This window comes from Chamaea fasciata, unplaced genomic scaffold (assembly GCF_029207755.1).
Source record: "Chamaea fasciata isolate MVZ Bird 193981 ecotype frontalis unplaced genomic scaffold, bChaFas1.0.hap1 SCAF_28, whole genome shotgun sequence".
NCBI lineage: Eukaryota > Metazoa > Chordata > Aves > Passeriformes > Sylviidae > Chamaea > Chamaea fasciata.
The window spans coordinates 673,589-945,072 of record NW_027094113.1 but is presented as its reverse complement, the minus strand read 5'-3'; the positions used below and the strand labels follow the sequence as shown (position 1 = coordinate 945,072).

At 52.9% G+C, this 271,484-nt stretch overlaps 18 protein-coding genes across 37 annotated transcripts; 7 read left to right on the top strand and 11 right to left on the bottom strand.

Moving 5' to 3' along the window:
- Window positions 1–918: 918 nt before the first annotated feature.
- DOHH (deoxyhypusine hydroxylase) lies at window positions 919–3,690 on the bottom strand. Its single transcript, XM_066205653.1, has 5 exons — window positions 3,658–3,690; window positions 3,022–3,353; window positions 2,556–2,632; window positions 2,140–2,377; window positions 919–1,346 (listed from the first exon to the last, which is right to left on the bottom strand). Exons 2-5 carry the CDS (start codon window positions 3,293–3,295, stop codon window positions 1,030–1,032), a joined length of 906 nt encoding a protein of 301 aa, XP_066061750.1. The 5' UTR covers window positions 3,296–3,353; window positions 3,658–3,690; the 3' UTR covers window positions 919–1,029.
- Window positions 3,691–4,598: 908 nt separating this feature from the next.
- On the bottom strand, window positions 4,599–7,317 carry LOC136302173 (uncharacterized). The gene is made up of 2 exons (XM_066205534.1): window positions 7,132–7,317; window positions 4,599–5,911 (listed from the first exon to the last, which is right to left on the bottom strand). Exons 1-2 carry the CDS (start codon window positions 7,312–7,314, stop codon window positions 4,793–4,795), a joined length of 1,302 nt encoding a protein of 433 aa, XP_066061631.1. The 5' UTR covers window positions 7,315–7,317; the 3' UTR covers window positions 4,599–4,792.
- Window positions 7,318–9,838: 2,521 nt separating this feature from the next.
- FZR1 (fizzy and cell division cycle 20 related 1) lies at window positions 9,839–34,178 on the top strand. Of its 2 annotated transcripts, none has more exons than XM_066205551.1 (14): window positions 9,839–9,932; window positions 21,509–21,642; window positions 22,009–22,134; window positions 22,359–22,422; window positions 23,186–23,313; window positions 23,723–23,805; window positions 24,240–24,423; window positions 24,622–24,687; window positions 25,114–25,216; window positions 26,466–26,650; window positions 28,027–28,260; window positions 28,881–28,985; window positions 30,120–30,212; window positions 31,263–34,178. In XM_066205551.1, the coding sequence occupies exons 2-14, from the start codon at window positions 21,574–21,576 to the stop codon at window positions 31,302–31,304; spliced, it is 1,482 nt and encodes a 493-aa protein (XP_066061648.1). In that variant the 5' UTR covers window positions 9,839–9,932; window positions 21,509–21,573; the 3' UTR covers window positions 31,305–34,178. The 2 variants fall into 2 exon arrangements, with proteins under 2 accessions (XP_066061648.1, XP_066061647.1); XM_066205550.1 differs by having other exon boundaries at window positions 21,501–21,642.
- Window positions 34,179–35,493: 1,315 nt separating this feature from the next.
- On the bottom strand, window positions 35,494–39,563 carry LOC136302091 (GRAM domain-containing protein 2A-like). Its single transcript, XM_066205405.1, has 13 exons — window positions 39,540–39,563; window positions 38,744–38,956; window positions 38,224–38,348; window positions 38,055–38,130; window positions 37,677–37,850; window positions 37,486–37,584; window positions 37,286–37,357; window positions 37,157–37,216; window positions 36,814–36,877; window positions 36,444–36,554; window positions 36,239–36,341; window positions 35,931–36,050; window positions 35,494–35,861 (listed from the first exon to the last, which is right to left on the bottom strand). Exons 1-13 carry the CDS (start codon window positions 39,561–39,563, stop codon window positions 35,846–35,848), a joined length of 1,257 nt encoding a protein of 418 aa, XP_066061502.1. The 3' UTR covers window positions 35,494–35,845.
- An 866-nt stretch (window positions 39,564–40,429) lies between these two features.
- Window positions 40,430–50,824, bottom strand: MFSD12 (major facilitator superfamily domain containing 12). Its single transcript, XM_066205498.1, has 10 exons — window positions 50,525–50,824; window positions 45,773–45,983; window positions 44,809–44,932; window positions 44,391–44,588; window positions 44,057–44,149; window positions 43,877–43,969; window positions 43,007–43,177; window positions 42,652–42,746; window positions 41,841–41,971; window positions 40,430–41,240 (listed from the first exon to the last, which is right to left on the bottom strand). Exons 1-10 carry the CDS (start codon window positions 50,802–50,804, stop codon window positions 41,146–41,148), a joined length of 1,491 nt encoding a protein of 496 aa, XP_066061595.1. The 5' UTR covers window positions 50,805–50,824; the 3' UTR covers window positions 40,430–41,145.
- HMG20B (high mobility group 20B) lies at window positions 50,588–59,849 on the top strand. The gene is made up of 11 exons (XM_066205500.1): window positions 50,588–50,693; window positions 52,526–52,760; window positions 53,375–53,435; window positions 55,715–55,814; window positions 56,018–56,221; window positions 56,408–56,528; window positions 56,631–56,683; window positions 56,938–57,013; window positions 57,185–57,400; window positions 57,814–57,946; window positions 58,626–59,849. The coding sequence occupies exons 3-11, from the start codon at window positions 53,398–53,400 to the stop codon at window positions 58,636–58,638; spliced, it is 954 nt and encodes a 317-aa protein (XP_066061597.1). The 5' UTR covers window positions 50,588–50,693; window positions 52,526–52,760; window positions 53,375–53,397; the 3' UTR covers window positions 58,639–59,849.
- A 222-nt stretch (window positions 59,850–60,071) lies between these two features.
- Window positions 60,072–62,742, top strand: GIPC3 (GIPC PDZ domain containing family member 3). Its single transcript, XM_066205499.1, has 6 exons — window positions 60,072–60,320; window positions 60,763–60,948; window positions 61,262–61,442; window positions 61,884–61,996; window positions 62,115–62,196; window positions 62,408–62,742. The coding sequence occupies exons 1-6, from the start codon at window positions 60,072–60,074 to the stop codon at window positions 62,557–62,559; spliced, it is 963 nt and encodes a 320-aa protein (XP_066061596.1). The 3' UTR covers window positions 62,560–62,742.
- Window positions 62,743–62,919: 177 nt separating this feature from the next.
- TBXA2R (thromboxane A2 receptor) lies at window positions 62,920–69,354 on the bottom strand. The gene is given in 4 exon segments (XM_066205554.1): window positions 62,920–63,340; window positions 63,768–64,582; window positions 64,585–64,677; window positions 69,037–69,354. Coding segments are annotated over 4 exon segments (1,350 nt in total). The 5' UTR covers window positions 69,227–69,354; the 3' UTR covers window positions 62,920–63,088.
- A 2,627-nt stretch (window positions 69,355–71,981) lies between these two features.
- Window positions 71,982–77,414, bottom strand: CACTIN (cactin, spliceosome C complex subunit). Of its 2 annotated transcripts, none has more exons than XM_066205552.1 (10): window positions 77,168–77,414; window positions 76,307–76,796; window positions 75,351–75,446; window positions 74,750–74,895; window positions 74,486–74,648; window positions 74,264–74,381; window positions 73,837–74,029; window positions 73,502–73,624; window positions 73,100–73,392; window positions 71,982–72,637 (listed from the first exon to the last, which is right to left on the bottom strand). In XM_066205552.1, exons 1-10 carry the CDS (start codon window positions 77,374–77,376, stop codon window positions 72,147–72,149), a joined length of 2,322 nt encoding a protein of 773 aa, XP_066061649.1. In that variant the 5' UTR covers window positions 77,377–77,414; the 3' UTR covers window positions 71,982–72,146. The 2 variants fall into 2 exon arrangements, with proteins under 2 accessions (XP_066061649.1, XP_066061650.1); XM_066205553.1 differs by having other exon boundaries at window positions 73,100–73,368.
- A 159-nt stretch (window positions 77,415–77,573) lies between these two features.
- Window positions 77,574–130,137, bottom strand: PIP5K1C (phosphatidylinositol-4-phosphate 5-kinase type 1 gamma). 6 transcript variants are annotated; one of them, XM_066205918.1, is made up of 18 exons: window positions 129,829–130,016; window positions 103,597–103,628; window positions 101,317–101,403; window positions 100,879–101,009; window positions 100,173–100,290; window positions 97,959–98,111; window positions 95,114–95,413; window positions 94,398–94,603; window positions 93,190–93,273; window positions 92,690–92,738; window positions 91,656–91,740; window positions 90,811–90,990; window positions 90,640–90,669; window positions 89,721–89,862; window positions 89,403–89,435; window positions 86,960–87,067; window positions 86,587–86,719; window positions 77,574–81,527 (listed from the first exon to the last, which is right to left on the bottom strand). In XM_066205918.1, the coding sequence occupies exons 1-18, from the start codon at window positions 129,926–129,928 to the stop codon at window positions 81,525–81,527; spliced, it is 1,974 nt and encodes a 657-aa protein (XP_066062015.1). In that variant the 5' UTR covers window positions 129,929–130,016; the 3' UTR covers window positions 77,574–81,524. The 6 variants fall into 6 exon arrangements, with proteins under 6 accessions (XP_066062015.1, XP_066062018.1, XP_066062012.1 ...); XM_066205921.1 differs by lacking the exon at window positions 77,574–81,527 and adding an exon at window positions 85,077–86,127 and having other exon boundaries at window positions 129,829–130,137; XM_066205915.1 differs by lacking the exon at window positions 77,574–81,527 and adding an exon at window positions 85,077–86,127 and having other exon boundaries at window positions 89,721–89,859.
- A 937-nt stretch (window positions 130,138–131,074) lies between these two features.
- On the top strand, window positions 131,075–141,866 carry TJP3 (tight junction protein 3). Of its 2 annotated transcripts, XM_066205472.1 has the most exons (21): window positions 131,075–131,272; window positions 131,651–131,750; window positions 134,698–134,865; window positions 134,957–135,081; window positions 135,290–135,392; window positions 135,570–135,993; window positions 136,291–136,394; window positions 137,277–137,436; window positions 137,526–137,613; window positions 137,804–137,868; window positions 137,990–138,065; window positions 138,204–138,360; window positions 138,575–138,683; window positions 139,117–139,336; window positions 139,645–139,841; window positions 140,037–140,132; window positions 140,354–140,424; window positions 140,526–140,837; window positions 140,962–141,180; window positions 141,411–141,454; window positions 141,563–141,866. In XM_066205472.1, the coding sequence occupies exons 1-21, from the start codon at window positions 131,079–131,081 to the stop codon at window positions 141,660–141,662; spliced, it is 3,132 nt and encodes a 1,043-aa protein (XP_066061569.1). In that variant the 5' UTR covers window positions 131,075–131,078; the 3' UTR covers window positions 141,663–141,866. The 2 variants fall into 2 exon arrangements, with proteins under 2 accessions (XP_066061569.1, XP_066061570.1); XM_066205473.1 differs by lacking the exon at window positions 131,651–131,750 and having other exon boundaries at window positions 131,261–131,272.
- Window positions 141,867–142,080: 214 nt separating this feature from the next.
- Window positions 142,081–148,743, bottom strand: APBA3 (amyloid beta precursor protein binding family A member 3). Of its 2 annotated transcripts, none has more exons than XM_066205474.1 (10): window positions 147,425–148,743; window positions 147,026–147,065; window positions 146,483–146,628; window positions 146,258–146,344; window positions 145,548–145,706; window positions 145,029–145,208; window positions 144,607–144,819; window positions 143,954–144,073; window positions 143,077–143,217; window positions 142,081–142,981 (listed from the first exon to the last, which is right to left on the bottom strand). In XM_066205474.1, exons 1-10 carry the CDS (start codon window positions 148,598–148,600, stop codon window positions 142,910–142,912), a joined length of 2,334 nt encoding a protein of 777 aa, XP_066061571.1. In that variant the 5' UTR covers window positions 148,601–148,743; the 3' UTR covers window positions 142,081–142,909. The 2 variants fall into 2 exon arrangements, with proteins under 2 accessions (XP_066061571.1, XP_066061572.1); XM_066205475.1 differs by having other exon boundaries at window positions 147,545–148,741.
- MRPL54 (mitochondrial ribosomal protein L54) lies at window positions 148,714–149,875 on the top strand. Its single transcript, XM_066205476.1, has 3 exons — window positions 148,714–148,825; window positions 149,172–149,328; window positions 149,600–149,875. The coding sequence occupies exons 1-3, from the start codon at window positions 148,750–148,752 to the stop codon at window positions 149,730–149,732; spliced, it is 366 nt and encodes a 121-aa protein (XP_066061573.1). The 5' UTR covers window positions 148,714–148,749; the 3' UTR covers window positions 149,733–149,875.
- Window positions 149,876–150,772: 897 nt separating this feature from the next.
- On the top strand, window positions 150,773–158,028 carry LOC136302260 (mucosa-associated lymphoid tissue lymphoma translocation protein 1-like). 3 transcript variants are annotated; one of them, XM_066205655.1, is made up of 17 exons: window positions 150,773–150,981; window positions 151,691–151,829; window positions 152,029–152,195; window positions 152,709–152,839; window positions 152,952–153,105; window positions 153,418–153,596; window positions 153,707–153,803; window positions 153,951–153,998; window positions 154,093–154,128; window positions 154,502–154,705; window positions 154,854–155,031; window positions 155,313–155,387; window positions 155,826–155,953; window positions 156,022–156,168; window positions 156,445–156,602; window positions 156,693–156,827; window positions 156,920–158,028. In XM_066205655.1, exons 2-17 carry the CDS (start codon window positions 151,693–151,695, stop codon window positions 157,166–157,168), a joined length of 2,223 nt encoding a protein of 740 aa, XP_066061752.1. In that variant the 5' UTR covers window positions 150,773–150,981; window positions 151,691–151,692; the 3' UTR covers window positions 157,169–158,028. The 3 variants fall into 3 exon arrangements, with proteins under 3 accessions (XP_066061752.1, XP_066061753.1, XP_066061751.1); XM_066205656.1 differs by having other exon boundaries at window positions 154,851–155,031; window positions 156,950–158,028; XM_066205654.1 differs by having other exon boundaries at window positions 154,851–155,031.
- A 1,188-nt stretch (window positions 158,029–159,216) lies between these two features.
- On the bottom strand, window positions 159,217–167,380 carry RAX2 (retina and anterior neural fold homeobox 2). Of its 2 annotated transcripts, none has more exons than XM_066205660.1 (4): window positions 164,751–167,380; window positions 164,303–164,329; window positions 162,068–162,318; window positions 159,217–160,534 (listed from the first exon to the last, which is right to left on the bottom strand). In XM_066205660.1, exons 3-4 carry the CDS (start codon window positions 162,308–162,310, stop codon window positions 160,091–160,093), a joined length of 687 nt encoding a protein of 228 aa, XP_066061757.1. In that variant the 5' UTR covers window positions 162,311–162,318; window positions 164,303–164,329; window positions 164,751–167,380; the 3' UTR covers window positions 159,217–160,090. The 2 variants fall into 2 exon arrangements, with proteins under 2 accessions (XP_066061757.1, XP_066061758.1); XM_066205661.1 differs by having other exon boundaries at window positions 164,717–164,770.
- A 2,093-nt stretch (window positions 167,381–169,473) lies between these two features.
- On the bottom strand, window positions 169,474–172,024 carry LOC136302240 (complexin-3-like). Its single transcript, XM_066205626.1, has 3 exons — window positions 171,159–172,024; window positions 170,465–170,552; window positions 169,474–170,145 (listed from the first exon to the last, which is right to left on the bottom strand). The coding sequence occupies exons 1-3, from the start codon at window positions 171,311–171,313 to the stop codon at window positions 169,930–169,932; spliced, it is 459 nt and encodes a 152-aa protein (XP_066061723.1). The 5' UTR covers window positions 171,314–172,024; the 3' UTR covers window positions 169,474–169,929.
- An 85-nt stretch (window positions 172,025–172,109) lies between these two features.
- MATK (megakaryocyte-associated tyrosine kinase) lies at window positions 172,110–192,479 on the bottom strand. Of its 7 annotated transcripts, none has more exons than XM_066205621.1 (13): window positions 192,458–192,479; window positions 186,178–186,210; window positions 176,280–176,393; window positions 176,011–176,126; window positions 175,438–175,657; window positions 174,460–174,553; window positions 174,302–174,367; window positions 174,045–174,144; window positions 173,873–173,957; window positions 173,625–173,698; window positions 173,323–173,518; window positions 172,898–172,984; window positions 172,110–172,773 (listed from the first exon to the last, which is right to left on the bottom strand). In XM_066205621.1, exons 2-13 carry the CDS (start codon window positions 186,208–186,210, stop codon window positions 172,591–172,593), a joined length of 1,368 nt encoding a protein of 455 aa, XP_066061718.1. In that variant the 5' UTR covers window positions 192,458–192,479; the 3' UTR covers window positions 172,110–172,590. The 7 variants fall into 7 exon arrangements, with proteins under 7 accessions (XP_066061718.1, XP_066061717.1, XP_066061716.1 ...); XM_066205620.1 differs by lacking the exon at window positions 192,458–192,479 and adding an exon at window positions 187,097–187,208; XM_066205619.1 differs by lacking the exon at window positions 192,458–192,479 and adding an exon at window positions 186,352–186,413.
- Window positions 192,480–213,101: 20,622 nt separating this feature from the next.
- Window positions 213,102–253,677, top strand: ELAVL1 (ELAV like RNA binding protein 1). Of its 2 annotated transcripts, XM_066205667.1 has the most exons (7): window positions 213,102–213,195; window positions 224,340–224,523; window positions 240,439–240,542; window positions 241,319–241,472; window positions 244,556–244,781; window positions 250,928–251,041; window positions 252,102–253,677. In XM_066205667.1, the coding sequence occupies exons 2-7, from the start codon at window positions 224,352–224,354 to the stop codon at window positions 252,424–252,426; spliced, it is 1,095 nt and encodes a 364-aa protein (XP_066061764.1). In that variant the 5' UTR covers window positions 213,102–213,195; window positions 224,340–224,351; the 3' UTR covers window positions 252,427–253,677. The 2 variants fall into 2 exon arrangements, with proteins under 2 accessions (XP_066061764.1, XP_066061766.1); XM_066205669.1 differs by lacking the exon at window positions 250,928–251,041.
- Window positions 253,678–271,484: the final 17,807 nt, after the last annotated feature.

The following is a 271,484-nucleotide window of genomic DNA, read 5'->3' as shown; positions in this document are numbered from 1 at the left end:
TATGCCCAGCAGGATGCCAGGCCCTTCAAGGCAGTGGGACCCACCAGGGCACCTCAGACAGCTCATCCTCCTCCCCAGGGCTGGGGGGTTTCACCTTGTGACATCAGGGACTCCACTCCCTCCTCCCAGTGTGGCTGGACTCAATTTTAAAGGTCCTTTTTAACATCGATGGTTACACAATTTCATTTTGGCAGCCCCCAGGCTCCCGCCCAGGGCTTGACCCCGTGGCGCTGGGTTCATTCCACACCTGGGCACAAGTAAATCACAGCTCGACTCACTCCAGCTTCCTGTGCAGTGCTTTATTCACTGCCAAACCCCAGTGTCCAGGCTGGGCTAGCTGAGGGATTTGGGTGTCAGCAGCAGCCTCAAGCCCTCCTGGGCCTGGTTAAACATGGGGAAAAGCCCACACAGGCTCTACCTCACCCTGCCCGCCCTAATGGCAGCAGAAAAAACCCTTTTTTTCTTCCCTGCAGAAAAAACCCCAGCCATATCTTCCCAAGTTTGCCATGAAACAACCCTGTCCTGGGGCAGAGGCTGCCACAGGCTCAGCTCCAGCCTGTCCCAACAGGAAAAGCCAAACCCACTGCGGGGGCGAGGAGGGCCCCGGCTCAGCACCAGCACTGACAGCAATTTTGAAGCATCCTAACACCATAACCCACAAGTGCATGTGCCCAAAGCCCATCCTAGCCCCCAGCAAAGCTCAGCTGGGGAGAATGGAGCTGCCGACATAGCAGCACCAACCCAGCCCAAGCCCTGCAGAGCTGCAGCAGGCTCTGACGTGCCAAGCAGAGCCCACCTGGTCCAAGCCCCAAGCCACACTGTGGGCAGGCAGTGCTGATCCTGGCAGGGAAAGGGGCAGATCCAGGAAACAGTAGCTGGCAAGGAACGATGAGGAGGCAAGTAGAAGCTCAGCCTGGATTTGGAGGGAAAAGGTGGTTGTAATTGTGCCAGAGAGCAAACCCAGTCCCTCCTCCAGCTCTGCGTGGCAAGACATAGATCCACGCCAACAGAGGTGCTTCCAGTCCAAGCTTAGGAGGAGGCCTGCAGCTTGCAGAGCCCATCGGCGTACTGGAACTGGGCACCGTTCTCATACTCATACATGTCCAGGGCCACCTGGCAGCTCTCGCGCACCACACGCTCCTCGTCGCTGGCGAAGGCCCGCAGGGCCCGCAGGCAGGAGGGCCGGGCGATGGAGCCCAGCGCCTCAGCGCACTCGTGCCGCACCATGGGGCTCTCGGCGCGGCTGCGCAGCGCGGCCGTCAGCTGGGGGACACACGCCTCGTCCTGCAGCTGCCCCAGCACGTAGCCGATCTCGTGGCGGAACAGCGCGCTGCCGCAGCGCAGCCCTGTGGGAGGGGGCACAGTGAGCTGCGACACCCCCAAAGGTACCAGGATGCCCCAAAACACGCCAGGACGGAGGCCCCATCTGAAAGGTGGGGATGCCAAGGGTCACCGCCCCAGCCCCATGTACAGGAAGGGGCGTCCCACCCTGCTCCCTGATCCCACTCTGACCCCAGCCCTGTCCCAGTGCCTCCTCTGAGGGCAGCACCTGCCCCCCAGCATAGCTGCTGCCCCGCACCTGCCCAGGTTCTGCCCCACCACACGATGATCCAGGGGATGGCAGCATGGCCAGGGACTCCAGCCCTCCAGGACCAAGGAGCTAGAGCAGGAGCTGACAGATCCCATCTTACGGAGCTCAACAGTCCCAGAAAGCTGGAGAGGCTGATCCACTTCCCTCGGGCTGGGGCTGGGTCCACACAGCTCCTGTGGCCTCCCCCTTCCCCACACATGCAACATTCCCTTCTCCAGAACTATTCCCAAACACCAGCAGCCCCTGACTTTCCAGGCCAGGAGAGCAGGACCCCAGAAACCGTGGGCCAGGTCTGACAATGGGTCAGACCAGACCAGCTGGTCCCAGATCACCATCACAGCCAGGGCCCTCCCTCCCTGAGGGAAGAGGGTCTGGAGGGTGGCAAGGGAGCCCTGGAACACCAGAGGCCACCCAGCACTCCGTAATGCGGCAGGGACCAGCAGCCACATTAGACACAAACACATGAGAGCAGCTCTGGCAGTCCTGGATTTGGGAAGGGCTTATCCCAGATTAGCCCAGACAGACCCACAGCAAGGTCAGGTCCTCACCTTCTGCCAGTGCCAGCACAGCAGCCTGACTCCCCACGTTCCTCAGGGCAAACATGGCCCGGTAGCGGTCAAACAGTTCCTGGGATTCATCCAGGAGGATCTCCCGGAGCTTGGCAACATCTGTCTCCTCAGAAGGGGGAGCAGGATCTACAGAGAGGTACGGGCTGGTGCCTGAATTCTCCTTGTTGTTCTGCAGCCACTCCAGCCTCCTCAAGGCCAGTTGACATGTCTCTGCCACCTGTGGGTACAGGGACACGGCCCGGGCTGCAGAACAGCACTGGACAGCGCCAGGAGAAGCCCAACATGCAGCAGATGTCACTGTGATGTCCCCACCCACCTGCCCAGGTGGGACCTGCCTCACTCTCCGAGACCAGCAGTGCCGCATCCCAGAGGAAATAACTCCTCAGGAATCTCACCTCGACCACAGGATCCTGGGAATAGCGTTTCAGGACATCCAGCACGTCAGGGTTCCCAATAGCACCCAGGGCTTCACCTGAAGGATGTATCACGATGTTATCAGGGTGTATGAGAAGAACCCTGCTGTGTTCTCTGGCAACGCCTTGCCTTACTCTAAAGCACAGACACAGGCCTAACTGGTCGATCCCAAATAGTGCAAACATGGACACAGACTGGATTGACCAATTCCAAAGAGGACAAACACAGCAAGAGAAGCCTGGACAGCAGGAAGAGCAGGGCCTGGCCAACCCGTCCTGTCAGGTCTGGCCAAGGGAGGTGGTGAGATGTTATGTGACTCAGGGTTTGACACCCAAGCCGGATCAGGCCCCCATGAGCTGCTCTCTACAGTGGGGGAAGCTCCCCCAAGCCCCACTTCCCAGCCAGCCCCTTGCCCTGCCCCCAGAGTCGCGGGAGCTGCCGCCGTACCTGCCTCGTGCCTGACCATGGGCTCCTGAGCCGTGTCCTCCAGCACGCGGATGAGCACCGGAATGGCCGCCTCGTCCTGCATCTGGCCCAGGCAAAAGGCCAGCTCGTGCTTCAGCAGCGCCGAGCCGTCCCCAAAGGCGCGGCTGATCCACTCCACCGCCGCGCGGCCGCCCAAGTTCCGCAGGGTGAAGAGGGCTCGGAAGCGGGCGGGCAGGGGCTGCGCCGCGTCCACCAGCGTGCGGCCGATGGCCTCCACCTCCTGCTCCGTCACCATGGCGCGGGCGGGTCCGGGCACACCGGGGACTCCGGGGGGGGGCTCCTCGGTCACACTCCTGCGGCCGGGGAAGGGAGTCAAGGTGCGCCCTCAGCGGCCAGTGGGTCCCGTGGCCGGGGGCAGGGCGGGCGGGAAGGGCCGCGGCCCAGCCTGTGCCGGAGAGCCGGGCCCCGGGGCCGACCCCACACCGCGTGTCCGTACTCGGTTTCACCGGATACCCGGGACGGACATAGACCCCCTGCCGCGACCGCGCCAGACGGAGCCGCCAGGCCAGCGGAACCGGGGCCCGAGAGGAGCTGCCCGGGCCGGGGGACACCAGGGGGGGTTCGGGGAGGACCCGGCGGTGCCGGCGCCGCACTCACCGCGCGCCGCCATCTTGTCGCTTCACCACGTGACCGTCCGGCGGCGGCGCCTGCGCAGTGCGTACGGACGGGGCCGCCCACGAGGGGGCGCTGCCTCCCCTCCGCCTGAGGGCGCTGCTGCTCCCGTCCGCCAGGGGGCGCTGCGGGGGCCGCTGCCCACCATGGCCGGGGCAGGGTCGGCTCCACCCGGGCCCGGTCAGCGATCCAAGCGCCGGGCGGGGCACAGGGACCCGCGAACTGAGCCGCAGACCCCTCCGGAGAGGGGCCAGGGGTACCAGGCTGGGCAAACCCCTCCAGACAGGGGCTAGGGTGTTGCAAGAAGGGCAAAATTCCTCTGGAGAGGTGCAGGGGGTGCCAGGCATAGCAAACCCCACCCCGGAAGGGCCAGACAGTGCCAGGCTGGGCAAGGCCCACCCTGAGAGGGGCCTCAGGGTGTTCCAGACTCGGCGAAATCCCACCGGAGAGGGTTTGGGCAGTGCCAGGCTAGGAAACCCCCTCCCCGAGAGGGACCTGAGGTGCAAGACTGGACAAAATCCCTCAGGAGAGGAGGCAAGGGTGCCAGGCTGGGCAAACCTCTCTGGAGAGAGCTCAGGGTGTTCTAAACTGGGCAAACCTCTCTGGAGAGGGGCTGGGGATTGCCAGGCTGGGCAAACCCTCAGGGCAGCACATCCCTGAGTTTGTGGATGCGGTTTAATTCCAGGCTGGTGTCAGCCTTTGCAAGTCACTGCTCCGCCTCTTCCTCCCCCCTCCTTCCCATGTATGTTTACATGGCAAGTTTCAAACCTTCAAAGGAGTTTTGCCTTATTTCAAGGCTCTTGCTAATTTTGGCCTGATGAAGAGGCCTTGAGACAGAGGAAAGGCAGATCCCAGCAGCCTCCCCCTCCCAGCCCTAATCCCCACTGTACTCCCGCAGCACACAACACACCACCAAACAGTTTGGATCCTGGGAGAGAGAATGGGCACAAAATACATTCCGCTGCCTGAAACCTCCACAGCAAACCCAGCATGAGTGTGACACAGCCACCCCTCCCTGCCCTGGGTCTGCCTGGTACAGTTGGTAGCATCGGGCCAGTTTGCCGGGGTCTATGATAAGTCTGCAAGCAGGGATGTGCAAGGCAGCTGTGCTCCGGGCCCATCAGCCCTCCCCACAGCTCTCAAAGTACTGGCACATCAGCTCGCGCACTTGCTCAGCCCGGTTGTCTTCCATGGCGGCCGGCGCGGGCTGGGAGGGCTTGGGCAGCTCGGTGGGCTCAGTGCCCTCCAGCCACTCCTCGTTGAAGGGGTTGTCATGCGCCTCGCAGACGTTGTGCAGGATGCAGCAGGCAAGGACGAGGGTGGGCAGCAGCTCCAGGCTGCAGTCGTCACACTTGAGGAGGATCTGCCAGCGCGCCTTGAGGCGCAGGAAGGCATTCTCGATCACACTGTGGGCCCGCTTCAGGCGATAGTTGAACTGCAGCTGGCGCTGGGTGAGGTTCTCGTCCTCCTGGTAGGGCTTGAGGATCCAGTCTTGCAGGGGGTATGTGGCATCGCCCAGCAGCACGTACTTCTGTGCCTTCCCCATGAAATGTTTGGGAGGGTTGGGGCACAGCCGGCCCTCCTTGGCTAGCACCCACAGGCTGGAGCTCTCCAGGACTGCGCTGTTCTCCATGCTGCCTGGAAAGGCGGTGGAGACATCCCAGAACTGCCCCAGCCCATCCACAGTGGCCTGCGTGAGGATGGAGTGCCAGCCCTGGCCGTTGCAGTAGTCGGCAGTGAGGCGCAGGGGTGGGTGGATGGGGATGTGCAGGCTGTCCAGTGCCCCGATGCAGTGTGGGAAGCCCCAGCGTGTGCAGAAGATGCGCACCATGTTCTCCAGCTCCTTCTCATCGGGCAGCCGAAGGTAAAGCGGCTTCAGCAGCAAGACGACAGCGTAGCTCACCTCCCGGACACAGCTCTGCACGGTGGAGGGCCCCACACCAAAGAGCGGGCTCAGAGTCTGGTACTCCACGTTGGTGGCCAAGTGCCACAGGGCCACAGCCACCCTCTTCTCCAGGGGCAGGGTGGGGTGGAAGTGGGCACTGTGCGGAGCCAGCCCAGGCCGCAGCTGGTTGCAGATGTAGAAGAAAGTCTCCTTGGACATCCGAAACTTCTCCAACCAGTCCTGAGGCCCAAACTCCTTCAGGACCACCCGCTCCCACCAGTCCGTGCTCCTGAGGCTGGACCAGGCGCGGGGGTAGAAGCAGCAGCTGGTTCTCCTCCGGTGAGCGATGAGGAGCTGCCGTGCAGGGGGAGAGAGCAGCAGTGTGAGACAGTGCTTCCCTGCACTTCACAGGGACCCTCTTCTGAAGACCACCCAGCTCGAGAGACGTGCTCAAGGCAGGAGGATGGCCAGTGCCAGGTGGCCAGTGGTTCCAACTGGTCTAACACTGGTCAAATCTTCCTGTTGCTGGGAAAGCTCACTGCAAACCCACCAGGCAGCAGGTGTGACTTCAGACAAGATGCCCAGGGGTTGCAGACAGAGTTTTCTGGAAAAGCCCCTTTTTGGGGTGGCCACTCGCTCTGGGGGGGTTGTATTTTAATGAGCATTACTGGATTTCCAGCTGCCAAGGGAACTGTGGGCTAAGCCCTGATTTGGAAGGAGGAAAGAGCACCCCTCAAAGGTCGGAATCATGATTTGGAAGGGGAAGCTCCTGGCCTCTCCACAGGAATTGTTTTTCTGTTACTGAAGTCTAGAATGCAACTTTAAACTAAAAAGAAGCTTTAGTCATCTTCTTTAGCCACTGCCCAGGCCAGCAGGTTCCTCACGTTCCCCCCCAGCTTGTCCTCGCTGCCAGGCATCCGTTGTATCTCCCATTGCACCCCCCACCTTTGATGTCACCCTGTCCTTCACATCCCCGTGTCCTCTGCATCCACCATCCTTTGTGTCCAGGATCACATCCCGTGTCCTTCAAGTCCCATCCTTTGTGTCCCTGTCTTTGTGTCCCACAGAATCCCCACGTTCCCCATCCTTTGTGATCTCTGTGTCCATGTGTCCTTCCAGTCTCACATCCCGTGCTTTGGGTCTCACATGTCCCCCTTTATGTCCCCCGTGTGACTTCCCCGCGCTCCCCACCCTTCCCAACACTGTCCTTTGCATCCTACACACCCCACTGTCCATTTTTTGTCTAGCTGTGACCCATGTACCCCGTGCCCCAAATCCTCCACGTCCATGTGTTCCGTGTCTCACGTCCCACATCCTTTGTCCCCGTGATCTGTCCCGCATCCCTCCATCCTCCACGTCGCCGTGAGCTCCGCGCGTCTCCCGTATCCCCCACCCTCCGTGTCCCCGTGACTTCAGTGCATCCCCCGTGACCCCCTCCCCCCATCCTTTGTGTCCCCGCGATCTCCACGCGTCCCGCGCATCCCCGCACCCTCCGTCCCCCGCCACCCCGTCCCCCACGCCGTTGTCCCCACGTCCCGTCCAGTCCCCTCCCATGGCGGCCCCGCCCCGGTCACCGTCATGAGCCGCTTCTGCCGCTGGCTGTAGTAGTGGCGGAGCCAGGCGCGCCGCTGCGGCCCGTCCCAGCCCCCGGCGCCGCTCCCGCTGCCGGCGCCGCTCCCGTTCCCGCCCATGGCCCCGGCGCGCCGCCGCCGCCGCCGCGCCAGCGCGCACAGGAGCACCAGCAGCCGCTCCCGCATTTTCAAATCGGGAGCCGGGGCCGCCCTGGAAGTGATCAGCGGCGGGGTCACGGTGGCACCGGGGGGCGGGACGGGGCGGCGCCGCTCCGCGCGGCGCCTTACAGGTATCCCCATCCCTGCCTGCAGCTTACCGCACAGACATCCCCGTCCACACCGCACCGCACCGTCCTCCCCATCCCCGTCCCCATCCCCACAGCACCCGCATGTCTGCACCGTCCTGCACAGCTCTGCCATCTCCATCCCCACCATCATCACCTGCTCTCACCAAACCACACCGTCCCATCATCCCCATCCTCACCACCATAGCTCCAGCCACCATCCCAACCCACTCCTTTCCTGCCTCCAGGCTGGGCTGGAAAAGGGTCACTGGGCTCGGCTGCTGCAAGGAGTGGCACTACAGAAACAAGGAAAACCGCAACAGCAAAATCCCAAATCTGCCTTGGATTTGCAGGAAGGCTTGAAAAGGCTGGAAAAGGCTGGGAAAGGCTGGACAAAGCTCACTGGGTTCAGCTTGGGCAAGGACTGGCACCAGAGTGACAAAAGGCCCAACCACAGACAAGCAGTGCCAGTGCTGTGATGGTGCCCAGTGAAAGGAATAAGAGGAATGTGTCTTTACAAACAGACTCTGTGAATCTGCTTGTAGATAGGGCCAGGGACTTGTAGATAAGGAAGTAACAGGAGAAACCATCAGTTTCACAAAATGTTATTAATTCACATGGACTGCTGCTCAGCCAAGGTCCTGCTAAATTCCTGAACTTGGAGAAGAAGAACAGAAACAATAGAACTATGAATATAATATATTAAACAAAAGGGGGGGGGGGACGCATATTAGAGGGGGACATACAGTAGGCAGTTCAGGAAGTTTGTACCTTCCAAATACCTCAGCCAGTGGAGAAAGGGAGAGGATGATGTGGCCATGAAAATTAGGATAAAAAGGAGGCAAATTGTTTCCCCCAACAATTTGAGAGATCCCGTGGGAAATGCCCCATGACCTCTCCCTTTGTTCATGAATAAAGTTACAGGATTCCTTTGTCTCTTTTTTGGACATAAACCTCTAGTATCGTGAATTTTTCTGCACACTTGGGTGTTGCTAGACGGACACAGAGGAACCACACTCACAGGGTCAGGTTGCGAGAGCAAAAAAGAAGGAAGTTTATTTGAGATTTTGACTTATATAGTTTTTGGAGTTTGGTCAGGGATTGGGCAATGAGATTCACACCTCTTTGACCCAACTGATCAAACTAGATGTCCATCAATTTGTCCTTCCTCCAAGAAAGAATGCAGAGTTTTCAAAACATCACTTTATGTTACAATGCTTGAAAACTCCAGCACAAAAATGTAAACATCAGAAGGCTGAAAAAATCAGGGTGACACTTGGGAGTTATGCCAGGCCCTGGATGGTACCCCAAAAGTTGTGTCCACTCTCCCAAAGCCTGTTGGGTTTCTGGACGTGCCGTGGCGGGGCAGATCCCATAGCTCTTCTGAGACAATGGAGAATGTGAGGATGTCTGCAGGGAAGTTGTTAGGTTCCTCATGGCCTGAGCCCAGGATCTGTTGGAGAGAATCATCTTGAGTTCTGGAGGCAGTTTGGGGAACCACAAGACCAGAAGGATCCAAAGCTGTTGGATACTGTCCAAAGGAGGGACACGGAGCTGGGGGAGGGTCTGAGGAGAGCCTGAGGGCACTTGGCTGGTTCAGCTGGAGCAGAGGAGACTGAGGGGAGGCTCCTCGGGGGCTGCAGCTCCTCCCGAGGGGAGGCAGAGGGGCAGGGGCTGAGCTCTGCTCTGGGACAGGGACAGGAGCCCAGGAAGGGCTGGAGCTGTGTCAGGCCTTGGGATGGAGCTCAGGGAAAGGTTCTTCCCCCCGAGGCTGCTGGGGCACTGCCCAGGCTCCCCAGGGAATGGTCCCAGCCCCGAGGCTGCCAGAGCTCCAGGAGCGTTTGGACAACGCTCTCAGGGATGCTCAGGGTGGGATTGTTGGGGGATCTGTGCAGGGACAGGCTGGACTGGATGGTCCCTGTGGGTCCCTTCCAGCTCAGGATATTCCAGGAGCCTATGAATGATTCTGTTCCTATTCAGGACTGCAGTTATCAGCTGTTTCTTGTTGAAATTAACATACAAAGGAGCCTTAAAGAGGGACTTGATTATTATGTGAGGCTGAGCTGCATGATTGATAAGCAAGGAGTCCAGGATTAATATCAGGGAATTGCATGCAGCTGTCTGCATTGCTGCACTAAGACCAGAATGGGTGGTTGTGCCAGGCAGGGCACCGGTGAGATGGCTGTCTGGGGTCACCAGAGCATTGCAGATGGACAGTCTGCGGACAGGCACCCCTGTGCCCCGCGATGAGCACCCCAGGCCCCCGGCACCAGCCCCTCTGTGGGCATGGGCAGGAACCGACACTGTCCCGACAGTGACGTCACCGGGGCCGTTGCCATGGCGCCGCGCGCCGCCGCTTCCTGTGTGTGTTCGAAGCGGCGGGCGGGGCGCGCTCCCGTCGTGCCCCGCGCGGGGGCGGGGGCGGCCGCCATGTTGTGGAGCGGCGGGGCCGGCGGGTGCTGACGGAGGAGGCGGAGCTGGGCCGGGCTGGGCCGGCTGGTGGCACCGGCACCGGAGCAGGTACGGCCGGGGCAGAGCCTGGGGCACGGTGCGGAGCACGGCATGGCGCGACACGGCGTGACACGGCGTGGCGAGGCGGGGGGCCTGCGGCAGGCTTGGGCCCCGCACTGTCCCTCGGGGAAACGGGCCTGTGGGCTGGGCCGGGCTGTTGCGGAGGGGCTGGGCCGGGCCGGGCCGGGCGGGGCTGGGGGTGCCTTGCCTCCTTTAGTCCCTTTTTCCCTCCCTCTCTCCCTCGGCAGCCGGTTTCCGAGCAGCCCCGCCTCTCCCTCCCCGCCCGTTGCGGTGCCTTGTCAGGCCCGGCAGGATGGGCCCGGTCTGCGCCGGTTCCTGTGGGCCCAGGTGGGCTGTGCTCCGTCACGGCCGGTGAGCCCCAACGCTCCGGTGTGTTTGGTAACGGGCATCCCGCACCTGCACCGGGGCCGGAGCTGTGCAAAGCAGCTGCAAGCTCGCGGTGTAACCCCTCCACTCGGTCCGTGTGCCCTGGCCCGCTGGGGAAAGACACAAAGAGCGGAGCCTGGATCAGCTCTTGGTTCGTGATCAAGTTGATAATACAAACAGTAGCAAAGATTTTAGTGGTGTGGATCTTATTCCTAAAGGGATCTGCCAAGCAGCAGCAGAAACTTTGGCCAGCAGTCTGTTGTTTACGTGCAGCACCGGTGGATGTGCCCCTGTCCAGTCGATGGGTCTGAGGGAGCTCGTTATCGCCGTGTGGTTTATCACGGTGTTTTTAACCTGTTGATGACATTTTGCACATGGGATTTGTACGCAGGATCAGCCTGGGCTGAAGGTCTTCCAGGTGTTGAGAAGGTTCTGCTGGGGCAGGGAGGTTTCTCAGGTCGCACTGGAGTCACCTCGGGAAGGTGTTGTTGGATTCGTGGCATAGAGGATTGTTTTCTCTTGATTTGGAGCTCTCGAAGGTTTTGTGCCCCTTTTCTTGTGAGATGCTGATTCTTCCTGCATGTATTTAATGATAACTCCCGAGTATTTTGTGCTGAAGGTTCTTCAAAGAGCAGTTCTGCTGTGAGCAACAAAACCTCGTTGCAGCCTTCTAGAACTTGAAGGAGCCAACAAAAAAGATGGAGAGACTATGTACAAGAGCCTGGAGGGACAGGAGAAGAGGGAATGGCTTCCCACTTACAGAAGGCAGGGTTAAATGGGATACTGGGGAGCAGTTGTTTCTTGTGAGGATGGTGAGGCCCCATTAGCGGGTGCCCAGAGCAGCTGTGGCTGCCCCTGGATCCCTGGCAGTGTCCAAGGCCAGGCTGGATGTGGCTTGGAGCAGCCTGGGACAGTGGGAGGTGTCCCTGCCCATGGCAGGGGGTGGAATGAGATGAACTTTATAGTGCCTTCAAGCCCAAACCGTTGTGGGATTCTATGATCTTGTATTAGTCTGATTTTGGTTTTTTGATTATTATAATCAAAGAGAAGCAGAGTTTTCTGGGGCAGTTGACTGAGGCTGTCATATTTCATAAATTCTATGGTTTACTTTTGTAGCTGGTCCAGGGGCACCGTTGCATCTTCAGTACCTGAAGTGTTATGATGAAGCAGAGCTTTGGACACCTGACCTTTCAGTAAAGATCTGAGGACAGGGCTGCTGGTGAATTTCTAATCTTTGCTTATAGTGCACTGACTTCTCCTTTACTGTAAGCCTTACCAGAGCACGTATCTATAAAGCTGGTGCTTTTAGCTGTCTTTACACACTTGGAAGTATAAGATAATTGGACAACCGTGTTCTGTGGATTTTTTTGAAGGGAAACTGAATATTATTAAAGTCAGTAGCCATATGAAAAATGTGCTCAGAGAGTAGAAACTGGTAAACAGAAACAAACAAAAAGCCCTGAAGATTCTGTAATTTGTTATAAAATGCAGACTGTAGCCTTTACTTGTCCTTTTTTCTGCTCCTGAGTCAGTCCTCTTTGAGTCTAGACATGTGACCAACATGTTAAAAATACAAAAAAACTTCTAAGGACCCTGTGTCCCTAAGATCCGAGTACTTCACTTTGTCCATCCCTGCTTCCTTTTTATTAGCCCCCCCGGTTCATTCCTGTGCCCAGTGTTGTTTAACTCATCCATCAGTGGTTGGATGAAGGGGTTGGTGCCTCCTCAGCTGCTGACACAGAGCAGGAGCTGAGCCTGAGCCCCCCCAGGGCTGTGCAGCCCTGCAGAAGGGCCTCAACAGACTGGAGAGGTGGGCAGGAAAGAACTGTCAGAACTTCAACAAGGGCAGGTGTTATCCCACCTGGGGAGGGATAACCCCAGTCCAGGCTGGGGGTTGACCTGCTGGAGAGCAGCTGCAGAGGCCCCTGGGTGTCCTGGTGAACAACAGACTGTTCCTGAGCAGCCGAGTGTCCCGGTGGCCAAGGGGCCTCTGAGATCCTGGTGTGTATTAGGAAAAGCATTGCCAGCAGGGTGAGGGAGGTGATCCTGCTTCTCTTCTTGGCCCTGGTGAGTCAAATCTGGAGTGCTGTGTCCAGTTCTGGACAGGAGGGACATGGAGCTCTTGGAGTGGTGCCAGTGGATGCTGTGGAGATGCTGAAGGGACTAGAACTTCTCTGGAAAGGCTCAGCGAGCTGTGTCTGTTCAGCTGTGAGAGGGGACCTCAGCCCTCATCCTCTGTGTGTCTGTAGGAAGGGCTCAGACCAGAGACCAGGCTCTACTCCATGGGACCCAGCAATGGAACAAGAGGAAGGGGCAGGAACTGATGCCCAGGAAGTTCCACCTGAACATGAGGAAGAATTTCCCTGTGCAGTGACTGAGCATTGGAGCAGGCTGCCCAGGGAAGCTGTGCAGTCTCCCTCACTGGAGATATTCCAGAAGTGTCTGGACACGATCCTGTGCCGTGTGTTCTGGGATGACCCTGCTTAAGCAGGAAGGTGGGACCAGATGACCACTGTGGTCCTTCCAGCCTGGCCCACCCTGTGACTCCGTGTAACATTGGGATGCAGGGCAGTGGTGGAGTCCCCATCCCTGCAGGGATTTAACAGGCATGTGGATGTGGCACCTGGGGCATGGTTAGTGGTTGCCTTGATAGTGCTGGGGGAACAGTTGGACTCTGATCTTAGAGGGCTTTTCCAACCTAAATGATTCTTTGATTCTACACAGAATAATTAAACAAGTAAATATCTTTCAGGTGATTACCAACCATATGCTGGTTGAAAGCAGAACCTTTGTTTCTCCTGTTTGTCCAGTGACTTGTACAAAACGTGTTTGTGTAGGGAAAACTGCCACCAGGTGACGGTGGAAACAGAGGTGCTGTGGCTGTAACTGGCCGTCCGTGGAGGCCAGTGACTACCCAGAGCTCAGCTCCTGTATCCAAGGGGAGTTCCAGGGCCCAGGCAATGTGGAGAGAACTGTGGGGTTTGATTGGGCCCTGCCTCGTGAGAGCCACGTGTGTGGCACTGATTATGTCCTGGACTGAGATGAAATCTCAAAGTAGAACATTGTAAGGTTAGTGCATGTCCCCTCCTTCCCAAGAAGTACCTTGGAGAAATCATACCCAGCCCCTTCCCCAGTGCAGGAATTAGCCTCCACCACCTGCAGAAGGGTTGGGGTTCTGTGCTGTTCTGCCTGAGCACAAGGGACCAGTGGGTACCTCTTCCATTGGCAAATGGAAGCAGCAGAACTTGCTCAGCACTTGGTGTTTCTCTGGCAAAACCTGCTGGAGCTGAACCTGCTCTTCACCCCGACCTTCCCTGAGCCAGGTGACAGCCAGCACAGCCCAGGAGTGCAGGTGCTGCTTCACCAGGTGTGTTGGCCAACTACTGCATCTCTGAAACTGGAGTGTTCCTGCTGCTGCCTCTTGTTGGTTTTGCTTTTGTAACAGATGAACCTCTTTAGGGAGACTTCCTCCTGTTAATTAGGGACCTTTTGGCCCATGGGCAGGAGGTACCATCAAAGTGACCCCATGTGTTGTGCTTTGGTTCCCAGTGCAAGGCTTCCTGTGCTGCTGAGGACTTCAATGCTGTATTTTGTATTCCCTGAGAGCAAGTGTGTCCCTCTCATTTATGGAGCATCATGGTGGAATAATCAGTACCTGCAAGCAATAAAAAAGGGGTTTAATAGTGGTGATTTTCTAAGAAATCGCCTGCTGAGTGCATGGTTGTCATGTCTGCTTGGATAAGCTCTGCAGTGCCAAGAGACAATGGTGTGCTGCAGTGGGATGTGTATTGAATGAAAACGTCATCTGTGAAGGTAAAATAACAATCCTACAATTCTCTTGACTTACTAAAAACTGGCTGAGGCAGATTTGGTGCCCCTCAGCAAGGGGCCTGGCTGCCGTGTGGCAGCATGGGTGGGGTGGGTGCTGGTTCTGATCTCTGTAGTTGCCCAGCACTTGTATTTGAGTTCCAGTTGAACGGTTGAAAATAGCCTGGTCTTTGGAGTACAGGCTTGACTGTCATCTTCCCTTTTTTCCCTTTAGTTGTGAATAAAAAAGGCATTTAGGAAAAACACCTATGCCGAAGGCAATGATGGTACCTGAGCATCATCTCTGTGAGAGGCAGGAAGAGTGATGTTGGCTTTCTGGAGTGTCTTCTTTGAGGAGCACTTGCATTTAAGAGCAGCTGTTGTGTATATAAAAATCCTGGTGAAAACCTTTTGAGCTTGTAATGGTGTACTGAGAAGATTTATTGGACGTTAGGAAGCAATTCTTCCCTCTGAGGGCAGGGGGGCCCTGGCACAGGGTGCCCAGAGCAGCTGTGTCTGCCCCTGGATTCCTGGAAGTATCCAACGTCAGGTTGGCCAGGGCTTGGAGCAACCTGGTGTAGTGGAAGGTGTCCCTGCTCATGGGAGGGGGTGAAACAAAATGAGCTTTAAGGTGCCTTCAAGCCCAAACCATTCTGGGATTCTGTGATTAGTGGTGGCAGTGTTTATCTTTGGTAAAAGCCCTTCCAAAGACAGAGATTTTGCTGTTTCCTGAAGGTCTTACTACCCTGAGTTTCTGCTGGCTCAAGATAGTCCAGGCTACAGAGCTCTGTGTCATGAGTATTATGTCCTTGGCTCCTGCAGGCTTCCTGCAGCCTTGGTCATCAGAGTGCTCTAAATTTTTGTGGTTTGGTGGTCAGAGTTTCTTTGTCATCGTGGTAGGATTGTGCATCACTTTGGGATGGTGGATGTGAAGCTTTACCTGAACTCCTGGAGCTGTCACGGAGGGCTGTGAAGCTTGTCTGTGAGTGCAGGTGGGGGTACAGAAGGTCAAATGTTTGTCACCTCTAATCTGGGTTGCAGGTTAGGCCTGTGCCTGTGAAGAAAGGGGGATATTTTCTGCCTGTGAGGAAGGAGAGATGTTTTCTGCCATGGGTAGTGAGGCGAGGCACAGATCACTGTGCATTTCCCTTATATCTCCAGCTTCTGTACTCCTGTTCCAAACTGGGCGGCTGAGTGCAGGCAGGAGATGCAATTGGTGTTTTGGCTCTGCCCTTGAACCACTCTGCCTTCAAACGAAACTGGAGTTCAATTTGTGTGTATTGCTGGCCACTAAAAGTTGGCACTTTTGGAACGGGGCATTGTAAGGCTGAGGGCAGCGAGTGCGTAAAAGTGTTTCTGAGTGCCCAAGGCCGGAGGTGCTTGGCAAGATGTTTTGGAAAGGCAGAAAAACATGGAATTTTGTAGGACTTTCAGTGAAGAGCAGTCACTTACATCTTATGCTCGGAAGTACACTGATGTGGTGTGATGGCTTTTGCCATGGTCCAGCATCTTGGATATTGGTGCAGTAATCTTCAGGAGTGTGAGTACTAGTGGTGAAGATCCCATCTGACTCCATAACACTGGAGTAATTTTTTTTTATTGTCATTAGTGTGATCTCAGTCATACAAAGCTGTGAACATACTTCTCTGATGAGGGCAAGGCAGCAAAGGTTGTAGTTTGTTTTGAAATAAAGCTTTAACTGCTCCCATTGCATAGGGGTAAATGGCTGATTTTATAAATGCTTCTCACACTATACCCTAGTAAATTGTTGGGTAGCAAATTATATCCTTGTAGCTTTAAAAAGGTAAACATTGGTAAAACACACAGCTCTAACTTTTTGCGCTGTTCCTGGTTTGAAAGGAGGCCAGTTCCTGAAAAGATTTGCTTGGTTGGTGTAATGTTCCTTGGTTGGTTAAATGTGGACAAGTTCTGCTTGAGCTTGGCCAAGCACAGAGTACCTTGCTCGTTCCTAGTGGCTGCCCTGTGAAGTCTTGGCATTCTGAATGCATTCCTAATAGTCTTGGCTATGACACAGCTAAAAGCTATGGCTTAGCTTTTTTTTGTTGGTGTTTTCTTTTTTCCTTCTTTCCCTTACAGCTTGTTCAAGAGCCTGTAAAAGAATCTGTAAGTAGTAATACTCCTGCAGTACTCCAGGTTGAGGAGGTGGTGATGCTTACTAAACCAGCCGAAAACATCAGCCCTTTGGGGCCGAGTTAGGTTTTCATGTGGCATGGTCAGTACCTGGAGCTGCATGAGGAGGGGCAGGACACTGCAGCACTGTGGCATAGAGGAGCTGCCACTTCTTCTGCCTGCTGAGGGCTTTGCCTTACTGATTTGCAAGTGTTGTGGTTTGGTTTAGTCAAATCAAAAGTAGATGAAAACTTTGAATTTGGGGAAGCAGGACATCTAGGTTTGATTTCAAACCCTGCTGGTCATGACTTGGAGGACTAAGTACTTTTGTACTTTTCCCCTTAGCAAATGATGGGGCTATTCCAAAGAGCTGGAAAATATTCAACACCTGTGACATATTTTTACCTGAAAGTCTGTGCCATTTAATACAGGTCCAAAGAGCACTCAGCATCTTTGAGTGTGGGTAGGTTCTTTTGCTGGCTATAAATTTGGAGGACTTACTAGTAAGAAAAGCTCCAGGCAACCTTTTTCAGACTTGAGATGCTTCAAAACAAAGCATCAACATAACATTAATGGTATTTAAGTTACCAAGGCATTCTTTACTCCCCTTTAGTCCTGTGTAAATTAGGAAATATATTCAGCTTTACATTTACATTGTGTCTTTGGTATTCCTAGTCTCTCACTTTTGTCAACACCTCTTGTGTTAAACGCTTACCCACCCAAGTACCTTCCAGAAGAGAAGGTACATGAACAATTTCTGGAATAAAAAAGGGTCAGGAATCATCCAGCTCTTGAACTGCTTGAGCAGAGCATGTCTGAATTGACAGAGCCAACCTGCATCTCTTAACTCTTATCTCTCCTTCAGTGTGTGCTAGGGAATCCAAACAGGTATAGCTTGCCTCAAACCACAGAAATCATTTTGCAAAGTTACTGCCCTTGTTTCCTTGCCAGGCCTGGCATTCTGCATGCTGGCTTATTAAAACGTGTCCATACCAAGAAAGAGCACTTTTATGTTTGAATACATGAAGGTTGGGTCAATAAAAGGAACAAAAGGCACTTGTTCAGCACCATAACTCTGCCTGTAAGTATTGTTCTGAAGGTAATGAGCTGTGAGAGAATGCATTCAATTCAGAGACAGGACAGAAGGTGCATGAAGAACATAAAGTCAGAATACAAATTCTTCTCAAGGAATTCAAACCTTTCCCCCAAATCCCACTTTTCTTCCTCAAGCATAAACTGCATAATTAGTGGCAAAATAGTGTCTGAAGAATATGTAACACATGTAGCTCCTCAAGATCTTTTATTTCTTCAACTTAAGGGGAACTTGAAGCCTACATATCATAGAATCACAGAATCATTCAGTCTGGAAAAGCCCTCTAACATCAGGTCAAACCATTCCCCCAGCACTTCTCAAGGCCACTACTAAGCTGTGTCCCCAAGTGCCACATCCACACGGCTCTTAAATCCCTGCAGGGATGGGGATTCCATCACTGCCCTGGGCAGCCTGTGCCAGTGTTGGATCATGCTTTGCATAAAGAAATTCCTCCTGATGTTTCACCTAAACCTCTCCTAGCACAGATTGAGGCTGTTTCCTCTTGTCCTGTCCCTTGTTCCCTGGGAGCAGAGCCCAACCCTCACTCAGCTGCACTCTCCCGTCAGGGAGTCATGGAGAGTGAGAATGTCTCCCATGAAGCTCTTTTTTCTCCAGGCTGAGCTTCCCTTCAGCTGTTCCTGGTGCTCCAGCCCCTTCCCCACCTCCATTCTCTTCTCCAGATATGCTCCGGCCCTCTTGTGAGGGGCTCAGAACTGGGCACACACCAGTTCATGTTCAGCTGCTATCACTAGCATCCCCAAGTTGTTCTGGCAAAGCCTTTTTTACTTGCTTTGGGGGAAATGGACTCACTTCCCACGGACAAATTTAGACAGCAAGAGCATACCACAAACCAGAGTTACTGCCTGCTCCCTGGGCCTGTGTTAGTGGCATCGGTTTTAGGGTGAAAACATGTCACTATTCAGGTGCTGAACGTTCACTGCTGTGTTCTGCCTCTGCGGTCTCTCTGTTGAACAATCTGTGCTGTGTTTCTGAGTGAAAGTTGTTGATGAAATTTGGGCAGATGGGAGCTGAAAAGCTCGACAGTCAAATGTATTTCAGATGCAGAATTTAAAATGTCTCTTTGCTGTGTAACTGGATCTGGATCTCTCACGAATATTGTACTGAGCCATTTTGGGAGGACACTTCAAATGTGTGGTGTTCCCTGGCTGATCATGCTCCTCGTGTGGGTTCTGCAGGCTGAGCTCTCTTACTCATGGTGTTAAAACAACAACAACCCAAAAAAAGAAAAATGGGGGGGGGACACATTTTGTTGAACTGTTTCGTTTGAGACACACATTTGGTAGCTTGTGGGTTGGTAAGGACATGGTAAGCAAACTTCAAAACGAGGGAGCTTGTTTGATATGGCATGCACTAATTTTTTTTTAAATCTCCTTTATTAATAGTATCACAGACTTTTCTAACTTTTCACTGTAATTATGTAGTCTCTGACTCTGCTTCATTTGGTGGAAGCTGATCTCTGTTAAATTTGGGAGCTTTCTCCAGTTTTGCTGCTGAAAGAACATATGGGAGTAATGTGTTAAATTAAAAAAGAGAAAAGCTTGGGGGAGGAGGTGGTAGAGGTAAGCAGGTGTGATCAGAACCAGCTTGGCACTGTCTATTTCAGGGATTCTGCTGTAAAAGTGCTGGCATGCTTAATGTTAAGGTAGAAGAGCATTTCAGTATTTGTAAGTAGTCCAAGTTTTTGTACTAAAAAATGGCATAGCTCAAAGAACCAGAGGATCTCCCCTGTGGGAGGGGACCCAGTGCAGCCTGTCCCTGCACAGACACCCCAACAATCCCACCCTGAGCATCCCTGAGAGCGTTGTCCAAATGCTCCTGGAGCTCTGGCAGCCTCGGGGCTGGGACCATTCCCTGGGGAGCCTGGGCAGTGCCCCAGCAGCCTCGGGGGGAAGAACCTTTCCCTGAGCTCCATCCCAAGGCCTGACACAGCTCCAGCCCTTCCTGGGCTCTTGTCCCTGTCCCAGAGCAGAGCTCAGCCCCTGCCCCTCTGCCTCCCCTCGGGAGGAGCTGCAGCCCCCGAGGAGCCTCCCCTCAGTCTCCTCTGCTCCAGCTGAACCAGCCAAGTGCCCTCAGGTTCTCCTCAGACCCTTCCCCAGCTCCGTGTCCCTCCTTTGGACAGTATCCAACAGCTTTGGATCCTTCTGATCTTGTGGTGCCCAAAGTGCCCCCAGCACTGGAGGTGAGGCTGCCCCAGTGCAGAGCAGAGCAGGACAATCCCTCCCTGGGCCTGGTGCCCCCCAGGACACGGTGCCCCTTTGGGCTGCCAGGACTCAGCTGCCCTCAGTTCCAACTTGCCATCGACCAGGACCCCCGGGTCCCTTCCCACGGCGCTGCTCTCCAGCCTCTCATTCCCAGTCTGTCCCTGCATCCAGGGCTGCCCCACCCAGGGCAGGATCTGACACCTGCCCTTGTCACTTGTCACATGGTTGGGGATTTCCCAATCCTCACATTTGTCAGGGTCTCTCTGTGGGGCCTCTCTGTCCTTGAGAATGTCAGCAGTTCCTCCCAAGTGAGAGGCCTCAGCAAACCCACTCAGGACCTTCCTGTCCTGCCCCCAAATCACTTACAAAGGCTTTTGAGAGAACTGGCCCTAAGATGGAGCCCTGTGGAGCCCCAGTGGTCACCACCTTGATGACTTTCTGAGGTGCAAGGCCATCGGCTCTGCAGTGTGGAGTCTGTGTGCTTTGCCTTGTTTTCAAGCTTATTTCACAGAACATTGTGAAACTTCATCACAGCTTACTGAATTGCAGCATGTAGTGCTGTACCCCTTGTAGCTTGGTAACTTGGCCCAAGTTTTTGACTGTAAAAGCCTGGGCAGGTCTGTGGTTCCTGGAGGCAGCCTTTTCTCAGGAAGTGGGAGGCAGTGCAGGGCTGTCCCTGAGTGTGGCACTGTGCAGCTGCTCCCTGGGCAGCCTCCTTCCAGCACAGCCTTCGTGTGCTGTTGCCTCTTGGATTTTACAACAGGTTTGTATCTCGAGGCAACTCCATTTGTGCATCTGGGACTCTGGCCAGGTGCCATAAATGTTTAAGCAATAACGGGAATGAAGATCCCTTTCTGTTCTGCACGGCCTCCAGATGCCTGTGTGTTGTGGGGATTTGCTTATGTGTTAATTGTGCCTTTGCCTTTGGACATGTTTATCTTGGGTTGAAAGACCAACTCGATGTCTCCTTTGGCACTGGTGTTTTTGTGCCCATGTCAGCTGTGGACAAGGTGCACGAGGTGTGTGATGGGGAAGGTTGGACCCTGGAGTGATGCTCTCTGCCCTTGGGACCTGGCAGGGGCTGTGACTGTGTATTCTTACACAAGTGTCAGATCATTTATTTTTTATTGATGCACATATTAATTTACCAGGCAAATCTCAGCTATGAAGCAGCCCTGTCCTAAAATATATGCTTAAAATATGTGCTTAAATGATGTTAACATTGCTTATAGACTGTATAGCCGTATGAGTGAGCAAGCTTTGTGCCAGCCAGGAGGAGTATTTGGGATAGTGCAGGCATCAGACGTGGAATATTCACTGGGACTACTAGATCCCTAGTGTGTTTCTCCAGTGGGTAGTGTTAAAAGTCTGCAGTACTTCTGACATGGCTATAAGCATCCCACCTTCAGCACTGCTCCTGTGCCCCTTACCTGAGCAGTGGGACAGGCTGTAGTGGGATCGCAGAATCCCACAATGGTTTGGGTTGGAAATGACTTTAAAGCCCATCTCGTTCCACCCCCTGCCATGGGCAAGGACACCTTCAGTACACCAGATTGTTCCAAGCCTGGACCAACCTGGCTTTGAACACTTTCATGAATGGGACAGCCACACCTCTCCGTGCAACTGGTGCCAGTGCCTGGACAGGACAGGCTGCAGGTGCCTGGATTTTTTGTGCCCGTGTCCTGAAGGATTGCTAAACTCTGCTGCTGCAGGGCTGGGGGGCAGTCCCTGCTCCAGGTGTGGTGGGGACCAGCTGAGGTACTGTCAGACACAAAGTACCGGCTGCCTGCATTCTTCAGTGTCACACAAGTTTGGTACCAATGCTCTGGATAGGAAAAGTGGTCTCAAGTTCAAAGAACAGGCTTAGGAGGCTTGGAAGAGGCTGTTTCAGCATGGAGGAGAAACATTTTCTTGTTCTTTTCCTCCTGTCTGTTGCAGCACACTAGTTACTGCTTGGACTTCACAAACGTAAATTCCTGAGCCTGCTGATCTCTCCAGCCAGCTTCCCACCATGGATCAGGACTACGAGAGACGTCTCCTACGGCAAATCAACATACAGAATGAGAACACAATGCCTTGTGTGAGTACAGATGGGCTCACGCTCACTGTTATGTTGTTGTCTGTCTCACTTGTGACTATTTTCCTTGAGCTTTTGAAAGACCTGGGACCTCCTCAAAGCAAACCATAGTCTCTTGTTCCATTGTGAGCAGGTGTGAGCTCCTCAGCTGTTCTATGAATACCCAAATAGCTTGACTTTAAGAGAGCTTTTGAATATATAACCTCAGTTCAGGTTGCAAAAAGGGGAGTGGAGTGGAGTGGAGTAATTGTGGAGTTCAGTAATACCTTTTTAATACACAATCTCAGCAACTACACTTTAACATAAAAAATTGAGGGCTAACAAACCAACCAAAAGAGTAAGTTCAGTGTCTTTTGTTCTTAAATTCAGGTAGCAGAGATGAGAAGAACCTTGACACCTTCCAATTCTCCAATGTCTTCTCCTAGTAAGCATGGTGACAGATTCATTCCCTCAAGAGCTGGGGCCAACTGGAGCATCAACTTCCACAGAATAAATGTAAGTTTTGCTCCCTTCTCCTACAGCTCAGCCTTGGAACTGAGGAAGTGGTACCTTTTGTTTTGGCTGGCATGGTTGTCTGCTTATCTTCTGCACCATGCACTTCTACTGCCCCAGAAGAGTTCTGTTGAGTGTGCATCCTCAAACCCTATGCTCCCTGCTTTTGCTATTTCACCATATACCCTGAGGTTTCTGTATGGTGATGGCATGTTTCTCCATTTCAGGAAAATGAAAAATCTCCAAGCCAAAACAGAAAAGCAAAGGATGCTACATCAGACACTGGCAAAGGTGTGACCACCCTTCTACTGCTTGGCAATGTCCAAAGCTCTTCCTGGGAATTGCTGGGGAAGTTAAGGCCATGCAGGCACTTGCATGCTTATGACAAAACTCATGTTGGTGTTTTGGGAAATGCACACATCACGAGTGACTACCAGGTCACTTCTTTGATGAGTGTCTGGACTCAAGAGGCTGTCTCTATCCCTTGATTTATTGTGTCATGGAAGCACTTTCCTGATGGAGTGGAAGGAGGGGAAACTTGCTACTAATCATTATTCTAAATGGAGGCCTTAGGCTTATTAAGAGACTCTGTGAGAGTACAAATTACGGAATCCCAGAATGGTTTGGTTTGGAAGGCACCTTAAAACCCGTCTCCTTTCACCCCCTGCCATGGGCAGGGACACCTTCCACTATCCCAGGCTGCTTCAAGCCCTGTCCAACCTGGCCTTGGACACTTCCAGGGATCCAGGGGCAGCCACAGCTGCTCTGGGCACCCTGTGCCAGGGCCTCCCCAGCCTCACACCCTCCAACAATTCCACCTCATTATTCCATCTAACCCTTTCCTGTGGCAGTGGGAAACCATTCCCCCTTGTCCTGTCCCTCCAGGCCCTTGAACAAAGTCCCTCTACAGCTCTCCTGGAGCACCTTTAAGCCCTGGGAGGGGCTCTGAGGTATCCCTGGAGCCTTCCCTTCTCCAGGTCAGGCACACATGATCCTGACGCTCCTTGCTGTTGCTGCCCTGAGCTGTCTGCTCAGTGCCTGTTTGGGTTTACAGATGGCCTTGCCTACTCTGCCTTGCTGAAGAATGAACTCTTGGGAGCAGGGATCGAGAAGGTGCAGGACCCCCAGACAGAGGACAGGAGGCTGCAACCATCCACCCCAGAGAAGAAATCTCTCTTCACTGTAAATTGGTTACTTGCATTAACACCAGTGGACGTTGTGTTTGTGTCACAGGAACAGAGAACAGGGCTCTGCCATTGTGCAGTGACTTGGTGTTGGGGCTTGACTGAGATAAGCTGTTGATTAGAAATGTGGTGGCCTGTAAAGGGAACCTGAGTGTGCAGCAAGCAATGTGCTTCCTGTGTTTGTACTGGCAGGAAAGCTGGGTGGAGCCAGGCTTTTTGGACAGTGTGGTGAGTGGCTAAATCAGGCTTTTGGACTTGAGTGTTGCTGAGGGGTTTTGTATGGTCTTGGAGCACCTGGGATAGGAAAAGCTGGGTGTTGGAATTAGCTTGGCATCAGTGCACGTTGGGAGTGATGCCCCAGGCCTTGGGCATGCCAGGGTCCTCATGAGGTGTGTTTCTTTATGCAGTACTCGCTCAGCACAAAACGCTCCAGCCCAGATGATGGCAATGAGGTCTCACCCTATTCCCTGTCTCCTGTCAGCAACAAAAGGTAACACTGATCCTCAGCAAACTAAAAGAAGGGAAGGGCTGGGACAGAGGGTTCAGTGAGGTTCTGTAGGACTTCTGTCTAAAATCTAGAATTGCAATTTGAATTGGATTTGGAAATCTGGAGAGATAATAAATAGAACAGTCAAGTTCTAAGAATTGCTTCAGGCTCAACCTGCCTATGTGCTTGTAATGTCTTGGTCAGCTCTCAGAAATAATCACTTTACCTTTCTGCTTCATAACTCCTTTGTAGAAGCAGAAGCTAATTCCTTCCACTCTTGCTGCTGAAAAAGGGTTGTGCAGCCTTTTTGTTTCTGCATTTCTATAGAAACTTCAGAGTGCTCTGGAAAGAGACTGTAAAGAGTGGCTACACCTGTGCCTCCCATCTGCTGTGATGTGTAGATTCCTGTAGTTGTTTTTTTATCTTACTGTAAACAGTCAGAAGCTGCTAAGATCACCTCGAAAACCAACTCGGAAAATCTCTAAGATTCCTTTCAAAGTGCTGGATGCTCCAGAGCTGCAGGATGATTTCTACCTGAACCTGGTGGACTGGTCCTCTCTTAACGTCCTCAGCGTTGGCCTTGGGACTTGTGTTTACCTGTGGAGTGCTTGTACAAGTCAGGTAAATGGTCATGAGTGTCTGAAAATTGACTTGCCCATTGATGTAGGGTTTTTCCAGCCTTCCAGCGATATGGAATGTGCTGTGTGAGGGCTTCAGCACTTGTCAGTGCACTATCCCAAACACGGCACTAGTTTGTAAGACAGCCAGTAGTGTTGTGTGACAAAAACATATTTTCTTACCCCATTCTTCTCTCTGAAGGTAACCCGGCTGTGTGACCTCTCTGTGGAAGGCGATTCCGTGACATCCGTGGGCTGGTCAGAGCGGGTCAGTATGACACTGTCAGCAAGGACAGCTGAGACATGGGTCACTTAGTCACTGTCATCATAGCTGTAGTTAACTCCCTGAGCTGGTTTTTCTTTGCTAAAAGAGAAGGGAAAGAGAGCAGCCTCTCGTATCTTCGGATTCTCGAGGCACTGCTAAGAGGAGTGGGAGGGAGAAGGATCCAGTTTGCTTCTTCAGCTCTTGACAATAAAATGTTACAATAAATACATTCCAGACAGGCTGCTTGGGCCTCTCAGTAGGGAAAAACATGTAAGATGGAAGAACTCTGGATGCTTTCCATCTCGTGGGATTTATGTCAAGTCTTTTCCTCAACTTTCAGTTTTCTGGCTGTAAAAAAGTTTTCAGTTTTCTGCTCTGTCTTCTGGCTTTCTTCCTTGCTGCACTGATCCTGGCTTTCTGTTTGTCCAGGGAAACTTGGTGGCCGTTGGTACTCACAAAGGCTTTGTACAGATCTGGGATGCAGCTGCCGGAAAGAAGCTCTCCATGCTGGAGGGACACACAGCCAGAGTTGGTAAGGAGTGGGGAAGCAGAGGGTTCTCAGTGGTCTCTCCTTCCTAATTGAACTTTGTTAGCCAGGGATCTGCTGGAAATAGAGAACTCAGAGTACTAGGGTTGATATTTATCCCCTGCTGTGTCTTGAGCAGGTTCAAAATATCAATCATAACTCTGGTTTTCTGATCTGGGTGTGATGGTGGTTGGGTGTCACAGCAGGTGTTTCCTCCTTGCTTGAGGCTTTTTGGGTTTGGTTACAACATTTCTTCAACTGCTTCTGGCTTCCGATTTCAGCCCTGCTGGCAGCTTCACACTGAGATTTCCAGTTCCCTTTTTTGGGGCACTATTTTTTTTCTCAGAGATATTGTGAATCTAAACTCTGGGGTGAGATTTGGGAAATCCATGCACCTTCCAATATCCATTCCTGTGCTTTACTGCACTGTGAAGTGGGGTTGGGAATACGTGCAGTCAGTCTGTTCAGGGAAACCTGTATTTGTGCCCCGATCCTAGGACTCCAGAAAGTGGATGTAAGTGAGGCCTGTACGGAGTGGTTTGAGGTTTGTTAGGGTTTGGGGTTTTTTTTCAAACCCTGGCAGCTGTGATGGCTGCATTTTGCTTACCAACTGCCGCAGGACTGAAAGGGCTGGGCTTGACAATGTGGCCAGCAGGACCAGGGCAGTGACCATCCCTCTGTGCTGAGCACTGCTGAGGTCCCATCTCAAATCCTGGAGTCAGTTTTAGATCCCTCACAACAAGAAAGACATTGAGGGGCTGGAGTGTGTCCAGAGAAGGGAACAGAGCTGGGGAAGGGGCTGAAGCACCAGAAGCAACTGAGGGAGCTGGGGGTGGCTCAGGCTGGAGAAAAGGAGGCTCAGGGAGACCTTCTGGCTCTCTGCAGCTTTCTGACAGGAAGATGCAGCCAGGTGGGAGTTGGCCTCTTCTCCCAGGGAGCAAGGGACAGGATGAGAGGGCATGCCCTCAAGCTGTGCTAGAGGAGGTTTAGATTGGATATTGGGAAAATGTCTTCACATGAAGGGTTATAAATCATTGGAACAGATTGCCTAGGGTAGTGGTGGAGTCACCATGCCTGAAAAGTGTTTAAAAGACGTGTGGATGTGGCACTTGAGGACATGGTTTGGTGGTGAATGTGGTGGTGTGATGCTGAGTTGACGGTTGGACTTGGTGACCTTAGGGGTCTTTTGCAGCCTCAGTGATTCTGTGATTGCATGACTCCTACAGCACCCTCTGAAGCTCTGCCCCTGTTGCAGGTGCCTTGGCATGGAATGCAGACCAGCTCTCATCCGGGAGCCGGGACAGGATGATCCTGCAGCGGGACATCCGCACTCCACCCCTGCAGTCTGAGCGGCGGCTCCAGGGACACAGGCAGGAGGTCTGTGGGCTCAAATGGTCCACGGACCATCAACTCCTGGCCTCTGGAGGGAACGATAATAAGGTATGTTCCTTCCAAGGGGTCACAGGAAATGTCAGACCCCCTTTCTTTTTAGGGCAAGGGGAAATGTTGTCAAGTTGCACCAGTGGCGGTTCAGGTTGGATGTTATATCGCTGGAGGTGTTCAAGGCCAGGCGGGACAGGATTTGCAGCAACATGGTCTAGTGGAAAGTGTCCCTGCCCATTGCAGGGGATGAAACTAGATGGGCTTTGAGGTGCCCTCCAACCCAAACCATTGTATGATTCTATGATTAGGGAAAAATTTCTTCGCTGAAAGAGTGGTTAAGCATTGGAACAGGCTGTCCAGGGCTGTGCAGGAGTTGCCATTCCTGGAAGTGTTCAAAAAACAAGTGGATAGGGCACGTTGCAATATGGTTCACTGGGCACAGTGGGATTAGGTCAAAGGTTGGACTTGATTTTAAAGGTCTTCTACAGCCTTAATGATTCAGTGATTCTTTAAGGATGTTTGGCCTCTCTGAAAAGGACCTTTGTTTTAGTTGTTGGACTAGGACCAAATATAAATCATGCTAAGCCTCTACTCAGTCTTCCTAATAAAATGAAAAAGGCAAATTTAACTTTGCTTCTGTATTTAGCTAATTAAATCTCTGGCTTGGCTCAGGGGGTTGAGTTCAACAAAGCCACTGCTAAGCTGCCCTTCCTGGCTTTGTTTGGGTAGTGTATGGTCAGGTTTGTTGCAGAAATGTTTGTGTGCAGCAGGAGCCTGAGGTAGAGCTCTGTGAGTTCTCATACCTGTAATGCAGGCTTGCAGCTCACTGAGCACCATATGGGAGAAGCATCTGTCACAAAAAGGCAGTGTTCCAAGCCCTTTGGAGTGGGTTGCTAGGTAGGGAATGTGCCCAGTGCCTGTGTGACAGCATGGTTGGACTGAGTTCCTCCTGCTGAGAAAAACTCCTAATGAACTGAGCAGATTTCTAGATGTCTTCTGGAATGATACAGCCAGAAAGGCAACAGAAGAGTCTGAGGCCCCTTTCAGTGATGCTGTTTCTTTAGATTTATTCCATTACCTTAGGGCCTTTTTCTGCCGTGTGGTCTGGGGGTAGGACAGCTCCTCAGCTGAGTGTAGTGCCAGGGTGGTTGTGACTGCCCCATCCCTGGAAGTGTTCAAGGCCTGGTCAGACTGGGCTAAGAGCACCCTGGTTTAGTAAAATGTGTCCCTGCCCGTGGCAGGGATTTGAACCGAATGAGCTTTAACCAACCCAAACCATTCCATGATTCTGTGAAGTGCAGAGTGGAGCTGTGTATGTCTGGGCAGAGCTGTGGGAAATCAGCTTGTTGCCCAACAGCCCTCATCGGTCCCGTTGTGGCTTGTGGGTGTAGTGACTGAGGCACAATTTTGATCACGTCCCTTCTCTCTGCCAGCTCCTTGTGTGGAATCACTCCAGCCTGAGTCCTGTCCAACAATACACAGAGCACCTGGCAGCAGTCAAAGCCATCGCCTGGTCCCCGCACCAGCACGGGCTCCTGGCCTCAGGCGGCGGCACAGCTGACCGCTGCATCCGCTTCTGGAACACCCTCACAGGGCAGCCCCTACAGTGCATCGACACTGGGTCCCAGGTGTGCAACCTGGCCTGGTCCAAACACGCCAACGAGCTGGTGAGTCCTTCCCTGTGCAGCTGCTGCCAAGCTGCCCTGTGCTGGGAAGCGTGGCTGAGCATGAACCAGGTGTGTCCAGGTGGGCAAGGAGACCAAGGGCATCCTGGCTTGTACCAGCAAGGGTGTTGCCAGCAGGACCAGAGCAGAGACCACCCGCCTGTTCTGGGCACTGCTGAGGCACCTCCGGTGCTGGGGGTCAGTGTTAGGCCTGTCACAACAAGAAAGACAGTGAGGGGCTGGTGCGTGTCTGGAGAGGGGAACAGAGCTGGGGAAGGGACTGGAGCACAAGTCTGTTCAGGAGCAGCTGAGGGTCTCCCGCTTGGAAAGAAGGAGGCTCAGGGAGGACCTACTCTCCCTCTGACAGGAGGGTGGAGCCAGGTGAAATTCAGGCTCTTCTTCCAGGTAACAAGCAACGGCACTAGAAGAAAAGGCCTCAAGTTGCACCAAGGGAGGTTTAGATTGGATATTGGGAAAATTTCTTCATGGAGGTCAGGCACTGGAATGGGCTGCCCAGGGCAGTGGTATAGTCTGTGGAGTGTTAGACTTGATGATCTTGGACGTCTTTTCCAGACTTAAGAATTCCATGATTCTGTGATGCATGTTCCCCTCTCTCCTCTCAGGTGAGCACCCACGGATACTCCCAGAACCAGATCCTCGTCTGGAAATACCCCTCATTAACTCAAGTAGCAAAGCTGACAGGACACTCTTACCGAGTCCTGTATCTGGTGAGTGATGGCCATGGCTCTGTAGCTGCTCACCTGGCTATAGGTGTGCTCAGATGGGACACAAAGCAGCAGTGCCAGTGGCGCCGTAAGCTGCCTGGATGGGAATGCGAACACTCCCCATGAGCAGTGGAAAACTCTGTCATGTTTCTGTGCCTGCAAGATTTACTGCTATGGAAATGTGAGGCTTTGTTAATGATAGCAAAGCCTGCCAAACTCTCCTGAGGAAACATCTGAGTTTTCTTCTAAGAAAACTTTTCTAAGCCTGGAGAAGAAAAGGCTCCAGGGAGACCTTCTGGTGCCTAAAGAGGCTCCAGGAGAGCTGTAGAGGAACTTTGAAAAGGATTGGGAATAGCAGGACAAGAGGGAATGGCTTCGCACTCCCACAGGGTGGGGTTAGATGGGAAATTGGGAAGAAATTCTTCCTGTGAGGGTGAGGAGGCCCTGGCACCAGTTGCCCACGGCAGCTGTGGCTGCCCCTGCATCCTTGGAAGTGTCCAAGGCCAAGTTGGCCGGGCCTTGGAGCAGCCTAGGATGGTGGAAGGGAGTGGAATGAGATGAGCTTTTAGGTCCCTTCCAACCCGAAATATTCTGGAATTCTGTAATTTAGCGAAACACAAGCTTCTCTCCTTGCTCCCAGAAGACTCTCACACCACTGATGACTGTTGCCCAGGGAAATAAATATTTGTTGCAGGTAATCCCGATCCATCTCATATCTGCTGTTACTGTTACATGGGGGTATCAGCAGTTCACAACAGAGCTAACAAATGCTGATAATGTTTTGGGAGGCAGATCCCAATGTAAGCAACCAATACAGCCAGAAAATCCAGTCATCATCTTCCTGCCTTCAGGCATGTTGATAATCCCGGGAGGAACAGCCTCAGTTACACATGGCTTGGATTTCTTAACCCAAGTATTCTTTCCATAACACTCCCTCCATGTGTTCCATAGCTGCACCATAAGGTGCAAGTGCCCAAAGTGCACCTGAGGCTTCATGAGGCACTTGGAAGCAGAGATAGCTGGCTTCTCACCGCTGAGTAGGAAGAAGGAAAGTTAAATCTCTCCTGCATTCCAACAGAGACTTGTTTTCAGCCTCAAAAATGTGACAGGTGCTAAAGGTTGTTGTCTTGCCTTTAGGCAATGTCCCCTGATGGGGAGGCCATTGTCACAGGAGCTGGAGACGAAACCTTGCGCTTCTGGAACGTCTTCAGTAAAACTCGCTCAACAAAGGTAATGCCAGGCATAGGGACAGCTGCCTGGGGGGAACTCTGGCCACATTGGCTGTGCTCTGCTGCCTCTTCTCTGATCCTTTCCTGCAGATCAAAGGCTGGGGCAGTGAAGGATTCAGCTTTGCTGAGATTTAAGTAAAAGGTCGTCCCGTGTGCCCGAGGCAGGTGTGACACAGCATTCCTCTCCAGGCTGGTCCCGGGCTGCTGAGCAGAGCAGAGCAGCATTTCAGGGGCCTCACCAAGCTGAGCCCGTGGGTAGCAGCAGGCTGGGAGAGCTGGGGATGTCCAGCTGCAGATGAGAAAGCTCCAGGGAGACCTTACAAACCCTTCTAGTGCCTGAAGGGGCTCCAAGAGAACTGGAGAGGGCCTTTGGATCAGGGCCTGGAGGGACGGGACACAGGGAATGGCTTCCCACTGCCAGAGGGCAGGATTAGATGGGATATTGGGATGGGATTCTTCCCTGTGAGGGTGAGGAGGCCCTGTTACAGGGTGCCAAGAACAGCAGCTGTGGCTGCCTCTGGATCCCTGGAAGTGTCCAAGGCCGGGTTGGACAGGGCTTGGAGCAACCTATGGGGGGGGGGTGGAAGGAGATTAACTTTTTAAGGTCCCTTGAAGCCCAAACCATTTTGTCATATCCCCTGCCTCTTTACAAAACTGCTTAAAATGGGAATTTGGATGAAAGTGGTATCATGGATTCTGCCAGTGACAACATCACCAAAAACAGATTGTGCCTGATGTTCTGAGAGCTTTTTTGGGTGCCTGGCAGTGGGATTTGGAGGAGGGGACTGAGGCAAGCTGGCATTGCTGTGGGGGTCCCCCAGTTCTTTCTGTCTCTAAGGTACAGCTGCCTGCAGAGCTCTGGGAATGGGACTCTGGGCAGCTTCACGCTTGTTACCGTCTGGAAGAAACTCATGGGTGTATTTATGGTGTTGGACTTTGATTTGTGAGCTGGGATCATGCCCTGAGCTAGGGATACCAGATTAAAAACAAACCAACCCAGAAGCACATGGAGTAACAGCTGTTTACCCCCTGCTTTGTCTTCTCTTGTCAGGAGTCTGTATCTGTGCTCAACCTCTTCACCAGGATACGATAAACCCCCTCCCTGTGCCCCGGGAACCCTGACATTCCAGGATCAGACCACTCCCTTGGCGTGCATGGACCCCCCGGAGCCCAGCCAAGGGGAGGGAGAGCTGTGGGACTGGAGAAGGACCCAGCTCATTAAATATGTGCTTGTGACCCACAGGGCTGGGCAGTATTTGGGGTGGGGTGGGGAGGGGAGGGAACTGCCAAAGGTTATTGGATTCATCCTTCATAAAGGGAAATGGGTACAAGAGAAATGTTAACCCAGCATCCTCCAGCCGTCAGGATGGTACTGGGGAGGACTCATGTGACATGGACCATTGAGACTGGACAGAGGCCATCCCCACTGCCATGGTGTGCCTCCTGCAAGAGAGGAGCATATCCTTGCTGCTGTGGGAAGGGGTTTGACCTGCTGCTCTGTGTCTTAGAGTGACATTTCTGGAGTCAGGAACCAGCCAGACTGGTCCGGTACAGCTGGTGCAAGGGGCACAGCTCCAGGCTGGGCATCTAAGGGCTTTGTTTATAGCCTGGCATCCCCATTCCAGGAAGAAACTGGAGAACTGCCTACTATTTTCCATTTTTTTCTTTATTTTTCCCCCCAGGCAGGTACTGTAGTACTTGACATGATCATTCCATAAGACAGCTTGATTTTTTTGGTATGCTTGACAGCTGCCTCTGAACAAATACACTGTGGGGCTCTAAACTTTGGAGGAGACTTGAAAAAACTTCACATGTAAGAGAGCAGGTTCGGGAAGTTCTGCATTTGCTGTTTCATATTCTGGGCTGATCCTGGGAGTTAATGGAGAGGAGAAGCAAGGACTTTTATGAAAAAGAACCCACCCAACCACTTGTGCATGTGGAGCTTCCTTCGGTGCCACTAGGTGGGTGCCTTGCTCTGGAGTCTCCCTGAGGCCAAAAGCAGTTGGGATGTCTTTGAGAACAAAACCAAATCCTGAAGATCTGATTTTTGGGCCGAGCAGGGCCTCTTCTGGCTGAAAGGGGTTCTCCTGAAGCAGGGCTGCAGTGTTGCTTTTTTGTTATCTCCAAGTCCCAGACAGGGCCCTGCTGTTGAGTTTTGCTGTGTGGTTTAGGGTTTTTAGGTTGTGTGGGATGAGAGTTCTGGCTGGTGTTGGAGCCTATGGGGTGTAACACAAATGATCTCTGTGTGCGTGTGGTGCTTTTAAGAGAAGCTGTGAGGCTGCACAGCCTATTCCATCTGACCTGTGCCTGTGCCTGCTCTGCCCAGGCCCTGCCTGCCACCTGCCCTTTCCCAGCGCTGCGTCCTGTTCCCATGTGGAATTCCCTGGCTGTGTATATAGATGTGTCCTCTCTGTAGATTGCATAGGTAATGCTTTCTCTTTTTTTTCTTTGTTGCTTTGTCTTCTCTCCCTTCTTTCCCTAAAACCAGACAGTGAGAATTTGATTGTCCCCAGTACCACCAGTATCCTTAGGGTGAGCCAAGGTGTGAGAAGGCCAATACAGCCTTGACCACATGTGCCGTCACACCAGTGCCTGCATCAGGCTGGTGGTGCTGTGCCTGTGTCGCACATCCTGGGAGTCACTGGTGAGGAGCTGGTGTGCTGGGAGCCCCCTGGCAGCTCCAGGTCTTCCCAGGCCCACAGGCCACTTTGTCGTCTCACTTGCCACCAAAATGGAATTTCCATGGAGTTTCTGAAACACTGTTTGAGTTCAGCTGCTTGAGTGTAGCTCTGGCTGTGGGACACGAGGCATGGTTTGAAGTCACCCCCAGGCCCGTCTTGTGGTGTTTGTTCCACTTGTGAGCTCTGTTCCACATCACCACTGGTTGGGTGCACCCCAAAGCACTCAGGAGGTGTTAAATTTAGTTGGGTCCTTAAGCTGGGGAATGGGTTTGAAGCAAAAGGTCACCTGAAGCAGGAGGTGGTCTGTTGTGGGTGTCATCACCTGGGGAAAGGGCCGTTCAGGGGGGCTGGGGAGGCTGGTGCCTGTGCTATGGATTTTCCTGTTGTGGATTGCCACCTGCTAAATAGTAGGACACACTGCTTTCCCCTCTGGGAAAGGTGGAGGTGCTTGGGTTGGGGGCATACAGAACATCTCTGCCCATTCTGGAGCAGGAGGGAGCCAGGCATCCAGCTGGGGTGCAGGGTGAGTGTGGTGATGATTGGGCTCCCCAGTGCGCTGGGGCTCTGCACAGGAGTGGATTCGCCTCTCTGTGATGGGGGAACTTCCTCAAGGAGTCCCAGAAGCTGCTGGGGGGAGTGGCAGTGCTGTGGGGTGGGCAGTGCCAGGTGGGCACTGCAGCCACTGCCCAGTAGTCCCAGCTGCAGAGCAGGGATAGCTCCTCATTGCTCTGTCCCCCATCATTGTACCCTCTTGCCAAGGACTTCCCCAAACTACATCTTGTGTCTACATCTCACTTTTCTGTCTGCCTTGGGAGCAGGTTAGCTTGTGGTGGCTTCTCTTATTGCACTTGGCAGGGAGGCTGGTGATTCCCAGGCCAGGACTGTTCTGTGGCCCACACGCGTTGGTGACAGCATAGCAAGAACAGGCTGCTCACCCTGACCTGGCTGTCAGAGTCCAGTACAGCCACCTTCTCTGCCCTGCTCCCAGCTGCCAGGCAGGAGCTCCCAGTTGTATCCATGTGGAGGTGGGTGTGTGCAAGCGTCTCAGGGTGATACTGTCACTGTCACCTGCTGCTCAAGAGGGAAAAGGGCAGAGCTGAGGTAATGTGTCAGTGTGTGACCTGTTGGCACTGGCTCGGGCACAGGGTCCTCCTGCAGCTGGGTGACAGTCTGTGGCATCATTGTATCCCAGGTGTCTTGTGATGGAAGACAAACATTGAGCACGCTGTAAGTTTTTCATGTAAAGCAATTGAACTGGCATTAAACAGGTTGTGAGTTTATTTGGATTGGTCTCCATGGTTCCGCTTTACTTCTCCACAGCAAAAGGGTGCAGCAAGTCCCCAGGGTCCCCACCCCACCTCTGCAAGTACCAACTTTATTGGCACAGCTCTCACCTGAGGTTTATTGCTCCCACCTTCCTGCTTCTGTTTGCTTTCCTGCTGCTGGGAAAGGGCACAGTTCCCCTCCCTGCCCTTCTCTGCATCCCTCGGCATGGCAGGAAGGAGGTAAAGGGGGCCCTGGCCTGGCACAGCCCCTTGGTGTGGGGCACTTGCCAGGAGATGGCTGCAGCAAGGCTGGGGGTGCAGAGGCCCTCAGTCCTACAGGCCCTCCAGTCAGGAGTCTTGCTATCCCCCATGCAGGTGGGGCCCTCACATGGGGGGCCACCCGCTCCCTGGGCTGGAGTCCTGTGGACAGGGACACCTTTCCAGAGGGGTACAGCCCTGTGCCTCCATACCTGTGCCTTGTTCCAGCCCTCGGGAGGGACATGGAACCCTGGCAGCTCCCTCCCACCAGTGACTAATGTTCTATGCTGTGGGGACCAGGCCTGCTGCTGGAAGACCCCCCTGGGCTGGATGGTGTGGGGCAGAACTGGTCTATGGGGCTGAGCAGCAGGATGAGGAGGAGGGAGGATCCCTGACCTTGGCTTCACCCACTGCTGCTGCCCCAGCCACGGAGCTGAGCTGTGGGTCTGGGGAAGGGAATGCCCCAGGAAATGGCACAGAGAAAGGAGCTGTCAGTGCCTCAGTTTCCCCACCTTGGTGCTTGGGGGAAGCCCCAGGGCCCCTTAACTGGCCCAGAATGGGATTAAGCTCCAGGGCTTTGGGCTGGGTAGATCGTTTGTGGGGTGCAGGTTCTGCTGTGCCCCCAGCTCTGCTCCCACCCCCAGCTTATGCTCAGAACCTGTGGGAACCCATTGTCCCCACCATGTACCTGTGACTCTGCGTCTGCTGGAACCCCTTCCTCTGGCAGGTGAGCCCCATCCTAGGGAAGGAGCAGGGTAAGAGCCAGGCCCTGGCCAGCTGCAGGGCCCTGGGGCTCCCTGGCTGGATCCCCACTGACCCCTTCCCCTCTGTCTCCCATTGTCAGCAGCAGTCAGCTCCCTGGGGGACTGCTCAGGGTCTTCTGCTGTTCCCTGGACCCCCGGGACATCAGCACTTGGAGCTGCCTCCCCACACCAGTCAGAGTCAAAGCCCCTGGTCCTGCTGTATCCTGGTCTGTTCTGGGGAGCAGGGGGTTCGTGATGGAGGACTGGTTCATGCTCATCCTGTGGCATCTGGCCCAGCAAATAATAAGTATTAATATAGTACAGATTTTGTGGTTTTTTATTAATAGAATATTCTGATCTCTGTGCCCCTGCCTTGCCTGGGGCTTGGCCCCCTCTGCCTGCCCCCCCTTGGCAGGGAGGGCTGGGTGGGTCTTGGTGCTGACTCCAGCCTGCCTTCCATGCTCTGTGCCCCACCAAGAGCTCCCTGGGTCTCTTCTGCTGCTGCTCAGGGTGGGCAGACAGGAGGGGTGAGATGGAGCCTCACAGCCCATGTGGGTTTCCCAGGCCTCGTGGGGGGCTGGAAGGCACTTGGTGACAGAGTCCCCCCTGAGAGGCCAAGGAAGGGCTCAGAGCAACCCCTGAACCCCCTGATCTGCCAGCTGGAGCTCTTGATGGTCCTCAGTGGCCTCACGTTGTCTTGTACCTGGGGGGGAGGCAGGGTGAGGGGGAGTCTCTGCTGGGGACAGAGGCCCCCCCACAGCCCACCACTCACTGCTGTGACAGGTTGAGGTCTGGCCAAGCCCCCATGAACGTCAGCTGCTGCTCCAGCTGCTGCTCCAGCTCCGCGATGCGCAGACCGATGTACCCCGAGGACAGCAGCAAGACCACCATGCTGAGGACAGGCCAGCATCAGCCAGGGGGCACAGGGTGGTGAGCAGTGCCATCCCCTGTGCTCACCCTGGGGATGGGTGTCTGAGGGGAAATGCAGGAACCCCTGCCTGCCAGTGCCACCCTGGAGAGGCTGTGTTGGGGTTCAGTAGGGATGGGGACTGGGGGTGTCAGCAGGTCCTGGGGACTCACAGGAGCAGGTAGATGATGATGATAGTGTTGAGAGGGCTCAGCTGGGGGCTTATCCAGGAGCAAAGTGCAGTCGCCCAGGCCCAGAGCACGGTGTGGTGTCCCCCTGCCAGGACAAGGCAGTGTTAGTGGCACTGAGAGTCTGCTCAGCTCTGCCAGGGTGTAAAACCTCCAGGCTCATCGCCCCATCCCGAGCCCCCTGACCCACCCCAGAGGCCACGTGTCTCTGCTGAGGGTACCCATCCACTGCTGCTGGGAACTAGGAGGGCCACCCCGTCATCCTCGTCCTCCGCTTGCCTTGATCTCGGGTTTGGCTTATCTGCAGGGGACCAGGAGACACTCGATGAATGCCCCAGGGAAGGGTCTAGATGTCCTGGGGCACAGAAAGCCGATCCTGCACTCCCTAGAGCTGTGGGAGATGCTAGTCGGGGGTGGGGGCGAGGGCTCCGTGGTCCCTCCCAAACCATGCATGTCTGGGGGGAGGAGCAGAGCCCAGAGCTGCCAGTGGGACACGAATGCAGGCGGGGACGCGAGCAGGGCTGTGAGCATGCGAGGGGTGCACCAGGGTGGCCGCTCACCCAGGGATTTGTGGAGGCTGTTGGGCTCTGGAGTGCTCTGCTCCAGGTCTGACTGGCTCGAGGTCTGGAAGAGGACAAGCCCTGGTCATGATGTGTGTCCCCAAGGTACCTGCCCCACTGCCATGGGGACATGGGCAGGACCGGATAGGACCTGTGTCACCGACATGAAGGAAGGGTCCTGGGGTCTGCACTGCCCCGGGCAGGGGCTTTTCATGTTCCCCCCCCCCCCCCCCCCCCCCCCCGTCTTCCCAGGGGTCTGGGACCACCCCAGACCACCTATCCAGGGGTCTGGTATCAACCCTCCTCCTGCTGCGCCCTCCTGCCCTCCATTCCCTAGCCTTACCTGAGACTTCCTAACCGTTTCCTCATTGCTCACGGAGTCTCGAGGGCTCTGGCTGCTGTCCTGAGCAAAGAGAGATGAAGGGAGGTGCCCTGCAATGGATACCCCCCTCCCCATCCAGTCCCTACGTACCTGCAGGTGTTTGCAGACTGACCTCAGGAGCTGGTACGTGGCCTCTCGCTGGCGCAGGGACAAAAAGAGGAACTGCCAGGGAGCAGGAAGGGGATTTGTGCCAAAGCTGTCCCCTTGGCCACAGCCCAGAGCCCACGGGGACCAGGACACTCCAAATAGCCCTGGGTGAGGCTGTCCCCCAGCACTGTCCCCGGTCTCACCTTCTCCCCCTTGGCCGTGCGGATGCTGATTGCATTGGGCACCAGCAGCGCCGTGTTGGTCTTTTTGAGGGCTGAGATGGAGGCAACAGGGACCACGGCCTGTGCCGGGGGACACAGGCACTGTCACCGTGTTCTCGGCTGCTACCTGTGCCCCTGCCTGTGCCGGCGGCCCCACACCCACGCCAGCCCACCTTGATGTCCTTGAGCAGGAGGTTGGAGTGGAAGCAGATATGGCGGGAGGACACGTAGAGGCGGCCGTGGTAGGGCACCTCTCTCTGCCACGCGCATGAGAAGCAGCCCAGCAGCACGTCCTGCTCGGCGAGCTCCCCGAAGGCCCGGCGGTAGCTGCTGTCCTGCTTGCTCAGCTGCGGGAGGTCATGGGGAGTGGTACACGGGGCCAGCCCTAGCACCGCGGGCATCCTGCAGCCCCTTGCTCCATCACCACGGCTGCCACGGAACCGGGACAAGCCCTCCCCCGGCCCGCACTCCAAGAGAGTGTCCAGCCGAGACGATGGGGCTGGGGCTGGCACTGGGGTCCTGCTCCTCAGCTCCGGTACCCCAAGACTCACCAAGGGAGATGGGGGTCCCTGCCTGCCTGTGGCCGCCTGCTCTGTCTCCTTGCAGGAGGGCTCATAGGTCCTGGATCTGGAAGGAGGCATCGGAGGGGGTGACTCGAGGGGCACAGGTGGGATGTGGGGCTGGGATGTGGGATGCATCCCCGTGAGGTGCAGCACCCACCTGGTGAGCTTGGGCTGCCTCAGATGGGCACTTCCCCTCTCCTCCAGACTCTGCCACTGCTTCTCCCCCAGCACCTCCCGCCTGCTACGCCTCAGCCTCCCCGACATGAGGGATGAGTCCGACAGCTGGGGGAGAAGAGGGCAGGTTGTGGGGACAGTCTATTCCTGCAGCACAGCAGATCCCAGTGTCACCAACCTGTCTCTCCAGCAGAGAGGACATGGGGACGGGGCTCAGGCCACGCCGGGACCGGGACAGCAGAGCTCACCCGGTCGCATGACCCCTTTGCCTTGTCCCATGGTATCATGTGCTGGCTGCGACTCCCGTGGGCAGCGGGGGCTGGGGTGACGGGGTGACCTCTGTACCGGTGGGTGACAGGGAAAGTGATCCCTGGACCGGGGGGTGCCGGCCCGGGTGACGGCCGGTGCTGGGGGCGGGAGTGCGTGGCCGGTCTGACTCCAGAGAGGAGCCCCAGAACCCCAGAACCCCGTCCCGGGCAGGCCCCGCGCTCCCCGCGAGGTACCTGCTGGGGGGCACAGCCGGGGCCCCCCGTCCCGTCGGAGCTGTCCCGCTCCCACTCCTTCCAGCGCCGTTCCTGCTCCGCTGTTACCTCCTCCTCCTCTTCCTCCTCCTCCTCCTCCTCCTCCTCCCGAGGAGGGGCAGCGGGCGGGGCCGGGCGGCGGCGGCAGGTTCGCAGGGAGCGGCCGGGGTAGCCCCAGCCCAGGACGCACCGGGGCTGCAGGGGGTGAGCCCCAGCCCGGCCCCCGGGGGAATGCGGGACCTGCCAACTGCCCCCCAAAACAGCTGCAAATGCACCCCAGCCCCAGCAGCGCTGAGAACCAGAGCGGCGCAGCCACAGCCCCGCGGCACTGTGCAAGCCTGTGGCATTTCGCAGTTCTACGGGAACTCTGCAACCCATGGGCATTCCGCAAACCCGGGACATCCCGCAATGCCGGGACACCGCACAGCATTGCCCGCCTGGTGCCCGCTCCCCCCCTTCCTGCCCTGGCCCCCAACGCCTGGCAGTGCCGGGCGCAGGTCCGCCCCTCGCCCCGGGGGTTTCTGCTGTGGGACAGGGACCCCCAGAGGGAAGTGGGGAGGGGGCGCGGCCGGGCTGGGGGCGCTGGGCAGAGCCGAGACCGTGCCCCCCCCGCGGGCCCTGCGGCAGGTGCGAAGGCCACGGACCCGGCGCGGCTCAGCCCCTGCTCTCTGGACTGCGGCTGACAACGCCCTTCCCGCGGCGAGGAGCGGCCATAAACCCGGGCCGGCCCGGGGTGGGACACGGCCCGGCCCGAGGGGGCTGCGCTCCGCACGCCCACCGCACTCTCAGGCTCCCGCTCCATCTGCCTGGATCCCGTTCCATTCCCCGACAGCGGGCAGACTCGGGGTGTCACTCCCTGCCCTTGGCCACACTCTGTCACACTCCCCGGCCCCCTGCACCCCCCCTCACTCGTGTCCTGCTGTGCACACATGACACCACAGCCCTCATGGCAGGGGCTCCGTGACAGCCCAGCCAGGGTGCACACACGGACCTGTGTGTGCAGGCACAGGGCATGGACAGGGGGGCCATGGAGCCCCTCTGCTCTGGAGCCAGGCTGGGAGAGCTGGGGCTGTTCACCTGGAGAGGAGAAGGCTCCAGGGAGAGCTCAGAGCCCCTGGCAGGGCCTGAAGGGGCTCCAGGAGAGCTGGAGAGGGACTGGGGACAAGGGATGGAAGGTCAGGACAAAGGAGAATGGCTTCCAGTGCCGGAGGGCAGGGCTAGATGGGATTTTGGGATGGAATTACTCCCTGTGAAGGTGGGAAAGCCCTAGCACAGGGTGCCCAGAGCAGCTGTGGCTGCCCCTGAATCCCTGGAAGTGTCCCAGGCCAGGCTGGACAGGGCTTGGAGCAGCCTGGGACAGTGGAAGGTGTCCCTGGCCGTGATGCACTTTGAGGTCCCTCCCAACCCAAACCATTCCGTGGGTTATGTACACAGCCCCCGGCACCTGCGCGCGTGCACCTTGTGTGCACACAGCACATCCCTGCACGCACGTGTGGGCACACACAGGTACACCTGGACACATACATGTTAACACATACATGTTAACACACATACGGACACACACACACACACACACACACACACACACACACACACACATAGAGGGTGTCACACACCCACACCCACCTCTCTCTGCGTCCCCACCCCCCGCCGCGCAAGGGCCGCTCCCATTGGCTGTCCTGTCTCGGGGGCGGGGCCCAGCGCACGGACCAATCACGTGTCTGCAGCGCCGTTCCGCGGCCCGTCCCGTGTGCGGGCGCCGCCATGGCTGCCGCGGCCGCCGTCCCTGCCCCCCGGCCCTCAGGACGCCGCTCTCCGAGGGGCCGGGCGGGAGCAGCGCTGGGCACTCCGGACCCCCTGCGCGCCCCAAACCTGCTCCAGCCTCAGCTGCGGCGTTCCGCACCCCAGAGCGGAACCCACCCCCATAGCAGGGCCATCAGCGCTGCGGTTGGTTTTTTTCTCTCCTTTTTCTCCTCCTTTATAAAGTGCCGTTTGTATGTATTGACCTTACAAAAGCAGGTTAAAACCTCGGGCCGGGCGCCCCCTTCTTCTGGGGCTGCTCCGGCCTGGCCTAAGCCCTTCTAGTGTTCATTGTGCGGGTGAGAGGTGACAGGTGACCCTGCACCGGTCGCACCACACCGTGGACAGCCTTCATTGGCCCGGTGGGGCCTGGGACACGAGAGTCCGGGACGGGGACATGAGTCCAGGGTGGGAATACGAGTCCAGTGCAAGGAGACAGGGTGGGGGTCAGCCCCCTCCCCAGAGCCCAGCGGCCCCCAGTGCAGGGGACCTTCCAGACTCAAGAGTGTGGCACCGTGGTGGCCAAGGACATGGTGGCTTAGGACACAGCCCTGAGGACACAGTGGCCAAGGACACAACCCCGCTCAGTTGACGGTGCTGCTCTGGCTCTCCCCCTCGGCGCTCCCAGTGCCACTTTCGGGGGTGGTAGCACTGCTCAGCCCCTGAAGGACGACAGCACCTGGAGGAAGATGAGGAAGGGACAGATCAGGATAGATGGCAACATGGGGTGACCCACACGTGCTGGTCTGGTCCTCCTGGACTCTTCTGCTAGCACCAGGAGCCTGACCCAGCGGGGCCCCAAGGAGCATGAGGGGTCTGTCCTGTTCCCCCACCCCACAGCAAGGCACTGGCACCCAGAGAGGCAGAACAGGCACTGAGCAGAGGTGTTGGCTCCCCAGCCTGGCAAAGGTCACCCCACTGTCCCCCAGTGTTTGCTGCCAGCACATGGAGCTGCCCCTGACACCCCTTGGAGCCCCAGGGCCAGCATGGCCATGACCTGGCCAGGGGGGTGTTGCCCCTCAGAAGGGCACAGCAAGCCGACACAGCCGTCTCTGGGGGCCGCAGTGGAAGGACAGTGGCCCTACCCTGGGTCCTACCATGAGGGTTCCCCTGCAAGCGAGGCCACAGCCAGCCCAGTGATGACAGGGCTCCCACTGCTGCCCCACTGGGGCCATTTGCAAAGACACTGCAGCTTTAGCTGAGGCTGGCACAGACCACGGGGCTCCCAGTGCCCCCAGCCCCACACTGGGCTGCCCCCCAAGCCCTCAGCCCCACTCACGGTAGCGGATCCGGATGGGCCACACCATGATGCAGCACAGCGTGGTGACAGCAGCAATGGCAATGCCACCAGTGACCAGCACCATCACCCAGCGGTAGAAGTCGACACAGGCAGGGCAGCACAATTCACTCCTGTGAGGACAAACAGGGATGTGCTTGGAGGCTGGGATTGGACTACTGACCTGTAGGCAGTGGTCCCATGTCCTTGCATCAGAGTCAGGACTGGTTCCCACTGGGGTGTGAGAGAAAGGCCCAGGGCAAGGATATACCCAGGGAATGGCTTGGGCCACCCTTGTCCAAGGCCAGGAGAGAAGGTGAAGAAGGGTTTAAGACAAATCAAAGCCAGACAAGAGAAGACTCCAGGGAGACCTTACAGCCCCTTCCAGTGCCTAAAGAGGCTCCAGGAGAGCTGTAGAGGGACTTTGTTCAAAGGCCTGGAGGGACAGGACAAGGGGGAATGGGTTCCAACTACCAGAGGGCAGGGTTAGATGGGATATTAGGAAGGAATTCCTCCCTGTGAGGGTGGTGAGGCCCTGGCACATGTTGCCCAGAGCAGCTGTGGCTGCCCCTGGATCCCTGGGAAGTCTTCCAGTCCAGGTTGGACAGGGCTCGGAGCAACCTAGTGTAGTGGAAGGTGTCCCTGCCCATGGCAGGGAATGAAAGGAGATGATCTTTAAGGTCCCTTCCAACCCAAACCATTCTGTGATTCTATAAATCCGAGCTGGTTCCCTCCCGTGTGTCTTGCTCCAACCCTGGAACATTTCCTCGTGGCCCCCAAGAAAGAGGGGTCCCAGCTCTGTAGAGATGCTTACGGGCAGGGATGCAGGTTCTGGATCACCATCACAGCCAGGCCATTGGCCATCTTGTCCGTGAAGCTCATGGCACCATAGACAAATGCACTGCTGTGCTGTGGGAGGAGAGGGAACCACGTTGCTGTGCCATGCTGGGCAACCCAGCCCTGTGTGCCCTCTCATGGGCAGAGCCCTCACTGCAGTAGAGCAGCAGAGCACAGGGCACAGCACTCACAGGGCACAGCACATGGGGGCTGCCCAGCAGAGCCCCCTCTCAGCGTCTCCATCCCCTAACCCTAACCAGTGCCCACCCCAGACTGTGGGTTCTGTGCCCACCTGACACCCCACTCCATCCCACCAGGAACAGGGGCCGTACCGTGTTGGTGCCAATGAGATCTGCAGTCATAGACAGGGAGGTGACCAGGATGGTGGCTGAGCCAGCCCCGAGCAGCACTGCCAGCCCGTAGATCTCATCTCCTATCGACCTGGCCACGGCCACCCAGGAGGCGAAGGCCAAGACCACCAGGATGCCCACAAAGTAAGTCAGCTGTGATGGGGATAGGCAGAGGGAGGAGGGGGAGTTCAGACATCAGCTGGCACTCGATGAGGGAGGAGCAAGCAGGGAGGGCACAGGGCCAGCATTGCCCAGGACCCATGAGGGACAGCCCTGGCTCTATCCCAGCTGTATGTAAATAAGGAGACCCCAAAAGCAGGTCCTTGCTGTGCTCCATCCAGGCTGTTCTGCAGCCCAAGGAGCCCGGGCAGAGTTGTAGAAATGTTTGTGAGGACAGGGGACATTCCACTGGCACCCAACAGCACAGATGGGACACGCTGAGGGGCAGGTCCCTGCTGCTGGCATTGCAGACCATGTGCCCACCCAGGCCAGTGTAACCAGACCCCCCCTCTGCCCCTGATGGGCACCACAGGGCTCTGCAGCCCAGTCAGGCCTGCATGGGACACGGTAATTCTGGGCCAGCATTGCCTTCCCCAGCCCCAGAGATGAACAAGACCCTGGCCCCATCCTTGCCCACAATCCCCAGACCCAGGAGGACCCACATCCCTATCCCTGCCCACCACCCCCAGTCCCAGCAGGACCCATGCTGCAGTGGTTGGTTGCTGACTGAGGGTCCATGAGGGGTCCCAGCTCTCCAGCTCAGGTGTGTCAGGAGCTTTGCTTACAGCCAGGATTTGGCCCCTGGGCCTCTCCTGGGGTGAAACTCCAACCTTTCCAGCACCCTGGACTCACATTCCGACCAATCCATTTGTTCACAGGTTTCATGAGGAATGAGGAGAGGAAGCCACTGATGTACATCACTAGGGGAATGGTGGCAATGTACTTCTGCAAGGGACAAGGACAGGGAGGAGATGAGCCCCAGGCCACATCAGGACACCTTCCCACGTGCCCCGGGACCTGCCCTGCACCCACCTTGGAGAGCAGCAGCGAGTTGGTCAGGTACATGGCGATGTAGGTCTGGGACAGGTTGACAATGAGGCGAGTGGCCATGTAGAGCACTGCGACCTGGGAAGGGACAGGGCCAGGGCATCAGCGCTCAGCCAGTGGGAAGGACCTTCCCTGTCCAGCTGTCATGGGACAGGTGCCCAGCAGGAAGGGGACGGCCCTTCTGAGGCGGTGGATGGATGCCCAGAACACCCCCTCTCTCCATCCCCACCTGCACCTGGGCAAGTCCTGTGGCTGCAGGACACCCAGGGCTCCCAGGCAGGGCAGCAGCCCAGGCCAGGGGAGTCCTGCCCAGCCGTACCTGGTAGAAGGAGGGCTCCAGCAGCCAGTCCTTCCAGAGCAGCAGCGGGCGCGGGGGGCCTGGGGGCTCCTTGTGCAGCAGCGGGGTGCTCTCCTCTGGCTCAGGCAGCACCCCTGGTGGGTATGGCTTCTCCTTGGTGCCCAGGTGGAAGATGAGGGAGAACACGGCCCCCAGCCCCACCACGATGAGGGCCAAGTTCTGGTGAGGCAGTGGGGGTGAGAACAGAAGTGGGGGCAGCCCACCATCAGCCCCCCAGCAGTCTGGAGGGTAAGGAGGGGTGCCCAAATCCCAGGGACGGCTCAGTGTGGCTCTTGCCCAGTTGGTGAGGTTTTAGGGCACTGCCCCCTGACTCCCTCCAGTACCTCCCCAGCTGAGCCATGGGAAGAGGGAACCCCAGAGACTGTGCCTTGCCACTCACCCGAAACACAGGAATGTCCTGGGGGCCCAGGTGCTCCATGTGGTCGGGCTGGTCCGTCTGGAAGTTCAGCAGGAGCCAGGTCAGGCCATACACAGTGATGTTGGCCATGACAGTGAAGGCATACCTGAGCGGAAGGAAACCTTGCAGCGATGCAGAAGGACAAGCATGGGGACAGCACAGCAGGACACCTCTGCCCACAGCTGCCCTCCAAACCAGATGTGCTACAGCCTCTGCACCCCAGTGTCACGGCTGAGGCGACACCTCTGAGGGCACAAGGCACCTGGCCAAGCATCAGCCTTACTGCTGCAACTCCCATTGTGTCCAGTCCAAGCCTTGGGGCATGACTGGGAGGAAACCAAGATCCCCACAGGTCAGTCTGTTCCCCCTCCAGGCACAGCTCACCTGTGCTTCAAGGATGCCATGAGCTGCCTGCCCTGGTACCCCCAGAGTTGGGACCACTTGGATCCATGGTTACCCCACATCCTCCCTGCTCACCCTGCTCCATGGGATAAGCATCCCATCCCACATCCTGATCCTGACAGAGATGAGCCAAGTGCACTGCCCACCTGGCCCTGGAGACATCTCATCTCCAGAACAGTCCCCAGAGCCATGTCCAGTCTCCTTCAGGGCGTCTAGGAGGGACAGGCCCTCCCCTAAATGCTGCTATCCATTCCCAAAGGAGAGGTGTCCCAAGCTCAGGGAAGTGTCCCACAGGCTGTGCCACTGACATCCCTGGCATCAAGACATTCCCTCCTGGCAGCAAAGGCTTTGGGCCACCAACGCAGGACCAGTGTCCTTTGGGACATCCCACAGGACACCCACATGGCCCAGTCCTCGTCCTGCTATGCAGAGGTCTCTGGTGTGCCACAACACCCAGGGACCCCCTGTCACACAGTGATGGGACCCAGCACGGGCAGGGCAGCTCGCCCAGGTCCAGGGAACCCCCACGTGTGCCTGTGCTCACCTGAAAGCTGTGAGCTCCACCTTCCCATGATCACTTCTCACCAGCTCAGGGATGAGGGCCAGATGGGACACCTGCGTGGCTGCCCAGCCAAACTGGAAGATGATGATGAAGGGGAGGTAGTAGATGAAGGCTGCCCACTGTGGAGTGCTCTCCCTGCAGGCCAGGCAGGGGCTGAAGACAAAGGGAAAGGACACAAGGACACAGGTGGTGCCTGGGGAGAGAGTGGAGCAGTGAGAGGCTGCACACCTGGCAGGACTCCAATGTGACACAGACAATCCTCTCCAGGACAGGTTCTACACCAGAGCTGGGGAGGGAGGTGGGCCCCTTCCCCAGCCAGATGAGACACATGGAGCTCCAGACACCCCCTCAGCCCGTCCTGCACAGGGAATAATCTTCTCTCTGGCACCCAGCACAGACACCCCCCAGTCAAGGTCCTTCCCCAGCACAGCGCTGGCACTGCTCTGTCCCCTCAAGACATCATGACAGACTCTCAGTGTCACACCCACAGACACCAAGAGGCTCTCGTTTTCCCCAGGTGTAGATAACCCCTCCCTGCTGTCTGCCCGTGGTGACGTGGCACCCCTAGGCTGGGGGGGCTCTGGCTGTCCCATGAGCATTGGCACCCTGTCTGTTTCCACATCCCCTCTCCCGTGGGGCTGGCAGAGAGAGCTGAGCTTCCGCCACGCTCACAGACATCACCCACAGCATGACAGGGTGACACAGAGCCATGGGGGCTCCGGGAAGGCCCTGCTGAGTCAGGGACACCTGAGCCAGGCTTCTCCCTCTGCTGTGGCGGGACAGCACAGGGACGCAGCCTGGGGACGCTCTGCGTAGGGACCCTGTGTGGGGCAGACAGGCCAGCCTGGCTTCTCCCTTCCCTTTCTCAAAGTTACAGAGTCTATTTGCCAAGTGGCTCCACAGACTCCCAGGCCCCGACACAGAGCCTGGTGCCCTGCCCCACATGTTCCCCTGTACTGTCCTACATGTCCCCAGCTTCACTGCGTGCTGATGGACAGCTGTTCCTACAGCTGAGGGCAATGTGCTTTGCCAGGTCCCCAAGGTACCCTCTCCACTTTACAAGAACCTCTCTTCCTCATGACTGACTCCTCTTCCTCCCACCCATGAAGGGGAATTCCTCCTCCTCCTTGCTCCCACACAGCACAGCCATGCAGGCCAGGGCAAAGCCAAGAGCAGCAGTGACAACCCCAGCCCAGCCCTATCCATCCCACCAAGGGGTGCTGGGTCCCCACACTGGCTCACAGTCGGCTTTGGTGCTCCAGGAGCTCTGAAGGACAGAGGACTCCGGCACATGTGGTACCTGTGCCCCAGACAAACCACAGGCATGGGAAGGTCCATGAATGCTCAAACCAGCCCAGATCCTCTCTATTCCGTGCGTTTTAACTGGGCCCAGATGAGGGGTGAGGGTCCCAGGGCCCCACAGGGTCAAGTTCTGCAACCCTGTGAGGGCTGTCAGGGCTCCCAGGGGAGCACTGGGGCAGGAGCTGTGGGGACCCGGCTGCTGCAGCCTCCAGGGCTGCTCCTGTGCCCACGCATGAGCCATTGCCACCAGCACAACCACAGGAGTGTCACCTCCTCTTCGTGGCCCCCGGGAAAGGCAGTGTCCACCACCAGAGTGACCCCACTGTCCACCCCATGGAGCTGTGCCCATCTGGCGCAGGGCTGCACCCCAATACCCATGTACCCCAAGTGCCCAGGAGTGGCTGCACTGAGTCAGAGGGGTCCTGGGGACCCCCTGCTCTCCCAAGTGGGGCCATGGGAGCCCCCCCAAGACCATTCTGCCCACCCCTGCAGCACCCCTGGGCAGGCAGAGGCTCAGTTTCTTATCTCTGGCCCTGCAGGGGCAGGATCATGAGAATGACAGGCTGCTGCACGGGCCCCTGGGGCAGGGATTTTGGGACAGCACTGCCAGACAGGCTGAGTCAGGCATCAAAGAAACGCTTACCCTTCCTCCCCACTGTGTCAGGAAGCTGGACCCCATAAAAGAGCTGGCAAGCAGGCAGGGGACACCCGGGACCGCCTGTGGGAACACTGGGAACCGCGGCCGCGGTGGGAAGATGCCACTGATAGCAACTCGTGGTGTCTCCCCCACCCCGAGGCTGTGGTTTCACAACATTTCCTCTGATCTCAGCACGGGTTTGCCACCGGACGAGACACCCCGCTCGCACACAACACTCCTCGCTGCAGCCTGATGAAGGGAGCCGAGTGGCCCCGGCACAGCCAGCTCGGGTGGGTTTGCCACCACCACTGGTCACTCTGTAGTCAGCCTAGAGAAGCATTGGGAATAACCCACACTCCAGCCTGGAAAACAGCCTGCATTCCTGCTCCAGCCTGCCCTGGGCTGTGCTCTGCTCCCTGCAGCCCCCATACAAGGCCTGAGTTAGGACTTCCCCTCTATGCTCGCAGGGCAGACCCGGCTGGAGCAGGGGGAGAAAACAGCTCTGGCCACTTCCCTAAATCTGGGGCGCCAATGCAGCTGACAGTGGGGCAGGAATGAAGCTGCCCCTTCAACACTCTCCCTGACTCACCAAGCCAAGCTCTGGCGAGGTCAGACAGTTTATCAGGCTGCCGTTGGGTTGCATGAAGCAGTTGGTCGAGATAAATTTGACATCAAGATAAGAGGACCCACACTGCAACCGTCCTCCCTCCACACGGGTCTGCTCCGCGTGAGGCAGTACCCGCTTGTTACCGAGGGTTGTTATCAATGGTGGCATTTCTTCCACCAACTGCCCCGTCCCCTGCTTAGTGCCAGCTAAGCAGGATGTGCAGGTTCCTCCACCAGTCACAGCACCGAGGACCCCTCTCTACGCCATGCTGTCCCCTCAGAGAGGGACCTCGATAGATGGGTCCCCACCAGCTCCTGCACTCCGTTCCATTTTTTGACTCGGGGCACAATGCAAGACAAATCTGTCAATAATTCCTGTGAGCCAGAGCCTTCTGTGCATCCCATGGCTGAACCCCACTGCTGGCCCCTGGGGTGCACATCCCCAGTATAGTCAAGGGCCCCACACCATAGGGTCCCCCCCTGGGGACACTGAGAGCTGCTGAGGAAGCAGCTGGGCTTTTGGGAAAACCCAGATTTCACTGCTGGTCTTGTTTTTGCTACAGCTGCAAGGTCTAAACATGTAGGTCTCACCCCCAGCTCACTGCCACCCACACACACAAAGCCCAGGGGACAGCAGGGAGCCCCCTGGGGTGGGGTGGTGCCCAGGCAGGACAGGGACACCATGGTGCCCCTTCTCCATCCAGGCACAGCATCCCACTGTTCCCTACACATGGAGCAGCTCTGTCCCCAACTCATTGCTGCAGGGGATTGCAGAAAGGCATCTCCCAGGCTATCCTCACAAGGCACCCCAGACCCATCTCCTGTCACCCCAGCGCACTGCCTACACACCAGAGCCCCTTCACCCTCCACAGAGCACCCCAAAAGCCCCCAGGGCAGCCCCCCCTTCCATGGAGGAACTGCTCCCTTCCACCCCAGAACACCCCTGGGGCTGCCCCTCTCCAGCTGGGGGGGTCCTGTCCCCACCTCACTGCCACATGATGGTCCCCCTCCCCAGAAAGGCTCCCACACCTTCCAGGAGACCTTCATGGCACAAGGTACCCTGGTTCCTCCCCGCTCCAGGGAACCCCCCAGGCTGATCCCCCAGCCCAGAAAGGTACCCTTGGTCTTGTTACCCCTCTTCCAGGGCACCTCAGAAAGATACCCTGGGGCTGATCCTGTACGCTGGAGGAGCCTCACCCATGTCCCCCAGCAGAGTGTCCCCCTACCCATGCTCCTCCAGCAGAGCTGCTTGGGGCCAACTCCCTCCACCCAGCATCCCCCACTGTCCCCCACCCTGGGCATCCTAGAAAGGTACACCCAGGGTCACCCCTTTCTTCTTATGGCATCCCAGAAAGGTTCCCCTGGGTAGCCCCTCACTCAGGGCACCTCAGAAAGGCTCCTTGGAGCTACCCGTCTCTCTTCTGAGCACCCCAGCAGGGTGTCTCCCACCCCTGGCATCCCAGAAGAGCTCTCCCAGGGTCACCCATTTTTACACATCACCTTGGATAGCCACCCTTGGTCCTCTCCCTCAGGGCACTCCAGAAAGGCCCCCCTAGAGCCATCCTCTCCACTTAGAGCACCCCTGAAAGGCTCCCCCAGGTGACCCCCAGCCCAGAGCACCCCAGAAACTCTCCTTCACAGCCATACTCCTCCCCTCTCCTAACCAAAGCCCCTTGGGGTTATCCATCTTATCTCTGGCACCCCAGCAGTGTGTCCCACCCATGGCACCCCAGAAAGGCTCCCCATGGCCATTCATCTCCATCCGGGCCACGGCAGAAAGCTACCCTGGGGCCTTGGATAGGCACCCTTGGGCCACCCCCTTCCAGGCACCCCAGAAAGGTTCCCCTGCGTGTCCTTCAACATAGAACAACACATTAGGGCCCCCTGGGGCCACCCCTCTCCACTCAGAGCATCCTAGAAGGACTCTGGATGTCCCCCAACACAGACACACGGAAAAGCTCCCCCGGGGTCATCCCTCTTCATTTGGAGCATCTCAGAAGGGCTCGCCCGGGTGTCCCCCACCCAAAACAACCCAGCAAGGCCTCTCAGGCTCACCGCCCTCCACCCCGGGCACCCCAGAAAGGCTCTCCCGGTGTCAGCCCTCTCCACCCAGCTTCCCCCATCAGAGCTCCCGGTCCCCCGCACCCCCTGGCCGGGTGTCCCCGGTCCCTCCGGTGCCCCGCACCCACCGGCCAGGTGCCAGCCCTTCCTGCGTCCGCAGCGGCCGCAGCCGTGGGCCCGGTCGGCCTCGAAGCCGAGCAGGGGCGTGCAGAGCCCGTCGGCCGCCTGCCCTGCGAGGAGCAGCCCGCCGGCCGCGCCGTGCCCGTAGCCCAGCACGGCGTGCAGGAAGGGCAGCAGGTAAGTGAACCACAGCGCCGAGCACGCGTCGTTCAGGAAGTGCCCGCAGGCGAAGCTGAGCCGCGCCCGCAGCGGCAGCGCCGGGCCCGGGGACTGCGGGAGCTCCGCCATGGCCCGGCCAGAGCCCGCGGGGACAGCGCCGGGACGGGCCCGGCGGCAGCGAGCGGCAGGGAATAGGGGGGAGGGAATGGGAGGGGACAGGCAGGGAGGAGGGAGGAGAGGGCAGGGACAGGGAGGGACCGGCCGGGACCGGCGATCTCCCGCATCCCCTGGGGCCGACGCGTCCTGGGCGGGGAGAGCGGGGGGTGACCCGGGTTGGGGGGAGGTGGGAGCGTATGAGCGGCCAGTTGCACCAGTGCTGTCCCCACACCGATCCCAGGGGCTCCACTGCTGTCCCCGCACTGCTCCCGGACACACCACAGCTGCCCCCACGCCGTTCCCAGTCACACCAGCTGTGGCCCCGTACTGTTCCCGGTCACACCAGTACCACGACGCTGCTCCCAGTCACACCAGTGCTGGCCCCATACTGCTCCCAGTCACACCAGTGCTGGCCCCGCACTACTCCCAGTTGCACCAGTATTACCCCCACACTGCTCCCAGTCACACCAGTAGTGTCCCCATTGTGCTCCCAGTCACAACCAGTACAGGCTCTGTACTGCTCGCAGTCTCACACCAGTGCTCCCAGCGATCCCAGTATTATTCCAACACTTCCAGGCACTCCTGCCCTGCCCATGAGTCCCACAGACCCCAGTACCCTCACACTGCTCCACCAGTGCCGCCTATAACAGTCCCATTACCCACACAAGGGAAAGTCCCAGTCAGTCCAGTACCCCCACACTGCTCCCAGTGACCTCAGTACCCACCCCAGCAAGGGAACGGTCCCCATGCTGCCAGTAGGCACCTCAGAATTCCAGTGACACTAGTACACCCTCACTGCTCCCAGGAGCCCCGATATTCAAGTGAGGGTCCCCAGGATACCCGCAGTTGCCCGAGCTCCAATGGTCTCGGTACACCATCCCACTGCTCCCACTCACCCCGATATCCCAGTATGCACCAAGTGGGGAGTGTCAGACTACGGGAGTGACGGTACAGGGATTGTGGGCATTGGAAGCAGTCAGATGGGAGTCACTGGGACGCTGGGATCACTGCAGATGTCACGGGGACCCTCTGCTTGGATGGGCACTGGCGTTAGTAGGAATCGTGTGGAGGGAGTACTGGGCTCCCTGGGACTCCTGGAGTCTTGGGACAACCCCTCTTGGGTGAATACTGGTGTCACTGGGAGAAGCGTGGGCTTACTTGGGCAACTGGGACTTCCTCTTGAGTCGGTACTGGTGTGACTGGGACCAGTATGAGCAGTACTGGGGGCACTGAGACCCTCTAGAGAGGAGTATTAGGGTCACTGGGACTCTGTGTGACTACAGGCATCATGGGGATCTGCGAATGTGTGAATACTGGAGACACTGGGAGCAGACTGGAGGTCGTGGGGACCTCCCCTTGCGCATTTAATGGAGTCATTGGGACCAGTACTGGGGTGACAGGAAGCAGTGTTGGGGGAGTACTGGGGTCACTGGTACTCTGGGATAAGTACTGGTGTCATGGGTATCCCCTGCTGGGTAGGTACTGGGGCTGCTGGGAGCGGTGGGGGAGGGTAGCTGAATCAGTGGATCAGTCCTGAGGTGGGCACTGAGGTTACTGGGAGAGACGGGAAGATACTGGGGTCACTGGAATGGGGCGGCGGTGGTGGGACGCCGCCATGACGTTGCCCCTTTAAGGCGCTGCTCACACAGGGCCACAGACGTGCGTCCCCACGGCTTTGTCGTTTCCCCTTTAAGGCGCTGCCCTCTCCCCAACACTTCCTCGTCCGCACGCTGGCTGCTGATTGGCCGGATCCCAGCCGCGCGCGCGCGCGGCTCCCGCCAGCCCCGCCCCCCTGCCGCCGCTTCCATCTAACGTCATCACATCCAGCCAATCCGCGTGGGGCTGCGCTCAACGAGTCGGAGCCGAGCGGCCAATCGGGGGCGGTGCGGCGGGAGCCTCGTTTGCATAATAATAGAGGGGCGTGGTCAGGTGAGCGGCGGCGGCGGTGGGTCCGGACGGGGGATTCCATGGGGATCCTATGGGGGGATCCGGGAAGGGGGGAGGGGGGGTTTCTGTCGGGGTCCGGGGGGGCCCCGGGAATCGTGAGTAGAGGGCGGGTTATGAGCGCGAGCCCATCGGGGCGCTGCGGTGGGACCTCAAGAGGGAGGGCGCGACGGGGAGGGCCGGTGAGGGGGTGCCCGGGGGGCGCTGGGGATGCGAGGGGGCGCGGAGCGTTGTGGGGATGAACCTCTTGGGGCTGCGGTGGGGCTCGGGGGAGGGAGGCTTCTGCAGGGGAGGGCTCAGGAGACACTGGGGATGGCGGGTTGGAGGGGGGCCGGGGGGATGAGCCCGTGGGGGCTAAGATGGCACTCCCAGGGAGGGGGTGGGTCAGTGGGAGCGGGCTGGAGCTTGTGCCGGGATCCTGGGGGCTGGGGGGGGAGGGGTGGAGAGGCCAGTAAGGGGCTGGCTGGGGAGCAGATGCCATTCGGGGAGGCATCCTGTGATTTCCCCACGACGGAGACATTTCCGAGGGGGGTTTCAGCAGGGGGACCCCGGTGGGCACCACCAGCCTGATGGCAATGCCAGCTGTGCTCTGTCCACAGGGCGCTCACGAAGACGCCTGCCCATGGCCCACAGCACCAAGCAGCCGCCCGCTGCCCTGCTGTAAGTGTCACCACCTGCCACAAGCTTCTCCAGCCACCCTGTTCTGTGTCAGTGCCCCCGGTCAAAGAGCGGCAGAAACTCACCCCCTTCCAAGCCTTTTGGGTGGTCTGTGTGTGCTGGGGAGGGATTGTCCTGCTCTACTCTGCACTGGGGCAGCCTCACCTCCAGTGCCGGGGGCACTTTGGGCACCACAAGATCAAAAGGATCCAAAGCTGTTGGAGAGTGTCCAGAGGAGGGACACGGAGCTGGGGAAGGGTCTGAGGAGAGCCTGAGGGCACTTGGCTGGTTCAGCTGGAGCAGAGGAGACTGAGGGGAGGCTCCTCGGGGGCTGCAGCTCCTCCCGAGGGGAGGCAGAGGGGCAGGGGCTGAGCTCTGCTCTGGGACAGGGACAGGAGCCCAGGAAGGGCTGGAGCTGTGTCAGGCCTTGGGATGGAGCTCAGGGAAAGGTTCTTCCCCCCGAGGCTGCTGGGGCACTGCCCAGGCTCCCCAGGGAATGGTCCCAGCCCCGAGGCTGCCAGAGCTCCAGGAGCGTTTGGACAACACTCTCAGGGATGCCCAGGGTGGGATTGTTGGGGTGTCTGTGCAGGGCCAGGGTGTTGGACTCAGTAATCCTTGTGGGTCCCTTCCAGCTCTGGATATTTCAGGATTCTGTGATTCTAAGCATCTTGGGAGATCAGAACCAGCAAGGGCTGAATTCCCATGAGATCTGTGCTGTTCTGTGTTGGCCTTGTCCCTCCTGGCACAGTGGCTGGCAGATGGAGAAGTACCTCAGAGGTGGAGGGAGGTGGATGCCAGAGTGAACTGGCTGAGGAGAAATCTTGCCTGAGATAACTTTACTTTTTAAAGCATCCTTAGGCATTCAAGGAATCCAGATCACAAGGAGGGAGGGTGACAAGGTGCTGGAGGGTGTTGGTGTTCCTGGCGAACATGATGACACTGTGGACATCACTGGGAACATTGCTTTTTGGAGCTGATAAAGCCAAAGGCTGGCTGTGACCCTGCACAACCTCGGAGGGTTCTTTTACCCCAGGAGCTGGAAGAAGAGGTGGTCTCACATCTTCCTGTAGGGTTTTTTCTGAGTGTGGGGCTGTGGGGGCCACTGATTATCCTCTGATCCTGGTGGAGGGACTTGTCCTGTTTTGTCTTCAAGGGCTGGTGCAGTGGCAGGCTCTGTGCTGGTGACTCACGGAAGGGGCACACTAAATTAACTGCAAGGATGGCTTGTCTGGGTGATAAATGGATAGCAATAGCTTGGGGTCTTCTGCAGGGATTGGGGTTTGATCCAGGTACATGATGTGGCAAACACAAGGGAAATTCTGAGGTACATCCTGAGTGGGATGGGGTTGCTGTGGCTTTTGGTACGTCTCTGCCAGGGCTTGTGTTTGGCCCTGGGCTGGTTCCCAGGTCTGGGAACCTGGTTGGAACCCAAGTGAGCAACATTTGGTGATACTCAGGAGTCCTTTGTGGCTCCCCTGATGTGATGAGGACATTTCCAGCAGAGCAGAAGCTGCCTTGAGGATTCAGGCGTGTGAATGGGGTAGGGCTGGGGGATGGAGCCAACTGGAGGAGGTGCCAGGGGGGCTTGGGGAGCCCCACGGTGATGCTGTGGTGGGACATGGAGGCTCTACCCACCCAGTGTGGGACCTGTGTGTGCTCAGTGGGACGGGGAGGCTCTGCCCGAAGCAGCTGCTGATCCATAAAGCTGTGGCAGTGACCTGGGGAGTGGGGCTGGGCCCCGCAGTGCAGCTGCTCAGGGTGTTGGGGAGGTGTCACAGCACAAACCTGCTGGGGTGGTTGTGGCTGGAGCAGGTCAGGCTGGCACCCTGCCCTCACCCTCTGCCTCCAGGGTTCCTTGGGTGTTGGTGATGCCTCCAGGTGGTGCCTCTGGTGCCTGGATACAAGCCCCTGTGGCTCCTCCTCCCTTGCAGAGTCCCTTGGCACTCCCCACCAAGGTGTGTCCCAAGCCCAGGTGACAGGCAGGGATGTGACTGTCAATATTGCCTGACTGCAAGAGCCAACCCCCATCCAAATGTCCCTGACGAGTCTCAGAGCAGCTTTAGTGTGCAGCACCTGCTCACCCGGTGCTGGGCTCTGCTTCAGTGCCATTACTCTGCTGTAGCCTCCCCTTTTGGGAACCAGGGCTGCAGCATGGCCAGTGCCAGGCTGTTTGAGTCAGGGGATTTGGGCGATCGGGTGAGTGCAAGGTCATCCTGCTGGGGGATGTGTCACTATTGGTCACCATGATGTCCCAGCTCTCTGATGGTGCTCTCTGGCTGCAGACATGCCACAGGCAAGGCTCAGCATGGGAACTTCCTGGTTGCCATCAAACAGGAGAAGGGAGAGTCGGCGCGGGTGGGTGGCGAGAAGCCGGAGGAGGAGGTGAGTCCCCAGAACCTGTGTCCCTTCTCACATGATACCTGAGAGTGGGGCCCAAGGTGCCTGGGCTGGGGCTGTCCCTGCCCCTCTGTTTGCCCTGCACCAGCCCACATGAGGCTGTGGCTGTGGCCATGGGCCGCTCCCGTGTCCCACTGATGGCAATGGCTCTGATCCCTGATGGGCTGTCCCTTCCCCATGGGTGCCAGCCAGTGAAGAAGAGGGGCTGGCCCAAGGGCAAGAAGAGGAAGAAGATCCTTCCCAATGGCCCCAAAGCCCCTGTGACGGGCTACGTGCGCTTCCTGAATGAGCGGCGCGAGCAGATCCGCACGCAGCATCCCGACCTGCCCTTCCCGGAGATCACAAAGATGTTGGGAGCAGAGTGGAGCAAACTGCAGCTCTCGGAGAAGCAGGTACTGGGCCCCAGGGGAGACCCCACCTGGCTGGGCAGCTCCAGAGCCTGCTCCCCAAATCCCTGAGCTTGCTCCAGGGAAGGTGCGGGACCTGGTGCTAGGGAGTGGGAGCTGGGCAGGGAAGGGTCAGCGGCTCCCAGGAGCCTGGGTTGGGTCAGGCTGAAGCCCCTCTGTGACCCCCCACAGCGGTACCTGGATGAGGCGGAGCGGGAGAAGCAGCAGTACATGAAGGAGTTGCGGGAATACCAGCAGTCAGAGGCCTACAAAATGTGCACAGAGAAGATCCAGGAGAAAAAGATCAAGAAAGGTGGGTTGTGGAAGCAGTGGCTGCCAGGATCCAGCCAGGTGCTGCCAGAACCTTTTGGGGATATGAGGCTGGTCCCTGGGGTGACCTTCTTCCTCCCCACAGAGGACGCAGGTGCGGTGGCCATGAACACCCTACTCAATGGACACCCACACAAGGTAAGGCCCTGTCAGGTCTGCCTGTGTGGCACGTCGCACTGCTGGGCAGGTGCGGGTGGGCAGTGGGAGTTCTGGGGCTGTGAGTCCCAGGTTCCTGGAGAGGTGGTAGGCAGAGCACAGCTGTCCTCCCTCCCCACTTGCCAGGCAGGTCCAGCCCTCACCCTGTCCTGGTGCCCTCATCAGCCTGGCCCCAAGGTGTTGGGGTCCCCTCTGGTGGGCTCAGCCCTGCCCAACGCCTACCTCTTGTCCCTCAGGCTGGCGAGTGCAGCGACACCTTCTCCACCTTTGATGTGCCCATCTTCACCGAGGAGTTCTTGGACCAAAACAAGGGTAGGGGCTGTGAAGGGTCCTTGGGAAGCCTATATGGAGGGGCCAGGTCCTGGCTGGCACCTGTGTATTGGTGACACAGAGCTGCTTGGAAGAGCTGTGTGTGGGATAGGGGTTGGGCTTGGATTGAGGGGGCCGGCGTCTGTCCCCATGGACACGGTGCTGTCCCGGCAGCCCGGGAGGCCGAGCTGCGGCGCCTGCGCAAGATGAACACAGAGTTCGAGGAGCAGAATGCCATCCTGCAGAAGCACACGGAGAGCATGAACTGCGCCAAGGAGAAGCTGGAGCAGGAGCTGGCGCAGGAGGAGCGGCAGACCCTGGCCCTGCAGCAGCAGCTCCAGTCCGTGCGGCAGGCCCTCACTGCCAGCTTCGCCTCCCTCCCCATCCCCGGTGAGTTGGGGGCAGCCGTGGGGCCCCCTGGCTGCTGGGACCCCTGCCTGGGCAGAGAGGCACTGAGGGGTCGCCCCATCCCATGCAGGGGAGCACGGTGGGGTAGTGGGGTGGTGGTAAGTGCCCATCTGCTGCTGGGGTGGGATCCTGCAGCACTTGGGGAGCTTTCCAGGAAGCCCAGAGATGTGACAGCCAGCTGGCTTCCCTGTCCTGGGGTAGGGCAGACTGGGATCCTTCCTTCTCTGGAGCCACACTCACAGCTGCACCCCAGATTGGCTCCAATTCGTGTGTTCCTGGGCTTGTGCCACTGCAGGAGGTGGCATCTGGTGCTGGGGGCCCTTCTGCAGTCCCGAGCACCTAGGCAGGGTTGGGTGGGGACCTACTGGCCCTGCTCACTGGGCTGTCATTCACAGGCACGGGGGAGACCCCCACGCTGAGCACCCTGGACTTCTACATGGCCAAACTGCACAGTGCCATCGAGAGCAACCCCCTGCAGCACGAGCCACTGGTGCTGCGTGTCAAGGAGATCCTGTCCCGGATTGCCAGGTGAGTGCAGGGCTGGGACCATGGCCCAGGTGTCCCCATGGGGCTGCAGGGTTGAGCTTGAGCTGGTGGTGATGGGAGCTGAGCAGGGAAGATGTGGACAGAGATGGGTGTGCAGCTGCTCCAGGGAGCTGTGGGAGAGGGATGCCCAGTCCCTGAATTCAGGATGTGTCCCCATGTCCAAAGGTGCTGATCTGTTGGAGCAAGTCCAGGGAAGGCCATGAAGTTGCTCTGAGAGCTGGAGCCCCTCTGCTCTGGAGCCAGGCTGGGAGAAGCTGAGGGTGTTCACCTGGAGAATAGAAGGCTCCAGGGAGAGCTCAGAGCCCCTGGCAGGGCCTAAAGGGGCTCCAGGAGAGCTGGAGAGGGACTGGGGACAAAAAATGGAGGGACAGGACACAGGGAATGGTTTCCCACTGCCGGAGGGCAGGGCTGGATGGGATATTGGGAAGGGATTGCTGGCTGTGAGGTTGGGGAGGCCCTGGCACAGGGTGCCCAGAGCAGCTGTGGCTGCCCCTGGATCCCTGGAAGTGTCTAAGGCCAGGTTGGACAGGGCTTGGAGCAACCTTGGGTTAGTGGAAGGTGTCCCTGCCATGGCAGGAGGAGCTGGATGAACTTTAGGGGCCCTTCCAATCCAAACCATTGTGGGATTCTGTGATTCAACCATGCTTTTCTCCCTCCTCAGTGAACACTTGTGAGAGGACCAGTCCCTCCAGACCCCGGGCCTGGCTGGACCCTGGGCCTGTCCCTTGGAGCTCACTCAAGGGACAGTCTCTGCAGGGGGTCTGGCTGCTCCCCTTGCACCTTCCTGCAGCTGGGACCCCCCAGCCTGGACCAGCTGACCCACAGCTGCACCAGCTCCAGGGACCTTGAGCTTCGGGGGACAAGCGGTGACAGGGCTGAGAGCCCAGCTGGGGCAGCGCTGGAGAGGATCAGCACTGGTGTGAGCACCCCCAGCTCTCCCCTGGCCCCCCAGCCCTGCCTTGCCAACCAGGGTTTCTCTGAAGCCTGGCTGAGGCAGGGGAGGCACTGGTGGGTTTGAGCCTGGAGTGAACACACCCTTTTAGGGTGAACTGGGGCTGGGGGGGGGCACTAGGGGATGACCTGGACCCCCTTGGTCCTTGTGCTGCCTCCTGTCCCCTGGCTAGCTTGGGAGCCCCTTGGTCCCATCCCAGCAGGGGCATGAGGGCAGCTCCTTCCTGCTGTGCCTGCCTCAGCTTTTATTTAATGGGTGCCTTCACCCCCTGCCCCTGTCACCCTGCTTGGCTTCCCTTCTTCCCCTCTGTATCTGGGACCAGGCAGCAAGCTCCTGGAAGCAATAAAACTCTTCAGGCTAGAGGGGAGCTGGAACTGCCCTCCTGGGGCAGGGAGCAGGGGAGAGCTGGGACTGACCCCCTCCCATGGTGGGGACCCCTGGAAGAGGGAACCTGGGACCCACCTTGTCCTGGGGTGGGGACCCCTGTAGCAGGGGAGCTGTGACCGACTCCTTCCTGCTTACAGGGACCCTGGGTGTGCTGCACTGGCTTTTGCCTCTCACCCCTTTTGCCTGAGCCCCCCTGCTCTTGTGGGACCACTGTGCTGGCAACCGGGGTCGGGGTTGGTGTCCCCGGGACTGCCTGTCATTAATCTCAGACTGTGTAATTAGAGTGTCTTATTTTCTTACTACGCACTACATGGGCCTGGCCCTGGGTCTGACCCGGACCGGGGCGTTCCCACCCCTCCCTCGCTTGCCAGGCCTGCGCTGTGCATCTGCCATTTGCCATCTCCTGGTGCTGCTGGGCTGGGGATGGAGATGGGAGCAAATAAATGTGGGAGAAAACCACTCTGGTCCCTGCGTGTTTGTGCTCAGTGGGAGCTCTGGAGCAGATCCTGGGATTGTTGGGGTGGATCCGTGGGTGACAGCCCTGAACCCATCACTGCAGCACTCAGCCCCAGCTGGGGAGGATGTGATGGTGCTGGTTCTGGGCCGGCTGCTCTCCCACCTCCAGCCTGGCAGAGGCTCTTCATACGTGGCAGAGCTCACCCGATCCCCGGGGGTGACCTGCGCCACCGGCTCAGGTTTCCGGGCTTGGGGATCACCTTACGGCCGGCGGGGAGCCAGCCCCATCCATAATTCAGCAGCGCCGCAGGGATGCAGCGGGCGGGCAGGCACGGCCGGCAGCCCCCCGAGGGCGGCCCCATGGAGAACGGCGTGGGGCAGGAGCCGGGGACCCCTGAGCCGCCCGGCCCCGCAGCCCCCCGGGCTCCCCGCAGCCGCCCCAGGCTGGTGTTCCACACGCAGCTGGCCCACGGCAGCCCCACGGGGCGCATCGAGGGCTTCACCAATGTCAAGGAGCTCTACGCCAAAATCGCCGAGGTCTTCAACATCTCGCCCACTGAGGTGAGGGGCTGCGGCCTGGGGAGGGGTCTTCGTGCCCCAGGCAGGGACACCCACCCTGTGGCACTGTCTGTGGCCTGTGCTCCTACAAGTCCCCAGATGCTCCCCCCGTCCCCAGAGTGTTCTGGAAGAGTGTTACGGCCTCGGGGTTGTATCAGTTCCTCTGGGGGGGGCTTGGGGGCTCTGTGCCTGAGTTTCGCCCCTGTATGTGGGCAGGGAGCCGTGGCTTCCAGTTCCCTGGTTAATTCCTGCTGTCTGGAGCTGTGGGAAGGTGCACAGGGATGGGGCAGTGCAGAGTCCCCAGGCAGGCTTGGGGTCCCTGAGTTCCTCTGTTCTAGCAGTGCTCAGGTCTGACCCAATCCCCCTGAACCGGCTGTGGCTCCCCTGACGCCTCTTGCCCTACTGGGGCAGCCCCAGTCCCTGCTGACGGGGTTCCCCGGTGCAGATCCTCTTCTGCACGCTCAACACGCACAAAGTGGACATGCAGAAGCTGCTGGGGGGACAGATTGGCCTGGAGGATTTCATCTTCGCCCACATCCGGGGTGAGACCAAGGAGGTGGAGGTGACCAAGACAGAGGATGCGCTTGGCCTCACCATCACAGACAATGGGGCTGGCTATGCTTTCATCAAGGTGAACCCCCGGGGACCATGCTGGGGCTGGGGCAGCCCTGGGGACTGTGGCCCTGGAGGTGACATCCCTTGTGCATCCCCTCCCTGGGACCAGGCTCCTTCCTGACTCCCCACATCAGTCCTTCCCTGGGTCCACCCTGGCCCTGGGGGCCTCCCCTGCCATGGGGAGGTTTGGGAGGGCTTCCCTGCCTGACCTGGCTACCAAAGGGCATGGGACCACTGAGGTGATTGTGTGTGGGTTGGAATGGGGGCTGCGTCTGACTGTTCCATTGTGCCATGTGGTCGCTGTGTCCCTGTCCCACCGTGATCCCCAGAGGATCAAGGAGGGGAGCATCATCAACCGGCTGCAGACAGTGTGCGTGGGGGACAGCATCGAGGCCATCAATGACCACACCATCGTGGGCTGTCGGCACTACGAGGTGGCCCGGATGCTGCGGGAGCTGCCGCGGGCTCAGCCCTTCACCCTCCGCCTGGTGCAGCCCAAAAAGGCCTTTGGTGAGTTGGGAAGGTTCCCCTGCTCTTGCCCTGGGGACCCTGGGCTGGTCCCCAGCCCCCTGTGGCCCTGCAGCCCCTCCCCAGTGACTGAGGACCTCCTAGAGTTCACTGCCCCCTGTGTGTACCCCTCTGCACCCCCGCTATGTGTGTGTGTACCCCACAGCTCTGGGGCACCCACATGGGGGTCCCCACACCTGCTCGTGCCCCCCATGGGCACCCCCTTGCTCTGTGTGCGTTGTCCCAAGCATCCGTGAATAGCCCATAACCACGAGCATCCCCACCCTGCACTCCTGGGTGTCCCTGACACACGTACGCCCCGTCCCACACACGGCTCACCCTGCAGTGCCCCTGGGGGGCTGGGGGATGGCCGGGCACTGAGCAGTGAGGGGCTGGGGATGCCTGGTCCCGCCTGTGCCCTCATCCCCCCACGCTGGGGCACAGACATGATCGGGCAGCGGACACGGACAGGCAAATCCCCAGGCGAAGGTAGAGTGGCCAGTGGGAAGGAAACGCTGCGCCTGCGGACACAGGGTCCGGCCGTGCTGGAGGAGGGGGTAAGGCCCACCCCGAGCCTACGGCTGCTCGCACTGTGCCAGGGTGGGGATAATCCCCGTACCCCTGGGTGCCCCCCGGTGCTGCCCGGCACTCATCCCCCGGGCGCCTCGCCCCCAGCCCAGCCCCTCCGAGGAAGAAGCTGCCCGGCGGGTGGACGATCTGCTGGAGAGCTACATGGGCATCCGCGACAGCGAGCTGTGTGAGGAAGGAGCCTGGACCCTGACCCGGAGATGCCCCTGCCCCTACCCCCACCACTGGCCTGCCCCTGTCCTGATCCTTACCCCAACCCTGCCCGAGCCCCCGCCCCTTGCCCGGCCCCTGCTCTGACCCAGCCCTCCTCCTCCTGACCCAGCTCCTGCCTCTGTCCCAGCCCCTCACACTGGCCCTGATCTCCCTCTTCTCCCCAACAGCCTCGACGATGGTGGAGGTGGCCAAGGGCAGTCCCAGTGTGGCACAGCTGGCCCAAGGGCTGGACTCAGTGCTGGGCGAGTTCGCCTTCCCCCAGGAGTTTGTGGCCGAGGTGTGGGCAGCCGTCTGCCACCCCAAGGGGGATAAGGAGTAGCTGGGGGGCAGGTGTTAGCCCTCACTTTTGTCCCCTCCCATGTCCCCACCTCATCCCCACCCTATCTGGGGCTGAGGTGCTGGTGGGGGTCCCCATACTGCCCCCCACACCCTCCTGAGCAGCACCTAGATCTGTTCCTTGGGTTGGGGGGGCAGAAAGCACCCAACCCACCCACCTTCCTGAGGATCCCCCTTACACACCCCCCAGATGTGGTGGGCAGCAGCTGTGGCTCATTAAAGAAGAGACTGGAGGAGAAGGGCTGTTGCTCTGATTGTCAGCAAGGTGGGCTCCCCCCAGGCACCCTCCCTGGGGCCCCCCAGGGTGGTCACCCCCAGCAGGCTCCAAGAGCTTCATGAGCTGTGCTTTATTGGGGGCAGGGAGGGGGAAGCAGCCCTGGGCCCCCTGACAGCCCCTTGGGTATGGAGCTTGTGGTGGGGGGAAGCCCCTGGATGCAGGTGATGAGTATCCACTACGGGGGGGGATGAGGGGATGGCCATGTCCCCCTGCTCAGTGCCCGTCCCCAGGGCTGCTACTGAAGGACAGAGCCAGCGGTGAGCTTGCGGGGCAGGGAGGGGGTGAGGGAGACAATGGAGGGCCGGGTGTGCAGCCGGGGGTACACACGCTGCAGCACGGCCCGGCGGAACAGGATGTAGACCCAGGGGTCCAGGATCTGGTTCCAAGTGACCATGCGGATGTAGATCAGCAGCATCTCCTGCGTGTCCGTGGGCAGCACCTGTGCCTGGCCAGGCAGATGCTGCAGGACCATCTGGACAATGAAGATCTGGGGGGAGAAGGTGGCAAAGTGTCAGTGGAGGATTCATGAGAGCTGCTCCAGGGTGGGGAAGTGATGAAGGTCGAGGCACTGAGCCCCTTGGAGGAGTCCTGGCCCAGCTTGGGGCACTGGGGAGCACCTGCTCTGCCTGTCACCAGGGGCCAACTGAGGGTGTAGAGAGGTGGCAGGGGGACACCGGCAGGGGAGGTCTTACCGAGGGGACACCCCCAGACCTGGGACCTCACATGGAGGGGACACAATGAAAGCTGGGACCTCACTGTCAAGAGTGAGGGACACCAAGCCCCTGGAGGGACATGGAGGGAGGTGCGGGGAACACACCAAGACTGAGGCCTCACAAGGAGGAACAGGGGGAGCATGAAGACTCAGGAGGGACATGGAGGGGTGGTGATGGGGCACACCAGGACAGGGGCCTCACCAGGAGGGGCATCCAGCAGATGGTGGCGATAATCATGATGCCCACGAGCTGCACCATCATCTCCACCTCGCTGTCTCTGCGCCGCTGCACCGACTCGCGGTCATGGTAGACGCGGCAGAGCGTGACCACGCTGATGGTGTTGAGGACGAAGGAGAGCAGCACAGAGAGGATTCCCAGCAGTGCAAAGAGAAGGCAGAAGACGACATCACCGGTGTCAGGCAGGAGGGTGAGGAAGCACCAGGAGCCGGGGAACTGCAGCGTGTACCGCCCCAGCCCGAACACCGGCAGCAGTCCCAGCAAGCAGGAGAAGCCCCACACCAGCCCCACAATGGCCCAGGCGCGGTGCTTGGAGAGGCTGGTGGAGCGGGAGAAGGGACGGTTGATGCCCAAGAACCGCTCCCCGGCCATGGTGGCCCCCAGCAGCAGTGGGCACTGCCCAAAGAAGACCATGGAGAAGCCGAGGAAGTTGCAGAGATGGCAGCCAGGGTCCACCTCGACCCAGGAGAACTTGGTGAAGTGGTAGGGGATGATGACCGAGGCCGTTACCAGCAGCCCCATGAAGTCTGTGACCACCAGTCCACAGAGGAAGATGAGGAAGGAGGAGCGGGCCTGGCTGGAGAGCTTGCGGGAGGAGGTGACCAGGACGCAGAGGGCAAAGAGGTTGGAACAGAGACCGATGAGGCCAAAGGCCGTGGAGAACCAGGGTGAGGCGATGCTGTTCTGTGCACGGGCACGGCCATCACTGGCATTGAACACCCCGAAGCACGAGTCTGCCGGCCTGGGCATGCTGCTGTTGGGGGGCTCCATGTCCTGCACCCCTTCCTGCTCCTTCCAGCAGCCTCAGGCACCCTCCCGGCTCTGCTCCATGGCTGGAGCACCCCGCCGCTTCCAGCACCAATCCTGCCTTGCCCTGCAGGGGGAACAGAGGGAATTTAGGGCTGTTCCCCATGGCCTAGCCCACCCATCATCCATCCTGAGCCTGCAGATATGGGGTCCTGCAGGGGCTGTGGAGGGGGGCACCATGGTGGAACCCCCGCCCATGGAGGGGGACCTGGCTTGTGCCAGCCCCAGGCGCAGCTGCAGTGGCTGCCAAGGGCTACAGCCCTGCAAGTGCCGGGAGTAACTGTCCCCAGCCATGAGCCATGTGGGGCTGCAGCCACGAGGCTCAATCCCAGCACAGTGGGTGCTGGGGGAAACTCAACATTGACAGCCTGGCTCCCTCCTGCCCCGGGGTGGGGGACACAGACAGAGATCCCTGGGCCATCACCCTCCATCACGGTGGGGGACACACTCTGATAGATGCAGGCAGAGAGTGGCTGCACCAAGGCATGATCCTGACACTTTACCTATCCCTGACCATAAACCCTTGGCTAATTGTGAAGATGCCCCATTCCTCCAGCGTGCTGGTGAAACCTGAGGTACAGGTTTGAGGCTGTGCTGCCACCCTGACACTGTTGCCAAACCACAGCCAGTGTGGGTGACAGACCTGCTCTGCCCTCCCAGCATCCCTCACAGTGGGAGCTGTGGGTTTGTCACCAGGACAGTGGCTGTGACAGGGTGCAACAGGGATGGCTGTGGTGGTGGACAGCCTGGTCAGTGCCACTCTGCCTCACCTGGGCCAGGAAGCATCTGGAAATCATAGAATCATGGGATATCCTGAGTTGGAAGGGACCCACAAGGTACATCAACTCCAGCTCCTGGTGCTACATGGCCCTCCATTGCAAATTAGTCCAGGCTGCAAATGGGCTGACGTGGGACAGGACAGAGACATGGTAATAGTAGGGACTGGACAACCTGGTGACACAGACCCCTGCAGGGACCAGACCCCACCTCTCCTCCTGGGACCCATTTCTCCAGGCTGTGGATGTTTTTGCCACCCCACCTGCCCCAGCCCACCCTCCTGGCTGACATGATCCTCATCCCAGTGGCCCCAGTAGAACGCCCAGTGGGATGTCCAGCCCTACCCTAACACACCACCCCTCCAAAGCCCCCACTGTGGTGCCCCTCCCTTGTGCAGGGTGGCACTGCCACCTGCCTTCTGTCCCCAAGTTAAGCCTCACACCAACCCTGATCATCACCAACCCTGGCTGTTGGTCCACCATTGGCCTGGCTCTGAGTCCCCATGCCGTGTCCCTCACCCAGACACCCCTCAGCTGTCAACCCCTCTCCAGCCCCTGGTGCGAGGGCAGCCGCAGGGCTGGGAGCCACTGCACACACCCGAGGCGTGCACTGATTGCACAGCCCGGCCGGGCTGGGATGGGGCCAGGCATTGCAACATCCTCTGGGGCCTCATCCCGGCGACACACGGGGTGAGGGTGCCAGCACCCACCCAGGGCAGCAGCACCCTGCCCGTGCCCTGCCACCAGCCATGTCACGGGACCTGCAGCCCTGGGGGGCGGGGAAGGGGCCAGGGATGGTGGTGGCTTGTCCCCATCTCTCTCCTGTCTTGGTGTGGGGGGCTGGCAGAGCATGGTGGTGAATCACTGCAAGGGTGGGCCCAGCTTTTTCCATGAGCCAAGAGGGAAAACTTGCTGCTGTTTGTTCTCGCTGGGCCCCGAGGGACCCCATCAGCCCCAGAGGTGCTGGCCCTGCAGACACATGGTGAGGCCTCAGCATGACATTCTAAGACCCTGAGGAGTGACCAGCCTTTCCCATGTCCTCTGAGAGGTGACAAAGTTCCCCCTGCCCCACAGTGATGCCACATGAGTGCCTGGTGTGCCAGTTCCACTCCAGCTGTCCCTTGCCATGTACCTGCCCACACTGGCAGGGTGCTGTCCCCAAACACGCCCCCCTTGTCCCGGGGTGCTCCCTCTGCTCACTAGGGCTCAGGAGCCCACAGGGTGATGTTGCCGTGCTGTGCCTGTTACCTGGGTACTCACAGCCACAGGACGCTCTTGGCTGCTCGCTGGCTCACTGTGGCAGGGTATGACTCCTCCCTACAGTGTCCAGTGGCGAGGGGGTCTCCCTGCAGTGGTACTTTGGCCAGACAAGGAGGCAGCAGCCCCAGAAGCTCCAAATCCCACCATTACCCACATCCCCTCCCTGCCCTCCCTTCACCTCCTGCCCCAACACAGCCACAAACCTGGACCCTCATCCACTGCCCACTGTGGCATGGACAGGGACCCCGGGGGCTTGGAGGGCTCTGAGCTGGGCTCAGGGGCTGAGCAGCTGGGACCCCCCCAGTGCAGAGCTGCCTCAGCTGGGCACAGCACTTAGAGGGAATCCAATATTTACAAGGGGCCACTTAACAGCTGCAGGGCTGGGAGAGAGGGAACCCCTGCTGTGCCAGAACACATCAGTGGTGCCTCCAGGAAGGGGCTCATGTAGGGGTGGAGGGTCCCCACTTGCCATTTCCCCCCCATCACGGGCAGCCACTGCAAGAGGATGCATGTGGGGACAGCAGGTCCTGCAGAAGAGAAATCCTGAGCCCAGGAACTTCCCCAGATGACCCCCTGTGCTCAGGTTTGGGGTTCTGGACCCAGCAAAATGGACATGCCATGGGGAGCAAGGGTTTGGCAAGGCATGCTGGGGTGAAGTCCCGGAGGAGAGGAGCTAGCTCTGAAATGTTCTGCTGGAGGCTGTGAGGTGCTGGCAGTGGGATGTGGGGAGCTGGTGCAGGCGCTAATGGGGCTCCTGGAAGCGCCTGAGCCCGCAGGTTTGGGTCCTGCTGCAGATGCACCAAGGCTGCCCAGCCTCCGCCGGGCACTGCTTCCTGCCCTGGCCACATCCGAGGGGACTGAGGGAAAGGCAGATGGGGAGTGCAGGAGGCTGCTCCTTATCAGTTTCTGCCTCAGCCCATTGCTTCCCCAGTCTTCCCCAGGCAGGACTGGGCATGGGGCCTGGACAGGGCTTGCAAGATCAGGCCGGGGGGGGACTGCAAGGGGAGAGGCACCACACACCAGCAAAGGGACCTCCAAACTAGACAGCAGTGACTCCCCCCACACCCCATGTGTACCTTGACCTGGGGTCTGCCACTGGATGTGGTGCTTAGTCACAGGGCAACTGTGCAGAAGATGCTGCAGGGCATTTGCATTTATCCCTTGCATGGCCAGTTTCTGCTTGCTGGACTCTCCAGGACAGTGACTTTCCCTGCATGACCCCTTCTGTCTCCACAGCCTGATGCCCGTGGTGCAGGTGGTCCCATGGGACACTGTGTCACCTCTCAGGGATGGATGTGGTCCCACTGCCATTTCCCTCCAGACTGGGGCTCTGGGGTATCAGATCAGATCGAGTTCATCAGCTGGGACAGGAAAGGCCATGGGGATGAGGACTTAGCAGGGGCATCAGTGTTCCTTCCTGGGCCTACAACCATCACAAGGGCCTGCTCCTGAAGAAGTTGGCCTGGCCTAGAGCAGGGACGTCCCTAGGACACCCAAGACAGAGGACATTCCTGGGAAGCAGTGACACACAGGATGGTTCCTGCCAGGCACGGTAACTGTCCTCGCCTGTCCTTGCTGTGGCCCAGGGCAGAGGTCCCCAACCTCTCGGCTGACTGGAAAACAACTGGCACCATCCCCATTGCAATCTCCAGGGCCCCGGATGCGGCCAGGCGGTGGCTGGAGGATCAGCCCAGGTGGCCCGGAGGGCAGAAGCTGAGGCTCGGCAGCCCTGGGGCACCAGGGCCCCCGCCCCGCTGCTGCCCCCGTCCGCAGCGTCGCGGCTCGAGGGCTTCAAGGCTGCTGGGCCGCCCACTCCCGAAATAGACCCTTCCTTTCTCGGCCCTTTCCTGAGCCTTTCCTAGTCCTTCTCCGGCTCTTCCCAGAGGAGCCAGCGGCACACGGGCGCGGGCGGCGGCGGGCGGGGAGGACCCGTCCAGGCGGGAGAGCCCCGAAAGCAAATTCTGGTTCCGACGGGAAGCCAAAGATAAGCCCGTCGCGACCCTCGGTCCCGGGGACAAACAGACAGTGGGGGAAGCGGGGACCCCATGTGTCCGTCTCCCACTATGGGGTCTCTGCTTCCCCTGCCCCTAAAACGCACCCGATCCTGGGGGTTGTGTGCGAACCCGGCGGCTGAGCCGGCCGCAAGCGCCCCGAGAGCCTCGGGAGCCCCTGGAGCCCCGACCGTCCTACACAGCCCCAAGAGTCCCGCACAGCCCCTCCGTTCGTCCCAACCCTGCGCTCTGCCCGCCCATCCCAGTCTCTGTCCGTCCGTCCCGGTCTCTCTGTCCGTCAATCTCAGCCTTTTGGGCTCTTTGTCCTTCACAGCCCCCTTGGCCCCGTATCTCTCGCCCCCCTCAACGCCCCCCTCCCCGCGCAGACCCGAGCCCTACCTCGCTGCCGGCGGGACCCACCCGGCTCAGCTCTGCTCAGCCCGGCTCGGCTCAGCCCGGCTCTGCTCAGCTCCGCGGCGGGGCGGGGGAAGGGCCGGTCTCGCCGCGCCCCCCGGAACCGGCCCCGTCCCTCTCCGCTCCCTCCCTGCTCGGGACGGGCCTCCAGGCGGGGGTCGCCCCCCGGCCCCATCGCCCCCGGCCCGGGCAGCGCCCCGGCGCCCCGGCAGCTGTCCCTCCGGTGCAGCCCCTCTGGTGCCGGCGCCCAAAGCCCCCCCGGCGGAGGCTCCCGCGGCTGGATCCGTGTCGGGGTTGGGCTCCCGTCCCGTTACTCACTTGTTTACTCGGGCGGGTCCCTGCCCGGGCGCGCTGGAGGCGGGGGGGTCCGACCGTACCGCCCCTCCAGCGGGACCCGCACCGCGGTGGGGTCCAACAGAGGGGGCGTCCCCGCCGAGCCCGGCAGCCACCCCGGGACCCGAGGAGGGAGAGGCCGCTGCGGCTCCGGGCGCTGGGGTGGCCGAGGGCCAGGGACCCTGGGTGCTCCCACAGCCCCGGCCGTCCCTGGCCTAGTGGGATTCGCCTCGCGGGGGTTTTCCCAGCCCGGCAGCTCCGAGCTCGGGATGTCGCTGCGCTGTCCAAACCCCGGACCAGTTGGGGTGGCACGTCCCCAGGCAGTGATCCCTCCCATGGTCTCAGGAACAGCAGCTTCCGTTGCTGCTCCTCGTGCTTGGCCGAGGAGAGCTGAGCTCGGCTCCGGCCGCGGCGTCTCCCGCAGCCCCGAAGAGCTGGGAGCGCCTGAGCCCACGGGGGATGCGGGGACATCCCGTCAAGGCAAGTAAGGGGCATAGCGGCTCGGCGCTCAGGTGGCAACCCAGGCAGACTTTCCTGGCACTGACTCGGCAGTGAGGGGCTGCAGAGCCCATCATCCCGCTATACTTTGGTTTGGAGCAAAGATTATCGCAGCGAAAGCCCGGGCGAAAGGCAGGGCCGGCCCGCAGAGCTGGATCGCGGCTGGCCCCGTGTGCTTGGAGCAGGAGCGCTCCAACGCGCGGGGCTCAGCGGCCGCTGCTGTCCCGGGTGGGGCCGGGGCGTGCCCGGGAGCAGCGGCGCTCACGGATGATGGGACACGAGGCAGCTCCACCGAGTGCCCTGCCCGGGCATGAACCGGCCGAGCCGCTGTGTCCCCCCGCACTGCTCAGGGCTGCGCCGGGCCAGCTTCCCCCGAAACGTAGGAGATGTGGACTAGGAGCACTTAGAGCAGCCAGGTCAGGGAAAAGCCATCAGGGGCTTCAGCCGGATCCAGCCCCTGATCTGGCCCCGGCACTTGCCCGGTGGCTGCAGCCGCTCTTGGGGCTCAGGCTCCTGTGCCTGCTCAGTGACCCCATCCAGGGCCTGGAGTCAGACTGCAGCAAAATGCAGCATCTGGAAGAGGACATAGACCCTGTACCAGCTGGAGATACAGTGGGACGTTTTGGGGGGAGTTCCCCCACCTCTGTGTGCGTCCAGGAAGGAAAGGGACGGGCTATGGGGAGGGAGGCTCTGTCTGGCAGCTGAGCAGGGAGCTCACCAGCTTTGGGTTTCGGGTTTTTTTCCCATTTCCTCCTCCCTGGCCAGGCCTTCACTCACTTCCTGCGCTGAACCCTGAAACCCCCCTGCACAGGCAGCAGCTGGAAATAACTCAAAGGAAGGAGAGGCCAGGGAATATATCCGGTGCAGCTGCTGGCCCTGGGGATGTCTGGCGGGATGGGGAGGGGGTGCCCATGTGCAGGACCAAGGCAGCTGGGGTCCCCCACCCCAATCTGCTGGCAGGCCAAGCCCCACAAGTGTGGGTGACCAGGGCAGGCATGGGAGCCTGGTCAACACCAGCTCCCACAATGGCTCTGGGGCTGGATCCTGCCAGCAGAGCCAGGAGCAGGACAAGGCAACTTCCCTGTGCCATGGGGCAGCCCCTAAGGCCTTGGAGGCCTCTGGACAGCAGGGTTGCCTCTGCCCTAGTGCTGGGGGACCTGGGCAGCCCCCTAAGTCCCTGCACCATGGGCCTGTACTGGGGAGAGGGTGGATGCAGGTAGGAAATGGCCTCTCTGTGAAGCCAGGGCAGAGGCTTCCTGTACTCCTGGGTGCTACTCACCAGCACCCCATCCTGCCTGCCTGAGCGGGCAGACCCTGGGGTGTGGGGCTCGTGGGGATGGAGCCATGTGGGGCCATCCCAGAGTGTGGCTGTGCCCATGGTCATCAGCTGGTGGGACCAACATCAGCGAGTCCCAGCTCAACCCTGAAGTGCCCCTAAGGTGCCCAAAACCCATCTGAACATCACTAGAGGCACTCTGGAACCCCCCACCTCATCAACACAATACTGGGGAGTGCAGTCGCTTCTTGCCCAGGGCAGGGAGAGCCTCACAGGCATGGTGTGGGAGGGACTGCAGGCTCTGGAATCCGGATTTTCCCCTTTAAGGAAATATCCCAACGAGCATCCCTCTCCTCCGCTCCACCAGAGCAGGCGCCTGGCAGCACTAAAGCCTCCCATGCCACAGCCAGGACTAAAGGATGTGGCAGCGCTCCCAGGCTGGAGAAGCCAGATCCCAGGGGAGGACGTGCCAGGAATGGGGCCTGGGGGAGGGTAAGGGGCCCCTCTAGGAAGCAAGACACAGAGCAGTGCCGGGCTGGTGAAGTCAAGGGTCCTGTGACTCCAGCTGGGGAACAGCAGCTCACTGGTCTGGCACTGCTAAGGGGAGGCGTTGGGATTGGGAGGAGGCTGGAGTGGAGCAAGGAGCACATGCGGCCAGCTCTGTGGGGATAGGGTAACACACCCCAGAGACACAGGGGTGAGAATACCCCACCCCAAGCACTAGCTAGTCCCCAGGGGAGTTCCCAGTGACAGCCCAGTGTGCTACTCGCTGGTGATGTCATGCAGGAGCAGTGGGCGATGCCCAGGCCCAGGATCTCATGGTTAAAACAACCCTTATTTTATTTATACCCAAGTCTCAGGGTCCTTCATGATAAATACAAAGACAGAGAAAAGCCTCAGGAACATGCCCAGTGCTGGGCCGGGCCTTGGGGGTATCCATGGAACAGTGTGTGTGCTGTGGGGGGGTCTGAGGGCGCTGAACAGCTCCTCACCGGCGGTAACGGTAACGCTTGAAGTGGAACCAAAGCTGGAAGATGCCATTGGCAAACTGGCAGCGGAAGCCGTGGCGGTGGGAATACTCCCACTCCCTGTTGACAATCTTGAAGGCAATGTCCTCATAGGGTGGCCCGGCATGGAAGCGCAGGATGGCGAAGTCCTTGTTGTCCTGGCAGGCCTCCAGGAAGTACTCGGGCGTTGAGCGCTTGTCGATGAGGTCGGGGTAGAAGATGTTGAACTTATAGCCCTGCACGATCTTAGGCGGGGGGTTGTCGAAGTCGTAGTGGGTCTGGTTGTACTTGTTCCACTCGAAGCCCGTGTGCACACGGTTGAAGAAGCGGGGCTTGCGTGGCCGGTACTTGTCAGCCCACAGATAGGCCTTGCCTGTGAGCGGCATCTCCACGCTGAACTGCGCCTCGTCTGCGCCCATGCCCTCCTTGGCCTTACGGAAGAAGATGTCGTCGGTGCTCTCAGAAGCATCACCTACAGAGGAGGAGAGGTGACGTCAGGTTCTGCAGTGCCAGCCAGGCCTGGGCCATGCGACACTGATTCAAGGCATGCAGAGAGAAGGTGCTGCTGTGCAGAGGATGCACAAGTGGACACAGAAATGCATGGGCTGCCCTGCAGGCTCTGAGTAGGCACTGGGCTGAGTTGTGCTGGGAAACTCAACCGAAACACCCCTCCTGCCTGTCTGCACCCAAACACCTTGGTGGTACTGAGGCAGGGCCCCCAGGGAGCACCAGCAGCCTGAGCGCCATCTCCCTGTTCCTGCCCAGGCCACAGTGCCCTTTGTTCCAGGGGCACCCCTCTGCCAGGTCAGCTCTGGGTGCCTGCCCCAGATCCAGCTCTTGCCCTTTCCTGAGGGCAGTGTCCACTCCAGCCCTGCACCCCAAATCACTGCACACCCTCCATGTCAGGCAGGCTGCTGCAAAGCTGGCACCTCACCTGTCACCTGGAGCTGCTGGCGCAGGAGCAGCAGCCGGTGTGTGTCCTCCTCGGCCTCCAGCACGTGGGCATCGAAGGGCAGCTCATTGGGGCCCAGCAGTCGGGGGCTGTACTTGCCCGCGTCGTAGTCATCCAGGCTCTGCTGGATCAGATCCTCCTCCATCAGCACAGCCTCCCCCTCCGCCTCTCCCTTGGCCTCCGTGTCCTGCTCTGCCTCTGGCTCTGAGGATGGCCCTGGCTGTGCCTCAAGGCTCTCCTCGGGATCCAACCTGCATGTAAGGGAGAAGAGAGGACTGGGACGGGGATGGTACCCTTGTTGCTGCTCACCTCAGCTCTGCCTTGGGAAGGGTGAGGGCGGAAGACTGCCTTTGTGCCTGGGGACAGGCCCAGGTGTTTGCTCACCTGTCGCTGGGGGAAGCTGGCTCCCGCTTGATGATGGGAAAGAGTGGTTCACTCTCCACACCCTGCTCCTGCTTCAGCTTGTACAGCTTCTGACGCAGCACGTCCTGGTGCCGCTCCCGCAACCTGAGAGGAGAGGAGCCGTTGGGTCCTGCCCAGCAGAATCCCCTCACTCCCACTGCCCAAAGCTGTGACACCCACCTCCATGGGCAGAAACCTGCTGGGCTTGGATGGCTTTGAAAATCAGCCATCTCAGAAAAGGCAGAACACCCTCCCCCATTCCCTCCACCAACTGGGTTTAATGCCTCCCCAGCTCTGCCTCCGCCCTCTGCTCTCACCTGGCCCGAGCCATGTAAGCTTTCAGCTGCTGCAGGAGGCTCTCCCAGTACCCGATGTCTAGGTTGGGGCCTCCCGCCCGGATCTTGCTCTCGATGCCCTGGTACAGAGCTTGCAGCTGGTTGTATGTCTTCCCCTTGAACACGGACTGCACATCTGAGCTGACCGAGGCGTTGACACCATCCCGACGCTCCCCTGGACAGGTGAGGGTAGCCGGTCAGTCTCCGGGCACTCAGCTGCACTCATCCCAGTTCTGCCAACAGCAGGAGGCTGGACCCCAGCCAGGGACAGCTGCCAGACCCACAGCCTCCATTCAGCAGGTCCAGGAGAACCCCTCTGAGCCTGAGCACACATGGCAGACCCTGCGCCTTACGGGACCCACCACTCATAGTCCCCAACACACACACCAGGCTCTGCTCTCCTGCTCACCTGGTCCTCCCTTCCCAGAGGCCTCCAGCTTGCGGAGCTTGGCTATCTCATCCTCTGTGATGATGGTCATGTCCCTCCAGAAGTCCACGTTCTTCCCTTGCTCCAGCTCCATGTACACCTGCAGGCAGGAGACACATCAGGCACCTGCTCCACACCATGGGCAGGAAAGCAGAGCCAGTAGAGAAGCCCTGAGCCCAGGCAGAGGGGCAGCAGAGCAGGCACCTGGATGTCCTCCACCAGGTCCTCCATGTCGGAGACGGTCAAGCCGTTTAGGAAGGTGTAGGGCTCGTGCATCTCCACGGCCAGGTCATCGTCCTCTGCACTGATGTACTTGGCCAGAAGATCAATGGGTTTTGCCCTCCCATCCCGAATTCGGATCTTAGACCTGGCAGAGTGAGAGGAACAGAGGGACAATGGGGGACACTGAGCAGTTGGCACTCTGCTCCCAGCCAGGCCCAGCTCTGAGCAGGTGCACGGCATGCCTACCGCAGCTTGGCTTGCTGCAGGTGGAAGTTGTCCTCCTGCTCTTCCCAGGTTTTGAAGTGTTCTGCCTCTTTCTCCCGCTGCAGCATCTCCAGCTCCTGCTCCCGCATGGCTTTTTCCCGCTCCCGCTCCAGGCGCAGCTGCTTCACCTGCCCAGGGTGACAGAGCTGTGAGGCCACTGTGGATGGGCCACTGTGCAGACACCCCAGACAGCTGCTTGAGGACACAGCCATGACATAACCTGTCCCTGAGTTGCCTTGGCTCCTGCCATCAGCCTGAGCTCCTGGAGAGCAGGGAGCCAACGGGGCCAGGTTGCCTGGGCTCACTGCCAGCCCTCTGGGAGACAGGGGACAGCAGCACGACTGAGTGCCTCAGTGTTGTGACCTGGCATTGTGCCCCTCAGCACCTCCTGAGCTCCTGGGCTCAACCCCAAGGTTTCTCATCCTGGAACAGCAGAAGTCAGGGCTCTATGACCCCCACAATCCAACAGACAGGACACACCCAGGAAAAGAAAATGGGGACTTCCCAGTGAGGGATGCAGAGAACCAGGCTGTAAACAGGGCTCTCTGTCAGACAGTGACATGGAAAAGACATCTGATCCCACCTTCTGCAGCTCCAGGCGATTGTCCTCCTGGATTCGCTTGTTCCTCTCCTTCAGGTCCTTCTCGTCCAGATGGCTGATGCCTTTCTTTTCCAGTGCCTTAAACAGAATGGCCAAGGGAAGCTGTGGAATCTAAGAACCTCTACAGCCCCTCACTGGCCAGCAAATGCTACTCCATTCACCCATTTCTGCTGTTCCAGTGAGGTCTGATCCTGTTGAAGGTCCCTAAATCATTCAAGTGCTGCTCCTGAAGCCCCTCAGCAAGCCCAGGCTCCGCTCACATAGCCCACTTGACCTAGTGAGGTGAGTGCCCGCACAACAGTGCTGGGAAGGGACAATCATGAGGGAAGGGACCTTAAAGAAAGGTCACCTTGTTCTACATCCTGCCATGGCAGGGATACCTTCCACTACACCAGACTGCTCCAAGTCCCATCCAGGCTGGCCTTGGGCACTCCCAGGGATCCAGGGGCAGCCACAGCTGCTCTGGGTAACCTGTGCCAGGGCCTCCCCACCCTCACAGCCAACAATCCCTTCCCAATATCCCATCTAACCCTGCCCTCTGGCCGTGGGAAGCCATTCCCTTTGCCCTGCCCCTCCAGATCCTTGTAAAGCTCCTCTCCAGCTCTCCTGGAGCCTTTGTAGCCAGTGGAAGGAGCTCTAAGGTCTCCCCAAAGCCTTTTCTTCTCCAGAGGGCCTTCTCTTCTCCCTAACCCTAAACATCCCCAGCTCCCTGACATTCCTATAGCAGAAGTTCTGCACTCCCGTTAACATCTCCATGTTCCTGACCCAGTAAACGCTGCCCAGCACTCAGCTTGGAGCTCCAGCAGCTCCAAGACCCTCTCCTGCCCTTGACCTGTCCTCCTACCTCACTGTCCTGGACACAGACCCCACGTGAGGCACAGATCCCCCTGACTCCCCCTGCCCGTTCCATTTGGCTGCAGGGACAGGGCAGAGCTCACCTTGCTCCAGATGAATGTGCCCAGCAGGTTGTTGTCCCCAAAGGGATTGTCCGTGTTGGTGTAGCCCATGTACTCCTCACCCCAGCCCATCTTCTCCCGCTTCTTTCTCTCCTTGGCCTCCTTCTTGGCCAACCTCCGTGCTCGCTTCTCTTCGGGCGTCTCCAGGGCCTTCAGCAGAGCCGCCTGTTTCTTCTTCTCCTCCCTCAGCCTAAGCCGCTCCTGCAGGCTCAGCTGCTGCCCCGGCTCCTCCCGGCCCCGGGGTGGCCGCGGGGAGGGGGAGCTGACGGAGGACACGGAGGACTTGGATCCATCCCTCCTGCGACGCCGCTCCCGGCTCCGCGCTGCCCTGTCCCGCCCGAGCTCCGGGCTGGAGCCGGAGGAGCGGCCCCGGGACCGTGAACGCTGTTTCCTCCGGTCCTTACGGTGCCGGTCCCGACTGCTGCTTCTTTTCTTCTTTTTCCACTTCTGTCTTTCATCATCGGAGTCTGAGCTGGGGGGGCACAGCCGGGCTTCAGAGGGAGGCGTGAAGGGCCGTGAAGGGCCCGGAGCGTCGCCCCCGCCGCAGGTGAGGCCGGCCCAGCACCGGCGCCACCGGCAGCGCGGAGACAGCGAAGGGTACCCGCACCCCCCCACCCCTAATCGTCCCGGTGTCACGAGCAACGCTTGGGACCGATCGCTCGGCCCCAGTCCCGGCGCTGCCGAGGCCGGCAGGACCGAGCACTCACTCCGGTTCCCCGCCGGGCCCGGGGTGGGGACACGGGCCGGTTCGGGCCGCGCGGGCCCCGGCACACCAGCCCCCCTTCCCAGGGCCCGCTTCCCCACAGACACTGCGCGGCCGCCCCGGGCCAGGTGCCCACTCACCCCGAGCTCGGCTCCCGGCGTCGGCCCCGACTCCGGCTCTTGCTCCGGCTGCGGTGGCGACGCCCGCGACTCCCGGACCGCGAGCGCCACCGATGCGGCTCCCTTTCTCGGTCCCGATCCCGCTCCCTGTCCCGTTCCTTTTCCCGGTCCCGGTCCCTTTCCCGCTCCGAGCGGCCGCCCCGGGCCGGGCTGCGCGACCCGGAGCCCATCGGCAGCGGCAGCTCCGCCCCAGGGCCTCGCGGGGCCTCATTGCACGGGGCTGCCCGCCGTCCGCCTCCGCCCAGCCCGCCCCAGCAGCGGCCCCGGCGCAGACAGGCGCACGTCGGGCAGCCCTGTGCGAGCCGCGCCCCTTTCCCCAACCCGGGCCGGGCCCGCGCGGCGCCCACAGAGGAGGCGGACACTCTGGAGAGCACAGCACAGACTGCAGAACGCTTTATCAGAGCGGGGTACAGATCTCTGGAAAAGGGGCTCCCTGGAGAAGGAGGGGAAAACCCCTCAAAACAACCGAGAAAAGAAAAAAAACCGCGCGGTCCTCGAGCCCCCGGAACAGAGACGGGCTAACACCCCAACATCGGCGTCCCCGTGCGGTCGCAGCGTCCGCGCCTCCTGTGCCGTACATTCGGCAGACGGTGCCCCGCAGCGCGGACACGGACGTGTGGGAACAGCGACATCCACGGGGACATCCACCGTGACACGCGTGGGGACAGGGCCAGCCACCAGGACAGACATGGCGCGTGTAGACATGGACAGAAAAAACCCTCAGACATGACCCGAGACGCCTCAGCCCTGGCTTTCTCCTTGTCCATTCGGGAAGTGCTGGAGCAGTGGCTGGGAATGAGAAGGGGTATGTGGGGGGGTGATGGAGCCCTGCAGACACCTCTGCCTGCCTTGGACCAAGGCCTGTGAGTGCTTTGGCTTCACTAAAAAACTCCCCAAAATGCAATTTCGGCACATGTGGCCAGAGAGGCAGCCGCAACCAAAAGTTGCATCCCCTCTGTGTGCGTTGAGCGTCTCTCTGTGAGCTCCTGGGTTTGCCCCAGAGCCTTTACAGGAGCCTGACTGCAAACTCAGGGACAGAGATGCCCATTTTCTCCTGCCAGTCCCTTACCCGGCAGGGAGAGCTCACCTGCAGCCCCAGCACCAGGCAATGGTCAGGGCATGTCCCAGAGAGTCTGAGATCCCGGCTGGGACGATGGGGATGAAGGACAGCAGTGGCACACAGACCTATGTGGGAAGGGGCTGTCCTGCAGGGTCAAATTTCAGAGTACAAGACTCATGGGGCCTCCTTTAATGATGGAGAGCCTGGACAGCACCTGCTGGGTCATTCAAGAGAGGCCGGCAGAGAACAGCAACTCAAGTCCAGAATGAGCTGAAGTGCAGATGGAGGAACACTCAGACCAAGGATGCTCTTTCCCATGGGCAAGTGCTGTTCCTGCCCAGGCAACACTGGCAGTGCCTGTGACATGCTCCAGAGCTTCTGCTGCTCCTCTGCAGTGCCATGCAGAGGGGGCCAAGAATGAGTTCTAAAATCCAAGGTCCTTTCAGCCTCTGTGGGAAGCAGAAGCCAACAGTTCTCCAACGCTGAGCTGCTGGGACAGGAGGTGACACGGCAGGACTGTATCAGCCTGAACAGGGGCAGTTTCCATTTCAGATCAACATCTGCCTACAGGAAGGTACCTCCTTGTCCCCTTGACAAAGCTGCTCTAAGCCTTTGCCTGTCTTCTTACAGGACCACCCCACCCCATCCAGACCTGCTCCAAAGGGTCCAGCATGACAGAGCTGCACAAGGACCATCTCAAAACCGGAAGATAATTCTTTGAATTAACATGCTGCAGGAGTTCTGGGCTCACCCCCTCTCTCAGGACCCCAGCCCAGCTCCAGCTCACAAAGCTCATTCTCTGGGACACTCCCTGCGCAGAGGCCAAGCTTTATAGACCCCCTAGAAATGAGGGGAAGAAAAAAAATCTCCCATCAGCAGTGCTTAAACCATCTCAAAAAAGATGCTTGATTTCAGGTGGCTGGAAAGTCCTGATGAGGCCAAACCCTCCAGCCAACTGAGGTGGTCCCAGGGCAGGGGCCTGGGTCAGAACAGCTCGAGCCCACCCCGGTTCCCCCGTAGAGCCCCCTCCTCCAGCACAGCACCCAGCAGCTGCAGCAGGGATGTGTTTCCCTCTGGCTGTTCTACATACAGTGCTGGAAGGAAAAGAGGTTGAATTTTTAGCTTTTTGAAGTCATTGCCTTGAGCCCAAATGCAGGTGAGGCTGTAGGTATTGCACGGCTCCCATTTCCTTCCACCAACCCCTGAGCTCCCCCAGCCTGCAGAGCTCCCAGGTGGCACAGGAAGGAGGGATGGGGCAGGACCTGCAGCTGGGAGAACGAGCTGCCAAGCAGCAACAGGAAGGGGAGAGAGAGTTTCTTGAGAGACTTTTGATAGACTGTTTGGTAAATACATGGATACATGAACAGCAGCAACTTGCACAATCCCCAGACTGTGCTCCCAAGAAGCACAACTCACAGCCTTCTGTATCTACAGGCAGGGAAGGGAAGTCCAGGTCCTGTATTCCGTGCAAGAAAAAACCAACAATTCCTGAAGATTCTCACTAAGTTCAGTACAATACAGAAGGAAGAGCTTCCCATCAGCCCAGCTACCTTCTGGGACCCAGCGTAACTGCTCCTGAGTGCTACTGTGAAGACAGATTGTGGGGACTGAGGCCTGAGAGAGCAGGGTCCCGCTTCCCCACCTCTGTACACCGAATCCTAAGGACAGTGAAGATTGTAAAGGGAATAAAGAGATTTCAACCCTTTCTCAAACAAGGTTCATAAAGCACACAAGCAAGACCTGTCTCCCTCTGGTCTAAAGGATTTCCTGTTTTCTCTCTGGGAGATGAGGATGAGATTGCTGGATTCCAGACTATGCTATGTGTCCTGCTGATGGATGAGCCTGAACACTACCCCATGACATCAAATTCTCTCACTGATAGCCCGTGGCCCTCGCAAAGCAAACCCTCTCAGACACCCGCAGCAGGGATTTCCACCAGCAGTCGTGACCCCAGGCAACACCCCAGCCCCCCAGCTTTCTGTCCAAGAGTCCATGAGTGCAGCAGTGCTGGCACAATTCCGTGGCAGAGCCAGGCTCCCATTCCTGCCTCCAGCGTGTGGATGTGCCCGCGTCTCCCTGCCTGCCCTGAGGGGCTGAGTGGCTCCACGAGGATGCAGGATGTGGACAAGCCCCACGTGGGATGGGCCGATTGGGGAACTTGCCCTCCAATGTGGTCAGGCTTGGGAGGAGCCCAGTTCCCATGTGTCCGTGACCGTGGGTCTGGAGCAGGTGGCGGCCGGTCGGATGAAGTGAGGACTCCGAGCACAGAGGGAGGGGCGGCACAGCAGTGCAGCACAGGGTGAAGATGGAACCCATCATGACTTCGGGGAGAGCTGAGGAGTCCATGTGACTGTCACCAGGAACTGTGTGCTGCCCCGCACAGTGTTACAGACAGGAGAAGTCACTAGAGAGTTTGGATCCTAGTGAATTGGCATGGTTACTTTGGACTATGGTAACATGGGAGCAATTCTATTCCATGGCCTTTAATACATTTCATTTTCATAGCACCTTTCATCCCAGGGTTTAAGTGCTGTAACGGAAGCAGGTACTGTGCACCCATTAGCATGGGGGAAACTGAGGCACAGAGTGGTTTAGTGACTCACCTTGGGCCACTTGGAAAAACCGTGGCAGAGTCTGGACAGCCTTAAACCTCCTGACTCCCTCAGTTGATCAGACCACACTGCTGCCTCACATGAAGCCACTCTGCTCCCTACCCTCCCCAGCAACGTGCTCTTACTCATTCTTCAGTGAAGTCTCATGCTCCTTTTTGATGCACAAATATATGACCAAAAAAAAAAAAAAAAAAGAAAAAAGAAAAAAGAAAAAAAAAAAGGTGCAGTAAACTAAATGTTTTTAAAAGCACATTTGTGCTGTCTCTGTGCAAAGATAAAAAGAAATAAATACATGATTAAAAAATTAAAAAGGTTCACAGTATCACATATGGATAGGTAGCTGCGGTAGTGCACGTCTGGAAAACACTGTTACTACCCAGGATTCTCTACACCCAGCTGGAATTCTCTGCTGGGAGCTGCGGGTGAGCGGGTGGTTTCTTTGCTGCCCACGGCTGGGGTAAGTAGAAATACATGGTTATAGTTTTGCTCCATTCTGAAACGCAGTGCCCGGGATCCTGCAGTGCAGCAGTACTGGTGTCAGCAAGCTCTTCCCCATCCCACTGGAATGGCTGCATCAACGAAAAGGGAACACATCGACCTGCAGAGGGAATCACTGCTCTCTGGGACTTCTGTGTCTGCATAGAGATTACTGCAAGAGGCAGAGAGAAGAGAGTCACAGAATCATGCAATCGTTAAGGTGGGAAAAGACTTCCAAGAATACCAAGTTCAGCCATCAGCCCAGCACCACTATGTTCACCACTAACCCACATCCTCAAGTGCCACAGCCACACGTCATTTGAACACTTCCAGGGACAGTCATGCCACCACTGCCCTGGGCAGCCTGTTCCAATAGCTGACAACCCCTTTCAGTCAAGAAATTTTACCAAATATCCAACCTAAACCACCCCTAGCACAGCTTGAGGCTGTTTCCTCTTGTCCTGTCCCTTGTTCCCTGGGAGCAGAACCCGACCCCCATCTGGCTGCATCCTCCTGTCAGGGAGTCATGGAGAGTGAGGTCACCCCTGAGCCTCCTTTTCTGCAGGCTGAGACCCCCCCAGCTGCTCCTCATCACACTTGTGTTCCATCCCCTCCCCCAGCTCCACTCCCTTCTCTGGACATGCTCCAGCCCCTCAATGTCTTTGTGGTCATGAGGGGAAAGAGTATCAACTCCTGAGCACCAGTGCCCACATCAGTCAGGTCTGTGTCCTGCCAACTTCCCAGCACAACGAGAGAGGCTGTTTTACATCCTCCAGAAATGGCAACATGTCTGGAAAACCTGAGCTCCCCAAAGCTTTCCCTGCACCAAACAACTGGGAATAAGCCAAAGCCCTTGCTGAGCAGGCCGAGGCTCTGCCAGCACAGAGCTGACCTGAGAGGCAGCCGGGCTCTGCCGCAGCCATGCAGGAGCCCCACACTGCCAGAGGCCAAGCTGACCTTGCAGAGGGAGCACAAACTCCGACCTTGACCCACCGGGCACCCGGCACACGGCTGCTGGACACTTACTGTATCGCTCTCCTCATCGGAGACAGAGTGGAGCTGAGCGCTATAGTGGAGCGGGGAGTAAACCCAACTCCTCTCGTCTGTCGGCTGCCAGAGTGGCCAGAGACGGCAGGGAGAATGCAGGGAGAGCAGCAGCAGAGCAGGGAGCAAAGGAGAGAAGAGGAAAAAATAAAAGGAGAAAATAAAAAGAGTAGGAAACAATACAGTAAGAACAGCTGTCCACCTGGAGGGAGAGCACTGAGTCCAGAGCCAGCTCTCAGCAGAGAAGCCCTCCTCATCCTCAGCACATACCTGCTCCCTGCCAACCGGGACACGAGACCTGTTCCAGATGCAGTGGGGGTGGCACAACCTCTCCTCTTGTAGGGACAGAGTTTTAGAGCTTTTTAGATGTCAGGGGAACCTCAGCTCCCTGCCATGGCATCACCTGGCTCCAGAGAAACTGAGAGATTTGGGAAGTGACTTACCTAAGAGCAGTGACAGCTCTGGGCTCCTGCTACCAGCTCTTACCCTCCCATTTCCAGAGCCCTGTGCATGCTACAAATTGATGTCCAGGAGGGCTTTTACAGGGAAACTGGATTTGTTTGCTGTGCCTTCCTCCTTCTCTGCAGAAGGCAGTGGAGCAGGCAGGTGAGACCATGGTGGATGGTAGCCACAGAAAGGAAACAGTTATTGCTGAGATTTTGGGGATAGTGGGGTGATGGGAACAAGTACAACACAGGAGGCAAAACACAACTGGACCCTGGAAAGAATGAGGGGAAGGAAGTGTGCCTTGAGGGACGGTTATCACAGCACTGGGCATTGAAGTGTGTGAGAAGACACACTCTGCTGCAGACACAGCACAGATTCACGGGCTGGTCTCTGCTTCCAGGGTTCCTGGGGGGGCCCTTTACATTGCAAACGGGCTCTTTTGTCTCCAGGGGAGCTCCCGCAGAGAAGAAACTGCCCCCTTTGATCCAGCCTGGCATTTGCAGAGGAAGAGAAGCAGAACTGGGTGCTTGGAAGAAGCCTGTGGTGTTCCCAGCCCAGGAAATGAGCGTGACAGTCTACAATGCACAAGGAACTACAAGAAGCCAGAGAAGCTTTGAAGCACTGGGCTCCACATGCTGAACCCTTCAGTAACTGCAGCTCCACTAGTAGAGACTGCTTGGAGAAAGGAAGGTTGAGAAACCTCAGTCTGGAGCTTCTCAAAGGGCTCTGTCAGAGGTACAGGAAAGCTCCCCACCACATCAAGCCTGTCCCACATCCTCTTTTTCATCCATGATGGTTCATCCATCCTGACTGAACCACATGCTCCAGCCAGTCTCTTTCAGAGCCTTTTAGGAGCTTTGATGTATGCGGGGAGCTGCGGGAGATAAAGGAGGATCCAGTGCTTGGCATTACCCCTCCCAGTGCCAGAGCAGCCAAATCCAGCTGAGGGGCAGGAGGAGCTGCAGGAGGAGTTGCGTATTTGCCCACAGAAGTGCAGCACCGTCCTCATGCCATCAGCCACGGCCAGGGGCACATTCCTGCCCCTGCTTCCCCATGCACCCTGCCTGTAACCCAAATAGGAGCACCAGGCTGCACCAGCAAGGCTCTGGCAGCACTGCCACCACTCCCTGGGGACAGCAGCTCTCCCAAAGCCTGAAAAGGTAAATGCTAAACCCCAGAACTATCTCAACTCTAGATTCAGCCCCTAAAAGCTCAAATGTCTTCCTGCATCTTTTGGAAAGGAAAATCCTCCCTGCTCAAAGAACACCTTCAGTGAGGAGGGAGCACACTGGTGATGCTGAGAAGAGCTGGAGAGCTGAAACCAGCCCTAACTCAACACCAGCTCCTGCCTCATTTGGTTTATGAGCTGCTCCCCACAAGCCAAAACAGTTCTGTTTGCAACTGGAGTTTTAGAAACTTCAAAACATCTTAATGGTGTCTTTAAAACCCTCTTCCTGGGCTGAGGGAGCTGAGCCTGACATCACCTACAGTGACACCAGTGCCTCTCTGGCCAGATCTGGTACTTAGAATCACAGAACAGTTTGGGTTGGAAGATCACCCAGTATCCCCCCTTGCCATGGGCAGGGGGGGACACCTTCCACTATCCCAGATTACTTCAAGCCTATCCAATCTGACAGTGGACATTTCCAGGGAGAGGGCAACCACAGGTTCTCTGGGCAACCTGTGCCAAGGCCTCACTGCTCTCACTTTTCCCAAGGGCTGGGTGACACTATGGCCCATCCCAGGGTAGGAGCTGTCACCAGTCTGCAGAAAAGCCGGACAGAGCTCATGATTCTCTCAGATCCTACAAGGAGATCTACTGGTGTAATTTCAATATGCTTCCCCATTTCTGCTGGGCAGGTTCTTAATGCCCACTCAATACAGAGCCCCAGCTTTTGAGAGAAATGGGGTGCTGGCCCCAGTGTTTCAAAGCTGCAGCTCTGCTCCCCTACATGCTGTGCTGGTGTGGTCACTTACAATCCCAGAGGAACGTGAGGTAGTTCGGAGTCTGCGCTGGCGGGGAGAGTAAATCCAGTACCTCCCATCTGTGAACTGGGTGGCCCCAGGACAAGTGAGGTGAGAAAGGAAACAGAGGAAAAAAAGGGTGATGTGAAAGAGAGGATGAAAGAGAAAGCAAAAAACAAGGAGTTGGGCAACTCCAGGCCTGAACGGGTGAGCAGGTGGGAAAGCCGTGCAGGGGAGAGCGGCGCCCATGCCCTGCTACACTCTGCACTTTTATTCCCTGGGAATGAACAGGAGAATGAAGTGCTCTCTACGAGAATACTTCCAGTGATCAGATCACAGTCCCCTGGGACTGGCCAAATCCTCCTCTGCACCCCGTTACCCAACATTGCTCCTCAGCACTCCTGCAGGAGCAGCTGTGGTGCTACTTGAGTGCATGCGTGCAGTCTCACCTGAGCTCCAGCTCAAGTGACTTTCTAAGGAGAGCGGCCATGGGAACTCAAATCAGCTTTTCCCTTCATCCCAGCCGTGACAAACACTCCACAGCACACGACACACATTTAATGCAAAACTCAGACTCAGATGAAGTATGAAATGCTGATGAGCAGTCAGTCGCACTCTCTATGAACACACTCTGCAGAATTTTCTATTGGACAGAGGTGCTCCTCAAGCTGGGGGGAGTCCCTATGCCCAGGGACAGGGAGGAAGAGCAGCTGACCCTCACTAGAAGACACTTGCCAGGGGAGCAGGCAGGATCTGCCTGCACACAGCTGCCATCCACAGACAAGGAGGGGGCAATGATGTTAGAGGAGCCATTTGCATTTTGAACAGCATGCATCCGACCCCAAACAAGCTGTAAAACAGGGCTGATTCCTTCCACAGCTCCCACGAGTCTCAGAGTGACTGCGCAATGAGTGAGCAGCTCTGCAGCAGAGTCACAAGAGCCCAGGGAAAGGCCAATGCTGCATTTCAGTTTAGCCTGAAGGAGCCCATCACATGGGCTCCAGTCATCTCCAGCACCACAAAACCAACAGCAACAAGTCGGAGCAGGGAAAAGCTGGGCACCTCTTTTAATGAGGGTTGCAGTGCCCAGGCACGAGAGAGAGCTCAAGTCTCATGGGACAGGCACTCAGCTCTGCTCTGGGAATCCATGGGACAGGTACATGTTGCTGAAAAACCTCTTCTCTGGTCTGCAGAAGTTGCTCAGCCATTGTGGGAGCTGAGTGAGGACCAGTGCCAGGCTCCACGGCACTCTGCTGCCAACCACCAACCTCCTCCCCGGCTCAGCACTAGACTCCCACTGCATCACCTAATGTAGCCTGCAGGGAAAGGAAAAGCCGGAGTTCACCAGAGCCCAATGTTACCCTCTGCAACCACCTCCCTTTGGGTCTAGGCCATGTTTGTGTCAGGAAAGCAGCCAAGATCTCTGGCTGAGGAAGGAAGAACCTCTCTGTTGCACCCACATCACCTTGGCTTGTCCCAGGAGCAAATGTGCTGGCCTAGATAAGCACTTGTGCTTGGAAGTAGAGCAGCACAGCTACAGCTACATCCACAGGAGGAGTGCCACCTGTGTGAGCCCCACTAGATGCTGTTTTGAGTTCTCCAAGTTTAATCCAATTCCCTGCATTCAAAAACCCACCCAGCACCAAGGTCTCAAGGTGCTCCACACCAAGAAAGTTCAGGGTATCCAGCCACTGCCCAGCACCCAACTGTCTGGAACAGATACCGACAGCCTTGTCCAACCCTTCCCATCACACCCCAAGGGTCAGGTGTCTTACAAAATATATGTCTGTGACTGGCACGTCGTCTTCATCCGAGGCCTGGCTGGCTGGTTCCGAGGCCTGGCTGGCCGTCTCCACCTCTACGGTGGCTGTGGATGTGACAATGGCACAGGCTGAAGAAGCTGCCTCTCTGCAGAGGGGAAGGAAATGACAGTCTAGTCACTGCAATCAAGACAGGAGCAAGCAAAACCGATTTATTACAGAGGAGCTGAAGATGCTATGCTGTCACATCCTGAAAGGTCATGTCAGGGCAGGTCAGAACTGTGCTCAGCCTCACTGAACACCCATGACTCCAGCAAAGCCTCCAGCACAAGCAGCCACAGCTCAAAACCCACTGCGTGTGCTCTGCTCACCACTCTAAAACACTCACTCTTTGACTTCTTCTTCTTCAGGAGCTACAATCTCAACGTCACACTTGGGCTCCAGCTCGACACTGATTTGCTGAACCTCCTCCTCAACCCGCACCTCCTCGTGTGACCTGGAAGCCAAAGAGACAGGCCCAAAGACTCAGCTGGGCATGAGGTATGTATAGTCCTCAATTTTGGGTTAGCCTGAGTCAGTCCAGAGCCAGCCAAGCCTCTTGTGCAGCTCTGCCCCAGCACACAGCTGCTGCTGCTGTTACTGTGACACTGGGCTTCCAGCACAGACTCAGTGGCTGATTTCAGCTCATAGGGAGCACTCAGACCTCCCAGGATTGAGGGTTTGGGATAACCAAAACTCCATGGAAAAAGAGCCAGCCCTGGAAGATTGCAACACTCGGGAATAACAAGGTGGGAAAAGAGGACAAGAGCCAAAGAGTTAAACAGCCAGTGCTGCAGGAAAGATGGGCAGTGTCAGATGGACCATGGGAGCAAAGAGAACTGGCCTCCAGGGAAAACTTGTGTCCAGAGTTAGCCTGGCACCAGGCCAGAGCTTCTGACCTCTTCCAAGTCTCCCACCACACCAAAGCTGCTCCAGGATTGAGATCAGATTTATCTGCACACTCGGGAACCATTTCTGACAATCTTCACTTTAATACCTCACGCTATTAAAGCAATTACTTGTGCCAGCAGGGCTGGCTCCACTGTCCCCATGGGAGGGAAGAGCAAGAGCCTGCCAAGCCAAGGGGCAGTTGTCAGAGGGCAGCTGAGCTCAGGGTTCACTGACAGCACTGCCCTGCTCTGGGTTGGCTCTGACCAGAGCTGGGGCCAGTGGGCAGCACTTCTGTCCAGCTCCATGCAAGGAACTCGCTACACTCTTCCTCACAGGGCTGGACCTCAACCTGGAGTGAATTCCCCAGCAGACCAGAATAACCAGAGGTGTGACGCATTCTTGAGCAAATTGGGTGAGGTTTTTTCCATCTCAGCTCATGAATGTAAATTCTTGCTTTAATAAATTTGCGTCTGCACTGATTTTCACCAGGGGATCCCGGAGAGCTCCACAAGTGCACAGATCCCTACTCTCCCAGGAAGGGCACATGGAGGCACTAGCACTAGAAAGGGACAAATTAGGCAAAAAAGAACAAAGGTGGCCACACCTGCAGACGGCTGGTATAGCTCTGGCTTACCAGTGACAGAGAGATCTATTCTGACCAAGCCACTGAGCTCCCTGAATGCTCCCAGATCACTCTGATTCACCTGACCTATTTCTGGAAGAGCAGTCACATACTACAGCAGCTCCCTCCGTCCATGAGGTACCGTTGAGTCTGAACTATTTTGGATGAAGTCACTGCATTTGCCACATGGGCCCCACCACCAGGGCCTGTGTTTAAGTCTCAAATTTTCAGCCATTTCCAACACTGGATTCTGCAAGATATGATGTGCTTCACAAGTCCCTGACATTTCACACAGTGAACAGGTCCCTGCCCTCTAGGGACAGGAATTTACCAGGATTCAGCAACATGCAGCATCCAGAGGTATTTTCATTAGGAAATACCACAGAAAGGGTTTTTTTCACAGTGCATGTCGACCAAACTCAGCAAATCACTCAAAGCTTGGAACAAGGGCAGATGCCTGCAGTGTGGGGCAAACCCTCATCTTCCCAAGACCCTTCCTTCCAAGCACCAAATACTGACTGCAGGGAGAGAGGCTGTCAGGCTCCTCTGGCTATGGCACATCCCAGGACTGAGTCTCTGATGTCATTTCAAAGCCTGCTACACCTACACAATGTCCTGGAAAGCGAGGGCAGAGCCAGCAGCACCCCCTGGCTCCTCATGCAGATCCTGCTGACATGGACAATGGAGTAATTTTTACAGGTGTAAAATAATTCCACAATAATGCACAATAATTTCATTATATGAGCCTCTAAAATCAGCCACCCCTCTGCAGCACAGCATTTCTTTCCTACCTTGCCCTTGGCTCTGAGACACCACAGGAGGGAAAAAGCCTCATAGATTTCTGAAAACACTGGAAGCTGCTTCTGTGGGGACTGAGGGTGCTCAGTGCCTCACAAAGTCAAAGCCCTTTCACTTTGCCCATGCCACAAGCAGATGCTCAGAGGAGGAATGTTCCTGCTGTCAGGGCTCACTTACTTGCTTAAAGGGACTTAAATGATCTTCCTTGACTCTGGTGCTGGGTGGGTGGGAAAATTTGGACAACACTGTTGTCCCCGTTCCTGTCAAATAACTGTGGTATTTTCCAAGCACTAAGAGATCTGCTTTGCAAGGAAAATTCTGTGCAAAAAATGGGGATCATCTGATTGCAGAAGCAGCTCAGCATCTGTGCCAAAATCCTGGAGCTACTGAAATTCCCACTCAGCCCCCTAAGAGACCTTTGCACGGGGATAAACATGAGGTCTCTGAGCTGCAGAAAGAAGATGGGAGACCCATTTCTCACCTGCCATCCTGCCCTGAGGAGTGTGTACGCCTCCTGTGGAAAGAAAACAGAAGAATTTGGAGGAGCAATTTAAGCCAGAAATCCTGCACTGTCCCCAAATCTACCTCTGCATCCCATAAGGGAGATGTTCTACTTAACAACTGACACTTCTTCCAGCAATAATTAATCCCATCAAAGCTGTGTCTGCTTGCTCCCAGGAGAGATTTAATTAAAATCGGTCATTAGCATTCCAGAGTGCAGGGCAGCCTGCCGGGATCTGCAGCTCAGAGAGGAAGGGCAGCCACTCGGCGCCAGTGGGAGCAGGGGAAGTGTCCTCACCTGTACCTGGGCTGCTCAGAGGTCTCCGAGGGGGATCGCTCGGGAACGGAGAGAGATGTTGATGACAGTGTCGTAGCTATGGAGGCCGTGGTAGCTTCTTCAAAGGAAGGAGGAGTGCAAGGGAGCAGGTCTGGCCTGCCTGCTGGCCCAGAGCAAGGGCAGGGGAGAGGCAGGAAGAAGAGATGATTAAGTCAAAGACCAACACTTGACCTGCACCAGCCCTGTGTGAGGCTGTTCCACCATGAACCTGCACACCCGCACTGGGACTGGGCACTCAAACCACAGACAGGCAGGAAGTTTAGCTGGGTCCATGAACATGACAGCCTCTCCCAAGGTGTCCTCTGGAGAGAACCAGACAGCACCACTTCCAGCACAACAGGCAGGGAATAGAATGCCAATGAAGACTTCTCAGTGGTGACCAAAGCTGGATTAAAGGCTTGGATCACCAGGGATAGACATCCAAGTGAATTAAGAGATGAATCGAGTGTCCAGTGCTTTGCACAGGGAGCAATCCAACACCAATGCACTGACTGGAGGAGCTTGTCCTCCAGCATGGAGCTGGAAATGCAGCCAGATGAAGTGAAGGAAAGGCAGCACAGAACCAGCTCTTTCCCCTGTTTTCGAATGGCAAGATCCTGCCTGTTATAACTGCCCAAATACTGTCATTGGAGTGCTGCAGTTCCCAGTCACCGCCCCCTGCCCCCACTTTTTTTTTAAAAGGGTAGAAAATGCAACTTTCTTTGGGCTTTTGGCCTATGACTTATGGTGCCCCTTGGCAGCATCTGTCTTGCAGCAGTGATGCAGGTGACCATTTTTACTGCAGAACCCCAGTGTTGCAAAGAAGGGATTTGGTCTCCTTTGATGCAGAGGTGTTGCATCAAGTACCTGCTGGTGCTGCGACAAAACAATGTACTCTTACCTTCTTCCCTGTCCTGGTTAGGTTTAGCACCTGCAAAGCACAGCAAGACATGCAATGAAGAGCTATCCATGAGGAAAGATCTGCAGTCGGTGCACAGTGGGGGACTTGATGAGAACAAGGGAGGATCCTAAGGAACTGCTAGGAAAGAGAGGGTAACCATAGAGCCAATACCCTGAGCAGGGCTGTCACCTTCATCATCAAGCGTGGGGTAACTCCTGGCCGCCCGCAGGTCGTACTGGGTGTCATCCTTCTCGGAGGCCAGCTGGCTGGCTGAGAATGCCGCAGTGGGACCCGCCGTCTTCACAGCCAGCAAGGCACTGCGCCCTTTCTTTGAGGGGGATGACTTCAGAGCTGGGGGAGGGAGGGAGACAGAAGGTCAAAGTACCACCACCCACTACGGTTACACCAAAGGCATTTTTCCCTTCACAAGGAGAGGCTCTGCCCTCACACACATCCCTCCTTGACTGAACCCAGGTCAGGTGCAGGGAGCCTGAGCAGACCAAGGTGAGCTGTGACAATCTGAGGGCTCGGCAGTTCTTAGTTTTGCTCTGTATCATGGAATGTTTTGGGTTGGAAGGGACCTTAAAAACCCATCTCGTTCCACCCCCTCCATGGGCCCTAGAACAGGTTGCTGCAGGCCCTGTCCAGCCTGGCCTTGGACACTTCCAGGGATGGGGAAGCCACAGCTGCTCTGGGAAACTTGCGCTAGGGCCTCACTACCCTCTGATTTCCTAACTTCTAATCTAACCCTGCCAGCTCAAAACCATTGCCCCTTGCCTGTCACTATCTGCCTGTATAAAAAGTCCTTCCCCCTACTTTTTCTAAGCCCTCTTTAAGACTGTAAGGGGCTCTACAGTCTCCCAAGAGCCTTCTCCAGGCTGACCACCTCTAGCTCTCTCAGCTGTACCACAGTGGAAAACCCTGCTCAGGCTCCAGCCCAGACTCCTTGTGAGGGCTGCAGCAGCAAGGACAAGGTAAAGCCTCAGAGCACAGCAGCCCCTGAACTTGATACTTACAGGAATTCTTTCGAAACACCGTGTTGGTCATGAATTTGAAGAATCTCTCTGCATAAAAGCTGGGTCTGTGTACTGACACCGTGTCCTACAACAGCAAGAAGCAATTGTTTAATTTTAAAATGATCCCTCAAGGCAGAATTTTCGTAACAACCAACACAGTCTTCTTTATTCCAACATTTAGCACTGACAGAGCCTTAAAATGGAAAGGCTTAACTGAAACACTCTAATTAAAGCTATAAATAACCCTGAAGCGTTGCCTCTGATTGCATTTGATTATATTCTTGCTGTGATTTTATAATGGATTTTGGTGATTTTATTCCTTCGTAGACTTCCTGGATTTTTTTTAAACACTGGCCCAAATGCATACATGAAAGTTCTTCTGGCTTTGCTGGCTGCCATTCCAAGCACACCTGGATACCTTTGTATGTCACACAAATACCCAAATTTAACAAAGGGTCTCCACACATTTCAAATGTTTTTGTTTAAAATAGTAAAACTGAAACCCTTTCTGCTTCTGATGTTTGACTGCGCTCCCATGACTTGGCATCTCTGCATTTCCTTTGCCACTTTAAGGAAAGCCACGAAATGCAAGGCTGAAAAACGGTTTCCACGTCCAAGGTTGTTCTTTCAGAAACAAACACCTGGCTGCTGCAGGAATGAAGCCAGCAGGAAAACACGGAAAGGGATTTGCTGGCAGAGAGCTTGTTGAAGTGGAAACAGCCAGTCACCAAAGAGAACAGAACAGGGCTCCTGACAGCCCAGGAACACACCTGGGTGTGTGCTCCCGGTGTCACGGGAGGAGGAGAGGGACAGGAGCAGGGGAGGAAAGCTGGGAGCACAACAGCTCAACATGTGAGGAGCTGAACTGAGCAAGGACCCCAGCTGGGAATAAGTGGCACCACCCTGCTGTGCAGGAATGAGAGGCAAGAACTGCTCCTTTCATCAGCTGAAGCTGTGCCAGATCAGGCTCTATAAATAGCCACCAGGTAATCCTGCTAGGCTTGGACAACTCCTGCCTCTGCACAGGCACTCACCCCATCATGGACAAGGGCCTTCCAGGTGTGTTCTAACTTCTTGATGAACCTAGTTCCAAGGAGAAATGGAGAGAAAAATTAAGATACGTATTCAGGCATGCACTCTGTACCAAGCCCCTTTTCATATCCAATGGGGGCGATCCCTGAGCTGCCAATGTCACCAGGACTGAGCTTGCTCCAGCATCTCCCCAGCCAGGTCAGGACTGCCTGGCAACACCACAGGGAAGGAGGAGCTGGGCTGGAAGAGGTGCACCTTCCACCCCTGGAGATATGCTTCCCACAGTGAGGTGGGAAACTACTTCTTTATGAGCAGCTCATCATCCTGGACAAAGGGCTGAGTGTCCCCAGCTGTTCTAAGGACATGATGGAAGCCCATGGCCAGCTTGGAGCAGCCATACTTACTCATCCTCACAGTCTCCAGGAGAGGACATCCCCCTGCTTTCATTTGGTACTAAAAGAGATGCTATCAGCCTGAAAAGGCACACTGCCAGGTTACCTACCTGTATGACTGCAGGATATCTATGATTCCTACGTGCAGCAGGAGACGCTCTCCTTTGCCGTTCACTGCTGGGATCCCTCCCATCCTGCAGGTAAAGCGGAACTTCAGCAGGTGCAGCTTCAGCCAGAGCACCTGCAACACCCAAACTCTGGGGAAGGGCAACAGTAGCTGCACTAAGGGGCTCTGGTGTGGTGTCAGACACATTCTGAAACTGGCATGGTCACTTTGTGCACAACCACGGGAATCACCGACTGACCTGGCCTGACCCTAGGTGTCCCTGGGTCACTGCCTGCATGGCCAAACACCACTATCATGACAGAACCTGCATCATGTGGCATAGCTCTGCCTGGGCCAGAGAGCACCATGGAGTTTTTTCCTGCCTGCTTCTGGGAATCAGGTTGTTTATTGGGTCAGCGAGGGCTGTCTGCCATTAGGGCAGTAAACTCTTAAGGATGAGGGTATTCCCAGTGCTGTTCACACTAATGCCACCCTGCCAAAGATGCAGCAACCATTGGCACCAGCACACAACCAAAGCACAGAAGTACTGGACAATCCTTCAGGCAGCCACTGTAATTATTGATGCTGTCTGAAGGACTGGAAACACCACGGTATTATCTCAGGTCTCAGGACTGACCCTCCATCAAACCCACAGCAGCTGGTTTCAGACAGCAGCAAGCAGCAAACTCCACCATTCCCTGGCCCAAGAGCCAGGAGCCAGGCAGAACCCCAGATCAAGCAAAGCACAGGCTTGGGGCAATCCCCAGCCTCCAGCTCCAGCAGTGACTCCAGCACTTGGCTACACTGCTGTCTGCTAACCCCACTGGGATGGCCTGAGGGAACTGCCAGGGATTCCAAAGATGGGAGTGATGGAGAACTCCAAGATCCGAGGGACAGGCTGACCCCTACTTCTGCTCCAGTATTTGGGTGCTGAGCTAGTCTCCTCCTCAGGGCATGGGTGGATGTTTAGAGGCTGTTACACAAGCTGACAATGTACAGCCCGGCCTAAGAAGAGAGACAGCTGTGAGGCCTGAGCCTTACAAAACTATTTCCCACCCTAGCTTCCCTCTTCCCCACCACAATGGCAGCACTACCAAAACCCCAGGAGAGCTGCTCCCTTGAACAGTTCCTGTGGGCCTCATTAGGAATTTTCCACTCCAGCCTCCATCTCTGCCCCTCCCAGCAGCACGAGTGAGCCCAGGTTTCACCTACGTGTCATCGGTGTCTATGGACTCCCCCCGGGCAGCCCCTCCCTGGATGGACTCCATGGCTGTGGAGTACAGGGCCTTCTGCCCCATGGGACGCTTCTCATCCGACGTGCTGTGGGCTCCCTCTGACAGCTGCTCCCGCTCATGCTGGTCTATGTTATGAACCCCAAGCAGGAGGCTGTAGTCCATGATTTTAAAACTTTCCAATACCTACAGGTTAGTATTGAGTTCAAGAACAAAGACAAAATATCAAGCCAGCAGCAGAAATACAGACCCTGAAGCATGGAATCAAAGCAATCAAAGCAAAGCATCCCATCCACATCCCCACTTTTGACAGAGCCTGAAAGTTTCTGAACCAACAGTCACCTCTGGGTTTGACTGCACAGAGTTTGGCCATTCCACAATCACACCAAAGGCCTGAAGGCTTGTAAACACCATTGCATCTGCTGCACAGTGATTGGGAACATGCTCCAGCAGAGCAGCTACATGTGGAGCAGTGCCAAAGTGTGATACACCAGACAAAGGAGCACAGCCTCAGTCCTCAAAGGCTGCCATGAGATCCAACTCTACTGCTTGGCTTTCAGGGAAAAGGGCAGGAGAAAGGATTGCTCCTGCACTGGGATTAGCAGATTAGCAAGGTTCTCAATTGGAAATTGCTCTTCCTCATACTTGAGAGGCACAGAGGTTCCTTACCCTGTCCCCAAGCTGCCCCCTCCTTACCAGACAGTCTCGCTGCAACGTCTTCACCAATGCACTGAACGTGTCTGCATCCAACATCAGGCCCTCGGGCATGTCTTGGATGAAGTCCAGATCCTTGTACGTAGGGCTGGACTTTTCTTTTTCCTTCTTGGATGCCCGGCGTTTGTAGGTTGAACCTTTGAGGTCAAATTTCAGGTGCATTTTCACTACTCGAGGCAAGATGTTGTTCATTACAACCACGCGGATGTTTTTGCCCCCGGACTGCACACAGTACAGTCCATAAAACTTGGGCAGCAGTGTCCGGGGGTTCTGGTTCAGATTCTGTAGCAAGGGTGGAAAAAAGCATGGAGAAAGGTCATTTGAGCAGAGAACTCCTGCTGCGTTCACCACAAAGCACATCAACAGTTGTTCTAGGAATTCTTTGCGGAGAGGTTCTCTGAACTTAACAGCAGCTCAGTGTACACATTTGACAAAGTCCTGCATTTCAGTGGCGTTAGGACCTGAAAATACAGGGACTGAGATGTTCACCACACTCTGGGCAAATAACCAAGTCCGGAAATCCCCTGCTTTCCCCAAGTACAGCAGCTAAAAAAAGGAAACCAAACTGGGAAAGAAATACAATAAGTGGGAACTTCAAGCTTAAAAATAACAGCTCTCTTTATCTCTCCACAAGTGTCAGAATCAAGAGCCATTCTCTGGCCCAGAATAAACCAGGGACAGGGTTATTTTTTAAAAAAAACAACATAAATGTTCTGCTGTTGCAGAGTTGCTTTATGAAGCAGTCAACCAGAGAGCACGGATATCCTGTTTTGCTGTCATCTCCTTTTTTTAGGCAGCAGAATAATTAGGAATGACATGACAGGCAGGATTTGCTTGTTCAGCTTTGGGTACGTTTGGGAAGGAAACAGAACTTCTCTGCACGCTGTGGCAGGAAGGACAGACCTGACAGGTTCTGATAGACAGCAGAAATGTGACTGTATTAAAATTTCATTCCCCTCAGCTCACCCACTTGTGCACAGCAGTGAGCCCTCTTGGAGAGTGCCAGAAGTACTAAAGGCAGGTAAATGCAAACAGCCTTAAAGTAACTCAGGAAGAAACCACCCTGCTTCCTTTCCCTGACTCCTTTGATATGGGTGGTTTCCCAGGAGCAGCAGGGTGATCAGGCATAGCACCACAGAAGCCACAGACAGTGGAAAGCTGCAACAGGTCGCTCAGAACTCTGCATCAGACAGGTAAGTTCAGTTTAATTCGCTGACTGATGATGGCAGGATTAACAGTGCAACTTCATTCCCACTTAAAACCTCACACCTGATTTACTACACACTTTAGGCAACAGACAGCGCTTTCCAAGAAAACTCATCCTGTCCAGGAATGTGAGTGTCACCTGCAAAAGCAACTGATTCACAGAATCTCAGGATGGTTTGGATTGGAAATGACTATAAAGACCCTTTACAGTTTCACCCCCTGCCATGGGCAGGCACACCTTCCCCTGTCCCAGGTTGCTCCAAGCCCCGTCCAACCAGGCCTGGAACACTCCCAGGGATGAGGCAGCCACAGCTGCTCTGAGCAACCTGTGCCCCACCTACACAGGGAAGAATTTCTTCCCGGCCTGGCTGTCACTAACACACAGACATCCCATAACCTGTCTCTCTTTGGTACATTTTCCCCAGTAAATATTGAGCAATGAAAGGATTTTCACAGAACCAGTGCAGGATCACATAAACCCACTGCACCAGGCACACAGATTGGGCACCAGCATTGCTTCTCATCACATTCTCCTTGGCATCTTCACAACAAACAAACTCCTGGTCATTTTAACAATATCAAGAGTTCTCATCCATAAAGCTGGAGCCTCCAGCACAGTTGTGCAGGGAGACCAGCTCCTGGTTTTAACACCAAAACAGGAGGTTTGGGTCCAATTTACTTGACCCAATGCAAATCTTTGGCTCTCAATATCCTGCCTTGCCAGACTGATGTGCAAAGTGGCTGGTACCATGGGATGTCCATGGAAGAGGACAATCTCATATGTCCCTGTCCAGGGAACAGAATAATCCTCGGAGTAATGGTCAAACAGCAGCAATGGGAGAGATTCAGTGACAGCACTGCTTTCCCCACAAAACCAAAGTGGTTGTGTTACTGCCTGGAGAAAAGGAGGCTCAGGGGGGACCTTTTGCTCTCCACAGGTGGGGGTCAGGCTCTGCTTTCAAGGAGCAAGGGACAGGAAATAGCCTCAAATTGTGCCAGGGGAGGTTTAGGTTGGATATCAGGGGAAATTTCTTCATGGAAAGGGTTGTAAAGGATTAGAACAAGCTGTTCAGGGCAGTGGTGGAGTCACCATTCCTGGAAGCATTCAAATAATGTGTGGCTGTGGCACTTGAGGACAAGGTTTAGTGGTGACCATCATGGTGCTGAGCTGAAGGTTGGACCTGATGATCTTGGTGGTCATTTCCAACCTTAAGAGTTTTACTGTTCTATGATTGCGATCAGCAGCCACCCCCAAATGCAGGCTCGGGCAAATACACGCTGCCAAGTGAAGAGGAATGAACTAGTTCTGGGAAAAGGACACTCAGAAACACACATCTGGGAAGCCATTCTGATGCCAAAACATGCCTCCAAACTATGGCACAATTATATGCCTCATGTTTACCCACAGAGTTTGCAAATAATTAGTAGGTTTTGTGCTTCTGGGACTACTTCATGACATGCTGTTCAACACTGTCCCTGGCACGGAGGCAGGCCACGAGACATTCAGGTGACAGGCCAGAAGACACCCAGGTGGAGGACATGCCCTGTGAGATCCTCTGGCATGACAGAAAAGCTGCCATGACAAAGGCGAGCTGGGTCTGAGGTCCTGGGTGATACTCACCATGTAGTATCCAGGAAGGAGCTTCTGCAGGAATTCAGCTTCCTTGTGCATCACAGTTTTTATGATGAATTCATCGTCGCTGGTGACATAGAAGAGGGAGCCGCTGGCCCCGGGGTTGGACAGCTCGATCAGAGGCTCGTTACATAATGAATACTGGTGAGAAAAAGTAAAGAAGGTGATGTTTTATTCCCCATTTATTGCAGATTTGAGATCTATGCTCAAGGCCTTCCCCATAATGTCATCTGCCTGGGAGATTAAGGGGTAGCAAAGCTCAAGTGAGAACTATTTTCATTATAGGTTAGGTCTGAGCAGCCATACTGATGGACAATTTATAATTAGAGGCTAAATTTACAGTTCAGGGCATCCCAACTGTTCAGTATCCAACTAATCATCTGCTTTCAGGAACATCCAGCCTTCGAAATGACATCTTATCTGTTCCCATTGTGCCTGCATGCACGTATCACATTCAGGCTCTTTGAGCACAGCCCAGCACACGCTGACGGACACAGAGGATTTCAGGAGACACCACAGTGTGCTCAGGGAACCACGTACCACTGTGCTGGAGGGAACACAATGCACTGGCTGTTCTCAGCAGCCTCCCCTGGCCTTGTGCTCCCCTGTTCCCTGCAAAAGCCAGTGCCTGGTTCACAGAATCCCAGAATGGTTTGGGCTGGAAATGACCTTAAAGCTCATCTCATCCCATACATGGGCAGGGACACCTTCCACTAGACTAGGTTGCTCCAAGCTCCATCCAACCTGGCTGTATTTTTACAGCCACATTTCACCTGCTGGAAACACGTGACAAGTCTTATCCCAGGTGTGCAATCAAAAGGGATGAGTCCTGCTCAAGCACAGCAAAGAGTTCTGCATTGGGGCCTGAACTGGGAGAACATGTCTGGTCATCAGGATGCAAACAGCAGGACTTGCCCAGCAGCAGAGGAAGAAAAAACAAAGGAGAAAGCAAAACATGCAGATGCACTTTTTCGCTCAGTGCCCACCCAGGTACTGCAGGGGTCAGGTGGGGTCAGGGCAGGATCACAGAACTGCCCAGTGAGAGGTGAGATGGGGAGAGTCAGGTGGGGCACGGAAGAGAGGTGATCAGAACAATAAATGCTCATCATTATGTAATGAAAATGGCTTTCAGCTCTGCACAGATTAACAATCCCAGACTTGATCAAGTTAATCATCTCATGCATAATTAAAGGCATTTGCTGCTGTGGTAGGCAAGAGACTATCAGGAGAAGCAGAAACAACATATCAGAGCCATTACCTTTGGACCTGAGGCAAACTACTTGCCTGTCCTCAGGCAAGTTCTGAACACTCATCCATCAGGCAGCACTGCCTTGGCTGGCTGACAGGAGGGGGATCACTGTAACCCTCCCACCAGGCACTGGCACAGGTTTGTTTCACTGGCAGGTGTTCAGCTGTGATCACCCCCATCTACAGGTGAAGTCACACAAAAAGGGCTCTTCCAAAAGGGGAGGGTGTGCACTCATGGATGTGTTTCCTTCCCCAGTTCACATAGAACAGGATGTCACATAAAGGCAAGGGCCCAAATTCAACCACAGTGCACTTGAAGTCCCAACAGCTTGTACTCCAAGATATTTGAAAACCAGCCTTTCCAGCTCTGAGGGGATTTTGAAGCACAAGAACAAGCTGCAGTTTATTCTGTCTTTTTAAGATTATGAAAATAACTACACTCACACAGTTCTCCAGTGAATACACAATAAAAAATTCCCACCTTTGTCCTGAGGGCCGCAGGGGACATTACAGGGTCGCACCCAGCAGAACACAACTCCTTTGGCTTGTAACCTCAGCAAGTTGTTGTTACCACAAGGACCAGAGAGGGAAGCCCATTGCAGGGCTTACACAGCTCACACTGTGTAGGTCATGCAGGTCACGGCTCACACTGCAGGCCATGGCCTCCCTCCAGTACAGGCTGGCAGCTGCCATTCAGCAAACTCAGACTTGGAATCACGGAATGTTTTGGGCTGGAAGAGATCTTAAAGTCCATCTCATTCCACCCCCTGCCATGGGCAGGGACACCTTCCACTACACCAGGGTGACCCAAGTCCCATCCAACCTGACCTGGAACACTCCCAGGGATGGGGCAGCCACAGCTTCTCTGGGCAGCCTGTGCCAGGGCCTCACCAGCCTCATGGTAAAGGTAAATAAAGGAGGAAAAGACAGAGAAATCTGAAAATACATCCATACCAAATAATCATCTGGACGAATCCCAAAGAGCTCTCGGAAGTACCGGAAAGCCACTGGGGCATAGGTCTTGAACCTGAAGTCGGCGTAGTGATGAGCCGGGGTGAGGTTACTGCCTTCGCTGCACAGAACACACACATGGGCAGGGCCTGTTACCATTCACCAGACATGGACAGTCACACCAAAGCTACTGTGTATTTCAGATGCACTGAGCCTTGCAAAAAGACATCTTTAGAATAACAAGCACCACTGTGGTAGGAAAAAGGTTTCAAACTATCTGCCAAAATCTATTTCCAGAGATTAAAGGAACAATCACTTGCCAAGCAGAATATATTTACGCAGAGAATGCAACTTTTATGAGCTTTGTTTATTCACAGTTAGAGAGCTCCCAGAAGGAGTTTCTTCCATCTAAATCACGGGTATGATTTTGTGGAAGAAATTCTAGATGGACAGCTAGAAAGACAAGCATGTAGGAAGGGTAACAAAGTGGAGTGTATAGTACTGCATCTTGCACTGTGCTTCCCTGCAGGCCAGTGCACTGCAGATTCCGACACTTCACAGTGTTCTGTTTGTATATCACGGAGCAGATTTAAAACATTCACAGCATGCAACTCTGATCTAAAGACAGATGGAAGCTCTCTTGAAAAGTCAGTGAGAGGAAAAGCAAAGAAATAATTCATGCATTCATTCTTTTCCCCTTCTCCTTTACCTTGGGAAAAAAATGCTCTCCACCACATAGAAGTCCTGCATTAGGACATCTCTCTCTGGCTTGGAGCTCAGATTGCCCACAGTATATCCAATCCCCAGCTGGATGGCCCCCTTCAGAGTGGATGAGGTGGTCTGGTAAAAGGAAAAGAGCAGTCAGCAACCATTTGACAGCAGATATATCCCCACAACAACATCCCCTGCATTACAACACAGTCATATCTATGACTTTTGTGGGGTCATCTCAGGCACCACACACTGCTAACCAAGTTTACCCAAGTGCTGAAGAGATGAATTAGGGCTTCGGATTTGCTCTTTGCAGGATTGAGCTGTCCAAGAGTGCTACATAAAAATCTCAACCAGATTAATAACTACTGGACCATAACTTCTCTCAGCCCCTCACTCCCACTTCGGTGCCATCCCTCACTCCCCAAACACAAACCTTTTTGTAGGTGGTTTCCCCAGAAGCATCCACGCTTCGATGGCCAATCTTCTTTCCTTGGCCTTGCTGTCCTGGCACTGATGGGCCCTGCAAGGAGAGCACAAGGACAGTCAGGGCACAGGCTGAGCTGCCATCAGAGCAGCACAGCCACATTCCCACACTGTACTGCACACAGGGATCATGGTACTGCTGGAGAAAACCCTGCAGAGTGCCAACAGGTGAAACGGAAGATGAGTTAGAATAGCAATGCTCCACCTGACACCCCCACTGCTCACTGGCAGAGCTCTCAGTAAAGATGCCCAGCTTGGAAAAGATCCAGCTGCCAAGATTCCCCTGGTGCTTGACTGCGGTTTCCCATTGATTTAAAACAGTGATGTATTAGATCAAACAGCCACGGAGATTTATTCTTAAAATCCCATGCCCTCAAGTGTCACACTGACACCTTGGGTTTGGCTGGAGAGATCAGAGTCAGCTGATGGGGACAGCCCAGCCCCACTCCCATTGAGATAATCCATTTAAGCAAGACCTCATCTGTTTACAATTCCAAGGCTGAGTCCACATAGGGTGAGCCACAGGAATGTCTCTTCCACAAGTTTTGAAGTTTACAGAAATGCTACAGACTGCCAGCACTTCAGGGTGACAACAAACCTGCTCCTGTCCCCTCCTCCTCTCCTACCTCTGCATCTGCCTAGGCCTTTCTTTGCCAACCCAGGAGGTAGCAGGTTGTGGCTGCTCCTTTAATAGCCTGGTGTAACCAGGTGTTGGGAAGTTCCCGGCAGCTCCTTTTGCAGCCCTAGGAACTCTACCCACCCCCAAGCTCTCTGCCAGTTGATCCCCATGGATCCTGGAGCCCACCAGACAGCTAGAAATGCTGGTGAGAGACCAGCACCATTTCAGGATTTGCTACATTGCAGAACAGCTTTGGATGTTCCTTTGAGCAGCATGCAGAGAGATCCAAGGTCACTTCCCAAGTGACACTGTTCTATCCCTGTCACACTTGAGTGCTGCACAGATGCAGCTCCGAACCAACGGCTCCAGCAGGCAATGGATAATTTTGCTCAGACTAAGAAGCTCTTTGTAATTTAGCTTTTGATCAAGAGCTTGCAGTTATTTCTGGTCAATCTGCTTGTACTTCTCGTACTAAGGGGCAGTCTGAGTTCTTCTTCAAAAATCCCATTTCCTACCCTATTTTATTAGCAGGGCCAGCCTTATTTCTGAGCACTCCTCCTCCAAGAGCTGTGAGCAGCAGCAAAGCTCAGCCTCTCCTTCTACTAACCGTTGGATCTTACTCCATGCAAGCCCAAGCTGTGCTGTCCTGCCTTGCCAATGGCTCACCATCATCCTCCCAACATGATGAGCAGACACAAGCACAGGGAAGGGACTGCCATTCTAGGAACTGCAGTGACACAAGTCCCTTCCAGTGTCCTGCTATGCCCGTGGCTGTTTCCAGGGCAAGCAGAAGTGGCCCAATTTCTGCACTGAACAATGCAACCAACTTCCACAGAAGCTGAGCTTCCCACTACTTATATTCCGGTACAAAAGAATCAAGTGTTGCATTCCAGGCAATTTTATGGGAAGATTTTGCTGTTCATGTATACAAATGCTCATCATCCCAGGTGAGGAATGGGAAAGGGGCATATAAAACTTTATGATCAAACAAAAATAATTTGAACATGATGCCCTAAGCCATGAGTGTGGGTTTCAGTGAACAGCTTTCAGGCACAGAGCCTCCTACTAGATTCCCTGCTGCCAGCTGTGAAGAGTTTTGCTCCAGAAAGTAATAGTGACTCAGAACCTGTGACCTGGAATATCTACATGAGAAGATGAGCCCACGGAGATGTTCCCCTGTTTTAGGGCTTCACTAATCACAGCCTCCCTGACTCGTTCCCACCAGTGGGTAAGACCCACCAGAGAGGCCTAGAGATGCCCAATACATGCGTCCTCCAGTTACCACCTCCAGGTGCTGCTGTGGAAGAGATGCCCTCAGTCACTGATGCAGAGGCATCATGGATCACACAGCCAAACCGCCGCACAATGGGCACAATCCCTCCACATCCCTTCTGTGGCTGCAATGATGCCAATGAAGGGACCCCAGAGACCTGCCACTAATTTTATTTACTAATTCTAATTCTCCCAAATAACAGATATCAATTTTGTAGTAATCTCATAAGTATTTTGAAATGCGGTTTGGCTCAAAAAAGGCAGGCAGAAGAGTTTCCTAGAGCTCTGTGTTCTCATTTCTCAGCACGGGATTGTCAAACCCAGCTTTACACATCTCACCTCAGTGATGGCTGTCTTCCTTGGGCCCAGACCTGCAGACAAAAGAGAAGAGCATCAGGAAAAGTAGGGACATCAAATAAAAACCCTCAACTCAACCACCAAAACTCAGAAAACAGCTCAGTGCTGTACTTTTCAAGTACAGCAGCCAGTCTTTAGAGCAGCTGGTTCTACTCAGTTTTCAGCTTCACTAGTGCAGGAATCTGATGATACGGGTGTCACCCGAACAATTTTATATTCAGAAGCACAGAAATGCACTTTTTTTCCCTCAGCAATATTATTTCCTAAAAGCTTCAGCAGAGAGATCTTGCAAATCCCTGCTGCCCCATTAAGCAATGGGTCCACATTACACTGAAGAGCTGGCTCCACACAAAAACGCAGACAGACACTCCTGGAGCTGTTTTCCAGCCACTCAGAAGGCACTTGACAAACTATATTGATAATTGAATATATTTATAGAATCCTATGTCCAAATATATCACACAAATGAACACATAATTTATCTTTATCACTGCCTCAGGAGAAGTCACTGCTTCTCCATTACAGCCAACAGTGGAAATCAGGGGTTTGCCTCAAGCTTTTAGGTATATAATCAGAGCTGGAAACATAGGCTCAAACACCCTGACATGAGGCCATCTCCCATTTCCTAGGGTGAGTTTGTTTTTCTGAGTTTTCCCAAACCCAAGTTTGCAAGAAGCTCCTTAATTTCAGACAGCAGGGTGCACAGGCCCCTGCGTGGAGATCCATGAGAACCAGCTGGCTCCCAAGAGCTACCATGAAGGATCAAGAGATGCTGAAGAGGAGCTCCCCACACCACCCCAGCAGTCCCCCAGCACCTCTGTGTGCACAGGCCAGTTCTCATGGGGGAGTCTCCTGCACAGAACACAAAGGGGACAGGTTTAAGGCCTTACTTCCAGGAATGAGTCTGCCACTCCCGGCTCCTGTCCTACAGCGTTCCCACAGGTACAGACCCTTATCAACACATAATCCTTCAGAAAGGGCTTAATTTTGCAAGAGACCATCCAGCGCAATTTTGAGTTCATCTACACTCGAATTAGGGGGTGATCTTCTCTGGGGAGGAGTAGATGTCCTCTGTCCCTCCTGGCTGGAAGCAGGAAAAGCCCCGGAGCACCCAACCCAACTTCTGCTCCTTCAGCATCTTCCCCATTTGGTGAAGGAAGAAGTTCAACGTGTTGGGGGTTAAATTTCTTCCTTTTTTATTTATGGATTTTTTTTTTTCCCATGAGCTGCTAGGAGACTAACTGCTGGGTTACTTGTGGGTGCTTGACCAAAACGAAGAGGTGGCCAAAAGTCAGGAGAGGAGTGTAGCATGTCTCTGGGCGTTTCCCTCGGAGGGGGCAGGTAAAGAGGTAAAGGACCGGGGTGGGGGCAGCAGCAGGCAGTCTCTCGCTCTCAGCATGGGAAGGAGGACGGCCAAGCTGTTGCGTACTACAGGAGAGGAATTCACTGTCACCACCAAGTCCGGTCTAGGAAATCAACCACCATCTGCCTGTGTGCCCAGGAATTCTGAGCTTGCCTCCTCCCGCCTTGCTGGAGCTGGGCCGGCCCTGTCCCACCGCCGCTTCTTTGGCACTGCGGAGTCTTCTGGCTCTGCTGCAGCCCCGGCACCTCCTGCCCTGCGGGGACATCCCGCCGTTCCAGCCACCGCGACGGAGCTTCTGCTACATCTCCATCCACCAGCCCGGGACTTCTACTATTCCTGCTGTTCCAGCTTGGTGCTCCTGAGAGTCCTGCAGGGGCACCAAGACCAGACTGTCCCGGGCTTTGGGAAGAAAAGCCCCTCGAGGTTCCTGGTTCTGTTTTGTTGTTAATGCTGTAGTTGTTGTTCTGTTTGCCTTGTTATATATACTAGTAAAGAACTGTTATTCCTATCCCCATACCTTTGCCTGAGAGCCCCTTAATTTCAAAATTATAATAAATCAGAAGGAGAGTGTTTACATTCTCCTTTCCAAGGGAAGCTCCGGCTTTCCCTAGCAGACTGTCTTCCAAACTAAGACAAACGATTTACCCATAGTACCTGTTCAACTCTTTCAAAGAGAAGCACGGATGCTGCTCCAGGGCTTGTTTCAGAAGGAGCCTGAGCAAAAACCTGGGCATCAGTACCTGAAGGAGCTCCAAGAGAGCTGGAAAGGTACTTTGGACAAGGGCCTGGAGGGACACAAGGGGGAATGGCTTCCCACTGCCACAGGGCAGGGTTGGATGGGATATTGGGAAGAAATTCTCCCTGTGAGGATGGTGAGGCCCCAACACAGGGTGCCCAGAGCAGTTGTGGCTGCCCCTGGATCCCTGGAAGTGTCCAAGGCCAGGCTGGACAGGGCTTGGAGCAACCTGGAGTAGTGGAAGGTGTCCCTGCTCATGGCAGGGGGTGGAACTTTAAGGTCCCTTCCAACCCAGAACATTCCAGGATTCCATGATAATGGGATGACAGCACCAGAGAAGCGTGTGACTCAGTTACATTTTGGAAAATATTTCAGACTCTGGAAAGCAAATAAACAAGCTCAACAAAAGCCCCTTGGTGATCACAGGGGAGATGAAGCTGCTTTGACTCAGCATTGCTGCAGGTGTCTCACCATCCTGACCTCCACAAAGTGGGCAGTCCCTCATGTGAAACAAGTCTTGGCACGTGGCATTTTGAGCTTTCTGCAGAGCACCCCTGGGCCTGCAGCCGGCCTGTGGGGCAGAGCCAGAGTGGCAGAGGAGAGTCATTTCTTGTTATTCTCTTTTAAACAGTGCCCAACTCCTGCCTCAGGAACAGTCACTGAAATGCCATTCCCGTGTCACACAATCCCATTGCAAACAGGCAGAGGGAAGTGAGCAGAGTGGGAACCCGAGGGGCGCAGAGCAGCTCCCCTCTGCCATACACTGAGGCCGGGTCCCCTCAGGTGAAGGGGGCAGGTGACACACAGCATGAGTGACATGAACCCTGTCACTCCTCCAGCTCTCAGACTGCAGCAGCACGTGGCTCAGGACCACTGTGAGCCCAAACTGTCCTGAAAAAATTAGTTCTTTGGCCTAAGCCAACAAAATTTTGTGACCATTGAACAAAACACCCTGCAATGGCCCGGAGAGCAGGAAATAAGGCTCTGAGTGAGCATTAGGCTAATGAACTTCCAGAGCATAAACTGAAGCAGCACTTCCAGACCATGGGGGAATCCAAAGAAGCTAATGCTGCTCCAGATTGAGCGCTGGAAATCGCTGGGAACACAGGCAGCTGAGAGCCCTGGGCCAGGGGAATGTGCTCTCCCTGCACGGCTGCCACTGCTCTCCTGCTGCACTAATCTCGTTTCTGCACTTTGTCGCAATTCCAGAGCAGGAGATTATCTTTAATTTTGTGATAATTACCACAAGCCACTTTCATTCCCAGCTTTTAAGTGTCTGCTGCTGTACACATACCAAATGTGGAATCAACACCAAGTGTCCACACAAAGGAAAGGTATCAGAGGCAAGGAACCAGCGATCTCTGGAAGAAATGATGCCTGATGTGGGTAAGAGCAACCCCAGCAAAACTACCCCCTGCCCCCACCACTAATAAAAAGTAATCAGCTTTATCAAATCAACTTGTCTTGTCAGAAAATGTAAAAATCTTCCAGTGGCTCCTCTGTGCATGGCACATGGCTGTGCTCGGCTTAAACAAGGTGACAGATGGTCTGGCAAAATCTGATTTAACTCCAGCTCCAGGGGTTATTGAGCCACGAGGCAGTGCTGGGGTTTGCGGGAGTGGGAGCACTGCTGCGGGAAGTTTCAACACTTAACAAGCTAATTGAAATGATTCTTATCCTATTTGGTGTGGCTTACTCAGAGAGGCTGTGCTCAGAAATGTGATGAGTGGCTCTGGAGGGGAAACCCTGAGATGAAACCCCAACTTTCTGCCCTGCTCCAGTCTGTGCCTGGGCTCTGCCAGGCACTTTTATGCATGCTTGACCTGCTGCCTTCAGTTCTGTTCTCATCTGTGCATGGCTTTGAGTGACCCTATCCCAATGCTTGAACTTCTCTGGAACCTCTGAAATAAACACTTCAATTGTGGCATTCAGCCATTCCCATCTCAGACTTGTGTTTTTTCCATAGTCACAGTCACATCAGCCATCTACACCACTAAGTTGATGCCCTGCAGGACAGGCAGGAATTTCCTCCTGGAAAGCCTCTACCCAGGAAAGGGCTCAAGTTTCAGCTCTACCAGCCAGAGGAGCAAAACCCCCACAAGGTAAGGGTGGTGAGACCCTGGCATAGGTGGCCCAGAGCAAGCTGTGGCTGCCCCATCCCTGGAAGTGTTCCAGGCCGGGTTGGATGAGGCTTGGAGCAACCTGGTCTAGCGGAAGGTGTCCCTTTCACTCCCTCCAAACTAGCTGAGGCAGGTTGACTTGCCAAAACCCTTCATCATCAAAAGAGGCATTAGAGGCTTCTGTCCACCAGAAAGGAATTTCTTAAGAGGTTTACAAAAATCCAGCAGAAGCATAATTTAGGATCACAGAATCCTTGAATATCCTGAGTGGGAAGGCACCCACAAGGACCACTGAGTCCAAGTCCTGTCCCTGCACAGACACCCCAACCATCTTGCCCTGAGCATCCCTGAGAGCGTTGTCCAAATGCGCTTGGAGCTCTGGCAGCCTCGGGGCTGGGACCATTCCCTGGGGAGCTTGGTCAGTGCTCATGTGATCTAACAACTAAGTTTTCTTTATAAGACAGGTCCATGCACACAGACATATATTTATAATTTTAAGTATTTGATGCTTTATGATGCCCTAGAAGTCAAAACAAATCTGAATAACCAGTGGACTCCCTTCTCTGATCAGAAATGCTGCTGCTGCTTCTTTACTAAAAGCTTCATTTTATTTAAGGCTTTATAAGGCTACACAATGTGACTGGAACTAAAAATACATGAAAATATAAATGCCATGTAAGTTCCTTGGCTGGAGGCTGCAACAGCATGACTCCCCCAGAAATCCAGCACACCAGAGACCTGCAGTTTGCCACTTGCACCCAGCCTAGTCCAGTGGAAGGTGTCCCTGCCCATGGCAGGGGGATGGAACTGGAAGAGTTTTAAGGTCTCTTTCAACCCAAACCATTCTGGGATTCTATGAAATGCTGACAAGTTACACACACCCCAAAGGAGTGTGTTTATATCATTTTTCACTTTCTCCATTGAGAACAAAACAATGTAACACACCTGAGCAGCCCATTTGGACAGTAAGGGGATGTGCAGACTGTAACCAGGACATGATTCCCAGTTCCATCAGACCCCTGACATAGACTCGCTCAGTCAATGCCTTACAAGCAAAGGCAGAAACAAGAATGCCAAGACAGGTGCTGTGGAAGTTAAAGCCCCTACACATGTACTGCTATCAAAATACAGGCAGAAAGGATGGAAATTAAACACATCCATCAAAAGAGATGGCTGTTACTGCCTGTAAGGGACTGCTGGTAAAAACAAATTAAAATTAAGGGGGAGTGGGGGAAGGGGATTCAGCAAATCATGGAATGGTTTGGGTTGGAATGGACCTTAGAGCTCATCTTTCCACCCCCTGCCACAGGCAGGGACACCTTCCACTAGACCAGGGTGCCCTGAGCCCCCTCCTTGGACACTTCCAGGGATCTAGGGGCAGCCACAGCAGCTCTGGGCATCCTGTGCCAGGGCCTCAGCACTCTCACAGGGAAGAATGTCTTTGCAATATCCCATGTAACCCTGCCCTCTGACAGGACATTCCCCTTTTTCTGTCCCTCCACGCCTTTGTCCAGAGTCCCTCTCCAGCTCTCTTGTAAGCCAGAAAACACCCCTGAGCTGCGAAGTAACCCCTGAGCCAGAGTGGCAGCCAGCTGAGCTTCCCAAGGAGCCAGCAGAAGCATCAGGCTGTGTCTCAAGGCACAGGCAAAAGCAATCCCTGAATTTCTCCTCACACTCCACTCGTGTGGCTTCAGCTCCCAGCACACAGAGCAGCAACACAGCACAGTCCTGGGAGGGGAGGGGACACCACAGGGAGTAGGAGTTGGCTTAGCCACCCGCCAGGGAAGGCAGCTGAGTACAACCTGCCCTTCTCAGGCACAAACTTCTGGTCATTAAACGTGTTTTCTTCCCATAATTCAACACAATTTGATTCAGATGAGAATCATCAAGTAAGGCACAAAATTAAATTAAAATTTTGGGGTTTTCCCTGTTAAATATGCCATCTCTTGGCAGAAAGAGCTGTGGCTGTTCTGCACTCTGGGCATGGATCACTGCTCCTGCCATCTGAGAGCTTGGAGAAATAATACAGACACAAAGCAACCTGAGATAAATTGTGCTTGTTCTGTAGAACTTACATAAAGCTTTATCATCGAAACGTATCTATTTTTCCCTGGAGTACTGCCTGCCCGCCTGCCTGACTTTTGGGATCATCCACACAAAACTGGTGCTGGTCAAACCTAGCCGACCCTCTCTACTGCCTGGTTCACCCCATTATTCATCCCAGAGCTCAGGCAAGGCTGCCTCCACCCCTATGGGCAAGCATATAGGGGGAGGAGAGACCTGGCTCTGATGCACCTGCAGCACAGGTAGCTCAACATTCCTCAGGACACTTCAGCCAGCATCCGAAGTCCAGCAGCTCTTTGCAGCAGAAATGTTGGCAGCACCAGGCAGTATCCAAATTGGGCTACCAGGAGCAGCCAGATAAATAATCCTGTCTAATCCCACCCTGACCTCCTCCCTGCTCCTTCTTGTCACCCACATGGGCTCCAGGCTTTGTTTGAAGCACACAGGAGCCACCTTCCCATAAAATGACATTTGCACAGCAGCATCTGCTGCCCCAACTCCATGTGCTGGACTCTTCCCATAGCCTTTGTCTTGTTTTTCTCAGCAGAAATGCTGGGGATGGGAACAGCAAGGCTTGTAAAAATAAATGGCGTGTACAAATGAAGGGAAGGAGATTAATGTACAGGCTGAGCCTTGGGGCACTGCTGTGATACCAGCTGAGAGCAGTGACACAGCTGACCCCTCCTTTCCACCCCAGGCATGGACATGCTTTTCCATTAAAGAGAGACAGACAGGCACAGGGAGCCCCAGTCCTGTCCCAGCCATCCCCTCAAACTTCTGAGCCCCAAACTCCAGAAGCTGCTCCCCTGCTGGCTCCCAGGGATCAGCACTGAACCTGTATTTTACAGCCCAGCTTGGCTGATCAAAGCAGACTTCCAGCTTATGGAGCATTGCCAGGGACTGCCACAAAAGGATGTTCTGCAGTAAAGGCATCTACCAGCCTGGTTTATTTTTGGGTTTATGCAGAAACTCTTTCGGCCTCAAAAATAAATCCATTTATCCCAGCTCAAGAGGCAGGGCAGAAGCTGAAGATGCAAGCAGGGAGTTAACACGTCCTTTCTCCATCGCCAACTGCAGGTGCCACCACATCCGGGGTGCAGCATCCCGGGTGCAGCCCTCCTCAGGGAGCTGAGCCAGGACACCACCACGGTGGAACATTTCCTTAACAACTCCCCGGAAAAGCACTTACAGCGCCAAAGTGTTCCAATTACAGTGAGGAACGAGCAGGACAAGGCCAGGGAAATGAAATTCAAAAAGAACTGATTTGTTTTCTTGTTTTGGATCAGCTGCATGTAGAAAAAGGACAATTTTGGGAGTGCTGAGCCCAAAGCGTGTGACACAGTGACAAAAAGCAAAACAAAAATCTCATCAAAAGCAGCACACAATAGCTGCCACCCAGCAGCGGAACAGGCTGCAGCCGCTCAGCTCAGTAATTATGCAATCCAGTGGGATGTTTGGGCAAACATCTGCTCCATCGGAAAGGTGCAGCCTTATCTGAACACCGTGTTCCTGCTCTCCTCCACACGCCGGTCACAGGAGGACTGTGGAGTGGAAGAACACACGCTCCCCAGCACGTCCCTCGCGGGCAGCGGGGGCAGGAAGGCAAGAGGCTCCCAAGGTCAGGCACCCAGCAGCGGCGCTGGAAATGCTGGCCTCTTCCCAGCTTCTGGCTTCTCTGTTTATTACAACCTGCAAGTCCAATCTGCCTACCAGCACTCACAACAAAGCTTGATCGGGATTAGAGACAGCAAACATGGAGCAGGAAGTGTCATCTCTGCCGGACGGAGCCAGTTCTGTGCCTGTGACGACACTCAGGCACAGAGGTGCCGCACTAAAACCACGACGCCAATTTAAGGGCAGGGCCATAAAAGGCTGAAGGACTTTGAAGCCACATTCCTCACAATCATCCAGAAGAGCCCCAGCAACACTTAGTTGCCCTTACCTTTGTTCAAGGGTAGAATAAGCTTCAAATCCCCTACTAGCAGGTTTCAACGCACCGACTCCGCTCGCTTGAGCGTCTCCTGGCTGCCCAGGGCTGTAGTTTGGCAGCAAGAGGACACAGAACCTCCTCCTGCCTTTCTAGTTGTGTTGCAAAACCACTGGGGACCTGAATGTAGCACATGACCCCAGGCAGCCCCCGGGACTCTATTCTGTGTGTTCGGATGGAGTTTCCAGCTGCCACAAGGCCCCCAAAAGCCACTTGTCAAACACAGGACAGAGAAGCACAAGGCAGTGAAGGAATTCACTTCCCTCCTTCATTGTCCAAGCATCCTCATCCCCCTGCCTGCAGACTCCTGCTGAGAAGCAGGATCCAGGACCTTTAACATGTCCTACCTATGTGCAGGGAAGGAGGCTCACCTCTATCGTCCAATATGCTGCTCTCCCAGCGCCACTAATAAAGAAGGAGAAGCTTGACCTGACTAATCCGAGGTTACACCCTGCCCGCCACAGCCAGAACAGTTGTTCTGTCCCAAATACCCAGGGTTTCCATTGTGACACAGCTCAGGGCTTTGGCTGCTTGGGGCTTAGCGTCAGCTCATAGCACCTCCCAACCAGGCAGCAATTAGTGTTGCTGGGGCCTCCTCACCAGCCAAGCTCCTTTTGGAACTCAGTGGCTCTGTGAGGACACTTGCAAAAGACAGGGAACTGCTAGCTGGAAAAAGGATATATTCACTGTGGTCAATCCCAAAATTTCTTATGCTGATAAACAGCACAGGATATTGTTATAGAGACGAGAAAGAGCAGAAGGATGCCTTTGCACATCAGCTTCGCTCCCTTTCCAATATTCCTTCTCTGGGTATCCTGCAAAGGATCTCAGCCTGTCGGCGGGGTAGCATTGGCAATGCAAAGGGACCATTCCTGCTGCTTGCAGGAGCAGATACCAAGAGAGTTGGATTGCAGATACCACAGCAAATACTAAGAGAGTTGGATTGCAGACTGCATGAGACAGTGACAAACTATTCCCCCGACTTTATCTCTCAGCCCTGTCTCACAGAGGGTTTTGCACCTCTGATCCAGGAGGGATTGGCCAGCCAATTCGTAACTCCCACTATTTAAAAGTGTTTTCATCAAACAAGACTGTCCCCTTGCTCACTCACCAGCAGGAATTACTCTAATCTAATTTAGTCTGAGAATACAAGAATGCAACCCATGAAAGACATCCACCATTTTCTGACATTTTAAAAAACATGTTAAAGTCCAGTTACTACAGTCAAAGAAGGTAAGGAAATCTACTTCAAGTTACCCAATAACCACCTACCACAATACCAGGACATAGAGATGTCATCACAGTCAGCACAGCTTTAAACCCTTGGGATTCCAGCATCCCAACCAACAGCAATCTCCAAAGGGAAAACAGCTGTTCTGTCTGCAGGCCACCCTTCCCAAGACACCCCAAAGATGCACCTGGATTTTTACCTAGTGGGGCATTTCCTGATTTACTCTGTAGCCAAAGCTGCTCGGCTAAATCCTGTAAGATTTAATTCCACTCTGGCTAATATCACCTGACAGATTTTCTGAGGGTACTCAGGCACTGGAGACTTGAAAGGGGATTTCAGAGCAAGGTTACGTACAACATGCGTCACTGGAGATAAAAGTCCTTGTACCCAGCCTGATGGGAGCAGCCAACAAACTCCTTCACCAAACACTTCCAGGTTGCCACAGGTGCCGCTGACAACACTGCAATGTAGAGCTTGCATCCCAAAGCTGAGGACAAGGCCTGGGTGGGAAAGGAGGAAGGGACATCTCTACCTTCTACCTGTCTCAAAAACAGACATCCAGGCAAAAGCATTAGGTTGCATTTCCAGTTTTTAGAGTGTGAGTTTTTGATACAACCCTCAAAGAGCACATCCTCTGCACAACTCAGACATGGTTTTCAAGTTGACCAGGTACCAATGAAAACACACAGTTAAGAAAATACGCTCAGAAAAGCAGAGCAGTGACACATCCTTGTTTGAGAAACCAAAGGTTTGACTTGATAATCTTGCAGGTCTTTTCCAGCCTTAATGGTTCTATGATTCTATGACCTACTTCTAAATAAACCTGGGTCTTTGCTGATGTAAAAAGAAGAAACCCAAGCTCTCCGGGCTGCAGATATGGCTCATCTGAACTGGTTTCTTGGCCTCATTCAAAACTCAACTCTTCCACCTCTACTGCTTCCCATCAGCCTGTCCTGTGCCTGCCTGGCAGCACCTCACCACCCTTGCTGCCTGTGCCTCTCCTGCACCAACCATCCAGACCTCAAAGCACAACAGTGAGGGTCGGCCAGCTCTTCAGGAGTAAACTCTGCTTAATCCATCCCAGCTGCTGCAAATTCTTTCCTCAACGTAGATTCAGATGGAACCTGGGCTGCATCAAAAGAATTGTGACCAGCAGGTTGAGGAAGGGGATTCTGCCCCCCCACCCCACTTCGGTGAGATCCCACCAGCAGAGCTGCCTCCAGGTCTGGGGTCCAACATTGTTGCCCTGATTCTGAACCTGAGTGAGTGTGGTTCTCTCGTGTCCCTAACGGCGACACAACACCAACAGGATAAGGAGCTGCTGGAGCAAGTCCAGAGGAGGCCATGGAAGCCCTCTGCTCTGAAGCTGAGGGTGTTCACCTGGACAAGGCTCCAGGGAGACCTCAGAGCCTCTTCCAGTGCCTAAAAGGGCTCCAAAAGAGCCAGAGAGGAACTCTGCACAAGGGCTTAGAAGGACAGAACAAGGGGGAATGGCTTCCCACTGCCAGAGGGCGGGGTTAGATGGGATACTGGGAAGAAATTTTTGGCTGTGAGGGTGGTGAGGTCCTGGCACAGGCTGTCCACAGGAGCAGCAGCTGTCACAGCCCTGGCACCGTTCAAGCTCAGGTTGGATGGGTCTTGGAGCAACCTGGACTAGTGGAAGGTGTCCCTACCCATGGCAGGCAGTGGAACAAGATGAGCATTAAGGTCCTTTCCAACCCAAACAATACTACGATCCCTCCCCTTCCTGGGCATGCCATCACCTCCTTTCTTGCCCAGACTGGGGGGGCTGGTACCCAGGAGGGATCCTGAGCCTCCAGTCTTCTCCCCAGCTGGGACACTGTGAGCAAACATCCCCCAGAGCCACAGCAGCTCTGGACAGACAGGCCCCTGTGCTGTCAGACTCAGAAATGATCTCCAGGGCAAAAGCTACTGACAAAAGGTGTGGGGAATTGGAGGTTAAGAATAGATTTACATTATTGCTCATTACTATGTTCTTTTCTCTACGGTCTAGCTAAGGCCTTTGCTCTCTGTGACTCAAATGTTTTTGGTCGAGTGCTCCTGCTCTGCTCTCACAAAGGCACCTGAACAGATGGAAGAAAACAAACCACCGCAGAACAAGCTCCAAAGATGGAGTGTGCTGCCAAAAAACATAACTCAAAGTTTCAGCAAGAACTCTCTCCCCTCCCTGGGATCCTGGCTGTAGCATGGCAGCTAGTGACTCAGCTAGCAGCTGAAAAGAAGGTACCTGAAAAACAGTGACATTTAAAAAAATAATTCTAGAGCTCTTACTAGGAAATTCAAACAGGTGAGACACACAAAGAGGGCATAAAGAGATAACCTGCTGCCCATGCTGGGCTACAGGGATGTCTCAGTTGTGTCATACCAGTGATCAGGGATAGCCTTCTACAGCACAGGCAGCCACAAAGCTGAAGAACAGGCTGGTTCTGGCACAGACCTGCAGCCTGCTCAAAGCTGGGGCAGAAAAGCAGCTTCTCCAGCCTGGCCTAGAAGACTTCCATTTAAGAGGCTGAGCCAGGAATTTACTACTTCTATTTAACCAAGTGCAGCAATGCCTATTTATTTATTCATTGGGGAACCAGATCTCCAGACTCTGCACAGGTACGTGTCCAAACAAAGATGCAAAAGAAGAAAGAGCAAAATCCAAAAGAGCAGTCAGGCTCCTAAGGTGCTGCTCAGGCAGAACTGAGGCTGTTGCTGAGCTTGTTCTCCTAAACCCCTGCAGACCTCCAGGTGCTGAGGACCCTGCAGATTGCTGGCATTGTTTTCCCTGAGGCTGAGCACACACTTGTACACAGCGCAGCCACAAACCCCTCTGGGAGCAGCACCAGTTTGGGCTGAGCTTGCACAGGGCATGACATGTGCCTCACCCTTGGTATTCCTGCACTTGCACAGGACAGAGGTCTCTCTGAAGTGATGTTGTGGTTTCTAGGATGTGTCTGATAGAAGACTCTTAATAGGTGAAAGACAACAAGTTACGTTGGAGTTGAACCCCAGCTGGGTCAGCTCTCTTCCCAGCTTTCCACAGCCTCCAGATCTTGGGCTGTGGGTTTCAGAGCAGCTCTTCTCCAGGGAGGGAGCAGAGGAAAGACATGCCTTAAACAGAGAAAACTACAGCTAAAGAATGCTGGGGCTCCAAACACAAGCGACCACCTCAGGAAGAGCGCAGGCTGGCTGTTTACATGGCTCATAAATGTGCACTGAAAAGACTTGTAAGCTCCAGATGCAACTGGGAACAACTTGTGGTCTCCAAGGTTCTCAAACAGAGCCCTGAACCATGAACAACTTCTACCCTTCTCAGGGCTCTATTCAGCACCTGCCCAACACAAGGAAAAATTTGGGATGCCATATGAATCATCGAATCATTAAGGTTGGAAAACACCTCCAAGGTCATCAAGCCCAACCTCTGACTGAAGCTCATCATGCCTACTAAACCATACAGCAAAATGACATTTCCACTTGTTTTTTGAACACTTCCAGGGGTATCATCACCACCACTGTCCTGGGTAGCCTGTTTCAAGGCCTGACCATCCTTTCAGTGAGGAACTTTTCCCAGTGTTCAACCTGAACCTCCCCTAGGAGGTTCCCTCTCCTCCTGTCCTTGTTCCCTGGGAGCAGAACCCAACCCCACCCTGGCTGACCCCTCCAATCAGGGAGTTGTGTAGAGCCAGAAGGTCCCCCCTGAGCCTCCTTTTCTCCAGGCTGAGCCCTTCCAGCACCTCTAGTTGCTCCTGGTGCTCCAGCCCCTTCCCCAGCTCTCTTCTCTCGGGACACACTCCAGCCCCTCAATGTCCTTCTTGTTGTAAGGGGCCCGAAACTGGCCCCAGGATTTGAGGTGGGGCCTCAGCAGTGCCCAGCACCATCACTGCTCTGGTCCTGCTGGCCACACAACTCAATCCAGCAGCATGGAGTGAACTTCAGCTTAGCATTTCTGAGCTACACAGAACCACATGAGTTCTTTAACACTGTTTGCTAAGACTTCAATAAAACAAGAAATGAATTCGTTCCCCTGAACCAGAACACTGCAAGTTTGGATCAGGCAAACACACACTACCACTAATCTGCAAAAGAGAGGGGGAACAGCACAATCTGCTCCTCTGTTTGTAGAGAAACAGGAGCCACAGCCAGGCACACTGACATCAAACATTCCCTCAGAAAAGCATCTCTGGGAGGACAACCCAGCTGTGTGCTCAGGCTTCTCCTCCCAACCACCAGCTTTCTGCTTGACGGTGGTGGCTGCAGGGAGGCAGGAAGAGACGGAGGTGTGTGTTGATGCTGGCCAACACTTACACAACAGTTCTCAGTGGGGAATAAAGGATACCACAGGCTGACACGGGCAGTCTTATGGCTTAAGGTCTGCATTTCCTGACTCCCAATCTAGTAGCCTCCTTCCAAACCAGATGGCTTCAGCCTACATCTCTAACCCAACCAAGCAGTGGGGCTCCCCAGCCGTACTGAGGAAGCCAAGCAAGTTTGAGCGGGGGAGTTCTTTACACAAAGCACAGCAAAAGGGCAGTTGGAAGGCTCGGAGCAGCCGGGAGCTGAAGGCTGTCCGTGGGAAGAGGAGAAGGCAGGTGTGATGAAGCAGAACCATCCTGTAGGTACCGCAGTCCCTTTTAAGGACGGGCCTGACCAAGCTCTGCAGTTTTGGATAGGGCTTCTTGGCTTCCTCTTCACCAAAATGTGTGAATTGGTTTTGCCAGCACTTAAAGGCGAGTCATAAGGCACAGCAGGTTTGGAGACTTGTTTTCTTGTTAAGTCAAAAGCAGGAGCTCTAATAGAAAACACAAAGTACCAGGCAGCACTTGCTACTTCTGCCTGCAACACATTCCTTTCCCCTTTAGATGAGCATCTGCCATTCAGACACATCTTATCCCTCCCTCCCACAGGTCTTGAATTAAGTTATTTTTCACCCCACCTCACCCTTACAGATTAAGTTTTTACCCCACTTCACAGCAAAACTTGCTTTTAAATTCCATTTCTTCAGCTGCTGTAAAAACCCACCTTGTTTCTCCAGGTCACAATTTGCTCTTCATGCTAGGCACTTCCAGCCTTCTTGCACTCCCAGTTTTCAGTTTAGAAAAGATTAAAAATAAATTAAATCTTTGTGTTTTAAAACCTGGGAGTTCAGGGAGCCACAGTATCTCTCTGAGATTGTTATAAACATTAAATCTCATTGCCTGTGGAAGCTTGTGCATTGCCATCCCATCCATACAAAACCAGAGCCTCCACATATTAAACCAAGTTCCTCCCAAATTGCCACATTTCTCATTTTCTTTAATAAGCATTTTCTGGCATTATCAGTCCAGAAGCCACTTGCTCAAAAGAGTGTCCCAGATAGTTAATCCACCAGTGACTCCTGCCCAGTACTGAAATGAAAACAAACATCCAACCCTCTGAGACTACAGAGGAGAACGACTGTCAGCAGTTCTCTACCATCAAAATTAATTTAAGCCTGAAGAGATGATGGGTTGGGAAACGGTATCGTGGAATTAAAAAAATCCATATGCATATCAAGCAGTATGAGGCTGCAGCCTCGAGTTCTGGAGCCAGTTTGGGCACCACAAGATCAGAAGGATCCAAAGCTGTTGGACACTGTCCAAAGGAGGGACACGGAGCTGGGGAAGGGTCTGAGGAGAACCTGAGGGCACTTGGCTGGTTCAGCTGGAGCAGAGGAGACTGAGGGGAGGCTCCTCGGGGGCTGCAGCTCCTCCCGAGGGGAGGCAGAGGGGCAGGGGCTGAGCTCTGCTCTGGGACAGGGACAGGAGCCCAGGAAGGGCTGGAGCTGTGTCAGGCCTTGGGATGGAGCTCAGGGAAAGGTTCCTCCCCCCGAGGCTGCTGGGGCACTGCCCAGGCTCCCCAGGGAATGGTCCCAGCCCCGAGGCTGCCAGAGCTCCAGAAGCGTTTGGACAACGCTCTCAGGGATGCTCAGGCTGGGATTGTTGGGGGGTCTGTGCAGGGACAGGACTCAGTAATCCTGGTGGGTCCTTTCCAGTTCAGGATATTCCAGGAATCTATGAAAAGTTACAAAATGCAACACAATATCCACCTCCTGAAAAACTTAATTGTGTTGTAATGTAAGTCAGAATTACAGGGGAAAAACATTAAGCAAAGGCAATTGTTAACCTTCCAGATTTCAGCTCTTACCACTGAACAAACAGTCCTTACCAACCACAAAAACCACCCCACAACATGTGCTATTTAAGCCCCCAAATAATCCCCACCTGTTAGGCAAGAGTGAAACCCAAGGCCTTATTTCTGAATTCCACCTCACCAAGTGTCTGTAACTGAGCATGTCATTAACAGTGACAAGCACAGCTTTGAAACTTCAGCTTCATTTTCTGCTCTCTCTATCCCAGCTTTGAAGTCAGGGACTATTTTCCATCTCTACAGTTTGCATTTCTGCCAGCAAATGCTCTGCGTTTTGTACACTGCCCCCGTCAACACACAGCCAGCCAGATGGAGAGAGCAGCACCCAACACGTACAGAGAAGAGGAAAACTGTCATTTTGCAGATGACACACAGTTAAAAGTGACATTTAAAGAGAAGACAAACGGTTTCAGGTATTACAGCTGCCCTCTCGGCTGCATGTGGGACTGAGCACACCACCCCTTCATCCTGGCACAGGGATGCAGAACTAGCTACACTGACAGAAACTGCGGAATCAAGAACGCAGAGAGACAACAAGTTCCACATCAGCATCCAAGTGGAGTGACTGTGACTGCTGAAGTGCCATAAGCACATTCAGGGAAGAAGCACTCAGCCAGAGGAGGTTTTTAGCCAGCTCCCTCCCTTTGAAAAATGCAATAATGGACAATTTTATACTGAAAAATTCACAAAATCTGGGCCATCAGATGTGCAGAGAAACTACAGAAAGAAAAACTACTGCAGCATCTCTGTCCTCAGCTGCTGCATGCTGCTCAAAGCAGAGGTTTTGGCAATATTTCCTTGTGTCTTAGCCTAGGTCACAGAATGTGCAAAACATGACAAAGCAGCACAAAGACAGGAGATTCTCCCTGATCTGCTAGAGCAGTTAACAAATCCAGCACTTCTGAATTGCAGAGGACTCTTCCCTCTCCCCCCACTAACCCACGTGGTAAATGCCATCAGTGTCACAAAGCCAGGGCGAGCTCCAGTTTGTAGCCCTATACTGGGAAGAGAGCTGCACATCCTACAGGAAGACCCAACCAGTGGCCATGGCAGGCTCCAGCTCATCACCTTCACTTTACTTTGTGCAATGCACACGTGTGTTTCGACGCCTTATGCCAAGCCTTAAGGTTTTTCTTAAATCCCTCAGTTTTTCAGGACCTCAAGTAAAATCAAAGGACACCAGAGGTGACAACTAACTTACGCTGCTGGGCTGACCCCTCTGTGGGATCCGCTGTGGACAAAGTAATAACAAAACCAAGTAGGCTGCAAGGGCAGAAACCAGCCATGTCCCATCTCAGCTGTTGTGACTCCCAAGATTTTATCAACTGTGTTGACAAAGCAGGATATGCCACTGTTGGTGGCTGAGGTCACCTGAACTCTGCCAGAGTTCACAAGCGTTTGGAAAATGCTCTCAGGCACTTTGTGGGATTCTTGGGGTTTTCCTGCGTAGGGCCACGAGCTGGACTCATTGATCCTTGTGGGTCCCTTCCCACCCAGGAGATTCTATGGTTTCTGGCACTGTGGTCTGCTGGGAGCCTCATAGGACTTGGGAGATGGGTCTTGAGCTTTGAAAGGACTTCACAAAACCTCTCAAAACTTGCCAATTACATAAAAACACTCAAATGCTCTGAAACCCCTCTGAGTTGTATCAATGCACTGACCCAAACTGCTCCCACTCAAGTTGCTCAAATTGGTGCCAAGTGGCCTGAATTACCTGAGCTCAGACAGCCTTGAATGAGATAAAAATCCATACACAGCCATTCTGAGCCAACTCCATCACTGGAGGGCTGACAGGACCAGCATCGAACAGCATCTGAAGCAGTGCTGTGACTGTACTGCTGCCCAACTATAACTGGTATAAAATCAGGTAAATTCCTAGAGATCAGGAGGATGCTGTTAACGTGCCCTTAAAAGAGAATCACAGTCCCATCCACAAATCAGGAATTCCACTCCAAAAAATAATTGAGTTAAATCACCTTGAACTCATTCATCTCATGCACAGAAACAACACTGTTCCACTGTACTGTTGGAGAGCTATATTTGATTTTTTTTGGTAGGTAATAAACAGGTAAAGAAGCCTCCCAAGGTCACATGATGCTCCACAGGTTGACAGCAGTAAGACAAAGGTGGTCACCCCCTCATCAGCACCTTGAGCACACATGGCCAGGATATTTTCCCATCCCACAGGAAAGGGAAGAGGGAGAGCAGATTAAGGTGACCTACATTACTCCTGCTTTAAATATACAGGAGAATTGCTTTTATTCTACCTACCTCATTCCACCCTGTCCCATACAGGGCTGGCAAGAGCCCTCTGCCCAGGTAGGATGAGCAGGTCAGGTGAACTCAGCCTTAACCAGGGAGGCAGAAAGCAAGTCTGGGCATCAAGCTTGAACTCCCAAGAGACTGACTTTGCAAATAGTGTTCTTTCAATGGAGATGACAGACGTTTCTGTGTGTCCTCAACTCCATCAGGTTGCACTTCACCGATCTCAGTGGTTGTCTCAGCCACTGGAAATCTGGACCTTCACTTACTTGCGGTGACAGAATATAAAGCAGCAGCTGAGAACAGCAAACTCCAAGGGAAAGAAAAGTCTAACTAGCAATTTAAACAACATCTTGTCAGGCAGCAAATGAGCAGGCAAAACAATCTTGACTAATTCTACTCTTGCAGAAGCACAACACAGTCACTAGCACAGTCTGACACATCCAAGACACCCATTTTGAAGGGCAGCATACTGATGTGCCCAAAGTCTGGGTCACACTAAGGACAGGTTCCCAACACCAGCCCTGCTAAATGACTGTGAACTCAGGTCCCTGGCTCCAGAAGCAGCAGAACTCTTCTCCTATGGAAAAAACCCATGAAACAGCTGGGGAACTACTCTGATTTACTAAATTCAGTGAAGGAGTAGAGACCCAACTGGCTCCCAGCCCAGCACTCCTTTCCTCTGGTGAGCTGTATTTCCTCCAGGAGATGGCTGAGGTCAAAGCGCTACCAGAACTTCTGGAAAAGAAATTAGGAGGTGCCTGCCATGGTACAGGAACGCAGACAACTTGAATGTGAAGAGTCAGCAGTTTGACAGAGCTTTGTCTGAAAAAGCATTACTGAGTTCAAATGCAGAGTTAATAGCTGTTGTGCCTAAAAAGGCCCTCAGAGCATGAGAACTCATTTTTTGCAGAAGCCACCAAGAGCCATGCAAGAACTCCTACAGGAGAGCAGAAGCAGGAAAGCTTTAACAGCGGCAGCCGGAGCACACGGCAGAAGCCAAACCAAACCTCATTCCCCTGCGTGGCTGGGAGAGGTGGAACATTATGCAGTAAAGCGTAAAGGAGCGTTTGAGCTCTGTGGAGTCTGACCAGTCTGACCAAGCTCCCCACCAGCCATGGCGCCAGTGGCACGGTCCCAGCAGTGCTGCTGCATTTTAATGACCACAAACACGGCAAAGCTGCCCTTGTCTTGTAATCCATTAATTCCTCCCAGTTCACCCAGAGCTGTTTCACCCAGAACAAAGACAGAAGCCTGCCTGTGCTGTTCTCATGCTCAGCTAATCTCCAGGCCCTTTCAGTCATGGATGAGGATCGGCCTGGGCTGGTCTTGTGACAAACCCCAGGCCATGACCTGGTTCCCTTCCCTGGATCAAGGAGTGCCTTGGGCAGCAGGAGCAGCTACAGTTGTGCTCCTGGGATGCGGGCCCTTGCCTTTCAAACACTCCTCATGCAACAGGCAGGTCTTCAATGATGAAGGCAAACAGCTGGTTTACAACTTCTCTTTTCCCCCAGGAAGTCTTCCCCACCCTCTCTAGTAGCAATTTCTGCAAAGAGAACATGCAGATTCTGCTGATTACAAAGGAGACGAGGACTAGGCCCCCTTGATGAGTCTGCAAAGCATTTATACTCCTCACACGGAATGCAAACTGCACAGGCAGTGGTTGGACACAGCAAAGTTTGTTTCCTGCAACTCCAGATCCAAAATCAAGACGTTACCCAGAGGGACAGCACTTCTCATAGGCATCTCTCAAAGGTGCAGCTGTAAAGAACATGCCAGCTCCATGCCATCAAAGGACACAGCTCTTCTGCACATATGGATTATTCCAGCCTGCTTCTGTGTAACAGTAAATATTTAAGAGAACCCTTCACATCACACAGTGACTCCCTAGCTGTACACATTTGTGGTTTTTTCAATAGAATTAGGAAAGAGCAGTAGGGTTGCTGCAGCTGAAAGCTTACAGCTTTCAAAGAAAGCTGGAAGAGAAGCAAAGGGACTCGCAGCCTCTCCCCAGAGCTGTGAGATAAAAACATGTCATGGTAAGTGGTGACCAGCAGCATGGGCAGGGCTGAGAACACTGGGGCAACCCGGCACATAGCCAGCCTCAGATTTCCTCCCCACCACAGCATGTCCTCTGACTCAGCCTGGTAATTCACCACAAGCCAGTGCCAAAACCCACATGTAAGCTGAGGAAGCCACAAGAACACACCATGGAAGACGATGACACTTAATTAGGGGTTGACAGCATTTTCTGCTAAATATGTGGGTGAGGAGATAAAGTAACAGAAAAGCTGCTCTAATAACTTTTAGCTTTTTAATTACAAAAAAATGCTTTCCAGAAAGTCTGGAGGCTAACCCAGCTACTGGCATCACTGAAAAAGTCACACAAACAAGTGCCAGGCTGCTTAGGAACTGAGTATTTTGAAGACCTACCTAAGAAGGAAAAGCCCCAACATCACCTTATGATCACTGGCTTGTGCAGGGCTCTTGGAGAAGCTAGGCTCCTGTTCATAGACTCAGTCTGCAAGTTCTCCCCCAGAAGAGGTGGAGAGCCTGGGAGAGCCAGCAGCTGCTTTCCCTTCGGCACATGCTCCCCAGGCAGGCAGGTGAGCAATGCTGGGCTCCACTGAGATTTCTGCTGATGGGGTCCAAGACCAAGCCCACTTCACACAGGCCACAACTTTGGTTTTTTACATGACCCTCTTGCTTCTTGTGCTTTTGTTTCATTTCAGCATTGAACAGTCTTTGGCTTCCAGCCTTTGCAGTGCCTTGATTTCCCTCTCTGCTGTGCTCACAGTCTTTTCCTGTCTGTGACTGCATTCCTGTGGCAGAAGAGCTGGCAGCAGGGGCTCAGCATGGTGTGTGTGTCCTCATCCCAGCATCAGAGGAAGACACAAGTGGCTGCACAGGCACCCTCAGCCAGCAGCAAACATCCAGACCACGCTTGGCCAGAAATTTTGCTTTGCCTAACACTTACAGAACACAACAGTACTCTTCTCCTTTGAATTCCTGCACTCACCACGGATTTAGAAATAATAAAATACCACAGAGGTATGTCTACCTATCTAACAGTAACTACTTTCAGGGAATCCACACCAAACTACGGCTTTGCACCTGCACAATGGTTCTGCCTGGTTCCACAGACATGATCAGACAATCAATCTGATATGACTAAAAAATTACGCTGTTGGGCACATTCACGAGGTGAATGCAGGCATGGGAGATGGGTGAAGGACAGCAACATTGTCACTGGGTTATTAAACAAATCAAAGGAGACTATCAGAGATCTTGGTTAGAGGCTTGGAAAGACTTAATGGAAAAGGAAATACCCCACTTTGGCACCTGCTGTTCTGCTGCTATTTATGAGTTTCAAGGCCAATCTGGATGGGGCTTGAGAGTACCCTGGTCAAATGGAAGGCTTCCCTGCCCATAGTAGGGGGTTGGAATGAGATGGTCTCTTCCCACCCAAACCATTCTTTCATTCAATGATTAAACATTCTGTGTCACTTCTCCCCCAACATAAGCATCTTGGAGAAAAGGAGGTGCCAAGGCCTCTGGGCCTCTGTGTAAAACCAGAGAGTGTGTCCCAAAACCAGCAGTCTGCTCCAACACCTGCTGCCTCCACCTTCTTCCCTGGGACCCAGGGGAGATCTGTATCTGTGAGAGTGCACCCACGGGATCAGACCATCTAGGGAAGGCAGGACCTTCTTTGGCTCCCACTTTCCGGCAACCAGCATGCCAGAGGGAGCATCTCCTGCTAGTGACATGGCCAGCAGTTCCCTCCCCATGCAGCAGATGGGAGCATTAAGCGTTCACTTCCACCTAAACAAAGCCAACCCCTCTTTGCACTGGGATTAGTAAATACTTCCCCCTCCCACTCTGTTTCTGACATTCCCCAGTGCAGTGCAAAAGGTGCAGTGATTTCTGCTTTTTGAGTTATAAGTTAATGACCCCCACATACCACCTGCAGTTCCCACATGCACAGATGAACAGATCTCATACCACTAGGGCCCAGCAAGCACATGGTACCGCATGCATGTCAGGAGTGAGGAACCTGCCAGGCCTCTAGACATTAATTATGGTACATGGGAATACGCTTGGCAGCCCAGAAGGATGGATGAGAATAATCAAACACTGACAAAGCTGAAGCAGCAAGTGATGAGAAGAGCTCTCAAATCTTTGTCAGGGTATCACTCAGCCATGGCAGGACTACTTCTGTAGTCAACTGGTGCTAACTGAAAGATGTGTCCATGAAGGAACAGAGTGCTGGAATTCCTGCTGCAGCTTTTCAGGCTGTAACCACCTTATATGGGAAAACCATATTTATTAAGATTGTGCATCTGGCAAGAGCCCATAATGGTCATGTCAGAGAATCACTTCAATAATAGTTCCCAAATTATACACTGTTCATAGTGTAGAGTCCCCAAATTATACACTAAATCCACTCAGGTCATTCCATGAGGAGCTCTTCCAGAGAGGCCCATGTGCCTCCCAAGTGGGACGAGGCAGCGGCAGCTCTGCCAGCCTCAGCCCCAGCAGTGGCGGAATGGGCTGTTGTATGAAGGTCAATGCCAAATGCTGGTCAATGAAAATGAGACCAATCATTCCCTGCCTTGTGCGTTCTCGGGGACTCGTTCTCCAGCCTGCCCTGACACTGATACAGGCGGGCTCAGCATCCTTTGGGCAGTGCCCACATCTCCCTGCTGTACACACTGCCCTTCCCAGCTCCCAGGCTCCATCATCCCAGCTTCCCTGCATGCTTCCAGCCGATTCATATCTTAAAGAACAATTAATTTGCCAGAGCAGCCTGAATTCTATTTTCATTGCCTTCCTCCTTCCCTGCAGCTGAGCTGTGACTTATTGACTGTGAAGTAACTGCAGGGTCTTTAAGAGTTCAAGGCGCGGGGTGTTTTTCTGCCTGTTCCTGCCTGGCTGACTCCCTCTGTAATCATCCTCGCCAGCACCATTTCACGCCACAGAGGCATGTGACATCCAACTAAGCTGTGAACCATAATCATGCTGGGGATGATGTTTACATTTGATTTTTTCTCAAGCTGATAAGCTCTCTTCAATTTCCCCTCTCCATCGAGTTGGTATGAATTGAACTGCTTATGCCCCACAGGGTGGAATTCTTCTCTTATCTCTAATCTGCTCACTGAAAAAATTGCTTCTAGCAACCCTTCAAAAGTCAATTCAAAGTTATCACTGCTAAGAGGGAAGAGCTGCAACACTGTTCCTGGGCTGTCGCAATCAACGCTCTCCCGGTGCTTTTTGGAGACAGCCACACAGGTGCCACCAGCACACAGCACACCTGGCTGGGGCCAGGATCCTCATTTTGCTTCTTCAGCCAGATGTACAGCAAGACAGCTGCCCAACATGAGTGTAAATCCTTGTTAAATCAATTGAGCTTCCTAAAGCATTAGAATCGAACCTTGAAGAACACATTGGAGGCTTCTGCTCCAGCTCTGGATCATAAGTGATGGGCAGACTGCAACCCATGCAACAGGAGACCTGACCAATGGAAATGAATCCAATGTCAACTCTACTTCCCCATTAATCTGAGAATTCCCACTTTAGAAAGAGATGGTGGAGGCCAGTTCTGCTGTCCAACACTTGGACAGTGCCAGTTCTTCTGTAGTAACAGCTCTCCCGTAACTCAAGCACCCCGGAATAAAAGGTTTCCAGACTGCACCTGGCTAGAGGGATGGTGATGCATCATTCACTTACCCAACCATCCCTGGGGATCAGGGCACCCCAGCCTAAACACACACAGTACTCACCTGTCACCACACAACACCATACCTCCCCACACCACCTCTTCTCTTCACCAGAACCCTGGAGCAGCCCCTTACACTCCCTGCAGTCCCTCCCCATGAGGCATAAGGGTACAGATTCAAGGAGAAGGCACAGCAAGCACCTGCACCCATTAGATTTTGAAACACCACTGTAACAAGTTGGTCACAAAACTTTTTAAAACTCTGAAGCCAAGGTCTCAGCACGGGATGATCTGGGCCTCTGTGTACATGAATGAGCCCTGGGGCTGGCAATAAGTGAGGTTCTCTTCTCCAAAGCATGAGATTTCCAAAAGTTCCCTTCAGAACACTCTATACCTTAAGCTGATCTACTGCCAAGGTCTCCCTGACTTGCAGCCCTTCTCCATGCAGTTTTGCTCCTGTACCAGACTAACTGGTAATTTTTCTATAATTACTGAGGGCTTGGGGAGGGTCTTTGCGGGCCTGACCCACAGTCTGGATTAACTCTGCCACGTTGTTCAGGCAGAGCACAGAACGTAGATGCCTCCTCTCCAGCCAGGAGCCAGGCAGCAGGTTTCAGCCGAGCTGGTGATCCTTCATCAACAGCACACACAGAGAACTGAGCACAAGGCGAGCAGCATGCGGCGCCGGTGTAGGTGGGTCATGGGCACTTCAACACCTCCACACAGCAGCAAAGACACCCGCATTATGGGGATTTGTCACTCAGTTCGGACCACAGAGCACAGTGATAACACCAGATGTGCAGCACAGCCTACCCTGTGCGGGTGCAGCCGTGCCTTCCTGCAGCCCACCAAAGGCCACCTCCATGCCCCAGGGTTTGATCATCTCCAGCAAAAACTCATTTGCTGTTGTGCACATTGTCCCCAGCCCCTCAGGAGCTCCAGCTGCAAGTGCAGCTGAGGCCAAGTGACACAATTTGGACGCTACCCAAGTGAGGAGTAAGCAACTTGACTTGAGAAATCAAAGCATCAGTGAGATTACTGGCTCCATTTCATCTTTCTTACTATCAGCACAAAGTAAGACAGCCTACAGGTTCATAAACTCAGATTTACTTACAGAAGAAGAAAAATATATGGCCCCTGCTTAAACCCTTCTTGATCAACAGTTTCTACTGCCTAGTCCTGAGCAACAACCCTCTATCCTCCCCAAAACCCAGATATGTGACAGAGAAATCAGAAGGACAAATGATATTTTAATTGTTCATTGGTGTCGGTCCCCATGGCAGAAGGGTGGAGCAAGATGGGCTTCAAGGTCCCTTCCAGACCAAACTGTTGTGTGACTCTGATCAGCAAGAGGTTCTCTCTCACTCCCTTGGCATCACTTGCCACCCCTGCCCGTGCTGGAAGAACACTCCCAAAAAGAAGTCCAAGGGTGTGTGGGAGCACAGCAAGCAGCCTCGGGAAGGCAGGCCGCAGGCTGCCAGCCCCTGCATTTCTTTGCGGGGCCGAAGAACTGCAGCAGAACGGCCAGGGACAGCTTCCCTCAGCCTAAACCTCGGCACCTTACCCAAAGTTACACACTACACCCACACCCTCGCCGCGGCAGATGACATCTGTGAAACAAGCACGGCTTCCACTGTAATTAGCTAGTTCTCAGAAGACCTAATGATGCTCATTTAAAGGCCTGATGACACGGAGATCGCTGTCATCACACAGTCAAACCCTCTGAGCACCCCGGCCTCCGGCAGGTGCCCGGAGCTTTGCATCGCGCCTGCGGAGGAACGTGTCAGCCCGGCAGCAGCGGGGCTGAGCATCACGAGCGCGGTTCAGCCAGCAATCCTGAGGCTGTTCATGAACTAGAAATAATTAGGCAGCAGCACAGGCGGGGGCAGGTGCACAGGCACAGGCCCACGGATCCATCTTGCCACTCGGGAAACCCAGACCTTCCGCTAATGCCGCTGCCGGGCTCGGGCTCGCTCTGGGCCCCCACAGACGGGTTCCCTCCGGCGGGAGGGACCGCGGCCGGCAGCAAAGCCCCTGCTGCCCGCGTCTGCCCGGTCCCCCGAGCAAGGCCTCCACCCCGACCGTGTGATCGCCGGGGAGCGACCCCCGAGAGGGAATGGAGCAGGACGGCCCCGCCACGGCCTTGCAGGCCCAGCCAGCGCTGGTTTCGGGACTGGGAATAGTGCCGGCGGTGGGCGGCCTGTGCCCCGCACGGTGGTCTGGGCGTCGCCGTTGCCCTTCGCAGCTCTGAGACTCCCGAGGGCAGAGACGGGGAAGGCCCATCCCGCTGTCCCCCGGTGTCCCGAGAACTGAACCATGCCGGGTCCGCGGGAGAAGGGGGGAAGGGAAGCAGCAGTTGGACGGGACCACGCGGTGTCTGGGGGGGGCGCACTCCGGGGAGTGGGGGGGCTGGACCGAACCACTCCGAGCGCACTGGGGGGGGGGGCACGGCCGGGGTTACGGCTGGGCTGAACCACTGGGACCCGGCGGGACACGGGGACACGCCGGGGCCCGGCCGGGTGGGGGACAGCCAGGGGCGGCCCCCGGTGCTCGCGGCGCGTTACCTCCTGACGCGTCCGGTCCCCCTACGCCGGCCTCCGGAGTGATGGCACCGGCACCCGCCGCGGCCGAGCCCTCCGCCTCCTCAGGCACCTCCAGCTCCATGGCGGCCGCGGGCAGGCGCAGCCCCGGGGCAAGACAGGCCCCGGACAGGCCAGCGCCCGCCGCCGCACTCCTCCCGGGTACCGGCCGCGGCGCGGGGGACCCTGGGAGCGCCGTGGACCATAGAACGCGGGTGGCGCCGCGGCCAGACACGCCCCGAACAGTGCCGGAAGCACAGCGGGGCTTTTCCGCCGGAGTTAATTGCGATGTGGCGGAGGGCTTTCGCGATAACCGGCGGGCAGTGGGATTCGACGGGGGGGTGGGGGAGGGATAAGGGAGGCCGCAGCAACTCCCGCCGATGCCTCACGGTGCGGCGGCCGCGACACCTCCGGTGGAGGGGGAAACACCACAGGGTCGGGGGCGGGGCCTGCGGTCACCATGGCACCGGGCGGGGCCCCGCTGGGGGCGGGGCCTGCCTGCCAGCTGCCATGGCAGTGGAGGCGGGGCTCCCGGGGGCGGGGAGTCTGCCTGTCGCCATGGCAGTGGAGGCGTGGCCTGTAGGCCCACTCCAGCGGGGGCGTGGTTCAGGCGGAGGGGCGGAGTCCGGCGGGGGCGTGGCCGGCACGGCACGGCAGAGCCCGCGCCCTCCGTCCCGTCGCGGCTCGGTTCCCACAGCTCTGCCCCCGCTGGACCGGGGCCCTCCAGGAGCCTTCCCGGTGTCGGGCGCCGCCTACCTCCCACCCTCCCCCCCCCCATCGTCTCCGAGAGCTCCCGGTAGCTGCACAATCCGCCGGGCTGGACCGGCCCTACCGTGTCCCGGGACCCGGATACGCCGCCTCCCCCCTGCGCGGCCCCGGTGCCGTTCAGCGCCGCCGGTTCCCAGCCGGGGTCGAGGCCCGGCTCCTCCCGGCCCCGCGGCACCATCTAGTGGCGCTGCCCGGCCCGGGTCAGCCCCGGGGCGCGGGTCAGCCCCGGCCGGCCCCGCCGGTTCCCGGAGCCCCGGGGCCACGCGTGTCCCGGATGGGTAGCCGCGGCTGGGAGGCAACGCTGCACCCACCACCACTAATGAGCCTGCTCGGCGGCGCCGGCCCCCGCCAGAGGGGCTCCCGACTGCGGCTGGTCCTGGAGAGGGGCGGGAGCTGCTCCAGTCTACCCGCGGAGCTCGGCCGGGAGCAGCCGGTGCCGGGGAACGAGCGGAGGGGCAGGCGGTGACATGGCTCCGGCTCCGGGCTGGCAGCTGTGGGCCGGGGGCTTCCGCAGAAACTGGTCCCCCCACGCCGCCTCGGCGCTGGGCTGGGAGCGGTACCGGCCCCGGCGGGAGGCGGGGAGCCGCGGCGTGGACCTGGTCGCTGTCACCGCCGGAAAGCGGCCCCGCCGGACGAGGGATGACGGGGGCCTGGTCCTCAGGTGCGGACAGGGGCAAGAGAAGGGGAGGAGAGGGGGCAGCAGCCATCACCAGCTTCCCCCACACCTCCCAGGACAGGGATCCCCAGGCTGGCCCCCGTGTCTGGCCCGTCTTGGGACAATGGGTAACGCTGGAAGGGTTTGGGGGTCTGGGGCAGAGTCTGTCCCTGGACAGGGCAAGGACTGGGGGGCAGGAACTATCTGCCGGCACTGCCACCATCAGCATCCTTTGAGCCTGCCCCGGTGCAGCGCTGGGAGGGCGATGAGTGCAGGTGGCTGAGCCACCATCACGGTGGAGGACACCAGGGACAGCCCTCCGGGAGACCTGCTGTGCCCGGGAAGCTGCCCCGGGACCCCCTTCCTGCTCCTTCCCCGCTGCAGGCAGAGTCTGGGCCACAAAGGGTTACGCAAGGCACCCTGGAGTGACACCACTGCCACCAGCCCGGGAGCTCAGCTCCTTCCTGGTCGGATCCCAGGCTCGGTGAGTGCCTAATTCTGTCCCCCGGGATCTGTCGGCCGTGCTTTCTGGCTTTCAGCCGTGCTATCACCTGGGGAACCGGCCATGCTTTGTCCCTCTCTGGGTGGCTCCAGGACCCAGTGACCCTCCTGGTGCTCTGCCCCGTAGCAGGGAGATCCCCGAAGGATCAGAGCTCCACACCCCAGGGCTGGAGGACGTGCCTCGCTACTGCTGATTTACACTCGGTCCGGAGCAGCCCTTCCCAAGACCTTTTCCCAGAACAGGGGGTCGGGATCATCGCTCTGTGGGTGGGGTTGGGATAGAGCAGCCTCTGAAGGGATCCGGGACCTCAGTGCTGCATGGCAAGGACCAGACAAGGGACGAGTGGTTTTGCAGCCCTGGCTGAGAGCAGAGACTTCTCTGATCCTAGGAAGGCTTTGATGTTCTCAGGATGAGGACCCCTATCAGGAGAGGGGAGATTGGGAAATATTATGGCTGGTGGGGTTGGCTGTGTGAACAGCTAGGGTGGACAGTGTGTGTCACTTTCTGATAAATGATCCCCCCACTTGTTGCTATCCCCATTGCGGGCATTGTTGTGCCATCACCCGGGGCCAGGCACAGCCCCGAACTGGGGACCTGGCAGTGGGATGAGCTGCCCCAGCACAGCTTGGCTTTGTTTGGCTTCAAAACCCCTGGGAAGTGCTGCCACGGTACATGTGTGGGGCAGCATGGGGCGGTGTGGGGCTCCCAGGGCGGCCGGTGCTCAGTGCTGGGTGTGTCGGGCTGGGCCATGGTCAGCTCTGCCCAGATACTGCCTCTCCCTGCGGGGCCATTCCAGGTGCGGGCTGGTTTCTATCGGAAACCGGCTGAGCCGGCTCCTCCTGCTGCCAGCCTCGGCCTTTGGCTGGTGCAGGCCCTGCGCCAGATCTTAGGGGGAGACTGGGGAGAGGGACCGCGCTTGACGGCACTGTGGGCACACTGCCTGTGCCACTGGAGCTGCTGCCATCCCCATGCTGCCCCAGCCACTGCCTGAAGAGAGCAATGGGCACCAGTGGAACACAAATTTGTGGCCAGTTTGTGGTACCACGGTGGTGGGACAACCAAGGGAGCCAGCTGGGGACAGTGAGGAGCTGTGCTGGGTAGCATCAGGGGTGGTTTGGGCACAACAGATGTCACCACCCTAGGGAGAAGGACAATCTGGCTGCTCGAGGTTGGTGTCTCTTGGACCTGTAGTTCATACCATGTCACCTGCAGGTGTCCAGGGAGCACAAATGACACTGGTGACACAGCCGAAACCACCCCAATGCCACACCGGGAGTTCCTGGTTTTTATCAGCTTTCCCAGTGCCAGGACAGTGGGTGCTGCTGCACTGGGGTCCTGCCCAGCCCCACGTGTCCCTGGGTGGCAGGGAAGCACTTGGGCTGGTTTCGGCAGCTGGTGACGCAAAGGGGACTCTGCCCTCCGCACCCATGGCTGCAGCCAGCCCGACGGGTGAATGATTACCCCAGGCCTCCCCTGGCCCTCCCCAGGGCTGCAGTGAGCTGGGTTTCATTTCACGGGCTCAGGTTGGTCTCATTTTGGGGGCTCAGCCGGCTGCCTCAGCACTGCTCGAGCCGGGGCTGCCCATGGGATGTCCCTTGTGCCTTGAGCTGCTTCACTTGGCTAGGGGCTGGCTGCCCACTGCCAGATCGCTGATGTGGCATCACCCCGGCATTGCCCACAAGGTGTCTCTGTGTCCCACCAAAGCTGCCCCGTGGTCAATTGCCAAAGGGCTTGTGGAGGTTTTGAGCTCCCTGTGGCACCAATGTGGGCATCCCTGGCTGGGTTTGAGGGTGGCTGGGCTGTGTTGGGGGCTGTTCGGAATGAGCACAGCCTCGGCACAGCCACTCCAGAGCCCTTGGACACCATGGCTGTGCAGTGCCGTGGGAACTGAGCGCGTTCAGTTCTCAGGGTGCTCAGGGGACCTCATTGCTCTCTACAGCTCCAAAAGGAGATTGTAGTGAAGTGGGGATCAGCCCTCTTCTGTCAAGTGTCAGGACCAGAGGAAATGACCTCCAGTTGTACCAGTGGAGGTTCAGATTAGATACCAGATAATTTTTTTCACTGAAAGAGTGGTCAGGCAATGGAGTAAGTTGCCCCGGGAGGTGCTGGAGTCATCATCCCTGGAAGCATTCAAGAGGTATCTGGATGTGGCACTTGGGGTCATGATTTAGGGGTGATTATTGTGGTGTTGGAGTGACAGTTGGATCTGATGATCTTGAAGGCCTCTTCCTGCCTTGATGATTCTGTGAGGCCCTGATCAAAGTAGCCTGCCCCTGTCCCACCCCATGGGAACTGGTGGGAGGCTCTGGTCCTGCTGTCTCCCACTATCAAGGGAACCCATGTCTTTCTGGATTCATGCTGACGTTCCCTCCAGGGAGACAGGCATAGATCCCTGGGCCCATCCCAGGAGTTTCAGCCTCAAAGGGACATTATTTTATCAGTCAGGCTCATCTGCCTTAGGTGGAAAACATTGGATTTGGGGAAAACCCAAGGAAACCAAATGGTAAAACTGGGGCAGTGGTGCTATCAAACCAGCTGGCAGAGCTGCTGGAGCCCAGAGTGGGTGGATAGGCACTGAAACACCATCCAGAGCAGCACCCCAAGGCCTGCCGGCTCCAGGAGGACAGAGCAGAGTCGGACCGCGAGGATGGCATGAACAGCAGGTCTCAGCCATGGAGATGAGTCCTGTCCTTGTCCTGTGTAAAACCTCCCCTTGCATGGATGCATGTCTGAGGGGATAGAGATGGACCCCCCCAGGGGGTGGATTTCATGGTGCACAGAGGCAGCTCTGGGTTCACAGCCATGCAGTGTTAGCTGGGGTGTGACATCGCTGCTAGTCCTGGTATCCTGGCACCATGGATCTCTGTCCCCTTCAGCCTCTCAGTCCCTGGTGCTTATGGCTCAGTTTTGCTGCTGCTCTTTGTTACAGCCCGATGCTGGATTGAGGAAGGGGCCAGCGGCTGCAAAGAGGAGCCAGAGGCGGTCGGAGTCCCCCGACTGTCCGGCTGCCACTGTCACTCCCCCCAGCTTGTGCTGGTGGGTGCCCACCATGGAGGAGATGGTGATCTGGGAGCAGCACACAGTGACACTGAGCAAGGTGAGCGTCGCCTGGGGTGGCCCCACCATGGGAGGGGATGGGATCTGTGGAGTCAACTCTGCCTGACCCCCCTTCTGCTCATGCACACTAGGACCCTCACCGGGGCTTTGGATTTGCTGTCTCTGGAGGCCGTGACCATCCCAACAAGATAACCGGGGACACAGCGGTGTTTGTTTCAGATGTGGTGTTTGGGGGACCGGCAATGGGTCAGCTCCAGTGAGTGCTCAGGGACATGGGGCCATAGGGGGTGCTCGCTGCCAGCAAGGGTGGGAAGGATGGAGAATCGCTCCTGCTGGCACAGGGCCATCACCACTGTTGCCCTGCCTGGCTGGAATGGGATCCTTTGAGGCACACTCACCACCCCACCAGCTCCCCAGGCTGGGAACTGTGCCTGGGACAGTCACAGCTGTATTTTCCCTTCCAGGAGGAAGGATCACATCGTGATGGTGAACGGCCTTTCCATGGAGAATGTCCCATCCTCCGTCGCCATCCAGACACTTAAAACCTGTGGCAAGATTGCCAACATTGTGAGTGTGCTCTGTGGTGGGATGGGGGCTGGCGTCATGCTCATGCTGTGCCTGTCCCTATCCCAGATCCCCTGTCCACACATGCCCAGGGTTTGGGGCTTGGAAATTGCTGCAAGAACATCTCCTGGCAGAGACAGCTGTGCTCACCATCCTCTCCTGCTCACTTTGCACCTGCAGACACTGAAAAGACAGAAGAAGATTCACCTTCCGGTGAGCAAGAGCAGCCCTGGGTCCCCTGCTGTGCCCCGGCACTACGACTCGGATGATGACTACAGGCTGCACTGCTCCCGGGATGACCTGGATCACAGCCAGGGCTATGATGGGGATTCATCCAGTGAGAGGAGCTCTGGTCACCATCACGATGACCGTCACCACCACAAGCCGGTGTCAAGGAGCAGGAGGCGAAGCCAGGACAGCAGCCACTGGATGCAGAGTAGCTCAGATTGGAGAGGCCACGACCGACGTCACTCTGCCAATGCCTTTGGCCAGGACAGGGACACCAACGGGCTGGCCCTGGTGTCAGGCTTCAAGCGCCTGCCACGCCAGGATGTGCCAATGAAGCCCATCACGTCGGTCCTGGTGAAGCAGAAGCAGAATGAAGGTGAGGCCCTCCTGTTCCTGCTGTCCCTGGGTCTTGTTGCCTGATTTTTGACCATGTCTTCCCCCAGGGAGGAGACAATAGTTTGGTGGGTGCCAGGGCCTGGCTGCAGCAAGGGGACAGTGCATGCACTGCTGGGTGCACTAAACCTGCCCTCAGCTGCGGGCTACAGAGCTCAGCTTTGGGGCTTGCCAGTACCCCAAGGGGAGCTGCAGCTTGTAGGGATGGTGCCGAGGGGGGACCTTGAGAGGGTCTTGCATCTGCCTGACTCTGCTACCACCATGGCTCTCTCTGATGCAGAGTATGGCCTGAAGCTGGGGAGTCAGCTCTTCATCAAGCACATAGTGGAGAGCGGGCTGGCGGCCAAGGGCAACTCCTTGCAGGAGGGAGACCTCATCCTGAAGGTATGGGGGCCCCAGGGTGCAGAGCACACACTGGGGGTCTCATCTGCCCCTCTTTGGAGGGCTTGTCCCTGGCTGCTGTCACTGCAGGGCACAGCCACGGGCTGTGCTGGAGGTAGTTCTTTCTGTGCCCACTCTCTACTCCAGCCCCTCTGGCTGTCCCAGGGACCCTGCAGGGACTCTGTGCCCAGAACCCTGCTGCCAGGGCTGGGGGCATGTCCTGCTGGCACACTGGCGTTGTGTCTAGCCCACTGTCCCTATGATGTGTGGTCCCCCACTGTGTCCCCACTGGATGACAGTCACAGGTATTTGTCAGATAAAACTATGTTTAAAGTATTTAAACAAGAGGAGGAAATAGAAGGGAGGGAGACCCTTTGTTTGCACACCTGGTCCAGGCTGACCGGTGGCTGCTGGGAATTGGTGCCAAAGTGACTCTGGGGTAAACAGAAGGGGTTACATCCCACAATCTGTTGGGAAAAGCAGCTACCACTCAGGGAGATCCCAGCCCCAGGGCTTGCTTGGGGCCTGACTCCCTGCACCAGGCCAGGGCATGGAAGGACGGTGCTGGGCCCAGGGCGAAGGAAAACTGAGCTTCAGGTATCTGAGGGGTCCATACAATCCTCCCTCTGGGCAGAGCCCCAGGCAGGTGGAAGTGGGTGTTAACAAACCATGCTAATTTTTCCTCTGTACAGAATGAGGTCACACTGGGAAGCAGTTAGGAACAGGGACACAGAATAGATGAAGCTGCAGGAGCTGGGGCTGGGCTGGAGGGGCTGGGAAGGGACCAGGAAGATGGCAGTCAGAGCATCCCATCCCAGTGGGGTGTTTCTGGAGGTGGCTTTCCCTGGAACAGGTGCCCTAAGGCCTCTCACTATGCCCCTCCAGATCAATGGGGTAGCCAGCCAGGACATGTCCTTGGCTGAAACCCAGCAGCTCATTGAGCGGACGGAGGGGATCCTGACCCTGCTCATCCTGCGTGACCACCGGCAGTTCCTGGTCAACATCCCTGATGTTGACAGCCAGAGTGACAGCTCCCACATGGATGGTGAGGAGAGGGTGGTGCTGGGGCCAGGGTCAGATACACAGCACAGGGGCTGCTTGGCCACTGATGCATCTCTGCTCCTGTGGCTGCAGATATCTCAGACATCAACTCTGAGCTGTCCCATCCGCCATCTCCAGAGGCCTCCCCGCGACCTCCAGCTGCTGCCAGGACAAATTCACCGTAAGGCCCACACTGTCCCCATGAGCCCCTCGGTCCCCTGGCAGATCCTGCTGTGTTCTCCACCTGTCTGGGGATCCTCGTTCTCCATTCCTAAGCCAATATCCCTGGAGGTGGTACTGCCATTCCCAGCTTGCTCTGCTGTCTCCACTGCCCACGTGCCCTGCTTAAATCCTGCTCAACCTTGTTCCAGGGAGAGGAGACAATCAAATAGGAAGCCTGCGGCCAAGGTGACTGTAGCTGATGCTCAGGGCCCAGGTGAGTGGACTGGGCACCGAGGGGGCTCCAGCCTCCGGTGCATCTCCACTGCCCAGAGACCAGGCAGAGCTGTGCCTCAGCACAGCCACTGCTGCTCCTAGATCAGCTCTCTTTCCTGCAGACCTTCTGGAAGCCGTGGAGTGGGATGGCCACAGTCCCCACACCAGCCCCACTGCCCGAGCTGCCCACAAGGATGGGTATGTCTGCAAGAGGCAGGAGGGAATGGCTGAGGGACATGAGGAGCTGCTGTGTTACAGGGTTGGGGTGACAGGGTCAGTGCCTCCCTGTCCTGTCCTGCATGTCACCCCTGGGCTGACTGTACTTCCCTGTGGCAGGTACAGCACCAACTCCAGGGTCGTGCGGTTTGTGAAGGCCAAGAGTGTGGGGCTGCGGCTGACGGGTGGGAACGATGTGGGCATCTTCGTGTCGAGTGTGCAGGAGGGAAGCCTAGCTGACAGCCAGGGTGTTCGGGAAGGTGACCAGATCCTGCAGGTACCCACGACTGAGAATGCTCCATATGCCGCTGCACCTGGACTGGCCCCAGCCCTTTTGGATCCAATATCTCCCCAGGGTATCACCTCCAGGGTGACAGGGACCAATTCTCTCTCCCACTCTGCCCTGGGCACTGCTGTCCCTGGGTCCCCTGCTGGTGCCCATGCCTTCTGTCTTGCTGGCAGAACCATGTCCAAGTGCTTTTCTGTGGCAGGTGAATGACACCAGTTTCCAGAACCTGACCCGTGAGGAGGCTGTGGAATATCTCATGGCCCTGCCCCCGGGCGAGGAGGTCACGCTGTGGACCCAGAGCAAGCAGGACAGTGAGTGGTGACCAGGCTCATCCTGGGCTCTTGCTTCTCCATCCTCTTTCTCTTCTGGGCAAGCATCAGACCTACTGGACTTGCCATGGCCACTCCCGTCCCTGCAGGGTGGTCCTTCCCCTCTCCTCCTCCTCCAGAGAGCTGATGGGAGGGGACCATCCCAGCCCTGTTTGTGCCTCGGCTTCCTGGAGCACAGGAGCTTTCTGGCATCATGCTCAGCCTGGAGAGGCCAGTATGTGCTGGGGACTCAGATCCTACTGTCCCCAGCATGCCTGAGAGTGCCATGGGAGGAAAAGGTGTCCCCAGTACCCTCCTTAGCAGCAAAGGGCTCCTGTGCAGCCTCCCAGCCAGCCTAGTGCCTTCCCAAATCTCCCCAGCATCTTCTTCCTCAGCCACCTCTTCTCCTGATGGTCTCTCTTGCCCTGGGCTTCAGTTTACAGGAAGATGATCTCGTCCAACGTGGGTGACTCATTCTACATCCGGACACACTTTGACTTTGAGAAGGATACGCCATCAGGGCTCAGCTTTGTCCGTGGGGACGTGTTCCACGTGCTGGACACCATGTACCGGGGCAAGCTGGGGAGCTGGCTGGCTGTGCGCATGGGCAGGGACCTGCAGGAGCAGGAAAAGGGCATCATCCCCAACCAGCGCAGGTAGGGATGGAGCCAGGAAAAGCCCCTAGACAAGGAGAGCCAGAGAAGGCTCCCAAGTGAGCTGGGGACATGGATGGTGGGCTCAGTGAGAGGTAGGGCAAGGGCTGGTGGGACAGTGGAGGGAAGCATGAGCCGGTGAAATCCCTTCTCAGGGTGGTGGGGCAGCTGATGGTCAAGTTGTCCAAAGTCCCAGAGAGAGAAGTCTACCACAGCCTCACCTGGCTGTGCCACCTAGCAGGGGTGCCAGCTTGTCCTGACCTGCTCCTTAAACTCAGAGGCTGCAGGTCCTGAGCCCTCTCCTTTCCCAGGGCCGAGCAGATTGCCAGCCTGGAGTCAGTGCTGAAAGCCACATCTGGTGCCAACCCCTCTGGGGCAAGGGCTGAGTTTTGGAAGCTGCGGGGCTTGCGGGGAGCCAAGAAGATGCTGCGGAAGAGCCGGGAGGACCTGTCTGCCCTCACAAAGCAGGGGCGCTACCCACCGTATGAGAGGGTGGTCCTCAAGGAAGGTGGGCACCACTACAGCCTGACCCACCTTGGGGACACTGGTTCTGGGGCTGCCCTGCTGTGGATGCTGATGGGCCTCCCTCTCCTGGGAGGAGCAGGGCGAGTTGCAGGCCTGTGGGCGCCATGAGGAGTGGGCCTCAGTGCTGGGAGCTCTGCCCTTGCCCCCAGCCATCCTGAGCACCTCTGTCCTTGCACAGCCAGCTTCAAGCGGCCAGTGGTGATCCTGGGCCCCATCGCAGACATCGCTGTGCAGAAGCTGAGCAGGGAGCTGCCCCAGCTGTTCGAAATTGCCCGTAAGTGCCCCCGCATTGGGGAGACAATGATATACAGCAGCCAGACCCTGTGAGAGTTCTTTACCTTTGGCTCCCTCCCTATGACCACCCAACACCTTCCTGGGCTCATTCGCCCTCTGCCTATCCCTGAGGGACACAGCCCTGGGGCTGGGCATGGCCATGCTCAGGCTGGGGCTGTTGGAGGTGCAGCCCCTCTCATGTCCCACCTCTGTGTCCTGCAGCGAGTGTGCCCCGAGATGGGGCATCATCCAAGGTCATCAAGCTGGACTCGGTGCGGCAGATCGCAGAAAAGGTGAGACCTTTACCATGTCCTTGGAGCCAGCTGGGGCCTGTGGAAAGCCCATGGCCCCCATCCCTGCTCCCAGCAGGGCTGATGGCTGTGCCCTGCTCCAGAACAAGCATGCCTTGCTGGACATCACACCCTCAGCTGTGGAGCGCCTCAATTATGTGCAGTACTACCCAGTGGTGGTGTTCTGCGAGCCCGAGAGCCGGCAGGGCATCAAGGCCATGCGGCAGTGGCTGGCGCCTGACTCTAGGAAGAGTTCCCGGCGCCTCTATGCCCAGGCTAACAAGATGAAGAAGTATTGCAGCCACCTCTTCACGGCCACCATCAGCCTCAGTGGCAGCGGCAATTCCTGGTACGAGCAGATCCAAGACATCATAAGGACACAGCAAAGCCAGCCTGTCTGGACAACAGCAGAGCAGGTACAGGGCACAGGCTCTCTGTGGCGAGGCTTGGCATCTTGGGACTGCTGCCAGGCAGCTGATGGGGCTGCATGTAGCGCCCCATGGCTGGGGTTCCATGTCTCCGTCATCCCCCACCCCTCAGGCAGATGTAGCACCCGAGGACAATCTGGACCTGCTGAACCCACCCGACAAGGTGGCCTCAGGCTACCTGACGTGTGACAGCCACGCCAACAGCGACTATGATGACACAGATGGGGAGTCGGGTGCCTACACTGATGGTGAGGCAGAGGATGCCTGTGACCAGCCCGGGCTGGCCCGTTCCTCTGAGCCAACACAGCTGACCCCAACCTACAGTGAACAGGTGGGTTGTCCCAGACTGCTACAAGAGCCCAGTGGGGCAGAAGAGGGTGGCCCAGTGCCTGGCTCTGGAGTGTAATTCCCATCCTCGTGGCACAGGCAGGGTATCACCTCTGGCTGCTGCAGGGTCCAGCTGTGCGTCTGTGCCCAGCTCTGGGTGTCCAGGGGCAAACGCCCCAGGGTGGGGCACAGCCCCTGCCCTGCCCCTGACCCCTCCCACCTCTTCTTCCCCAGGTGCCCGAACGACCACGGCAGGGTGGACGCTATGACAGTATCAGGTACCCTTGTGCCCCAGGGTGGGGATGGCAGCCACCCAGGGCTGGGGACAGTCCCAGAAGGGCACTGTCCCTGTCACACAGAGCCATCACCACCTTTCTGTCCCCCAGGGAATATGAGCACGAGGCAGTGAGGAGGAGGTTCACACGGGCCAGGGATGACTCGGACCAGGATGAAGGCTATGAGTGGGGCCCAGCCACAGATGTGTAGTAGCACTGCTGGCCTGTCCCTCCAGGCCAGCCCTCCCACAGCCCTGCACAACTGTGTGCAGGCGACAGCTCAGGTAGTGCCCCTGTGGCCAGGCTGGGCTGGGGACAATCCTGCTATACCCTGCATCACCAAGTGCCTGCATTACCATGCACCTCCTTCTCTTTTGGCCGCAGCCACTGCTACAGAATAAAAGGAATGTTTGGATCCGGACGGGGTGTTTCTGGGGGGGCTGGGTAGCAGCATACAGGGGACACGCTGTGCAGCAGAGTGGCCTTGCCGGGACCCAGGCACCTCCCTGGCCAGTGGCATCACAGGGGAAACTGGGGCCTGGCACCACCACAGTCCTGGTATGTGCCCCCCAGAACTGAGCCTCCTCTGCTGTGGTCCCCCGGCAGCTCCTCCAATGCAGCTTCCCATGTTTCCCCAAATTTTTATTTTTAGAGCAACCAAACACACAGGCACAACCAGGTCAGCACTGCAGCAGCCCTGGGGGCCCAGAGAGCTGCTCACAAAAGGCTTACAGCCCCAAGCTCCCGGGATGTGGGACTGGGCCATGCCATGTTCCCTTTTGCTACTCCAAGGGCCGTGGCTCTGGGCTGGGCTGTGCATGCAGAGTGATTCAAAGCAGCACCAGGGAAAAGCTGAGGCAGGTTTCCAGCTTGGTCCAATGTGTCTAACGGACAGTTTGCACCCCAACAGGCCTCTGGCCAAGCCATGTGAGAAGAGAAGGTGCCAAGAGTGCTTCTGCTCTTAAGTCTGAGTCTGGGAGCTGCGGGGTGTCCCTCAGGGGTGCCAGTGTGCACCCATACATGGGTGTGCAGGGTCAATGATGCTCTGGGGCTGTGCTGGCTGAGCTCCGGAGTTAAGCTGTGCTTCCAGCACCGTGCCCACCTTGGGAAAGGCACCATTGGTGAGTGTAAAAGCACAATAGTCAGTGACTGGATGGGGGGAACTTTAACATAGAGCCCCCTCTCCTCCCACTAGCACAAGGCCAAGGTGAGAGACCCTGTGCAGCAGCAGGACAGGCACTCTGAGGTGGGGAGAGGTGCACAAAGCATGGCACCACAGGCCCTGATGCTGCTCAGGCTGGGTATCAGCCTGCAGTGTCCCACTGTGGTCCTGAGTAAAACAAAGAGGTGCAGACTTCGGCCCTGCTGAGGGTTCAGATGCAGGGCTGGGGCAGAAGGCAGAGCCAGTCCTGCCCTTGCAGCCCTGAACTTGCTCCTGCCTGCCACAGGCATGGTGGCTCAGAGGAAGAGGGGCTGCTCCTGCCCCGTCAGCAGACGGTACGTGGAGGCCGGCATGGTCTTGATGTGTACCTAGGCAGAGAGGCACAGATTAGAGACCCCAGCTGGGGCTGGAGGATGCTGGTGCACAGCTCTGAGCCCAGTGCCTCTGTGGGGGTCCAGCTCACCTCGCTGACCGCCTCAGTGAGAATCTGGATGATCTTCTCATGTGGTGTGGCCACCACACTCTGCCCGTTGATCTCAATGATGCGGTGTCCCACGCGGATGCCACCCCGCTCTGCGATGCCCCCGCGCATCAGGCTGCAGATCTGGGAGCGGAGAGTGCTGTGAGAGCAGGGCTGTGACCACAGCCCCAGCCCTGTCACCACTGCTCCGAACCCTCACAACCCTGTAGGCTCACAGCCAGAGCTCTTGCCTGGGCTGCACTGCTCCTCCAGCCCCTGGGCACGCAGTGAGGGCAGGGATGTCCCTGTGCATTGCTGACAGCAGTGATGTGCTGAGCTGCAGCCAGGGCAGCCCCCAGGATTTTGTCCCCTGAATAATAAGGCTATGGTTGCCCCAGTCACTGAACCCCCCTGCTCCTCTCAGGCCTGGGCTGCAGAGACTGAGCTTCTCTCCCTGGAGCATTAGGAGAGACCCACATCTCCAGCTGGTATGTGAGGTGACTGTGCCACCCACCCAACCAGCTCCCACTGAGCCCAGGAATGCCATCCCCCTCTCTGCCTTCCCAACACAGCCACAGGAGAGCCCAGGGCAGGGAGTGGCTCAGGCACAAGGGACAGCAACAACTGTCACTGGGGTCATGCCCAGAAAGAAGCCACTATCCTGAAAGCAAACAGCTACAGTGCACCAGGGAGAGGGATAAAGCCACCAGTGCTGCAGAAAGGCTGTGAGGAGCTTCTCGCTGTGCACAGCAGAGCCCTGTGACCCTCAGCCCAGGCAGGCACACGGAATGTGGGAGCTGGGCACTGGTCTCTGGACACAGCCAGCTCTCCCTGTGTCTCAGGTAGACCCTGGCCCAGCTCCCATCCCACAGGCACTCACCACACCGTTCTCAACACAGAAGCCCAGCTGGTACTTGGAGTCAGGGCGTCGGATGACAGCCGTGGTGACAGGGGGACAGTGCACAATGTTCAGTGTCACCTCAGTCTGCTGCTTCAGCTCCTGAAAGGTGGGATGGGGCTTGGTCAGATTTTGGAGAGCTATTCAGACTGGTCGAGAAGCGATGCAGCCACATTGCCCATGTGAGGGCTGAGAATTAGCAACCTGTTTTCAATGGGGAAACTGAGGCACACAAAGGTATACTGCAAATACAAATCCAGGGACAAGAACTTACAAACCTAGCCCAAGACATCCCCGCCCCTGAGGCTGTGCTGTCCTTGCTTTCAGCTCCTTCCCATCCTACTGAGAGGTAGATGATGCAGCAGGTTTCCTTCAGGACAGGTGCCTGCCTCCTCCTCCACCCTCCTTTTCAGGGAAGGCCACAGCAAGTACAGTCCCCAGCTTTGTCCCTGCCTTCCTCCAAGTACTCTGAGCACGAACTGCCACAGCCTGCAGGACAGGTATGACCTCTGCACACCTGCCTCCAAAGCTGCAGTCCCCGAGGGAATCCCAGTGTCACAGACACTCCCAGATCATTCAGGCCAGTCCCATCTCCCTCCTGGGGTGAGGCAGGAGGTCACCCTGCCCTGGCTCACCCGGATGATGCTCTGGCAGGTGCCCAGGGGCAGCCCCACCAGGCTGGTCCCGTTGACCGACATGAGGCGGTCCCCAATGCTCAGCTCGCCCGACCGCTCCGCGGGGCCCCCATGCATCAGGTTGGCGATGACCACGGTGGGCAGGATGGAGCCCCAGCCTGACTCCACAATGGCAATGCCCAAGATCTCCCCCTTCTGCTTCCGGATGCAGACCTGGGGGGAGAACAGGTGGGTTACAGTTGTAACCTCCACCAGAGTTATGGAGCACCTGTCCCAGCCCACAGCTGCACTCACAGCTGGTTGGGATGGGGTCTGGTTTTGTAAGGGAGCACCTCAGCTGCACAGGGAGCTGCACAGAGTGGATGACACAGAGGTGCCAGTGGGTTCCCCACATTGCCCCCACCCCCCGGAGCAGCTCTTACGTCCTTGCAGTTCTCCTGCCGGGAGAAGTGGGTCAGCTCTGCGTTGTACTGTTCCTGGTCCTCCAGGGCACGGCTGTACTGGCGCGGGCTCAGCTCGCTCGGGTTGATGCTGTTGGCCTCCAGGAAGCGCTGGTAGGCCACAACAAATGCCTGCCCGATGGCCTGGGCGATGACCGGGGCCTGGGGAATGACAGGGGCTGTTCCTGCCCATGGCTCAGGGCTGGAGCCAACAGCTCCCAATGCCCTGAAGTGCCCAGGATGGGAATTGTCCTTGGGAGCTCCGGGGTGTTCTGGCTCCTTCCCTGCATGAATGGGTCTCTGTATGGAGCCAACCCTCCCCTCCACTTTCCTTGATGGGCCTCTGTGTGCCACAGAGATGCTCAGGCTGGGCTCCTGCCCTCTCCCTTGTGCGGGGGTCTCTGCTGCAGCCCCAGCCCAGAACACCCAGTGATTACAGTGGGACGGGACTAAGGTCCCCAGAGCCAGCTGCCCACCCCAGGGACCTGTGTGTTGCCTCACATCAACTGAGTGGAAGACGTGGCAGATCATCTTGTAGAGCCTCTTCTCCTCTGCCACCTCCAAGCGCCGTGGCAGTTTCCGGCGTGCCATGAGCACCACGAGGGAACCGATGTCAGCAATGTAGGAGATGGTCTGGAGGGAGTGATCCATCATGGCCTCCTGGCAAGGGGAACACAGGCAGAGAGCTCAGCCTTCTCGGGGCAGTCAGACTACACGGGCAGCCGTGAGCCTGCTAGAACTGCAAGCAGGAAGGGTTTGGCCACGGTGCTGGGATGTGGCACAGCTGCCCAGCACATGCTGGGCAGAAACCGTATCTGTGCCAAAAGCTACAGATCCTTCAAGGGCTCGTTTGTGTCCCTGCGTGTTGCCAGGGGACAGGACAGCTCCCCTCTTTGTGTAACACAGAAACTAATACTGAGGCAAAAGAGCTCCCCAGATTTCAAGCCTGGGTTCCCCAGAGCTCAGACTGGAATCCCAGCAGCTCCACAGGGTGTAGGTTGCATGGGAAGCCTTGTGCAGCCACACAGAGAGGTGAGGACATGACACAGGATGACTATGAAGTGACACGTCCCCTCCCAGACATGTGTCCTTATCCGAAGGCCATCACTGGGCATGACCCTGCTGGTGTGGGAGCAAAGCTAAGATCCTGAGACCAAACAGGAATCTTGAAGCAGCCACACAGCCACGTGTTTACTGCTGTTCCCGCTCACCTGAGTGTCAGCAGTGAGCACCTTGATCCTCTGCGTGGAGACAAACAGATCCACCTCTGTCATGGGCTGGGACTCCCCTTCAGGTGCCTGCAGAACAACAGAGGGTCACAGGACCCTGCTGGGACACAGCCCCACAGCCAGGTGCCGTCAGGCAGATCCTGAGCGCTGCCCCACACCCACAGGGGGCAAGGCTTGGGGCAGCCATGCCCTGCATCCCTCCTGCACCTTGATCCTGTCCACCGCCTCCTGGGCCTGCGCCATGCGGACGCTGGTCGGGGGGTTCCTCTCCGAAGCCAGCTGCGTGGAGCCCAGGTACTTGGCCCCAAAAATCACACCATCCAGCAAGTCCTCTGGGTCACAAGGGCCTGGAACTGAGGTGTTGGGAGGCACTGAGCAGAGGCTGCTTCCCCACCTCTGAAACTGGGGGTACCAACTCCTGCTGCCTGTTAGCTGCATTCCTACACATGATGAAGCACCTCAGTGGCACCTGGCATCACCAGGGGACCAGGGCTGCTTCCTCCTTCCCTTGGGAACACATGGCACCCCTTTCCCCCAAGTATATCCCCTCCCTGATGCATCTCCATTTCCCCAGCAAATACTCAAACATGAGTATTTGCACATGGAGCCTGGTGCACACACTCTGGATGGGTGCAGAGCTGGCTGTTCCCTCTGCTCCCTCCCCAGCTGGGATCTCAGACCACCCCCATTCAGAGTAGGTGGGTCAGGAATCCTGGATGCTCTTGTTTCTTAAGCACAGAAGCAACTCACCGTCTTTGAAGGTTGGGCAGGATGATGGGGATTCCCTGTTCTGCAAAGCAATGAGAGAGCAAGTGAGGCTGTGGCTGGGACCTCAGGGATGCAGCCTGCCTGGCCCTGGAGCAGTGGGACAGCAAGGGCAGAGCGTCCCTGGGATGGGGGAAATGACGTAGGGTCCCAGGGCTGGACAAGGAGGAGCAGGGTCCTAAGCCTGTGGGGGTACTAGTGCAAGGTTCTGGGGCTGGAGGGGAGGATGGGACAGGATCCCAGGACCAGAGGGACTGTTCGGACCCACCAGCCTCTGCCCCAGGGCACACACAAGTCAGCCAGCCAGGCAAGCATGCATTCAGGGCCAAAGCTGGTACCGAAGGTCTTGTCCGGGCAATCTCACAGCGCAAGGCCCTGTAAGACCTGAGGAAAGTTGTCCCTGTCTCTCCTTTGTCCCCATCCCAGACCGCAGGAGGGATCAGAGCCAAGGGGCATGTCCTGGCTCCTGCTGCCCCACTGCAGCCCAAGGCACAGTGCACTCACGGTCACAGCGCCCTGAGGTGGCTGCTCTGTCCCGGGGGCCAGAGTGGAAGGCAGGGCTGCCCACACCGGCTCCGGGGAACCTTCCCGAGCACCCTCGCAGGCAGAATCGTCCTCGCAAAGCCCCTCTCCATAACACCAGCTACCAGAAGGTTCTTCCTCTGAGCTCTCTGGCCTCCCCAGTCCTTCAGGCTTCTCCACTGTGGCTGGTTCCTCCTGAGCCTGCAGCATCTCCAGGTTGGTCCCAGCCAGGACATCGGAGCGAGCCAAGGGGGTCTCGGCATCAGCCTCGGGCAAGCCCCCTTCATAGCACAGGAGACTCAGCAAGTCCTCCCGGTCAGCCTCGGCGAAGAGCAGCCCGTGGCAGGGCCGGTCGCAGGCGGAGTGCTGGGGGCAGCAGGGACGCATCGCCAGGCCCCGGCCCGTTGCCACGTGCAGCGGGCAGGGCCGGCAACTGCCCGGGCACTGCCCGCGGCCCCGCTGGGCACCAGCGCCCGAGGGGGATGGCGAGCCCTGCTCTGGGGCGGACGAGCGGTCGCCGAGGTTGGGGTCGAGGGTCTGGAGCTGAGCCAGCAGCCCCTGGATCTCTGAGGGTTCGTCCTCCACATCCTCGGTCCACTCGGCCGTGCCCGGGCGGGCGCGGGGCTCGGGGGTCTCATCCAGTTCCATGCCCGCGGGGTCGGCGCTGCTGGGAGTCCGAGAGCGCCCCATGCCCCGAGGGGCGCTCCCGGCGCTGGGCTCCCAGCGGGCAGAGCCCTGCGGGGCCGCGGGCACCGCCTCCGCTTCCATCGCTCTTCCCGAGCCCCGGCGCAGCTCGGTCCGTCCGCCCGCGCCTCCCGAGAGCCCCGGGGCTACGGCAGGCCCCGACCCCTCCGGCCCGGAGCCGCTGCCGGGCTGCGGGGTGGTACGGGAGGGCTCCTCCGGCCGCCCGCTCCCCGCACAGCGCCCAGGGGCGTTCAGCCCGTCCTCCGTGTCCATGGCCCGCGGATCCGCGGTCTCATCGCTGCCGGGAGCAGGGAGCGCGGCCGCCTGGAAGTCCATGGTGGTGCCGCTCTCCATGGGGCCGGCGGCCCGGGAGGGGCCCGGGCCGAGCGGACTCGGTCACTACCGGCGCCTCCGGCCGGGACGGGACGGTCCCGCCGCCGTTTCCGTTCGCGGCGCGCAGGCGCGGCCGCGGCCCCGCCCCGGTCCCGCCGTGCCGCGCGCCCATGGCCGCCCGAGGGCTGCTGCGGGCGGCGGGAGCCGCGCTCTGGCCTCCGGCCCGTGGCTACGCCAAGAAACCCGGTGAGGCCTGCATGGGCATCGGTCCTGGCCCACGCCACTCGGTCCTGGCTCCGTGCTTCCCCCCGTGTGTTCCTCTGTCCCTCCGTGCCCCGATCTCGCGCTTCTTGTTCCTGGTACTGGCCCTGCCCTCGCCGCGCTCCGGACCCCGTGTCCCTGTCCCCGGACCCGCGCCCTCCCCGGTGGTGCCGCCGCCCCAGCTTCATTCCTCGTGCCCCACACTCCCACCCGGCCCCTGCCCCTGTTCCCGCCCCGCGATGCCCTTGCCCTCGAGTCGCTGTCCCTTCTCCTGTCTGCGTCCTTGTCCCCCGACACACCCCGTGCCCTCACCCTGCCCTTTTCCCCGCAGCCGCCAAGTCCAAAGGCAAGGGTGTGCCGAAGGAGGCGTTGAAGGGGCCGGAGGTGTGCACCGACCCCACCATGCTCGCCACCCACGCCATGGGGGTCAACTACTTCAAGGAGGGTCCGGAGGTGGCCCTGAAGCCCGACTCCGAGTACCCCGACTGGTGCGTGCTGCCCCACTCCCCTCTGTGTCCCCTGGTGCCATCCCGGGGGCACAGAGCTGTGTAAGAGGGACAGGGAAGTGTTCTTCGAGGAGGCAGGCTGCCCCTCTGCAACCCAGACACCTTCCCCAGGGTCGGGAGACAGGAGTGGGTTGCACTGTGGATGTGGGGTGAGGGATCTGCACATCCTGGTCACTCATGTCCATTGTCCCATCCTGTGCTTGTCCCTTTGTCCTCCTTCCCACAGCCTCACATCTTCTGCATTCACCCCCAGGCTCTTTAAGATCCACCTCGGGCCCCCCAAGAAGCTGGAGGAGCTGGACCCCGACTCGCTCGAGTATTGGAGGCGCCTGCGGAAGTACAACACATGGCAGCGCAACAGGTTGAAGAAGGGCAAGAAGCTGTAGGTTCTGCTGAGCTTGGGGGTTCCCCATGTGCCAGCACAGGTGGCACTGGGACCTGCCCTGGTTTTGGTCTCTTCTCCTTGCTGTAAATAAGAAATAAATCTCTGGTGAGGCTGTTATCTGTTATAAAGGTTGTGACAAACCCAGACTCTTTCCAAGCTTGGTGCAAGTCTTCTCCACGTCAAGGGCTGAGGCAATACAAGCCACAAGGTCTCAGTGTGTTTGTTAAGACAGAAGCTCAGGTTTTGGGTCGTAGAGAGAGCCCACGACTGCCCACACAGCCCACACTCCATCACCGGCTCTACCCTAGCGGCTGGGGCTGAAGGTTCGGTGGGGATGTGGGGTGAGGAATGACCCACCCTTGTCCCTGGCCAGTGGATCTTGGGGCCTGAGCAACCTGTGCTCCCCAGGGCTGGAAGGATGGGGGGCCAGGCTTTGGCAGTGCCGTGGGGCAGCAGGCAAGGTGAGGGAGGGGACAGTGGTGGCCCTTTGCAGCGCCACCCTGACACCATGCTCTTCTTTCCTCCTTCAGCAGCAGGAGCAGTGCTGCTGGGTTGCCAGGACTTGGCTGGGCTGGATGGTGAAGGCAGGGTCTTCCCCACAGCAACGGGGGCCTCACTGCCCTATCTCTGCTTCTCCTTGGGCAGCTGCAGCCTGGCAAAGCCCAGCAGCTTGCCCTGGCCTCGGTTCTGCCTGTGTGTTGGGCACACCTGGCCGAGAGCTGCCTCTGTCACCTCAGTTCACCTCCACCCTGGACTCGCTGCCTTGCAGCTCCTCCTGGGCTCAAGCTGGGCTCTGGGGAAAAGAGGTGCCTGTGGGTTCCTGCAGTGCGGAGGGGACAGTGGAGCCTCTGCCTGGCCTGGCAGTGGGCCCGGTGCCATGTGCCTTGTGACAGGGCCAGGTCATGCCCAGCTCCCCCGTGGCTGTGAGCAGGGGGGTAGCAGCTCTGCGCCCACGCACTGCACAACAGACAGGAAGGAAGAAGGAGGGAAGCAGAAGTGCTGTGCTGCAGCACAGGAGCCTGGGGGAGATTTTGGGCTGAACCTTCATTTCCTCTGTGTGGGGCTCAGCGCACACCCTCAGAGCTGACGGGGCTTGGCCATACCCTGTGGTGACTGCCCATCCCTGCCAGGCCTGCAGCTCACCCTCACCTTGCCTGCCACCCCTAGTGTGTCCAGATCCCAAATCCAGCAGCAGGTGAGCAGTCGGAGCACCTGGTTCCCTGTCCTCTGTCTTGGAGCCCCCTGCTTGGGTGAGTGTCACACAGCTGCTCTGGGGCTCAGTCCTGGGGACAAGGGCCCTTCTGGGGTGGGTTGTTGGGAAGGGACCTGAGGGGAGGAGAAGGGAGCTGCTCCTGTCCAGGTGGTTCATGTCACACTGAAACCTTTCCCAGGATTCACGGCAAGCTAAGCTGGGTCCTAGTCCCAAGACCCCCTTGTACTCTATGTTGACCCCCCTGGAGGCCCCTCATGGTGGCTCCAGAGCCACCATGCAGAGGCCTGGTGACAGCAAGGGGGCTGCTGCTGCCCCACTGGGGCCTCTGCCAGAAGGAGAGGGGTACTGGGGCCCCATTCTCTGTGTCACCTGACAGGGAAGGTGACGGGAGCCATCCCCTCTTTCTAGTTCCGTGGACCCCCATTCCATGAAGGTCCCTTTCCTGGGGCTGGGCTAAAGTACCCTGGCTCCTTACTCAAGGCTGGGGGGGTGAGCAGGGTCCCCTGTGCCACCCAGCTCCCAGAGTGGGAGTGTGTGTCATTCCTGGCTGGCTGCTGGTGCCCAGATCTGGCAGCACTGCCCAGCCAGGTCCCAGCACCTCCTCAGGCTCCTGCTGGGAGGTGTCCTGACACCAGGGATCTCACTGTTCTCCCCTCTAAGTCACCGTGTGCCCAGAGGGGTCAGGTGGGGTATGGGTGCCTGTCACGTCACCCACTGACAGCTTGTCCCCTTGGTGTCCCGAGAAGGGATGGGGGACTGGAGCATGCCCATCGGCTCGCTGGGTGAGGAAGTGGTGGCCCGACTGTGTGAGCTGCTGGATAACGCCGGCCGGGGCTGGCGCAAGCTGGCCGAGCTGGCCGGGGCCGAGAAACGTTTCAAGTGCAGGTAGGGCTGGGGGAGCCTTGCCGGGGGCTGTCCCCGACCGGGTTACAAAACGCACGTGGGCACAGCTCTGCCGCGGGCTGAGCGTGGGGCGCACGGGTCAGTTCCCCGCCTGGGCTGGGGCACTGCCGAGGCCCCTGGCAGGGCTCCCGTTCGCCCCGAGGCCGGGGGCTGTGGCTCTGACGGCTGCAGGTGCTTGCAGCGCGGAGGAGCTGGAGATGTGCTCGCTGAAGGTGCTGGAGCCCCGCGGCAGCCCCACACAGTGCCTGCTGCAGCTCCTGGCCGAGCGTGACTGCACCCTCAGATACCTGCTGGGCTGCCTGGAGCGCATGGGGCACGAACAGGCCTGCCGAGTCCTCAGCTCCGCTGGTACGGACGGGCAGCGGGAACCGCGGGCCTGGACGGGAGCACCAGGGGGCAGGGGCTCAGCAAGAGGAAATGGGCATGGGGGTGAAGAACAGCGATTCCTGCTGGGGGTCTTGCTCTGGTAGCAAGGTCCTGGGTGGGCAGGGTGGAGTGGGAGGGATGCAACAGGATGAGATAGGATGGGATGTGGTCTGATTGGATGAGACAGGACAGATTTGGAGAGCATGGGGTAGGATGGGATGGGATAGGATAAGATAGAGCAGAGTGGAATGGGATAGACTGAAACAAGATGATATGCATCGATGGGATAACACTGAATATACCAATGGGACGCAATAGGATGAGATGGTTGGGACAGGGACAGGACAAGGTGTGGGATGTGATAGGATGAGCTGGGCTGGGAGAGGAGAATCTGTTGTGGGTTGGGATGAGGAAGGATAGGATGGGACTGGATGGTATGGGGTGGTGCGGGACAGGGGACTCAGCCAGCCCAGGCTGGTCTCTCCTCTTGTGCAGTCCAGGATGTGATTCGCATCATGGTGCAGCCGGAGTCTCAGGTGGTGGCAGAGGGGACAGAGGTATCCTTGACCTGCAGTGCGACTGGCCCGCCAGGGCTTGCGTACCAGTGGTTCTGTGGGCGGCAGGAGGTGAGGTCCCACTGTGCCACACTGAGCAGGGCCCCTGCACCCTTGTCCATGGTGAGGGACCCACACAGGTAAGAGGGAGTCCATTACTCCTTGGCCTCCTCCTGTCTTGTAGGTGCCTGGTGCCACATCCCCAGAGCTGGTGATTGACACAGCCACCCCAGCAGGCCAGCCTGAGTGGTACATCTGCCGGGTGAGCTGTGGGGCAAACTTCACCTTCTCCAGGTGGGCTCATGTCCAGGTGGAGAAGAGCAGCAGCCCCAGCTCAGGTGGGTCTCAAGATCTCTGTCAGCCTGACTGGGACATTTTCTGCAGGGCATCTCTTGCCCCATCGGGACAGGGATGGGTCCTGAGTAGTATCATTTGCCATGTAATGCCCTGGCTCAGCTGTGAAGGTCTCTGGGCTTGCTGGGGTGATGGTGCCCACAGAGGAGCCACATGCCCTATGTCCTCCTCATGCCTGCTGCCTCATGCCATCCATGGGTGCCAGGGCCTGTGGGTGAAGAACCTGGGACCTGGAACAACTCTGCAAAGTGCTGCCATGGCTGGGTGCCTGATTTGCGACCCTGTCCCTTCCCCAGCCAGTGGCTACTGCCCAACCATGGCAGGGCTGCAGATCCTGCAGCAGCCGCGGCCGTGCTGCCTGGCCGAGGGGGACACGCTGGTGCTGGAGTGCAGAGCCATTGGCAACCCCCCACCCCAGTACCAGTGGTTCAGGAACCGGCGCCCCGTGGAAGGAGCACAGGCACCCCAGCTCCAGGTATGGAGGGACCTCTGGCATGGCACAGCATGGCATAGCATGGCACAGTGTGGCACAGTGCAGCATTGTCTAGCACACTGCCCCAGCCTCCTGCTCTGTCCCGCTGGCAGGTGAAGCTGGTGACAACAGCCGAGCGAGGCAGCTACTCCTGCCGCGTGTTCAACCTCTTCCACGAGGTGTGGAGCCAGGAGGTGGACGTGGAGATCGGTGAGGGCCCCAGACAAACCTCTGTGACCCCCTACCTGCTCTGTTCCCAGTAAAGCCCTCATGGCTGCTCCACAGTTTTGGAGGGACTGCAGCCCATGCTGGGACATGATGCCATGCATAGAGTCCCTGACATCCCCTCTGCCACAGGCCCACGGCTCTTCACCTCTGGAGGCTCCTGGCAGGAGGGGGATGGAGGTAAGTGGGGGCAGAGCAGACAGATCTGTGCTGCTCTGCCTGCCGTGCTCCCCTAGCACTGGAGGGCCTTGGCACAGCACTTCTCTCTTCCCAGGGTCCCTAGAGCATGGCAGCCCTGGACAGCTGTACGGTAAGAGACTGCCCAGAATGGGCTGGTGGCCCTGGGGGGCTCTGACTGTCACCAGTTGTCACCATTGTCACCCCATAAAGCTTTACTTGGTCAGGAATGCTTTCTGTGCATCATACTGGAAGAGTGAAACAACAGCCCAGCCCCTACTCAAATTAGGAGAGCTGATTAGCACCTTAACCTTCAACCCAAATCCCCAACTGTAACCCTTACCCATAACCTGAGGGATCAGCGAGGCAGGGATGCCACGGGGTACCTTGGTACCCAGGGACAGTGATGCTGGCCAGAGTTGGGTGTCACCTCTGTGAGCTGTGGGCAACATGGAGAGCAGGTATGTCCCACTCCGTAACAACAGTTCCCTCTCCCGTCCTTGCAGCCACGGACAAAGTGGCACTGCTGATTGGCAACATGCACTACCTGCACCACAAGCAGCTGCAGGCGCCCATCGTGGATGTTCACGCCCTCGGTGCCCTCCTCCGCCAGCTTGACTTCAAGGTGGTGTCACTGCTGGACCTGCGCAAGGCTGAGATGCAGATGGCTGTCGATGAGTTCCTCCTCCTCCTTGACAAGGGTGTCTATGGTGCGACAACACCCGCCAGGGTTGCTCCAGCCCAGGGGGAGCTGGGTGATTTTATGCTGGTGGAGTCTTGGGCTGCAGCCAGGCAAGATACAGGTGCTGGCAGGCCAGGGGATGTCACCATGTCACCTGCCCTCTGTTCCCTCAGCAGGTTTGCTCTACTATGCCGGGCATGGCTATGAAAATTTTGGCAACAGCTTCATGGTTCCTATTGACGCACCCAGCGCCTATACGTCAGAGCACTGCCTGTGTGTGCAGTGGGTGCTGCGGGAGATGCAGCAGCGCCGCACCGGCCTCAACATCTTCCTGCTTGACATGTGCCGCAAGAGGTGACCCGGCCCTGCCACCCACCTGGGGACAAGCTGTCACTCAGGGAGAGCCAGCACGGGGACCTGTGGGTGGTTGCTCCTGGGGAATGGTAGCGGGGCACCCCCAGGGTCCCATCTAAACCCACTGCCTTTGTTTAAATGCCCCAAGACTTCACTGCCCTTGTGAGCTAGCAAATGCTGTGATGGGTGGGCAGAGGGGCACAGAGCAGCCCTCAAGGTCTGGTGTGCTTTGGGGTGGGTTTTGGGGGTTCTCACTCTGTCCAGCTTCTCTTCTCTTGCAGGAACCTCAATGATGATGTCATTCCGCAGGTTGGGGCGCTGGAGGTCACGGCCAACATCGTCTTTGGCTATGCCACGTGGGTCCCCTCCCATCAACCTCTGGCACAGGCAGTGGGGCTGAGTATCCCTGCTGAGCTCAGGGTGGGGCAGGGGCTCACACCCCCGTGCCTGCATCCCTTCACCCTCAATGCTGGAGGGGCTGTGCAAGCAGCAGCCCCCAGTCTCTCACAGGGCAGGGAGGTGCCCTTGGCACGGCTTGGCTTTGGGCAGCACCTGCTGGCATGAAGCTCCAAGACTCCTCCAGAGCACAGGGCTTTGGGCTGGTGATGCTTTAAGCATCCAGGATCCGGCCATGCTCTCACCTGTCCCTAGACCAGTGGCCAGATGATGTGATGGGAACAGGAAGAGCGCTAGGCACCCAGCTCTGGTTTCCTTAGGGCTGTCATCCTGTTGGGCCCTATTCCCAGGGAGTGCCAGTCCTCATGACAGATCTAACCACTGCCCTGTCGCCGCAGGTGCGCAGATGCTGAAGCCTATGAGCTGAGCCAGGGTGAGCTCTCCAATGGCATCTTTGTCACCTTCCTCAAGCGCTGGCTGCTGGAGGATGAGAAGATCACAGTGCTACTGGACAAGGTGGCTGAGGGTGAGTGAGGAGCAGTGGGGAACAATGACCCCGTTGGTGGCTCCTGCCAACCCCATGTGCCCCCACAGACATGGGCACTCTGGAGATCACACGGGGCCGGCAGGCACTGGAGCTTCGCAGCAACCTCTCAGAGAGACGGGCTCTGACAGACCCCATCTGCCCCCCGGGTCAGGATGAGTCCTCTGCCAGGAACCTGCAGTGGGCCAAGGCTCACGGTGAGTCATGGATTCCTGGCAACGCCAGGAACCGGTCCCAAGCTGGCATCTAGAGAGGGGACAGCCCCAGGAGCAGAGAGAGGCTGTGAACAATATTTGCTGGGTTCCTCCCACCTGGAGGAGAAGCTGCCAGGACAGAGCCACCAGCCTGGAGAAAGGAGCAACATGTTGGCAACCCCGCTCTGGGGTGACCCAGCAAGCCACCTCACCTGTGGGTACAGCTCCAGCCCTGAGCCCCTGCAGGTCCCAGCTCTGTGCTCCCTGTCCCCTCCCCAGTCCTGCCAGAGAGCCAGCACCTCTGCTTTGACTGCGGTGTCACCGTCCAGCTGGGCTTTGCAGCCGAGTTCTCCAACATTATGATCATCTACACGCGTGTGGTGGCTGCCCCCAAGGACATCAGCAAGTGTGAGGCTCGGCTCACTGATATTCCTGAGGTGGGAGCAGCTGCTGAATCCCCTACCAGGGCAACACTGGGGAATGGGGGGAAACTGTGGTGGTTTTCACGTGAATGCCATCCATGGCAGGAGCTGGATGTGGACCTCAAGTGCACCAACAAGGAGAGCCCAGAGGAGCTGGGCAGCCCACTGGTGCCCATCTGGAGCATTGGCTGCCCCTCCTGCTGCCTCTACAGCCGGATTTGTGGCTTGCAGAAGCTGCAGGTAAGAGCCATCGTGGGCAGGGGCTGGTGTCAGGGGCACAGCACGACCATGGCCATGCCAGGACAGGAGCCCATGTCCTGCTGTCCCTGCAGCAAGAGCTGGCCTTCACTGTGTGCCTGCAGTACCGCTACCAAGGCATGGACGACTTTGTGGAGGAGCGGCAGCGGGTGAATGTGGGGCGGCCACTCATCGCCAAGCTCAACCTGCAGGCCGCCCCCTCACCGCCCCACAGCTCCCTCTTCTCCTCTTCCCCCGGGAGCTGGGGGCTGGTGGAGAGCTCGTGGGTCAACACCCCTGAGGAGAACCTGAGCCCCGAGGGCCCCAGCTCCCACACCCTGTAGAGGGACAGTGAGGTGCCCCCGCCCGCCCCATCACCGCAGTGCCCTGGTGCCATGTCTGTCCTGCTGGGGGCCAGGGGATGGAGGGGGTGGAGATGACATGCAGAGGCTGGGCTCCATCAGCCCAGTACGACTGGGACGTGCCCCATCCGCACGTCCCTGGCATGGCAATGCCACTCCCACATCCCTTGGCAGTGTCAGTCCCGCATCCCCGGGCATGGCAGTGCCAGCCCCACGTGCCAGGCCACCACCGGGCAGCGCCAGGGGCAGAGTGCCCAGAGACCACAGCTCAGCGGGCTCGAGGCGTCGTGCCGGGGCAGGGCTAGGTTCATTCAGGCCTGGGAGAAATAGAGAGAAATAAGCAGCTTAGGGGGCAAATCCCGCGGGAGGAGATTACAGGGGGTGGGAGCGGGAGGGCTCCTGTTCGGCCACGAGGGGGTGGGAGTACCTCCAGCACTCGCAGGAGCACCCACTCCTCACAGTATAACTCCAGGCACCGGCCCCATCTGGGCAGTGAGCGATTTCAGGACAGGATTGGGATCTAAGGCAGGAAAAAAAAATCGATTTTTGCTTGAATTTTCCCCACACAAACCCCACATGCTAGGACAGGCTCGAGTGGGTACCCACTGGGGAAAGCACCAATAAAGTGGTCCGGCCAGGCGGCTCGGCGCTTCTGCGCCCTCCCTGCGTTCAAATGGCATTTTTGGGGTCAGAAATCTTGCCCGTTCCTGCAGGAGGTGCAGCGCAGCACCGGGCGCACCCACGGGAGGGAAGCGGGGTAACAAGCGAGGGTACCCCGACATTCCCCGTGCCACCCCATGGAAAACAGCTTATTTCCATACTTCACACAATTCTCAGCCCCAAGGACCCGGGGAGACGCATCCTCATCCCGGGGCCCCTCCGCGCTCTCGGGCGGGGGCTGCGGGGCCGGGCTGGGGGAGCACCCTCGCCCCAATTAGGCTCCGATCAAACGAGCCGGGGGTGCGGCGCTGCCGCTCCCAGCGCCAGCCGGCCTTTGTTGGCGCTCGGGAGGCCGAGGGGTGCCCCGGGCTGGCGCCAGCCTCGGCAATTATGTCATGTGAAAAGCGCAGCCCCCATTGAGCGCGTCCCGTCCCCCGGATCAAACCCCATTACTTCCGCAGCCGTTGCTTCATTATCTGCCGGCCGGAGCTCGCCTCGGCCGGGGCGCTTCACCCCATTAGCTGGGCCGGGGAGCCGGGGAGCATCGATTATGCGTTTAATGGGTTGTTAAAGGTTTAATTGTCGTTAACGAAACAGACGAGCAGCAGCAGCCGGGGTACGGGGCACAAGGAGAAGGGTCTCGCCGGGGTCAGTGCCTCGTCGGGCCCGCTGGCATCCCGGCCACACCCGCCCGACCCCGGCGCTGGGGAGACGTCAGAGGCCGGCCGCGGGGTTTTGGACCGGGGTGACGCCGGGCCGGGGGCTGCAGGCGGGGCCCGTGGCACCGAGCGGGGTCTGGGCCGGAGGCATGCGGTGGGGATGGGGCTGTTGTCAGATCCGAAGTGGGAAGATTTTCTGGGGAAACCTTTTTGTTGGCGGGAGGGTTGTCCCTCGTCTGGCTCCTCCAGGGATTGGGACGCCCCAGGAACCTGGGTCACCTCAAGGCATCCCAGGGGCCCGGGGCACCTGCTCACCCAGGGATAAGCCCACTGTCCCAGCTGTGCTTAAGCACCTCAAAGCCACTGTGGACTCAGTTATGTGCTGGGCCCATGCTGGCCTTTGCCATCAGTGAGGGTGCCGATGGCACTGGCTGTGCCCTGAGCTTCAGCAGGTGGACAGATGGGGTCCCCCAGAGCTGCAAAGCCGCTCTGGGGACCCCTGAGGACACCGCACCTTGTCACCACCACCCAGCTTCCACCTGGCAGGAGACACCGGCAAGGGGTAAGCCAGGTGTTGGTGTGCCCCAACAACCCTGTTGTGGTGACCCCAGGGCTCACAGCCAGTCCCCTCCTCTCACCAGCCCTGGCCAGTGGCCTCAGGGCTCCCACTGCTACCCATCCTCCCACCAGCGCAATTCCAGCAGCCCCTCTGCCACTGGCACCTCTGGGAGTGCTAGGGTGGGGGGGCAGTGGGTACAGGCCCCAAGGGACAGTTGAGCAGGGGACCTGTGACAAGCTGTTGAGGCCACAGTGCAGCACGAGCCAGTCCCGGCTGGGGCTGGATCAGGTCACCTGGACCTGGACCTGGCCTAGCCCCGCACGCAGCATCCTGAGGGAGTAGGGCAGGAGGGTGCGCAGGGATGATGCCCCCATGTTCCCATGGAAAGCTCCTTTCCGGCAGAGGCTTGGCAGCCACAGACCGCTAAGGAGGGCACGGCCCGACCGAGGCCCCGGCAGCGCCTGACTCCAGCATGAGGCACCTGTCCAGCATATCTCTTTACTCACAATACACCCGTGCTCTCGGCGCCGGCACATCTCCCAGCACGACTGGCAGCGTGCCCCAACACAGCTAAAACATCCCCCCAAGTACTCCCTACAAAACTAGAGCTTTCTGTTCAGTTTTGTTTAAATCTGCAGCATTAAAAAAAAAAAAAAAAAATTAATAATAATGGGAAGGAGAGGGGGTGTGGAGAAAGGAGGTGTCCAGCCGGGGTGTGGTGGGTGGCCCAGTGGCACAGTTGGATCCCTGAGCCTCAGCCAGGTCATCAGCTGATCTTGGTGCCTCAGACAGGCAAAGGGGCTCTCCTGGAGTGCTTCCCCCCAGCCGTGGGGTCGTCCCAGCACCCTGACTCGCTCCCCTGCCACCACCGGTGCTGGGTCAGTGTGGGGAAGGCGCAGTCTGGCATCCCTGCCCGGTGCCAGCTTTGGTCCTGCTGAGCACCCACTGTCCTCCCTCACCTGCCGCGGGGCAGAGCCAGCACCCGGGACAGGAGTGGCGGCCGGGGAGCTCGGAGGGGAGCGTTCATCAAATGGGCTGCCAGGTCTTGTCAATGGTCTGAATGTGCTCCTTGGCTTTCATGCGGAGCGAGGCGATGCTGGAGCTCCTCTGGTCCACCTCCTCCAGCGGGTACTTGTCCACAAAGGGGGTGCTGCACTGGTAGGGCGTGGGGGCCATGGGCTGCATGCCCTGTGCCATTGGCGGTGGGGTGTTGAGGAAGGAGTGCCCAGCGTAGGGGGGCTGCAGGGCCTGGGGGGCTCCCATGAAGCCGGGGATGCTGTGGACCGTGGTGGCGCTGGAGATGGGGGATGTCAGCCATGGGTCGAGTGGGAGGGAGTTGCTCATGGACCCTACGTTGGGGGTCATGGGGGGCCGGTTGAAGGAGAGCACGGGGGTATCGTGGAGCTTCATGGAACTGGCCTCCATCTTCTCTTGCCTTCTCCACTTGGCTCGTCGGTTCTGGAACCAGACCTGTGAGGTGAGAGCCAAGGTGAGCCTCACTGTGCCCAGCTGGACCCTTGCAGTGTATCCCACTGCACACTGGGAGCTGGAAGGAGCTGTGCAGTGCCCCGTGCAGGGTGTCCCATGCAGGGTGCCCCATGTCTCTGCCCCAGGCAGGGTGTCCCGTTCTGCAGTATTCCATGTGGGGTGCCCCACAGGGAGTGCTCGAGGTGGGGGTGTCCCATAGGAGGTACCCCATCGCACGAGCGCTGTCCTATAGGGCTCCAGCAATCCCAGCACCTCTGCCAGACCTCTCCCACAAGCCCCAGAGACCAAGGACATCTCCAAGGTGTAGAAAGTGAGAGGTGTAAGCACAGAGCCCCTTCTGCTCCATGGGAACATGCACCTGGGCCGTGCAGACTCCCAGCAGTGTATGGGACAATGTTATCTGACCTCCCCACCCCCTTGTTTGCAGCTTTTATAAGTTAAACAGCCACAGTTGTGCCAAAACCCAGCAGGAACGACAGGGACTGACGACCCAAATCCAGCGGTGACATCTGGCCCCATGGGAACTGCTCATTAAAGTGCTGGTCCCCATGTCTCCAGAGCAGCACAGGGCACAGGGGTCTGTTGCAGGAGGAAAAGGGGAGGAAAGATGAATGGCTGGGTGGGAAAGGAGAGGGTTCCATGGGCTGCTCACGGCCGTTGGTGGACACTGGGCTGCACTGGTGAGAACGGCATGTCCAGAGAAAGGAATGGAGCTGGGGAAAGGGCTGGAGCACAAGTCAGATGAGGAGCAGCTGAGGAAGCCGGGGGAGCTCAGCCTGGAGAAAAGGAGGCTCAGGGGGGACCTTCTGACTCTGCAACTCTCTGACAGGAAGGTGGAGCCAGGTGGGGGTCGGGCTCTGCTCCCAGGGAGCAAGGGACAGGACAGAAGGGAACTGCCTCAAGCTGTGCCAGGGGAGGGTTAGGTTGGAGATTAGTGGAAACTTCTTCCCTAGGGCAGTGGTGGAGTCCTCATTCCTGGTGGGACTTACATGTGGATGTGGCACTTAGGGACATGGATTGGTGGTGGCCTTGGCAGTGCTGGGGGAGCAGTTGGACTCTATGGTCTCAAAGCACTTTTCCAACCTGAATGATTCTGTGATTCTATGAAACCAGTTGTTGCTCAGAGAGCTCAGCAGAGATGTCTTTATGGCTTGGACCCGCACAAAAAAGGCTGCATTGTCTTGACTGGGGCTGAGGCCTGGGGAATTCAGTTCATTTGTTTGGGGGCTACTGCTTTGGTTAACAGTGGATTTGTTACTTCAGCTCCTTGACCCTTTCTCCCTCCCTGATCTTATCCCTTCAGTCCAGGCATGGTGGGGAGAAGATTCATGGGACCCCAGGCTCTTCCCAGGCTCTGCAGAGATGCTGCTCCCATCTCGAGCAATGGGGAAACTGAGGCACGGAGAGGGGCACTGGCACTAGAGCTGAGAGCAGAGCAGAGCTCTCCAGCACCTTGGGGTCCCTCTGATACTGCTCAGGGACAGATCCAGGATGCTGGGGTGCTGCCTTCCCTACCTGCACGCGGACCTCCGGCAGGTTGACCTTCATGGCCAGCTCCTCGCGGCTGTACACGTCAGGGTAGTGGGACTTCTCAAAGGCACGTTCCAGCTCATGCAGCTGGTACGTGGTGAAAGTGGTGCGGTTCCGTCGGTGCTTCTTCTTGGGCTGCTCCTCCTCGGCGGCGGCCGGTGGGGTGCCCTCGCCGTCCCCTGGCTTCCGCAGCTCACCCAGGTCCCCCTCGCACTTATTCAGGAACATGGTGGCACCTTCAGGGGCACCGCAGAGTTAGAGGGGTGTGGGGGCTTTGGACGCTGCATGTGTCCCCAGTCCAGGGATGGACGGACAAGTAAACGGAGGGATGGCAAGATAGGGTGGCCCTAGGAACAGGTTATGCAAAGGCATAATCCTCTCTGCCACAGCAGAGGATCCCAGGACTGTGGTGTCGTGCGGGCTGATCCACAGTCCTGGGGACCGACCCAGGGTCCTGGGGACTGACCCAGAGTCCAAGGCAAGCCTCACACTTGGCTCTGCTGTCTGATGCCACGAGGCCAATGAACCCACTGGTGCTAAAAGTCAGATTTCCTCTAAAATGGAGGATTTTATGAAAGTGCCATCACAGAGAGCCAACCTGATCTCTCTCTGCCCTGGCCTGGAGGGGACCAAGCCTGGGTTAGTTCCCTCCTTCCTCCCCAGCTCCTCTTGTCCAGCCTCTGGCATGGTGAAGGCTGGCCCTAGAATGCTGGGCGACCCAGTATCAGTCCCCAGGCTGGGCGGGAGTGACCCAGCACTGTCCCCCGGCTAATAGCCGTTTTGGTGATGCTTATAAGCATTTTCGACCCTTGCAACGTTTCATCTTTAAGCTTTTTATCCGGCATCTGAAATCTTCCTGCAGTATTTGCAGGGGATTAAGGGTCTCTTTCCACCGTGAGGATGTCAGCAGACATGGAAATGGGGCAGAAAACCATAATCCTGGGGCAAGGGGAAGGCACTGCATTGCCTAGACCCAACAGCACGGACTCACCTAATGTCTCAGTGGGAGTGGGGAGGGAAAAGGAGAGTGGGTTCATGCTGGGAGGGGGTAAATGGAGGTCCTAGAGGGCAGGGGGTGGGTGTCGGGTGTTGCCCAGGCTGTGCACACAGGGGTGTCTGTGCGGGTGTGCTGTGTGCACAGCGGGGCTGTGCGCAGTGTGCTCGTGGCAGCTGCGTCTGTGCCTGTTCCTGGGCAGGGGCCCAGGGGTGCTCCCAGTGAGGCACAGGTGTGTGGGGGGACTCTGTAGTGGGCTGAGCATGCAGTGGAAGGTGTGCAGCATGTGCACAGTGCGGATGTGTATGTGCGGGGATGGGGGTGTGCGGGGTGGTTTGTGCCCCATGGGAGCAGTGCTAGGGTGCAGTGTCTGTGTGCCATGCGTGCAGCACACCACCTGCAGTGTCTGCACTACTGCACGCAGGGCACAGTGTGTGTACACAGTGCTTGTGTAGGGCGTGCACAGCGCCATGGGTGTGCAGGACACACAGTGTGTGCGGGGCACGTACAGCCTGTGGGCACAGGAGCTGTGGAAACCCAGTGTGTGTGCAGTGTGTGCAGTGTGTGCAGTGTGTGCAGTGCACATGGTACATGCAGCAGAGGCACATGCAGAGCCTGTGCCACACACCATGCGGTGCAGCACATGCCATGTGTGCATGTGTGTGGCAATGTGCAGTGCCTGTTCAGTGCCTGTGCAGCGTGTGCTGTGTCTGTGTGGAGTGCACCCAACACAAGCAGCATGTTTCTGGGGCTGCTGTGATGTGTGTGTGTGCTGTAGGCAGCGTGTCCAGTGCAATCAGTGCATGCCCAGGGGCTGCGTGTGCAGTGTGTGTTGCACACCCAGTGGGTGCTGTACTCACAGAGGGGCTGCGCACATGCAGTGCTGTGTGTGCAGGGAGTGCAGCATGGTGTGTGTGCCTTCAGGGGCTGCAAGCTCCCCCCGCCCCCCCCCCCCCCCCCCCCCCCCGATGCCCCACAGCCCCCTGCAGGGTGTCAGTAGCCCGAGGGGCTCTGGGTCCAGCCCGGCAGTCTCAGTGTGCCTCAGGGAAGCCACAAGTCAGGGCAGTGGTGTTGGGTGCCCCTGGGGTGCCCCAAAGCAGCAGTGGGAGGCGGGGGCTGGTGGGAGCAGGGGCCCTGTGGTCACTGTGTGAGCATCACAGTGTGTTCTGGGGTTGGGGACACAGGGAGTGGATGGGGTTCCCCACTGCCATCCTGCTCTCACTTACCTGCTTCTCATTTGCACAGCTCCACACCTGCAAGGAGAGGAGAAAGGGGGGGCTGAGCACCTAGAACACCCTCCTGGGGCACGGACCCCCAAGGGACCCAGCACCCCATCAGGATCCCCATCTGACCTGCCCAGCCATGTCCCACAGTCCCATGGAGCAATGGGGGGGGGAGCCAGAGCTGGGGTGGGGGGGGGCTGGAAGGAGCTGGGGCAATGGGAATGGGTGAAATGGGCACTGGGGGGGATGAGTGAGAGAGGCTGGGGGGACTGGGGATGAGATAGGGCAAGCGGGAGAAGAAGTGGGGCAATGATGGGGGACGGGTAAAGTGCAGAGATGGAGCCCCATGGTTCACTCCCTGACCCCATCAGAAAGCAAGGGAGACAAAAAACTCCCCAGGGAGCAGCAAACCCTGACCTGGGAGCCCAAATGAGCCAAGAACACAAAATACCAGAGCAGCAGTGACCCGGCAGCAGGGCGGCAGCACCGGACCCGGCGGGATGGGGGCAAAGGAAGGACTCCCACCCCAGTCTGCCTCGGCCTGGCCAGGGGGGGCACAGATGTCCCTGAGTGGGGAAGGGGGGGAGCATTACAGGTCAGGCTTGGGGGACATCAGCACCAACCAACCACCCCGTATTCCCCATCCTCCAGGGACTGGCCTCAGGACTCCCAAGCCTTTGCCACCAGTGTTTGTGGAATCCTGCCTGGAAACAGGCCACGCTGAGCTGAAGGTGGGGGAACTGCTAAACTGTCCTGGCTCCCGAAGGACATCTTCCTGCAGCCACTGTCATGCCAGCAGCAAATTTTGGGTTTAAGCCCTTAAGCTGCAAACCTGTGCTGGGAAACATAAGGACCCAGTACCTCAGCAGAGTTCTCTCCCCCCTCTCCTCGATGCCTCAGCCCATGGTTTTCCTGTGGGGGCTGCTGGCTGGGGGGAGGGGACGGCTGCTGATAAAAATACCCAAAAAAGCAACAGAAACAACACTGAGCCCTGGTCAAAGTGGGTAAAAAAACCTCACTTCCTGAGTACCGCAAAGCAGCAGAACATCAGTGAGGACAAATGGCCTCCACTGGCAGCAGGGGATGTGCAAGAGACAGTCCTGGGAAAGCCCCAGCTTCCACTGGGACTCCAGTCTTTGCCTTTGGAAGCCCATTTGGGTGCCAGAATTTGGCTCCCTGAGCTCAAGCTGCCTGGGACAGGTGGTAGGAGCATGGGTGGCTCCCGCCCCTGGCTCTGTGTGATTCAGAGCGAATGACATCGGCAGGCACCCGCACCCGCTCCTGAGTCCCCAGGGAATGGTGCCAGCCCCATCCCCAATACCAACCCCAGGCACACCCTGGGGACATCCACTCCCTTTCTCAGCATCTTCCCTCGGCGCTTGTCCCGAATTGGAAAAAAAACGGCGTTACCTGCTGGGCCCAACTCGGCTTTTCCAGGAGTATTTAACTTTGCTGGTCCCTCCCGGGAACCAAACAAGCGGCTCAACCTCACCAATCTCGCAGCTTTGGCAGCCAAAGTTGCCTCTAGTCTTCTTATTTGTCACAGAACCGCCGTGCTAAGGCTCGGGAGAATCTTTATTTAGTGTTGCAGATGTCACCAAGGCACCGCAGATTGGAAATGAGTCCAAAGGATTAAGACGAGGTTATTAATTGGAGGCCTTCCCCTTTAAGAATGATTGACAGTTACTTTCTGGACAAGTAATTGCTCTAAATGTCCCCCCAGCACGGGTCCGGGGGGGCAGCGGCGGACAAAGCCCCGAACTGCCTTCCCCACTCAGATTGTCTCCCCACAAAGGCGTCCTGCTGGAGTTTGCCGTGTAATCCCCTCATTACAGGCAAGGAGAAAGAATTAGAAACAGGGGGAGCAGAGAAGAAAGGATGGAGGGGGAGGGGGCAGGATTTCCTTGGGCTATGGAGGCTCTGCCCCAGGGATGGGGTCTGGGGCAGATGCCTCAAGCCTCGGCGGGATGGGGATGCTGCAGTGATGGGTGTTGTTCCCCCGTGGATAAGGATGGAGAGCCTGGGGGTGGCCCTGTGACAGTGTGGGTGGCCCTGTTGCTCCCAGTGGTGCTGCCTGCAGAAACCTGCCCATGTGGAGAGCAGAGATGGGGACAGGTGAAGGGAAAGGGATGGGGACATGAGGTCCAGCTGTGAGGACCCAGGGTGTGGATACAGTCTGGGGACCTGCTCTGAAGTCTGGCTGTGGGCCCAGGTGTAGGGACCAGCTATAGAGACCATCCCCCCCTGAAGAGCCTTGGGGACCTGTGATGAAGACCAAGCAGGGAACACTCATGGGGTTCAGAGCAGGGGACCAGGCAGGAGGGCCAAGTGTGGGGAGCAGCCGTGGGGCAGTGCCCATGGGACCTGGTGTGGGGATGAGTCATGGACATGGGACTGAGCACTGGAGCCAGGCATGGGAACAGCCTGTGGGGACCAGCTGTGGGATCCAGCCAAGGGGACAATCCCTGGGGGCGGCCATGGGCCCTGGCCTAAGGGGGCGTGGGACAAAGGCAGCCAGGCTGAGGGGCAGGACTACCATTCTTCTCTCCACTCCCACTGCTGCCCTGGGCCCCAAAGCATGATGGAAACATCATGGTGGGGATCCTGGGCTGTGCTGGGGAATGTGCTTGGTGCTGTCCACAGCCCCCATCGTGTGGGGTGGATTTTGCCCTTTTCTTTCTTTGCTCACTTTTACTTTCTCCCAAAACCATCTTCCTGCCACCTGTGACTGCCACCACCCCCGGACCTGTCTAGTCTTCCTCCCACTCCCTTCCCCTCCTTGCCACGCTTCCCCTTTCGGATGGCAAATGTCACTGTGGGCGTTTTGGACCCCAGCACCCTGTGCCAGGTGGCTGCTGGTCCCTGAGTGAATCTGTGCCCTCCCCACCAAACCTGCTGTTGGCAAGACCCCACAGCCCCCTCTGTGTTCTGGTGTGGGGCCCGAGTCCATCCTGTTGTCCCCCACTGGGGTTGTGAGGCTTCACCTGCCCTGTCTCACACCTCTTTGGGGACAGTGTGATGTTGTCTTGGGGATGGCATGCCACCACCTGGGGGACAGTGTGCCACCACCCCAGGGACAGGCTGGCAACTGCCCTGGGGACAGCAAGACCACACACTAGGGTTGGCATGACATGTCCAGGTGGGCCATGCAGCCCCTGGGGACGGGGTGACACCCCTATGCCATGCAGCGCTGCGGGGGAGAGCAGGGAGATGCTGCCTGTGGAGGTGCTGGGGACATCCCCAGGGCGGGGGCGATGTGTGGGGACAGGGCTGCAAACTGGCACCCCACTCGCCTGGATCCGCATGCTGGCCACTCGTGACGAGTGCAGGAGCAGTGTACCCTACACTGATGGTCTTCGGCAGGTTTCCCCAGGGTGCCCCACTGGCCTGGGGTGCAGGGAGGTCCCCAGGGTGCCGGGTTTGGGGGTGGGGGTCTACCCAGCTGCCCGGCCCCGGCGCTGTGTGTGCCGTGCCGGCCCCGCGGCTGCCGCAAGGTGTTGCCTCGCCCGGGGGGAGGCAGCAGGCTGATTTGCCAAATGATTATAATTGCCTTTTAGGAGCAGATAGCAAATTGATTTGCTTCCTTGTCCAAGGCCCGTAATCGCTTCATCACTTTAAAATATTAATGCTATACTTCTTTGCTAGTTTCCCAATTACCCTAATTGAAGGCAAATTGGTTAAGAAGGTGCAATGCAGAGTATCAGGGGGTTTAGTTCACTCAAATGACAGTTTTAAACCTCCCTAATCCTATTAGCGCGCAAAGCTGCTAACGCTTAGAGACGCTGCGTCAGCTTACTGGGGTGGTGGGGCCGGAGGCGGGGGTCGGGCCGGGGGACGGCCGGGGGCCACCGGCCTCACGTGACCAGCTCGGCCGGGGATTTATCACTTTTTTAGTTCATTAAGAGGCCTTGGGCAGGCGGGGAGGCAGCAGGGGTGACCCAAAAGGGTGCTGAGCGAGAGGCAGGTGGCAGCATGGGGAGGGCGGGGGGGCAGGACGATTAGCCAAGGAGACCTGGCGGAGGGTCCTGACCCGAATCCCAGCTGGTGCCGGGAGCCCCCATGCAGGCCCACTGGGAATACTGGGAGAGGACTGCCCATCAGGGCAGGATGAGGCCCTAATGTGGAGCAGGGATGGAGGACTGAGGTGGTGGTGACAGAGCTCGTTGGGGACCTCAGTGCCCTCCCGGCTCTGGCACTTGGTGGCGAGCCCAACCCTCGGGAGAGCAGCGATGTGGGGTGGGATCAGCGTTGTGCTGGGCGTCACAGCTGCCACTACCCTGTGAGGGGCCTAAGTTCCTAAGTTCTGAAGAAAAGCTGGTGAACGGGGATGGGAATAGCAGAGACATCAGGGATGATGAGGACAGCAGGGACAGTGGGGCTACCAAACATGAGGAGCCTCCCCCGTGTCAGGCCCAGACGAGACTGTCTCACGCTCCCTGGGATGCTCCAGCAGCCACCAGCCCCTGGACTGGTACCCGGCGGAGTTCCAGGGGGGGAAGTCAGCACCTCGTGCATCCAGAGACCTCCTTGCTCTGTGTGCTCCAGCTCCTCAGCGGCGGCTGAGCCCGATGGCTCTGGTGACAGCGCTGAGCTCGGTGACACAGCTCCCAGCCCACCTGCGCTGGATCCGGCCTCCCCCTCCCAGCCCGGGCACCGCGGCCGTGGGCAGCCCGGGCAGGCCCGTCCCCGCAGCCTTTCCGGAGCAGATGGCAGCGGCGTGGGGAGGACGGAGGCGGCTCAGCGCGTCCTTCCTTTCATGCACACACAGCGTGATTCCCGGCGGCTCCGGCTCCGGCGGGAGGTGCCGCTGGGGCCAGCGCTGGCCGTACATTTCACACGGGTTCAGCGAGCTTAGTCCTCGGGGACAGGCGACTCAGGAAGATTAGACTTCGCTAAAATAGGCAGGTATTAGTGATCTCAGCAGCCCCCGGCCTTCCGGCGCGGCGGCATTTAAGCCAGCGCTGCTGCCAAGCGCCCAGGACAGAGTCCCTACCGGGCAAGATGCAGCTGGGCACCCTGGCCCAGCCAAAGGGATGTCCCTGATGCCCGCACTGCCAGGGGATGCTCGAGCACGGGAGTAAATGCTCCACAACCCCTCCCGGTGCTGTCCCCAAGGGATAGCCAGAGTGATCACTGGGTCCCGGTGGGGGCTGTTGCAGAAGCGGGGGACGGACGCGTTGGCCAAGCATCCTGGGCTGGTTGGTGGCTCAGGGGACATGGGACAGCCCGGCTCCAGCGCAGTCATCGTGTCCCCTCACTAATCAGGACAGGGAGTGCGTGGGTGCGGGATATGGTGGGACGACCAGAATGGTTCTGGCAAATGCTGTATTTATTGAGCCAAATGGTGCACGGTGCCAGGGCTGGTGAGGGGGGTAACAGTGTCTGGGACCTGCCCCATATGGGGGTCACACCAGGAGCACCACGAGAGGGACCTGACTATAGCGGCTGGAGGGGACCCAGGCATTCTGCACCCCTGAACACCCTGGGAAAGCAACTGGGAATGGTTTGGGGAAGAAAACCCACGCCTAACGTGTAGTGGGACCCGCACCCCAAGTACAGGCACCCAGAGCCTCCGCATTCCGTGGCTCCCGGGGGCAGGGGCTGCCGGTGTCACCTGCCGCGGGGCGGTGCTACATCAGGGCGCACTTCTCCTTCACCTGGTCCACGCCGCCCAGCGCGCGGTCCCGCAGCGCCGGCAGCTCCACGTCCCGCAGCTTCGCCAGGAAGGCCAAGGCCCCGGCGCTGCCATCCTCCTCCTCCTTCTCGCTGTGCACCATCGCTGCCAGGTCCTGCGGCAGCTCCACCGCACCTCCGGCCACGTGCACCTGGGCGTCGTCCCTCTCGTCCTAAACGCGGGCGGGAGAGGGTTCGGGTGGGGACAGACACGGTGCCGACCACGGTGGAGCGGGGAACGGGGAACAGAGAACACCCGGACCCAGTGTGCTGGGGACACGGGGGGATTCCAGGACTGTCCAGTGCCAGACTCGGACGCTGGATGGACAGTGGGTGGCAGATAGTCAGATGGAGACAGTGGCCGTCTGCTGCCCTCTTCAGGAATCCCTCCCATCCAGGGGAGCACGGCAGCCCACTGGGAACACTGGGGCTGTTCCGGGTGATGTAGGGTCAAGGGGAACCCCCCAGGTCCGCAGACAGGCTGGTTCTTACCTGGGCCAGGTGGTACTTGTCCCGCAGGTGCATCCGCACCGTGGCCCGTTCTGCCTTCCTCTGTGCAAACACCTTGTCCCGCTCTATCCTGCAGCAGGTGCCACACAATCACCCCTACCCCACTGAGCCCCCCAGGACCACCTTGACATCACCCTGACCCTCCTGCAGAGCAGGTCTAGGAAAGGAGGGAGAAAGTCTGAAGTGGGGATCTGGGAGCAGGAGCCACATCCTGTCCACTGGGCTCAGCACCCAGATTCAGAGGTGCTTGATGAAGGCGCCCATTGCAAGGACTTGCTCTTTCTGCAGCCTCTCATCTTCCTGGTGCTGAGCCGCTGGGTTGCCACAGCACCCAGTCCTGGGGAGGTGGGACCTTAATCCAATCCCATGCTGACCCCCCATCCCTTGGCTCCAAGGGTGCTGGGGTGGAACCATCCTGGGGCTCTGACACCTGGGGGTTCCCCTTGTCGCCTGTGGTGCACAAAGGTGCTGTCACAGCCCTGTGCCAGCCCCTCCATGGACCTCCCATGCTGGGAGAGAGACACACTGAAGGGCACCTGCTCTGCACTGTCTCTTGCCCCAGCTGCCTCCCTGTCCCTGTCCTGTGCCGCCTTGGGGAAAGCCCACAGCAGGTGAGATCCTGATTCTGGTGTGCTGGGGGACCCTAGTGACCCACTGAGCCCCAGCAAAGCCTTACTTCTCCTCCAGCAGCTGCCGCTGGTACTCCTCAAACTCCTCGCGGGCCATGCCGTTGGACAGCGCAGCTGCCTTGTCATCCTTGGGGGCCCCCTTGGGTGACTCGTCCTTGCCCCCCTGGAAGCTCTTCAGGGCAACCATGAAGAAGGAGGCCATGGTGGGTGGTGGTGGCAGCTCTTGCCCCAAGGTGCCCACCGGGTTACAGTGCCTGCAAGGTCAGTGGGACCAGCCCCAGGGGCACTGCGGATCAGGCGCGGATTAAGGCATTAGGAGGGGAAGCCACCGCCAGGGTGGAAAGACCTTCCCTTCGCTCCACCCAAGGGTGCTTGCAGGGGACAGCGGCTGTGCAGGGGGACAGCAGGTGCTGCCATATCAGGGTGATGGGGAGGTGGAAGGAATCATTGAACTGCAGCACACACTGGGTCAGGCTGAAATATCCCCCATTACAAATTGGGGCAGCACCCATTGGGCTGGGGCAAGTCCTCAGGAGAGCCCCATGCCATGGGCACCCACAACCACACACACAGGGGGACTGGGGGTTCAGGAAGTCAGCACAGAGGAGACACAAGAGGATTAGCTGAAATAACCCAATCGAGGGTCAAAGGACTGGTGGCAGATGAGGCAGTGGTGGGCGCGCATCCACCCGTGCAGCAGCCTCATGGCCCCGCTAATCCCTGCTCCACTGAGACTCGAGATTGCTTGGGAGCCTGCAGGGCCGGGGGCTCCCCACTGCCGGGGATGTGCCCCGTGCCCATAATCTATATGAAAGCAATTCCCATACAGCCTCTGATTAAAGCATAATCCCCTGCTGCACAGAGACCCGATGGGAGAGGGGTTGGATGGCATGGGGAGCTCCACGGGCCAGAGCTCCTGGCCCCCCCAAAGCCTTTCACTGGAATTTGTCAGGCCCCAAGTGACAGATAGGCCTAATTTCACCCCAGAGGCTTAAAGATGCTATTGAACTAATTTCTTTGGTTTAATCAAAAAGCCCAAATCCATGTGGTTTAGCTGGCTGTGCTGGCATCCCCCTGTGGGGCTGGACACTGGGGCAGGGCTGAGTCAGCATGAGGTCTCATCCTCCTGTGAGTGGAGATGTCCAGTCCTGTCTCCCATCACTGGGAGTTGCAGCTTGAAGGGACCCCACAGGCAGCATCCGCTCCTGGGGCTGAGCACAGGGGTAGTGGGCATGGCTCCCTTGGGGTCTGCAATCCCCACTCCGGTGGGTCAGGGTAGATCAATCCCATGGCAACCTTCTCTGGGCTGTGTGGTGGGTAGAAAGACCATGCTGGGATAGAGGGAGGCTGCTGCCCCATCTCCCACAGGGAGAGAGAAGCACCACAGGCCATCCTGGTCCTGGCCCCTATTGCCCTACCACTCCCAACCCTGGAGGGTCTAGGGGCTTCAGGTCCTGGGTCCTGGTAGCAGGATGGGAGTTAAATGTCCCTCAGGTGCTTCAGCTCCTTCTGCAGCTTCTCTGTAAGTTTTTTGAAGGACGGGCGCTTGCCTGGCTCCAACTCCCAGCAGCTCTTCATCAGGGCATAGACGGTGGGAGGGCAGCCCTCGGGGGGGTCCATGCGGTATCCCTGCTCCAGCAGCTCCGTCACCTCCTTCAGGGCCTGCCAGGATGGAGAAGCCAGCTGGCAACTCCCTTCCCTGCTCTTGTCAGGGAGCAGTGGGATGTCCCTGTCCCATTAGTGCCAGTGGGGTGTAACCTGTGGCATTCCCCAGCACAGTGCTCACCAGCTTGGGGTAGGGTGCCCTTCCAAAGGAAAAGGTTTCCCACAGAAGGATTCCGTAGCTCCACACATCTGACTTGGAGGAAAATTTCTGTGGTGGCAGGAGAGGGGGAGGTTGAAGCCATCTGAGGGCTGTGCTGGGTCCCCCTTGCTTTCCGAGGGCAAGACAGAGGACAGTGACTGCCCCCTGCCCCCCCTCAGCTCCCCAGAGTGTGAGCACCCCCCAGTCCCATCATCCTGCCCCAATTCCCACTGCAGGCCTGCTCAGGACAGAGACAGAATTTGGGGAGATGCAGGGCTGACTGTGCCAGAGGCCACTGTGGGGCTGGGGTGGGTCAGTGGGAATGGGAACAAGCAGGGGCAACCCAAGGGGGTGAGATGCTTTGGAAGGACCCCCTGGCCAGCCCCTTCCCTCTCACTGTCACTCACATTGTGTTTCAGGGCCTCTGGTGCTGTCCACTTCACAGGGAGCAGTGTGGCATCTGCACCCTTGGGGTTGACTCGGGCCAAGCCGAAGTCGCTCACTTTGGCCACGTTCTCCTCGGAGATGAGGATGTTGCGGGCAGCCAGGTCCCGGTGCACCAGCTTCTTGGACTCAAGGTAGTCCATGCCTTGAGCCACATCCCTGCCACAACCGAGTGAGACAGAGCCGTGTCACCATGTGTCCCCTGGGGCTGCACAGAGGGATGCAGAACCCTGGATCCCAGCCCAGAGGAGAGAGAGGGACTTACAGGGCAAACAGGAGGAGCTGCTGGGTCGGGACGAGCGCCCGGCCCCGCGTGCGCAGGAAGTTCACCAGGTTGCCCTGACAGAGAAGGACAAAATGAGTCAGGACCAACAGGATGGGGCTGCCAGGAGACTCTGCCTTCTGCAGGTGCTGCAGTGGCCTGGCATCTGTGATGACTCAGCCTAGAGGCTGAATCCCCAAATCTAAGTGGTGATAGGTCCCACTGGCTGAGGAGCAGCCAGGTGCTCTCACCTTGCTCATGAACTCCATGACAATGTAGAGGCCGTTGTGCAGGATCACTCCCAGCAAACACACGAGGTTTTTGTGCCGGACCTTCCTGTAATGGAGGGTATCTGAGTCAAGGAGGTGCCTTCCCATCCCAGGCCATGGGCAGGGCAGGGTCACACCTCCACGGAGCACTCACGTCATGGCAGCTGTTTCAGCGAGGAAGGCCTGGGCAGTCACATCGCACTTGATGTTCTTCACAGCCACCCTCTGCCCCATGTACTCGCCCTGCAGGACATCTGGGAGAGCATGGGAGAGTCAGGCTGAGCCCCACACCCGGCCTCCTGCACCCCAGGCCTCCTGCACCCCGCATGCCACGAGATGGGGAGGGGGATCAGGTGGTGACATCTGGGGAAGCTGCACCTGGGGAACATCCAGCCCCATCCTCTCACCTACCTCCGAACTCTCCTTGCCCAATGCGGTCTCCCAGTGTGAGGTACTTCAGGTTCAGCAACCAGCCAGCTGGGCATGGGCACAAGGGCAGGTTTGCAGGGGCTACCAGGGGGGTCTTGTCCCTAAAATGCAGACCACAGCCCTCTCCCACCATCCCCTACCTTTGGCCAACTCCTCCTCAGCTGACTTCATCCCAGATTTTGGTTTAGGCTTCACCAGCTTGGTGCAGATGGCTCCCTGCTCCTTCATGTAATGCTGCCAAGGGATAAACAGATGGAGGTGATGCCAGGTTTTACTCTCAGGCTCAAGGTGTGAGTCCAGGGAACAGCTTTGCGATGGTCCATGAGACTGCACCATCACCACCCTCGAGGGCAGCCCATGTCTCAGCCTTGCTCCCCTCTGGTCACAGCCAGAGGAACACCACGATGGATCACAGGGGATATGGGATGCTACTGGTGTGGTTGAACCCCCAGCAGGTGCTGCAGCAGCTGAGGGCAGTTTGCAGAGGCGATGGGAGCAGAAGAAGCCAGACAGGATGGGACAGGATGGGACAAGATAGGATGGGCCAGGACAAACCTTCAGAGTTTTAAAGTGGGGTTGGGGCAGCTGAGAAGGGAAAGGAGGCACCCAAAAGTTGTGTATAAAAAGAGAACACCAGAGTGCAACTCCCTGGAGAGGAGAGAGGGTGAGGAATGGACCACCAGGAAAAGCTCACTGGAAGAGTGAGAGCTCACGCAACAGCCAGGAGCCGTGTAAGGTCATCAGGTGAGAGGGGCTTTGAGTGGAGGGACACACAGCAAAATGCCTCAAAGTCCAGGGACAACAGAGGCCACCAGGGTCTTTCTGCTACGTGAAGCACTGAATAAGCAGGGATAGGGGTAGTGTGGCCCTTGGCTGAGGACTGGGACTGCAGCTGGCAGAGCTGGCTTGCAGAGACATCCTTGGGATATCCCAGATCCACTCATTGCACCCCAAACTGAGTGAGAACTACAAGCCTCTGAAGGGGATAGAGAATTACATCAGGTAACAAACAGCAATGAAAACCACACAGAACAGGACAAGGACCTGCCTCTGTGTGAGCCCGTGAGGTCCTTGCCCTTCTCTGACACTGGTGGGACCGTCTGCCTGGGGGGTCTCACCTCAATCATGTCAATGAGGTTAGAGAAGTACTGCTGGCTGTCGATGCTGAGCGTGTTCTCCTCGTGCACCACACGGTAGTGGATCACCTCCTTGCCAAAGCTCACGCACAGCACGTAATCACCGGGGTGCCGGACAGACTCACGCACCAGGAACAGCCCGTCCTCAGGGGGCTGCAGCTCCTGCACTGCCTCCACCCCTGAGATCTTCCCGTGGAACCAGCTGAGGAGAGGGGAATTGGAGAGGGAGATGAGCCAGGGAGCTTCCCCCAGGGGCAGCAGTGCGATGGGGAAAGCGGAGCCCCTGCCAAAGCTGCACACACCCTACTGCATGAAACCCCTCTTCATGGGATCCATCCAAGCTGGGTGGGCACAACTAGGGTTCCTTAAACCCAGGTACTGGCTTTTGTACCCAGCAAATCCCTCCATGGCCACAGCATGGTTACAGGATGCTCTGTCCACAGCTGCCCACCCAAAACGTGGATGGGGGGAGCACACTGGACTCATCTGCTGTTGCAGCTCCCAGGGGCTCAGCTGGGTCCCCCCCCTCCCCCAAGTCACCTCAGCTATACTCACGGCATCAGGCTGAGCTTGGGGTCGGCGCGGATGGCCCCACGCTCCCGCAATGCACTGGCTGCCAGCAGCCCCTCCTGCCCCGTCTCGTTGTGCCTGGCATGGTACCAGCCTTTGCCCTGGGGACAAGAGGGTCTCAGAACAAGGGAAGGAAGGGGGGATCCCTCAGGGAAGGAAGGGACTGGCTCTGGCAGCTGAGCTGACGGCACTGGAGTCCCATTCCATCCATGCCCTCTCAGCGCAGTGTGTACCTGAGCACCCATAGGTCTCACCTCCACGGCCTCGATGATGGTGACCATGTCACCCTTGCGGAAGGCCAGCTCCCGGGGCTTGGGCTTGGTGTGGTCATGCTTGGTGACACACTGTGTCCCGGGGGGCCAGTGCTTCTGCAAGGAGAAAGCAATGTCAGTAGGGACAGAGAGAGCTGGACCCCTCTGCTTCCCACAGGCACCAGGGCCAGCCCCAAGGACCATCTGAAATCCTGGCTGAGGATCAGGGGCACTGGGCATGAGCCCTCCTCCACCCCACTTCGGTCCTGGGGGCACATGTCCCCTGGTGTCAGCTGGCATTGCTGGTGTCCCTGTGCAGCCCCGCTCACCCCAGACATGGCCAACAATCAGCACATCAGGGACTCCCTGTCCTCTCCTGATGCCACCTGGAGAAGAAACCAAAGGGGCTGTGGAGGAAGGGGGCTGAGCTGGCTTGTCCCAGGTCATGGCTGCTGTCCCAGGCCATTGCTGCTGTCCCATAGGCTCCCCTGGCCCGTGCAGCTCCTGTCCCTCACGCAGCCTTGCACCATGGGATGGAGGAAAAGGCTGCAAATTCTGCCTGTGCCAGCTGTGTCCTGGGGACACTCCTGTCCCACACATGGATGGGAGCAGGACCCAGCAGCCCCGCTCTCTGCCTCTGCCACCAAAGAGGGGCCCCAGCTCCCACCAGCTCTGCTGGCACAGCAGGAGCCCAGCACCACAGCTGTGAGGGAATAATGTGGTTTTATCAGGAACTTGCTTTTTCACCTCCTCTTTCAGGAGTTCTGCGTCACCAGGGCCCTGAGAGGCACCAGCCATGGCCCTGATGATATGGGATGCAGCAGGGCTGATGCGTGGGCTGCCTGGCAGCAGGGACGCAGACGGGTGACGATGGGCTGAGGTGGGACTGTCACATGCACTGGCTGTGGGATGATTGCACAATGTCCCTCTGCTGCCCTTGACACCAACTGGTCATGCTGGGATGCATATGATAGCTTTGCAATTTAAAACTGCGGATCTTTTCCTCCTGGAGTCCTTCATCCCCACTGTCATCTCCTTGGGAGGATCATAGAATCAGGGAATGGTATGGTTTGGAAGGGACCTTAAACTCCATCTCATTCAACTCCCTGCCACGGGCAGGGACACCTTCCAGTAACCCAAGGTTGCTCCAAGCCCTGTCCAACCTGGCCTTGGACACTGCCAGGGATCCAGGGGCAGCCCGAGCTTCTCTGGGCACCCTGTGCCAGGGCCTCACCACCCTCACAGGGAAGAATTTCTTCCCAGTATCCCATTTATCCCTGCCTCCTGGCAGTGGAAGCCATTCCCTGCGCCCTGTCCCTCCCTCCCTTGTCCCCAGTCCCTCTCCAAGTCTCCTGGAGCCCCTTCAGGCCCTGCAAGGGGCTCTGAGGTCTCTCTTAAGCCTTCTCCAGGTTAACAGCCTCAGCTCTTCCAGTCTGGCTCCAGAGCAGGGGGGCTCCAGCCCTTGGAGCATCTGTGCCCTCCTCTGGACTCCAGCAGCTCCACGTCCTCCTGATGTTGGGGGTCTCAGAGCTGGAGGCAGCTCTGCAGCTGGGGTCTAATCAGAGCAGAGCAGAGAGGCAGAATCCCGCCCTCCCCTGCTGCCCACACTGTGGGATGAGCTCCTTGGAGCAGAGATGACTTTACTCCTTTGGAAGGTGAGTCACAATCACTGCTCTGCATCACTGGTGGTAAACTTGTCTCTGTAGCAGTGCGGATCTCAGGACTATCTGGTTATGCCAGCCCATATCCACAACAACAAAACAGGGACAATTGCAGCTGCTACAAGGTTAGTATCAGAAGGCAGCAGTTTTGTCTCTACCAGAAGCCATTGATAGCCAGCACTGCCATCCTCTCTACTTGCAGCCCATCCGTGGCACACATATTGTCTTGGTGAAGTTGGGGCTGCAAAGGCAGCCACTGTTCCCCAGCAGACACACCCAGGCTGCTGTGACTAGGTGCAGCTCAGATCACTTCCAGGATGGTGAGGACCTCATGAACACAGACCTTCAGAACAGAGTTGGCTCCATATCCCTGCTGTGGTATGTCCTGGGCTAAGGAGGGACATTCTGGCTGAACCAGGAGGGCTGATGGCAGCTCGGATAACTGTCCTTCATTTTCTGCTGCTCCAGGACAGAAATTCTGGGTGAAAAGCAGCAACTGTTCGGTCAGTCCTGCCCCTGCGTGCAGACAGCAGTTGGCGCTGGGAAGGGACAGATCCTCCACTTGAGTACCAAAGGGAAGAGCTTCTCCTCTGCCCAGCTGGTCCTGGGGCTTGGGGTGATGGACACACCCCCCCACATGGACACCTGCTGCTGGCAGAGCCTGGACACCAGCCAGTGCCTCACCCAAGCACCAGCATGGTCAGCAGTGAATCACCTCCCTCCTGGTGACACTCACATGCCTTGTTCTAAAGCAGTTCTTTGTTCCTGGAGGTGTTTGATCCATGAGTTTCCCATCATTGGAATGAATGTTCCCACAAGCAGAGCATGCAGGCAGAAAGCCTGAGAGGAGATATTTGCCCCCTTCTTTGTTTTGGGGCTGTTCTTTATTTTGTGTACTGGCAAACCCGAGTAACTGCAATGAGGTTGAGAAGCACAGAACCATAGTGGGGGTTGGTAGAGCTGTCCCAACCCTGGACTGGAGAGCTCAAGCTTATTTCCAGTGCACGGAGTTACTCCAGCTGAGAAGGTGCCAGACCTGACAGCACTGTGACAGGAGGGGACACTGCCTGCAGAGGCTGCACCTCTGGGTGCAATGGAGCCGACACGCTGTGCACTCCCCTCCGGAACACAAACACCCAGCTGCACTGTGTGTCACTTGGACAAAGGGCAGGTAAAGCTGCTCTGCTGGAAAACCGGTGGCACCCGGGCATTCCCCCCACTGCCTACCAGCCTCAGCACTGTGCCCGTCCTTCTCTGCTGACAGAGGGGACGGGAGGACACCTCATCTGCCCTCAGTGCCTCTCGAATCTCGCTCTTACCTCAGCGGTGGCCATGTGTGGCTGGGGGCAGCGATGTCAGGGGAAGCTCACAGCTGAGTCTGAACTTGGATTCCTGAACTCCTGGAGAGCCTCTTTCCTACACAGAGCCAAACACTACATTCAAGGGTAGCTTCCAGACAGAGCCAGGGCGCAATTTCCTGATTTCTCTGCTGGTGAGGCTGTGATGCAGCGTCCGGGCGGTCCCTGTGCAGGCACCGCCTGCGCCCTCAAACTTCCATCAGAAATGACTCATTATTTGACAACACTAAGAGCAACTTCTGCCCTTTGAGGGCACAGTTACACACCCTCACTAGGAGAGAACTGGAGCTCACCAGATCTTGTCCCCTGTGGCACTGTGGGGGAATCAGTACCCCCCTGCAAATAGGGACAGTTGCTGTCACCACTGCTGGCCTGGCCAGAGCAGTGACAATTGAGTGGGTGCCTGTGGTGGAAACAGCTCTCCAGGGAGGCTGAGTCTCAGGAGAGGGAGTGCTGGGACCAGGGATCCCCAAGTGTAATCTTGCCTCAACATCGATTCAGTGAGCCTCAGAGCAGGTTGATCCCAGAGCACGGCCACTCTTTGCTGTTTCTCTGGGGGTGACAATCCAGAGGCATCGTGGGTTGGGACAGGCAATGGCAGAGAGACCTTTAAATGAGTACCACTGTCGAAGAGAAGCAGCTTATCTGTATCCTGCAGCATCCACGAGTTGGGAGGGAATAACCGCCTCTGCAGTTCATCCCAGCCAGAAAACCAGGCACCAGTTCTGCGCTAATGTTCAGCATTTCCAATATTCTGAGCAAAATGGTGAAAAAGAAGAAAATGCTGTTGTAGGCAAACACCAGACTTCATTCAGGGATCTTGGGATCTTTTTGGGTGTACTTTAAATTTTTTTTCTAATTAAATGGTGTTTAAACCTTCAGAAAACATTGGCAATTCAAGGACAAAGGCAGTGTAGAAGAAAACTAATCCAAACTAGCTGGTACTTTCAGGTCCTGGTTATATCTTTTCATCCACAAACAACTTCCCCAAGCCATTCAAGCCAGACTGTTCATAGGATCCTTGGGGCAGGTTTCTCCAGGAGCACTCCTTGCATTATTCCCTATATTTGTGAGGATGGATCCCAGTCTGTTCAGACTGGAGAATAAACATGTGAGTTCATCCTTACAGCTCTGCACTGCACTCCCAGGATCTGCACAAGGCTCCCTGTGACTAACAGAAATGGGTTTTGCCACATCCAGCCATCGTTACAGGCATGACCACGGGCTGAAGAATTCGGCGTCACACAGAGGGAACCACTCCCTCAGGTGTAATAAATTGGCTTTCCCTGTCCTGCTGCACAGCCAGCAGAGATTCCCACATGCTTCTGCCTGAGCTGGTGTCCCTTTTGTCCCTGGTGCATGCCACCCAGCCAAAGCCTGAGCCTTTAACACACAGAACCTCAGCACTGCTTTCTCCCTTCTCTGGTGCAGCAAAGACACTGCCCAGCTTAGTGGGTACAGCTGAACCACTGTGTGCCTGGGTCCCTCCAAAAGCTACAGAGCCAAAATATCAGCACTGCGCAGCCCTTCCCAAGTCACTGAATAAATGGGCAATAGTATGGGAACATTTGTCTCACATTCTGGGCTGAGGCTTTGCCTACCCACCAGTCTTCCTCCTGGCATCCTGCATTTGGGCCAGGGAGAGTGAGGCTCAACATCCTACTGATCAGTGCCATTCCTGGCAAAATCAAAGTTATTCAAAGGAGCAGAGTTTGGAGGTGAAGAGATGGGCAACAATATTCATCAGGAACAGCACACATTTTGTACAAAAAAAACAGCTCCTGTCATCTCAGCAAGATCTGGGCATTAGCAGTCCCAGTCCCACAGGCTCTTTAGCCAACTCAACCCTTTGCAGTCCTCTTGGACAACACTATTGGATTCACCAGAAATGTACCTTCCAGCCTGAGGAGTCTGCCCTGCATTTCAAATCTTCAAAAAGGGAACCAGAAAATGGCAATAAGTCACAAGAGCAGACATATCTTTGACATCCAGTCTCCAGCATTTAAAGGGAAAAGTCACTGAGTTAAAACATGTTTTATCACAGCAAAGATTTATATTTCCACCCAGAAATACAGAATCACAGAATTCCAAAATGGTTGGTTTTGGAAGAGACCTTGAATAGCATTCCTTTGTAAACCCCTGCCATGGGCAGGGACATCTTCCACTAGCCCAGGGTGCTCCAAGCCTCATCCAACCTGGCCCGGAATACTCCCAGGGATGGGGCAGGCACAGCTGCTCTGGGAAACCTGTGCCAGGGTCTCACCACCCTCACAGGGATCAATTCCTTCCCAATATCCCATCTAACCCGGCCCCCTGGCAGTTGGAAGCCATCCCCCCTCGTCCTGTCCCTCCACCCCTTGCCCCAGTCCCTCTCCTGGAGCCCCTTCAGGCCCTGCAAGGGGCTCTGAGCTCTCCCTGGAGCCTTCCCTTCTCCAGATGAACACCCCCAGCTCTCCCAGCCTGACTCCAGAGCAGAGGGGCTCCAGTCCTTGGAACGCCTTTGTGGCCTCCTCTGGACTCACTCCAGCAGCTTCACGTCCTTCTGGTATCGGGGGCCACAGAGTTGGAGGCAGCTCTGCAGGTTCATCTGCAGAGAGGATCATTTGAAAGGGTCTTTCAGCCTGAATAAGCTTTAGGTGATGCCTTAAACTCACCCTTCTGTGAGTGGTTGTGCCTAGCACTGGTTCAGGCATACCTGCATCTTTCTCTCTGCATCACCATCCTGATGCCTCTAGGAGCAATTCCCCCTCTGCCCCCAGCAGCCCCATGGAACAGTGTTGACAGAAGAGGTATTTTCCCTAAACCTGTGCAGAACAAATAAAAACACCCAAATCTCTGCCCCAGCAAGAAAGCAGAGCCTGGGCATGCACAATGGACAAGTGGAAGCTGCTCAGCTGCAGCTGAACATGTGAGTTGGTGACACCCAGACCCAATGTCAGAGCAGCTGTTTTATGGGGACACATCAGGCCATGGCTGCAGCGTCCATGCTGGTGTGTTGCGTCTGTCTGAGGGGAACATGAAGCATTCAGAGGCTTGTCTCATATCTGGTTCCTGTTTTTTTCAGGCATCTGTGTCACTTGCCCTGAATGGGGACTGCTCCATCAGTTAAAATCTTTAGTATCTGGTATCATAACTTGGCTCCCATTAGTAGCAGCACTTGGGGCAGTATCCAATGGCTTTACTTCCTAATTTCTAATGAGGAAATAATTTTTGCAGCAGATGAACTTTTTCATCCTCTTTTGACCTGACTAAGGTCAGGGTAGAAAGTGCTCATGATATTTCAACACTTCCCAATCTTTCTGATTTACCAATAAAAGAGGATGATAACTGGATGGCAAAACAAAGATCACAATCAAGGCACAAGGTTATGGTAGCACTACGTGTACAGGGGGTACAGCACCAGTTCCATCGGAGCTCAGAACATGCTGCACTGGGTTAGTTCATACAGTGGCCATGTAGTGATGGGACAAGGGGGAAAGGCATTAAACTGAACAAAGGTGGGTTTTGATAGGGCATTAGGAAGAAATATTTTTGGTTGTGAGGGTGTTGAGGCCCTGGCGCAAGCTGCCCAGAGCAGCTGTGGCTGCTCCTCCCTGGATGTGTCCAAGGCCAGGTTGGATAGGGCTTGGAGCAACCTGGGATAGTGAAAGATGTTCCTGTCCAGGGGGTGGAATGGATGAGCTTTAAGGTCCCTTCCAGCCCATCCATTCTGGGATTCTGATTCTATAAAACAATGCATAACAGAACTTTCTTTACACCTCCCAGAAATGTACTTAAAGAAGAAACAGCCTTATTTCACAATAATGCAGAAACAATGTTTTTCAGTCAATTTTAAAAAGCCATTTAAAATACTCCAAAAAGCCTGAAGGACTGCGAAGAGTGATTTGAAACAGAACTTTAAATGAAGAATCACATCATTCCACAATGGCTTCGGAGAGGAGGGACCTTAAAGGTTATCCAGTCTCACCCCCTGCCACGGGCAGGGACACCTTCCACTAGACCCGGTTGCTCCAAGCCCTGTCCAATCTCTGTCCAGGGATGGGACAGCCACAGGCAAGCTAGAAGCCAAGAACTCCTTCCCATCTAACCCTGCCCTCTGGCAGGGGAAGCCATTCCCCCTTGTCCTGACCCTCCATCCCTTGTCCCAAGACCCTCTCCAGCTCTCTTGGAGCCCCTTTAGGCACTGGACGGGGCTCTGAGCCTTCCCTTCCCCAGGTGAGCTGCCCCAGCTCTCCCAGCCTTCAACAAATACATGAAGGTGAAGCCTGGGGCAACTCTCTTGCTGTCTGGTAGTGTCACATCCAAAAACCTAACTGTCCAGCTCTGGTTCTCTCTATTGCACTTTTTTCCAGGTATCACTATGACAGCACCAAAGCCGTGTTACAGCTTGGTCAACTTTGTTGAAAACCACCGAGAAGGAAATGTCTCCATATGTCTGTACCATGCTGTACACTGCTGCTCCCAAACAGCAGCCCCTGAAGCCCAGGATCCCTGCTCCAAAGGGTGGGGGAAAACCCCAAACCCACACAACAAAACCTGCCAGCTTCAGGTACTTCAGGCCAGAGGGCAGAAATCTAAAGTGATAAAATATTTAAAGAATACACATGATACCAGAGTGTGTGTGGGATTTACGTCTTTTTTTTTTTTTTTCTTTAATATATCTCTCTATATGTTTTGCTGTGGGAAGAGTTTCTTCTAGAGCAAGGAGTAGGAGGGAAGGAAACATAACAGAAGGAAAGGAACTGTTGCTACAGGCAACTCAACTCTTACACAACGGTGCAATTTCTGTAGTGATTACAGAATCACAGAATAACAGAATCATTAAGGTGGGAAAAGACCTCCAGGATGATCAAGTCCAACCATCAGCCCAGCACCACCTCCATGTTTACCACTAACCAATGTCCCCAAGTGTGACAGCCATACATTGTTTGAACACTTCCAGGGATGGTGACTCCACCACTGCCCTGGGCAGCTTGTGCTAGTGCCTGACCACTATTTCCAAGAAGTTTTCCCCAATATACAACCCAGACCTCCCCTGCTGCAATCTGAGGCCGTTTCCTCTCATCTCGTCATTTGTTGCCTGGGAAAGAGACTGACCCCCACATGGTTCCACTGTCCATCAGGGGTTATACAAATTTGGAGAATTATAGTACAACAAAACTACCTGCAATGGATTATTTAAAATGCAAGATATCGGACTGACCCAGAACTTCTTACAGGCAAAAATTGCAATCATATGAACATTATTTCATACATGCAATATAATTATCATGCAGCATCTCTTTTTGGCCCTTTTTTCCACCTCCTTCACCCTCTGCTCTTCTACGTGTCTCTTCTTTTTACTGTGTGCATCAAATGTATTCTTTTGAGATTTCAAGTGCCCTGATTATCTTTTTTCCCCCTCAAAGCCATAATTTTTAAACCATGCCAGGAGAAGGAGATAAAATGGTAACAACCTAACAGAAATGAAGGCAGCTATATGAAGGAAATATACAGAAATCTGCAGTTCTTCCCACACACTATGGAAGATGGAATTTTAAGTTATTTAGAAGTTCATCACCACCACTACACCATACACAGAAATTAGGCTTATATTGCAAAACCCCACCTAAAGCTGCAGTAGCCAGTGCCTTTGAAAATACGAAACCGAGAATTTGGTGTCCAAGCTGAAGCCTTCTTCATCAACCTTCTGCCCTGAGCCACAGAGGTTTCAGGCAAGACTGACTACTGCAATTTTAATTTTATCTCAAACTGAGTTCCCTTTCATCATATTTAACATGAGTAACTGTAGGATTTTAATGTTTTCTTCTTTGATATTGATCAAGAAAGTAAATGCTCTCATTGCACAGTCAAGAAAATTGCAACTGTTAATGAAAAAAAAGTAATTTCATGTAAATGACCTTTCCTGCTGCATATCAAACCAAGAACAACTGAGCAAACAGGATGGGAGAAGGCTTGAGTCACGCACTGTAAAATTTTATGTGCTACAATAAAATCTGTGGTTTTCCACATAGGCAGTAAAAATGGGACAGACAAGTCCATGGCACAGAGAAACACTGAGGACATGTAGCATTTCATTTATAGACAGTGGGACTCTCATTTGGTGGGACACCACAACCCCTCACTGTCAGTGTGAAGAACCAAATTAACCAGGACTCTCATGTCAGGGGGTTGGGATGGAGCTCAGGGAAAGGTTCTTCCCCCCGAGGCTGCTGGGGCACTGCCCAGGCTCCCCAGGGAATGGTCCCAGCCCCGAGGCTGCCAGAGCTCCAGGAGCGTTTGGACAACGCTCTCAGGGATGCTCAGGGTGGGATTGTTGGGGTGTCCTGGGCAGGGCCAGAGCTGGACTGATGGTCCCTGTGGGTTCATTCCAACTCAGGATTTTCTATGGTTCTATGCTCATCTCACTTTGATGAATCCCTTCACTTAAATCTGAGCAACATCAACACAATTTCTGGTGTTACTAATGATAGAAGTATAATAATAAATGAAACGTAATATACATTTCTCAGTAGTTTAAAAGTGTTAATTTCAGTGAGAATCTTCAGTATCCCACTGTCAGGGACATTCAGCAAACTGGTATTAACTGCACTTCTCTACCTGTGCATCATTTCCTTATAGTTTCACTGAATCCCAGAATGGTTTGGGTTGGGAGGAACCTTAAAACCCATCACATTCCACTCCTGCCATGGGCAGAGACACCTTCCACTAGCCCAGGGTGCTCCAAGCCCCATCCAGCCTGGCCTTGGACACTTCCAGGGATCCAGGAGCAGCCACAGCTCCTCTGGGCACCCTGTGCCAGGGCCTCGCCACCCTCACAGAGAAGAATTTCTACAGTAAAGAGTTCTTGGCAGCTTACAGTCTCTAAAGCATCCAACTTACCTTCCTAACAGGGATCTTGCAGTCCAGGTTCATCTGTCAGTGCAAGAGATGAGAAAGGAAACCCATCACAAAAATAAGTACATTGCAGTTAGGTTTTTAACAGCAAACATCAGCAGGCAAAGAATTGAAAACATGTTTAAAAACTATTTAAATAATTCTGAAATCTTGCTTTACCTGAAGTAAGAAAATGTGAGAAGCTGATCAACTGAGCTTTAGATTCTCTGGAATGAGCCCACAGTTACAGCATCTGAGACTTCCCTTAAAAGCTTTTCTATAAATAACAACTGTGAGTGTTCCGAAAAGCAACATGAGCTTTGTGGAAGTCAAGTGGGAGTGCCTGGGGCTGGAAATACAGTTCTGAAAAATCCACAGAATCATAGAATCCCAGAATGGTTGGAGTTGGAAGGCTTAAAGTTCATCTTATTTCACACACCTGGGCAGGGACACCTTCCACAGGGAATAATTCCTTCCTAATAACCCATCTATCCCTGCCCACTGGCAGTGGGAAGCCATCCCCCCTTGCCCTGTCCCTCCAGGCTCTTGTCCCATCCCTCTCCAGCTCTCCTGGAGCCCCTTTAGGCACTGGAAGGGGATCTGGGGTCTCCCTGAATCCTTCTTTTAAATCCTTGTTTACAGAAAGTCCCACTGTCTCTGGAGAGGATTAAAGTGACATGTTAGAAGTAAAAAAAAAAACAGATAAACATTCTTTCCCTTTAACCAAACTTTGCTACTTCTCTGGACATTTGCCCATTCTTGAGACCCTGTCTTGGGGTTTGCAGCACTTTGAAATTAATTACCAGACTGCTTTTTCACAGGTCATCAAACTATCAGGAATGTATCCACTTTTGTGGGAATTTTGATTACATAAATAGCCAAGTAAGAAATTACATTTGCTCTTTTATCACCAAAATGCACTCACCCCCAAGAAATCAACTCTTCGACCTGATGTTGTGGCAGAGCTTCCTTGGGATGAACATCAGCAGAATGAAGAGCTGATTTCAGAGCTCCTTTCTAAAAATGTTAATGATCTCAGACAACGGAGTGCATGCAGGATTTTACAGCTGCCTGGTAATCTTCTTAACTGCAGTAATCATACAAGAAATTCTACTTCAAATGCACACCAAGAGCTGAATATCTCACCTCTGTCACTGAGACCGAGTCTTCAGGGATCTCCATGGATATTTCTGTCCTTTACTGGCATTTTCCCATCACTCACCTGCTGCAGTTTGATGGCCACGTGCAAGAGGAGAAGTGTTTTCCCCACCTCCTGTCACATCTTTTATCTGGGTGTAGGATTCTGGCATTCCTCTCTGAATATTAAACACAAACCCATTGCAGCTGCACTCAAAGCATACAGGGAAGTTGGATATTTTAACCTTCACTATTTCCAATCTGAGACACAAAGCACATCCTTCAGGATAACTAGCCATAACAGTAACAGCAGGAATTTCTCCCCAGAATGTATTTTCTCAAGGTGTACATACTTATTCCTTAAAACAATGTTGCCACCCTGTTGAGTAACAGTGACTTTAAAAGCTCCCAGCCACCTTACACCGCAATTCAAGACAGGAAGGAAATGCAACGTCCACTGAATCTGCAAGCGGCTCTAGAAAGAGCCAATTGAAAACCCCGCAGAGAAATTTAACTGGAGCGCAATTCATTCGCGTACATTGTTGCCACAATGGACACGTCTTAATTTTAAAGCTTATGGGAAGTACCAGTAGTTTAGCAAAGACTTTCTTATAGCAGATTTTTTTGAGTCCATTGTGCACACAGGTATGTTCTCTTGAAGACTATCACCCCTTCCTGGTGCCAGCCTGTGTTATCATGGGCATTTTCCAGGCATAAATAATACTTACATTTGGGTTTGTTTTTTTTTTTCTTTTTATCTGCCCCTGCTCACAGTAAGAATGGGAAGAACTAAGTAAAAGAAAAAGTAACATTTTCAGGAATTCACAAAATAGAAGCAATGCAAATAATCTAAACGTGCCATCGTCTGTCCCAGCATTGAAAACAGTATTTTCACACAGAAAAGAAAAGAAAAGAAAAGAAAAGAAAAGAAAAGAAAAGAAAAGAAAAGAAAAGAAAAGAAAAGAAAAGAAAAGAAAAGAAAAGAGCCTGACTCATACAAAACCCTACATGAAAGCCCATAAATGTATATTTGAAAAATCAGAGTAAGGTGATTATGCACAAAACAAACCAGCATGGCATAAGAGCAACAGCTTGATCAAGCATTGTTGAAAAATAATGTTGTAAAAAGTTAAAAATCATGATGAATATATCTGAAATCGAAAGCCTCACACAGTGTCAACCCCTCCTACTCAGTTATGTCAAACAGGATGTACACCCAGCAGGCCTCAAGGTACACTTTCAGAGACAGTTTTAGTCTGCTTCAGTTTTGTCACCTTCTCTTTCACAAGTTTGCTGCTTCTTTCCTCTACTTTTACCAGTTTGGGAATGAAGAAAACTGGCTTAGTAGCCCAATTCTTAGCTATTTAGGAAGACATCCTTAATAGCATTTTAGTTAAAAGTCCTTCATACTACTGCCAGCTGTTTGTTCCTATGAACTCTCCCCGGATTTGTTCTATTCCTTCTCATTAGAGCGATTATTAGAGTAGCTGGAAGTGGTGAAATGAATTTATTACTGACATTTGCACCTCTAACCCAACAATGAAGCAATGCCTTCCCGGGCCCGAAGGGGCTCTAGGAGAGCTGGAGCGGGACTGGGACAAGGGACGGAGGGAGAGGACAAGGGAGAATGGCTTCTCACTGCCGGAGGGCAGGGATGGATGGGCTATTGGGGAGGAATTGATCCCTGTGAGGGTGGTGAGGCCCTGGCACAGGTTTCCCAGAGCAGTTGCGGCTGCCCCATCCCTGGGAGTGTTCCGGGCCAGGTTGTACGGGGCTTGGAGCATCCTGGGACAGTGGAAGATGTCCCTGCTCAGGGGTGTGGAACAAGATGAGCTTTAAGATCCCTTCCAACCCAAACCATTCCGTGATTCCAAATTTTTCCAATGGTAAGAAGTCTTTCAAAACAAAAGGCAATTCAAGACTCTCCTAGAATCCTAGAATGTGCACTGCAAATACAAATTAAATTATAATTATTTCTTTGATGGTGGTTATATCAACTACAAAACTGTAGTTAGGCCTGAGAGATTTTAAGCTTTTTATCACAAGCAAACATCAATGTCTCTATGATGCTATAGATCAGATGCTTTCAATATTGCAGAATATTTCTGAATATAGGTAATAGCTCACACCACTTTCTTCACCCTTAGCATCTCTTCTCTGTGCAGCTCTCAGGATCACCTGCTGCTAAACTTCTATTCATGCCACATTTCCAGTCTCAGCAGAGAACAGTAACTGCTGAGTAACTTCAGATGCTCGGCTGGTGCCACAGACAAACAGACCTGTCACAGCCTCTCTAGGAGTGAGGAGTAAGTACTGACACCCTGCTGTAAGTACTCTGGGATAGAAGTAGACATTGGGAAAAACTCCAGTAAAGACAACACTGAATGACCACACTGTGATCATGTGCAAGATCTTTCCAGGCCACAGGAAAATTTGACAATTCTTGTGCTCAGACATTTTCAAAGTCATAACTCAGAGAAGACATGAAGTACAATGTCCAAAGATGAGTGAACACTTGGAGCAAAAGGTTTTTAGAGACATCAACTTGAACAGTCAAAACCAATCATGAAATAATTATCAGGAATATTTTAAGAAATAACACTTCAGGTTTGATTGTGCTCTGCTTAAATTGATGGGCTTTTCTGAAGTGTTAACTTTATTTCCCTGTTAGCTGTAACATCAGCCTAACTTTCAAGAAAAATGTGGCAGAAAACCTTTGTGAAATGGTTTGGTTTCATAGCATAGAGGACAACATTAAGCTAGGAATTTTTTGCAAAGCTAAACAACACAGATGATGCGACGTTCTCCCAAGAGTTCGTTTACTGCTGTGAACTGACTTAAAGCATATACTTCTATCACAGTCTTCATTTCAGAAATGTTTCTGAAAGAGCTTTTCCTTGATGTACACCCTTCTCAAACATAAACAGGCTCTGTGGTATTCATAACCCTACAAACGTATCCCACCTCCTGAGGCTCCCCGGATACACATCGCACCTGCTCCTGTAAGCCACAGAGCAGACACCACAGAGCCCACATTGACGTGGTTTGCATCCTGCAGGGTTCCTGTTTCCTCGGCTTCCTGCCTGCTGAACAACGCCTTTCTTGTTGCACTTTTGTCATTCTAAGTGCCTCTGGTATGACAGGGCAACATATTCATTTCCCTTTCAATGAAAGTACTGGTTTTTTATTAAACATTGTGTTCTCTGAATATAAATGGAAAATTTTCCTAAACACTCAGATTAAAAACAAAAAAGCCACCCTTTGGAGTCACATTCAAATGTGCAATGTATAAAGCTCACAAACACTGGCGGTTTGATGAGTTTCTCCTTCACTGCCTCACACTGCTGGTGTCCCTAAAGCAGGGTTCTGTCAGCCTGTGTGCAAAAGCCAACCCACACACCAAGTCAGGATACTGGGTTTTATCACCATTCTGCAGAACAAGGTGCCAGGGCCCTCACAATGCTGGCACACCTGGGAAACAAGCACAGGCTTGTATACAAAATGGTAACACAGAAACGGGTCACTCACACTTCCATCACTAATTCTTAATGTGTATCTGATGTCTTAATCCAGCTCATTACACCCTCATTCACAGACAAATTTCCCTGAGGGGCTGTTTATTAGCATTATAATAATCTAAGGTAACTTCAGGCTGTATTTTCATCCTATCAGCCACCACCAAGTTAATATTTAGCCTTACACAGGTTACAGTTTCTGCATGAATCTGTTTGAACAATTGTCAACAAAATAGGGATTTCAGGTGTTCTTTTCCTGGGGGCTCCATTGTTTGCACCCTGTTCTCATGGTGTCAAGTTGATGTGAACTTTCTGTGAATTTTTGAAAACTTCATGTGACATCACCACTGCAAGAATTCACACAGAACCCATTCATTTTAAGCTTCTTACACAACCAGCCCAGTCTTGGCTTCAAGACTTGCATGTGGCATGGACCAAGTGAGTCCCTTCCCACTCAGGATATCCTAGGAATCTCTGATCCCCCATGTCAAAACTTACCTATGTCATCAGCTCTTTGCTGCCTGCAGCGCACACCTGAGGTAGCTGGTTTAGATCTAGGTGACAACAGTGTTGGCACATGCGCCTGGTTGGATGCACTGACCTTACCAAGTACAAAGAACGAAAGACCCTTTTGCCCCAACCTGTTTGTCATTTAAGTTTTCAGTAAGGGACAGACCAAGCACTACAACAAGAGTAGAGCAAAGTTCAGAGAGGCCAGGCAGTTACTGGCACATCACGTACTTGCTCTGAAAAATGTGCAGTTTTAGATGTGGTAGCTCCTGGGTTAAACACTTGTGAGATGTTGTAGCTCTTTGCAAACAGCCCCTTGAAGAATAGATATCTTTTGTCCCAGCACAACCACCACACTGTCACTCAGGTGGCAAAGGGGACAGTTGCACAGGTCAAGGGGAAATCCCTCCTTGAGTTTGGTGTCTCTCAGTTGGCTGAGCTCCACACAGCCCTCCAAGGGGGAGGCTGGCCCTGGTTGCAGGCATCAATGAACACATCAATAACCAGCTGACAGACTGAAGGCATCCAGAAGATGTATTCCCATAGTTTCATACAAATTAAGTTAGGAAAGAGATGTTTAACACATCAATATACATTGCTTCTTAAAACAAAGGGAGGTTATTTAACAAAAATTGTAAGAATTCAGGTGAAAAAAGAAAAGCTATTTAACTGTAAGTTCTAAGACAGCACGTAGTCATTCCACAAAACTACATTTATCACAGAAATAATTGTATTTTACCTGAAGAAGAAAGTTTTTCACATTACTAAAAAGAAATCTCAGAGGAAAAGAGAAATGTGAGACAGTTTTTAGCACTTCTTGCCTCCTCAACAGGACAAATACAGCAATTTTAGTTACACATAGACTGCTCACAGTCTCCTATTTTTTCAGTATATACATGTTGAGGAAGGTATTTTTAGAGTCCCTCAAAGCCTGTAGCTATTGAAACCTTCCCCTCCCTGCCTGCTCCACATCAAAAACAAAACAGCGATGAAGTCAGATAAAATACATCACACCTTAAAAAGGTGAAATGTTAATTTTGTAACAGTTTAATTTCTCAAATTCAGTCCTTCAGGAATATCACCTGTTCTAGCATAATTTCAAGAAATGAATGAAGAATACTTACAATTCACAGTTCATCTCATCATGTTCTCTCAACAAACAGATATGGAAAGATATTGCTTATGCACTCAAGGTACTTCGGATCTTGTTTGGAGACATGATCATCACAGAATCAGAGAATCATGGGATGATTTGGATTGGAAGGCACCTTAAAGTCCATCCAGCTCCCCACGGGCAGGGTCACCTTCCACTAGACCAGGTTGCTCCAGGTCCCATCCAGCAGATTTATTGCAGAACATACATTAAAAACAACCTATTTATGAGAACTGAATTTCTGACAAGAAGCAGATGTTTGAGCAAGAAGGTTGTAATTTCACACTGAATAAATTCTTTTTCTATTTACATAGAGAGGCTTCTCCAGAAAGAACCTGTGGGCAGGAAGTTCATCCCCTTCCGTGACTGAAGGAAGTTGTTTGAATCCTCTAATTTGAGAACCAACTACCTGTACTGCAAGAACTTTCATAGCTCTTTCATAGAAAAAACTTAGACATACAGAACCCATGGATGGTGCACTCCAGCAGCAGTGGTCCTGCTTGCTCTTCACAGTTGCTCACAGATGTTTGTTGTTCATAATTAATTATCCTGTATACAGAATTCCACCAGGAAAACAGAAAAAAGAGGAATTAAGCCACTGTAGTAAAAAATAGTTGGTTTTATTTGATTGACAGGGCAGACAGCTAACAACTAACAAATTAAATTTCTTATTCTGCCTCAAATATTGCATAATTCTTTCTAGAAAAATACCTAAGGACACCTTTGTGGTGTTAGAAGGGAATCGGTGGGGATCAGGAACAGGAACAGGGTAATTGTGCCCACTCCAGGGGAGCAGGGAAACCAGAGGAATCAATGACAGCGACTCTGAGCAAGAAGGTAGTTTTAATTCATTTCCATAAGAGGTCTATTCCATTTCCAAATGGTTTCCAGTTTGAGCAAACCCAAAATTAGGTTATGTTGCAAACCTCTAAAGCAAGATATACCACCTCATTAAAACTTACACAATCCAATGTTCTTGCCAGCATGACAGGTACCAATTCAAAATAGGTAATTTTGCAATGGGGGAAAATAAGAACTAAGATTTTTTAATTTTGACTCTCTAGAAATAACGAGGTCTGGAACACTGTTAAAAAAGAATCACATCATTTAACCATTCAAAGGAAGCAGGTGAAGTGCTGAAGTCTAGAAGCACTTCTGACATTTACTAGAGAGTCAAAGCTGATTCATTAACTCTTTATCACTCATTAACTCTGGCAACGCCTAGAGATATTTATTAAGGACTGAAACCCATTTTATTACTGAAAAAAGCTCATCCCTCAAGAACGGAGGTCTGAGATCAATCCCACACACAACTCCTTTAGTCACTTCAGTCAAGATGGGGATTGTCCTGCTCTGCTCTGCACTGGGGCAGCCTCACCTCCAGTGCCGGGGGCACTTTGGGCACCACAAGATCAGAAGGATCCAAAGCTGTTGGAAACTGTCCAAAGGAGGGACACGGAGCTGGGGAAGGGTCTGAGGAGAACCTGAGGGCACTTGGCTGGTTCAGCTGGAGCAGAGGAGACTGAGGGGAGGCTCCTCGGGGGCTGCAGCTCCTCCCGAGGGGAGGCAGAGGGGCAGGGGCTGAGCTCTGCTCTGGGACAGGGACAGGAGCCCAGGAAGGGCTGGAGCTGTGTCAGGCCTTGGGATGGAGCTCAGGGAAAGGTTCTTCCCCCCGAGGCTGCTGGGGCACTGCCCAGGCTCCCCAGGGAATGGTCCCAGCCCCGAGGCTGCCAGAGCTCCAGGAGCGTTTGGACAACGCTCTCAGGGATGCCCAGCGTGGGATTGTTGGGGTGTCTGTGCAGGGCCAGGGATTGGATTGGATGATCCCCTTCAACTCAGGAGATCCTGTGGTTCTACGACTCAGGTACCCTGACAGCTGACATGGAGCCAGAGGCTTCACACAGATTGCAGTGCCAAGGCAAAGCAAAGCCCTGGCACCCTGGCTGTCTGTTGGCCACCAGCCTGAAAACATCAGTCACCAATAACATCTGTGTGTCCGCAGAGGTCTGGGAGCCACCGACACCTGACAGGTACCTCACCGGGGCCACCGCGCTCTGCTGCCTACAGAGGGAATCAAGACTGGATGACACAGGAGTCAGGAAACCGCAGCAACGCCCACACGGAGGAGAAAATCATGCAATGGTGATAAAGTGACTGTGCGAAGTCTGTCACAAAGGTATTAGCTGGCAATAAGCATATTGCTGGAGGTTAGGATTTTTCGTTTTTTCTTTCTCTCAGGGATTTTTTTCCCATTTGTTGCCTGGTGGTTAGCGATGATACTTTAGAGACAAAAGATGCGCTGCGACGAGAAGGGGGAAGGCTGAAGTTTGCTACCATGCCTTAGCTGGGGGGGTTTCTCTGGGGAAGAGCAGACATATTGTGAGATTTTGGCTGGGGGGTGAGGGGCTGGGCTCAGCTCCTCGCTCGCTCTTGGGAGCGGGGGTGACCCGGTCAGGCTGTGGCTGTGGGCAAAATCTGCTGCCACCGCGGAGTTCTGTCCGGCAGTGCTTTCTCCTTACTGCGGGTGAGCTTCTGCTTGCAAGAGAAGCTGTTGAACTGAGACCTTTCCAACACCCGACCTCACTGGGAAGGACGATCCCGACCCCTCAGGCTGCTTGTGGGAGCTCGCTGGGCATGTGGGAGCTCGCCGGCGCCTGCCCAGCCCGGCTGCGTTCTGCCGCTGCTTCGGGCCCTCCGCCTACCCTGTAACTCAACACCCCGCGCCCGTCCGGATATCCGGCGGCTCCTGCCATGGCTCCGGAGCTTTTGCTATCGCCCTGTGGCGATGCGCTACAGCGCCCCCTGCAGCCGCGGGGGAATCATCGCACCCGCCCCGCCCGGCTGGGAGCCACCAGCGCCCCTGCCGGCTGTGCCCGGAACTGCACCAAAGGGGAACGTGCCCGCGGCAGAGACGGCTGGGGCTGGGTCGGTGGTTCTGGCTGGGGCTGGGTCGGTGGTTCTGCCTGGGGCTGGGTCGGTGGTTCTGGCTGGGGCTGGGTGGGTGGTTCTGGCTGAGGCTGGGTCGGTGGTTCTGCCTGGGGCTGGGTGGGTGGTTCTGGCTGGGGCTGGGTCGGTGGTTCTGGCTGGGGCTGGGTCGGTGGTTCTGCCTGGGGCTGGGTGGGTGGTTCTGCCTGGGGCTGGGTCGGTGGTTCTGGCTGGGGCGGGGTCGGTGGTTCTGGCTGGGGCTGGGTCGGTGGTTCTGCCTGGGGCTGGGTCGGTGGTTCTGGCTGGGGCGGGGTCGGTGGTTCTGGCTGGGGCTGGGTCGGTGGTTCTGCCTGGGGCTGGGTCGGTGGTTCTGGCTGGGGCGGGGTCGGTGGTTCTGGCTGGGGCTGGGTCGGTGGTTCTGCCTGGGGCTGGGTCGGTGGTTCTGGCTGGGGCTGGGTCGGTGGTTCTGCCTGGGGCTGGGTCGGTGGTTCTGGCTGGGGCTGGGTTGGTGGTTCTCTGGCTGGGACTGGGTCTATGGTTGTTGTTGCTGCTGTTGTTTGTTTGCCTTGTTATACACATATATATATACTGGTTACGAACCGTTATTTCTTTTTTCCGTATCTTTGCCTGACAGCCCCGTAATTTCAAAGATATGATAATTTGGAGGGAAGGAGGTCACATTTTCCATTCCAAGGGAGGCTCCTGCCTTCCTTGGCAGACACCTGTCTTTCAAACTAAGACACACATTCAGATCTGTCCAGCAGGATATCCTGTCTCCAATGGTCCCTATAAGCAAATGCTGAGCAAAGAGGCAGCACAGAATCCTCCCTTGCAAGTCCCTCTGCTTCAACTGTCAGCCCCCAGTATAACCCAGGCCTGTCATAATTTGTCCTTTGGTTAAGCTCAGAACATCTCTGAAGTACTTGCTCAGCCTGCTTTTTTTTCCCATTTAACTTTCTGTAGGCGCAACATCCTTGAGCATCCCACAGATACAGTGCCTATTCCCAGGATCCTCGCCTCCTCCATCTGTGTTGAAGCCATCTCCTCACAGCCTCACTGGCAACCCAAGTTCATGCAGTACAGGAAGAGACAGAAAACAATCAGTTCCTATTCAGTGGCTTTCTGCCACTTCAGATCCAGTATTTACTTTAAATAATCTCTCCAGGCTGAAGAATTCCAGCCTGCTCAGTCATTCTTGCTATGGCAGCTCTGCTCTGCTTTTGATTATCAAAAATATTTTTTGTTATTGTCACCAGCCCCAGGCTCTCCCCACTTCCTACATATCTTCTCCAAGAATCACAGAATTTCTGAGGCTGGAAAAGATATCTAAGACCATTAAGTCCAACCATCTACCCAGCACCACACCATGCTCACCACTAACCCATGTCCTCGGGCGCCACATCCAAAAAGTTTTTGACCACTGCCAGGAGATTCCACCTCTGCCCTGGACAGCCTCTGCCAGGGCCTGACAACCCCTTCTGTGAAGTAATGTCTTGAAGACAAGAGGAACAGAACTGCATACCATCTGTATCCTGAGGACAGGTGAATCACTGTCATTACACAAAACAACAGCATAATGTTCTCTCTCCTCTATTTTTGTTCTTAATGTCTGACATTTTATAAACTAATACTCTGCAACACCATAAACTCCAATATTTTGCTCCTGAGTAGTAATGGCCAGCATAGCTTCTCATCTTGTGGAAAAGCCAGGAGAGTTTCCCCCAGGCTTTACTTCTGTATGTTATTTTTCAGTCATGCATGATGGCTTCCTGTGACTCCTCACATCTACCCTACAGAACCGTGGATTATGTCACCTCCTTGATCATCTCTTTTTCAGATAATGAATATACTGACCCAGACTTCACTGTGAAGTTTAACACACTGTGTGACTCGTGTCACGCCGCACCATGTCACCAGCATCACTTGCTATAATCTGGCAGAAATACCTCCTTACACAAGACGGAGAATTCAACACAAAACCTACCAGAAACAACCGAAATATCTTAATCTCCAACCAATTCATTCCAAATTTCACTGTGGCTCTAACAGACATTAATGCATAGAGCCGATTGTGTCCTGGATCCCGGCACCTCTTACAGCCAAGAAATTAAGATTAAATTAATATCATACTGTTACAGAGCTGTAAGTGATACATGTATTCCAAGAACAAAATATGTACAATTCTGTTTTCCTAGTGGTCCATGAAAACTCTGGGAATTGCAGACTTCAGTCCTAGAAGGGACTTCTCCCTGTATGAACCACACAGTTTATTCCAAGAGGTAATCTGGTGGCCCCATGGTTCTCACCCTTCTCTACACTAACCCAGGCAAAGGCAGCATTTCAAACAACTTTTCCTAGCTTAAAACCTTTACTGACAATCTTGATTTGGAGCAAGAATAGCAAAAGGCCATTATGTTTGGCACATCAGGTCTGCAGACTTGCTATCAGTGGCATTAAACACGGACCAGGTAAAGAATTGCCACTGTGGGAAAGGAGAGCTTATCATTGAGAAGTGTGTTTATTGTGGGAGCTGGATAATGGTCCTGTTCTTCCCCTGTCCTCTGCAGAACAACTCCTCACTGCTGTGACCATGGATGAATGAATCCAACAAAGGTTCTGAGCATTTTCTCTTACAGCACAAGTATCTCTACCTTTGACTGGACTCTTTGACAGCTCACAGGACTCCTTCCTCCTCCAAACATTCCATCCTACACTTGGAAACAATTTGGTACCTGTCTTTAGAAGTAAATCCTTTGTCTTAAGACAAATATCTAACCTGTATTTTCCTTTTATTTTACTTCTTGTTATAACTCCACTTCATGATCTTCATGACAAAGATGAAGTAGGTCATCAGTAGATATGTCAAATTAGCCTGGAGAACTTAGCCTGGAGAAAAGGAGGCTCAGGGAGGACCTTGTGGCTCTCCACAACTTCCTGACAGGAGGGTGCAGACAGGTGGGGGTCAGGCTGTGCTCCCAGGGAACATGGGACAGGAGGAGAGAAACAGCTTCAACTTGTTCCAGGGGAGGTTCATGTTGGATCTTAGAGGGAAGTTCTGTCTGGAAAGGGTTGTCAAGCCCTTACACAGGCTGTCCAATGCATTGGTTGAGTCACCATCCCTGGAAATATCTGAAAAATGTGAATGTGGTACTTAGGGACACAGACTTGATGATCTTAAAAGTCTCTTTCAACCTGAACAATTCTGTGATTCTAGGAAATGCTAATGACAGAGTGGGTTGGAGATGTTACAGAACCCTGTGTACTGATGGTCAGTCTAGGCAATATTCTAATCTCCCAAAGCTTCACAAACTGACAATTTTTTCTTCAAGTCTTGAGGAAAAAAAATCTACTCCTTTATCAGAGCTCCTGACCTGCGCCCAGTGCAGACAAGCCTCATGCTTTCAGAAAGAGAACAAAACACTGGTATATCCTTATAGACTAAAAGCTGATGATGAATTTATTCATCCTTGATGCCAAAGCAGAGATCTCCCTATGAAACTGATCAAAAACATTCTATGAACTCCATTGTCTGCTGAAGTGCTCTCAGTACATAGATTAAAAGAGCAAATCAAAGCAACTCCCTAGTAGTGCAAACTCCCAACCAGCCCACAAATTCAAAGCCACAAGTCTGAACAAAAGGTCTGGTTTTTTCCTTGGAAAGCATTAGCAATGTATGTCGGTAACAAATCACATGAGATGTAAAGACAATGACTTACTTCATTATCTTCAAAGTATGAGAACAAAATACTCTGCTGAGACAAAAGTCCCTCAGAAATGCTGATACCCGCTGCACTTTCCTCTCTGGTGGCAGCAAGGAACAATAAAACAAGTCCAGTAAATCTCCACAAAAACAGAACTGCAGAGATTACAGGATTTTAGTCTGGATTTCTGTGTTATACACGCTCATCTTCCAGGTCCAGAAAGGCTCCCTTTGAGAAACAGGCCTGCAAATTAAACCGAAAGTCTTAAAACTAAATATGTGCAGAGCTGAGGAGCAAACATGCCAGCAGTAAAAGTTCTGGTGGCTAGAGGAAAGGAACCCCGTGGGACATAGCAGTCGTTTCTGTGGATAATCACGTGGGTTAGTTCAGTACATTCCAAAACTGACACTTCTACTACAAGCAATAAAAACCTGCAAAATCTTCATAACTTGACATTATGCCATACTAGGAAATTCCTAATTTAATTCACCCAGAGCCCTGACTGCCCAAAAGCCACATCCCTTCCTTCTTGAAGCTGCCTGAGTACTTATGTTGAACAGGTCTGTTTTATCTGTTCTATCAGGCAGTCACAGGTGACACTAACCAGTTTCTCCTAAAATGATCAAAAATCCTGATTCTAATCCAGGAAATAAATGTAGCTGATGAAAGCTCAGAAACGCAACCATGGTGCCACAAAGCCCCTGCCCAAGGATGCAGTGCTTCCTGATTTCATGTCAGGATTCCCAGGGAATTACTTGGAATAACCTACATCAAAAGCTGAGATTTATTAATCCTGAGGCACTATTACTTCCAGAGTTACACAAAGAGAAAATTGCAGCAGTAAAATTCAAACCGCATTAAGCTGCAGCGTAGCAGAGGAAATTCCAAAATTGGGTTTTCTTTTCATTATCCCATCATCCAAAATCCACATTGGAAGGCCAGGATGAACTGTGAAGGCATGGAGAACACTGAAGTTAGTGACAACTGAGTCTTTTCAATTAAACATTCGCTACACAAATTGTAGAGAATCTCAGTCTTTATTGTCTTGACTGTGTAATTGGCATACAAGAAACACTGAGGGGCTGGAGTGTGTCCAGACATGAAAAGGGAGCTGGAGAAGGGTCTGAAGCACCAGGAGCAGCTGAGGGAGTTGGGGGGGCTCAGACTGGAGAAAAGGAGGCTCAGGGAAGACCTTCTGGCTCTCTACAACTCCCTGACAGAGGGGACAGCCAGGTGGGGGTCAGGATCTGCTCCCAGGAACAAGTGATAGAACAAGAGGAAACAGTCTCAAGCTGTGCCAGGGAAGGTTTAGGTTGGACATCAGGAAGAATGTATTCCCTGGAAGAGTGATGAAGGGTTAGAACAGGCTGCCCAGGGCAGTGGTGGAGACACCAACCCTGGAAGTATTCAAAAAATGAGTTGACATGGCACTTGGGGGTATGGTTTAGTTAGCATGGGGGGATTAGTTTAAAGGTTGGATTTGATGGTTCTGAAAGTCTTTTAAAGTGCTAATGATTCTATGATAAGCAAATACCATCAATACTGGTTACCAACTAAAACCGCCCCAGGTGTTAATCCATGTTCCCTTCCTGAATGTTTGCTGATAGGACAGGCTGGGGAATAAGTTCCTCTGCTGCCAGGCAGGACCACAGCTCTGCCCACACTAGACAGGGCCAGAAGGGACAATTCACCTGGGCCAGCAGTCACAGATGCGTACATGGGAGTCTGCTCTCTGGTAGAGCTCACTCCACAGATGAATTAGGCTTAAACTGTACATGGCTGAGTGCTTAAAAAACAAACAAACAAAACCAAAAACAACAACCCAAAAAAACAAACAAAAAAAAACAAGTCAAAAAAGTTGTATTTAACAGACCCAGCCTCCAGGCAGTGATATACCAGTTTAGCGTCGTGCAGCACCCAGGCAATTTGTAAAGACAGACTGACTAATGCAGGTCAATCCATGACATAACACTGAGGTCACAAATGATTAGACTTGGAACTAAGATAAAGTCGCATAAATCAGACAGAAAATGCCAAGCAAATAAACAAATAGCTCTTGAATTCCTAGCAATTAAGGGGTTTAAATTGCTAAAATGCTTCTGCCCAGTATGACCAGCCCAAGTCTGTAATATTAGTATGCTACAAAATAACAAGTAAATGCTGAATTTTTGTAGGTATTGTTTCAGTTACTTTCTTCGTTTGGAGACAAACTGAGGAGAAAATGCTCTAAAATGAGTGTTTCCTCTAAAGAGAAGGGGTCCAGTAATTCCTTTTGCCAATGAGTAATGAATACCAGTGGGTGAAAGTGAAAAAAACCCCAAACTGTTTATTAATGAAGAAAAAAACCCAGAAGGGTGCCTGCAAGGCACAGAAAAGGATTGTATAAATGCTAGATATGGAAGTTTCAAAACCTTAACCCCCATCCCCCACCAGAGTGCTGGCTGGGAGGCAGAGATGGAGGCTGCCTCTCTTTGTCTCAGGGAATGGGAGGAACAGGAGCTCATGCAGCCGGTCGGGCAGAAGAGATGGAAACCTTTATGGCATTAATCTCTTCCTCACAGGAAGAAAAACTGGTGGTTTTTAGGGTGCTTTCTTGTGTTGGTTCAGCTTCTCCAGGATCGGTTCAGGGCGGCCCTCCACCATCCCCCTCGACAGACCACAAAAAAACCCCAAATCAAAACAGTTCAAGGAAAAAAAAAACAAACCCCAAAGTACTGCCAAGAGGATCCTGGTACAGCCTCCAGGCTAGGGGAAGGTAAAAAAAGAAATCCTTCTTGCTTCAAGCTGGCAAAAAACTAATCCAACAAAAGGAACAATGTAGTGTCTTGGTCCATGCTGCAGCCCAAGCACCCGGAGAGAGGGTTTGAACCAAACCACGCAGGAGCGCAAGACTCCCTGCCCCACCCCAGGTCCATCTTAGAGCTACAGCAGCCATTTTTGGGCATAAAGCAGACGATTAGGGAATAAAGTATCATCATAAAATCACCCCACAACAATTACAAAAAAAAGCTACTCCCTTGTCTATGTGGACAAACTGGCAGCAGCTCAGACCCCAGGAGTTACCGCAGCTATGCTGAGCATTCCTGAAAGAAAATACAACCCTGCAGTTGTTACCTTGGAAATTGTATGGCAGAGCTGATTTAGAAAGCAAATAAATGATCTTTTCATGTGTCCCTAAGTCATTAACTTAGAACCCTACTTCTGCATTCAGCAGCTCTAGTTTGCTGTTAGATTTAAAGTAAAGCCATACCATGCAGATCAGCTGGGACACGGCAGTGGGGAAGCTCATGTAGAAACCCAAAACTGAAGGAAGGAAAAGCATTAAGGTCCATTAGTTGTAAAAGCCAACAAAGCAAGGCCCCTAAAATGATGTTGTTAAATTTCATGGGGAAAACTGATACAAGAAACTGCTTTAAAACCCTTTATCACATCATACAGTCTCTCACTACCGAGGAAGGCAAAAAACTAACAGAGCATTCCCCCTCTTGCTGTACCTCTATCACTCGTGCATAGTTTATTCTGAGGCATGGTTCACCTCAACATTCAAATAAGAGAGCTTATATTTTTTAAAAGCCAACATTTTCAAAGATTTTACAAGTATTTTATAGTGCCAGATGTTTCCATGCTTAGTTATTTTACTGCAAAGGTGAAGTTACAGCAGAAGTTACTTCTTCCAGCTTCAGAAATTACTGAAATTGGGTCACTAGCAAAAAGTTACATTTAAAACAAATAATTTAAAAATTGATACTAGTATTACTGTAATAATTGAAAGTATTAGTTTCAATTCATAAGAAGAGCCTTGAAGACAGAAACAAGAATCATCATGTCTTGTAAAGAGACTTCAAAAGGTATAGAAGAATTTGCATACCCAAAAATCTATAAACTCAAAAAGCACTGTGCTGTAAGTCTTTAAACCCTGACAGCTTTACATCCTCCCCAGATACAGGATTCTGTCATTTGAAAAGAAATCTGGGTCTATATCGTGTCCTTGGCTTCAGTTTATCATTGGATTTAGCTCTTCAAATAAGCCAAACCTTGAAGTGCAGGTATCTTCTAATGAGCAGAGTAACACCTTAAAAAAAAAAAAGCAATGCAGAGGTGAAATCTTGTAACTTTTTAAAAAAGAAATTATTTAGTCACATTGGCTTTTTTCACCCCTTTTTTACACAGCACTGTTATTTAAAGCTGTTTTAGAGCTTTATCTAATAGCTAGGTAAGTAGCAAAGATACAAACATCATATGCATCAGCTTAATCTATAAAGTAGGGAAAAATTATTCTTTATTGCTCTCAGGCAGATCCTGAGGCATTATGATGTCACAGGAAAGAGTCTGACTTTCTTCAGCAGCCTTGTGCTCACCTGGTTCAAACTGCGTTGCACCTTTTCCCACACCACATCCTCCAGGCAGTAGCAGCAACATCCACATCCACTGCTGAACTCTGACTGAAACATGAGAGGTCATGTTGGGACACAGCAGATCAATAGTACAGGACAATTAATTATCATATAGTTGTCATATAAGACAGGTTACAGTTACCCACATCACAATCAGCTCAGCAAGCTGTGGAGGAAGAATGGGAAGGGCCTGTCAGCATCAACACTGGGATGTGACACCATCACCTCAGGTGAAGGCCATGTCAGAGGCCTGGGGCCATTTGGAATCAGTCTGGGCCACAGCTGAGTGCTCACACATGACCATGGTGGCTGACATGCCTCAGCTTCAACTGGGGATAAATTTTCCTCAGGAGCTCCAGTGCTTTGCAGCATCTCCAAGCTGTTCTTGTGACAGATATTTGAGAGATTATGTTTGGCTTCTCTCATGGAATTTTATAAAATTTTGCCAGAGGAGGTTTAGGCTGGATATTAGGGACAGGTTCTTCCCCCTGAGGGTGGTCGGGCACTGAACAGGCTCCTCAGGGAATGGTCACAGGCCCAAGAGTGCCAGAGCTCCAGGAGTGTTTGGACAACAGTCCCCAGGGGGGATTGTTGAGGTGCCCTGTGCAGGGCCAGGAATTGGACTTGATGATCCTTTTGGTCGCTTCCTACTCAGGAGATTCTATGAATATATGATGCTATGAAATAATATATTCAAATGATACTTATTTTGTAAGCCATTTAAAGCAGATAAATCAATTAAGTATTGACAAGTCTTAGAATACAAATTCATGATGTCAGATGGAGCCGGTGCTGCCCAACTGACTTGAGAATTCTGAAGATTTTGGAACACTTAGTCCAGATATGGAATCCCTCACACACTGAGGCAAGGGCTCTCAGCCTCCAGGAGTTCCTTTGGGCATCCCAACCCACAGGAAGAGTCCTTGATTGCAGACTTACTGCACCAAGGAGGACTGACCCTACTGACAGCCCTGGCAGGGCTCCACCAAAGCCCAGTCAGATCTGACCTGTGGTCAGGTATGGTCATGCTCACCCTCCCTGGTGGCTCTGACCTGCTGCCCACCACAGCCATGTGTGTGGAAATCACATTGGAAATGTGATGGAGTTCAGCCTGCACAGAACGATTAGTGATTCATCCTTGAAACCACACCACAGCTCAGGCCAATCGCAGGTCCCTGCTGGGGGGAGCACCTGCACAGGTGCTGAGGACATGCATCTCCTGACTGCTCTGACACCTAGCTCGTGACTGGATGACTGGAATTTCTGAAGTTAACCCCTTTGAGGGGCACAACTAATGTGTGTCATGTGAGCAGACATCCTTAAGACACCCCACCTATTTAGAAAAGTGTTGAGTGTGTAAACATAAAGCACATTGTTGGACACAGGAACAAAATATCCCAACCATCAGCAGTACCACGGGATAGTTACACACATGTGACACAGCAACCAGCACAGCCACACACTGATCGGCACAGCGTCCTCCTGATTGTTGGGGAAGATGAATCAGGGAAACTTTATAAATATGATTATTTAGCAAAAGATTCTGAAAATATGAAACTTATAATCAAAATAGAAATGGAAGCTTACTTTGAGTTGTAGGATACCGAGTCTTAGTTACTATATAACCTGAAAACAATAGCCTAGCCAGCTGAAGGAGAATCCCTTTTGATGGAACGATACCTTTCTGCTGGCTAAGAAACCAAAGGTCAGTGTAGCAAAATAGAAAAGTCTGAAGAGTAGTTTTAAGAGTTTAAAATATAACATAGTATGGTAATGTAGTAGTTCTTACAGGCTGTACGTAGGTTCTATAGGACTTTGTGTCTTGTATTGGTTGGTCACTGTAAATTAGAATATTCATCACAAAAGGAGATATAATGCATTGTAAAGACAACCTCGCTCTCTTATCCCAGCTCCTTTCTTAACTCCTCTTCTGCTCTTATCCCTGCTCTCTCTATTACCTGCTCTCTTGCTCTTTTACCTCTTCCCCCTGCCACCTTGCTCCCTCGCTCCTTTCTCTCTTAACTTTTACCCCCTTGTTCTTTCTCCCACTCTCTCCGGGACTTCCCTTCAGCCGAGGCTGGTGGCTGAGGGCAAGGCCCACCCTACCCATGACCCATGCAGTAAAACCACGTATTCTAGAATATCTCAGGTCAACAGAATTCCTTCTCCCTGCCATCAGCGGATCAACCTACACTGATGTTGTTCCCCAGGGCTGGGGCAGCTCTGCAGGTGGGGTCTCACCTGAGTGGGGCAGAGGGGCAGAATCCCCCCTCCCCTGCTGCCCACGCTGGGGGCTCAGCCCAGCACAGGGGGGTTCTGGGGTCAGTGCCCATGGCCGGGGCAGGCTGAGCCTCTCACCCACCAGCACCCCTGTGCTAGTGTTGCATTTATTGACAGTTGGTGAGGAAAGGAAGACACCTACAGAAGTGATTTTTCTAAGAAAAGCAGTGATTAAGCCAGTCAGTGACTAGGTTTGAATATTGACATCTGGTTAAACCACTGGAAAGTTGACACACCTCTGGGAATACACATGTTAAAAACTGGGAAATATCACGGGAACTTTTTTTCCTTCCAGCCTGGGAAGAGGTAACAAGCAGGCCCAGCTCCCTTCTTGCTGCAGGGCCAGGCTGGGCAGGCCTCGCTGAGGCGCCAGGCCCCTTCCCAGGAAGCGCACTGGGCCCTGGGTCGGGGCCGGGCCTGGCGGCTGCCAAGCAGAGGGTGGGGACGAGAGAACGCTCCATCCTGGCCAGATCCCGGCCAGATCCCGGCCCCAGTGGCTGTTAACATCCTGCTGCTAAGTTGCTGCCCCCCGTCGCAGCCTGCAAGGCCTGGGCTGGGCCTCCAGCGGCTGCCAGGCAGAGGAGGGGGCGGAAGTCCCTGCTGTGGGCATGCTACTGGTGAGATCCTAGCTGCTTCCCTCCTTTTGAAGAATCGCCTACTATAAACAGCTCCAGCCACTGTTAACAAGACCCCTTGCTGAGGGAGTAGACCCAGCCCTGCGGGAGATCATGCAGCTTGAGACTAGGGGCGGCTGGGCACTGCCCAGAAGAAACCATCATGACCTCTGCAGGCATCAGCCGAGAATATTAACTCTTTCTTTGCATGGATGAAACTTGCAGAACATTGAATCCTCTCTGAGTGAGAGAAAAGGACCGAATGAAGACATGTAGAGAGACAATATGAAGACATTAAGGTCAGTGAAGGAGGAGTTACATCCTAGATGGAGGAGAACGAGGAGATGCCTGCTTTTAGGCTGAAATTCTTTTGTAAGGCAGTGGTGATGGGCTGTGATATACTAGAATATCCCTTTAACTCATGGAAGACATGGATGGGGAGATGAGTGTTCAAATTGCAGCTAAGAGAAAAGGTATTTGTGTTAAAGCAAATAAATATTGAGGTAGCTGTGATCTTATGAGAAGTTTGAACAGAGAGAGAGAAAGATGAGATGAAGATCTGCCCCCAGGAAAAGAAGAAGATAAAAGAAGATAAGATTTATCCCAGAGATAAAATGATCTCAGAGAGAGATGAAGAGAACCTTTGCTTTTGAACCACTCCTCCTTAAAATGGTACCCTATGAGTTTACATGGCCCATAATGCAGCTGTGGGAAGGCCGCTTGATATGGGAGGACTTCACAAATACAGATTCCTGGGTAGCTGCTATTTGTGAGAATTAAAAGCCACAAGAGAACTCTTTTCATGTGGGGAAGTTTCCATGGCAGACCAAAACAGACTTCTCTCTCTAAAAGAACTGATGAAAGACTATTTTTAGAGGTGATAAACTGACCTAAGTTCTAAGTTTTATTTCTGCATGTTGTCAGTGAGAAAGAAAAGAAGTTGTTAGGGGAGAGGAGAAGTGTTTTGAAGGCTTTATTCTGATTCTTATTGATTTTTTCTCTCTTGTAGATTTGTTACTAAAGCTTTCTTTATACCCTTTAAAGTTGGAGCCTGCTTTGCTTTTTCTCCCAATCCTATCTCACAGCAGAAAAAGAGTAAATAATTCTAGTGGGCACTCAACCCACTACACTACCCAAGTCCTTCTCCCCACAGCTGTTTCTGATGCATTCTCTGGGTTTGTGCTTGGAATGCTTGATCTCAATGATGCCATAAGTTTTAACTTTCATGTTTTTCAGATTCTGTGTTGCCTAGGGGTGTAGTTTTGGGCCTCATATTAAGCGCCAGTAAGCTCTCTTCACAGAGTAGGTAGACAAAACAAATCCTTTTCCTGCTGAAGACCAAGGAAGAGTACAACTTTCAGGCCCAAAAGCATAGACAACAGTGGACTGAAGAAGGAAAACAAGAAAGGATGGGACTTTACAACCTGGAGCTGTAATTGGACAATTAAACCCCAACATGCAAATGGGCCAAAACTTATAAAAGTGTAAGACCTCATGACCGGTCCATTTTGTGACCATTTTAAGTCCACCTTGGGTGTAGCCCTGGTCAGGCCCTTGCCCGACCCAAGGTGTACGCTAAAGGCCTTTCAATAAATATCTACTTTATTCTCTAGTTCTGTCCAGTCTCTGAGTGGTAGGTTTTGTCAAAGATTCAAAAGTACTGAAAAAACAGGTGCTTTCCATAAGCCGTTGGGGAAACAAAAAAAAAGTAAATTAATCAGTGTGTTTCCTGTGCATTTTACTACTGCTTAATATCTTCCTGGAAAATGGGGACTGGAAATTGATGATAAATGAAATTAATATTGTCTAACTGACAGTCTGACAAAGCGTTTTTCACACCAACAGCTCACTAGACAGATACAACTACACTACAAATTCATTCACCACCAGAATAAAACCACATACAACCACAAGCTTCATAAATTATGAGCTTGGAATAAAGATGACTCCTGGCAACCAGGAAAGCTTCTGGCTTGCTTCCTTACATTTTGTTGTTTTTCTGTTAAATCTTTTACCTAATGATAAATTTTAAAGGAGATCATTTCAGAAACTAGGCTAAAACATAGCAGCTGCTGCACAACAAACACTGAGGGGGGAACATATACAGAGGTCATTCATACATAAAGGAAAAGAAAAACCAAAGAAAGAGTGAGGGAAAAATCAGCTTCAATAACAGCTTATAATAACTGCACATTTAAATTGAATTCAAACTTTTCCACATCTATCCGCAAATGATTAAGTGTGGCTGGTTTAATTAGAACAGCTCAGTGCAGAGAAACCTGAACCGATACGTTCCTCAGCCAATGTGCTGCTGGTGGCAGTGCTGCTTCAGAGCTCACATGGCCATGCCCGGTGTTTTCTGCATTGACCTCAGGAAATCCAGAAAAAGTCTTCCTACAAATCACTGAGAATGTAAATGGGGGTGATGTTTCTGCAGCACAGCTTGAGACAAACACGCTCCAGGTGACATAATTCACCTCACAAGTGAAATTACAACAGAGGCAGAACAAGAACAGCAGTTACAGGTAACCTCAGTGAAGGTGACTCCCATGGGAGTGAAGTGGCAAGGGTGAGTCCACCCTTCTGCAGATGGCCAGAGGGGAATTCCAAAGAGGGCAAACTGCTCCAGACAGTGGATATTTTTCCACCTCAGGGGAGGAAATGACACTTGGAACAAAGAAAAAGGCATCAAGGAACAGGACACCAGGAAGACTGAGAAGAGCACAAGGGAACACCAAGGAAAGAAAAAGCAGAGTTATCTACAAGGATGCTGTCAGTGAAACAATACATGAGCCCTCAATTCTGGGTGATGGACCCACAAACCCAAAGATGAGGGACTAGAAAGTGTCGATAAGCAAAGCCTTGGAACAGAGCTGTGGCATGTGTGGAGAGAGATAGGGGTGAAATAGAGGATAACGGAGAACAGTGGCTGAAAGCCTGTGGAGAGGAACACACAGGAGAGTGAAGGTAATCTCATAGATGTAAGAAATCAGAGAACAAGATGCAAAACCCTAAAGAAGGGAAAGAAATCCAGACACTGAGGAGCCAAGGAGGGATAGGTGGAAGGCACCAGAACACCTTTCCTGGGGGGAATCATAGAATCACGGAATGGTTTGGGCTGGAAGGGACCTTAAAGCCCATCTCACTTCACTCCCTTCACATCTTTCAGTATTCCAGGGTGCTCCAAGCCCCATCCAACCTGGCCTGAACATGCCCAGGGATGAGGCAGACACAGCTGCTCTGGGTAACCTGTACCAGGACCTCCCCACCCTCACAGGGAACAAGTCCTTCCCAATATCCCATCTAACCCTGCCCTGTGGCAGTGGGAAGCCTTTTCTTCTTGTCCTGGCACACCAGGCCTTTGTTCAAAATCCTTCTCCAGCCCTCCTGGAGCGCCCTCAGGCACTGGAAGGGGCTCCGAGATCTCCCCTTCTCCAGGCTGAACATCCCCAGCTGTCTCATACTGAACAAGAGCAGGAGATCAGGGTAGTGCCAGCTGCCCAGGATGCTCCAGCACTCGCAATACTCGCAACATCCCTGTGCCCTGCGGTCAGCAGCCTGTGCGGGGCCAGACAAAAACTGCCCGAAATATTTCACGCCCGGGCCAGCCGGCGCCGCCATTTCACCCCCGAGAGCTCGGCGGGAGCGGGACGGGGCGTGGGCGGGGTCGCATTAGGCTCCGCCCCCTCCCGCGGGCCCGGCCCTCCCAGCCGCCATTTCAGAGCCGCGTGTGGCAGCGGGTTGGACTGCCCGGCAGCGGCGGAACGGCGTCACCGGAGCTTAACGGCACCACCGGGGAGGGGCGGCGCTGCTCTCCGCGGCCTCGCAGCGCTCACAAAGCGGCCGGAGCCTGGGGCCCCAGGGGCTGCGGAGCCGGCACTGCCCAATGCGAGCGCGTCCGGGGTGGCCGCTCACAGCTGTGAACCGGGAGAGTGCATCCGAGGTGGGGCGGCTCCAGGAGCCTCTCTGCTGTTCTCTGGGTGGCGTCTGCGCCGTTTGGAAGCCATCCATCCATCCATCCATCCATCCATCCATCCATCCATCCATCCATCCATCCACCTACCTACCTCTCCTTCTGTAATCCTAAATGCCCAGTTGAGGGCACTTGGCTGGTTCAGCTGGAGCAGAGGAGACTGAGGGGAGGCTCCTCGGGGGCTGCAGCTCCTCCCGAGGGGAGGCAGAGGGGCAGGGGCTGAGCTCTGCTCTGGGACAGGGACAGGAGCCCAGGAAGGGCTGGAGCTGTGTCAGGCCTTGGGATGGAGCTCAGGGAAAGGTTCTTCCCCCCGAGGCTGCTGGGGCACTGCCCAGGCTCCCCAGGGAATGGTCCCAGCCCCGAGGCTGCCAGAGCTCCAGGAGCATTTGGACAACGCTCTCAGGGATGCTCAGGGTGGGATTGTTGGGAGTGTTTATGCAGGGACAAGGGTTGGGGTCAAGGATCCCTGTGGGTCCCAGTTCAGGAGATTGGGATTTTATGATTCCATATTTATTCACAGCCAGGTACAACCCTTTGTCCTTGCACTGCTTCTTCATCTTTCAATTCCTGCTGCATGTTTCTCTGCTATGTCAAAACCACATTCACCAAGGGCTTCCTGCGTCACTCTGTTTGCACTGAGCTTTTTTCATCTTTCAAGGTATCCCAAGAAATGCTGTGATCAAACATGCCTGTGGCATTCATGTTCTATCATCTTGAGATGATTTCAGGCATGACACCTTGCTTTAAGTTGCTAAAATTCCACATCATAAAACCTTCGGGCTGATGTTTTCATATTGAACTGAAACACTGTAATAGACCAATAATGTATTTAGCAAAAAAAGAGATAAATAATTTTAAAAATGATACACTGTTTCAAAGGACAACACCTTTTAATTGCCAGAACATCTTAAATAAGTGTTTATGGTGATAGATGAAATTATGAGATTGAAATATGCTGTCAAAAGACAAAGGCATCAATGCCCCATGCAGTGTTGTGTTCATGGCCTCAATTTTTGAAGATTTGAGACCTACCTCATGTCCAAGAATGGGATTGTTAATTAAAACCTGGATGATACAAGGAAAACATCGAATTTACAGTAAAAGAAAGCTGCCACTGATATGAATGACAATACTGTGATTTTGGGGTTGGCAGGATGAGCAAATAACAGATGCACAAATGTCTTTAATTTTCAGAAGGTTTTGAAGGATATTTCTAAACCTGTCAGGCTTGGAATTTTCGTGTAAGGATTCCCCATCTGGAACTGAGAACTATTGTAGAGAGGAAAAGAGAATGGCAAGGTTTTTAGCATTGCTCCCAATCTAATATCCTCAGTGGGCTCTTCATGGAGCTGTTAGGATCTCTGTCAGGCTGTACCCACTGGATATGGCAGAGGCTGTGTTGCCCCTTGCTGTCACATGTGGAAGATTAGGATATGACACAGCATAATAGGCCCATTTGAAGGAGTTTCTGGGAGAGGTTTCTGGGCAGTTAAACTAGAAAACATCAGTGAACCATGTTGGGAATTTACCAGACAAAGTCTTGCTAGAGGCCACATCAGCATAGGCAGAGAAAAGATATTTGTATTTTCATGGTGTAATTTGCCACGTATTCCAGTAGACAGAGTATTTCTACATGTGTACACGGAAATGCCAAAGAACACAAACTCCTGTCTTGCTGCAATTCCCATCTTTCAGGTGAGATCTCACTCTTCTAGACTCGAGAAAGGAGCTAGAGAAGGAGAAATTTGGTTTTCAGGTATGTCACTCAACTAAGTAAAACTCAAATCATGAGTCATCTGTGAATGAAAAGGAACATAATGTATTGTACTGCAAAGTATTCTGATTGTTTTTCCCCAAAGTTGAGTACCTTAACACAGGATTCACAGACCTGAAGCTTACATGTCACAGACTAAGCATGCTGCGCTGTACCAGGGTACTATGGCAGAGTACTGTTGGCAATGACAAAAAGACTTATTTTTCTGCAGAACAGTGGAATTTTACTCTCACAGATGACTCCTGTGCAGTGGAAATACGTGCAGATACAAAGGGATGCCCTTGGCTACAAAAAGTGGAAATGGAAGATGGAAAACTCTTGGGCAGCTGGTCCCTTCAGGGTGCTGCAGAATTTCTCAGAGCAGAGGGAAGTGCTGGCCACCAGTTTCTTTGGCAGATGATCATTTGCATCTCATTTACACAGGAAGTATTTAATCTCTTAACTAGACACCAGCATTCCCCTGGGTCGTGCCCGGGGAGATTGCCCCTGTGCCCGGGCTCCGGGTGGCATTGGCCCTCAGGCGAGGAGAGGCTCGGCTACCGGAGCGCCGCCCGCAGCCGGCGGGCCCAGGCCTGCCGTGCTCCATCTTCCACCCGAGCCAGGCTCCCTGGCACAAAGCACCACTCGCGTTTCTCCTTCTCCAAGAGCCCAGCTGGCCACAGGATGCACGTTCTCCTCCGGGCTCCTTCCCACAAGAGCAGTCGGACCCGCGGCCGCGGCGCACCGGCCCTTCCCGAAGCCCCGAGCCGTCGGGGGGATCGCTCTGGTGACGCCGCCGGGCCCCTCCAGCCCCGGGCGCTGCCGCCTCAGCGGAGCAGCCGGGCCCGGCCCCGGCCGCGCTCCCCTCCCCCCGGCTCGCTGTAGGCTCCGCCCCCGGTCAGCACTTGACGGACGGGGGAACGAGCCAATGGCGCGCGGGGCACGTGCACGCGGTAACCAATGGGTGTCGGCGGGTGGTGCGGGGGCGGGGCGGTGGCGCTGGAGCGGCTCGTTGTGCGCTGCGGACCGATCGCCTCCCGCTGCCCGGGCCCGGCCGCCGCCGCTGCAGGTGAGGCCGCGCGCGGGGCCGCGGGGCCGCGCCTGAACAGCCCCGGCGGCACCCGCGGAGCTGGCGTGGGAGGGAGCGGGCGACGGGGCCCGGGCGGCCGGGCCGAGGCCTAGGCCTGGCGGGGTAGCCCGGGCCTGTGGGGGGAGGGGCCGCGGGGCAGCGCGGGCCTGGCGCGGCGGGCGCTCGGCGGGGTCGCGGCCTGCGGGGCCCGCAGGGGCCGGATGGGGCACGGGCGGGGATCGGGTCCCGAGGCCACCACGCTTGCGGCGGGAAGGCCGCGGGTCGCGGTGCCGCGATGCGCTGCGGGGTCGCGCCGCCTCTCAGGGCCTTTCTCCGTCCGGTTAATGGCCTCATCTTTCATGTTTATTTTTCCCGTGTCTGTGCGGGCACAGATTTTAAATCTCCCAGGTTGGTTAGGTCTGGCGTGTCCTCGTTGATTGGCGGTACCTGGGGGTCCCGTGCCGGCGCGGTCAGTGCCGGTCGGCCTCAGTGCTAGCCGCGGGTCTGGTGATGGTGTAGCGAGTGCTCGGGGCTGCAGGAATCATGGCTAAAGCAGCAGCCGCTGTTGTTTGTGCTCCTGGGAGCAATTCAGAGCAGAGCGTTTGCTCTGTTTTAGCGGTTGGAAAAGGCGAGGCTGTCCTAGGGGCCATTTCACGGCAGTACGCAATGAGGGACATGCCGCGGGGAGGCGAGTGCTCCTCCTGGGTTCTGCGCCGCTGGGAGTGCAGGAGCGTTTGTCGGGCACGGAGCTCTATCCCACACTCACTGGGAAAGGAAGCACGGTTTTTTGCATGAGGACTTGCCCTGGGATCCTGTTATCACTTAATAAAGCGCCTGTGGAAGACAAAAGAGGAAAGAGTTTGGAAAGGGAGGGATGAATTCCTTTTGTTATATTTGATCACTTTTTGAGGTCTTTGTATTTTTTGTTCATTTTACTCACTGATTTGTGGGTGTTGACTGCTCATATTGCTCGGCTCTCACCTCTACGAGCTGTTGTTTCCCTGTGCTCATGTTTTAACCACTTTTTTTCTCGAGTTGTGTGAACAGTTCTGTGGCTTGTGTATTCCCCATTACAACTAGGACGATGCACGTGTTCTATAGTCTTTATCAAACCTGTAGAGTTGATGAGATTTCTTCCTGTTGACTCCTGGGTTATGGCTGTGTGCGTGATGAATAATAAAATCAAGAGTCCTGAGCCTCTAAGTCTATGCTGCATGAGGTGTTACTGTGAGTGTCCTGATTTTTGTTCTGAAGCAGAGAAACTGTGTGTATAATGATCCCAGTGCTCTTGTGGTTTCCATGATTCGAGGCGTTCAGCAGTCTGGAGTTAGAGCTGTGATTGCAGTAGGCTCTCCCCAGGCCTGACTGGAATTTGAGCAGGAACATCTTAAGCTGATGTGTTTGTTAAATGTGTTGTACAGTGAGTTTATGGCCCTGCTGTGGGTGGTTCTGCAGGACTAGATGAACTCCTCTTGTGCAGGACCAAGTTTGTGAAAACAGCAGCAGCAGTAAGCACAGTCTGAATGGAAATGTGAATGTTGTGTGTAGCAGCTTATCTGTGTTTGTTGAACGGTGTCTGGTGCTGACATGAACTTAATGTGAAATGTACTCTATGCTCTGAATTCAAACACTCTTTTCTTTCTGTTTCTTATATGTTCTATCACTTTTTTTTTTTTTTCCCCCTGGAAAAAGCCCTCCTTGTCTTGACCTGAGACATGCCATTTTAGTTTCAGAATCCATTTCTTTCAGCACTTGTACCAGCCTACTTTCTCTCCTGAAGCTTTGGTCTCTGTCTTGTTTCTTGCTTATTTATTGTGAGCTCTCTGATTTGATACCCAAAGTTACTGGCTGTCACTCTGCCCACATGTGGATAAGCTGCCTGTGAAGTTGATAAGACATTTAGTCACCAACTCTAGAAAGCTCAAACTTGCTATGTTTTCAGACTTCTAGAACTTCAGAGAAGCTGTTCTTTCTGCACTTCCAGATACTTTAGAAGCAGCCTAAAAGGCATCGGCAGGAAAGTCCTGCCAATCTAAGCATTTAGGGAGAATGACAGAGTTCAGCAAAGGAGAGGTGATACATTTTGACTTGTGCTGACAGTGATCAGGGCACTTCTGTCTGATGTGCAGTTCTGTATTCAGCCACCTGCAAGCTTCAAACTGCTGGCCTAAATGAACCATTTGATTATACAACCTTGTTGTATGTAGGTGATGTATGCAAAAATAGATTTAAATTTTTTTTTGAAGGGATAAGGTGGAAATAAGCTGTACTGAGAAGACAGAGACATTCTTCGTGTGTGTGAGTTTGCTGCCTTTGGGGTTTTTTGTTTTGTTTTTAATAGTAGTAGCAGTGGCATAGTACTACAAAGGTATAATTTTCCTATCTCCTACTGCTTCCATGGCCTCCATGTAGGAACACAGCAGCAAACCACAGTCTCTCACCAGGCCCTCAGAGATGGATTTTCAGCTAGTTGTTTTGTGCTGGTGAGCAAGTTGGATGCTGTCTTTTCCTTCTGCTATTCACTTGCCTTCCTGCTCCATCAAGGTGAAAGTATCTGAAGATGGGTCATTGTTATCCAAGGTTGGATCAGTGTGGAACAGCTGATGTCAGAAAGTGTCTGGAATCTACAGTACTTATGTCCACTTCTTCTCATCTCCTGCCTTCTCCCTCAGAAAGTAATCATTCCCTCACAGCACAGTTGTCTCCAGATGTCTCTTGTGTAGGTGAAAAAAGTGCCAAAGGAAATTTATGGACAATCTGACCCTGTCTAGAAAAAGGAAGCTAATAAATTATTTATTTATTTATTTTTAAAATATCTGTTTATCATAAAACTGTTTTTTAAAAAAATGCCAGTGCGGGGGGTGAGATAGTCGAGGCTGCACAAAGTTCTTTGCTGTCTCTTCCCTGCGCAAGAACTTGGTGGTGTTAACTGGCAGCATCTTCGGCCCAGGGGCAAACAGCTGTGGAATCACAGAATCCTGGAACGGCTGGAGTTGGCAGGAGGCTTAGAGACTAACTTGTTCCACCCCCTGCCATAGTCAGGGACACCTTACAACATCCCAGGTTGCTCCAAGCCCTGTCCTACCTGGCCTGAAACACTTCCAGGGATGGAGCAGCCACAAGTGCTCTGGGCACTCTGTGCCAGGGCCTCCCTACTCCCTCAGGGAGCAATTCCGTCCCAGTATCCCATCCAGCCCTGTCCCCTGGCAGTGGGAAGCCATTCCCCCTTGTCCTGTCCCTCCATCTCTTGCCCCAGTCCCTCCAGCTCTCCTGGAGCCCCTTTAGGCCCTGCAAGGGGCTCTGAGCTCTCCCTGGAGCCTTCTCTCCTCCTGGTGAACAACCCCAGGGTGTTAACCTTAACAAACTAATATTTCTTAGGTTTCGTTGGTTCATGGTCTCCCAGCCTGACTCCAGAGCAGAGGGCTCCAGCCCTTGGGGTATCTCTGTGGCCTCCTCTGGACTGGCTCCAGCAGATCCATGGTGCTGAGAAGTGTATTTGCTGCTTAGAGGGTGTGGATGTGAAACTCTGAGCAGAGCCTGGTATCCTCTATCTATCAGGGCTGGTTGTTAACCTGGGAAGATGGGGATATCTGGATCTGGCAGCAGACATTCAGCGTCTCAGGCACAGGATTCTGATTGCCCTTGTTCCTACAGCTCGAGCTGAGAGGGCCCTGATCCCTGCTGTGTGTTGGACCAGCAGCAGAGGGTAATTATGGCCAGCCTGGATCTGATTTCTGACAGCATCCCAATGATGATTAATTTTGTTCGTAGGAACTGAGTAAAGTAAGGTCATTGCTCTGCAGAATGCAGCTTATTTTTTGGCCTCAAATGCTTTTGTCTCTGAATGGCAATATAAGCATTGACAAAACCACCTTGATGATATTATTATATGGACGTGAATAAAAATCCAACTAAGGGAAGCATTTTAAAGCCTTCCAGACAATCTGATTGCTAAGGAACATCTAAAACTCCTTTACTGAAGTATTAAAATTATGACAGTTGAGATTTGTTAGACAAAAAATGTGCTTAAAACTAAATTTATGCCCAGTGTTTATAAAACATCATAAAAAACGCAAAAAAGCCTAAATTATGTTGTTCTGAAATCAATGATTAAGCATATAGAAATAGAATTTGTGGAAATGCAGCAGCAGATTTTAGTAATGGCCGCTTCTGGTGCTGAGCTGTTTTTACTGGCAGAAGTGTTGGAATCTTAGGTGCAGTCGAGCTGAGGAGAACAAGGGTAGTGTCCTCATTTCAGGTGTGCAAAGGGGAAAAGAATCAAAGAGATGAGATCTGTTACCTCTGGAAAACCCAAAGGGTTGGCAAGTAGAAAGGGTTTGCTTGGTTGTCAAATTTACAAACAGAATTTACATATCAGTGTGGAAGGCTCATATATGTACAGCATCTGTGAAAACATTCAGAGTTTCAAGGTAAAAGAATCTTCCTGTCTAAAGACAAACTTTTTTTAGTGACCTTCAATAGAATGTGTCAGCCCTGAGTTAGTTTCATTTTTGTGGGGAGTGAAGGGAGACTTAAAAAGCCAGTTGAATTAAACTGAATATTGAATTTAAATTTTTCCTGTTTACTGATTTAAAATATTGTGACTGCAAAGCAGACGAGTTCAGGTAAGCCAGAGAATATTGACCTGATTGATTGCTCTGGGACAGTAGAAGGAGAACTAGGGTAAGTAGTTTGGGAAAGAACCTGTGACACCTCACTTTCTGCCTTTACATTTCCATGTGTATTCAATCATCATGTTCACAGTTCAGGAAGATGGCTTTTCCAGCAGAACTTAGGATTCATACTGATGAAACGTTGTTGCCACTCATCCTGAGCAAAGAAAGGTGACACCAAGACTCTTGGCTTGTAGTCACAGACTTTGGGAAACAGCATCAGGCACCTCTCAAACACGGGCACGCTCCCTCATACCTGATTTGGTTTTATTCATAAGAAAAGCATTATCCTCTGCCCTCACAGATGTACAATGAAATAATCTGTTGGAAGACTCAGACATGTTGCTTGGATCTGAGTTGAGGCTTTGATGTGCGTGACCTGTACACGCTGGGATGACCTTCCATTCTCAAGTTCATGCTATTTTCCCTCATACACTCTGTAAGTGCTGTTCTTGAATTTAAGAGATAATCTGGATTTTGTAATTTCTCCCTCCCCCCAAATGGCTTTGATGTTTGGTCAAGATTTGACGGGGAGTTGAAGGACTAGTGCATGAATGTGCAGTGAATCCAATACCAACAGGACTTGCACTGCAGTGTCCTTGTCCTGTGGTCTGTCTTTGTGTTCATGGAGAGGTCTGTGCTCATGTGGGGTGCAATATGGAGAGCTGTTGGGGACATGAAAAGACTTTGTAATAAGAATAAAGGGTGTTTTCTTGTAGATTATGGGGAAAGGCTCTGTGATGTAGTGAAGTCTGGATTAAGTGATTGAGAGAGATGTGTTCCAACTGTGGAGCACTAGGAAACACTTTCCTTTTTCTTGGGAGGCAGGTAGGCCTAGGGGAGGGTTTTTTGCTGGTGTGGCTATTCAGGTGAAACCTGTTCTGTTCCTTACAGTGATTTCAGAGAAGGAAGTATGTTGCTTTTACTTCCCTCAGTGTCTATCCTTCTCTGTTGTGATTAAACTTTTGCTTCTCAATCCTGGTATGACAGCTGCCTGCAAAGCAAGTTTTTGCATGACAACACTATGTTGGATAGTTCTTGAAAACTCTTTTCCTGAAGCAGTTTAAAATCATGGAAGCTCTTCAGGCCCTTCTGTGTGTGTGGCATGGGTTTTGTCATGTATTCCAGCCTGGACATCTCAGCACCTCTGCACCTGCCTTCTGGGTTGGTCTGGCACTTGCGTGAATGTAGTAGTGTCCTTTTTGTCCTGTTTCAGGTGTGGTCTCCAAGAAACGGCTCAGCAGCTTAAGACAAGATTGTTGTTTCTTAGTCAGTCATGACTCTGGGGGGGAGGCATGTTGACAAATATCTGTGTGCTGAAGAAACAGAAGGGTTCTAATAGCCTTGAGGTTCTACTTGAAGCGCCCCAGTTAGATTCTTAAATACATAGGCAGAGCTCAAGAATAGACCTACAAGACTGAAGTGCAACTTGATGAAACAGCTCATGGGCAGAACTCTGCAACATCACTGGTTTCTGAACTCCTGTTCATTTAACCACTGACAACACCAACGAAGAGATTTCACCAGTTCAGGGACTTTGTCAGACACTGTCCTCTGAAGCCCTTCCTGTGTAGAGTGTCCTGGGTGATGCTGACTTGCACTTCATTGCAAAGAAAGATGGAGGTTTTGGATGAGTAGCTGGGTCAGCAGCCTCAGATCTGCTGTGGTTTAAAGACCATGCTGTACTCACTGTGGCCCATTCCCAGTCAAGGTGCCATGAGCTCTGTGCCCCAGAGCTTGTTGATCCAGGAAGAATTTCCCATCTTAAGTTCTGTACTAGCTGATCACCATCCATCCCACCTGAAGAGCTGCCTCCATCTCTGAAGACCGCAGCACAAGAAAGACATGGACCTGTTGGAGTGAGACCAGAGGAGACCATGGAGATGCTCTGAGGGCTGGAGCCCCTCTGTTCTGGAGCCAGGCTGTTCACTGGGAGAAGAGAAGGATCCTGGGAGACTTTGGAGCCCTGTGCAGAGCCTAAAGGGGCTCCAGGAGAGCTGGAGAGGGACTGGGGACAAGGGATGAAGGGACAGGACAAGGGGGAATGATTTCCCACTGCCGGAAGGCAAGGTTAGATGGGATATTGGGAAGGAATTGTTGGCAGTGAGGGTGGGGAGGCCCTGGCACAAGTTTCCCAGAGCAGCTGTGGCTGCCCCTGCATCCTTGGCAGCATTCCAGGCCAGGTTGGATGGGGCTTGGAGCGCCTTGGGATAGTGTAGGGTGTCCCTGACTCTGGCAGGGGGTGGAATGAAATGGTCTCTAAGGTTCCTTCCAACCCAGCTGTCCTGGGATTCTGTGAGCATCTGTTTACATGTCTACATACTAATTTGTGACTCCAGTAGTGGTCTGGTGCCTTTTTAGTCCTGTGAACAAGGTGAAGGTAGGCAAAGCCTCTTACCTGATATTGAAGACAGTTCTTCTTGCCAGTGTTCTCGTTTCACATGATCTCCACAGATCCATACAGGTTTTTCTTCTTAGCAAACATCTTGCAGTGAAATAGTTAATAGCAGTGATTCCTAGAATTCTGTATGGAGATACAGAGTGTCATTGGGCAAAAACTTTTATTGGCTGTTGCCAGAGCTGTTAAACCTGTGGAATCTGGTGCGCTTTTGTGAGAAGGTGGTGGTCATGGTCAGTGCAGCATTTCTGCAGATGATGCCCATGCGAGGTTTTCAATCCAGTCCTGGGAGTGCTGGCCTGGCTGAGGGTGCCTGAGCAGTCATTGGCACAGGTGATGAAGTGTTGGGCTGCGTGGATTTGAGCACCTCCAGAATTAGTGGAAGGTTTGGATATGGCTCATATGGTTGTTGCTTTGTGCAGCCTTGGCATTGTAAGTTTTAGGACATCTTACCCAAGGAAGAAAGTGGCTGCTGCCTTTTCAAACAAGCTTCTACAGCATTTGGTTATTTTTTTAAAAATTGTCATTTTAGGAATTGCAGTGCAGTGGATCCTAGTCTTAAAGTTTTAGGTTTTTTGGGACATAAAAATGAAGGCCTGTTTTGGAAAGGTTGCAAACTATCAATCTTTTTTCAGTCAGCCTTCCCAAATGGTGCCGTTGGGCCTTCTTGTCACTGTTGACCTGTCCACTGGGAATATAAATGCCTTCAGTCTTTCGATTTATGTCATTGTGGATTGACAAATGTCAGTTAATGGAGTTCTAGATACAAGTTAGTGTCTCGGCCTGGTTCTCAAATCTGGAATACTTACTGACAGAAATGGATTCTTATCTCTTTGGTAACGAAAGATCAGGGCATTCCCTCAGCATATTTCAGTGAGAGCAGAATAAAAACTTGTTTTCCAGTGTAGCATTGCTTGTTTCATCCATCATATCTTATCGCTCTTTTTCGTTCTGTACATCCTTGCAGCACGCAGAGGTTACAATTCCTCAGGGGCTCTTTTTAACTTAGTTTGCAAACAGGAGAACTGTTCACCTGTTGAGGAATACACCTGGTGCAGGTGGGCAGCGGCAGTGTGAGCTGCAGGTTGTTTTGGGAGGGAGTTCTTCGATTCTGCCAGACTTGGGGCCATGACCTTTTCTCTGGGGAGCTTCTTTCAGAACCTTTTCTGAATACCCAGCCTAAGCCTTCCCTGACACATTGAGAAGAACCTGGACTAAGCATCAGCATCAGGATGGGCACAGACTGGGAGCGGGCACAGGGGGGTCTTTTTCCGGAGTCCCTCCCCAGGGGCACCAGCTCAAGCTGTTCTGTGTCACTGCACCACAAAGGAACCTGAGTCTGGGATTGTGCTATGGCAAACATGGGCCCGAGCCAGTGAGAGGGGCTGGTCTGACTGAGTGTGGGGTGTGCGGGGAGTCACACGGGGTCTGTAGGGTCACTGGAGCCGCTGCTGCAAAGGGGCTTTGTTCCTAGCAGTGCCAGTCTGGGGCAGTGCCAGTGGGACCCCCAGAATGGCATCAGACTGGTCGAATGGGGGAATTCTCTTAACACCTCACCAGCAGAGGAAGTGGTTTCCCACTGACTTCCAGGCTGGCTGGACAGTGTTAGTCCTGCAGCAGATTGTGTAAGTGCTCAGCAGGAGATTAGGAAGAGAGAAGCATCTTCTCTCTCAGCGCTCTGCTTCTTTAGCTCTTCACTGTGCCTCTATTGCTCCTGCTTTGTTCCTGGTATCCCATGGAAACATTTGCCAGGTGTGGATGCAAGGGCTTCCTATGTTTGCTGTCTGAAAGCCTGAAGAAAAGCTGGTGGAAGCTTCCTTCCCACCTTCTAATGGCTCTGAATCGGCACTGCCCCAGGTACTGCTAGAGTGTCCGGGGAGATGTAGACTGTGAGTATTGCAGACAGGTAAGAGGGTGTGGGAACAATGATGGAAGGTCAGTAGCCACTTGCCAAACTCTTGTCAATTCTGCTTTATGCCAAATATGAGTGTGGTAACTTGCCATCATGGTGTGCTAGGAAAATTTTTCTTCTTGGTATCTGACTGTGGTGCTTACTTTTCAAGCAGCAGATACTCCCTGGAGAATTAAACCCAACGCCCCCAATCTTCTAAGTGTCTGTTCTTGAAATCATTACAATATATAGCAATTTCTTAATCTCAGCAGTAGGAAGGATTTATATCGTAAATAAATGGCTATAAAGGGCAAATTGGGTTAAAATGAAGGAAATTTTAACTTTTTCCTCTTAAAGGTGGAAAAATCTCAATGTTTCTTCCTTTGCTTACCAAATATTCTATTTGTGCTGTACAGCTTGCACTCATAAACATATTGGTGTGTTCTGCTTGTAGGGCTTGAATTTTGTAGAGGGCAAAGGCAACCAAAGTTGCCTTCTATTCAAATAATTCTGAAAATGTGTGTTACATGGTTTTATAACTTAGACATGGTGACCAGAGACGGTTCAGCTGTTTGAGTGTTGTTTACCAGAACAGGAAACTTCTCTGAGATTGTGCTCAGCAAGTTCTGATAGAGCCAGGAGGGCATGTGTTTTTAATGACAGAATTTGCAGTACAGCTGAGATGACCTGGCAGCTTAAAAATTGTCTGCTGAGGGGAGCGTCTTCCCCTGCTTCCAGCTCTGCGGTGCCTCCCCTTGCTTTTCTATCTTGTGGCATTAAGTGGTGGTTATCCTGCTGCAAGGAAAGCAGATTAGAACTGCTGACACAACAAAAAGGGCTTCCCCCCTGTGTGGTTTTCCATTGCTTTCACAGTACAGATTGGTTATCCTATGGGCAGAGGGTGCTGGAATGCTCTTGTGTTGATACTTGAAACACAAAAATGGGGGTAGAACCTGATCTGTGGGTGAAGGGGAGCAAGAGCTGCCAGCTCTTAATGCTTCAACACATATTGAAAAGGTAAAGATTCAGTTCAGATCCATACTGTGTTAAATTAGCGTGAGTCTTCTTATGGTTTACAATGATGTGCTCAGGTATTTGTTTAAAAGTTTGACTTTCACTGTCAGACATAAATTAACAGCAGCTGCTGGTGTAGGGCCTGGAAGTCCCTTCATGCAGGAGGCATTCCCTTTCTGGGCTGAGGATTTCTGGTTGCTGTTTCTGACTTCTTCCATTATTCAACTTCTGGCTGTCAGTAGTGGTGCAGTCCCTGGAAAGGCTTATCCTTTAGCAGATCCAGATATGTAGATCCTGTTGCAGAAACAGGGTTTAGAATATCCTGATTTTAACTATTTCAAAGTAGTTGAAGTGCTTGAAAAACTAGGATTCTGGCAAGCCACGAGCAGCTTGAGTTTGGTGTTTTAGTTGTTGGTCAACTAAAAACATCAGGATTCAGTCTGTGATGGTGGACTGAGGCATAGAGTATCTTCCTATGATTGGAACTCTGGATGTTTTCTCAAGGCTTTCTTTAAAAAGCTGCAAAAATAGAAACTCTACCAAATACTCTATGCCCCCAAGTCAGTGTGCAGCACTCACTGGTTTCATACACACAGTTAAGCACCAAAGGCAGCATTAAACAGTAGCAGGCTTTTAGGTGCAGGATTGACAGCATTTACAGGGGGAAACATTCAGAAAATTAATAGTCCCCAGTTGAAACTCTGAACTGGGTAAGATCTTGCTGCCTCTTGTGTCCCTGTCTGAAAGAGTTCTGGGCATAAGATTGGAATTCAGGTTGAGGTGGCAGTTTGGTTGTGGCTGGTCAAGTACCTGGACATGGGATACCTGATTTTTACCTTGGCTCTTGGGAATACTTTGGTGTTTACAGGAATGTCTTCAAAATCTATCTTAATGCTTTTTATTAATGTAAAAAAAATAGAAATCCTGAGGTGGTCTTTAATGGTACATAGTTCTGTAAAATGTTGTGTTTGTGCTTTTGAAAGAATGAATTGTTCTGGAATTTTCAACAAATAGTGTTTTGTTTTCTGAGTTGAAAAAATGCATTGCTGAAGCAGTGGCTTGTTCTCAGTTTTTAAAATAAACATTCAAACTTATTTCAGGTGGAAGAAGTTTGGTTTATGGAAATGCGAAGATCTAAACCTCACTGAGGATTTTTTTCACTTTGCAGATATATTGTAAAATGTCCAATGGTTATGAAGATCACATGGCTGAAGACTGCAGGGATGATATTGGTAGGACAAACTTAATTGTAAACTACCTCCCTCAGAACATGACACAGGATGAATTACGGAGTCTGTTCAGCAGCATCGGCGAAGTGGAATCTGCAAAACTTATTCGGGACAAAGTTGCAGGTATGATTTAGTGTTTCAGAAGTTGTCACCTTGTTCTAGATTGCTTGAGCAGATACTTGGTTGAATGCAACTTAATGTAGAAATACTAAATATTTGTGTGTGTGTAATCAAACTATTAACAAGTTTACCTGGAACTTCGTAATGCCAGGATTGGGTATTGGGAGGATGGAATGCTCAAGGCTAAGTTAGTGAATATTGTGTGTATGACTAAGAATTCTAAGAAATACAGTTCCCAAATTTAAACATTAACAGACAGGTCTAAAATTGGTTTAGATTTAGTCCCCAGCTGATTTATCCTTCCTGCAGTCTGAGTGTTTTTGATTCCACCTGAACTCTGAATATATAAACAAACTTTTTTTTTCTGATTTTGATCAGTAGAATAAAGGCATGCTGAGCTTCTGAAGTGGCTGTAGGTCTTATCACTGTTGTGGAATTTAACTTGTAAGTTCCTTAAATAGGATTGGTAGTAGTAGCTTTAAAATATGAGAAGAATGAATTGTTCTGACTTGTGAAACTTAGTGGTTCCTTGAAGCATAACAAATGCTGACAGAGCAACTGCTTCCATATCTGCTTAGTTGCAGGAGGTTTTAGCTGCTCTCTGAAGAGATTTTAGTCCTTGCACTGTTAAAATACTTCATTTACAGGTTTTGGTTATTCTTGTTCAGAATTTGCAGAATGCAGGATTCAGTGAAGAGCACTTTGTTGTTTCTGGAGGGGAGGAAAAAAAGTGCTGTTAACTAGCTGTGCACTGGTGTTTGTTTCCAGCCTGCAGCTCACTGCTTGTGGAATTCTCTGCTGTGCATGCTCAGTGTTGTATTTCAGAATTCAGCAATACTGATTGTTATCTAATCAGTAAAAGAACCGGCCTGAGACTGATCCCCAGTCTGTAAAAGCTGCATGGGAGCTGATCGAATGCATGAGACCTCGTTGTGCATTGTCTTTAGTGCTTTATTTGCTTGAGAATACCCATGAGAACTGAATAATTAAAAATTTCAGAATTTCCTTTCTGGGTAGGCCCTGTGATTTCCATGTCTCTGGCTTTCCTGATATCTTGCAGATGAAGTATCTCATGATGTCTGTCTGTCTATATTTGTACTTAAGGAATGTATATGTTCAGCCTTGATAAAATAGTTTCATAAATACTGATTTCTTTAAATGTTTTGGTAGGTGAGTGTTCGTCCCAGACATTGTCATGTGCTTTGCAGCACTTAAAGTTGAGGCTTACTCTGAAGGCTGGTTTTGCAAGGAATCAGACCCCTTGCTTAATGATAACAAGTCATAGCTGACCCACACCTTAGACTGTAAAATAAGCACAGAATCACCTGTGTGGGAGGGAAGGATATTTTCAGTGGGAAGCAAGAGACTCATCAGTGCCTGAAGTTGAGAGCCTGCTTCACGCTGTGACCTGTAGCATCAAACACTTTGGTAAAGTCTGGTTAACTTTAACTTGGAACTCGACATTGCTGGGTAGCTCAATGTCCAGCACATACACTTGTGTGCTCAGGGTTGTTCTTATCCTCAAGAATCTAAAGTAAAATTGCCGTTATTGTTGCAGAGAGTCCTTGAGTGACTGTGGACAGAACACTGGCTTTTCTCTAGTGTTTGCAGCTGTTGGATTCTGTGTGGCTGCTGTGGTCATGCCACTGAATTTTGTTGCTACTTAATTTTTCATTTGCTTGCAACACTATTAGGAGCAGTTACCAATCATCTCCATGCTTACTGATAGTTCTGGAATACCAGTGCCACAGAACTGGCTCCTTCTGAGCATTTTTTCTTCCTTTTGCTTTTGTTTCTGCCCCTTGATGTTCGCATTATATTCTGTATTCTCAAACTCTCTGTTAAACAGATGGCTGTGCAGCAGTCCCCGAACAGAAAAATCCTGTGGCACAGTTCTGCTTTTCTTGTGCCTCCACTTGCATTTCTCTGACCCCGTGGCAGACAGAGGGAAACTGGAGCTGCAGAAAAACCTGTTCAGCTCCCTGACCTTGGTGTCTGGTCAGATAAGCCATAATATTGGCATGTGAGATAGAGTGGGTTGAGTGACCTGGACAGGAGGGAGGGAACCATTTGCTTTTGTTGGAATTAGACTTTTTGGATCAGTTTAGTTCTTTCCAGTGAAGTCATAGCTTTTGGTGCCCCCATAAAGTTTTAATAATCAAGAGTATTTTGTCTTTGAAGTTCCTGTTATTGTTTGTGTTTTCAGAGATAAAATCAACGTTTAGTTGATAATGCTTGCTTTTTGTAAAATGTTGAATGGTACATTAATTTCTTCTCAATTTGTTGTCTGTTAATGAAACATGGGACAGAAAATACTTCTGCCTGGAATGCAATTTTTCATGACTTATTGAACTGGCATAAACTGTCTGGCAACTGATTACTGGGATTCAAGAATTGATTTAAAAGCCAAAGTTTGGGTTTCTTTGAGCAAAGTATTTTACTATGATCATTACATATGTTGTTGTGTTTTGCTTCAAATGCAGTAGAGTATTGAACAATCTGTGTTCCATGTGTTAGGTTGTGGTTATAAAATGTAGAGAAACTCCTTGAAGCCTCCAGAGTGCTTACCCTTTATCTCACTACTGATGAGCATTACAGGAAGGTGAAAGTAGCAGCTAACCATGGTATCAGTTCACGTTCCTTACCAGGAGCTTTTGGTTTTGTGTACATATGGGTTATAACCATTGATAATGGTGGGACTGTGTGTCTGGTTTGTTGTTTGAGATGTGTCAGCTGCCTTTTCTGTTGTTTTTTTGTTTTCTTTTTTTTCAGTACCTATACAGAGAAACTTGTGCACAGTAGATGAGCATTAGAAGGATGCAGGGCTCCTCCTGATCATATTGGAAGAATAGAGTGCTGGGCTTTGCATTCCCCAGTTGGTATAGCGCATTCCTCAGCACTTCCAGACATGGCTTTGCTTGACTTGTGATGAGTGAATCAGTACTAGGGGTCAGCAAGCAGATACTGATTTGTTCTGTGCTGCTCACTCTACTTGTGTTTATGGCGAGTATGTCTTGGACATCCAGGATTTTCATAAGAGAATTACAGAATTCATTGGAATGAATTCTGTAATTCTCTTACAAAAATTAAGAAAATTCGCTGTTCTTTCTGTCAGATCTCAGTTGAACACCAGCCATGCCTTGGGGCTTTGAACCCTAGGGAGATGTTGGAAGGCTGATTCTCACTTCCCAATGTAGTATGGCACAGCATCCAGCCTGCAGTGTAACTTTTCACTGGTACATCTCCTGGCCTGCCATGGTGATTGCTGAGGTCTGTGAGTAGCCGTTGATCTGATTTCATCAATGAAATCCTTTCTTCCTGTGGCTCTGACTCATGAGGCAGAGAACAAGAAGTCTGGGGTTGATCCAGTTGGCCTGCACTGATCAGACAGTAGCCCTGCAGCGTTGACTGCAGACAGCAGGACCAGGCTTGTACTCTGCGCTGATTCCCTCTCCAGGGATGTGTATGTTGTTAAATGTCCATTTCCTTGGAGCAACTACCTGGTGCTGGATATGATCCAACAGAAGAAACCTGTCGCATGCTGTATTCTGCATGGGGTGTGTTTGACTTTGCTGCAACATCCAGGTTCTGGGGTCGGGCTTTCCAGACATTATGCTGGGCTGAACTCCTCTAACAGGTGAGTTTTTTAAAACATTTCTCCTTCGGCAGCTGTTACTGCAGGATTCCAGGCCTCTGGGCTTGCTCAGTTTCTTGCAGCACAGATGCTGATGGCTCATTGTGTCAGGATGTCTGACTGTGCACAGCACAGATCCTTCTGCTCAGTAGGTCTAAATTTTTCAAGAGAGCCTGGTCATCTTTAGCCTGCTGTACACAGGCTGTTAGTCCTTCTGGACCAAATGCTGAAGCTGAAAGTTAGTCGGTCATATGTGTTTTAGTTTCTCTGTTTTCCCCTTACTCTGCTGAAGTATCAGTACTTTCAAACCTGACTGTTCTGAAGCTCTGAAAAGGTTGAGTTAAACTGCTTTTTTGTGCAGTTATTATAAGCAAGAAGCTTCCAAACTCATGTGGAATGGCAGCATATGGTAATATTAAAAATAAAGCTCCTGCTTGTTGTAATAATTGTGTGAGCTGTGGGGTGCTCCCCCCTATGATGTTGTATGTAACTGTCCTCAGAGGGCAAGGGAAAAGAATTCAGCAAAACTACCACAAAGCTGTGTTGGGGGAGTTTAAACTGGATATTAGGAAGAGTTTCTTCCCCCCCAAGGGTGCTGGGGCACTGCCCAGGCTCCCCAGGGAATAGCCCCAAGGCTGCCAGAGCTCCAGAAACGTTTGGACAGTGCTCCCAGGGATGCCCAGTGTGGGATTGTTGGGGTGTCTGTGCAGGGCCAGGGGGTGGAAAGGCCCCACAAGGACCATCAGTCCAACTCAGAATATTCCAGAGTTCTATTCTAGGATTCTGTGAACCTTTTTCCCCATGTGTTTATGGTCTCAGACTTCTGTGGGATCTATTTATTGCTCCTGACACCATATCCCTGCTCTGAGTCCCTGGTGACAGGTTGCTGTGCACACCTCGCTCTGTGGAAGTTCCTTCTGACAGTGATTGATTTTGTAGAGGAGGCATCCAGCTTCCTGAGGGTTCCTGTTCCCTCACACCTTCTGTACTGCCTGAGCAGGGAATGTTCTCCCTCTGGTACTCATGACTTTCTACTCTAGGAAGTGTAGGATATGATCCTTCACACTGTTCCAAAGGCTCTGTCTGTACATGGCCTTTCTCTGCACTCTCTGCATTTGCCTGTGTCAGTGTAAGTTCTGATGGAACTCACTAAGGTCAAACTCTGTCATCAGCAGCTGTCTGGGCAAAGGGATCTCTCCACTGCTGCTGGGAATCGTGGAGCAGAAAGGACATTTTGGGGTAACTTGTTGAGGTTGTATGCAGGAATTTGGGGTCTATCTCAAACGTTGTTGTGGTGGCTCACTCTCTGCACATGTGCCTGGGACATGTTGCTTGCAGGACCTAAAGAAGTTACTTTCAGATAGTTGTAATTCCTCAGGAATAGACATAAAGTTTTACCCTTTCCCTGCCTTCTTATTTTCATGTCTTCTCTGGAAGACTCACTCTCAGAAATTACACAGCTAAAAAAGAAATGAATGTCCTTGTCCATGTGAGCTTTTCAAGCAGAAAAGGGAGGAGGATTTTACTGCCCAGCTGTCAGGTGCTGCAGGGTGGTGAGTAGCTCAAGTTCACGTGACAGGACAACCACTCATTTCACCAGTGCAGTGAACTAAGTCTAGAAATGGAATTCTGAAGTGTTCTTGTTTGTGGAAAATACTTAAGTATTCTCTTTGGCTGAAATAGTTTCCTTTTGCGTACAAAACACCCATGAAATTGTTTATGCAGTTTTGCTGTTAACTGTGGAATTGGAATGCATCATTACCTCTGGCGTTTTTTTTTCTAGCTCTCTAATCACATTTGGTGGTATGTGATTTCTTTAAATGTGCATCCAAGAATGCCTTGTGGCAATGGTTAACTTAATGAGAAGTGCAAATGGTTTGCAGACAAATTGCCCAAATACTGAAAATGTGAACACCAGCTTTGCCAGCTCCATTAAATTCCCTTTGTCATAAAGGTGGCCACATAAACTGCCTTGGAGGTAGTAACTGAGTTCTCTCAGGGGTATAGGAATACAGTTAACCTAAATCAGAGAATCCTGGAATATCCTGAGTTGGAGGGGATCCACAGGCTCATCAGTCCAACCTCTGACCCTGCACAGACCCCCCAACAATCCCACCCTGGGCATCCCTGAGAGCGTTGTCCAAATGCTCCTGGAGCTCTGGCAGCCTCGGGACTGGGACCATTCCCTGGGGAGCCTGGGCAGTGCCCCAGCAGCCTCGGGGGGAAGAACCTTTCCCTGAGCTCCATCCCAAGGCCTGACACAGCTCCAGCCCTTCCTGAGCTCAGCCCCTGCCCCTCTGCCTCCCCTCGGGAGGAGCTGCAGCCCCCAAGGAGCCTCCCCTCAGTCTCCTCTGCTCCAGCTGAATGAGCCAAGTGCCCTGAGCTGCTCCTCAAGCCCTTCCCCTCCAGACCCTTCCCCATCTTTCTAGCCCTAACGGTTGCCTGGGTTCTTTCAGAGCGATCAGAGTGCAGCCAGTAGAAGCAACGGCTGTAGCAGCATTTCTTGGGCTCTGCTTCTCAATATTCAGGGCGTATCTGGGGTTGTCAGTGGATTTCTGGTACCCCTCTTATGACCCTGAGTGCTGGCTGCTGTCAGGATGGGATGGCTGCAGGACACCTGGACTTGGAGCAGGTTGCTCTGAGCTTTGTCAGGTGTACTTGACCAAAAGGAGGTGGGAGTTTTTGTTCTGGTTGACCCCTGCTTGGAGACAGTCAAGCATTTGCTTAGGTGTTGCTTGGGCTAGGCCTATGTTGCAGTCTGGCCTAGAGCAGAGCTTCCAGAGCACTGTGAGTAGGCAGAGCAGGGCAGGGACCGGGCACTCTGCTGTGTTCAGCCCATGTGCACTCAGGGCTTGTGATGATGTGCTGTGGTCTCCAGCAGTCATGGCAGCACCTGTTCCTGGAACAGCAGAGGCCTTGGCCAGAGAAAAGGTGTTTTGACTGAAAAGGATGGTGGAGTTGTGCAGGGAATGCCCGGGGCCTCTCACTCAGGCTGGGCAAATGTGTTCTTAGTGCTGCAAGTAAGGCGGACCTGTGTCACCAGGTAAAGGGCCTTGTGGGTGTGTTGAAAACCAATCCTTGAGTTTGGGGATCACCAGCACAAGGTGCAGCTGGAGGGGAGTCCCTAGTGAAGTACCCAAAGGTTTGACATCAGGGCCAAATCTGTTAGAAATGTTGGTCACTGAGCTGGCTGATGGCTCCAATTGCACACGCAGCGTGCGCGCAGCGATGCGAGAGTGGGAACAGTGGCTGGTCACTGAGTGGTGGTGCTGCCACTCACAGGGACCCTGAGAGTGTTCTCTGAAAGCTTTGAGGCAGGGCTGGCGCAACAGGCAGTGACTCCCTGCTGTTTTGGGGTTGTGGGTGTCCTTCCACTCTGGATACACTGAGAGGGTTAAATATATCACTCCTTACCATACAAAAATCAGAAGGGCCAAGAGAACTGTACAGACCATTCCATGGCTCTGCTTCCTTTGATTTTTTTCCCCCCTCATCAAGCTATACAAATGAGCCATGTAGCAACGTCTTTGGTTGTATTATAATACTTCTCAGCATGTTTTTAGTGGGAATTACCATTCCACATCTTACAATACTTTCATTCTCTTCCATTGGAGCAGCTGCATTTCTGCAGTGTGAAAGTTGGGTTCAGCTCAGCTGGTGATCAAGGTGACAGAGCATTCGCTGAGGTTTTTGTACTGTAATGTTCACAGCTAAAGAAGTGTCGTTGTTTGAGAGTTGAAGTTTTTCCTCAAGAGAAGGAAGAAGTGAATGTTTGAGCCCTCAGCATCTTGAGCAGTCAGATTCTTGTTCCAACAACAGGTGAACAAAGTCTGTCTTGTTTAAAGAAATGAGATCTTGCAGTAAGTAGGCAGGCATTTTCCTCTCAGACTCCCTTCAAAAAACAGCCTGTGGTATTTCTGTGTAGTTTGGGGTCCAGTGTTCTCTGTGTTCACTTTACAAGTCCTTTTCACTTCACAGAATCTCAGATGCTGGCAGTTCATCTGGAAAAGGAGCCCTGGAGCATCTGAAATTAAATCTCAGTAGAGAAATCTTCTGGAACTGAGAGAAAGGAACAAATAAAAAGAGAACATAAAGAAATTATAATTATGCAGAGAGACTTTGCGAAATAAAATTAATTACTAAAAAATCCCCACCCTTTTGTTTTCAGGATTTAAAGCTGTTACTCTTATGGTTGAATTTTTGCAGTGTTGTGGGGATGGTGAGATCTCTGTGAGCTCTCTGAACCAAGGTTGACAACAGATTTTTGTCAAGTTATCTTTGTAGCTTTTGACTTTTTCCCAAAGAGATGTCTGTTTGAGTTGCTTGTATTCAACTGTTGCTAGGCAAATACCACTGATTTTGCATAAGAAGGAGAGGCAGCTTTATTTGTAATTTGTAATGTTTTGCTGAGTTGTTTGAAGGTCAGGCTTTCCAAATCAGCTAAATGTGCTTTTGCCTTTAAACTTCTATAAATGAGATTCTTCACTGTTTGGCCATGAACATAGAGTTGTGTCCTAAAGTCACAGGAAGCAGTGGGGGCACATTCTGGACTGGAAAGACATTATCAGTGTAACTAGATATTTTCTTTGTTTCCTTGCTGGTTACTATCTGTTGCCATCAGGTGTCTGTTCGGTAGGATGTGCTGGTTTGAAGTCTCAAGCAGAAGTGGGAATTGACTAGGTGAGTAGTCTGAGTCTTTGTTCCAGGAACTGCATCAAAGCTGGGTTCAGGTCCTTTAGAAGGAAGATCCTGAGCTGCTGCACAGACTAACAATAAAGGGTGAAACATTGTGGAAATGCTTCAATATAAACCTAAACTTTCAGCTTTGTGCTCTCTGTAGATGGAGCATGGTGCAGTAATTGCCAGTGTAGTGTTGGTCTGACTGACCCAGCTCTGCAACAGTGCAGTGCTTCCCAGGGCTCCCTCCAGGTTAGGCACAGCCCTGGGCTATTTGGCTGTGCTGAGCTTTGCCCCTAGCCTGACACAGGACTGTTTGGGGTTTCTGGTGCTGTTTTGGTGTTTTAGGGACTAAAGGGTAGTTGTGGGCAGCATTTATGACTTAACTAGAGATGGGGCAGATGAAAGTATTTCAGAATGATTAATTGTTGCTTCCACAAATTCTTAGGGTAAAGAAAAAAACCCACTTACTTCCATTTTGCAAAATCTCCATAGGAGAATATTTTTGGTAAGCAAAGTAAAAGTGAAATTTATGATTAACTGCTTCAGTATCTGCACTGAAGTTCCTGTACTCGCTTCTGTTTCCAGCTGTGTGTTTTCTGGAACTCACTGTGGTCACCACAGCGCAAATGGTTGTGTCAGAGACAGTGCAGCTGCTCAGTGTCACTGGTGGAGTGGGTGGGAGGACATCACTGAACTGTGGGCTAGGGGACTGGACAAGAGAAAATTTTTGGTTCAAATTTGGTTCAATTTATGGGTTTTAACTTCAGCTTCATGTGTTTCCAGAATAGCTGAAATGTATCATCTATACCATTAATGATGGATTGAGTGGAAGGCTGGAGCCCCTCTGCTCTGGAGCCAGGCTGGGAGAGATGGGGCTGTTCACCTGGAGTGGAGAAGGCTCCAGGGAGAGCTCAGAGCCCCTGGCAGGGCCTAAAGGGGCTCCAGGAGAGCTGGAGAGGGACTGGGGACAAGGGATGGAGGGACAGGACACAGGGAATGGCTTCCCACTGCCAGAGGGCGGGGTTAGATGGGATATTGGGAAGGAATTGTTGGCAGTTAGGGTGGGGAGGCCCTGGCACAGGTTTGCCAGAGCAGCTGTGACTGCCCCTGGATCCCTGGCAGTGTTCCAGGCCAGGCTGGACAGGGCTTGGAGCACCCCGGTGTAGTGGAAGGTGCCTCTACCTAGGGCACAGGGTTGAATGAAATGGCATCTAAGGTTCCTCCCAACCCAAACCATTCCATGATTCCATAATTCCCTGTATTTTAAAAAACATACTATGAATTACACACCAGAAGTTATTCTATTTATTACTGTCTATGCTGTGATCAACATAGACGTGGAACGGAAAATCATGCCCTTAACCATTAGTTTTGAAAATTGATCGTTAACTACTTCAGATGTTTGTTCCCATCCAAAAAATGTGTTTTGACAGAAATCCTTCATGAAGCTGCTTTCTTTTTGATGTAAGGAGCTTGCATACCTTGGAGTATGAAAACAAAACCTGCTAAGGATGTAGCAAATAGTAAGTGCTTGTCTCCGGAGTCAAGTGTTCTGCCTTCTGGCTGTACAGGATGCTGTTACCCTTCTCCCTTGGAGCACTGCTGACTCATGCTCCAAACTCTGATTCCCAGCTCATTTTCCATAGCACAGTCTCTAGGCAGCAAGTGTCCAGTCTGTTGTTGCCAGGGTGTCTTCCCATGACCAGGGTTCTGCATCTGTCCTTGCTGCATTCCATGAGGTGCTGTTGTCCTGTCCCCTGTGGCAGCCCGACCCTTCAGTCTATGACAGGTTCCTCCCGGCCTGGTGATATCTTCAGTCTTGGTGAGAGCACAATCCCATCACCTCCTTCACGACATGGATCATGAGGCAAACTGCAGGTCCCAGGAGAGACCCTGCAAACTCCACTTGTTCCAGGCATACAGCTGGAGTGTGTGTGTGGGGGCAGAGTGTGTGCGCTTTTGTCTCTTTTTGAAGATGGATGTGCTGCTTACCTTCCTTCTTCCAATTTCCTGATCGTTCAAAGATGGAACAGTTTTGGCAGGGGCATGAGCCTGGTGCCTCATCCCCCTTACAAAGAGCCCATTTCATCCCGCCATGGATTTGACTGGGATCAGTTCACTCAATCTGTCAGTCCCTGGCTCAGTGTTCATCTGCTGATCTTTCTCTGGGAGCTCTTTCCAAAGTGCAGAGGCTTGATAGACTCTGCTGGTGAAGTGAGGCACAGAAAGCATCCTGTGCCCCTCTGCTCAGATCCCATGTTAAATCTGCCGCCATACTTCCAGCCTTGTGTTGCTGGGACAGCAATAGAACATTTTGTTGTTACCCTTGATATTATTCTTTTGTTTCTTTCCATTCTTTTCAAGTCTAAACTGCATTTGAGCTCTGCCATTCCTCAGACACAGTGGACAGTGTTTCTAAATTCCTCCTTTTGTGGCTGTTACTTCTATCTCCTGTACAGTTTCCCTTGGAGCTCTGCCATGGCTCCCTGCTCAGCCAGGCTGCTCTGCTCACACATCTGTGTGTTTTGCTGGCTGTTAGGAAACAGAGAATGCTGTATGTGTGCTGTGACTCGCTCAGCAGTTAGGGTGCAGTCTCTTGGTCACCTGCTCTGCCAGTCCTGCCTTGCTGCACTTCTCCATTGGTGTAACACTTTTTGGGAAGTTTGATGCAGGGTGGTTGTGTTTTTCACTGGGGTGATGTGATTTTGTAGCCCCGGTTGTACAACAGTGTAACTGTGCTAAAGAAGCCCACACAAGGCACCTCTGAGCGCTTTAATCTGTTCTTATCCTCAGAAACTGTAGCCACTGCTTTGAATTCTGCTGGTGCTTGGTACTTTACGTGGTACTTCTCAATGCATTTAGGCTCTCTGGTTATCACTCATGGCAGTTTGTAAAGCCAAACAAAAAACTCAAACCCAGCTCGTGTCCTCCACAAACTTGATTCCCAGTTCAGAAAACAAATTCTAAACTAAGTTGCCATCATGCTGAGGTGCACTGACATAACAGGAGCCTGGTTTGATTTTGGGGTTTCTTATGGAAACCCCAAGGTGTGGGGAGGATCTTAGTTAGCTGCTCTTAGTGAAGTGCTCTGGTGATCAGACTCCTCAGTGAAGCTGGAGTTGTCAGCACTGGGCTGGGAATAAGGAAGGAGCTGGTGACTGAAGCCGTGTGTCTTGGGAGCTGGGAAAGGAAGCAGGGAGATGGACAGAAACCCAAGTGATGCACGGAAAGAAAGCCAGTGCCCTCTCTCCTGAAAGGGCCTTTTATCATGGAAACAAAACTTGATTCTTTCTGCTGAAGGACTGTAGTATTTTGCTTTAAACTAGGTTTTGTAGTTACTTCGTTAATTATTTATCCAGATAAGGACCTACTTGTTGCTCTTTTTTAGTTTTGTCTCTTGCATAAATTTGTATTTATATATATGCAAACTTCTAAAAATATTTTTTAATTCCTACCTACTAAAATGTTTTGAAAACTGTTACAGCACCAATTTCCTTGGGACTGCAGGTTTCTATAGCAGGCTGGGAACATCAGGAGAAAGCAAAAAAACTTCTCTCCTTGCCTGGGATAAACACTTGACAGCAGATACAGCGGATAATGATGTGTAAATACCCATTCCTTATCTTTTTCCCCAGCATCCATAGCAGATAGGTAGATTGTGCTGTTTTGCAGTAAAATTATGAAGCAAAGACCATTCCTGCATGGCATCCATGAGGTGGAAATGTCTCCTGCATTGACTGGACTGTTGTGTGTTGGCCCAGCCTGTGTAGAGATAAACACTGGGCACTGAGTGGGGGGAGATGGCTGAGGCTGTTGGGTATTTTAGAGCAAGATAAGTTAATATATGCTGTCAGTTTTGCATGGGTTGGGTTTTTCTAGCACTTAAGGACTTAAGGTCATGTTATAATACTGTAGTTTAAAGGTGGTAAGTACAGACTAAAAGGGATGGTCTGCATTCTAGGTTATTGTAGAGAAATACAGGTAATTGATAGTTTCTTACCTATTGTCAGGTCAAAGTTGAAAGGACTGTAATACTGGGGTTCAGTACAAACTTACTGTCAAATGCCTAGAGGGAGTATGAGAATGAACCTTAGTGATCCTGCCACTTTCAGACCCTTCTTTTTTTCGTCAGTGTTTGAGTAAACCCCATTGTGTCCCTGCCTCCTCATTTCCCAGGGGTTCAAACTGTTGGATAAGGCATAGTCATTGAGGAACCTGTATAAAACTGGAAGTGAAAAAGATACAGAATTTTGATCTGACAGAAATAGTGAAGAAGGCCAAAAGGATACAGTCACTGTGTGAGGGTACTTTGGAGGCAGACACTTGGAAGGAGGAACGTGTGTAAGGTCCAGGATGGACTTGTACAGGAACAAGTGGACGCAGAATATGTACACCTCCGTTTGTAAAAGGAGAGCATTGGCTGGAGGCTGTAGAACGTGCTTTCAGTCAGATTGCCTGGGACAAAATTCAGAACTGCTTTTAATGTGGGCTTGTGTGTGTTTTAGGGCACAGTTTCTGATTCCAGGGACTGGACCCAGGTTACACGGTGCCTTTTACTCCTGGGTCTCTCTGAGTGTTGCAACTTAGGTTTGGTTTTATCCTGTATATAAGTAACTTAAAATTCCTTGTCACTGATCTCAAACAGTGCATAAACACATACCCTGTGCGATGCTTTGGAAGGAAACAAAGGAGTGTGGGCAGCAAGGGAGAGGGGGATTCTGTCCCTCTCCTCCACTCTGGTGAGACCCCATCTGCAGAGCTCTCTCCAGCCCTGGAGACCCCAGCATAAGAAAGATATACACCTGCTGGAATGACTTCAGGGAAGGCCGTGGAGATGTTCTGAAGGCTGGAGTCCCTCATCTCTGGAGCCAGGCTGGGAGAGCTGGGGCTGTTCACCTGGAGAGGAGAAGGCTCCAGGGAGAGCACAGAGCCCCTGGCAGGGCCTGGAGGGGCTCCAGGAGAGCTGGAGAGGGACTGGGGACAAGGGATGGAGGGACAGGACACAGGGAATGGCTTCCCACTGCCAGAGGGCAGGGCTGGATGGGATATTGGGAAGGAATTGTTGGCTGTAAGGGTGGGGAGGCCCTGGCACAGGTTTGCCAGAGCAGCTGTGGCTGCCCCTGGATCCCTGGCAGTGTTCCAGGCCAGGCTGGACAGGGCTTGGAGCAACCTTGGAATAGTGGAAGGTGCTCAGGGGCGGGGAGTAGAATGAAATTCTAAGGTCTTTTCAAACCCAAGCATTCATGATTCCACAATTCTATGCCTGCTGTGTTTTCTGGGAACTTGTTGCACGGGAAGGATACTCATTGTACTGAGGACAGCATAATAAATGTGTATGAGTGGAATCCAGGAGAATAGTCCCCCAGTCCTCCCCAGTGACAGGAAGTGACAGTCCTGACTGCCAGGGCTCACTGTAGGTCACACTTGGAGGGATTAGTCTTGTTTGGAGTGTATTTCCCTGATCTTTAAGGGCCTAATTCTGTAAGTTTTATTAGGACATGGTTCTGTTTGGTAGTTTGCTGGAATATTCATGTTTTTGTAACTTCTGAGACAGACTGAAAATATCCCTAAAGCAGCTGTTGCTCTGAGCCTTCAGAGCAGGGCTGGACCTGTGAGGGATGTTGGATTCTTCCCACCCTTGAAAAAGTCATTGCCAGCTGTCCACCTGGTATTTTTTCCCCCTTAAATTTACTTTTGTTTTCTTAGTCTGGAGAAATAAGGTAAGGTCCAGGTGCTCAACATTTTTCTAATTGTTCAGTTACTCATTTTCTTCATCAGAGGTAAATAGTCAGAGGTAGGTAAGTGGGTGTGAATCAACCCTATTTGATCAAAATGATTGACCACATTTGATTAAGAAAACAAAATGGATGTTATAAAGAAATCACGTTAGAAACGTTGATCAGAATTTTGCAGATGTTATCTGTAGGTCTCCAAAGGATGGAGTTAAATCCTACTTGATTGGCGTGGAGCGGTTTACCATTAGTTGTGTGCTATGTCTGGTGTCATGAGAGGCAGATTGGAGCTGGTTTAACACCAGGTCTCTAAGGGAACAGGATGTTGTTTCTGTGCGAGACTTGAACACAGGGGATCTGGCTTCTCTAAGAGTTTTAGCAGACAGCAGAAATTACCTCTGAGTGATTATACAAAGGGTGTATTCGACAACAGGCTCTGACATTGTCTGAGTTCAGCTGAGTTACTGCTGGATTAGGTTTCACAAGGAAGCAGCCAAAGGCAGAGGCTGTGCCAGGAGCTGGTGCAGTTCTGCAGTCAGTCTGTTGGCATGAAAACACTGAGGGTTATTTGGAGTTTCCTTCCATTCCCTTGTGGATTTTATAATTGCAATCTCAATGACTCACTAGACTGGACATCCTTTTTTTCAGTATCTGAAGTTAACCTACAGTTCTCTTGCAGCCCTTTTCTACTTTTCCTCTGACATCTGTGCCAGGATATCATCATTTGACACATGTGTCTGTATTTGATGTTCTGAAATGTCTGGAAAGCATAAGGAAACTTCCTCGTCAGCTAAGACCATTGCAGAGCCAAGCATTGTGGTCAAAAAAGGGCTATTTTACAGAATCCTTTACTATAACAATTAGCTGTGTCTTCTAGTGTCATTAAGCCTAACAATAGAACTTAATAACTTAAAAGTAGTGTATTGTTAAAGGAAAATAGCACATTTTCTTATTCATGCTTACAGTTTTCTTTGGAAAATCCCACAGATGTGACAGAGACAAGAAGTTGGCTGAAAGAGGTGTGTCTTCCGTTGAACTGTAGTTGTTTTATTGCTCTGAGACAGTTTTGAAAGTATTTTAGTTATTTTTAGGCCTACTTTGATAAGAGCCTGAAATTACAGTGCAAAATGATCTTAGTATTTAATGTTATAGTTGATAGTAGCAATTGTGGAGATTGGGGACAGAAGCAGAACAATTAAGTATCCAAATAAATATCCTTTTCCTTAAATATTTTAAGGATTTTTATTATTAATATCAAATTCTTCCTGTAAGAGTTAAGAGTAAACTTAAATAAAGTGACAGTACATGAATTGTTTGTCTTAAAGAGAATTTTTCACTCTTCACTATGATGCTGTGTCTGGGAGACAGGCTGCTTTTTAGCTGTATTAATGAAGTATTGGAAACTTCTTTTTCCCTCTTGTCCCCAGGGCTGGAGGTTGGAATAGCCAAAGGAATCATGAGGGTCTTCATTTCATACCTGACAGTTCATCTGTTGATCTTTTCTCACTTTCTGTTCTCTATCCACAAGACTTTGTACTGATGAACTTGGTTAAGTGATTGCCTTTGTCCCACACCCATGAAGTTCGCAAGACTGGTCAGAGTTGGTGTTTTAGTCCTAAATTTCTTGCTGTTGATGGGTGCTCTGTCCAATTTCTGCTGTCTATGAAGGCAGAAGGATGTCCACAGTGGAAATAAAAGATCTCTGAGTTACTCATGATGTGTGCCAGCCTTGGGAACCCTCCTTGGCTTGCTGAAATATTTGCTCTGTGGATTGTGTATGTTGAGTTCACTTCTTGTTTGCATTTCCTTTCATTTTACTTGTGATAACATCCTTTTGTTAACATTAATTTAAAAAAAATTTCTTCCCTTTAGGTCACAGCTTAGGCTATGGCTTTGTGAACTATGTAACTGCAAAAGATGCTGAAAGAGCAATAAACACACTGAATGGCCTCAGACTTCAGTCAAAAACAATCAAGGTAGGAGCTCTTCAGTCTTCCGTGAAAATGGCACTGTAATAAACTTCTGATGGTAAAGTCTGTGTGCTCCCAGCTGCAGCAAGCATGAATCTGGGAGGAGAGTCGTGAAGTGTTTTGAAACAGCTTACTTTGAAGATTCCCTTTCTTTATATTCCCACCATTTTTACAGCAGTAGAGGGACCATGATAGGTGGTTGCTAGGCGTTTTAATTCATGCACATCTTGGATACTTCATAATATTTATTGTAAATCTTGTTAATACACATGCACTTCTTTCCTTACACAGATCAACAGCCTGTGCTCTAATGTACGATTCACTCCTGCTTAGGTGATCTGTGCGGCTTTCTCCAGTAGCAGAAATTAGGACAGAAAACTGCACTCTACTTGTGCCATCTTTTTATAAAGCTTTCGAAAATATACTGGCAGGACAAGTTCCTGTTGTGAGCTCTGGCAGGTCCAGTGGCTGAGTCAAACTTGGGATTCTTCATGTGGCAAAAGTGTTCATTGGGTGCGTTGATATTAGTCTACTGCTCTCTCCTTGCAGCAATGCTGTGTAGTTGTTATCTCTTGGGTAAGCCCAAAGTAAATGGAGTTATGTAAGGACATGCCCTTTCTCCTGTTGTTTGGCTAATTTTCCCCTACTCTCTCGTGGTACATTTTTTGAACGGCAATAAAAATGGATGTGTTGATTATGGGAGAGTTAATTAAATTGGCTAATGACAATAAATCGATCTTCCCTGTTAATACCCTGAACATGTATTTCTATTTCTTTTAAAGGTTTCCTATGCCCGCCCAAGTTCTGAAGTTATCAAAGATGCTAATTTATATATCAGTGGCCTGCCCCGGTCAATGACACAGAAGGATGTAGAAGATATGTTTTCCCGTTTTGGGCGCATCATCAACTCACGTGTGCTTGTGGATCAAACTACAGGTGAGTTCTGGGACCTTGGCTGCAGGAAACTGGAGTGTACAGCATGTGTTTGGTGTTTTTCTGAGACTGGCAGTACCTAAACTTAAGTGAATTAGACTTCCACAAGCTAATCGTAACATCTGCTGTCAACCAGTGATAGAATTTCAACCGGATATCCATGTTCAATGATTTTTTTTATACACGGAGTGATTCGCGCTGCCTTTTTGCCAGCTTACAGACCAAACCTCAGACCATATTAAAATAGGATTATTGTCATTTTTATCAGCTACTGATTTGCCAAATCTACTTTCTTGCTCTGACACTTGCTGGCACTGCAATGCACTGTGTTTCTGGGCCATGTGTGTAAGCTGGATTGCTGACCTTACCTTGACACATGCATCTCTTATCCACAGGTTAATTCCAGGCGTAATTACAGATTTAAAGCAAAGCAAAAATATGTTTTGTCTTTTGTACCAGCCTGGAACTCACCCACTCAGTTTTCTCATATTTTAAACCATTTGAGATGTCTTACAGGCCTCTGTGGTTACTGCTAAGCAAAGGAATTAATTTCATACACTTAGTACTGCCCTGAAAGTTCTAAATGTATTTTGCATATTAAAAAAAGAAAAAAAAAAAAAAAAAAGAAAGAGAAACGAGAGAAGTTAGTTAGGCACTTGGCTCAAGGGAGACTAGAGTTAAGGTTTTCTTTATGATGGTAATTCTGGCTCTGAGATACAGTGTGTTTTCCAAGTTTTAATTTCTTATCCTGTTATTCCTGACAATATAACTGTCTGGCTTATCCTGTCATCCAGGTGTTCTGTGGTTCTACTGGTAGCCCATATGTCATGTATTAATCTGGAGAGAGCTTTTACAAATACACTTTTTCACTGATTATGCCTCTCCTGTGTTGGAATAGAAGACAATCCAATTCTAGCAATTCCACGTTTAACATTTATAACTTAGATGTACGTTTATACACATCAGTTCAGAAGCAGCTTTTCTGCTCTGTAAGGAGTCTGCTGTAGTTCGGAGTGGGCCACCAGCAGCTCCTGGTGGGCTCAGTCTGAGTGCAGGCTAAGGTCTGCTGGGCTGTGTCCCCATCAGAGCCAGCTCCTGGTGCAGGCACCACTTGCAGGTGTTTGCTCAGATCGTGCTGCAAACACGACTGTCCATCAGAGAAACCTGAGGTGACTTGGTGAGATCTGGGACTGACATGGCAGACACTCCGTGTTTGAGTGAGGAGGAATCCCATCCTGCCTTTCCTGGAGAAAATTATTTGTTTTGCCCAACTCTGATATCAGTGTGATCCTGTCTCTAGAGCTGGTTACCTAGGACGCAGCTGTAATGAGAAGCAAGAAGACGACTTGTGGAACAGAGCAAACTTATTAATGCAAGTGTCCAAACTAGTTATCCCTCTCTGGCAGTCTGTGGGGTCTGGATTTGATAGAGCTGTAAAATGAGATGACAGAAGTGATACAAATGAAAACTCCCCAGGAATAATATTGTTTTCATGGGAGTGCTGAGGCCTGATGCTGTGTAATTCAGCTCAGAACTCACAGCCTGCTTTCCGATAGCCTTATTAATGCATTGACTGAAGAGTGGGTTCTGTTACATCTCACAGTAAATGCCTGCAGAGCCTGGGCTTGCCATCCCACCAGGAATGTGCCTTGGCTTTAAGCCTGCCTTTCATATCTTGATCTCCCACTTACGACATGTTTTAATTTGTACCTTTTAATGAGCACCTTCTCACAGAGGTGGTACTCCAGCTTTTGAAAATTATTCTGTTGAAAATACACTTTATTTGTTTTAAATGAATGCTTTGAGAAGCACTAGGATGAACAGCATGGAAGTGGAGGAGTCACACTAAGCTGAGCTCTAGGATAAGGCCTTGCTGAGTTCTGAGTGATGCTGCTACTCTGGGCCTTCCCAGGGTGGGACATAGGCTTCCCTCTGGCATGGGAGGCTGATCCCAGTGGTACCTGAGCATACAGTGCTGTCAGCTCTACTCTGATGAGCCCATCTGTTGTTATTTATCAAAATGCAAACACAACTTGCTTTCTGCAGGCCCAGGTTCTGACATGTTGTGTTTCCTTCTGTGAAACAGCGAAAATGATCCTCAGCTGTTCCTAACAGCCTTGTGATTTATGATAAGCTTAACTTCTGTATCTGGCTTTGAAGATGGTCCTGGGTGGATGTGAAGAAAACATAAAAGTATCTGATATGTCCCTTTCTGAAACAGAGCTAATGAAGTCCTAAATACCTGCTTCGGAATGGCCTTTAAACAAAATGTGCCCTTTTAGCTTCACTGTGATAAACCGTGTTTTCAGCCTATGGTCAAGTCACAGATGAGAAGCAAGGGAAGGAGAGGAGACCTCACAAGGCATAACTTAGATACAAGTCAAAAGGATAACAGCATCTAGGGGCTGGGACTAGGAAAAAAAATGCTAATTTTTAACAGCTGTGGTATTGGTTCAGTACAGCTACCAATTCTTCATTGATTTTAATGAATAAAAATAATCTGTGTGCCATCTGGAAATAATGTGCGTGGTGCAGGTGAAATTGTGACCTCTACATTAAAAAAGGTGAAAATCCTTTATTATAGTCAGACATTTGTTCCCTCATCTCTGAACCTGAGTGTGTTTCCAGCATGGAAAAATGAAAACATTTGCAAAAATGTATGAATTCTATTTTGTGGATGCTCTTTAGTGATAAAGTAATTGAAACTAAGGGGTTTGGGTTTGTTTTTAACCTTTTAAAAAAGGAATTAATTCCTTTTCTTACTTAATTTAAAATGTTGAGGAGTTTTCTGTGAATGGAAATGTCAGTTGGTGATGAATATGGAATTCTACCACTTATTTTTTAAGTGTTTAGTCACTGTGGTTGTTATAGCTGACATGAGTATGCAAATTTGTCTTTGGTTTCCTAATTTTTTACTTTAACCTCCAGCTGCTGAAGAAATATAAATGTAGAGAACTTGAAAGCTGTGACCATAGAAATACTGAACTTTTTTGGGTTTTGTTTTCAAAGTTATTTTGAGTTTATCCTGAACTTCAATTTTTTTGTTTGTTTGTTTGTTTGTTTGTTTTTATTGGTTTGGTTACAAGGTTTGTCCAGAGGGGTCGCATTTATCCGGTTTGACAAAAGGTCAGAAGCAGAAGAGGCAATTACAAATTTCAATGGTCACAAACCCCCAGGTTCCTCCGAGCCCATTACAGTGAAGTTTGCAGCCAACCCTAACCAGAACAAAAATGTGGCACTGTTGTCGCAGCTGTGTCATTCACCAGCTAGACGGTTTGGAGGGCCAGTGCATCACCAGGCGCAGAGATTCAGGTAGGTTAGGAAGAATAAATGTGTTTAAGGCTGTGCTCCTGTTCCTGTGTCCATCTGGGGAGCTGTGCCCCCGCAGGTGGGCAGTGATACCTTCACTGCAGCGTGTGTGAATGAATACATAGTGCACTATGTGTCCTCAGTGTTATGTAAAGAAACTGTTGCATTAAAATATGATTAAAGAAAAAAATCTTACTTGTAAAATTTATATTGAAGTTAGTATGTAAAGGTACCTGCACTCTGGTGTCTGTTTCCACTACTGGGTTACAGTGAGGGGACAGCAGCAACAGGTTCCAGGTGGGTGTTGGTAGGTGCCTGTCTCAACAGATCGCCATTCTGTGGTCTATATATCTCAGCACAGATAGAATTTGGCAACTTAATTAAAGTTCTGAATGGTTGGTTCCAGCAGGGAGGTGTTAACAGTAAGAGAGGAAAACCTTATTTCTGATGAGGAGGTTCTCTGGGATTCCTGCCTGCATTGCCACCTGTGCAGGCTTCTACCTTCCCTTGAGGCCTTATGAGTTTACTGATGAGAATATTAAGTAATTGCAGCATCCTGTCTGCTTCTAGTGCTATGGTAGAGACTGTGCTTTGCCACAGAAAATTGCTTTGGTTGCTTTGAATAGGAATTGCTTGAATTGGAAATGCCTTGGGTGTTCATGGGAGAAGCTGATGGTTGGAGGGTGCTCTGGAGAATGCAATGTATTGACTATCTTGGAGGGGAGCAATGGGCTTTAAGATGATATATGTTTCTGAGAGTAGTGCTTCTCTGTTGAAAATTTACTCCTTTTTTTTTTTTAGTTTTATTTTTCTCCTGTGAGGGATGCAATGAGCTCAGTAAAACTGGACAAAAATCCCAGCCACCTTTTAGCTGTGGCTTCCAGTGTTGCTCCCTCCTGTCCATAGTGCTGTAGCTCAGCATTTTGAGCACAGCTCTTCGTAGTGGGTCTCCAGAGAAAACTTGTACTTTGTAGTCAGCTGTGGTTTTATACTGAGAGTGGTTGAACAGTTTGCCCAAGGAGAGAGTGAAGTTTCCATCCTTGGAGGTGCTGAAACCTTGGCTTGAATTGATACCAAAGGGATTAATCTAATTTCTGCTGTGCCTGTGTAGTTTTAGCAGGAAACAGGGTATGCAGGATCTGCTTTCTCAGCAAGGATGGTTGGAAGATAAGTGGAAGACATCTGACTTAGACATGCAGACACAGCCAAAACAAGGTCTGAAACTGGGAAATTGGTGAGAGCTTCATGGTAATGAGCAAAATATGCATGTGGTAACTGTATATAAGCAACACACTGGTAGAAGATCACGTGCATGCAAGGTGGAGTTATCCCCTGTGCAGCCAGGCCTGTAATGAATAATGCCTTTCTGAACGCTAGGTTGGTGTTAAGGAGTTTTATTTGACTGTTTTTGGGTGAGTTTCCATGACAGAATGAGCCTAAGCAACCTGCTCCAGTGCCCTCCTTCGAGGGTTTATTAGTGGATTTCCAGAGGTTCCTGCCAGCCTCTGCCACTCTCTAGTTCTCTTCAGCTGTAGCCCAGGGAAGTTTAGCTCAGGTTAAACTCCTCATTTCCCCGAAGAATCACCCAGCTTTCCACACCAAACCTTCTGAGCCACGCCAAGGAATGAAATTCTGCATTGTTTGCATTTAGGTGAATTATTAAAAAATTAACACATCTGCCCTTTATCTCAGCCAGGGCTTCAGTGTGTCTTGATCCTAGTAAAATCTTTTTCATTCTTAACATTCTTAATTTAATTGGACATTTTCATCATCCTTCTTCCCTCTAAAATGTATGCCAGGATCAAAATGCATCAGAGTAAGCAGTGCAAATAATATTCACATGCATAATTAAGAGGCCAAATAAATACCTTTAATTCAGTCTTGTAAAGATCACTCAGGAATAATAAAAATGATTATGCATTTATGTTAAGAGTTGCTGATGAAACTAAATTTTAAGAACCATTTTGTTCATTATTCTCTTATTGTACCGTTTAGAGCAGCATTAACTTCAGTTCTGTGCTTTTCATAGAATCACAGACTGGTTTGGGTTGGAAGGGACCTTAAAGCTCATCTCATTCCATCCCTGCCATGGGCAGGGACACTTTCCACTGTACCAGGGTACTCCAAGCCCTGTGCAACCTGGCCTGGAACACTTTCAGGGATGGGGCACACCCAGTGTTTCTGTAGGCTTGGGATGTCCCAGTGGGGGTTAAGATGAAGAAAATGTTCTGTCTCTGTTCCATTCCTGCGGCCATGGGAGCTTGTGTCCTGCTGGGTGTCTGTGCCCAGTGCTTGTTTGTCAGCACATGTTGGCCGGCTGCTGCTCTCAGTGACACACCTGCTGGTGGGGAAAGAGCTGAAGATTTTGTGGTCCCACAGCCTGGCACAGATTGGAATAGAGCAGTTGTGGGTCAGGCTGGGCTTTGAGGAAGATGCTGTGGACACAAGAGCCACCAGTTGACTTGCAAACACAAGCTCTTCATCTCTGCCTCTTCACAGACTTGCGAGAACTTCAATGCTTCTTACAAAGCTTCCTTCCCTCAATCATTCATGCAGGCACGCCTGTACACACATGCACAGCGCTTACACCATGGAGACATGCAATGATTGAGGTTGGAAAGGACCTCCAACATCATCACAACCCTTTGTATTTTTCTTCCCACCTTTAGTGTTAGCTGCAAGTTTTTCTAGTCAGTCTGTCTTCCTTGAAGGATGCTGAACTGAAGGAGTTGTGTTTACTCGTGCTGTGGTTAAGTTCAGGAATCTGAGTTTGTGCTGAGTGTTGTTTGTTTTGGTAGTGAGCAAGATATGATGAATGGATAAGCAGCTTCCACAGAGACCACAGTCTGTATAAATTAAAGTTGTGATCTCTGCTCCACAGAGGTTGAAAACTTAACCTGATATTTTGATTACATTTCATCATAATCCCTGTAAATCCAGGATTAAGCCTTTAGTATCTAATCTGTAATTATTAATTTCCTGCAGGTATTTCTCCAACCCTTTGTTTAATGTTGTTTTAATCCTTTCGAGTTCCTGTGGTACTTGTGGCTCACATCAGGGACTCGTCTTGTTGCTGTGTCCCACTGGATTCCTGGGCTAATTCAGAGATCCAGGCTCTCTGCTTCCATCCAGAGGGAATGATGCCACAGCATAGGGTTGTGTCTGGAGGACAGATAAGACATCTGAGGCAGGGGTTTCTTTGGAGTGTAAGATTTGTTTACTTAAAGAGAATAGATCTCCAGGTGCTGAACTGTGATGAAATGGAGGGGTTTAGCTCCTGAAATAATGAGGAGACTGCCCAGGGCCCCTGGAAATCCTGTGCTTTTGCAGCTCACCAGAACTTTATAGTAGAATACCGTTCTTTCGCATCTCAATTATTGCCAGTTCAGCTGATTTTGCTTTCAGACTTGTTCAGAGTTGGAGCCAGTTCCTGTAATGGGCATAACTCTGCCAGTATCAGCCCATGAGCTCTGCCCTGAGTGCCTGAAGGGGAGCCATTTTTGATAGTTCTTTGATCCAAGGGGAGATAGTTCTTTGATCCAAGGGGAAATGAACAAGACTGTTTAACCCTGTCAGTGATACAGTTGCTCAGACAGCTCCTGTAGACCTGCTTGGTTTCACTCCAGTAAAATTGTTTAATTGTTTTCAGTTTTTTAGACCAATTTGTAATTTGGATGCAAGCTATGTGTATTGAGTAGAAACCATTTCATCCAGTGTAGTATTTCATCAGAGTTCTAGAAGAACATAGGAGTGAAACCCCAGTTGCTTCTGTTCTTCCTTGCATGGTTGTTTGACCCAACACCCTGATTTATTTCGAGCTTAGAGCTTGTGTCACTTGAGTTTTCAACAAGATTTGTGTTGGCCACAGCAGACCATTTCTGTCTGTAACAGAGACAGCAGAAAAATTGCTTGTCAGAAGGATATCATCAGCGTAGCTGAACTCCTGCTCCTTGTGGAACTATTAAAAAAATAAAAAGCTTCCAAGCTCAAGTGCAATAGCAACACAAACTGCTATTAAAACTAATGTTCCTGCTTATTGGCATCCCACCTGTAGTGCTGTATATAACTGTTCTCAGAGTGCAGGGAAAAGAGTTCAGCAAAACCAGGCACAGAGCTATGTTTGGGGAGGTTTAGGTTGGTTATTAGGGAAAGGTTCTTCCCCCCAAGGCTGGGGCACTGCCCAGGCTCCCCAGGGAATGGTCCCAGCCCTGAGGCTGCCAGAGCTCCAGGAGTGTTTGGACAACGCTCTCTGGGATGCTCAGGGTGGGATTGTTGGGGTGTCTGTGCAGGGACAGAGGTTGGACCTTATGATCCTTGTGGGTCCCTTCCAGCTCAGGAGTTTCTGTGATTCTATGAAAAGAATTTATGGGACTTGCATAGTCCCATAAAGAATTTGGGATTTGCATAGTCCCTAAAAAGAATTTGCTTTCATTTAGGACTGTCATTTCTGAGATTACATCCTCCAGTGGGTTAAACTAATCCCAGGATCTGTTAAATGAAGCAGTCTGTCTGTCTAATGTCAGAGGGAGCAAAAAGTCATTAACAGAAAGGAGAAGCTTATAAAGTGAAAAAGAGTTAGGATTGGAAATAGGCTGTTGTTGATACTTAATGCCCCAAGATGTTGGAGTATTAGGTTAGCATGGCTTGGAAGAGCCATCCACAAATAACACTGGCTACAGACTCTTCAGGGGGGTTGAAAAAGCAATGTGGAGGAGACAGTATAAAAATAATTACAACAGAAATGAGGACACTAGCTGTAAGTGTGCTAAGACTGAGATCATTCAAATTACAATATTAAAGGAATTTTAAAACCACTTTCTCTGAAACATCTTGGATCTCTTTTGGCCTTAGTGTTTGCCCTACCACGACATTTGTTGAAACATCCTCAATAAGTATAACTTCCTAAAGGTCATCTTAAATTGGCGTGGCCACAAAAATCTGTCCTGTTAGGACAGAGAGCTGTGTGTCAGCTGCTCCAGGCCCTGCTCATGCAGACTGTTACCCTGAGCTGAGTGAGAGATCTGGGGTCCCTCTTGTGCAGAGTGAGAACAGAGATTCATCAGATTGACTGAATAGTATTTCCTACGGGGTTGTTTTTGAAATTACTTTTCTAATCTTTATGGGGACTTTTTTGGTTTTACCCTGTTTTGTTTAGATTGGGGTTTTTAATAAACCTGTAATATTTTTGTGAGTCAAAGCAGGAGATGTTAGAGGATAAGTGTATCCAAAGAGCAGAGGTACTTGCTATTTTAAATTACTTTTACTGTAACAAGCATTTAGATTCGTTGTTTTCTTGCATTTAACACCAGTTGCTCTTCTACAACTGATTGCAGTCCTTGATGTGGTGTTACCTGGGCTCATGGGCAGAGCCTGAGCCTTTGGGGCAGGCAGGGCCAGAGCTGTACTGACTGCTGGAACCAACGTCAGGCAATTCTGAGCTCAATGGTTTGAGCTGGGACTCAGGACTGGTGATCTGTTGAGATGAAAACATGACAGATATTAAGATAAATCATCCTACCAGACCATTACTCACTTGGAAAGAAGCTACAGAACTGAAGGTGTCTGTCAGAACAAGTAAGTGTATCAAGCATGCAAGCACAGGAACATTTTTATACAAAGCCAAAAGAAAAAGCAGACGTGTCCCCTCATCATCAGATCACATGGGTTGGTATGTCTCATCCGTCTTGTGGTACTTCTAACTGCTTTTTCAGTTTGGTTGTAGTACCAGGCTTCCCAAACTTGGATTTTCTTGGGGCTGGCTGTCAGTGGGTCGGTGCAGCTCAGGAGTGTTCCGCTGTGCTCTGGGAACCCCTGGGCGGCAGAGTAGTAGCGAGGGAGTTGATGGGGTGATGCTTGCTCTGGGGACAGGAGAGTCCAGGAGCTCAGGTGTCCTATGCAGTGAGCTCTGAGCACCCGAGAGCCTGGGGGAGATGGGCACTGAGTGGTTCCCATGTGTGAGTGCACAGTGTGTGTGTGTGTGTGCTGTGCTGCCCCTCTGCTCCCCTCCCTCCCCGTGCACCTTCTTGAGTCCTCCCTCCTCAAAAAAGGCAGCAGCAGCTCCGTGATGCAGGGCAAGAAAGAGTCAGGGGAAGCATTTGGCACTTACTGCAGTATTCACTACCCAGACATCCCTTCCCTGTTTCCTCCAGGTCAGCAGAGAATCAGGATCTGCCATCACCCTGCTCTTGGCAGAGAGCAGCTCGTGTACCGCTTTTAAGGGGTTTGCAAATCACCAGTGGTACACCTCAATTTGGGAACCCCTGGTATAGTATCATTATATTTCTATGATCACATGACCTCATATTTTTAAATAATAAATAAGCACGAGGGTTCAAAGTGAGTTTTTGACCTTAACTTTCACATTTCTTGGCCTTTGAGTGCTTAGCTGTGCAATCCTAATATTGCAGTAAAAATACTGAGAAGCTTTGATTTTCTGGAGTGTAGGCCAGAGATAGAATTAAGGGGAATTAGAAATGTGGGTTATAGGGAAAGGAAATTAATACAAACCAAGACATTAAAAGGAGATTTTTTTTTGCTTTTTGTTCTGCATGAATCCTGCTGAGGTATTGTGAAGGAGGCAGGATTCAGGAAGAGTGGGTAGGTGATTTAAAAAATCCAGTTCAGTACAGTCAGATCCAAGTTTTCCTGGAAAAATTAATAAAACCATCCATACACACTGGAATAATAAAACTGCACTGAGCCTGCTCACGTTGGGAGTGTTTGCCTGCACCTGCTGCCTTTGGGTGGAAAGGGAGTAGGTTTTGTTCTGTTTCACAAAAGAAGCAATTAATATATACAATCTCTACTCCTAAGAACCCAGCACACTCATCCCCTGCCCCAGCAAACCCAAAGAAACTCTTTGACTTAGAGTTTCCCAACATATTCTTTTAGAGGCAAGAAAAGGACCATAGGGTGAAAAAAAAATCTCCTGTGAAATAAGTCAGAGATGCCTGGGGCCTCTGGGAAGGTGCTGCCTGTGTCCCCAACTCGAGCAGTTCTGCAGCAATGCCCTGGATGCTCTGGGCGGCCTGGCTGAGTTCAGAAATCCATCCAGGTTCCCTGGGAAAGTGATCATGTAATCTTGCCTTGCCTGTTCCTTGCCTGTTTCTAAGAATAGTTCCCTATTGATAAAGCAGTTGGAATACTTAACTTTTTTTTTCCTGGCAGCTGTCAATTTGATTGTCAATTTGAATGGGGAAACAATTATGTGGCGGTTTTGATGTGCCATGTATAAAATATTCATTCTCAGTTGCTTCCCATTCAAGTTAATTTGCTTAATTGAATTGAACTTTTACATGAAATATTGTGCTTTTTATTTGCTAGGTTCTCTCCTATGGGTGTAGATCACATGAGTGGGCTTTCTGGTGTAAATGTTCCAGGAAACGCATCTTCTGGCTGGTGTATCTTCATCTACAACCTTGGTCAAGATGCTGATGAGGGAATCCTCTGGCAGATGTTTGGCCCCTTTGGTGCGGTTACCAATGTGAAAGTTATTCGAGATTTCAACACCAACAAGTGCAAAGGTTTTGGTTTTGTGACCATGACAAACTATGAAGAAGCTGCAATGGCCATAGCAAGTCTTAATGGCTACCGCCTGGGGGACAAAATCTTACAGGTTTCCTTCAAAACCAACAAGTCCCACAAATAACTTGCTCGTGCTTTTTGTATGGAATAGATAATGGAGTGACAGAAGTTGAAACATTTTTGTTAGTGTAAAACTCATTTTGCGCCAATTTTCACAAGTGTTTGTCTTAGTCTAAATGAGAAGTGAAAAGGTTTTATATTCTGGGATGCAACTGACATGTTCAAATGTTTGAAATCCCACAATGTTAGACCAATTTTAAGTTCCTTTAAGTTATTTCATTTCAAACATGTTAAAAATCCCCTGAAATCTTAAGTAGATTGCATTAACTAGACCCTCTGGATGGTGGTAAAATTGAAGCATGCTTTCACTTATGAGACTAACATTTGTTTCATTGAATGTTGTCTGCAAAAACTGGAATTTTCTGAAAAATATCAGACTGAATTCATTGATTTTCTTTGGTTTGATGTTGTTCTTCCTACCCATCCCCCTGGCCTTTTGTTCCCCCCCAGTTTCAGTAGTATGGAAGAAAAGTTGAGAAATACTAATGTTTTAGTTGACAGTAACTTGTTTGATCAATTAATATTCATTATTCTGTGACTAGTTAAGGATCAAGCTTTTTAAAGTCAAGGTCTTGTAAGTAGTAGCATGCCAGCCTAACTTTAACACCATTGAGGAGGTAAGTTGCACACTGAGCAGTGGCCAAGCTGTCCAATTCACAGGTTTTAGAAACGTGACTTTTAAAGCCCACTTTGAGAGGAATGGACCAAAGAGTTTCAAAGAAACTCCGGGAAGATTTCAGAGTCAAAATGAAACTCCAAAAAAGCAAGTGTGAATATATGTTGCTACTTTATCAGACTGAATCTCTTCTGTCCAAATATTTAATGCATGGTGCACTACTTACTGGTACATTATAATGCAGCAAGATACTTACTCATTTTCCAAGATCATTGTAGTTGGAATTCTTTTGGCAGTTCTATTTTGTAAAGAAAAACCAGTTATAAACATTTGAGCATTGTATTTCTCGCATCCCTTCTAATGAGTGCTAGTTTTTCTATTTTAATAGGATTTTGTTTTGACAACTAGCTTTACTTATTGAACATTCAGCAGAAAAGTACTTACAACTTGCAAGTTAGATATTAACCAAAAAACCCCTTTGATTTGTAGATTTAAAGATTAATCCCCCAGGTTTTCTGCAGACTGCCTTGAAACTTTGAGTTGTTCTGTTTCTGTTAATTTTCTTTTGCTTTTTTGTGTTTTTTGTTTGTTTTTACTTTTGCATTTAAGAACATTAAATTTGATTTTGTTTTGCTCAAATTTTGTTTTGTTTTTTATTTTCTGTTCTTTTTTTTGCTAAGTATTGCACAAAGTGTCCAGCTTTCAGAGTGTTGTTTTAAGGAACTGTAGCTCCTCTTTTAAGACAATTTTAGTTTACTGCTTTGACAGATGAGTAGAAAAAAAGAGTTTTGAAACAAGCACCACAATAAATCTGTCACATAGAAATGATCACAGACTGATGTAACCCTCAGGTGTGCTTGGGTAGGAAACTGGGAAGGCTGACCCTGCCTGTACAGGTATGTGAGCTACTGTGCACAACTAGAGACTTGGCTCTGGTGTTTATGTAGCTAGAGCAGGTGTGGAAATGAGGTCTGTGGCAGCTTAATGCAGTGTCTCCTTGTTTTGCCTGAATCTCTACGAGCCCCAGAGTTCATTTCCAAACTCCAGAGGCCAGTCCATGCTGCCTGCTCGTCTCACTCCATCCCCAGCTGAACTTGCCTTGTGCTTGGTGCTGTTTGTTCTCTCCTTGTCCTCTCCTTGCCATGGGATCTGCACAGCCCGAGGGCTCCCTCAGCCTCCACATGTGGCTGACCTGCTGCCCAGCTCCAGGGAGGACCTGTGGGAGCTGCTGCTGTTCCTGGACCTGCCCAGGACATATCTAAATCCTACAGATAGGCCTTGGCCCAGCAAGCAGCCTCCTGCTGAGTTTGAGCTTGTGTGCAGTAAATGCAGGTGAGATTTTTCCTGTTAAAACTTCAGCCTTCCCTCTCCTGTTAGTCTGTTCCCTCCTGATCTCTTGAGAAACTCAGTGGTCGGTGTAACGGTGACTGTGACACAGCAACCAGCCCTCTCCCACCTCTCAAAGCTGCTCTTAGCTGTCCGAGATTTCCTTCCACCAGTTCATCATCATCCACTTATCACATCAATGATTTTTTCTTTTCTGCATACAGGGAGAGCTTGGAAAGCATTGTGGGGGTTCTCCCAAGTTAAAGCCGTGTAGTACTGAGAAGTTCTCTTACCGTATCCCATCATTGTTGAACCCTGCACTGTCCTGTTCCACAGGAGTGGGCTGTAGCCATTCCCGGTTTCTGTTATTCTCTCTTGCCTTATTCCATGTAAGATAAATTTGCTGCTAAACTAAATGGGAGTTGCTCTTTATCACAGTATTTAACTGGGGGCTCAGACTTCCAGTGAGTGACCCCTAAACAAGGCTTGGTATCAGTACTGGTTCCAAGCACAGTGGCCATGGCAGCAGCACATTGCTGTGCTGCCACTTCTGAAAAAAAACCCTTCTCTTGGATGCTTTCTGACATTGCTGTTCCTTGCTTTTTCCACTGCTTCCCTATTTTTCCATCTCTCATTCTTTGCTAAATAAGAAGGAAATGCAGGATGTGGTTTGATACTGCTGCTACAACAATCTCTTTTAGGAAAGGTCTGATTCCAGCTTTCTTTGATAGTTGCTCTGATAATAATTTTCAGGTAATTGATAGGAGCAAAGCACTGCTGCTGGAGTCAGGAGAAGAGGAAAGACTCCTGCTAATATCCAGAGCTGATATCAGAAGTAGTGTATGATCTGTGCTATTTTAACAGTCAATAAAACCTTGGCATAAATAGCTGAAGTCCAGAAAAAAAATGTGTATGTATTCTTGATGCTTTTGGTCTTAAACAGCAGCATGTGCGTCCTACTAGTAAAGACCAAAAGGAAGCTTCTGGGGGTGGAAACTAAATTCTAACAAGACATCTGCCAGAGGAATTTTTCTGCCCAAAAGGTAGGAGCAACTGGTTTCATCCTCACACCCTGTTTGGAAGCTCTCACTTGAACAGACCTGTTTCAAGAGATGTTTTGGCTTCTTAATCCTCAGAGTGCTCTGCTTTTTCATCCATCAGTTTGATGGAATCCAGGTGGTTCTGTCAGGTGATGCTTCTATTAGTGCTTACAGGGTCCTGTAGAATCCAAGGGCTGTCTCAAAGCGGAAGTGTCACACTGCTCATGAGATGCAGTGATCTCACTGAGGTAGAGAGTTCTGGAAGGTCTTCATTGCTGGATTAGGATGTGATGATCAGGTTTTGGAGACCTGGATTTCTTGGTCTGTACTGGAGATGTGCTCCAGGAACAGCTGAGATGGGAGTGTTTTGGGATCCTTTACAGTAGGTTTAAGAGTCCCTTGGGACAGCCCAGGTGAAGCTTCTGAAGGACCAGAAACTGCTGAAAACACAGTTGTCCTTGCTGCTGTTGCAGGGTCTCACGTATAGATGCTGAGGGGAGTTACTACATTTGCTTCCCACATGTCCACATAAATGGAATTCACCCTGTGCAGAACGCTGGCCACAAGCCTCATCACCTATAAACCTCCTGTTAATCATTAGCAGATAGGGAAATCCCACATAAAGAATACGGAAGAGGAATCTCTGATGTTGCTGTATGTGCTTGGTATGAGCTGGCAAAGGCACGTGCAGATCCTTCAGGTGAGGGGATGGCAACACCAGATATCTAGACATGAGCAGAATCAGAGCAGCTCAGTGTGTTCAGTTCTTGGTGATTCCCTGATGGTGTCTGTGCACTGAAGTGTTGGATTTATTTTATTTTACTTTATTTTATTTTATTCTTCATGCTGCATTATCATAAAATTTCGTTTACTTCAGCTGCTCCACTCTGCTGTCAGAGACTGGCCAGTGCAATTACCGTTGCCTCCTGAGCTCTCCTGTGCCAATCCTTGCATCTGTTCTAGCTCTGGGACTGGGAAAGGCTTGAGGATCCAGCTCTTAGGGTGAGGGGAGAAGTCACCATCGCCACAGTGGCGTGTGTGGCTGCCCAGCTCTTCCTTCCCTTTGCTTGGATATGTTTTTTGTACATCTGTATCATGTGAACATGAAAACCACTGAGAATCCAGAGACAAGTCGCTGGAGCAGGATAAATTGTCACTGCAGTGAATACCGGTTGGTCAGTGTGTGGTCACTTGCCCTTGTCCAGATGACCAAAGGGTGTTTGCATGGAGAGGACACCTATTTTTGTAGGGGGATTGAACGTTGTAGTAATGTTATTTATACAAGGCACTTAAAAATCTTTTTAAAAAAAGTTTTAAAAAAAGTGGTATCATTTCTAGAAAAAATATCCAGCAGTCGAAACCAAAATGATGAACTAACAGTAAAGGCGATCCATTATTTTAAGGCTGAGTTTGGAAAATGAATAGTCCTTAAGGTCCTTCAACATTTGTTATAATTCTATGTTGCTTTAATGTTCTGGGTAAGGTCAATAAAGTAGAAATTCTTCAAATATTTCAGGAGAGATTTTTTTTTTTTGTGCATTTTAAACGGCAATAACTCAAGTTCCTTTTTGGATAGTTTATCGTTACATATGTGCTTTTAAAAAAAAACAACTTGGAGAATGTCCCCACGTGTACTTCTCTAACACAATATACAGGTCATGTGATAAAATAAACTGTTTATTCAAAGTAGCTCCTCTGACAGCTCTGCCTGCAGAAGGTTAGAGTTTGTGAGAGGTTTTTAATGCACGGCTCTTGTGAGCTGCTGATAGCCTGGTTCAATCACATAAACACGGAGCAGTTTGTCTGGATGCTGCCTCTGTCGGAAGGTCACCATATTTTTTATTGTCCTTTATAACTCTGAAGAAGAAATACGTCCTTTATAACTCAGTCAGTGAGGCACCTTATTGTTACATTTCTATGTTTAGGCATCTACAAATAGCTTTAGAGGGAAGGGACCAAATTCACCTTTAGCATAAGAAAACACCAACCCCTTGAGCTCCCTGAGTGGAGCTGCACTTGTGTTTTGGCTTTTTTCATTTTGTTTTTATTTTGAAAGGGCTGAATTTGTCACCTGAGGTATTTTAGTCTCTATTTGGAGGCAGGAGAGTCTTTTTGTGCCTTTGGCAAATTCCTCTAATGTAGCTCTGCACTTCCCAAGGTCGGCTACTCAGCACAGTAGAATGGATAAATCCAGAGCTCAAGAGGCCAGTGGTTATTTTCTCAGATTATTATGTTTATTATTACTGGGTTTCTCCTTACTAATATAAAAAATAAAAAATGTGGAGTTCTTAAAAAGGGTCTCAATTCCTTCCCTCTCGTTTGGAAGAGGTGGTACGTGCATGACAACCAGTGGATTGAAAACCACCGTTAATTTCTAAGCATCCACTCATAGGTTGATCAGGTACAGCATCATTTCAGTATTTGCTGTTTGTAGTAGTCTCACATAGTCAAACAAAACCAAACTCAAAGTGTTGTTTTCTCATCCTGCATGATTTAAAACCAGTCAAAGTCTTCATGGTCTCTAAAGCATAACCCACCACCCCATGAGTGGGTTTGATGTTCAACTCTGGTGATTCCTTCTAGATCACACTCGATCAAACAGCAACAAAGGCTTAGAAATATTTTTCTGTTGAGTGGAGTTTTCAGCACTGAAATTATCTTTTGTTGCTGATGATGGGAAAACAGTCATGGTAGAACTGCCACCTGAAACCTTGGAAAATTGTTTCTATGTTCACATTTTAGAATCTCAATATTCTCCTACTGTTCCTTATTTCTAAACATTTTTGAGCAAGTTTTTAGTGGTACGGCTGAACTTTTTCACTTGGTCATTGAGAACAAAATGACTTGAGACATTTGAAACATGAGTTGGGATAAACCTTTATTTGATGAGTAATTTGAATAATACTGTACTTCTAGGCTTTTTATTGATTTCCTTTCCTTTAACTTATGTAATCTTTTGTTTATAAATTAATCTGTTTGTGGGACAGAAGGTTTTATCTATTACTTTCCATACTGTACAGTATATGGTTACACATTTTGTATATTCAGTGTGTTTTTAAGTTATTGATTTGTTTTATATCAAATAATTTATTTTTCAGGTACCATTTTCATTTAAACTTTGTTTTACATGGGTTTACTTTAAATAAAGTATGACACTGCTTTCCAAATGTCTAAAATGAAGTTGAATCCCATTGTGTTATTTTGAGATGATTTATGTAAATTTATTTTAGAAATAACTGCAAAAATGTACCAAGTTCATATTTTGGTTGTGCTTCAACTCAAGTGCTTGGAAATTCTCTGCAATGATTTTTGAGCAGTTTGAAAAAATGGAATTTTCATATTGAAACAGTTCAAAGATTTGTTGATGAAGCAGCAGCTTTGTAGAATCCTGTGGATGGAGTTATGAACATTGTTTTCTATATGGATTTTCAAAATTAAATGAAACAACTCATAGATATTTTACACTGGTGTTAAGACTTAAATGACATTATCTGTGTTAATAGTGCAAAGGAGTTTTGTACTTTTGCCACATGTTCATGGCTGGTTTTGTTGAGCACTTGTTTGGAACATACTCGAGATGCTTTTACTTGAGCCCTGGTGAAGGGTGATGTACTTCAAAATAGAATCAGGCTTTTACTTAATTGTTCATATTTTGTCTTTTTTTCCCTGCAGGAATTGGATTATTATTGTGCAGTTTGGAATTTGACATGTTTTCAGAAGAATCTGAACTCTGTTAAGGAATAGGCCAATCAAGGTTCCTCCACTAAAGATTTTGTAACTTGTGGCCTTGTTAGAAAGCTGGAATTAAAAGAAGGGGCTTAGTTTCCTTCTTATTTCTCAGGAAAAAAAATTGTCTTTATCTTACATTTTTCTTCCTGATCAAACCTAACCCAAAGCCCAGCTACACTGTTACTCAGAGATGTGTAGTGAGACAGGGAGCTCCTGGGGAAACAGCCTCAAGTTGGCCCATTGGAAATTTAGACTGGATGAAGATTTCTGCAAGTTGTGCCAGGGTTGCCAAGCCCTTGCACAAGCTGCCCCAGGGCAGCGTTGGAGTCACCATCCCTGGAAGTGTTCAAAAAACGTGGCTGTGGCACAGAGCGTCATGGGTTAGTGGTGAACCTGGTGGTGCTGCTGGGTTGACTTGATTGCCTTAGAGGGCTTTTCCAACCTAACAACTGTAATTCCATAAGAAGGGACCATCAGTGCAGGTCAGGCTCCCTGGTTCCTCGGGTTGAGGCTAAGGCAGGACAGACACCCCCCGGTAAAATCCTGGGGGAGGTTCTGTAAGGGGCATTTTTCAGAAACGCTTCTGAAACCGCATCCTTTTGGTTGAAGCAACACGTAACCCTGCTGGCTCTGCACAGACTGTGTTCTAGTCTTAGTCCTTTTTTCACCAACACAAGCTTTAAGTTTTGGTAAGCTGAAGTCTGTCCTGCTGCATTTCTGAGAGCTTGGCTAATTGTACCTTTGAGATGTTGCCTGTTGAGTTTTCACTTAAAGGCTTACTGTGAAGTGATGTCAAGTAAGAGATATAAATAGTGTTTCTTGTATGATGTCATGGAATGTGTGGCAGTGCTGCCTCAGCTCAGGATCATTTCCAACTTAGGAATGTTTAGATTAGCAGTTATTTTTCTGTGATGGGAATTTCTCAGTTCAGCACTGTTCACCATATGGAATTATTAGTTGAGCTAAATTGTTAAAGAGCAGAAGTGAGAATTTCTGTTCCTACCATTATATCAGTGGATTGTTAAATATGCAGTGTCTGGTGTATTCAGGAAGGCTTCATCAGGATTTAGATCTTTCCTGGGTTTTCCTTTGCAGGGAACTGGAACACCTTTGCCATTCTTGCTCCCACCAGAGTTCACCCCCTGTGATTCACTTTGCTCATGCTCATTTTGAACACTATTGTATTTTCCATGTTTTTTCTTCTATGAAAAATCATGAGGGGAAAAAAAAAAATTTAATTCCAAAAGCTTAATAACAGACATGACCATGTGAAGTTCCAGCCCCTCAGAAGTGGCTCTTTTTTTAAAAGCAAACCAGAAAGCTTAGTCTAGACCCATTCACGCCCAGAGAGGGACTCTGGTTTTTGCAGAATTCCTGACAGACTTCCTGGCTTTTGACTATTCCCCCTCCTTGCTCTGCTGTTGTGGTATCCTGCTTCCAAATTTCACCCCCTTCGTTTCCAGTACAATGAAGTGGGTGGGGGGAGAAAAAAAGCTGTTAAAACTGATATATCAGAGGAAGATGTCTGAATTCTATTCTCTATATTTTCTATCCTTAAAAAAAAAAAGGAAGAATATGACTGTAAGAAATGTCCTGAGTCATGCTAATGGTGCACTTGCTCCGGATTCTGTCCCAGCAGTGGCAGTGAGCAGCTATTTAAGGAAAGCCTGGCTGCCACCCCCCCTCCCTTCATTCCCCATGTGCTTCCCCACCTCGGCAGAGGGGCCCTGCCTGTTCCCCAAATGCCTCCTCTCCTTTGGAGTCCTGGTTTTTGAAACTGCCTTTCTTTTCCCTGAACTCTCCTCTGCTTCCATCCTGTACTGACAGCAGGAAGGGGAAGTGGAATGTTTGGGAGTGGTTTTACACGTGTGTGTTATCTCTGCAGCTGAATGAAGGAGAATAAATCACGATATTTTGCTCTTTCCACTGTGACACACTTTCTTGTCTTTTTTTTTTTAAGTGTTTATGTATAGAAATAGTGATGAACAAAATGGGACTCTGAATCTAATTTGTCAGAACATAACTTGTACTAACATCTCATTAGCAGCAAAAGTAATTTAAACCAAATTTGACACAGTTAAAATACAGATTTTCTTTATTTGAATTTTAAGTGTGGTTTATGACATTCTGAAAGTTGACCTTTCCATGGATTCCAATCCTTTCAATGAATTGATTGCTCTCTGCAGGACTGGAGCTCTATCCTTAAAAAAGAGCATGTGCTCCAACTAGAGCTTACAAAGAACTGGGTTTAATAAAAATAAATTTGAAGCTTCCTGTGTTCTCAGAGTAGGGATCAGAGGAGCTGTTAAATCTACTTTAACAAACCTGTTAAACCTACTGTTTGAATGTGTTGGAACAGATTCTGCCCCAAGAGAAGGCTGATAGAGGAGAGCAGAGCAGGAGTGGTTTGGCTTGGGAGCAGAGTTGGGGCAGTGTAAGCAGTGCTGAGCTGCTTCCTGCCATGGGCTCCAGCTTTGGTGTCACGGGAGGAGGAGGCACTGGCACTGGCAGGACTCCAGGGCTGTCTTGCAGCCCATAAACAGCTGTGGTAAGTAGCTCGTGTTTCTCAGTCCTGGCACAGAGGGATTTGGTCTTGGTCTAACCAGACTTGCAGAATTCATGATGAAACACTTTTGTGACCATGTATCCTGCTTTACCTTTCTGTCCCAATTTGTTCCTTTCTGCTTTGCTTCTTTCAAGAGACACAGGGTGCAATATGTGTTTGTATGTGTGTGTACACACACATGTAATACCTGTGTGTAATAAAACATACATAGACTGTATTTATACATTGTTTAAGAGTAGGTATGTAACCTTCAGTCATGTGTTACTCTGTCTCTGCTGTGTAGGTGCTATATATAGCACCTGGAATGGCACATCTACACTGTCCCACATCCTGCACAGTGCTCGGAATTCAGGCAGAGATGTATGTCCTTAAAAAAAACAAGATTATGTGAAGCTTTCTAAGGCATAGGTCACAACTGTACAGTGATGTGAGGAGTGAGCTGTGGAGGTTTAAGAAAATTCATGTCCGTCTTGGAAAGAATTTAACATCCACGTTTTTCTAACTCTAGAAAACTGCCATATGTGTATATTATGTCTTAATATTTTTCAGCAGTGGTCCTGTACTATACCATATCACCACTGCTCAGGGAGCACCTCCCATTCCCTTCTCCATTCACTGTGAGATACAGTGCTGTCACTCCATGGGAGTCAGTGACTTCAGAAATCAGTGATTTTGTTTTAAGCCACCTTTACTCTGTATTTTCCCCCTTTCTGTTTTTAGTATATTCCATGGGCCTTAACGTTTTAATCTTTTCTTACTGCAGGAATGGAGGAAGGAAGACAATTCAGCTGCAAGAAGGACTGTGGTTCTAGAGAGATGGCAGTGACTGACTGCGCATGCCACGGCACACGGCACGATAGCCTGGGGTGCATGGCCAGGCCCCTCTGCCCCCATCAGTGGATTCCCAGAGGGACATCAGGGATGCTTATGCTTTTTTAGATAAAACATAGCAAAGATTTGTTCCAGTGTGTTCAGAGCTGCTTTCCTGAACAACATAAAGTTCAGATTTGAGGTTTGACTCACTGTGATGTCAGTGCCTTGTTCAGTCACTCAGGTATCTCATTAAAACTTGCATCAGGTGTTTTATTCCAGGGCAGTGGTGCCTCCAGCACTGTAATAGTTTCTGGAGAACATTCTGGCTGCCCTGATTTGCATCGTATCTTACTTAAACAGTGATGCTCAAAGGCAGAACAAGAGCTGTAACGTGGAAACTGGTTGAGAAGCTTTGTGCTTCCCTCCTGATCTTGGTGCTCTATGCTCAGCTGGGCACATGTGAGCCTTGCGACCTGTTGGGCTGCTGGGGACCTTGAACAGTGAATGTTTACAATGGAATATTTGCCCCGATTTTGGTCGTTCCATGTTCGTATGACAAATCCTGATATTACAGAAGAACATCTCTAACGTCCGCTCCATGGAATTGGATGTCCAGCTTCTTTGTCGTTATCCATTCTGGGTTTGGGTGAGGGAATAATGAGAGCTGGTTGTATCCAAGAAGGAATAAAGCAAGAAAAGGACAGACTTGTTGAATTGGTGAGATTAAGGCAGCCTGGTGTAGTGTGTGAAACGTGACAGGAAGGATCCCTGTGGGAGCGTTGGGGTCAGCGTGGGGTAGGGAATTTGTTGACAAGAGCTGTCAGCCCTTTGCTCAGTGAGGGTGGTGAGCAGCATCTAGTCCTAACAAAAGGTTTGCTTAATTTACTGCACAAACGAAAGGAGGGAAAGAGGTGTGATGTCCTAATGTGGTCAAGGATTAAGTGGTTTTGCTCAGAAATACTTCGGCGATTTTTATTTTATGTGCTACACCTGGGAGGCAGTGGGGCCTGTGGGGCAGTGCTGCTGACTGAGGTGTTAGCTGAGCACTGTTCATCTGCTACTCCTTATTGGAGGTGGAGGAGGAATTCATTGGAATGGGTGCATTTTCATCCTGTGTAAAAGCTTAATCGGTTATTTTAATAATGTTACATGGTACAGCTTCATAAATGTTTTTCTATTAGAAGATTTTAGATATTGAGGTCCTAAAAAAAAACAACTCCATAACTGTAATAAAAATCATCATCAAATATCTTTGAAGATGTAAATAAGGTTCCAAAGGTGAGCTCTGGTTATATTTTAGGTGCTGGTGTTGCTCCACTGTCCAGCATCTTGTACCAACCCTCCACCGTCATCTTACTTGTGCTGATAAAGCTGTTGGTAGGCATTTCTTTAATTAAAAGAAAAATAAGGCTTGCCAGTGGTTCCTTTAAACCTGGATCAGTTGTTGGATCTGGTTCCCCTGTAGTCCCCGTTCCAGCCATGCTAAGGGGGCAATTGAAGGGTGGGATCAGGCTGCGTAATACGGCACTTTTATCAAAAAGTACACCGGATTGTGCTTGTGGTCAGCTGGGGGATCAAGAAAGCTGTAGGAATTAATTGTTCTGGGAAGCCGGCTAGACTAGAGGGTGGACTTCAGATGTGAAGAACAGTCCTTGGAGTCACTTTTAGTCAAAACTGCTGGTACAATCATCAGTCCATGTAGACGGCAAAGGCAAAAAATCTGCACTGGCAAAAATCCAATCCAAGGTATTAAAGTAAATGGAGTAGTGGAGGACTGGTGAGAAACCAAAGGTACTTCTCAAAGGTCAGGAACGAAAGGAGCTATTTGTAACCTGTGAAGTAGGGAAGGCAGCAGCTTTGTGTTCAACTGAAGGGAGGACATGGTGTGTTGATTACAGAAGGCTGGGCAATGAAAGTGCAAGCACTGGCAAGGGAATGGCCAAGCTAAAACCAGGAGAGATGTGATCTTGAATAGAAGTGCATCGTTAGCATGAGAGTTCTGGTAGGAGGTACATTAACTTGTCCCTCTTGGCAGTGTCTCATGTGGAAAATGACACATCGCAGACAAATACGTATTAGAGGGTGTATGACAGGGGCTGGTACAGCCCTGTTAAACTGATCTCTGTGCTGCACAATGTGTTTCCATAGACAGGACATTTATCCCTGCAAAGTGCTGAAGCAGGGAATGAAGGCTGTGGCATCTTCTTCCAAGGGGCTCTGAACTGAGGAGGCTCCATCCCACCAAGGCATGGTCTAAAAGACTACTCTAAAGCCATATGCTTCAAATTCTGAATACCAGAATTTAAAGTTACAGAGCTAAATGAAAATGTTCAAATACATTTTGTCACAGAATAATTAATTTGGTGGGTTACTTTGAGAATAGTAAGTAAGTAGATTTTTAAAGTTTGGTAACTCCCATTCATAGGGACTTTTGTAAAGCATTTGATAAATGCTTTACAGAAGCACTAAATAAACTTTGGTGGCTACAAATACAGGAAATTTAGGGTGGAAGTTGCTTTTTAAAGAAGGAAGGCAGCATGGAAGGGTTAGCAGGAGGTTTTTAGCTGGTGGGATATTATTACTAATTTTCTGGATCTTTGAGATGCATTTTCAGCATTTACCTATGTTGAAGTATCGTGTATGTGCTATAGGATCCTCTGCTGGATATTGTGGAGAGATGCTGTAGCTCTTCCCTGACTCCCCCATTCCACTCTACTGTATGAGGAGAGGTTTTGGAGGTGCAGGAGTGTAAATACTCTTGGCCCAGAGCATGGGTCAGGCGTTACGCACAGGAGTGCACAGACACGTGTTGGAGCTATAACAGGGATAATGGGGTTGTGGGACACAGCTGTGAGGGGGAGCTTTGGGTGCAAATTGTTGAGGGCCTGTGGGTGTAGGAGAGTCCACGTGAGTCCTGTAGTTCAGTCATGTGCTTTGTAGCATCTTGTGACACAGGACTGAAGCTCTTCAGAAAAGCTTCTTGCTGGGGTAGTCCATTTATGTCTGTGTGTGCCACCAGTCTGTATCCTTTGGCTGGGAGATGCACAGTGCTGGGAGTGGGGAAGTCCTTCCGGGACAGGATTTGGCAGTCTGCTGTCAATATTGTCACTTGTTTGTCTATGAAAATGCAGTGGAAGGCTGTTGATGGGAAGTTCAAAATCTCATTGCATCTGTTGTTCAGAGGTTGGTCATGCAGGTGGCATAGGAGGCTCAGAATGGGCAGATAGTGAATTCTTCCTCCCAAAGAAGCTGGAGTAGAGAAGCTTTCTGGATGTCCCATTCCCAGGTGCAGCGTGTGGCACTGCTGTTGAGCTCCTTTTGCTTACAAGGAATTAGATGGAGAGGCCCAAACCTTGTGATGTGTGTTTGTGCTGAACTGAACCATCCTGCCTTGCTTTTTCTGACGGCACCAGCTGAGCAGTTTGGTAGTTTACCTCATGGGGGTGGGAGATGAGAGAAGTGAATGTGTCGTGTAGGGTAATTATGCAGTGATGAGAATGAATTGTGCACACCAGATACCTGCTGTTGTCAGCTTTGACCTGCTCAACACGTTTCTCAGGTAAAGTCAATGCTGGCATTGCAGCGGTGATGGATGCGGCTGTTTGCTGTTGTCACTGAATCAATATCTGCCTCAGAGCTATCTTTTCAATCCTGGGTTAAAGCAGTGTGTTCCTGATGATGGCAGGTGGTATCCAGCTGGAGGGTACTTTGGTGAGGAGGGCAGAGCTTGCCTGCTGAGTGTGGCTGCCGGGAGTATCAGGGCTGTACAGCCGGGATGGCCCCATGAGTTGCACACATAGGAGGGGTTTCTCTCTGCCCTGGGCTCACTTCCACAGCTGTATTGGTACAGGCACCCAGCCCTGGGTTCTTCCTTACAAAATGGCGTATTGTTACAAGGCCATCTGCTGGGAGCACCAGGATGTGATGGTCCTTGTCCCCAGCCTGACTCAGAATAGGTAGAATCGTGTGGCTGTTGGCACTGGCAGCATGTTCCTGGTGGGCACTTTTTCTTTTTGGCTGTGTTCGAGTACTTCTGGGTGCAGTGGACAATGGAAGAGTCTTGATTGTTCATATCTGCCCATTTGCAGGGTTCTTGTGTCTCTGGTTGTTTTTTATCTGCCAATTATTTGGGGTTAATGCCCCAGTGGAGCTGCTGGGGGATGCGTGGTGTTCACCTTGGGCAGTGGGAATCAGGTTGTTTCTGTTCTCTGCTGCTTGGCTTTGTCTCTGCTGAGACTTACCTTGGCTCCTGCTCACTGAGCTCCTGCCTTTGCTGGATCATTAGGGGAAAGGCAGGTTTTTTGATTTTGTGTTCAAAAAGTGAAATAATTCAGGTCCATGGGTGAACCCAGAGCCTGAACGGTTCCCTGTGTTTAGTTTGCACCTGGTTGCAAAGGTGAGAGGGTGAGTTAGAACAGAGTTCTGCTTTGGTAACTAGTTGTGAGCAAGTGGGTAATGGCTGCTTGAGAAGGAAATGTATGAATGCTTTATTTCATACTTAAGGCTTCATGTCTAGTACATGCAGATTGGTGCTCAGGTTAGAGGGAAGCATGGTTGGGAAGAGCAGCTCATAGCTCTGAATATTAACTGGGTGGATGCCGCCTCCTGTGGGGAAGAATTGCTTGATACATGAGCAGTGAAAAACAACAATTAAAGGTCAGCATTGGCATTAGGAGGAGAATTGTGAGGAAGTTAGCCTGGCTTGAGCTGTGACACCACCAGCAGATGTCTGCCCAGCTGTAAGTTCAAAGAGCGTGTGCTTTGTCTCTCTGTAGTGATTGCAGCTGTAAATAAGTAACTGCTTGGGGTAGAGAAAGCAAGACAGACAAATGGAGCGAGATGTTTAGAGACAACACAGTGTTCTGAAGTTGGGGTCATGATGCTGCTCTTCTCAATGTTTTAGCACCAGAATATGGTTTAAAATCCTGCTTTGCAGACAGTTGAAGACTCCAGGAATATTGAAAGGGAAGGAAGGAGGAGAATGGCCAAATACCCATTTTGTTGTGTTTCAAGGAAGGACAGTGAGCAGAAGATCTCTGAGGTGAAATGGCCAGGTAAGTGGAGCAGCAAGTTTTGGGTTGGGTGTGATGTTTCAGCCTGACTGTTCTTTCCTGTCTGTGTTGAGCTGTGGTTTGCTTAAGTCCATGGCTCAGAGTGAAAACTAAAATCTGACCTTTAGAGTTTGAAGGCTCAGGATTCTAAAATTAGGTCTCTTGCTCAGACATGTAATTTAGGGTGAGATTCATCCTACTGACTCAAACTATTAAAGTCTCAGCACCCAGTCCAAACCCATCAGTAAGAGCCTTCTGAAGATGTCTACTCCTAAAGCCTGAGATGTAGTGCTCTGGAAGATGCCTGGCTCTCACTGTTGGCTACAGGGCACTTCATATGTGTAGCTTAAATGAGATACGGCACTTCTAGAAAACAAAGGTAAGCACACATTGCACACCTGGGTGCCAGGACCTCTGCACCTGCTAAAGTCTGGCTACTCCTGACATGGATTTTGGAGCATCTTACACAGGGGTGCTACAGCTTCCTCCCCACACTGAATCTTGGGAAGTTTGCATCTGGAGAATGTCAAACACGGCGAGGTGGAACATGCTGCAGAATTGCCCAGGCTGGTGGAGGCCCAAGGTAATGAGTCCATGGGACACCTCTGCACACTGTGTGTGCATGGCTGGGGGCTGATGGGATCTGTGAGGTGCTGGGGCTGTCTAGACACTAGCCTTGAGGGCCCAGCAAACGTACAGATGCAACTTCTAGGGAGCCTGCAAGATTCCCAGAGAGGGACTTGAGACAAGGGCCCAGAGTGTCAGGACAAGGGAGAATGGCTTCCCACTGCCGGAGGGCAGGGTTAGATGGGATATTAAGAAATTCTTGGCTGTGAGGTGGGGAGACCCTGGCACAGGTTGCCCAGAGAAGCTGTGGCTGCACTGGATCCCTGGCAGTGTTCCAGGCCAGGTTGGAAGGGGCTTGGAGCACCCTGGGATAGTGGTGTCTATGCCTGTGGCAGGGGGTGGGATGAGATTCTCTCCATGTGAACACTGAATGACAGTTTATGAGGTAGATCTGAACTGTTGTGAATGGTCCCATTAACACAGGCACTGATGTGCCTTGCTGTGCTCTGCAGTGCCGCATTCTGAGTGGGACCTGCCCTGACAGCGGGCTGTGGTGTGTGTAACCTCTGGATGATGGACTCAGCTGCACCAGCCTGAGGAAGGACCAAAATAATTAATTCAGATTTTCTAGAAAATTTTATTATCGCATCAGACAAAATTAGGAATTCCTCAAGGAACAAATGCATACACTGAGTTGGAAAGGGAGAGGCAGAAAACACGTCCTCATCCCCAGGGAGGCATTCACTCCTTAGAAGAGCATTTAGTGGAGGTTACATGCTGTGATTGTCAAAAAAAACCCCAACTTACTTGAGCCATAGCTGTTGTTCAGAGCTGCTTTGGAAATCTAGTTTTACAGAGAAACCTGGGGTTTTAATAGTTTAAAATTATTACCTTCAAAGCATTTTGTGAAAGGGAATTTTCAAAATTATTCTAGAAAATTTGCAGACTAATTTTGAAGTGGGTAGTGTTTTAAATTAGAAGAGGGCTTTGGACTGGTTTTCACATTTGTTTGGATTGTATTTTGCCACATGCTACAGCATTGAGTTATTTTGTTATTTTCAGTTTTAGTAAAACACAAACTGAGCCACATTGTGATCCAAAGGAAGGATGTCAGCAGTGCTCTGCTGGCAGTGCCCTTCCAACTCCATTTATACGTCCTAAAAAGGTGTGAAAATAATATAAAAGCCAAAGTCCCTGATCAAAACTCATCGTTTTATAAATTCAGATATGTAAAAATACCTTGTTCTCTGGAAGACGACTGATTCACAGAAAAGAATCAATCTGTAGGACCAAGGCAACTTATCCATGGGCTTGTGGGAACAAGCCAATGCCTTTTGAGTAAAGTACACACTCAAGTCATTCTCTTCAATGAAAATTCATTTAATCTTAGTATTTATGGTCAGTCACATCCTGAAATTCCCAAATACCATTGCAGAAATGTCACTCCCCAGTCAAGGCTTGTATGGCCAACAGGTGGGTTTTCTGCCCATGTCTGGGAGGTGCCCCAAAGCCAAGGGCTGCTTCAACTTTTCCTCTTGCTTAATAACCACAGGCCCCATAAATAACCTTTCACGTGGATTTTAGTTCACCAAAGTAGCTTTCCTTGAATTTCTTTTTCAGTAAAATAACACTTGTAAAACGGCAGAATTCCTTCACCCAATTGCTCTCCAACTTTATTACAATATTATACACAGCACCCATAACCCAGGGGTCTCCTATATTACCATAGCAGCTGAGATTTTTGTTTGTAAGGAAAACAAGGATTTCCAAGGAAGAAATACAGGTTTGAGCTTGTGTGCTTTCTGTACACCAGACTTCTGTGCTGTAGGGTGTGTACCTTGCACTGCCTGTACTCCAATTGCATGGAAATAACACAGAGATTTTCAGTGCTAGAACAGAGAGAGGCACCTCTTTTTCTACAGGTGCCTGGGAAAATAGTTTAAATTACTTTGAAGATGCAGTGTGTCAGTCCATAGAATTTAATTACAGAACCACAGAATATCCTGAGCTTGAAGGGACCCACAGGGATTATCAGTCCAACCCCAGGCCCTGCACAGACACTCCAACAATCCCACCCTGTGCGTCCCTGAGAGCGTTGTCCAAATGCGCATGGAGCTCTGGCAGCCTTTCCTGGGGAGCCTGGTCAGTTCCCCAACTCCTTGTTTTTACCTTTTTTTGAGACTGAATAGACGGGTTTCAGTTTGCCAAGCAAGACACCTCAGTTTTCCTGATGAAGGACACATGGAACTTCACCTCCCTCCCATCCTGGTGTCCTGAATACAGTTGGTACAGAATAAAACTCCTCCAGGTGATTCCCAGTGACTTTGTCCAGACTCTGCTACTTTCTTGTCTTCTAGAAGTCTCCTGTTCCTCACCCCCAATGGGTTTCTGTTGCTCTCTACAAAAGCCCTGCTGACATTGTGGGGTTGCATGGGTGCCACCAGCTCTCAGGGCTAGCACAGGGAGGCTGCTGTTACCCCCTGAGCAGATGAACACTGGTATCAGTGTTTCCTCAGCAGCAGGTTATTGAAAACAGATGGAATTGGGATGGTACCATCCCAAGGACATAGTCTGGGACAGTGGGCCCCTCACCAGGTGAGCCATCCAGTAAATTGCTTCATTTACTTTTCCACAATTTCCACCCTGTTAAAGGTGTTCAGGTGCCTCTCCTGTGCCTGTGTGCAGTGCTGAAGATGGATTGTCCTTGCTGCCTTTGGGTTTTCCCCATCAATAGCGGTGCCTTCTCTCTATACCAGACCACAAAGGGATTTTCAGAAGCACTTGAATTTTTTTTTTCCCTTTGTTTTGTCCCGTGAGAGGGGCACAGTGATGGCAGCCCAGTTTTGAAGCTGCTGGACTCAAAGGTCTCCCTTGCTGTATTTGTCACAAGGACGAGGTTTGTGGACTCCAGCATGACACTTAACCTTACTAGCACGAAAATACTTCCTGCTGATTTCCAAAATCAAAACGTCTCTGTTAATGTGAATCTCACCAGATAGTAAGAAATGTTACCAACACTTTCAAGGTCAGGTTGAACAGGGCTTGGAGCAGCCTAGTCTAGTGGAAGGTGTCCCTGCCCATGGGAGATGAGATTTAAGTTATTTTCCAGTCCAGCCATTCTGGGATTGATAAAGCACAGGACTTGCAGCTCCTGGGACAAGTTGTACAGGGTGATATTGGCTTTACCAGCTCTAGATTTATTTCTGATGTATAATATTCAGTTTTTTTAGTAATAACTTTTTCTTTGTTGCAGTAAGTTCGAGGATGTGCTGTTTAAGTTTAGTATGACTTGCAGTTTCTGGGGCAATGGAAAAGGTGGTCTGGTCTGCAGCAGCCAGAGCCCAGTGATGGGAG

Bases quoted from the DNA above. Each gene is read 5' to 3' on its own strand.
- DOHH (XM_066205653.1), bottom strand. From the start codon at position 3,295: ATGGTGACGGAGCAGGAGGTGGAGGCCATCGGCCGCACGCTGGTGGAC. The intron at 2,378-2,555 runs GTGAGATTCCTG...CTGTACCCACAG, and splicing joins CCCAGGATCCTGTGGTCGAG to GTGGCAGAGACATGTCAACT. The intron at 1,347-2,139 runs GTGAGGACCTGA...CCCCTCCCACAG, and splicing joins TGTGCTGGCACTGGCAGAAG to GGCTGCGCTGCGGCAGCGCG.
- LOC136302173 (XM_066205534.1), bottom strand. From the start codon at position 7,314: ATGCGGGAGCGGCTGCTGGTGCTCCTGTGCGCGCTGGCGCGGCGGCGG. The intron at 5,912-7,131 runs GTGACCGGGGCG...CCTGCACGGCAG, and splicing joins GGCAGAAGCGGCTCATGACG to CTCCTCATCGCTCACCGGAG.
- FZR1 (XM_066205551.1), top strand. From the start codon at position 21,574: ATGGATCAGGACTACGAGAGACGTCTCCTACGGCAAATCAACATACAG. The intron at 28,986-30,119 runs GTGAGTGATGGC...TCTTGCCTTTAG, and splicing joins CTTACCGAGTCCTGTATCTG to GCAATGTCCCCTGATGGGGA. The intron at 30,213-31,262 runs GTAATGCCAGGC...TTCTCTTGTCAG, and splicing joins GTAAAACTCGCTCAACAAAG to GAGTCTGTATCTGTGCTCAA.
- LOC136302091 (XM_066205405.1), bottom strand. From the start codon at position 39,563: ATGGAGCGGGAGCCTGAGAGTGCG. The intron at 38,131-38,223 runs GTGGGTGCTGCA...GCCTCCTTCCAG, and splicing joins AGGCAGCCCAAGCTCACCAG to ATCCAGGACCTATGAGCCCT. The intron at 37,358-37,485 runs GTGAGACCGGGG...GCTCCCTGGCAG, and splicing joins GCACGGCCAAGGGGGAGAAG to TTCCTCTTTTTGTCCCTGCG.
- MFSD12 (XM_066205498.1), bottom strand. From the start codon at position 50,804: ATGGCGGAGCTCCCGCAGTCCCCGGGCCCGGCGCTGCCGCTGCGGGCG. The intron at 44,150-44,390 runs GTACGGCTGGGC...GTCCCTTCCCAG, and splicing joins TGGAGCCCTCCTTCTACCAG to GTCGCAGTGCTCTACATGGC. The intron at 43,178-43,876 runs GTGAGTCCAGGG...TCCCCATCACAG, and splicing joins ACAAATGGATTGGTCGGAAT to CTGACTTACTTTGTGGGCAT.
- HMG20B (XM_066205500.1), top strand. From the start codon at position 53,398: ATGGCCCACAGCACCAAGCAGCCGCCCGCTGCCCTGCT. The intron at 55,815-56,017 runs GTGAGTCCCCAG...CATGGGTGCCAG, and splicing joins GCGAGAAGCCGGAGGAGGAG to CCAGTGAAGAAGAGGGGCTG. The intron at 56,529-56,630 runs GTGGGTTGTGGA...TCCTCCCCACAG, and splicing joins GGAGAAAAAGATCAAGAAAG to AGGACGCAGGTGCGGTGGCC.
- GIPC3 (XM_066205499.1), top strand. From the start codon at position 60,072: ATGCAGCGGGCGGGCAGGCACGGCCGGCAGCCCCCCGAGGGCGGCCCC. The intron at 60,321-60,762 runs GTGAGGGGCTGC...TCCCCGGTGCAG, and splicing joins TCAACATCTCGCCCACTGAG to ATCCTCTTCTGCACGCTCAA. The intron at 61,997-62,114 runs GTAAGGCCCACC...CCTCGCCCCCAG, and splicing joins CGGCCGTGCTGGAGGAGGGG to CCCAGCCCCTCCGAGGAAGA.
- CACTIN (XM_066205552.1), bottom strand. From the start codon at position 77,376: ATGGGCTCCGGGTCGCGCAGCCCGGCCCGGGGCGGCCGCTCGGAGCGG. The intron at 76,797-77,167 runs GTGAGTGGGCAC...GTGCCCCCCCAG, and splicing joins CGCCGGGAGCCGAGCTCGGG to CTCAGACTCCGATGATGAAA. The intron at 73,393-73,501 runs GTGAGCAAACAC...TCCCCGTCCCAG, and splicing joins CCAGCTTCCCCCAGCGACAG to TCCTCTCTTCTCCCTTACAT.
- PIP5K1C (XM_066205921.1), bottom strand. From the start codon at position 129,928: ATGGAGCTGGAGGTGCCTGAGGAGGCGGAGGGCTCGGCCGCGGCGGGT. The intron at 103,629-129,828 runs GTAACGCGCCGC...TTTTGTCTGCAG, and splicing joins GGGACCGGACGCGTCAGGAG to GTCTGGGCCCAAGGAAGACA. The intron at 90,991-91,655 runs GTAAGTATCAAG...TCCCTCCCCCAG, and splicing joins GGTGTTTCGAAAGAATTCCT to CTCTGAAGTCATCCCCCTCA.
- TJP3 (XM_066205472.1), top strand. From the start codon at position 131,079: ATGGCTCCGGCTCCGGGCTGGCAGCTGTGGGCCGGGGGCTTCCGCAGA. The intron at 131,751-134,697 runs GTGAGTGCCTAA...TCTTTGTTACAG, and splicing joins CTGGTCGGATCCCAGGCTCG to CCCGATGCTGGATTGAGGAA. The intron at 140,133-140,353 runs GTAAGTGCCCCC...TGTGTCCTGCAG, and splicing joins CCAGCTGTTCGAAATTGCCC to CGAGTGTGCCCCGAGATGGG.
- APBA3 (XM_066205474.1), bottom strand. From the start codon at position 148,600: ATGGAGAGCGGCACCACCATGGACTTCCAGGCGGCCGCGCTCCCTGCT. The intron at 144,074-144,606 runs GTGAGCCAGGGC...CCCACCTTTCAG, and splicing joins CCTGCCAGAGCATCATCCGG to GAGCTGAAGCAGCAGACTGA. The intron at 143,218-143,953 runs GTGAGTGCCTGT...CTCCGCTCCCAG, and splicing joins TCTGTGTTGAGAACGGTGTG to ATCTGCAGCCTGATGCGCGG.
- MRPL54 (XM_066205476.1), top strand. From the start codon at position 148,750: ATGGCCGCCCGAGGGCTGCTGCGGGCGGCGGGAGCCGCGCTCTGGCCT. The intron at 148,826-149,171 runs GTGAGGCCTGCA...TTTTCCCCGCAG, and splicing joins TGGCTACGCCAAGAAACCCG to CCGCCAAGTCCAAAGGCAAG. The intron at 149,329-149,599 runs GTGCGTGCTGCC...ATTCACCCCCAG, and splicing joins GACTCCGAGTACCCCGACTG to GCTCTTTAAGATCCACCTCG.
- LOC136302260 (XM_066205654.1), top strand. From the start codon at position 151,693: ATGGGGGACTGGAGCATGCCCATCGGCTCGCTGGGTGAGGAAGTGGTG. The intron at 153,597-153,706 runs GTATGGAGGGAC...TCCCGCTGGCAG, and splicing joins CACAGGCACCCCAGCTCCAG to GTGAAGCTGGTGACAACAGC. The intron at 154,706-154,850 runs GTGCGACAACAC...CTGTTCCCTCAG, and splicing joins CCTTGACAAGGGTGTCTATG to CAGGTTTGCTCTACTATGCC.
- RAX2 (XM_066205660.1), bottom strand. From the start codon at position 162,310: ATGTTCCTGAATAAGTGCGAGGGGGACCTGGGTGAGCTGCGGAAGCCA. The intron at 160,535-162,067 runs GTAGGGAAGGCA...CTCACCTCACAG, and splicing joins TGCCGGAGGTCCGCGTGCAG to GTCTGGTTCCAGAACCGACG.
- LOC136302240 (XM_066205626.1), bottom strand. From the start codon at position 171,313: ATGGCCTCCTTCTTCATGGTTGCCCTGAAGAGCTTCCAGGGGGGCAAG. The intron at 170,553-171,158 runs GTAAGGCTTTGC...CACCTGCTGCAG, and splicing joins CGGCAGCTGCTGGAGGAGAA to GATAGAGCGGGACAAGGTGT. The intron at 170,146-170,464 runs GTAAGAACCAGC...GCCCGCGTTTAG, and splicing joins ACAAGTACCACCTGGCCCAG to GACGAGAGGGACGACGCCCA.
- MATK (XM_066205621.1), bottom strand. From the start codon at position 186,210: ATGAACCTGGACTGCAAGATCCCTGTTAGGAAG. The intron at 176,127-176,279 runs GTGAGACCTATG...TCTTGTCCCCAG, and splicing joins CCATCATCGAGGCCGTGGAG to GGCAAAGGCTGGTACCATGC. The intron at 173,958-174,044 runs GTGAGTGCTCCG...CCTCCATTACAG, and splicing joins GCTGAAACAGCTGCCATGAC to GAAGGTCCGGCACAAAAACC.
- ELAVL1 (XM_066205667.1), top strand. From the start codon at position 224,352: ATGTCCAATGGTTATGAAGATCACATGGCTGAAGACTGCAGGGATGAT. The intron at 241,473-244,555 runs GTGAGTTCTGGG...TTTGGTTACAAG, and splicing joins GCTTGTGGATCAAACTACAG to GTTTGTCCAGAGGGGTCGCA. The intron at 251,042-252,101 runs GTATAGTATCAT...TTTATTTGCTAG, and splicing joins CCTCAATTTGGGAACCCCTG to GTTCTCTCCTATGGGTGTAG.